The sequence below is a fragment of the Tachypleus tridentatus genome, chromosome 11 (assembly GCF_004210375.1).
Source record: "Tachypleus tridentatus isolate NWPU-2018 chromosome 11, ASM421037v1, whole genome shotgun sequence".
Classification (NCBI taxonomy): Eukaryota; Metazoa; Arthropoda; class Merostomata; order Xiphosura; family Limulidae; genus Tachypleus; species Tachypleus tridentatus.
This window is the reverse complement of record NC_134835.1, coordinates 59,519,308-59,807,665: the sequence shown is the minus strand read 5'-3', so window position 1 is coordinate 59,807,665 and position 288,358 is coordinate 59,519,308. Positions and strand designations below refer to the sequence as shown.

The 288,358-nt window shown below is 33.3% G+C and overlaps 1 protein-coding gene across 2 annotated transcripts; it reads left to right on the top strand.

Annotated features, from left to right (window-relative positions):
* Window positions 1-100,057: 100,057 nt before the first annotated feature.
* LOC143232243 (protein turtle-like) lies at window positions 100,058-231,667 on the top strand. Of its 2 annotated transcripts, none has more exons than XM_076467405.1 (14): window positions 100,058-100,370; window positions 181,109-181,444; window positions 186,762-186,869; window positions 188,352-188,555; window positions 192,210-192,500; window positions 198,613-198,903; window positions 202,123-202,410; window positions 204,579-204,878; window positions 205,522-205,647; window positions 210,997-211,024; window positions 216,519-216,613; window positions 219,128-219,255; window positions 222,598-222,807; window positions 229,484-231,667. In XM_076467405.1, the coding sequence occupies exons 1-14, from the start codon at window positions 100,289-100,291 to the stop codon at window positions 229,535-229,537; spliced, it is 2,541 nt and encodes an 846-aa protein (XP_076323520.1). In that variant the 5' UTR covers window positions 100,058-100,288; the 3' UTR covers window positions 229,538-231,667. The 2 variants fall into 2 exon arrangements, with proteins under 2 accessions (XP_076323520.1, XP_076323521.1); XM_076467406.1 differs by having other exon boundaries at window positions 222,607-222,807; window positions 229,484-231,666.
* The last annotated feature ends 56,691 nt before the right edge of the window (window positions 231,668-288,358 follow it).

The following is a 288,358-nucleotide window of genomic DNA, read 5'->3' as shown; positions in this document are numbered from 1 at the left end:
TTGGTTTGGTTTGTTTGGAATTTCGCGCAAAGCTGCATGAGAGCTATCTGCACTAGCCGTCCCTAATTTATCAGTGTAAGACTGGAGGGAATGCAGCTAGTCATCATCACTCACCACCAACTTTTGGGCTACACTTTTACCACAAAATAGTGGGATTGACCGCCACATTATAACGCCCCTACGGCATGTTTGGGTGACGGGATTCGAATCCGCGATCCTCAGATTTCGAGTCGAGCACCTTAATCACCTGGCCAGGCCTGGTCCAACTTCAGCATGTAGGTACAGTTCAAAAATAGAAATAAATACTATTACATAACCTAAAATTCCTACGGTTTTATTGCTTTCAAAAAAACAGAATCAACTCGTAATATTTTAAATCCAAAATTGGCATAATAATTTGATAGTTCACCTAGGGAAACTAATTTATTTTATTAAAGTATGACGAAGTCTCATTAATTTTTACAAAAATATAATACCAAAATGGTGTGACGCAAATGGCATTATAAAAATACATAACAATAATATCTGCAGCTTGTATGAACTTGATGACACGAAATTTTATTTTTATTAACGATAAAACCATTCTAAAGTAAGTATTTTACGCATATATTAATACTTCGTTTTTAACTTATTTTACAGATATATTCAATCTAAAATTGAGTTTATAGACTATGAAACAAAACAAAAAAACTCAGCATATTAAGAAACCAAATAAAGAAAGCCACAAATCTATGATCACACGATAAAATTAACGAAGAAGTCAACAAAATAAAACAACACTTAATCAACATTAACAAATTTCCTCTACAAACCGTGAAAAAAATTATATGCACACACCCAGACCATTAACAAATAAATAATAAATCCCAAAATACAACAAACTATAAAACTTTATACTGCTGCATATACGTTCCCGACACCATCGGAAAAACTAACTAACACTTAGAAAAAACTTGTAACAAAATCCAACATTTTAGTAAACATTAGATTTATTCAAAACCAGGTAAAAACCAAAGTCCATACTATATAAAACTACACTGTCATACACAGCACAAACATAATTTATAGAATACAATGCAACAACTGCCACGACTTCTATAATGGAGAAACAAACAGAAAAATGGAAACTAGATTCAAAGAACACCAAAAACATCTTCACACGTTTCTGAACCTTGCAAATCAAACAAACACAACATAACCATAGAAAACACCCAAATAATAGGGAAAAATATAAACAAACGCAAAATCAAGCAACTAAATCCAAAATTAAACCAATTTTAAGGAACACCTTTTTTCATATACTAAATAATAAACTGACATCCAATTGCAACACCCCCTACAATCCTGTAGCCTTTTATACTCTTGTCGCTAAGACACATGCTCGGCAACGGTCAGTTGCAAACTCACTCTTTGTTAACCCGAAGATGACCTAGGAAGGTCAAAATGTTGTTCTCTGCTTATTAATAAAAGTGTTAATATCCATACCAGCCGTTTTGAGATAGAAATTATTACCACTGTTTAAAGAGGAAATCTACCATCATATGTTTTAAATAATCTGGTTTATTATATGTAGTAAAGTAAAGAGCTGTCTTTTCAAAACAATGGGATTGCGAACTTAAAGCTAATGTTAGTTACTATCGAGTGTCTTTTATCTTACTTGTAATTTGATGGTTTACATTGACAAAGTGTCAGATGTAGAAAAAGGTGCGGAAAAAAATGGAATCATCGTGCAACATAACGAAATAAAATAAAAACTAAGCCCAAATTGTTAACTATCCTTATAGCATTGATAAAAATATTCATTCATTCATCAGGTACCTAGGTCGCCTATTTTGTTTTACCCATCATCATGCCCAGAGTTGAACAAAAACCGCCGTCTGGGTAAGTAATGAATGAATATTTACTGTAACATTCTCATCAGTGCTAGAAGACCAGCTACCAGTTTTACCGCCAATTTTAGCTTCGTTCTTTTAAGTCGCACATTCAATCCTTTTTGTTCACACTTTTCTTTTCGTACGTCAGGTGTTTTGGATTAGATAACTTTAATAAACGTTCTCTCGAGTGGCTCGGCAGTAAAGTTGGAAATTTTAACAAAACATTTCGGGTTCGATTCTAATGATGGACAGAGAGACAATTATGCACCTTTATGCTAAAACAGTTTGCAAATATGTATTACATACAATTCACAAATTACAGGTACATTTTTGTTTGATTTCTGGATTTAAATGAAGTCAGGTTTAAATTACATATTACAGAAATTTGTTTACAAATAATTTTGTATTATTATTGTATTGCAGAATTTACAAGAACATATTTAGATTTTTTTTCAGTTATGTTTATAACAAAACAACCTGACGCTGTAAAACAATAATATTTTGTTTTTTATTGTTATAGTTGTTAATTTGCATTATTAAATAATGCTGTTTGTTTCTTTTGAATTTCACGCAAAGCTAGAAGAGCTAGACGCCCCTTATTTAACAGTATAAGACTAGAGGGAAGGCAGCAACTCACCGCCAACTCTTAGACTACTCTTTTATCAGCGAATAATGGGATTGACTGTCACTAATAACGCCTTTATGGGGAAGGGCAAACACATATGGCGTGAGGGAAATTCGAACTCGCGATTCTCAGTCCACAAGTTGAACGCCTTAACTTTCTGGCCGCTCTCCAGTGGCACAGCGGCATGTTTGTGGACTCATTCCGCTAGAAATCGGGTTTTGGTACCCGAGGTGGGTAGAGTACACACAACACAAAGTAATTTAAAAGACTGAGTAATTTTTCAGTTCATCATCAAGAATAAAAGCATACAGTCATGTGAAAAAGTTAGGATACCCTATTAAAGCCTGTATATTTTGGTAACATGTTTGGATATACAGATATTTAATTTCAATTTTAACAATACTGAGAGGGTATAGGAATATAACTAAACGATTAAAACTGAAAAAAAGACTTTTCAAGATCTTCTGTTAATGTAATTCTACAAAAATGCATATTCTAACTGAGGAAAAAGTTAGGACACCCTACCCCCTAATAGCTAGTGTTACCCCTTTGGTTGAAATAACTGCAGTGAAACGCTTCTTGTAGCCATCTACCAGTCTCTGACATTGATCTGAAGAAAGTTTGCCCATCCTCAATGCAAAATTCTTTCAGCTGTGAGATATTTGAGGGGTTTCTTGTATGTACAGCCCGTTTCAAGTTACCCCACAGCATCTCAATGGGATTAAGATCTGGGCTTTGACTCGGCCATTCCAGGACTCTCCATTTCTTAGTTTTTAGCCAGTCCTTGGTGGAGTTACTGGTATGTTTGAGTCATTGTCGTGTTGCAGGGTCCAGTTTCGCTTCAGCTTTCATTTTCTTACAGTTGGTCTCACATGATCCTCAAGCACCCTCTGATACACGGTAGAATTCATGGTGGATTCTATGACTGTAAACTGTCCAGGTCCTGCTGCAGCAAAGCAGCCCCAAAACATTACACTTCCACCTCCATGCTTTACATTTGGTATGAGGTTCTTTTCATGGAATGCTGTATTTGGTTTACGCCAAACATGTTCTCTGTTCTGGTGTCCAAATAATTCAATTTTGGACTCATCTGTCAAAGAACATTATTTCAGAAGTCCTGGTCTTTGTCTACATTCTTTCTGGCAAACTTCAGTCTGGCCTTGATGTTTCTCTTAGAGAGCAAAGGTTTCTTCCTTGCACACCTCTCATGCAAGTTAAACTTGTGCAGTCTCTTTCTGATTGTAGAGATATGCACTTTCACATCAACAGTAGCCAGAGGCTGCTGTAGGTAGCGTGATGACGTGTTAAGGTGTTTGGAGACCTCTTTTAGTATCTTGCAGTCTGCTTTCGGGGTGAACTTTCTTGGACGACCAGACATGGACATGTTGGCAGTTGTTTTGAAAGCACTCCACTTGTTGACTATTTTCCAGACAATGGAATGGCTGATTTCAAAATAATTTGGAATATTTTTAAATCCCTTATCAGAATCATAAGCTGCTACAACTTTCTTTCTGAAAGCCTCAGACAGCTCTTTTGCTCTCATTTTAAATTCATTGACAACAAAAAAAGCAGGACAAAAAGGCAGACATGAAATATGAACAAGCAAATATCATTAATATGTACAAATGGTAAAAAACGTGAAATATATACAAACAATAATATTTACAAATGGGAAAAAAACGTGAAATATATACAAACAAAAACAAAAAACCCTAAATAGATACAAATATGAATATCTAGAAATGAAGAAAAGGGAAAAAAGGAAAACAGTAAATATATGCAACAGTAAAATACACAAAAACATAAGCGAGAGTGGAGGCAGGGCAGCTCAGAAGCCAATCTCTACCCGACCCCCCACAACGCACAAAAGGGCGAGACGTCCATCCACCAGAGATGGTAAAACGTCCCAGAATTCAGGCGCTGATAGTCCGCCTCAAGGTGGAGTAACAGCCGATATATGGTCCCACCCAGTATCGAAAAGTGCGACACTGGAGCCCACTCGACGATCAAGTTGTTCCGAGCAAGCCAGATGACGTATATGAAGATGGTAATAGTGTACTGAAAGGTGAAGGCCAGGTGGCTGGAAACAGGAACAGGTACAGGTACATGGTACAGGATGGTCTCTGTCGAGAGGGACGCGTCCCGGAAAAGGCCCGCAACTCTTTCCCAGATCTCTGCTGGCGTTGGACAGAGGACCAACCTGTTCAAGACAGACTCCACCTGGGTGTGACACACGGGACGCAACTCAGTTGTTTTGGAGTTTCACAGGTAGGTGCACACCCTCACTGGTAGGATGTTATGCACCACACGCCAGTTGAAAGCCTGGAGGTAGCGATCAACATGGTGCAGCACAACGCGGCCCCAAACAACATCCCACAGCAGAGCAGGATGGTATCACTCGATCCTGTGGGTACATGCGGGAACCAGCAGGCATTAGAGAGAATGGGAGTTCTTCGGTACATCGCCAGACACGGTAAGACACTGCCGTATCGCAACAGCAGCGTCGACGTACCAAAAAGAAGGTCTAACATATCGGTGTCTGCAGCTTCATAGGAACACCAAAGAGCCTGTGCGCCGTGCCAGCCAATAATTTCATGAGGTGGCAACAGGGGTGATCCTCCAAAGACAGACAGCAAAAAGGTAACAGACAGAAGAAGGGAAAGACACTGGGTCCAGACACATGGGATGCCCAGGCCACCCCTACGAGGCAGCAGCGTCAAGGAGTGCCGAGACACCACCTCAGGCTTGCCACCCCACAGGAAGGCATAAACATGTCATTCGATGGCTCGAGCAGTGCAATCATCCAGAGGAAGGATGGCCCCCAGGTACCAGACCAAGCGGAGGATCCTCCTCTGCACCACCTCTGCCCTGTGAAATAGGTTGACAGGGCAGTAGTGGTAATCGTGCACTGCCGAACCAAAATACTGAACCACCCCCTCCCAAGCAGCTCCAGGGCCCGCGAGAAAACGAACCCTAAAGCAGGTGATTGGGGAATCGGCAGACGAGGCCCATTTGCCAAAGCCCCGTGCATGAGACTTGGGGACATTCACCTGGGTGGCGCTGGCCCGAGAGTAACGATGGATGATGAAGACGCCCCCAAGGACGATATTGGCCTTTGTCATCATGTACCTGTCCAAGCCCGAGAAGAAGGCATCCCGCTCCCCAGTCTGGACAGGTGCATAGACATTGACAAGCCGAATCTCACCACCCTCAGTGACAACATCGACAACACCACCTGCCCCTCAGCATCGCTATGCGACGCGAGGATGATCCCACAAAAATGCGGGTGGAAAAGGATCCTCACCCCCCGCGAACGTGTAGTGCCAAACGACCAGAAGGCACATACAGGGTAACGGGAAGAAAACGAAAAATGGTCCCTCCGAGAGGCAAAATGGGTCTCTTGCAAAAAATAGCGTCAATTACAAAGCCGTTGAACAGGGAGAATGCACAGAATTGCTTTGCAATGCTATGCATCCCCTGGATATTGAGAGTGAGGCAGGAAAACCCATCATCCAATCAGAGGGTAGGACTCAGTGATGCTGCTGCTTCAACAAAGTTGATGGAGACAGGGAAGCATGCAGCCTCTTGAGGCCATCCGACCCTACCCCCTCTTCTCAGCAGCTGTCACTGACGACCACCACCGCTGCACGCGAGGGACATCCAGACCGAAGTCTGGCAACATAACGGGCTGCAAGGCCCCCGCACCTCCCCACTGTTCTCACTCAAGTTGGAGAGGCAGGAAAGACTGGGGAAGTCCAGGAAACTGGCAAACGAGCTAGGTGACGGCAGCTCTTCCAACGTCGGGGTCTGTGCCTCGAGCCAAGGGGCTGGAACAACCACCAAGCTTAGAGCCATAGCCAAGGATCCCGTAGAACCCCCAGCCATGGCATCGCCAGCAGGAGAAGCCTGAGGCTCCACGGAGTACCGACCACCCCACTGATACATCCTATAAAGGGGGACAGGAAAGCCAGAGCCCACACGACGTGGGATGCCTCAGAGCCACCCAGGCCATCCTGAACTTCCACAGGGGCCCCATCCACACCTTGGCTTGAAGGATGGGCCGAAGCCTCTTCAGCGGCCCCTCCACCCGATTGGTACCCGAAGCGCCACCCGAAACCGCAGAGAACACTGCCTCCACTATCTGGGCGGTTGAGATGCAGTCCTCCTCAGGGGACCATGATACACCCTCCTTGGACGCCACAGCCATCGGGACAGGCGCCCCCTCTGGGACCCCACCCACAGCCACTGCAGACGATGAAGGAGGAGGATCTGCTGCCCTCGCCCTCTTGGGCTGCGAAACCGTCAGCAGCCCTGTAGCCACCGAGGCATACGTCATTACACGCTGCGGGCAACGCGAGGGCATGTGGCCACCACCACACACAGTGCACGTGATAATGCAGGCGCTGTCCACTTGTTCATATGCCAGACAAGTTCTGCACCGCGAGGTCTGGCACTCAGTGAATAGGTGGCCCTCAAGGCCACAGCGTCAACACAGTCCTTGCATGCCCGGGTAATTACACATTACCCAGAACCCCTGCACCACAATTAAGTTTGGGACTGGCGTCTGTTTGTCTATACACACACGTCGGGTCCCCATGTACACAGTTGGGAGACACTATTGCACCTCATGTTCAATTTTTCTCACAGTCCCATATGCCTAGAACACGTCCTTGACGACGTCATGGGAAATTTCAAAGGGGCCCAACTGTAGGGTAATCCACTTAATGTTCTACCTGGCCGACCCCACAGGTACACTCTGGTCCCCCAAGGGTAAGTCCCCGTGGTCCAGGAGGTGACGGGCATGAGCGGCCGACGTAACGCCCGCCGCCAAAATGCTGGAGGCATTCGGTTTGGCTACACCCAACAGCAGTGTTCAAGGCATCTATAACCACCAATGATTGCGAGGTTGCGGGCACCACGAAGCGGATAGACCGCGGCCGAACAGAGTATGGCCATTTGGCCGCAACCATACCGACCTACACTTAACCAAACACATACACACGAAACGGCTGCAAAACAGCACAGACACGACACAACATGGCTAAGATATACAGATAAAGCCAGACACGATACTGTTCACGGTAATAAACAATACACACACCCATAAGGGGCACGACAAAGAAAGGCACGACAATCCACGCAAAATCCCAGAGCCTCGAAAATTTGAAATTTATTTACAACAATAAACGATATAAAAACATCACAGGAGAGATAAACAAAAGTAAAAAACAAACATTCAATATATACACCATTTAATATATACAATGGGAAAATTATTTAATATATACAACATTAAGTATATACAATGAAAAAACATTTAATATATGCAACATTAAATATATACAATTGAAAAAACAACCAAAAACATGACATATATTCAGAAAAGAGAAAAAACAAGAAATAAAAAAACAAAACAAAGGAAGCGAGAGTGGAGTCACGGCAGCTCAATAGCGATCTCAACCCGACCCCTCACCAATGCACAGAGGCAGAGTAATAGCCGGTACATGGCCATACCCAGTATCGAAAAGTACGACACTGGAGCCTGCTCGAAGACCAATTTGTTTCGAGCAAGCCAGATGACGTACTTGAAGATGGTTATGGCATACTGAAAGGAAAAAGTAAGGTGGCTGGGAACTGGGACTGGCACGTGATACAAAATGGTTTCTGCCAAGAGGGATGGGACCCGGAAAAGGCCCGCAACCCTTTCCCAGATCTCTGCTGGCGTTGGACACAGGACCAACCTGTGCAAGACAGACTCCACCTGGGTGTGACACACGGGACACAACTCAGTTGTACTCGAGTTCCACAGCCGAGACACTACCTCAGGCTTGCCACTCCACAGGAAGGCATAGACATGGCGCTCGATGGCTCGAGCAGTGCAGTCATCCAGAGTAAGAACGGCCCTCAGGTACCAGACCAAGGGGAGGATCCTCCTCTGCACCACCTTTGCCTTGTCAAACAGGTTGACAGGGCAGTAGCGGTAATCGTGCACTGCCGAACCAAAACGCTGAACCACCCCCCTCCCAAGCAGCTACTGGGCCTCCGAGAAAACGAACCCCAAAGCAGGTGATTGGGGAGGGGGTCCAATCCAGACCAAGCAGGGAGTCGGCAGACGAGGCCCATTTGCCAAAGCCCCGTGCACGAGACTTGGGGACATTCAGCTGGGTGGCACTGGCCCGAGAGTAACGATGGATGATGGCCAGTGCTGAACCTAAGGATGTTAAGTTCTCAAGGAAGAGGTTCACATTGGTTGCATGCGTAACATACATCACGCACGAAACCCCTGGCAGCTGGAGGCCACGCACCGAGACCGAGTGGTACAGATGTCAGAGCAGGCACTCGATAACCAACAGTTAAATTTAAAATTCCACCAGCAGCCCATCCAGCCCAACACACTTGCCAAGTGGCCGACCAACACTCACCCAAGGAGACTAGTTTCACCAGCTGTTCGTGAAAGGAAGGGTCAAGAAAGGGCAAAAACCGAGTAATGTCATCCCACAACCCCTCGTCCACGGGTGAAGCCGAAAACAAACGCCGATAGTAGCCTAGGCACGCATCCAGAATGTCAGAGATGTTAAATGAAGAACGACCATTCTCTAACACCAGACTGGAGATGTGTCAGTTCTCAGCCATCTAACGTGCCTTGCACAACGGAACCCTGGTGGCAGTTTGAGAGGACACAGCGATTCATCGGTCTGCCACGAAGCAAGGCAGCCAAGATGTCCTGCTTGCTCTGCAAGGACAGGCAAAGTGCCTGTGAAAGCTGCATGCCAGCTTGCCTCAGCAAGGAGTCACAGGCCTCTTTGACACCCAACCACCAAGACTCGGTGACAGACTCAACAGAACAGAGCCCCCCGAACAAGGGCAAGCAAAGCGTCTCCATACTTACCCTCGGCACACTGGGGCCTTGATAAATGGGGACAAAATCCCGGAATGTGGCGAGAAACGCCCGATGGTCAGACACGCAAAACGAGACATCCCCAAAAGAATGAACAGCAGCCCCACCAAGGCTCTGCCGTAGGCCAGGTGTCACATAGAACCTGTCAAGGCAACAAAAAACGCCCTGACTGGTCCAGGTAGCCACAAAAGCAGACCCATGCAGTGCTTGCCAGACATCGGAAAAGTCGAAATCTGACAGCACTGCACACAGAGACCGCGTATACCAATCACCAGAAAGAGGATCATCCCCAATCTTTTCGATGGGAGGATCCAAGATGCAGTTGAAGTTGCCACCAAGGACGATATCAGTAAGTGTAACCATAAACCTGTTACAAGCCCTAGAAAAAGGCCTCCCACTCCTCAGGCCGGGTAGGTGCATAAACATTGAAAAGCCGAATATTACGACCTCTAGCGACAACATCAGCGTACACCACCTGCCCCTCAGCATTATTATGGGATGCGAGGATGGTCCTATTAAAATGCGGGTGGAAAATGATCCCTACCCCCGCGAACGTGTAGTGCCATACAACCAGAAGGCACGGACAAAATAACGGGAAGAAAACGAAAAAATGGTCCCTCGGACAGGCAAAATGGGTCTCCTGCAAAAAAATAACGTCAATCGCGAAGCAGTTGAACATGGAGAATGCGTAGAATTGCTTCGCAATGCTACACATCCCCGGGATGTTAAGAGTAAGGCAGGAAAAACCCATCAACTAATAAGAGGGGAGGATTTAGTGACGCTGCTGCTTCGACAACGTAGACTGAGACAGGGGGCGTGCAGCCTGTTGTGGCTATCCGACCCTACCCTCTCCTCGAAGCAGCAGCTGCTGACATCCGACCTCTGCTGTTGCACGCGAAGATCTGGTTCAAAGTCTGGCAACATAACGGTGCTGCAAAGGCCCCTCACCTCCCCACTGTCCTCACTCAAGCCAGACAGACAGGGGAAGTCCAAAATACTCGCGAACGAGCTGGGTGACGGCAACTCGTCCAACGTCGGGGTAGGCGTCGGCACGGCCTCGGGGGAGGGGGCTGGAACATCCACCAACCCCAGAGCCGAGAGTCCCCCAGAACCCCCAGCCTCAGCAGCACTAGCAAGGGAAGTTTGGGGCTCTTCAGAGTCCCAAACAACCTCACAGACCTAACCCGTAAAGGGGGGCAGGACCCTCCTTAGAGGAACCCATCGCAACACAGACAAAGGTGGCAGGATTGTGGGTGCCCACACAGCTCCCAGCCCCCACACCACCTGACAGGGAGGCCAGAGCCTCCACGGAGATGGGGGATGCCACAGAGCCACCCGGGCCGTCCTGAACCCCCACAGGGGCCCCATCCAAGCCCTGGCCCGAAGGATGGGCCAAAGCCTCCTCAGAGACCCCCACCCCAGAGAACAATGCCTCCACTTCCTGGGCAGGTAAGATCTGGGCCCCATCAGAGGACCAAGTCTCCCCTTCCCCTCACACTTGAGGCGCCGGGACAGGCGCCCCCTCGGGAATCCCTCCCACGGCCGCCGCAGACGACGCGGGAGAACGAATGGCTGCCACAGACGACGCGGGTAAACGAACGGCCACCCCCGCCTTCTTAGCCCGGGTCTTCTTGGGTTGCGAAACCGTCAGCGGCCTCGCAGCCACCGAGGCATACGTTGCCACACGCCTCGGGCAACGCAAGTGCGTGTGGCCATCACCACAAATACTACATTTGACAGTGCAGGCACTGTCTATGTGTCCGTAGGCCAGACATATTCTGCACCGCGGAGTCTTGCACTCAGCGAATAGGTGGCCGTCGAAGCCACAGCGGCGACACAGCCGCTGCATGCCCGGGTAGCTGACCATGACCCAGAAGCTGTTCACAGTGATAAAGTGGGGAACTGGCTTCTTCATGTCCAGGCAGATTCTCCGGTTTCCAGTACACACTGACGGAATCGCCTGGTGCACCTCATGTTCTATCTTGCTGTCATGGGCCAGTTCGTAAGGGGCCGACCTGAGGGTGAGCCATGTAATGTTTTGCCCAGTCGGTTCCACGGGCACACGCTGGAATAGAAAATCTCTCATGTCCAGCAGGGAACGTGCGTGTGAGGCAGACGCCAGCTTCGCCACATATCGCCCACTGCCAAAATGTTGCAGACACTCAGTCCGGTCTACCCCGACAGCAACGTTCACAGCGTCTATGACCGCCGAGGGTAGCGAGGCCGCAGGCACCACAAAGCGGATGGACTGCGGCTGAACAAAATACGGATGGATGGCCGTGGCCATACCGACCTACACAGCACTGTACACACAAATACGCACACGAAAAGGCTGCTAAACAGCACAACACACGACCAACATTCACGGACGAAGCCGACACACGATACAGCACACGGTAAATAACTACACAAACTCCCGAGACGGGCACGGCAAAGAACTGTACAATAAACCTCGCAGGAAGCCGAAAAAATTCGAACTGGATGGAGGGAGCACTCCGAGAAGTAGGAGCACACCAAACTAAATGTTTGAGGTTTCAATAGGGCAAGCCTCATTCAAAATGCTGAGTAACGATCTTCTAATCATGTGCACCTGGTGTGATACACCTGTAGATGAGTTGTACCATTTTAAGTGGGAATAAATGTGGGGGTGTCCTAACTTTTCCTCAGTTAGAATATGCATTTTTGTAGAATTACATTTACAGAAGATCTTGAAATGTCTTTTCTTCAGTTTTAATTGTTTAGTTATATTCCTATAATTTCTCAGTATTTTAAATATTGAGATTAAATATCTATATATCCAAAAATGTTACAAAAATACACAGGCTTTCATAGGGTGTCCTAACTTTGTCACATGACTGTATACCATTGTACTACATAAGCGATCGTTTTAAAACACCTTTTTCATTTGATTTAAAAAGAAATAAGTATTAAATTCAAACTCAATTCTTACCAGTATAGCATATGCAAAAATCTGTTATTAAATCAATATCAATCAGAATTAAATTCTTAAAGTATTTAATAATAAGTGTAAAGTAAATACGATGATTGATAAACGTTCATTAAATTATTAAAGAGATATGTATCTACACCAACTTCCATGAAGTACTGGAAATCCAAGTTTAAGAAACTTTATATTGTCTTTTGTTGCTAAGAACCCATTCCATTTGAGCATAATTCCTCCTTTGACGTTAATTACCTAATGGAATCCGTTAGACACGTCTGATGGAAAAGACCGCCACTCCTTTTAGAAAGCAGCTCGAAATGTAAATAAATTATGGAATCAATCTATCCCTTTCTAGGGATTTTCTTAAACCTCCTAGTGGTTTAATTGGAATCAGGTCGGATATCTGGGCAATCTAAAACGTAACCTGAAAAGATTTACCTCAGATTATAATGAACTTATCATACACAGTCATACTCAAAGAGATGCAATTATTCCTTATGAAATTTCATTAATGTGAACTAATCTTCAGAATGTCACCTTACAACAAAATCATTCATATTTTTCTATTAACCAATAAATCGAGTCTAAACCAGCTAAAATAAGCCTGCAAAGTGATATCACCCTAACATCATTGCTTTTTACGGTTGGAATAACACAGTCACAGTCAGATCAATAGTCATCCATCTCAGATAAACAATAAGTAGTGAGATTTTGCGTTTAACGTGATGGCTTTGCATCGTTCTATGTCCTAAATTAAATTCTCAAGATACAATGACAGCTAAGCCTGATGACTATGAAGAATGACTTATCAACAGAAGCTTATCAGTACAAAATTTATCACCCTGGAAAAGTGGATTTTATGGCGTATAGTCTTGAACTCTTGGATGCAAGATTTTAACAATAAATATTCTGTTTTGTTTGGCTCAAGTAAGGAAATATAACATGTACGACTTTCTTCATGTTTCTTAAAACTTAAAGGAAAGAAGAAAATATTATATATATATATATATATATATATATATACACTCTTCAAAAAAAGAAACGCAAAAGGGATATTTTTGTTATTTAAAAGATAAATATATGTAATAACGTTACAAGCTCAGAGTATGTGATGTTACACGTGTTAAAGCACTGATTGTCAGACCAAAATGACAATAAAATTTGTGCACTTTGAAAACGGAGGAAAACATCGGATTTTTCGCCAAAACGCATGCGTGTCCAATAAATTTGTTTGAAAGATCTGCATGTTCTGCAAGTGCAACATGTGCAAAATCCTTATAAAAGTGACGGGTTTTCGGTTTTCATAGCTCAGTGTTAAGCCACCGACACGCAATACAGTTACGCCAAGACTGACTGAAGCACAACGCAACAACGCCATTGGTCGCTTGGAAGCAGGCGAATCTCGATCAGATGTTGCCAGAGCTGTGAATGTCCACCCAAGCACCATCACAAGGCTATGGAATCGTCACCAACAACATGGATCAACTCGTGACCGTCCACGATCTGGCAGACCTCGTGTGACAACGCCCGCACTAGATCGCTACATCCGGTTACGTCACCTTCGGGATAGGACCACCACTGCGACGTCTACTGCCTCAACCATACCAGGGCTGTGTAGAATTTCCGATCAGATTGTAGGCAACCGTCTACGAGATTCTTAGGCCCCATGTGCAATCCATCATGGTGAACGTCAACGACGTTTTTCAACATGACAACGCCCGTCCTCACACAGCCCGACTCACCACTGTCTTCTTGAGACACCACAACATCAATGTTCTTCCCTGGCCCTCCAGATCACCAGATTTTTACCCCATCAAACATCTTTGGGACGAGTTGGACCGACGTCTGCGACGGCGACAACCTCAACCGCAGATTCTACCTCAGCTTGCAGCAGCTTTGCAGGCTGAGTGGACAGCCATTCCACAGGAAGTGATTCGTCATCTCATCGCTTCCATGGGCAGGAGATGCCAAGCAGTTATTGATGCTCACGGGGGATATACTCGTTATTGACGTTGAGTGACGTTAAACTTCACCTAGTGAGCGTGGACTTCGCCTTTGCAGACTTTGGATGTTCAGCAGTGAAAGTGCAAAGTTTCACACATGTCATACAGAACTACCCGGAATAAACTTGTTAACAATTTGTCTCATATTTTGCCTTTTGCGTTTCTTTTTTTGAAGAGTACATATATATATATATATAAACCTGATCACAGTAAACATCGATATGCATATATTACGGAATTAATACTTTCTTGTTTCGTAGTCTACAAACTCAGGGACTGTAGAATCCAGTGTGGGTGATCTGTGGATTTCTGTCTTGAATTGTGTTTCAATTTTAGTGATCTTGAGGTTAAAAAATGTTATTTGATTAGTTTTTTTTTGTACACAGGTGAACTTAATGTTGGGGTGTATCGAGTTAACGTGATTGAAAAAACTAAGGGCGTGTTCTGTAGATGTGAATCCAACAATTGTATCATTAACATACCTGTACCAGTACAGTGGTTGGTGTAAGGCTTAATTGCTCGCTTGTGATTCAATCTGTGTCATAAAAATGTTGGTTAGAACTGGTGACACGGGATTCCCCATACTTACGCCATTTCTTTGTTGGTAGTTTTGGTTATAGAACATAAAATTAGTTTTGGTTGTAGTGAATTCTATAATGGTTGCTAATTGGTTATGGGGATTTATAAAAATGGGTTGGGGTCTTGGATATAAAGTTTTAAATCTATCTTGTAGACTTCAGCTGTTGGGACTTCTGTGAAGAGGGAGATTACATCAAAACTGACCATTAAGGCTTTATTATTTAGTTGATTAAGAATATATTTAAAGTTAAAATAGTCTTTGGTAAAGGATACAGCTGATGCATCATATTAGAAAATGCCTACGATATATATTTACCGAAGTTGTTGTTAAATGATTCATAGGTTCACATTATTGGTCGTAGAGGACAATCGGGTTTGTGAGGTTTGGAGGTGTTGTATAGAGATGGTAAGCATGAGTCGGTGTTTTGTAGGTAAGAATAAATGTTTTCTGAGATTCTGTTGTTTTCTTTTCACATGTTGTAGTATTTTGTTTGATTGGTTTTCATGTGTTTTTGTTGAATTTTTGTTTATTAGTTTAAATTTGTTTCTATCTGATAAGATGCTGATTTTTTGAATGTATTCATTTTTGTTTTATAACTACGACATTACTTCTATGTTATTTTGGAATGTTGATGTTATTGTCTTGTTTTACGCTGTTTATAGAATTAATATCTTTTCTTGTGAGGTTGCTATTCTAGTTTTCTTTTCTGTGAAACTATGTTGATGGTTTTGTGTGAAAACTCTTTGAAAAAGTTGTTTAAGATATATACATAGTGGGTTTCTCGCCATCAAGAGTGGTAATAGGTTTTTTTTGTAGTAACCGTCCATCTGTATGATTCCTTTGAAAACGTGAGCTAGAAACCACCAATCTAGTTTGCTTAGCCTAACCAATACTTATATATGTACCCATTTCTTCTCCTTATAGTATTGTTGTGCTAAATCAGCCGTCTTCAATTCGAATAACAGAAAACAAAAACTGACTTTTGTTTGGTATTAAGCTACACAACACGCTATCTGTACTATGGACACTATAAGCATCGAAACCCAATTTATAGCAGTATATATCCACAGATATACCGCTGTACTACTGGGGAGGCACAAAAACGGTCTATTTTTACTCTTAAGTTGAAGCTGTAGGTTGTTTTGATCGCACGACAAACTACCGTGTGTTTTGATTAGATATTACTATTGTGATACAATGGCTTCTAACTAATCTGTTTTTGTTTTTAAACACTATACTTCACATGCTGAAAATGTGAACTTAGCTTGATATTAAATCACTTGATTAGGTTTTACTATTTTAACATGCTAATTAAATAAAGCATGTCGCTTAGTGATCAAGCAAAACACGAAACATTTATTAAACATTTTGAAACTATCAACATTTCATCATCAGTAACACAGAGATTGAAAACAAATAGTATTTGTAATTATATCAGAAATATGATATAATGAAAAATAAACAATTGGTATATTTAAATATAACAATATAAAATGAAAACTGAGGCACAAGTGAAACAGTTAAAACAGGTTTAATTCCAGTGAAGACTGTGTTATTTAGGAATGGAAGAATATTTTTCATGTATAATATTTCTCTTATAAGAAGTTGAGTATCATGTTTAGCTGTTGGAATAATTTTAAAGTTAGAGAAATAAATCGGATCTCTTCTTTCTGTATTGTGTTGACAGATAGGAGAGTTGGAAGGGTTTGAAATCTTTCTTCTAAAGAATTTAATAAACTTTCAAATTAGTGGTAATAACATCGTAACGATTATCATTCTGTTTACCTATCTGGTTTGGTACAGTCATCTTTATCTGTTATGCTCTTTACAGCATCAGTTTTTGCCTGAAAAACATTTGCATTGTACGTAATTGCAAAAAATTACAACAGATATTTTGTGTCTTGTTATCTATTGCAAACACTGCTTTAGTTATTTACTCCAAATGTATCTAAGAGAAGCAATTGAAACTTTTAAGACTTAATGTAGCTACTCCAAATTTTAAAGGTTTATTACTGAGTTTGTAACACTATCTTCCCCCAAACCTGGTTCAACGTGTCATTCGACTTTTAAATTTAGCGTAATTTAAAGAAATATAGGTATAAAGTAGCATATAATGAAAATGACCTAGTTGCTAAACGATGTTTGCAAAAGCAGTAGTGTTAATAAGAGTTAGAAAGTTAGTGAAAACGAATGACAAGGTTACAGATTTAATTATTCTGGAGCCCTAGGCAAAACCTCAAATTACATTACTGACATTACTTTTGACATAATCATTTAGATAATTGATAATGGTGTGAATTAGTAACTAATATTGTATTATTTAATATAAGTTATAGTGTAAACTTAAACAACTGAATAAGTAACTGATTTTTTTTTTATTATTTTAAATGCAGACTGGTAAAAAATGTCTTCATTATTTATTTGTTGTAATTTTTCGTTTTCTATTATAATAACGTGGACCACCGTGTGGGCTAGTCGTTAGGAGATCGACTTAAATTCATTTTAAAGTATAACTATTTCAAATCTAGGTTTACAGTCGCGACGGCCCGGCATGGCCAGGTGGGTTAAGGCGTTCGACTCGTAATTCGAGGGTCGCGGATTCGAATCCCCGTCGCACCAAACATGCTCGTCCTTTCAGCCTGCGACGTTATAATGTGACGGTCAATCCCACTATTCGTTGGTAAAAATGTAGCCCGAGAGTTGTCGGTTGGTGGTGATGACTAGATGCTTTTTCTCTAGTCTTACACTGCTAAATTAGGGACGGCTAGCGCAGATAGCCCTCGTGTAGCTTTGCGCGAAATTGAAAAAAACAAAGAAATAAACAATACAGTCGTGAGTGAAGTATACAACTTCAGGAAGTTTACCGTTAAAAAACGGGATTGACTCGGAAACTGAGATTCAAAACACAAACATTTTAATGCAATATTTTAAAGATTTTCGGCTACATTGAAATTACCGAAGGTATCCTGAAACGTTTCACTGTTAAAGCTGTTAAATTATTCAAGCTGAGCAAGTAATTGTACTCCAATTAAACTTTCTGTGGTATCCACTAAATTGCTTAATACTATAAGTAAGTTATCAATTAACACATTGATCGTAAATTGCTAAGTCATAGCTGTTGCCAATTATTTAATATTAAGCATTGTCCATTCAATTTCTAACTACATTATTTAACTCTGAGAACGATAGAAATAGTTACTTACATGGAACTTGAGCAGTCAATGTTAGGTACCTTCAGACGGAATCAGTTTTCTTCAACCACCAGCAGGTTGTTTGACTTCTCTATACAAGCAGGATACAGTAAAGATTTCAGTTGATAAACTAGCAGCAGAACCAATGGCTTCTTATTACGAGTCAAGCCTCAAAACTTTGGTTTTTATACGGATATCTTTAGTATTCTTACGACTCTCAAAATAGTGTACACATACAACTCAGAAGAAAATCTGTCATTTAATTAAATGAATTTTGTTGACTCATCGTAATTCTCGGAACTAAAACCAAAATTAATTCAACAAGACAGTAAATTGACAGCCTCGTCCTATTCAGATCAAAGTTCCGACTATAGTCTCGGATTTCCTTGCTGATCAAGTTTATGAAAGTTAATACAAACTTTTTCTTAGCTTTCTAACTGCTGCTGTGGTATAACTATATATATATAATGTAAACAGTTGATTATCAGTATCACACGGAATACATTTTAGTTTATACTTGACATATATATATATATTTTCTTTTCTTTGGGGGGAAACCATCGTTGTGCATTTCCTCGTATGCATTCATTAGATAGGACAAACTCTCTTCATTTTGCTTATATGAATATACATTACACAGGGAATTTTATGAAATTATATTTTTAGTTTCTCGAAGCATTTGAAAATAGCGTAAAAATGTCTCAAAATGCTGCAAATGCTTCATTGTGTTCAGAATTGAAAAAAAAAGGTACAGGGATACTGTTTTTCATAAATAATTCTTCACCTTTTAACCCCAAAAATGATCTTTACCCCGTAGCATTGCTAACAGGAAGAGGTAAAAATTTTCAGCACTTCTAAGTTTGAAAATGTCTAATGCAATCCATTCCGTAGTAAATTATATGTCATTCGAGTAACAACAATTTTATTCGTAAAATTAAAAAAAGGTACTGTTTCTTCTTCAAATGGCCCAGTCTCTGTATAATTCGTACATATAACTTACACAAAGTTTTGAAACATTCATGTTTTTCTTTGTTATCAAGTAATATTTTAAAATATTTAATAAGTGTAACCACTGTAACTTTAATGTTTTTGTAAATTTTAGTAATTATTCGATCACAAATCACAAAGATAATACTAGAAATAAATCGACATTTTCCTGTTAACAATACTTCATTATTAGTATTTTCATCAAAGAATGCTTTCATCTTTTGCATGCTTTTCTTGTTAAAATATTTTTATCTCCAGTGGTAGATAAATTATTTGTTTCATTTTCAGTTGGTTCAAAATAATTTCCTCTTTGAAAGATAAACCCTTTCAATGATTTTACGAGTGTTTCTCTCTTCAAAAAATCAGCCATGGGTCTTATGATGATAGATTTACCACATTTAGTTATTTATTTGTTGTAATATTTTAGACCAATGAAAAATTATCAGTTTTGTTTAATAAAAGTCAAACTTTTTAATTAAAGATGTAGCTTCTTTTCTAGAAATAATTTTGTGTGTAAGAGGTTCAGTAATTTTGAAAAGAGCTTTCTTGATATTTCAAAAAATTGTCTGAAAGAGCATAAACAGCGTCTGTTTTTACAAACCATCCGGTCTCGCATACTTTTTTAATGTTATATTTTCCTTAGGCAATCCTTAAGAGTATTCCATGTTTGTGTAGAAAAACAAAAAATTATAAGTAAATTTAATACAAAATTAAAAAAGTAATGTCTCTTCAGAACATGATTCTGCCACATAATTACCGACTAAATTTAATGAATGGCTAGCACAAGGTATAAACAAGGCCGCTTTTTTTAAATTCTTGCTTGAAGTCCTGATTATTTCAAATACATATTTAAAGTATTATCGTAGTTGTTGATGTCTATATTTAATACTTGTAAAGTATATTAACCTAACTTTCTGTACATTGTCGACAATGTGAAATTTTACAGAAATAATTTGAAACAATCTTTTTATTTATTTGTCATAAAAGTAAGTCGGTCAATATAACTTAAGTCTGGTGTTGAATCAGTTATTATGGAAAAATAAACTGCACTTTTAACTTCGTTTGTCAATTTAAGCTAGAGATAATTTGCTATTAATTTTATTAACGCATCACAAATTTAATGTGATACACAACTTTTAATACATTGATACCGATAATTAAAGCGGTCCAAACTGAAATTTAAAAAAAAAATCATCAAATTCATTAAGATAATTTAAATAACTACTTTTTCTGTTTGAATCTAAGTTTTTGTAGTCGCTTTTTAACCCTTATCCTAGTTTAGACAACAGTTTTACAGTAGCTACCACACATTTTCAAAACTTAAAGCTTAACATCTTTGCTCAATCTTCATTTGTTTTCTCATTTCAGGGCCATACGACCGAAGTTACTTAACTGTAGAAAGCCTTGAAAATTTTTGCATAGCGGATAAGCAGTCTTTGGATATTCCATGCTCAGTCGATTTGCTGTGTACGTTTTTGTTTGTTATTAAGTACAAAGCTACATAAAGGCTATCTGTGCTCTGGCCCCCATGGGTATCGAAACTCGGTTTCCTGAGTTATAAGTTCTCAGTCATACAACTGTGCCACTTGGGGAGGGGAGGGGACGATTTTATAGTCACGAAATTCTGTAACCAATTTACATGCAAGGTGTACTTTCTTATTTGGGAATAATTTGCAAACGTAACAATACAGAATTTGCTTGTGGTGCTATAGTTAAGCTATTCATGGTTCTTCGGGCCCAGCATGGCTAGGTGGTTAAGGCACTCGACTCTTAATTTGAAGGATGTGGGTTCGAATCTTCGTCACATCAAACGTGCTTGCCCTTTCAGCCGTAGGGGCCTTATAATGTGACGGTGAATCCCACTATTCGTTGGTGAAAGAGTAGCCCAAGAGTTGGCGGTGGGTGGTGATGACTAGCTGCCTTCCCTCTAGTCTTATGCTGCTAAACTGGTGACTGCTATCACAGATAACCCTTGTGTAGCTTTGTACGAAATCCAAACCAAACCATGGTTTTCCTTTTTTTTCAATATTCTACTTTAGGCGATGTTCTTGCAAACTTCTAAAAATAAATTTGTCGTTGTTTTGACTATTACATTTTAGTTCACCCATTACTTTATTATGTAACAGTTAATACTTTGTCAGTAATCGTTCCTGGGTATAAAGCGATATTCCGTGATTAGCTAATAGCTGGATTTGGATATTTTTCAATTCTTATTTTTATTTTTATTTCTGAATTGATCGTTTCTGCTAGATAAGACCGTGCCAATAAATAAGTTTTGCACCGGCCTGATATACCCTTTTCATTTTTATTACCACACAGTGTGTCATTAAATTTCCTTTTTTAAGGCGGTTAAGTCCCCGGTGAAACATCAGTAAGTCTTCGGATTTACAAACTAAAATCAAGGATTTGATTATTTTCTGTGGAAACAGCAGATAACCCGATATGGTTTTGCTATAACAAACACACACACATTAAAGGCCCTTGCAGCAGTTACTCACACTTTTGGATGCTAAGTGAACGTCGCATGTGAAGACAAAACAGCCACAAGATGGCAAAATGCATGTTACAATTTGTGGGTCAAAGTTGGAATTTCGACATCATTCTGAACATAACAACACTGCTCATGTGTGTTGTATAGGCTTGCCAACTTTTTAAAAAAAATACAGTTTGTGTGTGTATATATGTATATATATTTAAAATTTGATAATTCATATAGAGTATTTGGAAATCGAAGCTTATAAAGGCTAACAGTATGTAAGTTATAGATTGATAGGTTGAAATTAAACAACCCAATTTTTTTGTAAGATATACTTATTAAATTTACATTTATTTTCATAATATGTACTAGAATAAAAAACAACAACAACAAACGTTATAATTTATCCATGTAATGCATTCTTTTTCTGTAACTATTTTTTTCTTTCTCTCATTGGCAACGAAAGTGTTTTGATTTGCAAGCAAGGTGTTTATAGAGAATCCGGGATATTTAGCAAGCCTTCTGGAAGCAGTAAAAATATATATGACCTTGAATACTTCCAAAATATCACGAATAATTGGAAAGCTTAGTCTTATATACAAGTTACTGAAATGTAAAAAGAAGTTTTGAATTATTTAAATAGTGGAAATACAAAATTCTGTTCTTTAAAAGATATTTAATTTTCAAGATACCCAAAGGGTGCTCTTAAATTCTGTATTGTAATATAAAATATGCCCTACTAAGACAAGTCATTTATCTCAAGTGAAATGGTTAAGGTAGAGTGATATGAATTGTGTTTGGATGAAATCCAGATCACATACTTTGATGTAAAGGTATATATTTACATATACAATGATCTTTGTATAATAAATTAAAAATAAACAATAATAAAATAATATATTTCATATATATATATATATATGTATATGTTTCTTAAAATGTGAAACATGTATATATATTAACATTTTAGAGTTACATTTGGAGGTTCCTGAAGCGCGCCTTTTGCACCTAGTGATAAAGCTGCTATGAGGTTACACCAAACTCCACAAATATCGCTGTCAGGTAATGATACCATTTCATGGGGCTCATATGAACTTAGCTCAGCATGGCCAGGTGGGTTAGGATGTTCGACTTGTAATCAGGGGGTCGCGGGTTCGAATCCTAGTCGCACTAAAATACTCGCCCTTTCAACCGTGGGGACGTTATAATGTAACGGTCAATCGCACTATTTGTTGGTAAAAGAGCAGCACAACAGTTGGCGGTGGGTGGTGATGAGTAGCTGCTTTATCTCTAGTCTTATACTACTAAATTATGGACGTCTAGCAGATAGCCCTCGTGTAACTTTGCGCGAAATTCAAAAACAAATAATCTAAACTCGTGTTTTCTGCTGCTTCATACTTTTGTTCCATCCATATATAGTTGTATTACAGACCTTACCAAGTTTATAAAAGGGCTTTGGATTTATTCTTAAATAGTTTATGCTTAGCCCGCAGTTGCTTCTTTATATGTGTCATTCAGTTTAAACAAGGAATTAATTTCAAATATACTTTTGACGCGAACGTGCTTTGTACTATACACTGGATAGGTGAAGAAAAAATATCATTGGACCCTATTGAGTTTCTCGCTAGAAAAGGGTTACAATGACGTTTCTTTCACATCAAGCGAGAAAAAATAGTTATCTACATCTTTTTGACAGAAAGAAGCTGTAAAGAGCTCGAAGAAAACATATTTTCATAATTTTTCGTTGTCCAGACGATAACAAACGTCTCAAGTGTGCCAGACTTCGAGAAGATTACACAGTATCGGCGCTGAAACAAACGTTAAAACTTTTTAGCAATCAATCATAGGAGTACTGTTATAATGCTAGAAGAGAGAATTACAATATCACAGTCTATCAGACAGAATTATTTGCTTGTTTTAGAGCTAAAACAACTACATAGGGGCTATAGGCACTTTCTTCCATGGCAAACAAGGAACCGAAACCTATATTGTAACATTGTGAGTCCGTAAATTACCATAAACTCACAAGGGTACATCAGATATAAGGTTTATTAAAGAACTAAAGCGACCTGAAAACTGCTACGTATGATTTACCAATAGAACTTTGTTGAAAATATGGGCTTTTTTTTTTTAATACTGTACAGAGTAGTAGTATTTAGTAAGTAGGTTGAATAATTTCAATGTTTGGCTAAATATTCTTCTTAACTAGGTGTCTGTAACTTGTTGGCATTAAATTCAAAAAATAAACAGACATTACGTTCTCAACTTGTTTTCAAAACAATATATATATATGTGTATGTAATCGAGCTAGTTAAATGTATGTACAACAAATTCTTTATACTATAAATATTTTAGTCATATCATGAACACTATATATAGTTGTTTTCGTTTGTCAAAAGTCTGCTAAGGCCTATTCAGTTGACAAGCTAAACTACCTTTCTTTTTCTATCGCACTAGTATTCTGTGTACAAATCACTTACGATTATTGCATAAATTACCACAGCCGTACACTTCCTTTCCACTAACAGCCTGGTTCTCGTACTTCAGATATCCTCTGTTTTTTGTTTTTTTAAAAGTGCACTCAGGATGGTTCAGTTACTTTGGAACTCGCTTTGATGGAACAAACTATATTTGTTATCTCTTTTGAAACTCTTAGTTTTCCTTTAACTTAAGAATTGTTAGGCCTGTAATAAATATTAAACAATTCACTCCAACGGCAGTTAGCTTCACGTTTAACTTTCCTTGACTGAACTTATATTTCCCCTGACTCCACTTTCTCGTCTGCTCTTTCTTTATAATTTTTCTGCTCATCTCACACTATTTATATGTCTATTACGTAATCATAATAGGTTTAAAAAAGAGAAGAAAGTAAATGTATGGAGGGCTAATATCAACCCTTCTAAAACAATGCATACAAGATAACAGAAATATATATATATATATATATACTTATATATATATAAGTATTCAATCACAACAGAGTTTAATTTATTCCATTTTTTTTCATCTGTTAACATTATAGTTCACTGTATACCTGTGCTATTATGTAGGGATGATGCAATTGACATCCCAACTGTCCTGTTTGTATTGTTTTTGAACGATGCATATTAGCCATCCTTACATTTACCTCCTTTTCTGAAACATTTTTTCTTTATTTGTGTGTGTATATATATATATATATATTATGGGGTAATGTTTGCTCAGAGAAGGTTTTACTGAAGACAGAAAAAACCCAAACAATTCCACTTTAAAGGTTTGTTAATAACTTAAGAAAGTTATAAATTATACTACCTTTCATTGAGGGGCAACGTTTTCTTGAAGCATAATTTTTTATCATCACTGTTTAGCTTGCTGTAACTTTAATATATATCTGATTCTGATTTGTTACGTCGATAGTTCTAGTTCCACTAACTTAAGATTCTATATTATTCAGTTAATATAGGACTGGAAAACAAAGATATTAATTTAATATTCTTGGTCATTTTTATCTATTGCTGCCACGCAATTCCTTTCTTTCGACTGAGTGGATTAAAAGTATTTAGGGATAGTGGTTGGGGTAAAAATAAGTGAGATTTAATACCTAACATGCAATGCCACAGCTGGGGTCACTTTTGGTTTGGTAATCAATCATTACCACGTTTTCATTATGGTTTCTGTTTCTCTCTAATAATACTGAATGAAAAAAAAAACACCACGAAAAGGGATCACCCACAAAAATCTTATGTTCAACTATAAAATTTGGGCTATAAATACAATCATGTATTGTCTTCGTTCACATTTTGTTATATAATTACCATAACGAACATTAACTCGTGTATTTTGAAACGTCAGTACTATATTAGAGAAAAAAAATCCAATCAATTTTGTGTCATGGCGTTCGATATTTGTTTAGAAGGTTTTTGACTTCTTGTTTAAAGCCGTTTTACATTTTAAATGTTAGTGTACCCGATTACCTTCTCGTTAATTCTACTAAACATAAGGAAAGTGCTATATTGAACCCAGAATTTTACAAGAAAGTATAGTGTGCTTATTGTAATCTATGTTATATGTTTATGAACCATCAAATGAGTATTGAATAAATATTTTATACGAGGGCTGTTAAAAAAATACGCGGACTGTTTGAATTGCGCGGCTCCAGTTGGTTCCAGGGGAATCCGCTTGGTGTCGCTAGGTTTGCACAGATCAGCTGATTACGACGCCATTTCCCGATTGCAGATATCTTCATTTGTATATTAGCTACGCGGTTTTAAGTGAAGCGCGAGTTTTTCGTTTGGCGGATTTCAGAATGAATAACTTGAAGGAGCAACGACTTGCTGTGATATTTTGTGTTAAACTTGGAAAATCTGCGACTGAAACTTTTGCTATGCTTAACACGGCTTACGGTGATGTTGCTATGAAGCGTACGGCATGTTTCAAGTGGCATGAACGTTTTAAGGATGGTCGACAGTCCATTGAAAATGATGAGCGTCCTGGACGTCCTTCCACGTCAACTGACGACCCACAAGTCGACAAAATCAACACCCTGGTGCAGGCAAATCGACGTCTGACTGTCAGGGAGCTTGCTGAAGAGTGTGGGATATCAGTTGGATCTTGTTACGAGATTTTGACCGAAAAATTGAAGATGCACCGCGTTGCTGCGAAATTCAGCCCTCAGAACTCGTAATTTTTTGGCCAAACACTCGATCACTGTTCTTCCCCACCCCCCCTACTCACCTGACCTTGCTCCTTGCGATTTTTTCTTGTTCCCCAAACTCAAAAGACCCTTGAAAGGAAGAAAATTTGAGACGATTCCCGAGATTAAGGCAAATGCGACGAAGGAGCTGGAGGACATTACAAAAGAAGCGTACCAGGACTGTTTCAACAAGTGGAAACACCGTTGGGATAAGTGTGTGCGTTGGGGAGGAGAGTACTTTGAAGGGGTCCCAGACCTGTAACTTCTAAATAAAGTACATTTTGTTTTATGACGTTAGTCCGCGTATTTTTTGAACAGACCTCGTATAGAATTATGTTTTTGGTTTTTTTCCACTTTATTACAAGACTTGAAAGCAATGAGACCAATAAATCATGCAATTAAAGTTTTTGTACTTGAAGGGAATAATAATTAATAATCACAAAGATGAATACATTGTAGTTGGTTCACAAAACCTTTCTTGATGGAGGTTAATTGCGCATAACATTATGTAACAAAATTTTTACTTTTTCTCATTCCTCGGCAGAAAGTGTTATTTCCCAATTTCTTATGCCGAGAGTAAATAGAAAAAAACTTTGCTTTTGTGACCTGGGAGCGTATAACAAAAACATGATGGGAGACTATATTTGGGGGCTGATACGTGAAAGTGATTTACATTACAGTCGTAAATCTCGAAAAACTACTTACTTCTAAACTTTTTTGTATAAGTTTACTATAAATACATGTAAATTTTGATTCATACGTTGTTTTATTCAGACATTATGCAAATTAAAATCTGCAAATTTGCCCATTTTTACAGAGAAAATATGTTAATTTCTAAATTTCATTATCCAGGTGACAAAAGCAAAGTTTGAAGGGAATAATGGCCATTTTATGTGCTTTTACAACATAAGCAATTGAGAAATAACACATACTATTCAGGAACAAAATTTGTGTTACACAGTGTTATTATACAGTGAATGAGCTGCAAGAAATTTTCTTTCACATTAAACAAGGAAAAAAAAAAACAAGATTGAAAAAACAAACCAAAAACAATAATCATGTAAAGTGTGAAGTATTTCTATTTGAAACGTTCCATCTTCTCAAATAACCTACCCATAAATAACTACACTATTCAATGTAACCAGCTTTCACGTGGCTAACAATTTGTAACTCATCTCATGGATTATAGATTTAAGTAAAGACGAATCGATAGGTTAATGGCAAAAGACCTAGAATGCAAATAAGTCTTTTGTTTGGATTGGCTGTTCTGTCACCTGTTTATGTGTGCTTGACGAGGTTGAACTATTGGAAGGAATCAGTTCGAACTCATAAATTATCCTGAGTGAGACCAGTGAGATATACTTTTTTGCTCTTTTTCTCTAAATATGTTGTATCTAATAGAAAACCCTTTAGGCTTGAAAAAACGTGCACCTAAAAATAATTGAGTGTGTGACTTAAAGAACTGAAATCAAAATTTGTGGCCAAACTTGTTGCTACAGTTATAGCATTGCTAATAATTTTACAACAAATATCCAGTCATTAGTTAGCCAGGCCGGTTTTGTTTGGTCAACTTGAGGCGTAACTGTGGGTAAAACAAAATATACAGCACAGCTAACTAATAAATGAATATCGGCAGTAAATTAGTCTTATCAGTGCTATAAGTGTAGCTTCCTGTTTGGTCGTTAATTTTTATGTGATTCTTTTAAGTCGCAATCCCAATTCTCTCTTTAGCTGCATCTTTTTCCCACACTAAGGTGTTTCTAACGAGATACCATGTCTCTTTATCAATACACACTAACAAATCACAGTAACTACGAAAGTGATAGTTTACAGCAGCCCACATAAGTTTTAGGATCTCAACTCTATTATTTGGAAGAGAACTGTACTTTACAGAATCAACCAGACTCTTTAAAATATATGGTGGTAGTTTGCTCTCTCTAAAACAGTGTTAATAGCTGCCTTTATAACAACGCCATGAAATTTAGATTAACAGTTTCTTGTCATCACCGCCATACAATCGGTGCAGCTGTATCAGACATAATTATTTATGCTAATTGTTCAAGCTTATATCACATGATGATAAACGTCTTTTAATTAAGATAATTTTATAAAATTCAGTAAATATATACTGAAAAGTTGGCAATGAATAATCAATAATAACCGTGATTCTTTTAAAAACTTGAGCTGGAAACTGTTGTCTCGTTTGTTTTTCATAGCCAATACTTATGTGTTTGTACGTTCTTTCACCTCATATTTTTGTTGGTCTAAATCAGCATGTTTAAGCTGAATTACAAAAACTAAAAGCGATTCACTTATATGAAGTTGTAGTAAAAATGTTAGACTACTAGCTTTCGCGACTTTTTGGGTCGATGTGTGCAAATATTTTAGTCTAATTTGAGTGGTATTGTTGAATAAGTTGTACACGTGACTTATATTTAAACCAAGTGAAATTTATAACTGTGTATTGAAAAGATATATTAGAGTACTGAATTAAGGGAAATAACATCTTAATAGTTAAGTGTGTATTTCTATCATATAAAGTTTTATTACTTTTGGTGCCATAAAAAAAGAAGAAAATTAAAATTCGAGATGTTATATTTCAAGCATTTTTAATGGATTGCCTTAAAATTTGATAAACGAAGTAAGAGTTCAGTAGACCATATACACAGAAATTATGTGTTAGTGTGGATTATCACAGTCCGAGATACATAAGGTGGAAATCGCAAAACTAACACTACTCTTAATAACAAAAAGTGTGTTTGTGTCTTTTTATAGCAAAGCCACATCGGAATTCCTACTGAATCTACCACGTGGAATCGAACGCTTGATCTTAGTGTTGTAAACCCGTAGACTTACCGCTGTACCAGCGGGGAAATACAGAGGGTATGTCCTGTAGTAGGTTGTTTTGGCCGTTGTTTCTAACCATTTATTTAGGGAGATTAAACCTTTTAAAACCTCTTATACGCGTCGTCCATGGTAAAATAATTAAAAATCAAGAATACGTGTAGTTAGTGTTCATTTTCTTGAATTACTTACCAGCTGATCATGAACATGTTAAAAAAGTTGATGTGAGAGCCTATGAGAATTAGATGTGTACAAGTATTATGTAAATAGTTTTCCTCGTAATAAAAAATAAAGTTAATTTTAATTTTAATACATTTCTATGATATATATATTGTTACGACAATAATACTTTCAGATTTCCAGCTATTAAACGTAACTCTATTTTAATTTCATATTTATTGTAAGCTTTCAGCAAGACTGCAAGCATTTAAAATCTGAATTACAATCACACTTCATTTAATACAATTTCTTTAAATCGCTCAATACTTCTATTTGTCTTTCTTATTTAACTCAATAGTTTTGAATTGATAGCGTTTTTAACCTTGAACCTTTGAAAAACAAATTAAAAATCCTTAACTGGCATGCAAATTCTCGAGTTTCATCACGATTTTTGTCTTCTTTTTAATATGGAAATATAAGTTTTATTCACTTTTATTCAAATGTTTGAATGCGGTTGTCATTATTACGCTCTTTAACATTAGAGGCTCAAGTATACAGAAACTACTGTACCAAATACTGCCATCAGTGATCAGTTTCAGACATTAACACACCAAGTGTTGAACTGCTTCTCATCTTATGTCTATTATTGCTAGTTTACTAGCTGTGTAAACATTAACGTACAAAAATGGTACCATTGCTGTTTAACTTGAACGAACCAACTTCAGTTAGTTACATTATGATATCATTAACATACAAATCGTTAACTCCAGCAGTATATTGGCAGCAGTGATTTGGTGATTAGTGTGTCTAGACTGTAAACCATACAGTTCATGGTTCGTTGCAAAAAAACACACTTTGAGGTTGTTTGTGTATTATATGAGTTAAGGTCAAATCCAACTATTCGGTGGGACAAGAGTAGCCCAAGAATTATGGTTGGTGCTGTTGAGTAGGTATTTTCCCTCTTGTCTATAATTTCAATAGTATAGACGGTCATGCGAGAGTCCTTGTGTATTGTAGCACGAACATTTTAAAAACAAACAAAACATTTCCAGTTACACATTTTAACATAAGAAATAACATCATTGAAGCTTATCATAAGTTTCCACAATATTTTGACTATAACAACTACAGTATGGTGGTATTAATATGCAAAAAATCTGGTCACTGAAGACAGAGCTACATTTCAAAGAAAAAAAGACTACAGTAAAAGAATATTATTACAAGTTTTACAGGTGTGTCAGCAATGAATTTCAGCCGTCGTCTGAAATTCAAAATGGTACACTGAAAGTTTCTTAAATGAGATGTTATAAAAGTAAAAGATGATGCAAAAAAAGCGTTTGCGCAATTTGTTTTATCAAAATCGAATTTGTTGACGCTTTGAATAGTAATGCTTTGAGCACTAAGATACACAACTGTTTGAAGTAGAAACTGTGTCTTTATTTCCGGAACTTTTACTCAGTAATAACTAAGAAGATGTTGAAAGAAAAAAACAACAATCCAAAACAAGTTGTTTGTGCTTGTGAAAATGACAACATAAATGCCTGATTTTTATGGTTGTAGTTTATTTGATTAGAAAAAGTCCAGAACGGTTTATCGAAGTAGTTATTATTTATTTAATTCAAAATCTTCACATGTCCAGTATTAAGAGCAAGTTGACTTGGTGAAATACTGACATTGGGATAAGCTATTTTAACTTATTTTTTACCAAAAAGAGGACACCGTTGTCGCGATACTGAACATCTGAAATATAAATATCCATTTAAGAATGCTTTTTGGATTAAATGAAAAAAACAAACAAGTATTACGATAAACTAGAGCGTACATAAGAACATCAGAATATAATTCATAGCATTATACCCTTTAATGTTACATTTATTCACCTAATAAATATTTATTTGAGCTAAAATAAACAATTTTTTTTCTATAATATGGTTAGAAATATTTAATAAAAAATATACTCCTTGGGAAAGCTAGTTGAAAACATTAATAAACATGAACTCACTTGACGTCTTCTTTTTCTCATTTCTGAGGGTCACGGTTTCTAATCCCCGTCATACCAAACATGTTCGTCCTTTCAGCTTCTGAGGCGTTATAAAGTGACAATTAATCCCAGTATTCGTTAGTAAAAGAGTAGCCCGAGAGTTGGCAGTAGGTGGTGATGACCAGCTGCCTCTCCTTTAGTCTTATACTGGTAAATTAGGGACAACTAACGCAGATAGCCCTTGTATAGCTTTGCGGAATATTCGAAAAAACAAAACAGTTTCATTCCTCTAGTTTTATGGCTCAAATGCTCATTACATGTACATATGATTATTAATTCATCAAAGAAAAACGATAAAAATATAATTGTGTTTTAGAGAGCAAACAATGCCACACTTAATATCATGCAGTAAAAGTGTTAAAATAAAAAAGTAAAATTCATGTTTCGATAAAAATTAAACATTTTTATTAAATTGTCTTCAGTACAAAAATATGATATTACTTCTGTTTTTTCCTATGATATTACTTCTGTTTTTTCCTATGATATTACTTCTGTTCTTTCCTATGATATTACTCCTGTTCTTTCCTATGATATTACTTCTGTTTTTTCCTATGATATTACTCCTGTTCTTTCCTATGATATTACATCTATTCTTTCCTATGATATTACTCCTGTTCTTTCCTATGATATTACTTTTGTTCTTTCCTATGATATTACTTCTGTTTTTTCCTATGATATCACATCTGTTCTTTCCTATGATATTACTCCTGTTCTTTCCTATGATATTACATCTGTTCTTTCCTATGATATCACTCCTGTTCTTTTCTATGATATTACTCCTGTTCTTTCCTATGATATTACTTCTGTTTTTATGATATTACTCCTGTTCTTTCCTATGATATTACTATGATATTACTTCTGTTCTTTCCTCTGTTTTTTGTTTTTCCTATGATATTACTTCTGTTCTTTCCTATGATATTACTCCTGTTCTTTCCTATGATATTACTCCTGTTCTTTCCTATGATATTACTTCTGTTCTTTCCTATGATATTACTCCTGTTCTTTCCTATGATATTACTTCTGTTTTTTATGATATTACTTCTGTTCTTTCCTCTGATATTGCATCTATTTTTTCCTATGATATTACTTCTGTTTTCTCTATGATATTACTCCTGTTCTTTCCTATGATATTACTTCTGTTCTTTCCTATGATATTACTCCTGTTCTTTCCTATGATATTACTTCTGTTTTTTCCTATGATATTACTCCTGTTCTTTCCTATGATATTACTTCTGTTCTTTTTTATGATATTACTCCTGTTCTTTCCTATGATATTACTCCTGTTCTTTCCTATGATATTACTTCTGTTATGTCCTATGATATTACTTCTGTTTTATTTTACGATATTACTCCTGTGCTTTCCAATGATATTACTCTTGTGCTTTCCAATGATATTACTCCTGTTCTGTCCTATGATATTACTTCTGTTCTTTTTTATGATATTACTCGACCAGATAATTAAGGCACTTGATTCGTAATCCGAGAGTCGCAGGTTCGAATCCCGGTCACAACAAACTTGCTCGCCCTCTCAGCCGTGGGGGCATTATAATGTGACGGCCAATCACACTATTCATTTGTAAAAGAATAGCTCAGGGGTTGGCGGTGGGTGGTGATGACTAGCTGCCTTCCCTCTAGTTTTACACTGCTAAATTAGGGACGGCTAGCGCAGATATCCCTCGTGTAGCTTTGCGCGAATATCAAACACAAACATACTCTTACTCAGAAACCATCACTTTTTTACCATGTCTAGGCTGAGATTCAGAACGTTTCTGTTGCGTACTTGAACGTGTTTTTCCAGGTTGCATTCGTTAATTACAATATTAGACAAAATGAAATGTATTAATAATTATGAAACAAAATTTGAAATAACACCAGTATAGTATATATAATATAACAAAATGAAATAAATAGTTTTCACTGTTATTTTTGCTGTATAAAATATATACAGTTACTTAAAGTGTAAAGTTATATAAAAATAACTTTAACAAAATTCTCAATCACGCAGCGTTGGCTGTATTTCGACACTTACACTAGTCATCACCGTGACTGCCAATTCGAAAGTCATGACATCACAAGAAAACAACTCGTTTTCTATGGTCATTCACAATAACAGATATTTACTAATATAATTCAGGTAACTTAAATATCCATCGCAGAAACTTGATCAAAACAAAACTATACACTCTTTGCTCTGCAAAAAAAGAAAATGAGTTGTTTTCCAGTTATATCATGAATATCGAATTGGCAGTCACGGTGATGACTGGTGGTAAGTGTCGAAATACAGACAATGCTGCGTGATTGAAAATTTGATAGATACCACAGATAGAGTAGCCATCCTTGAAACTGAGTATAAAAAGCAGCAAGAGATGTCTAAAATGATGGCGATTCTTGACAGAAGGAAGACAGAACTTTTATAGCTATATATTGTACTTAGAAAATATTTAGTTTCAGATACAGTATGCAGCAGCGACGGCCTAACAGAGCTCAGGGTTGTAGAAGTGTCACGACCAAAATACTAGAAATGAAGGAGGAAGATATATTAAGATATCAAATTCATAATTACTAATCAACACGTATTCAACCTGTTAGAGTGTGCAGAATGTTACTCTGAAAATAAACCTGGTCAGCTAGAGTAAAACTGTGGAAAAAGAAGGTGGAAATATAACAACTATAAAAAAATATTAGAAATATTCATTTATATGCGTGCATCTATACAACTTGAACATTTTATGTAGGTTTCTATATATATGGCTTTGAAACTTCAAAAACTATGAAACTTATATATATACACATGCATACACATTTTTCTTATTCTTATTTTAACTTGGGAGAGCAGTCACCTTCCCAAAACTGTCTTCCCAGGCAGTAAAAGGTGAAACAGATGCGGGACGTTATGGATTAAGCACCCACATCTTGGTCCCGTAATTTCTAATTTTCTTATGTGAGATTAGAGAACTGGAGGCTAAGATTGATAGACAGTGTATCTCCACAATAATGTGGGTCCTACTTTCCTAGTCACCTCCAAAACCTAGGATACATTTTATAATCCCACATTGTAGCTTGCACCCTAGGATCTTTTTTTAAAAAATGCAGCATATTTTGTTTAATTTTAATATGTTTTGTTTTGGCTTAAAATTTATAGTTATAATATAATAAATCGGAGGTTAGGATTTGCTGTTTTTAACGCAGTCCTTTCTTATAATTTTGTTTATTTATTTAACTTCATTTAAATATAATTATTTAATTTCACTAAAATATGTATAAGCTAGTATATATTATGTTGACTAGTATCAACATGCATGTATAAAACTCATATGGCTACAAAATCCAGTACATGCTTCTTTCCAGTATAGTTCAGTAGTCCTTCTAATCTAGTGTTTACAGATTCTCCATGTAACAACAGGATATGAATATGGTAGCTAGCTATATATATTTTACAAACATAAATCATAACATATGGTATATTGATTATCATGCATCATAGTGACCACATCAGTAATAACATTGTCGCAATGATATCGGAAGCAATAGCGATCAGTGTGAAGCCAATTCAGAGCATGCCATTGTTTCCTAAGAAAGTATCATACAACAACTACGCATTTCATTAAACTAAACCGTTTCAAAATAGGACAGTATTGCAATTACACAGATTATGTTCATGGTGGACATAAATAAATTAAAAACAATGTTGTTAACAAATATTTAATTTAGCAAAGAGAAATAGGGGTTTTCAAAAAATATAGAAACAAGATAGCTATCTTAAAGTGAAAATACAATCGGTTATAAAGTACACAAAAAGGCTTAAGCTTTGAAACATAGTGTTGGAATTTTTCCCTGAAGCTACACATCTCAACAAGCCAAAAAATACAATCAACCCAAAGTTAAACTTTACAGAATAGAGAAAGTATACAACCAAAAATAAAGTAAAACAAACTCAATAGTTGTAAAAGCTGATACCACAAACGTAAATAATAATAAGCAACGAAGAAAACAAAACGAGCAAAAACTGAAAGACAAAAACACAAACGATAAACAGAAAACAATAAACACAACAAATGCCCAAGATCGTTCACCAATTATAAACACGTTAACTAACATAATATTGAACTTCTTAGCAGAAGCCCTGAAACCAAAGAATGACACAGACTACATGAAAATCACATTAAACGTAGCAAGAAAATACGACACCACTGCTACCGTACAACACACAGACGCTGACGAATCACCTACACATATGCATTTACAGTTCTATATGCGTAAATATCCAAGATAGACTTCATTCCAAGAGACAAGAAATCGAAGAATATACAAAATGAGCATATGCAAATATGGTTTTCATAACTAAGACCCTTGCCACTAAAATACTTCGTGAACATTCACCGGTTATTCGATTATCAGGGTAGATCGCACAGATAACAGTGTTGCAAATAGGGGTGTAGCCCTAAATTATAGATTGGTACTGGCAATAACTAACAGCAACTAAAGAAGAGCATATGATTGCGTAATAACAGGCGTGACTTTCACAAATAACATAATTATAACAATGGTAGGTATCTACTGTTTCCAAGACAACACAGTCATAACAGTGGGCCCAGCATGGCCAAGTGTGTTAAGGCGTTCGACTCGTAATCCGAAGGTCGCGGGTTCGAATCCCGGTAGCACCAATCATGCTCACCCTTTCAGCCATGGGGCGTTATAATGTGACGGTCAATCCCACTATTCGTTGGTAAAAGAGCAGCCCAAGAGTTGGCGGTGGGTGGTGATGACTAGCTGCCTTCTCTCTAGTCTTACACTGCTAAATTAGAGAGGGCTAGCGCAGATAGTCCTCGAGTAGCTTTGCGCGAAATTCAAAAAAGAAACCAAAAACAACATACCAGTGGCTGGATATTGTTCCCCAACCAACACAGTTATAACAGTAGCCAGTCTCTACTTTCCCCGACGAGAATATTAGATACAAATCTATTGGAAATATTGTTAAACATACCAAACTATATAGTGATGGGGGATTTCAATAGCAGAAACAAATGTAGATCTAATAAGAACAGTTCTGTATTAATAAGTTGATATACAGTCTCCACACTGTTGTACGTAAGAAATACGTATGGTGTTCTTGACTTATTTATAATTTCAGATGAACAAAGATTTAAATCTGTAAAATTAATTTAGAACAAGATTTAGATAGTGATCATTTCCCAGTATGTAGCATCTTCGATCTCATCGACGACAAAATAAACCAATCAATCATCAGAAGCTTAAGTATAATAAAACTGATTGGATAAAAGTGAAGATACAAAGCCCTTTCAGATGAACTATAATAAAATTCAATTAAAAGAAGCGCTTCACGACCGTCCAAAGCAGACGAATATAGTCAAAAGGTAACCGAGTGTATTACTAAAACCGCAGAAATTGCAGCACCAAAACACGAATAGCACAAAAAATACGATTAAAGAGAGACGTAAACTGGAAAGATTTTATATCAGCACAAGAAATACAACTATGAAACCACAAGTCAATGTACTTAGAATCAAAATAAGATAACCGCCACAAATTTACAACTTGCATTAAGCGACATGCAGAATACTGCCAAAAGAATGTAATAAAAATTAATGCACCAAAAACACAAGTGATAATGCTTACAAAATTAAAAAAAGAAACTTTATTAACAATGCCGAAATCTATATTCCATGGAAACTTTCTTCAGATTGATACATCAGCAAAAACGTTTAGGCTTCACATATGATAAAAAAGTAATATGGGAAACGTATAGAAATGAAAATACAAACAGTATCTGGAAATGAGTGAATGTGGTTAGGAGTCTGTACGGAATAAATAAACTAAATAAATACTGCTAAACCACTCGGGCCCTTCAGCCGCACAGCAGTGTGTTCGCGGACGTCTAATGCTAGACTGAGTTTCGATACCCGTGGTGGGCAGAAAAATAGCTCATTGTGGAGCTCTGCGCTTAACTTCGAACAAACATTACCCTAAAATTTGATACAAATCTACAAACGATACATACAGCTGATAGTCAAGTATGTCCAGCATGGCTAAGCGTGTTAAGGCGTGCGACTCGTAATCTGAGGGTCGCGGGTTCGCATCCCTTTGGCGCCAAACATGCTCGCCCTTTAAACAGTGGGGGCGTTATAATGTGACGGTCAATCCCACTATTCGTTGGTAAAAGAGTAGCCCAAGAGTTGGCGGTGAGTGGTGATGACTAGCTGCCTTCCCTCTAGTCTTACACTGCTAAATTAGGGACGGCTAGCACAGATAACCCTAGAGTAGCTTTGTGCGAAATTCAAAACAAACAAAAAAGATAGTCAAGTATACCTGCCCGGTATGAATTGTCGTAGCACAAAGAAAAATTAAAACCAAACTATATATATTACAAAACTCAATCTCTCTAACGTATGTAAAGTCCCACATACAACAAGCTCACATATCTTATATAAATACGCTAATATATATAAACACTATTACAGACTTCTAGACAGAGCATTCTCTTACTTACGGGAAAAATTACGTAAAAATGAATTATTACGCTCACTTAATCGCTATATCAAACATGATGAAAATGAGTCTAAATACCTCTAGCCTATAAATATGTGTTATAAGTATAGCAATCAGTCACCTACTGCTAGACGTACTTAACGTGTCAGTTGTATAGTATGCATGTTATGTACAAATGGTATTTGTGAAAATATATACTTGAGATAATACAAAATGAAAAAGTACTGGATTATATGGACTGTTTGTGATATGTGAAACTGACAACACACCAAATGAAGCAAAATGCGTATTAGTGCAAATGTTAAACCGTAAACATAAACCCTGATGGGGGTTCAGTAATCATGCTAGTGACATTACTTGAAAGCACTTGTCATTTGTGGAATTTCCAACATTAAACAGTGTTACTACATTACCAGTTCAGGTGGGAGGAAGCATTAAACCTGATCCTCCCAGATCCTTATCAAGAGAGTTCCTTCCTGAACCGCCCGGCATGGCCAGGTGGTTAAAGCACTCGACTCGTAATACGCGGGTTCGAATCCCCTTCACACTAAACATGCTCGCTCTTTCAGCCGTGGGGAGTTATAATGTTACTGTCAATCTAACTATTCGTTAGGAAAAGTGTAGTCTTACACTGCTAAATTAGAAACGGCTAGCGCAGATAGCCCTCGTGTAGCTTTGCGCGAAATTCAGAAACAGGCAAACCTTCCTGAAGCATGGATTCCCGTTCCAGCTTCCAAGGAAAAGAGACGAACCTGCTCTTTGATTCACAGAAAACATTACGTTTATCTTTTTCATTGATTGTTAAGCTCAGCATATCAAGTAATGGTGTACCACTAGCACACAGGAAACCCGTTTAAAGTGACTGTGACAGTTGAACAGAAACTTAAAAGACAAAAAAGACACTATTTTTTGACAAACAAACAAGAAAACGACAACTTGGAATATATATTGTGAACTGCGCGTTCGTCGTTGTACACGTGAAATGAAGACAAAACACAACCTTTGAATGTTTTACATCGTAGCTAATTGTACAGAAAGGCTAATATGAGGGAAAACAATAGTAAAAATACAATTGATCTAGAAGAACTTCCTAAACTTACTGACTAACATACTTTAACAGCAAAATCAGAGTTAACAAAAATCAATAAGAAAAGGAAGATAATGTGGATTTGTAAGGACAGCCGGAGCTCTCCTGACCTATCCCGAAGTGATGATGAATTAGAAATCAATAAAGAAATAAGTAAACTAACATTGCAAATTGTCAGGTAGTAGAAGTAAGTATTACACAACCTTGGATATTTGAAAAACAAACATGGAAAACCGTGGATTTACGTTATTCAAATCGACATGACAAGATAAACTATCCACAAAACATGGGTTAACGCAAACAGCACACAACAAGCACAACAATTAAAACATAAAGAATTCCCTAAACATTCAATAATGACAGAAGGTAGACTGGGCCAAGTAAATCAAAACTGGCGGATGAAGTTAGAAAATGTAAACCTAACACCAAAACTATAGATATTAAAAATCGCTTATTCAAGGGCGGCATTTCAGCAAAAGTAGCGGAAATGGTTGGCTTTAACGACCTTCTTAAGGACCGATCAAAAGATGAATTTAAAATTGGTAAAAGTAACATACAATGGTCAAGAATAAAACCAATCACAAAATAATTTGTTATCAAAAGAGCGCATTTCAACGTAGAAAGTGAACAGTTTCGGGAAGACTTAACACAGAACAAAATTTATTTTGCAAAAGTTGATTTAGACAGTGATCCACGAAACTATGTGAACAAATGAAATTACCTACAGGTGTTATTCGATGATTGACTAGCTTTTTAAACAATATAAAATGTAGAGCAAATGTGGAGAGCATCTACTCGGAGTCTGTTACTCATAGGGCAAGTGTTCCCTTGGAAGGGGCAGTTAGCCCAGTTCTCTTTACCTTAGTTATATGCTCCTAACAAATCATAATTTGTGATTAATCTCTCACTTCTCAGATTATGTAGTGAATGGAAGAATTATATAATTCTTTTGACAGTTGACACCAATTTACAAACAGTTCTAAGTCAAATAGTTGAATATTGCCAAAAACGTAAAATTACAACAAACGTCCCCAAACTAATTTGGTATTCTCATAAACGATAAAAACACGTAGACTAAATTAAAATTATACTTACACGGAACTCTTCTAAGTATCTCCCCAGTAGCAAAAGGTTTTGGATTATTATTAGAAATTAACACGGAAAAGTCTCGTCAGCCAAATTACAAGCAGAGCATGGCAACGAAGAAACTGCTAAGAAACTGTTGGGTAAACATAACGGTACATTATCAGAAAATATCATTAGTACCTATATACACCTAATATTGAATATGCCAATCTAGCATGATGTAATGTGATAACGTCTAATATTAATAAATGTTAAACACAGTAATTACTACATCCCACAGAGTATCCAGAACAACAAATTTAGAATTCGTGCACAAAGATACAAATATAAAACCAAACTATGATGAATTCCTGGATCTCTCATTCAAGTATTTTGATAAGTCTATGTAAGAATGACCTACTAACCTCTATAGATCAGTATATTATACATAATGATGATAGTCCTAAGTATCTTTCATCACTCCACTCAATATGTGCTATAAGAAAAAAGTCCACTTGTGGTAGTAGCCAGGTTTTATGTATGGGCCGGATTCTTTACAGTAGGTGTCTGTAACTTGATGATGATACATTTCAAAATAAATAACCAGTCCACTTATTTTAAAATAATATGTTAAAATGAGGCAAACATATCTATTGGTTATCACAGTAGTATCCAGAACTTTAAATAGTTGCCTCTTTTTTGTTAAAGTCTACACAGGCTAGTTTAATTACTTTAGAACACAATTTGACTAGGCAAATTATTCTTCCCTTCTATGTTATTACAATATAGTATTTGATAATTTTATTTTAAAAATCGTCATTATGTGCTCTTTATGGTTAATTTCACAACCACGCAGCCTGGATCTATCTATGTCTCGAACTACAATTCATAGCCGATAGCTTCACAGAAGGTGAACACATTATTAGGTATTATGATGCAATAATGCTCAATTGAAATAAGAAAAACTCAGAATATTCTAGTAACATGACACAATAATATAATAATCATAGTTCATAACTATTGAAGAACATAGCGTGTGACTCGTGAACAGTTATGCAAACAAAACTTCAGTAAACTATCTAAAAGTAAGTAAATTTAACATTTACGCTGTATAACTATTTAAACCATAATCCTCTCGTGAAACTTAAATGGAAACAACCGTATATATCTTACACTAGTTAACAAAGGCATCGCTCAGGTTAAGTTACCAAAAATGTATTCAAAAGGGGATTTTATGTCAATACGTATTGGATAATGTAATCAGGTAAAAAAAGTGACAATTTGTCAACAGAACTGTTTGTAAGTGTTTTAGGAACAAATTAAGAGGAGTGACAAATTTACACCAAAAGAAATAGAATAGTATTCATGGACATGGACATGAATAGGAAGTAAAGATTGGTATGATAAGCATAATGTGAATGCCATGATATTCTAATGTTAATGTATTGAATTTGATAGTAAACATCCACAACCGTATAGGAGGGGGAAGACGTTTAAATAATACCTGCCCCTCCAACGTTGCGCACAACACAACTGAATACCGTCTCAGAACTGTACGAAGCCCACAGATTCCTAGATAGCTTGAAGAGTAAAATTTAAACAAGAATAAATTACAATGCTCATTAGACCGATATATCACACATAATGAAACTATGTCTAGGTTTCTCCCTCTCCTCAGTTAGATATCTGCTATAGGTATAACAAAAGGCCATCTACTGCTAGATTTTAGGTTATGTATCTGTTGGATACTTTATTATAAAAGTATTAAATATGAAGTTTCATGTATAATATTTTCATGATAAATTAACAAGTGAATGTGTTGCGATATATGGAATTGTTTGCAATATACTATATACACCAAACTAAGAGAAATATATAAAACACAAAAATGCTACACATGGTATATGAATATTCATGGCCTTAACAAGGGTTGATGTATTACACCACTGTCCAGAAATGAAAACCCTTACATATAATGTAAAGCATCTACAGGAAATATAGACATTTAATCTCAATTTCAACAATACTGAGATATTATAAGAATATAACTAAACAATTAAAACTGAAGAAAAGACTTTTCAAGATCTTCTGTAAATGTAATTCTACAAAAATGCATATTCTAACTGAGGAAAAAGTCAGGACACCCTACTTCCTAATAGCTAGTGTTACCCCTTTTGGCTGAAATAACTGCAGTGAGACGCTTCTTGTAGCCATCTACTAGTCTCTGACATCGGTCTGAAAAAAGTTTGCCCTACTCCTCTATGCAGATTCTTTCAGCTGTGACATGTTTGAGGGGTTTCTTGCATGTACAGCCTGTTTCAAGTCATCCCACAGCATCTCAATGGGATTAAGATCTGGGCTTTGACTCGGCCATTCCAGGACTCTCCATTTCTTAGTTTTTAGCCAGTCCTTGGTGGATTTACTGGTATGTTTTGGATCATTGTCGTGTTGCAAGGTCCAGTTCTGCTTCAGCTTTCATTTTCGTACAGTTGGTCTCACATGATCCTCAAGCACCCTCTGATACACATTCATGGTGGATTCTATGACTGTAACCTGTCCAGGTCCTGCTGCAGCAAAGCAGCCCCAAAACATTACACTTTCACCTCCATGCTTTACATTTGGTATGAGGTTCTTTTCCTGGAATGCTGTATTTGGTTTACGCCAAACATGTCCTCTGTTCTGGTGTCCAAATAATTCAATTTTGGACTCATCTGTCAAAGAACATTATTCCAGAAGTCCTGGTCTTTGTCTACATTCTTTCTGGCAAACTTCAGTCTGGCCTTGATGTTTCTCTTAGAGAGCAAAGGTTTCTTCCTTGCACACCTCTCATGCAAGTTAAACTTGTGCAGTCTTTTTTTCTGATTGTAGAGGCATGCACTTTCACATCAACAGTAGCTAGAGCCTGCTGTAGCTCCCGTGATGACATGTTAGGGTGTTTGGAGACCTCTTTTAGCATCTTGCGGTCTGCTCTCGGGGTGTATTTGCTTGGATGACCAGACCTAGGCATATTGGCAGTTGTTTTGAAAGCCCTCTACTTGTTGACTATTTTCCTGAAAGTGGAATGGCTGATTTCAAAATAATTTGGGATCTTTTTAAATCCCTTACCAGACTCATAAGCTGCTACAATTTTCTTTCTGAAGGCCTCAGACAGCTCTTTTGCTCTCACCATGGTGCTCACTCTAACTTCAACAGTCAGGAGCACACCAAACTAAATGTCTGAGGTGTAAATAGGGCAATTCTCATTCAAAATGCTGAGTAACGATCATCTAATCATGTGCACCTGGTGTGATACACCTGTGTGAGTTGAACCATTTTAAGTGGGAATAAATGTTGGGGTGTCCTAACTTTTTCCTCAGTTAGAATATGCATTTTTGTAGAATTACATTTACAGAAGATCTTGAAATGTCTTTTCTTCAGTTTTAATTGTTTAGTTATATTCCTATAATCTCTCACTATTATTAAAATTTAGATTAAATATCTATATATATCCAAAAATCTTACAAAAATACACAGGCTTTCATAGGGTGTCCTAACTTTTTCACATGACTGTATACGAAAGATAAAATCATTTAAGGAAGGAGGAAGAAGTCTTAGATGAGCCTGATCATTTCAGATTCCAAAGCACAGATATATCAAAATATGTTCCAGGAAAAACTGGTGTATGTACTTGTTCTAGATAATAAAATCAATAGGTTTAACACTGTGTACTATTCAAACTTCAAAATGCATGAAAGTTTTAAAATTATCTGAACGCTACGTTGAATTGTAATTCCATACCTACGTGTCAGACGGTTCAACATACTCTGTAGTTGGAAATATTACATGATATATTATTTTAGTTTTATCGCAAAGTTATGTGATCGACCAAATATGAGAACGTTTATAAATTATTCTCTGCTCGTAGTTATCTGTTTTTCACATTTTACAATTTTTTTATAACATTTTATGTAGAATTTGGCGTTTCAATAAAATAATAAAAAAAAGGATTGAAAATCATTTTACGTTAATTCAAACAGATTTATTCAGAGTGGCTTATATACATGCAGAATGTTAAAGAAATGTAACAAATATGTTGCATGTTATGCTATTGGGAAACATCCTGTTAAGACCTGGCATGGCCAGGTGGTTAAGCACTCCACTCGAAATTCAAGGGTCGCAGGTTCGAATCCTCGTCACACCAAACACGTTCGTTCTTTCAGCCGTGGGCGCGTTATAATGTGATGGTCAATCCCACTATTCGTTGGTAAAAGAGTAACCCAAGAGTTGGCGGTGGGTGGTGATGACTAGCTGCCTTCCCTTTAGTCTTACACTGTTAAATTAGGGCCGACTAGCGCAGATAGCCCTCGAGTGGCTTTGCGCGAAATTCAAAACCAAACCAAACATTCTGTTAAAGATATTTCTGTTTATCCCAAAAAATCAACAATATTTATTAGGTAAATCTTCAAGTCATCTTGGTAAAATTTAGCTAATATTGCAATGTAAATTTCATTTTCCAAAATAGTTTTTACCATAATTTCTAAATTACTAATTTGTAATAGAGGAAATATTAAAAATAATCAATAGTGTAAAATTACTGATTGATAACTTATTGAATCATAGCGAAATGTAAAATTGTCTAAATAAATTATAACGTGATAGAAATTTCTGTTTATAAACTTTGTTTAATACATAAGTTAGCTTTTGAGATCATAACTTGGAACATAGTAAATTAGTAATAAATTCGCAGAATATTTGAGTAACTCCGCAAGAATATAGTTTTGTCGGGAACATTTGTCACTCCTTTGTTCCTGATGAAGAAAAATATTCTACTCTTTGAAACATTTCGCGTCATTTTTAACATTAATCTCGTAACATACTTTTTAGTATTCATTTAAAGTATTTCATTAGAATGATCAACAAGGGTACATTTACTACGTAAAAGTAGACAGTGATTGATTGGGTTGGCCGACCATCAAAACAAAGTCCGTATTCAAGACTACAAGTCATTTGTCATATGCAAAGTTTCATCATAGTTAATTACCAGATAATTTGTAATAAGATTTACGAACCTCCATATCTTAGCACTAAATGCACTGATATAAGAGGCAGGAAGAATGTTCTAAAAACAAGATTATTTCTCACACACTTTATCACATTCATGTAGTTTTATTATTTCAAAAGTATTTGATATGTGCTTTCATCTCTGTGTTTACTACATCGCTGGCAAGTGTGGTTCTTTAGTAAAGTTACGCCAGCCAATCTCAATAAAGCGATATCGAATATTTTCCTGTATTTATGGCGAAACTACGAAAGTATTCTGGCTCCATCCCTCTTATAATGGGGAAAATATTTTATAATCTTGACTGAATTCGGATCTGGTTCACTAGATTGTGAAGGAAAAAAAATACTAGACGATGTGTAAAACTTAAATATTAAAGTATCGCTTATGAACAAAGTGTAGACTTATTTACCACCACCATGAAATGACTAAAAACTGTCATTTTAAACAAACATATGCAACTTATATTAAGTTGGACGCTATAACTAAAATAACCTTGAAGAGATTATAAAGCAAAAAGAGAGAGAACCTGTGGCAAACAACCCAAACATAAAATAGCGGTATAACTAATATTATAATAATATTATTTAATTGGGTATCTGATGTTAAAAATAAAAATAATTATAAAAAGTGAAACACAGTAATTGATAATTATAAAGTTTGGTTTGTTTTAAATTTCACGCAAAGTTACACGAAGGCTATCTGTGCTAGCCATCCCTAATTTAGTAGTGTAAGACTAGAGGGAATGCAGCTAGTCATCATCACCCACCACCAACTCTTGGACTACTCTTTTACCAACGAATAGTGGGACTGACCGTCACATTATAACGCTTCCACGGCTGAAAGGGCGAACATGTTTGATGTGACGGAGATTTGAAACCATAACCCTCAGATTACGAGTCGAGTGCCTGAACCACCTGGCCTTGCCGGGCCGAACATGGTAATAAATGAGTATTCAGTTTAATCGCAAATATGTTCAATTGGATTTAAGTTCATTAATTGTACTGTCCAAGGAAAGGGAGTTGCTCCCTTTGGACCACATTCTGATAATAGAAACATGATGTATTGTTGCATAATTGTTTTGAAAGAAGACCTAGATTATTATAACAGAAATGAAAGATTAGATATATATTCTCCAGATCAATAACAATACTTCTACATTTGTATTTTAAAAATAAACAAAGAAGTGAAGAAATTATTCCCCACACCATTATACTACTTCCAGCAGCTTGCACTGTCAAAATATACCATGCAGGTTTAGGTGCCTTAAATCATTTTGTACATGATTTTACTACACCATTAGATTTCCATAAATTCACAGTTACTTTTAAACACCACTGAAGCCATGATTTCTTGTTTGTGTCTCAAATAAACATTTTATTTTAATTATAAAAGACATACATTTATTTTAGTGTATGATATAAATAAAATAAAAAAATAAAAATACAATATATTCCATAAATAGGCGTCAAAAAACTGTGAACGGCATCCAGCTGAACAACCATTCTTGATAACTGAACCTCGTCTGATCTGTGCATGTCCACCATTGTAAACTAGAGCAGCAGTATAACAAACACGTACCTAGTTTACCATAACAATGGCTGGTTCAGTTAAATGTTGGCGATTTTTCAAAGAAATATGAACACAGATAATTTATTCTATGATTGTATCTTTCTTATCCGTCACTAAGCTCTCTGTTTGGAATTATTTCAGTTTGTTCCTGTTTAAACTTTTCTGCTTTGAATATTTAAAAATGGATATGGCGAATAAATTCGTCTTGGTGTAAACAGGTTTTAAATGTTTCTGAGAATTATGAGACTTAGTGAATAGTGAATACACACACCATGTGTGGTAATGGGCATTAATGCATTTTAATTGTATTTTATCTCTACTTGCATGTCTTTTATGTTACCGTAGGACGTACACTCATAGGAAATTATTCCTGCTACGTTCTAATCTTTCCAATGAAAGCCATGCTGTGTATCTACAAATCTATTGCATGTCGCATATAAAATAGGAGTCCCACGGAGCACCACACAGTGGGAAGCAAATAGGATATACATTCACAGCAATAAGATGACCTCTTAACAAATAAAAAACATTCGTAGTATGTTATGTATGGCACATATAGAAATATGTTTCGGTGATTATTTTATGTCTCTATAAGATAAAAAAGTATTGGTTCAAAATAATTAGTTTACTAAGGCTCTTGAGAGCAAAATAATGGATATGAGTTGATACCTGAAATTATTAGCTTCTTTATTATTATCGTGCGTGATGTTTTGTTTCTGATATTTTCTTATATCGATTATAGGTGTGATAATAACTCTTCAAGTTTAATTATTTTTGCGTTCATTCCATTAATTATATCCTGTGCCATGAACTTAAACGAAGAACTGTTCATTTCTATTTAAATAGTTGATAATTGATACTAATATTATGTGGATGCTCATTCAATTATCACACTTGGTTATTAGCCACCAATTAATGTTCAAGTTGTATACAAGAAAACTATTAATTATCACGAAGTTTTTTTTACTTCTAATAATTCATTCTAAAAACTTTATTAAAGAATGGATAATTCATTTAAATAACATTTTTCTTTTTCAAATCAACGTTTCCTGTGCAGTAATCACTATAATATTGTTTTGTATATCCATGTACATTGCAAAAGTGTACTGCACTTTAAACGGCTCCCAGTGGCACAGCTGTATGTCTAGAGACTTACAACGCTAAAAATCGAGTTTCAATACCCGTGGTAGACAAAATACCGTTAGTCCCTTGTGTATTTTGTGCTTAAATTTACAACGAACAATCATAACAAGCATTTTAATTTCTAGTACACATTAATGTCAGTGAGAATTTGTATTAGTAGATACATGAAGTAAAAAAGGAAATGGTCACAATTTTTGAGTTGATACTAACTTTCAGCTGTTGTTTCTGGTTTTTTTTCAATCAATGTTTTTATTAATGTAATTTAAGTAAAATAAACATAAAGTAATAAAACTTCTTGAGATATAAATTTTTAAACATAGGTTCTTAATGTACGAACAAATATGTGTTAGATAGCATCTATGTCTTTCTATGTATTGTAGTATTTACCGGAAACGTGCAACATAGGATATACTGGTTCTTCTAATAATAACTCTTAAGTAATACAAACAATTGCAATATAACCTGAAAGGTTTTTCTGTTCTAACCCTACTTAACATACGAAATAGTACACAAACTAGCTACTCCAATACGCAGTTAGCATAATAAATTGAATACCTTAGTAATACTGCTTCGTCTTCTTAAATTTTATTTATTCATCATTATTGTTGCAGTGATACTAAAATTTGACGAAGTATAATATTTTATTCTGTTTTATTCAAGTTTAAATACATAAAAAGCAAAATTGTAGAATATATATATATTTTGTCTCAATATCGTCTTCATTTTCCCAATATGAGGGAACGTAGGCCTACCAAAAGAACAATAAATCGTACAGTAATTAATATAAGACACTGCTTTTGTTTTAAAGTATATTATATCAGTATGTGTGTATTACTATGTTAAAACTGTAGCTTACCATAATAAAGCAACTATGAGAACTTCTTAAATTAATGCGATATGTAATTATATACAGTCATACATGAATAATCATGAATAACTGATGTAACATTTTTAATATAATGATTAAACCTGATGTAAATAACAAGTCTACACTCTTCTTTTGTCAAGACGTGTAATAATTTATAACACTTGTATCCCGGTCGCACCAAACATGCTCGCCCTTTCAGCCGTGGGGGCGTTATATTGTTACGGTCAATCCCATTATTCGTTGGTAAAAGAGTAGCCTAAGAGTTGGCAGTAGGTGGTGATGACTAGCTGCCTTCCCTCTAGTCTTACACTGCTAAATTAGGGACGGCTAGCGCAGATAGATCTCGTGTAGCTTTGCGCGAAATTTAAATACAAAATAACACTTGCTTTTTTTTGGTTTGACAAAATAAGCTTGACGAAAATGTTCGAGGCTAGACGTTATAGGTGAAAGTTTCCAATAACTTTGAGTTATCAAATATAAGCTACATAAGCAGATACATAGGAAGTATTTATTTACTCTCATAAAGTATATTTGAATAGAATTAAATAACGTATATAAGTGATAGAGTGAAACAAAGTACCATTTTTAGACTTACGACACTAAATATCATAATTTCTATACCTTTGATGGGCAGAGCGCAGATAGCCTATTGTAAAAGTTTGCATTTAAAAACAACCAAACCAGTTGCTTTATTTCATTTGTTTTTAAAAACATTTTATTTTATCTGATAAAACTACTGTATATCATTAAATGAATGGTACTTAAGTATTATCTTTGTAAAATAGCTAGAATTTTTGCAAATCTGGATTAATACAAATTCAAAACCCAAAAAGATAATATCTAGTCTTTCACAGTTCTGTTTGCTTTTTTTCATATTTGAATTTCTTGTGAAATTACGTAATCAGCATAAATAACTAAAAAACTTCTTCTAACAGGAATAAAATTGGTATAACAAAAGAGTGTCGATCACATATTTTATCACAGTGGATTAATTATATGCAAACGATTTTCAGCCTCGCAACATCGCTATAATCCATGTTCGGCCCAATATAGCTAGGTGGTTAAGGCTTACGACTCGTAATCTGAGGGTCGCGGATTCGAATCTTCGTCACATCAAACATGCTCGCCCTTTCAGCCGTGGGGGCATTATAACGTCATGATCAATTCCACTATTCATTGGTAAAAGAGTAGTCCAAGAGTTGGCGGTGGATGGTGATAATTAGCTGCCTTTCTTCTAGTCTGCTAAATTAGGGACGGCTAGTGCAGATAATCCTCGAGTAGCTTTGTGCGAAATTCAAAAACAAACAAACAAAATACTCCGTTTCTATCCATAAGTTATCTAGTGTACGAGTACAACAGTTTTCGTTCGTACAGAAATCCGTATGAACAGCATCTAGCGAATATTCAGTACACATGATGACTTCTGTCGTTATCTTCCAAATATGGATACTTCTTGATTACTTTGTGTGTTATTTCTGGGAAACTTGGACAGCTTTTATTTACCACAACTACGATACGATTTGTTACAAGCTCATTTGTGGATAGTCTTGGTGACTCAAATTGATTCATACTCCTTTGTTTTCTAATATCATTAACAACAAGTGATATCCATGTCTTGGAACTTTTGGATTCTCAACCTACATATTTTCATAACCTGAGTATATGAATATTTTACCCAAATAATTTACCCGAAAGCGAACAATTTTTGGTACCATTGCGTTAACTACACAAAGCTAAACAATAGCAAAATGTAATTCTCTCACGATTTTATAGATTTTGTGGCTGTCATGCGACTTGATGATCTAAATATTCAAAATTATCTCAAGATAACGTATTAAACCATGCATTTCCTTTTACGACCATTAGGAAACATTTTTACCTTTTGATAAATATAGACTGTTACAGTGGTGATTTCAAAAATATTAATATACTATAAAATATCTGGGTAAAGTCTTAACTGTGTAACGTTTATTTTTTTGCCGATTTATTTTTATATTTCGAATACTTTTATAAAAATCATGAAAACAGTGTATTACTTAAAGTATAAAAATATTTCTTAATGAATATACTAAATATTTAGCTCGTTTATTCAAAGTAGGAATATCATGGTAAGCTAAAATAATCCTTTGGACAGAAAGTTTAACGAAAATGTAACATCAATGTCTTACAGTTGTTCTCTTAAATTCCAATTGAATATTTCTAGATGTGTAATATCAGGTTCGCCTATTTTTTAAAATATGAATAGTTAAATTCAGAGTAAGTCTATTCAAGAGCTGTTTTGAAACAGAAAAAAATATATATTTAATATATTGAAAAATGTCAACCAACCACTATTCTCAAGATTAATTAGTAAATCACATAAAGAGTGGTGGACCGTCAAGTTTTCAATATTCTGGAACATACAAATACTGCCAGAAAAAATTATTGAAATCTGGCTCAATTTTAGTTTCAATAACCTTGGAGAATTTTGCAGAACGTCTGACACGTTTGTAAGGAAGGTGATATATTACAATTATACGTCTATACGATTTATGAGAATTACTCTGGTTTCAAACTAATGGCAGCGAGGCTGTCTTATTCTGATTAATATTTTATGGCAGGCAGAGAGCTTATGTTTCTCTTCCTGAATAGCAGGTTTGCTTGTTAGCTGATCAGTTCAGTATTTTTGTAGGTAGAATGATGTGTTTTTATTTTCAGAGGATTTCTTTTTAATTACAATAATCGTGTTTCATATGTTATTGACTTTTTATATTTTCTGCCAAAAATTTATAAATCTAGATATATCAGGTTTCAATATTTATTTTATTATAAAGGTATGAAATGCTTGTGAACAAAGCTTTAAAGTATATATGTATATTCGACAACAATTGTTTTTATTTCTTTTCCACTTTATGTTACTATAGGTATTTATTTATTTAGATATATGTTACTCACTACATTATATGTTAATTTTTATAAAATAATCAAAATTTGCCTAGAACACACCAGAAAGTTGGCTACTTCCAATAATCTTTTCAAATTCAATATAAAATAGAGAAGATGACTGTCAAGAGGATTGCAAATATTCGTGCTGACTGTATGAATAAACTTTATGCATAAATTGAAAACAATATTTTTACTAAAATGGGCTTATTGCTAGATATACATGACTATTATAACGTATAAGGCGAGTTTAAAATTTAATTATTTTTAGAATGAATAATTTATCTCAGGTTTGTTTACGCAACTGTGTGAATCATATGTTGTGTAGTTCCATTGTCGTGATTTGACACTTACATTACTGCGCCATATTACAACTTCCTTCTACGTTTTTCTGGCTATTTTAATCAAGTATTAGTATACCATAATAACTCCTAATATGTGTAGAAAGTTCTAGGCCTCAGTTGGTCTATTTATAAATATGTTCAAATTGCAGTTACAAAGATAAGCAGTTAGTTAGATAGAAAGATAGAGCTAGATTGCATATTTGTCAGCTCAGCCATAAGGAGTGTATAATGATGCTTTTCCATGTGAAATTTTCCCAAACTGTATTTTAACAGAGAGAATAATTCATGAGGGCTATCTGCGTTAGTCGTCCCTAATTTAGCAATGTAAGACTAGAGGAAATGCAGCTAGTCATTACCATCTACTGCCAACTTTTGGGATACTCTTTTACCAACGAATAATGGGATTGACCATTACATCATAGGGCCCTCCGGCTGAAAGGGCAAGCATATTTAGTGTGATGAGGATTCGAACCTGCGACCCTCAGATTACGAGTCGAGCGCCTTAGCCACCTGGCCATGTCGCGCCGTTCATGAAGACATGAAAACCACTTGAAATAAAAAATGTATTCTCAAGACGGCTGGTACGGGTATTGAAATTTTAATCAAAATAAAGTACGGAACAACATCTTAAGATGGTCGAAACGTTGTTCTGTACTTTATTTTAATTGAAGTTTTAATGCCCATACAAGCCGTCTTGAGAATATAGAGTAGAGTATAATAATTTATCTTGTCAATTGTGTTCTGGGGTAATTGAAGAAACCTGTATCGACGACAGATACAATTATTTAAAGCTCTGGGTACAACAATGGTGAGTAATTCTGTAATAAACATTTGTATACACGTTGGACTTGTTTTAATATATTATTTTAAAACAAGTGGACTGTGTAGTGTTTGTTTAATTTTGAAATTGATCGCCAACAAGTCACACATACCTACTATAAATAATCCTGCCCATCCATATATAAATATCTGACAATAAAGAAGCTTTAAAACTACCATATAAATATGACTAATATTAAGTAACATAGTAACAAAAATTAAGATAGGAAAATAACATGAATAATATATACAGAAATAAGATAAAGCATGGAGCTGCTTCAGCATACAGAAGCAAAAAAAGGAACAAGTAGAGGTTAATTCCTGCTAAGAAGCAAATAGAAAGAAGGCTACACAGATGAAACAATGTTTATTTCATTTTCTTTCTTACGACTTTTCAACATAGAATTAATGCCTCACATACTCCAATATTTTTACATTAAAATACTTTCGTACAAGCGGGTAAAAAGTCGTTTCACTCCGGACGTAGGAAATCTAATATTTTATTTTCTGGAGAGTGGTTGTTGACTATTCCAAAACACTGCGTATCACTGTCTAGTGACAATAATTTAAAATATGTAAATTACAGAAACAAGGAAGTTCCTCATCAAACCACTAATTGTTGTACCTTATTTTGTAAGGAAACTAAGTTGAAAGGTGACACTGGTCAGTCATCCTCAATTTGTTTAACTAATATTTCATTGTTTCCACTTATTAAATTAAACCTCCATAGTATTTGTTATTTTATTTTTTAGCATTTGTTATTTTTGCTGTTAGCTCAAAGATATTTGATTAATTCAACATGAAAGAGACGTTCATGTTATTTAAACATTTAATTTTATTAAAAGCTTTCGTAAATCTAGGCAGCAGTCCCTCTCTTTTAATCAGATTGAAACCAGGTTTCAATATCCATGGTGGGAAGAACACGAACATCCTTATGTGTAGTTTCTTTTTAACTTTAAACAAACAAAACCTAATCATGGTGCAGCGATGTATTAGATACAGTAAACCAGAAGTACTAATTATAATATTATAATGTGAAAATGTAGCTAGTAGTCATAGCCACATTCCATGAAAAAACCAAATAAAACTAGAAGGAAGGCAGCCGGTCATCACCATCCACCAATAACTCTTCAGCGACGCTTTTACCAACGAATAATGGGATTGACCGTAACTTTACAACGCCCCAACGGCTGAAAAAGGCGAATGTTTGGTGTGATAGGGATTCGCATCCACGAGCCGAGTGCCTTAATCATCTGGCCATACAGGGCCTCCCAGAACAGTAAAAAATTAACCAAATGTTAGTTCAGTTTTTTGTATTTGTATGATACCTTTAATAAGGGTAAGTGCGTGGAGAGAGACGTTTTGTTTTGTCAAGCCTTGGAAGGGACAGCTACAGGGAAAGTAACTTCTCTCTCGTTGATGAGTTTCTTCCCATCTTGGTTTCTTGGTTTAATTGTTTTAGGACATTCACTGATCGAGCAGCTGCACTAATGGAAAACAAAACTTTGAGATTCAAATGAGTGCTCTTACTCCAGGTGTAACACCAACAGAAATTGTAGCATAAGGTGCTTCAAGATACTGTGAGTGTTGCAAACTTTGTAAAATCAACAACTTTCAAAAGCGACTGTTTTCCTTTCATTGTGGATAAATGGAATCCACTTTTGCTACATAGTTGCGCGGGTTGAATCGTGGGATGGCACTCAGTCTCGCTGGGCCGTTGACAGACAAATTTCGTATTTTTGTTGTTTCTGTTTTCATAATGCACCTTACGCTAACAGTGCATTTTATGGGTTACAATTTGCTCTGTTATATGACTGATATTTTTAATAAACTGAACAACCTTATTTTGTCATGTAAGATTGAAATAGTAATATTTTGAAGCTAAGACAAGAAGACCCTACCTTTTGCAAAATAAAAAAATCTTTTGCTGCGGAAGAAAAGTTGGAGAGAGGAAACTAGAAAATGTTTCTTTTCCTCAGAAGGTTCTTTTAAAAAAGTAATGAGTTAAATTTCAGCATTATTCATAATGTTGCTTCTATTCATCTCAAAAGACTAACAGATTATTTCCAATAATCAACGGGAAATTACGATTTGATCAGAAATCCATTTAATATAACTTTTCGTCTGCGTTTTCAGCTTAGGAAAAGCTCGTATAATTATACAATGATAACACTCTTAAGACATAATTCAAGGAAAAATCTATTAGGAATTCCTAGATACTAGTTCGCGAGGAATACACTGACCTGTCAATAAAAGCGATTGACGTGATTTTGCCTTTTACATCATACATTTCTGCTCTGACAGCAGGCAATCAAAATAAAACAGCAATTTTGTAGAGACGTTCTCAAAGTTGCTATATCAACAATTAATTCAAAAATGGACCTCTTGTTTTGTTTGTTTGTTTTGGAATTTCGCACAAAGCTACTCGAGGGCTATCTGTGCTAGCCGTCCCTAATTTTGCAGTGTAAAACTAGAGGGAAGGCAGCTAGTCATCACCACCCACCGCCAACTCTTGGGCTACTCTTTTACCAACGAACAGTGGGATTGACCGTCACATTATAACGCTCCCACGGCTGAAAGGGCGAGCATGTTTGGCGCGATGGGGATGCGAACCCGCGACCCTCAGATTACGCGCCGCACGCCTTAACACGCTTGGCCATGCCGGGCCAAACCTCTTGTTACCTCAAACTCAAACCCGTCATTCACATTAAGATGGTATCTAAACTGAAACCTTTTGCTTTATATTAGATAACACTTTAGTACTTTTTTATTTTTATTCATGATGAAAAGGAGGAAGATTTAAATAAGACAGTATGTTTACTTTCTGTAAATATCAAAACAGTCGACTCTTTTCGAAGTATAATTAAATCTAATCATGCAAAAAGTCGTATAAAATAATTACTTGGATTTGCTTGAATGAAAGTTACTTTAAAAAGTACGTGAAAAAGTACCCGAGCTACTTCGGCTTTAACGGTTGAACGCATTTTGTATTAAATATATTTTAAACTGTTAAAAGTAAAGTTTTACTAACTTCAACTTAACTACGTTTGTTGTTTTACAATCAAAATATGTTAATTTCATGTTATAAAACCGTCAATGATACAACGATCAGTACGGCTTCTTCTTCAAGTTCTGTCACTATTAAAACTTTCAAACTGATAAATTTAGATTCAGATCGTGCATTTTGAGTTTCGTAATAAGCGCTTGAATACTAAAATATTAACAAGCTACTTTGAAAGAAAGTTTTCTTGATTTATTATAATCAATTAACAAATCCTTATGGTACTCCACTCGCAATTTAAGGGTCGCGGGTTCGAATCCCCATCACACCAAACATGCTTGCCCTTTCAGCGATAGGGGGGTTATAATGTGACGGTCAATATCTCTATTCGTTGATAAAAGAGTAGCCAAAGAGTTGGCAGTGGATGGTGATGATTAGCTGGCTTCTCTCTAATCTTATAGCGTTAAATTAGGAAAGACTAGCCCACATAGCCCTCGTGTAGCTTTGCTTAAAATTCAAAAAACAAACAAAAACAACAGATAGCCCTCGTCTAGCTTTGCGCAAAATTTAAAACAAGCAAAAAACAACTCGTTATTGCAGTTCAAATTATAGATGAATAAAAAAATTAGAATTCAGAAACTTCCAAAGATGGATCGTAAAAAGTAAATAAACAAGGCTGAAGATACTATAGACATTAAATACTCAAGCTACAAATCCCAATTTTCGCTCCATGCTCTTACCTAGAATTACATTTGGTGGAGTCGAGATGTGGATTTAAAGTAATGTCTACATTATTTCTAGCCTGGTTTCCTTACTTTTTATGGCCCATGTTTGCAGGTTCTTAACTCTTATTTTTAATCCTTTTAATGTCAACTATGGGTAAAGGATTAGTTGATATGGTAGCTAAATTTACACATTTAATGATAATAAACATATCTAGTAGCTAGTTGATACAGTTCATGATGATTTACAATAGTTATTGACTATTTGATCGCATTTCGTGGAGATGTAAAATATTAAGCTGCAGCTGGAGATTGTCATGGAGATTTGATTGAGAATACAATGAGTATTTATAATTTCTGTGTAAATAATTTGTCTGTCATTTTGACCCTAAAACAGTGAAAATGTTGTAGATAGCAGCATCATTCGATTTTGGCTGTCATTTGAGGGTGAAATTAGAAGCGTGTTAAAACTGTATTTTAGAACTGGTCTTTATTTGCCCATATCAATGCTTTAGATTTAATTTTTATTTGGCACATATCACTGCCTTAGATGTACTTTATGTCTGTGATATATCTGTGCCTTAGATTGTTTGTTTTGAATTAAGCACAAAGCTACACAATGGGCTATCTGTGCTCTGCCCACTACGGGTATCGAAACCCGGTTTTTAGTGCGTAAGTCCACAGACATACCATTGTGCCACTGGGGGGCAAAATTATAGCACTGTTCTAACAGCTATCTGCTGAGCCCACCGAGAGGACACGAACCCCCTGTGCCTTAGATCTGGTTTTATCTATAATATATCAGTGCCTTATATCTGGTTTTATCTGTCATATATCAATGTCTTATGTGTAGTTTTAATCTGTGATATATCAATGCCTGGTTTAACGTTATGCGTGAAATAAAAAACGTTTTACTACATACAACTACTAATAACCTGTGTGAATTTATTGTTACAGTTTTAAGGACAAACGGAATTCGAACCATGGACTCTCAGATTACGAGTCGAGTGCCTCAGCTACCTGACCATCACAAGCCTTAAAGAAACTCGATCCTGAATAGAATAACGGTAAGGCTTTTTTTTTTGACAAGTAAAAATTGCATATTAAAAACAGTCAAACTAAATAACGACCTAATAATTAGTTTGTAGAGAAGTTTCTTTTGTTCCCTGATAACTTGAAAAAAATCTAACTTTATGCTGACGTTATATTATTAATTGAACAAAGGACATTTAAACTCTTATTACTGACAGCCTTTTAAGTTATTCTAAATCTCTGCTAAATTGTGATTTATTTAACAAGATATATAAGGAGTTGTCTCGTTATCAATTCAGTGAGATTTATTATACTTTAGTTGAGTCTCTTTAAGACTACAAAATAAAACACCGTGCAATAGACTCATACATACACATAGAAATATATTTTATTTAGGATTTGATTGCCGGAGTCCCAGGCAAGCAGTAGAACGCCACATCCATGTGGTATTTATCATAGTTAGGTTTAGTAATTACGTTTCCTTTTCTGTCGAAGTTTTAGGCTTTTTAAAAGCTCTTTTATAAAATGAACCATTCATTAATGCTCCTTTGAATCAACAGTTGAATTTTACCGGATATTGCTGTTGTCAAGTAGTGAGAGAGAAGCAGCCAACCTGCATCCTCATAAGTCGCTTGCCTTCGCGGAAAAAAAAAAAACTGCATAAGTTTCTCTTCTTTCCAAGTTCCAAGCAATAAAGAAATAATTATTAAATTTTAAAATAATGAAAATTTCTACTGTACATATTATAAACGGGATTTGCGACCAAAATGTGGGGAAGGTATAAAATAAATAAGTTTAAATAAACACCATCAGACTTACTAATTTGTCACATGTACCTACTAACACACAAAATATGAAGTTGTTGTTTTTTTACTGTTAAATTAATTCATTTGATAGCTTTGTATATACGTATGAATGTACATTCATTTAAATCCTTCAACAGCTTTGGAGCCAGCAAGAACAAGTTTGACAGACGGACTTGGGATGACCGAGCACCAATAGAGGCTAAAACACCCTCGAAATGCCACCTATGGATAAAGACCAATGTAGAGGTATATATATTACAATGTGACACAGAATTAATTCACTTTTCACGCAGTCCCACGCTGGTACAGCAGTAAGTCTACGAATTTTCAACGTTAAAATCAGGATTTCGATTCCCCTCGGTGGACTCATCAGATAGCCCAATGTGGCTTTGCTATAAGAAAACACACACAGACATTTCACTCACCGGCATAATTTTATGCGCATATAAATTCTTTATCATGTCAAGACAGAGAAGAGAAAAGGTAATAGTTAAAACACCCCAAACATTATCATTTATTGCTAAGCCTACATAACGTACAACACCGTGTTAAGCCTAGTTTTATCTTATTACAAATGCTTTTGATAAATGTACTTACGGAATCCTGTTAGCCAGATGTCCTCCCAGGAGACATGCTGAACGTCAACAAATTAAACTTCCAGATTAGGGGCTAATCCTTTCACTGAAACAAATGTTTTTACAAAATCCCGTTTGGTAATTGCTTGCTATAATATATATTCCAAAGGGGTTGAAACGGTAAATAACGATCCTAAACAAGACATCCACTAACTTGTGTGTCTATAAGAGATATTACTGACTAAATACGAGTCAATTTTATCCGTTAAAGCTGAAGTTACTCAAAGAAAAAAATGGACAAACTGCAAGATAAATTACAAATAAGTCACGACCCTCATCAAATGTCGATCTTATAAATGCTTTAGTTAAGAAAATGAGAATATTAGAAATAAGATTGACACACTGGATTTGCAAAAAATTCCATATAAAAATAAAATGTATTTAAACGTTTTAACGCAACATTCTGAGCATTCCAGATGGTTACATTAAAAACACACACAAGGAAAATGGGATAGTTCAGTAATTCAATGATTTGCAAATAACAAGTGGCGTATACAGTTATTCACAACAAACATTACATTGTTACACCTCTCTACACCTGTTATACGTATTACATTTTACCTTGAACGAGTCACAGACTTATTATGTTACTTATTACGATTTCAAATAACCGAAAGTTTAAATTTGCATGTTGAAGTTACTTGAATATCGATATGTGTCAAACTTATGATATTTGCCAACATGATGGTTGCAAACAATTTTCTTTCTTAACACAAATATATTTTAATATACAAATGATAATACAATTTATAATAACAGTTATTACAAATAATGATTTATATACAAACATGACTCAGCTTTCTATAGGAGTCTGGAACTGAATCTTTTATCGGCGCTTCATGAAGAGCGAATTAATTCTAATTTATATGCAAAAGTTTTACAAACTTACAAACAGTATTAAGTCCTCTATCCAATCTGGAACTGAATACTTTGTCGACGGTTCACGAGACTCGAAGTACTTTCATGTTGATACACAGATACACGTTAATTAACAGGAATGCTAGTTAGCTGTATTCTTCATACATGAGTTTTCTTCCCGGCGAAAATATTTATCGTACTCGTAGAAATACTAACATCCGAACTTAATTCACTGAAGTTTGTAACGTTTGAAATTTATAAACGTCCCCAGTCAAATATGTATAGTTTTCATAATAATAAGCGTATGTCACAATTATAGCTTCCCGAGGCTTATAATATACTGACTCCAGTAGACCAAACAATATTCTGTAACCGTCTCTTGATGTGTCTTTAGGCAACAATATTCGAAGATACACTAGCACTTTGCTAAAACATATGTTGTTAGTTCTTACTCTTGCGAATCTTTTACAAATTTAGAGAACAGGCGGGACTTGCGCAATACAGATCTAACAATATGAGTAATATGAATTTCTAAAATAAACATGCACATTAAAATAATGTTACATCCATTACACTCCAAACACCATTAAGCTGCAAAACAAAGTTTGCACGTTTATCCAATAACTAGCGATTAAATCATTGCCTATAGTAGTTGAGTTTGTTTTAAAATCAATCGAATTTTCATCCAATATGCAAAAATTAAAACAGATGGATGTTATGTCTATTGGATAAAAATTGCATCCAAGATTCGTTACAGTGTTAATCGTATGTAAGAAAAGTTAAATTATTTGACAGTAAAACAGTATTATACAATTTATTTATAAACGATACGTATAAACAAACTGTAGTAGAAGTTACAAGTGAAAGTCCCCGTCGAAATTCAAATGGAATAAGACTTCTAGAAGAGTATCACGTTGTGTAGCTAGGAAAATATGGGAAATCAATAGGACACAGCTAGAAGGCCACTGGCAACATCAATAAAAGGTCTCTCTTCATCCTTCTATGGAGTGTAACCCCTAGAATTGTCACGTAATACTAAGCAATGCACACAATGAACACCTTCAGTACAGCACTGCAATATTTTCACTTCCACATCATTAATGAATTTCCTCAGCATTATTTATTATGTGGACATTCACATATCATTATTTATAACGTGGACATAAAACTATAACAAAGTATTACAAAATCCCCCTAGACCAACACTTTTCTAGAATTCAAATCCAACCAATCCCCATACCTAAAACACAAGGCTCGTCAGTCACAGTTCACCATTCTTCGTCGTTTCTACAGCAGTAAAACCAATTCCCATTCGAAGGCAAATGACATGGAAACCTATTTGTCGAACCGTGTTTACCCTGAACCTATCGTTAAGAAAGCCAGAGATATTGTTACATGTAGCAACAAACCACTCAGAAGAATCTTTCATCCAGAACACATTAGTTACCATTCACACAACATTGAAGGTCTTGATGTAAACTTAGAAAACTTTCACCCTTTTCAGTTAAATCAAACTGGCTTTTCTTACTTCATACATTAAAAATCTTGTACTACGCAGCTGTCTCACATCACTTCTGGAGGAAATTATCTACTAGATGTCGCTATATAACCTGCTCCTGATTTAAACATCTAAATATATTTTATAAATAGTCATTTTGTATTTAAGTTATCATTATTTTTAATAATGACCCGTTCAAAAAGCGGTTATTTGTACATGTTGGAAATAAACCGCATGTTGAGCTGAAAAAATCATAGAACATCCCATGAAAACTGAGCAATTTAATCTCAATAAAACACTGAGAAAAGAGTTTACAGTCACGATCATGCTTTAGATCAGTAGTGAATAACAAAACTAATCTGTGTGTCAAACGTTTGTCCATCACACACATTCAAAAGCCACAAAATTCCATTTACCAGTCATAAATCAAAAATACTAGACAGGAATAAAAACGTCTGTATTTACATGAATTATCCTTTCATACCTAACTATGATGCAGTTAACTGAACCCTACTTACCCACTACTACTTAGAGCACTTCAAAATTATTGTTCTTGGTCATGCATCGATAATAAACACAAATCAGGGTTTCTGCAAAATAACTTATTCTTTGAACTAAATTCTAACAAATTAAGAGAAACGAAAGGCCTATAGTGCTTTCTTTGAATTATAGACTACTCGTTTTCATTTCACTGTTAAGCGAATAACTGGATCTTTCGTAATATCTTTTATACTTGATTTATCTTTACTTACACACACAACAAAGCATAAACATAACAAATTTTAATTTAGAACACACAAAAACTATGTATATACTTATATGGACCTTATATTTGTTTATTTATATTCTATCTTGTTCAATTTTTGAAATTATTTTTTCACCGTAACCGTCACTAGGGTTTAAGTTTTATGTTTATATATTCTGCCTCTTTTATCATATACTTTTTCTCCTCACTGTCATTTGGAAACGTTTAGTTTAGTATCAATATTCTACCTACATCATGCATCAGCTTGGGATTATCTACTACTTATAACGACGTTTTTTACGTTATCAATACTTGTTGATTAGTCTATCTGAACATATATATACACTTCAAAAAAAGAAACGCAAAAGGGATATTTTTGTTATTTTAAAGAGAAATATATGTAATAACGTTACAAGCTCAGAGTATGTGATGTTACACGTGTTAAGGCACTGATTGTCAGACCAAAATGACAATAAAAGTTGTGCACTTTGAAAACGGAGGAAAACATCGGATTTTTCGCCAAAACGCATGCGTGTCCAATAAATTTGTTTGAGAGATCTGCATGTTCTGCAAGTGCAACATGTGCAAAATCCCTATAAAAGTGACGGGTTCTCGGTTTCCATAGCTCAGTGTTAAGCCATCGACACGCAATACAGTTACGCCAAGACTGACTGAAGCACAACGCAACAACGCCACTGGTCGCTTTGAAGCAGGCGAATCTCGATCAGATGTTTCCAGAGCTGTGAATGTCCACCCAAGCACCATCACAAGGCTATGGAATCGTCACCAACAACATGGATCAACTCGTGACCGTCCACGATCTGGCAGACCTCATGTGACCACGCCCGCACTAGATCGCTACATCCGGTTACGTCACCTTCGGGATAGGACCACCACTGCGACGTCTACTGTCTCAACCATACCAGGGCTGCATAAGATTTCCGATCAGACCGTACGCAACCGTCTACGAGATTCTTAGGCCCCATGTGCAACCCATCATGGTGAACGTCAACGACGTTTTTCAACATGACAACGCCCGTTTTCACACAGCCCGACTCACCACTGTCTTCTTGAGACACCACAACATCAACGTTCTTCCCTGGCCCTCCAGATCACCAGATTTAAACCCCATCGAACATCTTTGAGACGAGTTGGACCGACGTCTGCGACGGCGACAACCTCAACTGCAGACTCTACCTCAGCTTGCAGCAGCTTTGCAGGCTGAGTGGACAGCCATTCCACAGGATGTGATTTATCATCTCATCGCTTCCATGGGCAGGAGATGCCAAGCAGTCATTGATGCTCACGGGGGGCATACTCGTTATTGACGTTGAGTGACGTTAAACTTCAACTAGTGAGCGTGGACTTCGCCTTTGCAGACTTTGGATGTTCAGCAGTGAATGTGCAAAGTTTCACACATGTCATACAGAACTACCCGGAATAAACTTGTTAACAATGTCTCAAATTTTGCCTTTTGCGTTTCTTTTTTTGAAGAGTATATATATATATGTATGGCAAATAAACCTCGTAATCCGTAATCCATGAGCCTACCCTAGCGCTCATGAACAATCCATAGTCTTCAAGGTCAAATTATTTGTTCACATATCGCTCTCCTTGCTCTTTCAGCTGTGGGAACATTATATTAAAACAATCAGTCTTACTACTGGTTTGTAAAGAGTAACTCAAAACTTGTCGGTGTGTGGTGTTTATTATCTGCTTTACTCTCTGTTGAATCTATTCTGTTGCCTAACAGTTAGGGACAACTGTCGCAGATAGCTTTGGGCAAAATTTGACAAACAAATTACCTGTAACCGTACAAAGTGTAGATGCATAAATTCCACATTCAAAACTCCGTGAATAAATAAAAGTTTAAAGTATCTGTTAAAATATTTATATGCTGTAGTAATTTTCGCATTAAAACATTCATAATTTTTGGAGATTTAATGTGATAAAATATCTTCGAATCTGCTTGTCAAACTGGCTAGACAATGATGACAAATAATTAAACGAAATTCCACTCTAACTTTGCCCTTCTTGTCTTTAGGGGACTGTAGTGACTATTTACTGAAACTTGTGTTGCCAAACATAGTTCCAGTTGGCAGAGAAAGGAAAACGTTAAAAACTAATTCTAAAATAATCACTTTGCCATGGACTATTGCTTAGAAGATTTTGTTTAATAAAAGTTACAGAATTTCATTCATCCCAAAACAATATGAGATACTGTTATTCTCTCATAATCATTAACTGCTAACTAAAGCCTCCTGTAGGAATACTGTTCCACCTACAGAGTGATAATGAATAACTTTTCCTGTTTCGAGATATACGGCTATAGTTAAATATTATGTAACGAATATTGCCAGCTCAGTGAATGTGGTTTACATCTCCGTACATAAAATACGTGTTTGCCTGTGTACTTCCCACTTTATGATTATTAGAGCCTATCTAAGAGTACATTACGACGAAGCTAAGAATAAATTTATTCTTCACCATTACATTCTCACGAGACTTTCCACGTAAGAAGAACGTATTATTTCCCATACAAATGTACAAACTATTCTACTGTAAAATGAAATTTCGGCAATTTCAAGAGCAGAAAGTTAAAGTATTTCAAGATTTCATCAACACTCTACATCTTCAAACTAATGTGATAACATTTATGATACAACGTGACCATAAAATAGTGTAACAGTTTTGAAAATATATCGATGATAAACGTGCCGCACTGTCACTGCATGTTTGTTTTGTTTGAAAATGAGAAGTTCTTATCCAGTGGGATTTCTACGTGTGAAATACGTTTATTTGCATTCTTTACACCAACTATACATTATTCTACCCTGGAGATTATACGATTGTTGTTACAAGACAAGGAATTGCTCTATGACATGCTAAGAAATAAAAAACGAAAGATAACGTGATCGTCATAAAAGAAATTCGCTTCACCTCCCCATATATCTGACTTATCGCGTTCTATGAGTTCTACTTTCACTGCTGTGTTCTTATATTATGTTTCTTTTATAGCTTCCTATTTTAGGATACATTTGTATAACAAACAAAATATAAATTCATTATAACCTGTTTACATAACTGCTCTTTATCGGTAGTTATAACTTTTAAAAACAAACTACAACTTCCCTTTAATTATACCAGCTTTTAAACAACGTTGTTAAAGAAATACATGATTAATTAAATTAATGGAAAACAGCATTATTCTAATCTATATTGTAATGTATAAACTGTACAACTAACAGTTTGATCTGAGAAGTATTTTTTGTTTTCTGTTTGTTTTTTAATTTCGTGCAAAGCACTCGAGAGCTATCTGTGCTAGCCGTCTCTCATTTAGCAGTGTAAGACAAGAGGGAAGGCAGCTAGTTATCACGACCCACCGCCAACTTTTGAGCTACTCTTTTACCAACGAATAGTTGGATTTACCGTCACGTTATAACGCCCCCACGGCTGAAAGAGCTGGCATGTTTGCTGTGACGGGGATTCGAACACGCGACCCTCAGATTAGGAATCGAGCGCCTTAACCCACCTGGCCATGCCGGGCCGATATGAGAAGCAACCAGAGCCTTTCTAATTATGTTGACATAGCGAAAATAATGGAATTATAACTTTGCTTTATAGTTATTTAAAGTACTTATGTTTACATATTAATATATTTCAGCCTGAAAGTCAGGTAAAGGTTTCAAAATTGAAAAAAAAAATATTATAAAAAACTTTGGTGTGAGACACATTTGCATGCCACAACAGTAATGAAATTGTAAAATTTTAGAAGCAAAAGTTTGTGACACATTTAATATTTCTTACATTGTGCCTGAGAATGTATAAAAATATTATGAAGTTAAAAGATCGTCATAAAATAATTTCACACCACTTAGTATACAGGGCATATCTTACAATTTTAATGACACTAGACTTATAAAGTTGCCTATATTACAGCATTTGTTCTATGTATTAGTAAATTGTACCACTTGTATCTGACAAATCTAATTAACGTGTTAAAGGTTTTTTTTTTTTTATTCTTCAGATGTTTAATCTTTTTCCTCTCTTTAATTAAAAGTCACCATAAGAATGGAACCATTCTAATCTCAGATAGCTTGATTGCTGTGGTATTACAATGTATGTAAGACCACTGCCAACCATGTCTTGTTTATTTCTTTCAGTAACAGACCTTGGCGCCACATTTCTTCCGAAATTATATTTCCGTACAAATCAATACATGTGGAGGAGTCATTGAAGAACCATGATATGTGATATGAGTGATTGATAACGATTTATGATAGAGTCGTATAACTTAATCTAGAAATTTAGACTCAGAAATTCCATAAAGCTGTTCGTTCATTTGAGCAACATTTTTCTCCAAGGAAGTAAAATTGTTGGTTACCCAAGAGATGCCGCCCTAATTTCAACACTTGTTTAGTAATTATTTGGAGCCTAATCTCATCGCGACGAATAGAAAAAAAGTGCCAAATTACATTCGTTGTAGAATAAAGAATACATTATTTCCCAACTGAACAATATTAATTATAAGGATGTTTTAGTTTCATTTGTTGTAAGAAGTGCAGTATTCTATGAACTGAACGAAAATGAATTTTAATTAGGCTGATTTAGATTGATGTGTTTAATTTACCAACAACCAATACGGTTTTCATTATACTTTGCTTGTTCATCTTTACTATTTATTTGATAAACTTACTTACTGATATGTAGGGTTCATACGATTATGTAAATTCATTCTTAAACAAAGGTTAAGAATATTATTTGAAGTAATGCAAATGTAATAAAGTGTTCCCCATCTGCGTGACATCAGCTATGAACATTTGATTCATTCAAGTACGTGTGTATAAAAATGCTCTCAATGTTACCATCCAGTTTATTAAGTTACATATCATTCAATTATAAGAAAAGAAACTGAATTTTATTTATCAATTTGAATCAGTACGATGGGAAAAGTATCTACTTAGATATTCATGTGTTCATATTATTATTCATTTATAAAGTAATATACACTTTCAAAATCTCCTTTAAATATTTTTCACTACAGAAAACTCAATGGAAGTGCGTGAGTTCAGCAAACAGTTTTGCTTTAATACCTGCAGACAGTCTTTCAGGCACTGTTGCAACATATGTATTCCAAATGTCCTAGGGGATTTTACTTCAGATATCTCTAATATACTCCCACAAAGTTTTTTTGGAAATAACTTTTGATTTCTCATCTTTTTGATCTATGAAATTCCAGATCTGCTCAGTTGGTTTCAGATTAGGGATCTGTGGAGGATACATCATTATTTGAACAACTCCATCAGCATTTTTCTTAACTAAGTAATTTCTACATATGTTTGGTATTGTTATCTTCTTCATAGTAGAATCCTCAACCAATAATAAATACACAAACCATTTGGTATACCATGATGGATCATTTATTTAATGGTACTTGCACTGATCCATTATTCCACATATTTTTTTAAATATCTCCTGTAGCCTCAGCAAAAACTACCCCCCAAACTATCACATTGCTTCATGGTAGGTGCTATACATTGAGGTGAGTATCTTTCACCCTTCTTTTGCTGGCGTACAACATTCGCTTTGAACCAAATATTCTAAAATTGGACTTATTCATCCACAGCACTCTACTCCCATCACCTAAAATCCAGTTTTTGCACTTTTTAGTAAATTTCAGGTTTTTTCTAACTGCTATACTATCAAATGTTTTATCCTCATTAAGTCTTCTTGATACTGTAGATCTGGACAGTTTTCTGTCGTTTGGTGCGTGGTCGTTTATCTCATGCTTCAGTTGCCTATATTACAGCATTTGTTCTATGTATTAGTAAATACATTTTAAATTTATCTGTCTCAGTCTCACGACCTAGGATGTACTTGACAATGTTTGGGGAGCATTTCAAATCAAGTCTGCAGCAATTTGTCAGAGAGCCCAACCAGCACCAAGTAAAGCTTTTATGTGAACTCTATGCTCTGTTGACAGTTCTCTGCGCTTTTAAAGTCGTGGTTTAATATGTAGTGTAAACATTGTTTTTCTCAAGATGTATTTGTGTTACTAAACTGATTTCTTCCAGCATATACAGGTACCACATCTTAGCTCCTTGCTAGCTTCTTCCAATATAGTCAGAACAATACGTGAGGTACCATGACAATTTTTCAGACCCTGAATTTGATCTGTTTGTTCATTCAAACATATCTCTTATGACATACCCTTGGTACAAGTATATGGGAATTCTAATGAATGATAAGTATTCCCACCCTGTTTCATTCAGTTGTCAACAGATATCAGTGAAGCATTACCACAGTGTTGAAATTAATATTCTATAATGTCATGGAAGAATTAGACACATAAAATGGAGAGAATGACAAAATATTCTCTTGTCGTAACATTTTTGCACAGTTCTGTAAATTCTATACGTATATATTATAACCATAAAATATTCAAGCCATAAACCACAACACATTAACTTTTTTTTAAAATACGCTGCACAATTTTTTAAAAAACAGATCTTAGGGTACAAGCTACAACGTGGGATTAAAAAATGTATCCTAGATTTTGGAGGTGACTGCGGAATAGGACCCACATGGCTGTCGGGATACTCCGTCTATCAGTTATATATACCAGTGCACAGTAATGGGGAAATACACGCTTAAAGTATTTCTCTTCACACAATTAAGTTGAGAAACTAATAGAGTCTGCTTTATATTTGACGAGATGTAGAATACTTAAACCTATTTATTTATATTAAAATATTTATTACGACTATTGTTTGTTACTTTATTACTTGTCATATTGGAAAATAAAAAACAATGCTTTTTGATCAGTATGTCAGCAAATACAAAGAAGCCTGGCGTGGTCAGGTGGTCAGAGCGCTCGACCAGTTATCTGAAAGTCGCAGGCTCGATTTCTCGTCACACCAAACACGCTCGTCCTTTCAGCCAGGAGGGCGTTATTATTCCACAGTCAATCCCAATCCACTACGCATGCACTTTTGAAGTATCCTTCCCTAGTGACACATTTTGAAACTATGGACCCCAGGCACTCTTTGACTTTCATTCACCAATGACTCCCTCACTGAGGCGGTTCCTTTAACGTAATTCTACTACATATATTTAAACCTTCTCAATATATTTACCAACTACTAAAAAACTAAAGCTACCCTGTTTGTAGAAATATTCCTATGCGCTTACCTTAGTTTTTACTGTTCAATTCTAAACTTACAGACTTGGTGAAAACTATTTAGTCAATAATACCCCCTGCCAACTCTTGGTTTACTTTTGTATAACCAAAACGTCGGATTTTATCGACATTTTCATATTGCCATAACCCGCAACTGAACCAGGATCCTTCGGATTCACAGACTAGACACGGTAACCACTGGACCACACCTAGCCGAATAAGGAATAAAATTAATGTTAAAATTCACATCAACTCAAATTGATAATCTTTATTCAGAGTTACTTTGAAATGATGAAATAAACCTAGTATTATTGAAAAACATAATTCTTTTTATGGCACATTGTGCTGGTATGTTAGGAGTAACAACCACAACAAACGACGTTTTGGCGCACAGTAATAAGTATAACTATTTAATATAATTTACAACCAAGTAGTTTTGGTGTTACCATTATCAGAACCAAATTCTACAGTGTTTATTAAGTAAGTATTTAGCTCCAACCGTTAACGGGGTAGTTCATTTTTGTAAAACAAGTTCAAGATGTGGGGGGATAAGTATTGCTTGCTAAAATATTTAAGATAAACATGTCTGCCCGTCAGTGGTACAGCCAAATGTTCGCGAACTCACACTACTAGAAACCGGGTCTCGATACCTGCAGTGGCAGAGCACAGATAGTCCGTTGTGTAGTTTTGTGCTTAATTCCAAATAGTCAGTAAACAGGTCTTCCAACAGGACATGTTATTAGCACATCATCTCTGTTTATATACATAAAGGTCTGTTTATAATTATGAAAATACTTTCTCTTAATTTCTTTCTTTGTTAGTTTGTGTGTATCTGAGTGTTTTAAAATTATTCTAGTCATAAATACCGTCAGAGTTCCAGAAATGCTGGCTACAGCAGTGGACATTATGTTACCATGTTTTATACGAAACTGGTGTTTTTTTCATTCTTGTTATACATTGTACTATAACTGGGTTGATATATATTACATATTTGTCTTTAGTCTTTTTCGGATCCTTAGGTAAAAAACATATAAGCTCAAATTAATGATTTTTATTGAGAGTTGCTTTGTATTGTACATAACCCTTAACCACAAGTAGCTTATCATCATGATGTTGCAAAATAATTTTTATTTTGGTTTGTTTTTGTTGTTTTTAGAATAAATTATTTGCTAGCCAGAAACTGAAATATTTATGTCTACGTGTTATTTCTAAAACATTTTTACCAAATGTCTCTTCCCTTCAGTAAGGCCCAGCATGGCCAGGTGGTTGTGGCACTCGACTCGTAATCTTAGGGTCGCAGGTTCGAATCCCCAACACACCAAACCTGCTCGCCCTTTCAGCCGTGGGGACGTTATGATGTACGACCAATCTCACTGTTCGTTGGTAAAAGAGTAGCCCAAGAGTTGGCGGTGGGTGGTGATGACTAGTTGCCTTCCCTCTAGTCTTACACTACTAAATTAGGGACGACTAGCGCAATAGCCGTCGTGTACCTTTGCGCGAAATTCAAAATAAACCAAACCAAAACCATTCAGTGAACTTATTATAGTTACGTATTTTAACCAAATTACTTCAAGAATGATATTTCTCTATACTCTTTGGGTTGATGATGAATAAGAGATTATTTATTGTTTACCTATAATTTCAGACAATGTAAAATAAACGCCTATAATTAAATACGTTAATGCTATAGAATATTTATAAAAATTTTGTAATTATGAACCAAACTTCTGAAGTATTATTTATCATTCTAATGGTATTTCAACCCTTAGAAGCGGTATAGAAAAGACATTAAATAAGCATAACAAAACCAGCCCTTGGAGAAAAACATACTTTTAATGCTAACTGAAAATGTTTGTTTGATTTTTCGTGGCGTTTTCGGCTAGAATATGATTAGGTTAATAATAGTCAGATTGTTTCTCTTTTTTGATATTTACCAACATAATAATCAAAAAGCAATTTTCTTTCTTTTCTAATATGTCTAGTAACGAAGTAAGAAGCGATAGTCATAATAAGTATTTTAATGAAAATAAACGGGTTTAAGTACTCTATATCTTGTCAAATGTAGCGCAAACTCTATTAGTTTTTCATATTAATTACGTGGAGAGAGGCATTTTCTTTTTTATGTCCTCACAGAGAAATATACTGTTCTCATGTCGTTTCATCTTTTTGTTCTTTTACCTCCAAATACTTTTCAATCGACCGCCATTTCTCGGTGGATTGGCTTGAAACTTAGTAGGATTATATCTTGGTCCAATACGCCTTCACATCTTTTTCTTTTCTTTTATTTAAACCTTTTTAAGAATTGTATATATTTAAAAGTAAAGCAAACCAAAATATTAAGAGCCTGTACGGTCTTTAACTAATATTATAATATTAGTTATACCGCTATTTTATGTTTGGGATGTTTGCCACAGGTTCTCTCTCTTTTTGCTTTATAATCTCTTCAAGGTTATTTTAGTTATAGCGTCCAACTTAATATAAGTTGCATATGTTCTTCTACACATTTTAGCACTCGCTACACTTTCACACTTCCACTCTAGTTTTTCCAGTTAACTAGTGTAACTTATGTTTCATTCTTTCTTGTTCCTTCAAGATCAGTCTGCAATGTACTTCAATGATGAACATTCCACAAGGTTGCACTATAATTATCTACTGGTATCTGCATACTGATCCTTATTATATTTCACACAATAGGCAGCAATCGAACAAGAGCTTTTTTATTGTATGTTGTGAAACATACGCCATGGGAACTCCAGGCTATTATCTGGCCAGTGTTTCTCTATCTTTTTCAATATCATTCACTTCTATAAAGATTTTATAACAGCTCACCTACCCTAGTTATAACACATAACAATCATATAACAATCATTATAACACATAAGTTATTATCATACATGTAAGTGATTTAAGAAAACATTATACACCATAAGAAGGCTCAGCAAACAATATCTTATGACTTCATACATTTATATTATTTGCATAGATTTTTATCATCATTCAAAATATAATTTATCATAGATATACGTTTATTTTATTAATAACAAGCTGAGGTACCCCTTCTTTGTTCAGGTTATGAATTAATGTAGGGGTAAATGACATAAAAACCCTGACTTTCACACAATTTATTTATAACATAACATATTGTTACAGTATTCTTTATTATCTCACTAAAATTTTTGTATAAACTTAAAGAACTCACTCAGTAGGTTTATTCTTAGAACATGATATGTACTGTGCGGTGGACAGAATGAGTTTGTATCAAGAGGTAGCAGGAAAAGAAGTGGCAGTAAGGGTACTTCATGTTACCCGCTTTCGACGTCAAACTTTTAGTGTCCTTTCACAGTGTTTCATGTGAGTACTTAATTGGCGGTCATTGACCGCAGAAGTGTCTTGCGAGCTGAAGTTGAATCGTCGCTAGTTCTTCATATCGGGCTTATGGTGGCTGTTGGAGTAGAAGCTTCAGATGAGGTTATGTATTATTTCAATAGTGGTGTCCATTTCTTTAAAAATTACATTCCTTCACAAAGTGCTAGCTTACACTCGAAGATTTTTTTTTTGAAGCTAAGCACAAAGCTACACGATGAGCTATCTGTGCTATGCCCACCACGGTTATCGTAACTCAATATGCGTTATAAGTCTGCAGACATACCACTCCGAGATATATAAGACATTTATGTGTTCTCCTTCACACTTTGTGTATGTGTGTTATAGAAAAATGTCATAATTCTTTTAGATAAAGATGTGGCGCTGTATATGAATCTCATTAACTTGAACTCACATCAAAGATAATAAATGCTTAATAGCTGGAATATCGGGAGACACAGAGGGTTGTTGACCCCCCATTAACGCGTCACTTATTCCAAATTAAAATTTTACGAAATTTGGTTGAGATTGGCTAAACGATCTAGGAGTAATAGAGAAACAAACAGGCACATAGATTTTTGTATTTTATATGTGCCTGTATACAGAGTGAAATAATACAGTGTACAGAGAAAATAATAAATTAAGAAATTAGGCTAACACATTCTGCAAAACCTTTGTATCAGTTTGAAACACTGATGATAATAGAGCTTGTAATTCTAAGTAATGGCAAACAAAAATGTTAGACTAGATTGAAAACCTGAGATGTGAGAGGTTTGTTTATTTGTTGTGAAGCGCAAAGTTACATAATGTGCTACGTGTGCTCTGCTCTCTGAAACCCAGTTTTTAACATTATAAACCTTCACATTTTTAGTTGAATCATCACAAGCTGACAGAAAAGTTCGAAACCAGAGTTTTTAACACAGAGTATCTAGCTTAACCAGTTAAAAGAATAGCCGGACTAAATCATATCAATTTACAGAAGAATTACTTTACTAGATGGTTACTACTTTCTAATTCTGAAAACCCGGTAAACAAGAAGTAGACAAGCAAATTGTTAGATTAATTACTGCGACTGTATAATATTGTATAAAACATAAATCCCTTAATTTTAGAATTGAATCAATAAGTTGACAAAAGTCCCGTGACGTTAAAATTGGACCAATAAGATGACTGGAAACGCTAGACAAGATGAATGTATCTGGTGAGGACTTTCTGTCGCATGAAACCCAAAATATCAAGGGGAAGAGAGATCAATAGGAAGAAATATGAAATCAAAGGAAGTGCTTGTATGGTGGGATGGATATCGTTTACCAACGGAAGTTAGATGACAAAGATATATTGTTCGCCTGTTCTATAATATCGCTTGCTTTACTCCCTTGAAAAGGGAGTAAAGGACCAGTTTCAGCCCACAAGCTTCCGAACTCTATTACTGTTCTTTGGATGCCGCGTGTATCGAAGGTGTCTGGTTTATTATTGATTGTTCACCAAGTTAGAAAGAATTTTCATTTCATATAAGATGTGAACGGTCACGTAAGTTTATCTTGAAAGTATAGTACATTGTTGGCTTATTGTCATCACTAAATAAAGCTGATTTAGGTGGTAACTGGCATATAAAGAGTAAGATATGTTTGTGTTTACGTATTGTATCATATTTCACTGTAGGGGTATAGTTATCCGTAAATAAACCTACTTTAGGTGTTAACTGGTATATAGAAAGGTAACATATGCATGATTTACTATTGTTCTACTTGAATACTTTTAATTAAGAAATTCATGAACTCTGTAAATGTATGCAATTAAAAAAACAACAACGTGTGCCAGTAAGTGAGTGAATGTACATGGAAACCCAATATTCTATTAATTAATTGTATAATGGTACTTTTACGTCAATACCAGTACAAAATATAACTATATTAAACATAAATTATATGAGTGCAAAAAATACAACGTTAACGTTAAAAATACAACTACTTCAGTAACAAAAAAAACAAACAAGTAAACACATTAAATAAATTCCTTACCTTTCTGTGGCTTATAAAAACGCAATACTATTACTTCGCAGTACAACTTCCAACAGGCCCCTAAATATAGACAATTAAGCCTAGAATTTAAATATCAACTAAAACAACCGTTGTGGTACGTTGAAATGGGAAAAAAACAAACAAACCTATAACACTAAAAATACTCAATGTGAAATATATGTTTTAATATTTACAACGTTTGCTGCTGGGACATCCTTCCTTTGTTGATTTTGAAAACACGTGTTTATAGTCCACTTACGTTTCTTCATACAATAATTTGATAATTCACTGTTTTATAACTACTATGAGCTTTCATTTCAACAGATACCCTTAAATATCGTCATTCAGGCTTAAAGTTTAAAATCACCAGTGTGAATATTAAAATATATATTATTTTTCATGGTATAAGTTTTCACTTTTTTTTCTAAAGTTTAAATACGCCTGTTAAGCGAAACACTAAGTTACTCGCTTTGTAACTTAGTTAGTCCTAAAAGTCACTGCCACAAGTTTATTTATTTTAAATCTTTTACAACTAACACACTGGGCGAAAGGAACTAACTACAGCTATCAAAAATAATATATAAATGCATCTTGAACACATATTATGAAGGATTTACTAGTATTTATTTATTTTAATATCGATGTTTGTTTAAGTTGAATTTATATGTAGAAATGTTCATAGCGTATACTGTTAAATCTGTATTGTAATTCCCACTTATTTACTAAAACTGTAGAATATTCTCGAGAGTAAGAATAAAAAAATGTGTGTACATAAACACTGATGTATTGTTTATATTATTGCGTAAACTAAAGTTTCGAAAAAGTCTCCTCACTCCCGTAAATGTAAACAACGCGATGAGCCAAGAGACAGTATATATTATTAGTTTGCTGCTGTTGGTATACTATAAATCTCGGAAGCTATGAGTGTGGTGAAAGCTTGTTAAACTTCAGATATTTGACCAAAAACGCTTATAAATTTTGAACATTACAAACCATTTACATTAAGCGGATTCACATCGGATATTAGTAATTTTAGAAAAACATTACATAACCTCAGTGGTGGAATAACTCGGCGTGTGGTCGACTAAATAAGAAGAATACAGAGCTATACAGGGAGCTCCCTAGTGAATTGTACCTTCGTTAACTCGAAATTAACTCGTTTATTGTGAACCTTCGATAAGACATTCAAGGAAATTCTAGACCAGAAAAAGATTCGATATTGTGTGTAAGTTTGTGAAACTTTTGTACATAGTTCATTATTTGTAATAATCATTATTGTAAATTGTATTATTAGTCGTATACTAACATATTTTTGTATTGAGAAAGAAATTGTCTGTAGCAGTCTTGTTGGCAATTATCATAAATTGAACGTGTGTCGACATTTATTTAATTTCTAATTTTTAGTTACAATTTAACTCAGTTTTAGGGTTAAATGAAACTGTAATGCTTAACATAATAAATATGGAGCTCTTTTGGGATGTAATTCAGAGACAAAATTTGACATATATTTAAAAATGATAATTCATTTTATATTTATTGGTGTTAACAAGGTTTGATTTTTGGGTCAACAATAATTGTTTTGAATCCCCCTTCTCTCAAACAACTAGAAAGATATAACCTAAGTAAATTGCTCGAAATTGCCAAAATTTTAAAACTAGATGCTAAGAAATTGGTGAGGAGAAATGAACTAAAAAGGTATTATTGAAATACTAGTCTATGATGATTTGTTGTCTGAAGAAATAATATAGGAATATTGCCTTCACTGGCTAATGAGGGCTGAGTGATATAGATAACTTAGAAATTCAGCTAAAACACAAACAAATCGCGCTTGAACAAGGTCGTATAAAGCTGAGAAAGAACAAGTTCGCATGGAAGCTGAGAAAGAAAAAAAAAAGAAACATTTACCGAAGAAAGAAAAGAGCAAATTAAAACAGAAAATAAACGTTTTGAGGCTGAAAATGCTCGCACTGAAGCCAAAAAAGAAATTAACTGAAAGAAATGGAACTTAGACTCAACTACGATCTACTAGAGCAAATGACAACTTTAAACTTATCGATATGTTACACCACAACCATTCAACAAAAATGAAGTTGATAAATAATTCCAAAATCTAAAAAGGTTGCCCAACCCATAGAATTACCCACGGAAAAATGGCCGTGGTTATTATTATTAATAATGTTTTAACTGTTAAAGCACAAGAAATTTATGCCACTTTTTCTCTTTAGAAGACTGTACAAATTATGATAAAGCAGCTATTCTCAAACCATACGAGTTAGTCCTGTGGACTTGTCGTTAAAAGTTTTGAGGTTATTGCAAGCAAGATTGTCAAATTTATATGAAATTCACTCCGAAGGAAGAAGTTTACTTTGATCGATAGTGTAGTTCTATGCATATTGGCAAGAGTTTTGACAAACTAAAAATACAATTATGTTTATTTGAAGAATTTAAGCATTGCCACCATGACGATCTCAAAACTTACTTGGACGGAAAGAAAGTTGAAACAGTACACGAAACAGCTGCTTTTTCCGACGATTAAACTCTAACACATAAAACCATTTTTCATGAAAAGAAATTCCTGTCATCTTAGCAACAAACTATATCTGCTCAATTCAGTAAAGTTCAGGATTCTTTTGAAATATCTAACTTTTCTAGTTTGAAATCATATCAAAAAAGGGATAAAATTACACCAAAGCTTGTTTACCATTTTTCTGGTCATGTTTGTCCGATTGTTGGTGTTTGAAAAAGAAAAAAAGAAAAGGAGACAATACCCAGTGCGTTTGTGTCAACATATGGACGTAGTTTCATCAGATCACCCGATGTTGTTGATTTAGCTACTGATAGTTAGAGATGAATTTAGGTCTTTTGTGTCTGTTGGTTCTGTGTCTTTGACAAATGACATTGCTAATCCCATACTCATGCGTATTTTATGTGTAACTGGTGCGACTCTATTATTGTTGTTAGAGAACGTATTGTCTTTAGATTAGACTTGTCTCACTGATGAATCTGTTATTGCTCAGGGTATTAAGAGTGACTTTGTTAATGTTTCTCTTCATAATATTTAATTAATATCAGATCTAGTTTCAGGACAAATTGTGGTTGGAGTAAGACCTACTCTGCTAATTAAGGATGTATCATTATTGTTGGAAAATGATATGGCTGGGGAAAAAGTTGTTGTCCGAACACAAAATGTTTCATCTAAGGATTATGCTATTGCTGAGGAGTATCCCAATGTGTTTACCTTGTGTGCTGTGACTCGGCAAAGAAATTAAGGCAAAAACAAATTATATTCAGATAATATGTTAATTAAAATTTCCTTGATGAATGTTGCGGTCTTACGTTAAGAAAATTAAATTGAAAAACGAGATATAATAAAAGTGATTTATTAGAAATAACTAATTATGTGTAATATTCGTGAAAGAAAAATGTGTGTGCGTGTGTGTATTTATGAATTAAGTACGTTAAGCTGAAACTATTTTGGTGCTTCTCCACGACATTGCAGATAAAACACGCTTCACTAATTTAACTTAATCTGGTTCGCAGTCTAAAAGTTGTTGTCAAGATATTTGCTTTTGATAATCCATTTAGTGTTTAATGAAGAAGACTTTGCAGTGTTCATTTAAATAACCTGATGATACAGAAATCTATAGACATTGCATCAAATGATTAGATCGATTTGTTTTGGTATGGAATAGCATGAATTCCGTTTCATTGTACATTTGCTTGAGGTGTGCATCGGTTGAACAGATATGACGTAGAAGCATCTTGTTTACATGTGACTTGCGTTGTTTTTCTAGCTGGAGATCCTCGTTGATTATGTTACTTATTGTTGCCTGGAAGACGTGGAAGGATTTTGCTATTGGCCTTTGTGTTTATCCATTCTTACCAGCTACAAAATTTCTCACTTTGCTAACCACTGCTAGGATACGACTTGTTAATGTCTCCTTTTGGATAGTCCTTGAATCCCAAGCTGATATATATTCCTTTGTTTTCCAATGCTATTAAGTATAAAGGATGTTGCCGCTTTTGAAATTCTAAATCTTGGACCTGAACAGATTTTAATGATCTGAATATGTGAATATTTTTTTCTCTGGAAAGTGTTGTTACATACCATTTCCTCAAAGTAAATGTAAGATAACACTGCATACCATGACCTCATTATTCTCTGGGACTATAGTAACACTGCTCATGGAAACTCAGTCTAACTATAACATAATAACACCACATGCCCATAGCAACACGCTCTCTTGTGAGTCACAATGGAATTATAATGCCATCCCTCCTTTAGAAATATGCCATTTGATGTCATGTCGTGGAATTATGACGTCATCATCTCTGTCACCTCTTCCTTAAGACAGTCGAAAAGGCTTTTGCCATTTCATGTAACTACGATGTCATTGTTTATACCCTCTCCTTCTCGCTTGAGCCAGCTCGGGAGGGTAGGAGTGCATCCCTTACTAGTAGTACCAGTTTCATTAAACAGAATTATATAACAGTTCTAGCTGTAACCATTCTTGCTGTATTTGATGCCACGTTTGTCCTTGCAGCATCTATAAACACTCTTTTCTCAGAACATGTTTTATAATTTGAAGCATTCGCTCTGCTATCTGGAATAGGTACAACACACAGCCCATCCCACCTTACAGGAACCATTTTTTTGGACAAAATACTATATTTTTATTGGTTATTTGACTGGTTGGTGAATTGGTTTGGTAGTTAGCTGAGTAACGGGCTAGGAAATGTCAAATAAATGCTCATATAAAACATCCAAGCAACACGTTTCACAAATTGTTATTTACCCACATGTTTATAACCACGTGACTGTGATACCGTTTCTATTAACACTGTAAAGATCATAATTATTCTTTATATATTCCAACCGACATTTTCCTGCTGCATTACTAGTGTGATTTACAAAACACCAAATATCACTACTGGCTATTTCACGTAAATTAACGAGTAAATACACACTCTCTACAGAGAAAAAAGTGCAATTTTTTAGAGTATTGCACAAAAAATACGATCATGGTAATAAGTAGAAATATCCATTTAATGTTTGAATACGTTAGAGATGTGTCTTTTCCTTTTTACGAATAATCGTCCACCTTTGTGAAAAGTTTAAGATATTATCCTTTTTTATGAAACATTATTTCAAATACTTTTTTGCCCTATTTGTTTTTTCACTATCATGACTCTGCAACTCATGGTAATTATTTAATTTTCACGAAATATTTCTGTTGTTAATGTGAGAATGATTTAAAAAGACATATGATTTTTAATGTTTTATTGCATTTATATAATTAGTTGTTCCTGGCATCGCCAAGCGTGTTAAGGCGTTCGACTAGTAATCCGAGGGTCGCAGGTTCGAATCGCGGTCGCACCAAAAATGCTCGCCCTTTCAGCCATGGGGGCATTATACTGTTACGGTCAATCCCACTATTCGTTGGTAAAAGAGTAGCCCAAGAGTTGGCGATGATTAGCTGCCTTCCTCTAGTCTTACGCTGCTAAATTAGGGACGGCTAGCGCAGATAGCCTTCCAGTAGCTTTGCGCGAAATTTAAAATGAAACACAAAAAACAATATAATTAGTTAATTCATAGCATGTTGATAAAGTGTATGTTACGAACCACGTTTAGGACTTTTTATAAATATATTGTCACTCGCTGGGACATAGATAATCTTCGGATTTACAATGCTAAAATTAGGGGTTTGATTACCCTCGGTGGACACAGCAGATAGCCCAATGTTGTTTTGCTATAAGAAAAACACACACATATGTTTATTTATTTTATTTTTCGTGTTTCTTCTGTTAAATGTGGATCTCTGATTTCATGACTGCATTTTTGTCTAGCTTTTATTTCCCTTTTCTATTATTCTTTCCACGATACGTCGATAGCTACATGTAACTAAACTGAACTAAACCGTTGCTAGATTATACAACTGTCTGGAACTTCGAAAGCTTTGGAAAAATGATAACCACATTAAAATCTTGTACTACCTGTTACGTTTCTATGTGTTTCTAAAAGGTTTAGTGTATATATTTCAATGAGTTAAACAAAAATGTTGCTGAAACTGTGATAACTTTACAATGCTCAAATACGTAGTTACCAGTTATGGTAAGAGAAGATCTAGAATTACTGGATTGAATGATAGATATCTTCTAAGGTAAATGACGATGAATTTTGGTCTGGAAGAGCTTCCAATAGTGTATGGGTTCTATAAGATAATGTTTCCAGTCTTTCTCCTGATCAAGTGTCATGGAACTCAAGCAACCAGATAATAAAGCGGATATTTATGCTGTTTATAAAAAAATGCCGGTTAAGTCGCAGAATGCAGTGCTTATTGATTTCTGAGTGCTGGATAACAGTCACTCTCGTAAACTAGATGGATCATAGAAAGCTAAGAGAGGAATGATATATTTGGACATGACAGGCTCATATGGAGCCTTTTGCAATGAAAATTACGTTGGATATCTATTATTAAAACGCACATTCGTCAGAAATGATATTTTAGGACATGGTGGCATGAGCTGTAGCGACGTAGTGAGGTTCCAAAATCGCCTAAATATAATCAACACATAATAATAATAATAATTATTATTATTATTAGAATAATAATGTAACCAGCATTTAACCAGATTTGTTACTCAAGGTACAAGCAAATCAAACGTAACAAAAATCACTTGAATAACATTGTTAATTCTATTTAATATTCAGTTTTTTTAACAATAGTACATGAAGTAATAATCTCCAAAGATATTGTATGGATATATATGATATGTTGTTGTGTATACTTTAACACTTATATGTAGTTTCATTCTTTTTATTTCTAGTTTCGACGCAGCGTTGTTACTTTAGGAGTATTTGAAACCATGAGCGTCATCTTTCGTTAAATCTGGTTGTTGATTTTAAAACATAATAAATAAGAAAGGTTTAAGTTACAAAACTGCGAACGTGTACAGCTGAAAATTACATTATTTATAGTAAATAACTGAAATGAAGTCCATCTAATACTGTTTCATGTTTTAAACAACTGCCTTGTGACTTTTCAGTTATTGCATACTACAATGTTTTGTTTTTGGGACGTAAGGGAAAGAAAAAAGACCTCCAGATATACATGCTATTTAATTTTAGAAACCTTCTTTAAATAACAATATTCTATAAAAGTTGGACATTTGTCATAGATGTAAAGATTTCGTTTTAAGAATTTTATTTTTCTGAGAAAAATTTTACGAAGAAATAATGACTCCATGCTATTTCTACGTAATCCTCGGATAAATTGAAGCTTGGAAATTTTCTTTGATAAAAACAGACGATTTACAAAGTTTATTTACTGAATTTTCCGTTCTTATTTCACTTTCAAAAATATACTCTTTAGTTTTACATTCTTATCTTCTGAAGTTGCGAAAATGCCCTGACATTGAAAGACATGGCTTCAAGCTGTTTGAGAAGCTGTTCTAACTGACTTACAAATCCTACAGAAAGATGAATTTTTGCCCTAAGGCAGCATTGTTGTATGAAAGATACTTCAGTGTTGTTGTCGGAGACAAATTTTCAGTTCAGAATATTTCTGCATTTTTCTTTTTTTACAAGTGGAAGGTCTGCTGTCACTTCTATGGTTGTAAAGGAAATTTGAACAAATCTTCAGCGAAAACGTATACTGCTTTAAGTAGATGAAAGTTTTTCACCTATTTTTTTACCCTACCATACAGAATAGTCGACTCACTACAAGGTGTGATGATCGAGTACTGAGGCCATTATTCAAGTTCCTGATCAAAAGGGGGCGTTTCACTCGAATATTTCTATTGAAGAATCCATATTATTGTGCGTTATAGATATAGAAATCAAGCGAATTCTGAAATCAATTCAAGTGTTAAGAGATTGCTATATGTTAGGACATGTGATTAAAATGTTTGTTTCATTTCTCTTACTTTTTAATTTAATAAAAATGTAAACGTGAATGACTCATCGTGTAGTATGTATCATATTTCAGTATGTAAATATGTTGGGATGGCGATATGTTAAGGCAATCCATACTCAAGAAAGTTAAAACGGTTATGAACGTCTGCAATTACTTCTTAATGAGGCTTACCTCGAGAATATAACAAGAAGGAACAAAATACTGAAGTAATGAGCATTTGATTTTTCAAATATCATCTCTAAATAGATATTTATAAATTAATGAACGATAGGAAAAAGGAAAAAACAAAACTGGAGATTAAAGTATGTTTGATACGGTACAAAATTAGCCTCTTGGCACGGAAAGTCTTGATTTATCTTGAAAAAAAAAAAGAGTTTCTTCGCTAGGAAGTTGTACTTTCAAACCTGTAAGATTTAAGTCAAGCTGCTAGTTCTTGTCTGTTAATCTTATTATTATAAGGTTCTTTTTGAATACGAGTAAAATAACCGGGGGACAAAATCTTACTCTAGAACGTCTTTAAGAAGAAAATTCTATTGTTTCGAAATTACTTTTAATAATGTAACAGGGAGTAGTTTTAGATTAAAATCACCGTTTTCTTGTAGTAAGTTTATCAAGAAACAATTGTAACTAGTGATGAAACCTAACTTTACTTCCAGATTGTGAAGATTTATTTATGTGGTGGTTTGTTATTTTGTCACTTATACTAGTGATAAAACTGGAAAAGAATGAAAATGTGATCCATTAAACTAATCCTTAACTGTTGAAAAAATATATCTGATGGTTCATTAAAAAGATTTTGAAAAAAATGTTCATCATTTTAGAACTAGTAACCGAAGTGTCACAACTGGTTCCACACAGAATTTGTGCGCAAAATTAAACAAAAGGCTGTTTGCTGCAAAGTTATCCCTGACTTGAAACATATACTGATACACAGAAGAACAGAATCCTATCACCAACTCATGGGGTACTCCTATCTGATCAAAAAGTTCTTTTTGACCATTACTCTTACAAAGCACCCACACTTCCAAAGTACGGACAGAACTTGTTTTTTTATTGGCATCCTAACCATTAGGCCACACCTCATCTCGTTCATTCAGATTCAAGAGTTGTAGAGTTCAGATACATTCTAAAAAAATGCAATGACTTTGAGAAATAAACACAATTTTCGGGCTCGGACAGTTTGTTTACTGTTGCTGTAATCCCTCTTCACACTTTGGTATTGGGGAAGAAGTAAAATAGTATCAGTGATATTCCTCTATTTAACTAAAAAAGAGAAGTTCAAGAGTTTTTATGTACTATTGACCAACTGTCTTCCCATTAGAAAGTTCCAAAAAGAGTATCTGTAACAGTGTACACACATCTATCCTGGGTATCAATATAAATGTTTGATATATATATATATATATATATTTGAGGGATATCAGATAAGTATGTATGGAAATATTTTTATAAAGTTTTTATTCACTTTTACAAAACGTGTGATATCCTACAAATGTTTAAACCCGGATAATATTTTTATACCAGTGTCAGGATAACACTATGTAAAATAATTTTTACTTGTTCTTGTTCCTGGGCAGAAAGTGTTATTTCTCAATTGTTTATGCCTAAAGTAAATGGAAAAAAGACCTATTTTTCTCTTTAAACTTTGCTTTTGTAACCTGGATTATGAAATTTTCAAATTTACCCATTTTCTAGAACATTCCAGGTATATTCAGTGCTCAGTAGCTGGTAGAGAATTTTCTCGAACTTACAAGAATTTTCAAGAACTTTCTAGAATGTTGTAGAACTTACGAGAATTTTCAAGAATTGTCTCTTCCCCGGGCTAATTCGGTGCACCTCAAAGAGGAATACAACAGCGTCAAGACTTTGCTAGAAACCTTGAAGTATGATGAGTATGGCTGGTAGGTTATCGGAGACTTCAAAATGGTGACATTCCTGATGGGTCTCCAAGGAGGCTTTATCAAGTTTCCCTGTTATCTTTGCCTTTGGGACAGCAGGGACACCACAGCGCACTACAACAATAAGCACTGGCCACAACGCACCGAGTTTTCTGTGGGGGAGGCACAATGTCAAGTGTGAGCCACTAGTGGACCTTCAGAAGGTGTTGTTCCCACCATTGCACATAAAACTGGGTCTTATGAAACAATTTGTCGGAGCTATTGATAAGGAGCCTGCAGCCTTCAAGTACCTTCGATACTTCTTCCCTAAGCTGTCTGAGGCAAAGGCTAAAGCTGGTGTCTTCGTTGGACCACAAATAAAGAATATCCTGAAGCACACAGAATTCCCAAAGAAGCTCAGTAAGAAGGAGCAAAAAGCTTGGAGCACTTTTGTCGCAGTGGTTCGGGACTTCTTGGGCAATCACAAGGCCGAAAATTAGGTGGAAATGGTTGAGACTGTGTTGAAGAACTACAGAAAAATGGGCTGCAGGATGTCCTTGAAAGTCCATATCCTTGACGCTCATCTTGATAAATTCAAGAAGAACATGAGAGCATACTCAGAGGAGCAAGGCGAGCGCTTTCACCAAGATATACTGGACTTTAAACGCTGCTACCAAGGAACCTATAACGAAAACGTGATGGCAGACTGACTATATTTGGGGTCTGATATATGAAAGTGATTTACATTACAGTCGCAAATCTCGAAAAACCACTCACTTCTAAACATTTTTATATAACTTTAGTATAAATACGTGTAAATCTTGATTCATATGTTGTTTCATTTAGACGTTACGTAAATGAAAATGTTATGAAAATAGAAAATAGGTTAATTTTTAAATTTCACTATCCAGGTCACAAAAGCAAAGTTTAAAGGGAATAATGGGTATTTTCTGTACTTTTGCAACATAAGTAATTAAGAAATAACACATACTATTCGGGAACAAAATTTGTGTTACATATTGTAATACCACCCGAAACTAATGAATCACAACAATTAACACTGTCTGTTTAAAATTATTCTTCCTTTCAACAGTATTTAATTTTATTGTCTCATAGTGAGGACGTCTAGACTTTGTGATTTGTGTAATTAAATTAAATTAATTTTGCAAAAGCAAAGTTTGGACTTATCAAGCGTTTGAAGATCGTTTACATTAATACGAAGTTAAGAGAACATCGACAATAGTTTACATTTAATTAAGGCCTTGGACTTACGTGCTACTGCTGTACATCACAAAGTGGTAAAAAACAAACAAAAACGGGATAGGTAATAAGGCCACGTATGTGCATGTTTGCATGTCACCCTAAACTTCTGTTCAATATAATAACATGCGATATTACTGTTAAACAAGAATCCAGAGAATCTTGAAATGTGGATAAGTGGTTATTACTGGCTTGGAACTGAAAATACCATAAAATGGGATTTAAAACTTTTGATTAATTAATTTTAAAGTAGTCACTATTACCTGCATTAGTTCAAGAACGTGAAGTGAATTTATTCTCGAACAGAAGCTTCAGTAAAGATATTGAATAATCTATAAAATTCAAGACATAAAAACGTTATATGTAGATAATATTATTTCTCAGGATAAGCTTAACATCACTTAATATATTAGTTTGCATAAAGTACAACACAACTATACTATTTTGAAAGAGTACAATATGTTTTTGAATAATTATTTTAACTCAGACCTTAAAATTCACTACATAGAAAGAATTCCAGCTACATAGACGACACTTCATGAAGGTTTCAGGTTTCATGAAGATTCTGTTAATTTTTTCACCGACGCACATCTCAGTGTTATTAATTTACGTACTTTGTGAGAAAAGTTTAATGATTTCTGAAAACATGTAATTAAATAAAAGCTTATTATAACTTCTGTATCGCCGGAAATATTAAGCGCATCAGAAATTTTAAAAGAACAAAAATTGGAAGTTTAATATTTTGACTACACACTGGGAATACTCAATTCCTTTTAGTTTTTGATTTTAATGTATCTTGCACATTATCATAGCAAGAAATAATTAGTGTCAGCATTATACGCCATTTTTCAGTTAGCTTTGTTTAGCACGTACTGGCCTAGATATTGTACAGAATATAATCTCTTGTATGGGTAATGACTTAAAAATATTAAATAACATACATACAGTCTTTACAGGAGTAGTTTGGTTTGTAATGAACTCCGTATTTGTAATGAACTCCATATTTGTAATGAATTCCATATTTAGTGTTTTCTTTGAAAAGAAAAATGAGAACTTTTCACGTGAAGTTGCATTCTATGTGTTATTTTGTATTGGCTTAATAAATTTTAGTATCTTACAATAACAGAACCGTATTATAATTATTCTAATAAAACAGCAAAAGAAAACAACAAATAGGTCAATTGACAAAGATTACATTTTTATAATCTATATCATCAAATAATAAGAAACGTTACTTGCGTTTGAGCAAAAACAACAATTAAAAGTCTAAAGGAAGCAAAAAAAGTATTTCATGAAGCTTTATGACTACCACTGGCTGCTTATATTGTGGGAATTAACAATGGTCGCAGCAGAGCACCGGAGAATTGTTTTAACACCAAGTGTGCAAGATACATTTTCTGTACTGGGTGGCCAAGACGCTGAGATTATCTGGCTACATCAGGATGAAGCGTTGCGTGAAACAGCTAAATCCATGGACGCATGTCTGTCGAACTAAAGTAAATGGAACCAGAACGAATATTATTTCTTTCACTATATACCTGTGTATTCACGTAACTGTGCACTCATGAGTTTCTTTAAATTTGGTCTAAAGATTATGGCCATAGCTAACTTAAAACTGTTAACTAGAAGGACAATACCTTTTGTTTACGCAGCTACTCTTAACAGTTTGGTTTGTTTTGAATTTCGCGCAAAGTTACGAGATGAGCTCCCTAACCACCTGGCCATGCCGGGTCACTCTTCACAGAATAGCATGATTGACTAAAGCAGCTGTTAGGACCCCACTGATAGAATTCGTAATTTGTGGAACAAGTCTTGGACCTTTCCTTCTTCAGCCCAGAATGCTAAAAAGTTAGGGCCACATCCAGATCATGCGGGTGTTAAATAAATTAACAGCGGAACATAAAAAAAAGGTATCGAACTGAAACTTATAATATTAAAGTTTTAAATTTGTGTGGAAAATAACACTCCGTATCAGTATAGAAGTACTTCACTAAGTTCTTTAAAACTTTCTTAAGTTGTCGAGATTGTGTAAATATTTTTGAGTATTAAACATTTTAAATATATTTTACTTTGTACTTACATTACTTCAAGAAAACACACACTTTAATATTTATCGTTAGAAAATGTGTTCATCGAACGTTTATATACCTTATTCTTTTTGGCGAGTGCTGTTATTAGCAGCAAATTTATTTTAAACAATATTAGAGAATTTGCTATTCAAAATGTTCGAATACTATCTTTAGCATTCAATTTCACTGTTTTGAATTTCGTGCAAAGCTACACGAGGTCTTTTTGCGCTAGCCGTCCATAATTTTGGCGTTTAAGACAAGAGAGAAGGTAACTAGTCATCACCACCCACCACCAACTCTTGGGCTACTCTTTTACCAACGAATAGTGAGATTTACCGTCACATTATAACGCTCCCACGGCTGAAAGAACGATCATGCTTGGTGTGACGGGGATTTGAACTTGAGACCCTCAGATTACCAGTTTAGTGTTTTAACCACTTGGCCGTAATCTTCATGTTAAAATAATACATAAAAATATTGTGTATGTATCGTAAAATAATATAAAATAGTTTTGCATTGCGACAAATCACATTAGCATTAAATTACATTAGAACACAAAAACACTAAGATAGTCATAAGTTTCTATTCAACTGTTCTGATTTCCATTAATTTAGAAATCATCGATATTGTCTTATTAAGTTTTTTCTCTTATCTGTAGCTAGTTTTGTTTTACACCCAAGTTTTAAGATCAGGTTTTAATAGCTCTGTTATTACTCTTTCTTTTGTTAAGGAATTGATACAAATTATTGATAAATTCTAAGTTTTTTTTTTTTTTTCAGCTAGAGATCAGTGGAGAAGTCAATAACTTCACAGAAGTTTTCATTTACTTTGCATAACGAATAAAGATATAATACTTCAATTTCTCTGGATTTTTTTTATTAGCGATCTATAAGATTAAAACAGAATGTCATCTGGTAGTTTGTTTGTTTGTTTGTTTTTTGGAATTTCGCACAAAGCTACTCGAGGGCTATCTGTGCTAGCCGTCCCTAATTTAGCAGTGTAAGACTAGAGGGAAGGCAGCTAGTCATCACCACCCACCGCCAACTCTTGGGCTACTCTTTTACCAACGAATAGTGGGATTGACCGTCACATTTTAACGCCCCCACGGCTGGGAGGGCGAGCATGTTTGGCGCGAACCCGCGACCCTCGGATTGCGAAGCGCACGCCTTAACGCGCTAGGCCATGCCAGGCCTTCATCTGGTAGTAGGCTTCATGAGCCCTAGGGATTTATTGTTTTAAATTAAATCATTAACCTCTGTCATTATCATTAAAGATAAATTGATGCAGGTTAATTTCGAGCACATAAAACAAAGACTGTTTGGCAGATTTTGTATTCTTAATATCTCTTAGAAATAGTTTTCACTTAAGGATAATTACAAAATATTTTCCATGATAGTAAAATTCCGTTTTTGTTTCAAACCTTTCGTGAAATTCACTTATGAGAACTAATTTCGTAGAATGAGAGGAACTTCTAAAAGCAGAAGTGTAAAAAAAGTTTAACTGTGGTTTGTAGTTGTAATAATAATTGATGTCGTCATCAAATAACAGTTTGCTTGCTTTCATGAATGTTTAAATTATGTACGAGATGTGGATTAACATTTTAGTAGTTATTTAATTAATATTACTGAAGCTTTCTATGTACTCAAAACAATTAATAATCATTATTAACAACTTTCATGATTACTAAAAGTTTTCCTAAAATTAAACATGTATACTTAACTGTATTGAAATCAAGATATATATATCGCATATATTTACTTAAGTCTGTCAAAATCCTGCACAGGAACTCATGGATATTTCTCTGTTTTCATTTCATATTCTTCACGTCCGTTTCATATTTGTTTTTGGTGACTTATTTATTGTTACACTGTATAATCCTTATTCTTTTTGTAAGAAACCACTAGGGTTGGTAGGCTGCGTAATTGCGCATGCCTTGGATTGGGCTTTTATATATCAGGAAATTAATTATGAGCACCGCATGAAAAGTAAATCTGATAAATGTCGACTTTTTTAGAATAACCTGATAGCTTAAAGAATAAGTCTTATACTATAGCTTTTTGGTTTATTTTACCAACTAATACTGTTGAATCATAAGTCCGGGTTAGAACGTTACGTATTACAATTTTAAATAGGCTGAAACTGAGCTAAATAATAATTTAAATTTAGAAGTTAAATAAATATTTATATGTGTCTTGTTTGTGATATTTGGCAACAAGATTAGTGCACACAGTTTCTTTCTTAATACAAATATATTTTAATATACAAAGAATAAGAGAATTTACAACAACAGTTATTACAAATAATGATTTATGTACAAAAGTTTAACAAACTTACAACAGTATTGACTCTTATCTCTGGTCTGGAACTTCCTTGATGTCTTATTGAAAGCTCACAATGAGCGAGTTAATTTCGAGTTGATGTAGTTACAATTCACTTAAATGGAGCTGGTTAGCTTTGTGTTCTTTGTTGGTCACAATCTGATTACAGATCGAGTTATCTACCTCTGAAGTTACATAATGTCTTGATAAAAATATTAATGTCCAGTGTGAATCCACTGAAGTTAAACGGCTGGTAATAATCAAAATATGCAAACATTCCTGTCGAAATATCTGAATTTCACGGCTAATAAACATTATCACAGCTATAATTTTCGTTATCTATAGTACATGGACTGTACCAAACTAACAATATATACTGTTTCTTGGCGAGTAGTGCTGTTTACATTTATAGGCATGAGGAAAGTTTATAGAAATTTCAGCCTACACAACAATACTCACGATACAGTGATGTTTACGAACACACACATAATGTTGATTCTCACACAAGAAAATTTTCTACAACTTCAGTAAATAGGTGAGAATTTCGCAATACAGGTTTAAAAGTATACGTTATGTGCATTTTAAAATATAAACTTAGGTAAGCATCGATGCTAAATAGTAAATCTGTCACACAAGTCATCTGGTGTGTCATAAATCTGAGAAACTAGAGAGGAAGTAGCGAAACAAAGAATAGATTATGCTTCTATGCCATTCATGGATTTTTTTAACTTTCTTCACTAGAGTGAAACATTTTGGTGAGGAAAAGAAATATTTACAATAAATTAAAACAGTAATTTGTCTATGTACAATTTACTTAATCCTTTTGTGTCAATATTTCAAATCTTTGTTTTAATAATAAGGTTTATACTTGAACTTGTCTTAGATGCATTAACACATTCAAAATAATAACTTTAAATATTTGTGGTTTATAGAAAGAGATACGAATTAGTTTTCTTCCCCGAAAGGGGGTCGAAGATCTACTGGAGGGCTGACTTCTTTTAACTATTATAGAGTAGTTTGTTGTCTGTCAGTCAGTATTTAAAGGACGTCACATAAGAAATGCTTAACAATGCAGTTTGTACTGTCTTGACGTAAGTAAAACGTGCACATGTTATTAATCACAAAAAAAATTATGCACTCTGTAGGCTACAATACAGCATGAGATATGAACTTTAAAAACAAGAAACAAAAAACTAGTTGTCGCTCTTAATTTTCATTTTATTTACTTTTGAAACAGAACACTTTGAGGAAGCCTGCTGAAGTACACTTAGTTTAAGAGTGTATTTTGTTTTTCGTGTCATTTCCTTGAAATGCTTAGTAGTACTTAATCAATTATATCGTGGTCAGTTCCTCAAACTTAAAACTGATATAATAACAAAACTTCTAAAACTAATGTGTATAAGGTTGTAGGCAGGTCTTAAACGAATTCTTATTAGCCACACAAGTTTGACACGATATCCTAACTCCGATTAATAATGTCTAAAATATCATTCACTAAACATAACCAAACTTTTAATGATTACTATTGTGTTTTCACTCTCTTAACACCGTCTCCAGTGGTTAAGTGATACTTTTAAGAAATTATCACGTTAAAATCGGTTTTCTCGACCCACGGTGGGCACAGCGCAGATTGCCTATTGCGTTGTGTTTTATATAACTCAGTATCAGACAAACAGATTCACCAGTGCCTTATGTTGAAAAGTTGTTATGAATTATGAAGTAAAAACATTTATAATTCTGTTTTTCAACAAGAAACTTGCTCTTCTTCTGAACGTTTCTTACTGTAGCCTATGTAACTGCTGAGAGTAACATTTTTAAAGCTTATTGCAACCGGAGCTTTAGAATGTAAAATAATTCTGCTCTCTTTTCGTTTCAAGAGCTTTTATTACTTTTTCATTTTGATTACAAGGATCAAAATATGAAAAATTTAAGCTATACTATAGCATTCTGAAGATTTTAATTCTACATCAGTTTTCAGGTCCTTAAACAAGTTTTCTGTAAGATGGACATGAGACATTTCCCTCAAGTTGGATGCATAATTCGTTCAGTAAGCTATGGGAGCTTATATACTGGACACAACAAGTCCAAGAGGCAAATTGTCCTCTTGTCTTTATCGAATACTGGCGTACATTTCACTTAGATGTTAGAATACCTGATATTTTTATGTGGCCCAGTTTGTCCTATGTTTTTAAAAGATCTAATGTGGTTGACAAATGTGTAAGCCAGGTAGGTTCGCATGAACAAAAATATAGGACAATTAAACCACTACATCTTTGTAAAAAGCCTAATAGTTACATTCAAGTATTTATTCGATTAATTGCTCACTTCTGATATTACTATATGTTCTCTGATCTATGCGTAACTATTTAAATCGCACTTTAAGACTTAAAACATTGTGTGTTTTTTAAATTCTAGAGGGGAAAAGAATAGAAGAGCTAAATGCGTGTTTAAAGTTTCTGTGTCATGTGCATTTTCTAAAATGTTTTATCTCTAATGTTGTTATGGAAATTAATTGTGTTAATCCGTAGAATCCTCTTTTACTCCACGCAGCAAGTAGTAATATATTCAGGAACAACAGATTTCATTATTCTACTTAATGGAGCTGTCGAATCTTTAGCTGATTGTACATTGCATTGTACTTTCATTGTGGTTACGGTATGTTTATTATTGACAAGATAAATATTCTTTAGTGTGTATTTTGTTTGATGATACTGCCTTCGGTAACTGAAAATGTTTTAGTGGACCATAGTGTAAAATAACATTTGCTTTTCTTTATTTTGTATAATCTTGTCCTTATTCTGGTTCATGAATGTAGTATCGTCACTTTTTAAATCCAGTTGATGAAAGTAGTATAGTCACTTTTCAAGTCCAGTTGATGAAAGTAGTATCGTCACTTTTCAATTCCAGTTGATGAAAGTAGTATCGTCACTTTTTAAATCCAGTTGATGAAAGTAGTATAGTCACTTTTCAAGTCCAGTTGATGAAAGTAGTATCGTCACTTTTTAAATCCAGTTGATGAAAGTAGTATAGTCACTTTTCAAGTCCAGTTGATGAAAGTAGTATCGTCACTTTTCAAATCCAGTTGATGAAAGTACTATCGTCCCTTTTTAAATCCAGTTGATGAAAGTAGTATTTCCACTTTTCAGAGCTACTTTTTAAATTCAGTTAATGAAAGTAGTATCGTCACTTTTCACTCTTTCTTTATGAAAAGCTCGTGGTTTAAGTTTTAACCAGGTCACCTTGAAGCAATTAAATCTCTACTGGGAATTATTCTAGTGGTCTGACTAATTGACATGTATTTTTATGCACGGTATCATACAATTATACAGCTCTAGAAATACAATCTGTTATTTTGTTTGCTAAGCTTTTTACTGGAGTTACAAGGAGAATGATAATGCACAGCGGATTTGTTGATTTACGTTGCTCAAATCACTGTTCAAATGTTGGGAAGTCATTTTGAATATAAAACATAACTTTAGTTTCAACACGTTTGCTCATTTTATCTAATTTTCTTCTAACCATATTTGGCCAGAAGTACAATAGACAAACGATAACCGATAAAGTTAAGCATATCAAGCTAAAATAATAATAAACACCCCAAAATGGGGTAAAGCTACTATCTATGTTTAAATGTGCACAATAAAATGATTATTTTAAAACAATCCAGTAAAGTTTGATATAAACACATTATTGCAACTAATGCAGCGTATATATTTTTTTTTACGTTAAAACAGAAATCTGTAATGTAGTCACAGAATATATGCATTAATAAGAGGCCCAGTATGACCAAGAGGTTAGAGCACTCGACTCTTAACCTAAGGATCGCGGATTCGAATCCCCGTCACACCAAAAATGTTCGCCCTCTTAACCGTGGAGGTATTATAATGTGATGGTCAATCCGACTTTTCGTTGGTAAAAGAGTAGCCCAAAAGTTGGTGGTGGGTGATGATCACTACCTACATTCCCTTTAGTCTTACATGCTAAATCAGGTACGGCTAGCGCAGATAGCCCTCGTGTAGCTTTGCGCGAAATTTGAAAACAAACAAACATTAATAAGATAAAGTAACCTATTTTATAAAAGTTGATTAAATCGCCTATCACGTTCCGGGTGTTTCTGACTCAACACTGATTTTTACAATACCGTGACTCCGCCAGTGGCTCAGGAGTAAGTGAGAGGGTTTTGTACAACGTTTTGATACAACTGAACATATCTTTAAGTTTAGTATAATGAGTACAATTATTTATAATGCTTGATATCAACGAGTAAAAGCTGTGCTAATTAAGAATATTTTATTATTTCGAAGTTTTTAATTTTTTTCTTCTTTTTTTTGTAAATTGAATCTAGTCAGCATGCCCGAAACGTAATGTAATGAAGCGGTTAAAAACATAGTGAAACTGTTCAAGAATGTCGTATACATCAAAGAAATCTCAACATATTAAATAACTTTCTGTAAGTAAAAACTAAGACAATTTTCGTATTCGTATCCTATCAGAAACTGATCTGATAACGAGTTTAATTAGTTTTTCTTTTTGCATTTCACTTAAATATTCATTGTTCTATTTATGCTTAAAGAATGTTCCTGTGCTTTTTTGTTACAAAATTTATAAGTCATTCGGAAAATAACACCGTTCATGAGACAACACCAATCTCATTTGGTTCTTCAATTGGAACATTTGGATAAACGACAATAGTTTTTATAAAAGAAAATTTATCCAAAACATCGTTGGAAATGTTATCTTGTTCCTAAAAACAAAACTAGTTAAAGAAATCACTAAGTTTCATCACCAATTTTAGTATGTTTTTGACAGTTTTGACATTGTATTTGACAATTCCTATCGTTTTCTTGAGCCATTTTTCTGGTTTCAAAACGTACTTTAAAATGTAATTATTTTCTTTTTGTTTATTTCTTTACTTTATTTCAGTGGACATAAACTCACGTTTGAGTTTTGTTTTAACGCCATACAACTTCCGCTAACTAGGTTTTTAAATCTATTTTTTATCGTAAATACCGTTTTAAAATAAGTATTAATTTAACAAACGAGACACGGGAGCTGATTTGATTTTGGATCCATTTTATGTTTATTCTACTTTCACAAATTTGTGTTATATGATAAGCAGTTAATTTCTTTATAATAACAACGGATTTATATACTACTGCCCATTATGCAAAATGAAATGGGATAACAATAATTGTCATTTGATAGGTTAATAATAAGGTGGAGGGCTTAACACATCAAGAATTTGAGCTTGATTTCCACGATGGACGCAACCTACTTTGTAGCATTGCCTTTAAGTGTAATCAAAGCACATTAAAGTTTAGTTGCACAAAAATAATTAAATAAAATGAAAATAAAGAATCTTTTAGCATACTCAATATAATTACTACATAACTGTTTTGGCCCAGCATGGCTAGGTGGTTAAAGCACTCGACTTGTAATCGGGTTCGAATCCCCATCACACTAAACATGCTCGTCCTTACAGCTGTGAGGGCGTTATAATGTGACGATGAATCCAACTATTTGTTGGTAAAAGAGTAGTCCAAGAGTTGGCGGTGGGTGGTGATGACTAGCAGCCTTTTCTCTAGTCTTATGCTGCTAAATTAAGGATGGCTAGCTCAGATAGCCTTCGCGAAATAAACAAAACAACAATACCCAAACAGAACAGTTACTACGGCACACACGATTCTATTTATTAGGACGTAATTTTTAAGTTTTCCATTTCACTTGAAATCTTTTTAAAATATGTTTTAATACTCAACAAACAAGTATAATTAAAATATATATAACTTTTTTAGAAGTCATCTTTTAATTTACTACATTTTTCATTTCTATAATGATTGAAGTCAAAATTAATGTAAATAAGGTCTAGTTTTAAATTAATATGCCAGTCAAAGCTCTGGACTGGACTAAAAGATCAATATTTACACAGATTAATGTAATTTTAAGGGTAATAGAAACAAGAGTGCAACTGAATCAGCCACGAGGAATACATTATTTGAATGTTGTGCTTTTCGAACTTCAAAATCATGGGATTTAAATAAGTGCTTTTCGCAATTTGAAATATTAATATGTTGAGTAAACATGACCATTAATCTGTGTGGTTTTAGGTCGCATGATTATTCGCTCTGAAAGTTATGGTATCATTTAACATGTAAAAAATGTAAAACTAAACTATTTCATGCGTTCAAAACTAACTCATAAGTGTTTTATGCTGAATAAAATAAAATACTTTTCTTTGTTTTGCATCCAGTCCATTAAACCACAGCAGACGTCTGGACTTTACTCTAGAATGTACTGCATGCATAAATCTTTATGTGTTTTTTTCAAACGAATCTTATCCTTAAGATACCTAACGATATCATGTAAACAATTTAATTTGCTATTCGAGTCGAGCTAGCTCAATTGGGAGAGCGTTATATCGAAGATCTAAAGATCCCTGGTTCAATCCCGTATTTCAGCGATGTATGTAATTTCCTTTGACTCTCGCTAGTGCAGCGATAAGTCTTCGGATTTATAACGCTAAAATCAAGGGTTCTATTCCCGTCGGTGGGCTCAGCAGATAGGCCGATGTGGCTTTGCTATAAGAAAACACACACACTCAATTAACTAAATAAGGAATTATTTGCTATATTTCGTTTCGAAACACATTTTTTAAAAACTAACTTTTTCAAAAAATCAATAATGAGGAATACCTGTTTTTAAATTCTCCATCCAAACTGTATAAATCCTGTAGTTAAGAGAAATAAATAGAACTATAATTGATGAACGAATAGTTTGTAATTAATTATGATATTATCTACATATAGTGTGAGTTATATTATCAAGTCAATAAAGTAATTCGAAATTTAATAGTTGTGATTAACGGTTCTTGAAAATGAACATTTATTTATTTAGTTAAGCACATCTTTAGTGCTTGAAACTAACTGTACAAATATATTTACTTTTCTATATTTAACAAATGAATGTTGAAGATAATTTCATGAAAAGTATATTCAATTTGAGAAAATATAGCCTTGTAGATTATAGTTTGAGTATACGTTGTGTAGCTTTTGAGTTTGATGTAATAGGAAAAACTAGCTTAAAGAAAAATTATTTAAAAAAATATGGTTTCTCAGAAAACAAAAGGAGACAATTTAGAAAATCCATTTCAATTTTAAGAACATTTTAAGCTCATGTACTTTTAAATGTTCAAATATCAAAGATGATATTTTTCTTTGATAGGATATAGACGTTAGAAGTGTATGTTAACGAAGGAATAAAAGGAAACAAAAAGTAAAATAGAATTTCAAAAAATTAATTTTTGTCGAAAAATCTAGGCTATTGGTAAACATGTTTGGTTTGATTTATTGAATTTCACGCAAAGCTACCCGAGTTCTATGTGCTCTAGGCGTCCCAGATTTACCATTGCAAGACTAGAGGGAATGCAGAGAGATACTCTTTTACCAATTAATTGTGAGATTCACCGTCATTTTATAACGCTCCCACGGCTAAAAGGGCGAGCATGTTTGGGTGAAGGGGACTCGAACCTTCAACTTTCAGATTACGAGCCGAGTGCCTTAACCACCTGGTCATGCCAGTAAAGAAAGTAAAAAAAAACAGAAATATTTGATATAGCACGAATAAAATAGGAATATTTTAGTGTACAATATTTTTTCTATTCTATTAGGAAGTAGTTTCTCACCTATCTCTTAAAGTATATAGAATAATTAAATCTATGTTTAAATGTAAATAATAAAGTATATAGAATTCTTAAAGTATATAGAATAATTGAATCTATGTTTAAATGTAAATAATAACATTAAGCCAGGAGAAACTTTACTAAGCTTCAAGATACGTTTCTGTACGATAAAGCACTTGAAGTCGTAAATCTTAACTAATAATTCTCCAGATAATTCTCTGAACGAAAGTGATATAGCTATGTTTGAACATCTCAGTAGTCTTAGCCTTTTATGGCACCTACGAAGCTTAGTGCGAAATATCCACGTCAGTTTTTCATGAATTATAGTCGAGAATCTGGGATGCGGGTAGTACCTTTTTATTTACTCACCAAGTGACCCTGTGCTAATCGGTACCCAGACTATGTCAGCAGTAAATACTAAGAGTTATTTAAACAAACTTCCGGAGGGGAGATGTGTTCGAATTTTACAATTTTTACTTGAGACAAATCTTTTATATTCTTGCTTGATCTTCTAGTATTACGTTTAACCAGGTCCTAAAGGAAAGAAAAATATTATATAAGGCGTTTGTAATCTTACCCGGGTAAAAAGCTTTACGAATTAAATAAAACATATAACCTTAGTTGTTGCTACACAAACAAACTGTATTATCTAAAAAAATCAGTGGACATAGGAAGTTTTTTTCAGCTTACGAATAATTCTAATAGATCACAGACTGATGGTAAGCAGAGAATAAAACACAGGGTACGTCGCTCACAAAGATTCTACATTACAAATGACTATTTAGCTCAGTTTTATCCGGTACTTCGTAAGCTTTCCATTTAACTTATGAGTGTACTATGACAATGAACAGTGCAATTATAATATTTCCACGTAAACATTTCTCTTAATGTGATAATATTCCTGAGAGACAAACAAGTCCAGGTTGGAAGGCAGCAGTGTTATGCTTATTGCTAAGTATACTTCGACTCAACTGTATCTTTATACAAGTGTTTTTAAATTATTTCTGCAACAAATTGCATGTACGACCATGAATTTATTGTTTACATGGTATTTAATAACATGAGAAAAGCATAGAAATTAAAAAAAATATTATGTCAATAATACAGTTAAACCCACTAATTACCTCTAGGGTTTTCTATGAAATTTTGACAGAGACAAAAAGTGAGTTCACCTATTGTTTTCTTAGCCGGCTCTTTATACTGAGTACTGTGAGAAGTAAAAACAGTTAATAAAAGATATACAATATGTGAGCCCTACAGGTTGTAAGATCTGTAAAAACAAGTTGGTATCTTGAGGGTTAAATAAAACCTTGTGTTTTCTACAATAACTGATGCAAAACCTTAGTCTGTTTCTTGTACCTGGTTATTCATTTTTATACTTGAAGATCCTAAAGTATTAATCAATTTATTCAAAAGATGTCATTCAAAAAAAAAAGTTATAACATCGTGCATTCCTTACTGATATAGAAGTTATGTAAAATATTATACGGTGTTATGCACAAATTAATAAAAACATAACTTAATGACTCGATGCTAATATTGACTTGCATTTTTCAATTTTCATGAATATTAGAAGGTCGCAATTTGTGAGCAGTTATTCATACTTACGCATTAATTACAGAACTCTTCCTATAAATCATATCTTTTTTAAAGTAAATCGAATTGGATATTATAAATGATAATTACCTGGAAACAATGGAACGTACTTAACGTATTCTTAAGAGATAGCTTGTCATCGTGTTTGCAACTAGTGGCTGAACCTGTAAGTTATCGTCCGTATTTACACATAGAGACAAACTATTGGTAATTGTTGAATCAAATAGATTTCTTATTCTTATTTTGACAACCGGAGATGTAATTTAAGTTTGAAAATCTTTTATCTAGTATCTTGTAGAAAAGGCAGTTCTCAACACAGAGAACTAGTCCTCTTCATTGTACACAATAATAAACCAAGTAATACAAGACAGTATATTTCAGCTGGTTTCCAACGAAAGCATCAACACCCAAATAAAGCCACATCATTCTTTCTGTCAGTTGAATAATATTTAAAAATAACTAGCGAATGTGAAGTAAAAAAGAGAAATCGTGAGGGAAAATCTTTTACTTAATACTTTGACTAAAGAAAAGAAAGAAGAAACATTTGCTTAGGAAAAGAAACATGTTAAAGCTTTCTCCTAATTCCTGGTATACTAAATAATTCAGCACAAAAAATGAGATTGATATGGAACATTTTATTCAGTAATGAAAGCTTTCCCACGACGGTATACATAAAAAAAAAAGGAATCTAGTGTGAAATTCTAGCGATAACAATTGTCTTTCTACCCTTTGGGAAAAAGTGAGCTCAACCAGTCGGCGGTCGATTAGAACGCGGGCGGGATATTTGTATAGAGAGTTCAGTTTACCAATCCGTTTTCGCTGGGCCAGTGTGACTGTCCACCCATCACTTCCAAGCTTCTTGGTTAACAGCCACGTTAACTTCAAAAATTGAAACTGTAACGCCTATCTTTCTTCCCAGAAATACTTTTAATTTCAAACCACTGTAGTGTCAGAGAGAAAATGTTCATTAGGTTTTGAGTTTTATAAGAAAACATAGCAGTTGTCTCAGAAATGTAAACGGTCCGGTCAGAAGGTGTCTCTCACGCGCCAAGGGATGCTGTGTGCTCACGTTGTCCGACTTGGCTCAATCTTGGGTCTGTATTTCGTCTTTGCCAAAGGGTTAGAAGACGATGAAGGTGAGGTTTGGCTTTTTTAACATAAAATTTATCCGAGCTATATCATAATGATTGCCTATATTCACTGTCCCACAGTTGGAATTTAGCCACATATAACACGTATGAAGAATATGATTCATCACAAACTAAGCATTTAGATAACCCAGGCGGTTTCATAACGTAGGAGTACTGGCAGAGAGATTAACAAGTGACCGTTGGTCAGAGTTTGAATGAAAAATTTGTTTGAATTTCGCGTAAAGCTATATGAGGGCTATATGCGCTAGCCATCCCTAATTTAGCAGTGTAAGTCTATATGAAAGGCAGCTAGTCATCACCATCCATCGCTAACTCTTGGGCTCTCTTTTACCAACTAATAGTTGGATTGATCGTTACATTATAACGTCCCCATCGTTGAAAGGGCGAGCATGTTTGGTGTGACAGGGATTCGAATCCGCGAACCTAGAATTACGAGACGAGTACCTTAACCACCTGACCATGCCGGGCCCTTAAGCTTTGAAACAGAATACATGATTTTATTAATATTAAATAAAAAATATCAGTAATTAGTCACATAAGTTAAAGGTGCCCTCACCTTAAAATTCTATAAAGTGCGATTAATGTATCGTGCGCAATTACTAAACTCTATAGCATGATAACCGGAGTTATAGCGACAAAATGTATGAAAACATGTGACACGTATAAACAGAAAATTGTATAAGTAGTGCCGTAATGTGTTCAGATAAGTTATTTGCTTATTTCTTCCGAGAAAGCGGAAAACCAAGGCTTTTTTCCTTTTCCCACTAAAGCTACGTTAAATTGGTTTATGTTGGTAAGATAACCGTGATGTTAATATTCGACCTAGAATAAATATTCAGCGTCACGTAATAACAGTTTGTTATACAAAACATGGGAAAAAATCTAAAAAACTTTCCATATAGTTATTTAACCTTTTCCTTTAATGAAGTGCACTTTTAAACTAAAGTGACTTGAATATATGTTTTACGTGTAAAGATCAACAACTGTTTTTACTACAAATGCAAATTTTCTGCCAAACTTATACTTGAAAATCATGAAATAATATATATTAATTAGAACGGTATACCCACATTGAACAATATGCTATAAATATTTAGAATTGAACTTTTGTTTGTTTGTGGTTAAGAGTAAAGCTAAACAATGGCTATCTGTGCTGTGTCCCCGAGGGTATCAAAATTTGGATTTTACCATTTTATATCTTACAGCCTTATCGCTGTGGATTAACATTTCGATTTATAATATTGTTTCAATTTTCTTGTGGACATGAACCGTTATACATTGTCGTAATAATCGATATTGTTTAGAAAAGCAGACGGTATTGATATTGGGAACAGGACGTTTGAAGCACACTTCGAGCACTCTAACCAAATGCTCGTGAGCTATATATCCTGAACATGACAAAGAGAACATAAGACAGTGTGGTACTTCTGATCTATTGATCTGATTTCGGTACAATTGGTGAATCCATACAAAACAGATTTGAAAACATTTTTCATATGCTATGATAAATAGCAATAATATCGTTGGCTTAGAGAAGTAAAGAATGTTGGGCCGATCCCAGTGCAAACAATATCAGAATCCCACTATAAGTAGTGAATGAGAATCCAACTGCCTTTAAAGAAAAAGACATCACAACTATCTTTTGCATTTTGGATTATAAATACTCACAACATATCCCTTTATATTTATAGAGGATAGTCAAATATATCTGAAACCAAGAGGCATCTCAACTAACTAAATAAGATACAAGTGATATTTGAGTTACCATGGATATAAAGTTACCATTGTCACTTCATTAATGATGTTCGTCCTTTTAGTTGTATTTTTTAAACTTAAATTTCTGAGGAATAAAATGAATCTAGAAAAGAGATAGCAAAGGACATTTGGTCATATTTATAATTACTTGAAATGATTTTAATTTCATTAAAGTACTAAATAAGTAAATATACGATAATTTCTGATTATTAATTAATTATTGTTTGTTTAATTATAGTAAACTAAGCTTTGGTTGTTGAACTACCCTTGTCTTTAAGGGAGTCCTGAAAAGGATTATATGTACTAGCAGGAGTCAAGATTCGAGCTTAAGTCGTCTGGTTAGAAAGGCTGTTGTGTTATTCCTAGATGGTAGGGTGTGTAGTTTTTGTGGGTATATTTAGTTGATTTAGTTTGAAAGTTAGGGTAACCTTGATATTTTCCTAGAAACCATTCTATTTAAGTCTTAATAGGGAAGAACAAAGTCAAATGGATAATACATCAGTTTTTCTGACCAGAAAATAAAGGATCGAACCTCGGTCCCTTCTACAGCTCTTTTTAAGACATCCCACATTAGTAGTTGAAACTTAAAAAAGACATCGCTGGAATATAGCAATGGAAAAGAGACTAATTAGCGTTATTGTAAGCTAATAACCAAGACAGCGACTGTTACCAAAAAACGGCAATAAGTACATAAAGATAAATTATATACGTTATAACATCACTTGTTAACTATTATAACTAATTAAAGGATTTAAAGAGTAAGTTGCATATAGTTCCCCAAGTAAAACAAAGAAAGCAGTTAGAAATAATGAATTTTTTACCTTTCACAACATATTCAGTTTTAATTTGTGCAAATATTTTTAAAACTTTTTAGTTTTAGGCTTTAAAACTTAAGGGTATATCTGGAAATGTGCTGCTCAATAAGTATCAATGATATTGTATTCATTGTACTAGGTATAAGTAACTAAAATAATGTAAAGACGATTATCAGATACAATGTAAACATGAAGTTCCATAACACGGAGAGAAAAGATAATTAAGACTTTATGTTTTAACTTTACTTACCGTATTCCATGTAGTTAGGCTAAACATTTGATGGTAACACGATTATTCCTTATCTATAATTAAATGAAATATTCATTTACGTCTTGAATAATAGTTTGTTTTGTTTGTTTGTTTTTTGAATTTCGCACAAAGCTACTCGAGGGCTATCTGTGCTAGCCGTTCCTAATTTAGCAGTGTAAGACTAGAGGGAAGGCAGCTAGCTAGTCATCAGCACCCAACACCAACGCTTGGGCTACTCTTTTACCAACGAATAGTGGGATTGACGGTCATATTATAACGCCCCACAGCTGAAAGGGCGAGCATGTTTGGTGTGACCGGGATACATGTAGCATCATCTGTTTTGTGTAAAATGCACGTGGATTATGTTTTCTGTTTATTTTTTAAAAATGATTCCTGATTTGACGTCACTGATGCACTTAACATAGTTTAATAAAACAAATTCAACTGTGAAGTGTTACTATATTTGGAAATCCAAGTAGGTATAACAATATTCAATCAATAATAATAAAACATTATTTCTTGTAGTTGATACCTTTTGTAAAATGTGAACTTTTGTATAAAACACGTAAGTATATTTAATACAAGGATTCTAGGTTCAACAAACAATAAAATAGTTTTTGTTTTTAATTATATGATTTAATTTCACTTAGAATAAGAGTTGTTCACACTAGAAACATTATTGGTATTAGTTTCATTATATTAGTCAGGATGGAAAATTTTAAAATTTAAATTAAACCTATGCTAAAAATAATTTTACCGCGAATGGATGAATCCGTAATTGGTTTTCCTTTTTTCTAGTCACCACGCAGTTTCACTTAATCAAATAATTTATTGTTATAGAAGGAATCAACTCTAAGCTCGACTTAACCATAAATGTTGTACTTGATGTTTTTTCTATGTTGTAGACTTACGCAGAAATTATTTATAACACGTTTATTGTTTGAAATTGAAAATAAAACTAAGCTCAAGAATCCAAAACGTAAACCTCGAGTATTTCGCTGCCTAATGAATATTATTATCTTGAGCTTATTTTTACCGTTTAATTATAATTTAAACTTGCTACAACTGTGCCAAAGTAACTTTTTTAAAAATGCATTATTACATAGAAAAATAACAAGTACATTTATGTAATATAATTTAGCTTCTACTTACACCAGCTGCACCTGTGTCAAAAAGTTCAATAAAGAAATACTGAGGGAATGAAAATAGTTAAAAGTCCGGCTAACAAACATAACTTAAGGAATTATAGATATTAAACAAAACAAAATTAAGGTTCCAATAAGTTGCTTTGATGTGGACGTTTAAAACATTTTGTGAAAATTAGTGTGTAAATGCTGATTGGATTTCCTTTAAAAATGAACGTTAAGCGAAAATAATTTACAGCTTTATTTGGTATCAGGCGTAAGCGTCCGGTCGATGGCTTACATTAATTTAAAGCGATGAGCTGACTAAGTCTCTTCCACTCTCAAATATCTCTAAATCGAGCCGTTATACAGAATTCTAAAATCTTTACTGCTTGTCACACTATGATAGTTGCTGATGAAATGAAGTTAAGCTTTGTGCTGATTTCTCCGGTCAATCTTAAGTGCTTGCTTTTATATGTATGAAACGGTAACTCACAACGAGGGCACTTAAAGTCGTAAACTAGAAATGAATTGAAGTACATGAACTGTGTCTTTAAACCGGAAAGATATTATTTAAGTGAAGAAAAGGATTAAACACAAGATGAGCGACATCTTGTTGAAATATTAGTAGCTGTAATACTTGCATGAGTTCCCTTTGTAGCCTCAATGACAACAAAAACGAGTGTATTTACGACAGAAGAGAGGTTAACATGAGTAACAAACGAGGTAATACTATTTTATATAGAACAAATTATTCTTAAAATCGATTGGCTTAAAAACTACAAAAGGGACAACATAATCCAGGAAAAGTATCTTTTACACCCATCCCCGCGAAAAAGCAAAAGCAAAGAATAATTAAAGTAAAAGTTTTTTTTTCAACTGTGAATTGACTACTCAGCACTGCTTACTTAAATATAGCAGAAAGTTCATACATACAAGAAAGCTCAGGTATAAAGGTTTCAGAACAATGATTTAGCTATTGCTGTTTACAATAAAATAGAGGTTAATCTTGAATGCGTAGCCCATCCAACGTTTCGATCATCAACGATGCCAGTAAAAATATGATGACATATTATCCAGTTTCAAAAGTTTAATAGATACAGATAGGCTGCTCACAACTTCATTTATACAGGAAAGTAAATGAGCACCGGTTTCATTTACTTCATTTCGTGAAGGACTGGATATGGAAATTCTATACCAAAACTAGTAAGACGATAAACTACTTTTTTCACAAACTTAGGAAACTAAAATATATTTGGAGCAACACATTTATTATTACATCTGATGTTACAAACAGTCGGTCTTATTCAATCTAATTGTCATGTAACACAAACACACACATCAATAATTTCTGTTTTAATGATCCTTTCTTGCTTAAAATGCTTACAATTTTTCTTACACACCTGTTGTCACACAGCTCAAAAGCTTTGAATGACACCTTGATAGGTCAGCAGTGAGCTTATGGATTCACAATGCTCAAAACGGGGCTCGATTCTTTAAAGCGGAAGCAGTAGGTAGACCATTGTGGCTTTACACTAAAAAAACAACAAAAACTCTGAATTATTATGAAGAACTAAAGTTGTTAATGAATATTTATTATACAAACGTGTTACCTTTATTGGCGTCTTTGTACAACAAATCTAATCCAGTACTATTTCGTTCATGTACCATCCTGTGAGATCTAACCTTTAAGCAATATGTTTGGTTAAGGACGTGCTATATTTATAGCTTTACGAAGAGAACTGGACATATATATCTGCTGTGGATGGTGAAAGTGAGTGAAATAAAGTGGTAAGCTGGATAAGCTAATAACTGCATTCTCTCCAGCTGGATGTTGATAAGGAATATCTGAACATACTTTTTAAATATTTATTATCTTATGCGTTGATGTTTATGCCTTGTCTCAAAATATTGGTATTGATGTATTGATTATCAAAAACTTCTCAAGTTGTGGCGTCTCGCCCAACAGTGGTGCGGTGGTATGGCCACATACATACAACGCTACAAACTCTGTTTTGATATCCGGGGAGAGCAGAGCACACGTATCCCATTGCGCTTAACTACAAACAACTGTAGCGTCTTACTTCAAAAAGAAGAAGTAAGAAAAGCAAGTAAAACTGATACTTAAGATTGTTTTGTGAGAGTAAGAATGTATCAGTTTGAATAATTTCAATTAAACGATGATTTAAGGCTTCAAGACACCAACTGGTTCACAAAACATTCAAAGTATGAATTATAAACTGGATAAAACTTCATTTTTCAATACCAGTATACCAGTAGTATAATGGTATGTCTGCTGATTTATACTCTTAAAAATTGGGTTTCAATACTCATGGTGAGCAGAGCACAGATTACCCTTTGTGGAGCTTTGCGCTTGGCAACAAATAAAAACAATTAACCTTTGAAAAACTTCAAGAAACATCAGTGGAAGTTCTTCTGGGACTCGCAAATTATATGCTATTTACACCCCTCTACAAAAAAAAAATGAAACATGTTTTCTCAAAACCTTACAAGTTATGAGTTTGTAAGAGAAGCGTATAAAGAATGATTTTCATATCAGTAATATGACTGCTAGCAAAATAAAAATAAGAACATGTTCTATATAGTATAGAGTTTTTGGTTATAGCCTTTACAAGTGGTGGCAACATGCAAATTTCGACTGTTCTCGGTAAATTGATTTCCCTGAAGTCTTGCCGTTTGGTGCGGAGATACCCGTCAGCTTCTAGGGATACCATTCTTGTAGATCGCACATTCAAAGGAAGTGTTAATAAAGATTCTTATGCGATGCATTAACAACGTAAGTAACATGTATAAGAACTTTCAAGGCGAACTGAATATCGTTCTCAATTCACATTCTTAATACTGATGCCATGTAGATAAACACCTTAGTAAATCTGTTTTTTACTTCAAAGTACGATACGTCTGTGGTGAATGGGCTGAAATAATTAATTTTATTCTGCATTTCGCTCGTTTCAGTTAATAAAATCATTCTCTTGTGATTTGTTAAAATGGGTATTCAATGGTTTCGACACAAAACGAAATACATTTGGAACAAAAATAGTGTTGTTTGGCGAAGTTATTTTGACTCTTTGTTATAAGTTATTAACTGTCTTTAGAAAATGAAAACACATCTTTAGTTAATACTTCAACCATATAATTGTACATCATATAAATTTTCTTTATGGTGCCTGATAAAAGATAATTATTTGCTATTCGTTTATAAAAAAATATTTAGTCAGTGTGTGGTGAGAGCTAGTTTTGTATTATAGCGCTTTGAATCATTTTTTACAGAATAATTTAGAATTATACTGTAAGGTTAAGATACTAAAAATTGAGCTTTGATACTCATTATGAGGAGAGCACAAATATTCCATCATGTAGCTTTACTCTTAACAAAAATGAAAACCGACAACAAACGTAATATTTCATGTTCAACCCAGCGATGCCCTTGCATGACATTTAAAGAAAAAAACCCACGTGATTTGATAGAGTAATGAATATTCTCGTCCTATATAACTTCAAGATTGAACCTTATGTTTATCAACACACGTAACACTGTAATTACGTCAAGTGTACGCCAACAAAGTTATTGTTTTTTGACGTCTTCCTTTTTCAATTAGTTTCATGGATAAAATCACCGAGATATAAAGTGTAATATGTTTTATACATAGAGACCTTTATGGTTGATGTTGAAAAGTTTACTCAATCTTTACGAAGATAATTAAATGTACACAGAACAGCTTTATAAAGTGGTATTGGTAGAATGAATATTCCTTAGCACGCAAAATTTGTCTTTTTGCACAATATTTATCTATTAAATTAACTTTATAAGAAGTTTTGTTTTGTCTACAAGAAATGTCTTCCTCTCCCTTAAAATAAGAATAATATTAATAATATTCTCAACCAGACGACTTATTATTTTGATAATTTATTTTATTAATATTGTTCTAATATTGCGAAAACAGATGATGTACAGATTACTGACCCACGTTTGGATCAGACGTAAATGTAGTTAGATTTGCTGTTATATAAGGAAAACAATAACCGAAAAACCTATACAATAATTTTTAAAGTCACACCTCTCTCTTTGGGTGTGTATATGTGTGCTTATTTAACTTGGCCCGGCATGGCCAGGTGGTTCAGGCACTCGACTCGTAATCTCAGGGTCGTGGGTTCGAATCCCCGTCGCATCAAACATGCTCGCCCTTTTAGCTGTGGGGGCGTTATAATGTGACGGTCAATCCCACTATTCATTGGTAAAAGAGTAGCCCCAGAGTTGGCTGTTTTACCTCTAGTCTTAAACTACAAAATGAGGAACGGCTAGCGCAGGTAACCCTCGTGTAGCTTTGCGCGAAATTCAAAAGAAGCAAGGAAGCCTATTTAAATCATTAGTCTTAAATCCTCTCATTCGATAACATGTGTACGTTGTTTGAATTGAATATCAAACAATATACGAAAATAAGTCTAATCGATCTATGCAGCTTAGCGAAAAGCGGGTAGATGAATACCATTCAGGCGACGTGGCCGGTATGTTTTTTTATGGAATAGCATGAATATACGTTGCATAGTACGAGCAGTTTTGGTATGCAACAGTTGAAGAAGCTCTGTCTTGATAAACCCATACTTTGTTGACGTTGTTTCCAATCAAAGATATTTTTTTTATGTTTTGTAATGTTGCCTGGGACATGTGGGTAGATTTTGTCACTAAGGTTTGCGTTCTAATATGTTTATCTGATGCATGACTCTTTACTTTGCTTACCACAGGACTTGGAGCAGGTCTCTTTCTAGATGGCCTTGCGCTTCCATAGATGATTCATATTTTTTGTTTTCCAGTTACGTATAAGGAATATTCCCGTCTTGGAAATATAGATTTTCGATCTGTATGATGTAACAGTATCAATTTCTTACGTTGATAGGACAGTTACATACACTTTCGAAAAGCGATCAATATTCAGTGGCATCACATTACCTACAAAACGCTAATTAATGTCATAAAGCAGTACTGACATATCTATTTCCACTGCGACTTTATACAGGCAGTAGTTCTCAAGTGACTTGCTGAATTTTATATTCAGATCATTTTAATATAGGACACTCAGTCCTTTTGTATAATGTAGTGTATTGCAATATACAGTAGAGGAAAAAGAAATACTGCTTTTATTTTATATACAGTGTAGGAATTAGCATTTTTGTTACTGCTTTTGGGATTTGCTCCTGGTTATTGTTATATATGTGGTTGCATTTTAAGTTTATATATGTACATTGTTCCAGATTTGTGTATCCAGAATATTTAATGAAGTATACGCTAGATAAATTCAAATCAGGAAGTAGTTATGTGAAAAGTATCGAAGAGTAAGTGTAATTGATAGAATTTCATGAAAAGGACGCGCATGCGAAAGAGAGACATTGTTTGTTGTTGGGTTGGTGACTGAAATGTCTGTATTTTTAAAGGAGATTATGAAAATGACCTGTAAAAAAAGGAAATATTCTTCGCCGAGAGAAAACAACAAAAACATGTTGGATCAGTAAGTTAGACTATCTTAGTAATGGACGATCTTTTTTTGTTTTATGTTCTTCATATTAGATCCATTAGAAAACATATGTATTAAACATGTGCAAAGTATCACGGGAACGAATCATATAATACTGAAATATTTAAAGATAAGAGTGGTATTTGAAGGTATTTAATAAAGAAAATAAACAAAAGTCTTACTAAATTAATACAGTAAATCAAAATTAGGCTGAATATATTTTCACATATTAAACAAACAATGTAGATTAATTGCTTTGCTAATGCATTAATTACATCAACGTTTGTAAGGTGCTTTATGAAACAAAATATTACCAATAGCTTTATTAAACACAACTAGAGGTGCACTATTTCACATCGTGGAAATTTACATTAACATACTCATACCACTAATTCAAGAATAATTGATATTTCTAGTTAATTTTCATGTATTTGAACAGTGTTTTTGAACAATTTAAATGAACGGTTCGTATTATTAGAGCAAAACAACGGTGTCTTCTAGCTTTTTTGGATAAGATTCATAATTGTTATGAAGTCTTGACAAGACTTCTTGAAGGTTTGCAAAGACTTAACTTTTTTATGGTTGTATAAACATAATATTCATTTTATACATTTTTCATATATAGTTAATCTGAAAATGTTATTTATGGTGTGGCAGTGTTAATAAAACTCCATCTGGCGATACGGTGGTGGGTACAGTTAAGTTAGGAGGTTAGAATAACACTGCTGATAATCGATATATAAAATGAAACTTTTATCGAAGTCCATTCTATTGCCATAGCTTTTCCAAATGCTGAAAACTGCTACTGTCTGTTTCTGAACAGACATATACCCTCTTATGTTACAACAAAATAACAACTGTAAATATCTTTTATATTATGAAAAATAAGTAGTCAAAAACTAGCAAAATTATTGTTTTTGGTTGAAAATAAAACATAGTAAAGAAAGGAAAATTGACTGGAAATAAAATCCCATTAACATAATTAATCTTAGGTTTTGTTAGATGTAGCACATATATTAATATTATTGATGAATATCGTTTTGATAACTTTAATTATGCTTTACACTGTACAGCCACTAGCTTAATACTAGTTATTTAAGGTAATGGTGCACTGGTGTAAAAGTGTTTTTTGTGTATAGATTCGAATTCCACTGACAATAGAATTTTATATTCGATTAATTTTAAAATAATAAGGAATATGAAAGGTATTGTGATACCTGCCCAAGAAATGTTGTTACTTGGCAGGAACCATCTAAACTGGAATAAAGTAACATCTAAAAAAAATGGCTAATCGTGTGCACGTGACGGTCAATCCCACTATTCGTTGGTAAAAAAGTAGCCCAAGAGTTGGCGGTAGGTGGTAATGACTAGCTGCCTTCCCTCTAGTCTTACACTGCTAAATTAGGGATGGCTAGCGCAGAAAGCCCTCGCGTAGCTCTGCGCTAAATTAAAAAACAAAAATCAAACTATCTACTTGATGTGATTTATTATATTTGTACTGTGATATTAGATCACATACATTATTAATTTAAAAAGCATGCTTCTCTATATCCATCCGCTACACAGTAGAAAATATATTTAAATTTTGACAACATAAAATTCAAATAACCCATCTTGTCGAAGAATGATAATACAAACATTCTTGTTATACATTACAACTTTAGTCCTAATATTCAAGTTACGAGTGAATTGAATGTTTTCAAAATAAGCAATTGTTTCATTATTAATGTGTTTTTTAACCAGATAAATATCACCCTCCACAGTGACAGATGTAGACGCAGATTTAGGAAAAATAGAACCAATTTCAGTTTTTACTTTAAGATAATCGCGTTGGTTATCGAACTATAAAAGTCACAGAAGTGTACTTTGGTATTTTGTATTGTCGACATATTTCTGTGCTGGTTTTCTTGACACTACTCTTCAACTAGTATATCAATCAAAAAGGAAATGATGTTCTCTAATGTCATGTTATAAAGTATGGTCATCATACACTGTATTTCCTAAAATTTATTCAACATTAGAAACGCTCATAGAAGTAACTGAAAACTCATTCGTATACTTCAAAAATGAGTTATTGTTTTTTTTTCCTACAGATAATATGCAATAAATGTTGTTTAATATTTGTGACGTTACTTTTTATAAAACAGGCGTTAGCTGCTGCTTGACAATTCTCAAATTATAAATTCCTTTAAATAGAATTGTAAAATAATTAATTGTAAGTTTCAAATTATAAATTCCTTTAAATAGAATTGTAAAATAATTAATTGTAAGTTTCAAATTATAACTTCCTTTAAATAGAATTGTCAAGTAATTAATTGTAAGTTTCAAATTATATCTTCCTTTAACTAGAATTGTCAAGTAATTAATTGTAAGTTTCAAATTATAACTTCCTTTAAATAGAATTGTTAAGTAATTAATTGTAAGTTTCAAATTATAAATTCCTTTAAATAGAATTGTCAAGTAATTAATTTTAAGTTTCAAATTATAAATTCCTTTAAATAGAATTGTCAAGTAATTAATTTTAAGTTTCAAATTATAACTTCCTTTAAATAGAATTTAGAATTAAAGTGAATAAATGATAATTTAGATTAGTTGTTCTGCAGTAACTACTAACACGTTATATTTGTATAACCATGTTAAGTACTGCAGCATTAAATTTATTTAGTTAAATTTGTCAAAGGCTACACCTTTCATTTCTATATTTTGTTGTAATATGTATATTAAGCAAATTAAAGATTAATTTATCAGGCAATTTAGCTTCTTAGGCAAATATTATTTTTAGCAAGTACAAAACTGTCGTTATTTTATTTATGAATGCCTTGCAAAAAGAGAAAACAGAAATTTAACACATATACAATTTATAAATGTACAATTTAGTTTTAGTTAAGAGCAACGACAGCAGTGAAATGTACAGCTGAATTAGTAATCTGTTTAATTCACCTGTTTACTGATGTCATATTGTTGGGAGAATTATACAAATATACGTTGTTTAGACAAATTATGAGAAAGTACGGTATTTAAGTTCATTATATAGAAGCGTGATGTTTAAATTAAAATAAATTATACAGGTGTATGATGTTTCAGTGAATTATCTATACGTGCGATGTTTTAATGAATTGTATGGTGTATAGCTCGTTCTCACAGGTGTACTATATTTAGCGAAATTAGAAAGGTTTACAGTGTCTATATAAATTACTGAAACTTTTGTATGTAAGTATAGCTGATACAAAGACAAACGATAATGGCTATGTAACTATTTGTATAATTTTAAGAAAATGTGCCTAGTGTAATATTAATAGTATATATTTTAACAGTTAGGTGGTCAATGATGTTTTTTTTTGTTTTTTGAATTTCGCACAAAGCTACTCGAGGGCTCTCTGTGCTAGCCGTCCGTAATTGAGCAGTGTAAGACTAGAGGGAAGGCAGCTAGTCATCACCACCCACCGCCATCTCTTGGGCGACTCTTTTACCAACGAATAGTGGGATTTACCGTAACATTGTAACGCCCCCACGGTTGAAAGGGCGAGCATGTTTGGCGCGACGGGGATGCGAATTCGCAACCCTCAGATTAACCATGCCGGGCCGATGATCAATGAATGTTTTTCTAATCTTCCTTTACAAGATACGGGAGTCTTTGCTTTCAGTTTTTATGTGCTTTGTTACAAACACTGAAATATTAATTAAAATATTAATGCGTATGTTTCATTAAGATTGATATACCAGTTATTTCAAATTAATGTGTTTCATCTTAGTAAAGGTAACAAGAAAACTTTATTTTATTATTCAAGTTATTCTTATTAAATATTTCTGATGCTATTTTTAAATGCTCAAACAATTAAGAATGATTAATCACTTGTAAGCACTCATAGAACAAATTATTTGCATTGATAAATTAATACTGTTATTAAGGCCTAACCTAATTGTTGGACAAGGGAAACGCCCTTAGGAGTTTATTCAAAACATCATTATCATTAATAGTAGAGCTATCTACGTTATAAATCAGAATAAAGTAATTATTCGAATCCTTAATTGCTTTTGCATGTTTACATAAAACCACATCGATAATTTTTATATCTTAAATATAATTATTAGTCTTCCAAACTAAACTAACTGTAGAAGACATCGTATTTTTTCATTAATCGGTAGTACATTATAGCAATACCTATGTATCTTATTAGAACTTATTTGTTTTCAAACAGAATATTTATGTTATAGTTACCAAAGTTATCTATTATGTTTAAAGATAATTTAGTTAAGTCAAAATATTAAGAAATGTGATAATTACTCATGACCTAATAGCATATCCCTTTCTTTGTTTGTTTTTAGAGTAAATTCGTACAGACCAGTAACAACTATGGTGCGGAATTTAAAAACGATTAGAACACATTATTATAGATTTATATGTTTAAAATTATATTACATTTTTATTAACCTATTTCAAGTCTTCCTATTCATAAGTGACACACTACGTGACATTTGTTATACATTATCTCAAGATTTTTCTCTCTTGTTGCATTTGTTTGGATTAAAGTTTTTGGTATTTTGCATACACACGTTAGTGGTTCTTAGCACCATGTTCTTAGGTACTCTGCGTGTAAATGTTTGTGTTTTTTTGATGCTGTTTTCGTTCGTAGTGAGCGAAAGACACATCGCAACTTTTAGCTTAGTTTTATTTATTTCATAAAATTTGATTTGTGGATGAAGAAATTTAAATCTGTTATGGTATTTTCAAATGACAAAAATAAGATACATTTAAGCTTCAAGATAACTTGCACATGAATTTATATAACATTTTTGCAATTAGCATTTTGATGATTTTTGCTATTATTCAAAAGCACGTGCAGTGGAGTGAAAGTTATTTTATATTAGGAGACAGTAATGCTCATCACAGCTTTTTTTTTTTTTTTAAGTAGACTACCAAGGTTTAATGACATTTTGTAGGAACGATGTTTAAAGTTTCCCTATTGCTCGTTACCAAGTTTCTGTGAAGAATCGCGGATCATTTTAAACTACATCTTAACATAATGTTCACAAACCTTCTATTGCACCTATGCGTTGACTTTCAAGACCGCGTTTAAGCAAATTAAAGGTAAAAAAGTGTACTTAAGATACATAAGGAGCCTCGACAGGTAAGTTATCAATGAAACTGCTGTAACTACATTTTTTAAAGTTATCTTTCTCATGAAAACAACTGTTAATTTTGAAGCGTGGCTAGAAACCTCTGAACTTATTGGCTATCATCGATCTTATTTAGCGTGTATTTTACTTTGTTAAATGTACCACGACATATTCAAAGCCTTATCGCAGGGACTTTTTGTTAGGTCGAAGGGCTCTCTTTTGTAGCATAATTTTCATTTTACTGAAGGCATTTGTGTCATAAAAAAAACCAACAAAAAACATGCTGTGCGAGGTCTCCCACTTTTATGGAAAGCATTAATGGCTAATTTCTGTAAACTTGTGTCCTGTTGTTTTATATCATTACATATCACTAGACGTATATTCTTCATCGGCACTCTTTTTGGAATACACAGATGTAAGTATATCAATCATAGGGCCACGCGTTACATTTACGACGCGTGGCCATTGCATTATCTATTAGAGATCATTTTTACGAAATGCAACACACAGTTACAAGACACAGTTACTTTGTGACTGGGTCTTACCGTAACATCAGTCTCAACTAGTATACTTCATTTTTCTAGTGTTCTTCTAGGAACTGGAGTAATGTTTTACAGTTTCAAAAATAGGAAGCTGAAACAGTGAGAATTTGCAAAGGGTACTTTCTATACACATACAGATATTTTTACCGTCATTTATTATATTCCATTTTGTTTCCTGGACAAAGTTTTTTGTCCTTGGTACTATGCTTACGCGATATTATAATTGTAATAATTTTACGTTGGGCTCCTGCGTAATAAGAAATATTGTTTCTGGTTTTTTTGTCAATTAAAAAAAATGAAGCAAAGAATCTATAACCACATTAAGCGTCAAGTAATCTCGAAAAATTGGATGAATTTATACAAAACCAAAAAAGTTTATCAATCATTGAAAGTTTTTAAAATTTCAATAAAGATCTACGTAGAAAAGTTGAGACGTCATGACTGTGTAGATATAGTTTTTTTTTTAATTTCGTGCAAAGCTACATGAGGGCTATCTGCGTTAGATGTCCCTAACGTAGCAGTGTGAGACTAGAGGGAAATCAGCTAGTCATCATAACGCACCGCCAACTCTTAGGCTTCTCTTTTACCAACGAATAGTGTGATTGAACGTACATTATAACGCCCCCACTGCTAAAAGGACAAGCATGTTTAGTGTGACGGGAAACTGTGCAGAACAACTTTATATTCATACCTGTACTGTTTGAGTTGAAAGTTATTATAGTTAGGATAAACCTCCTTAAATCTAGTAAAAGCTTTATTTATATTCAACAATTTTATTTATAAACTAGGCAGTGGTGTTTACTTCGTATACTTTTTCGAGAGTTTGGCAAGACCATCTAACGCTAGAGAAAACACATATACAATTGATTTTGGATTATAATAGATAAGTTATTGTTGCTTTGAATGTAATCTTGAACTTAAGATTCTACGTAATAAACACAAAACAAACACACAGTGACGTTTGTTTATTATTTTTCTTCATTTATTCTACGGCATCCATTAAGCAAGCCAAAGAAACATGATAAAATGTGTTACGTTAAAAATAAGGTTACTATAATTGCTCTGTTTTTCTAACTCTTTACATCAGTATTATACAGGACTTTATACGTTCTACTTTTTATATGAAAATTACATTTGTATCATATCTACAATCGTGATTCTTGTAAAATATTAAGTTACTGAATTACATAGAACAATTCCTAAAATGGTCTAAAAGAGTGAATACTGTTTGTTTTTTTTAGATTGTATACAGGTTATTTAACTGTAAAGTTAAAAACAAGGTTACTATAATTGCACTGTTTTTCTAACTCTTTACATCAGTATTATACAGGACTTTATACGTTCTACTTTTTATATGAAAATTACATTTGTATCATATCTACAATCGTGATTCTTGTAAAATATTAAGTTACTGAATTACATAGAACAATTCCTAAAATGGTCTAAAAGAGTGAATACTGTTTGTTTTTTTTAGATTGTATACAGGTTATTTAACTGTAAAGTTGAGTCAGTAACTTAAGTATTGGCATACAACTAGCATTAATTAAACAAAACTATGCTCTGCTCGAGTGAAAGCCTAACAGTTTTTTAGTAAAATACTCCATACGGTTAGGTTTAAAGTTTTGTTTCTTTGAAGTAAAGCACAAAGGTATACAATGGGGTGTCTGTGCTATGCCCACCACAGATATCAAAACCTGGTTTCCAGACTTATAGGTCCACAGAAGTGCCGCCATGTCACTACGGGAGAAACCAATTAAGTGTAGAAATTATTCTGTTTAAATTAATGAAGTAGCAATATAAAAACAAAACAAACATATCAACAAATACCCGAAGTGAGTGAAAACAACAATGGATATTGTATCAATAGAAAAACTTGTGTTTCCCCAATGGAATCAGCGTAAATAGAGATATTATCATATTTTGCGAATTAAACGTGTTAAGTTATTGTGAATCACATTAGAGAAGAAAATACAAATATACGTTATTATTAAGGCCTAAATAATCAAACAATAAGTCATGAAAGAAATGGAAAATGATTTATTACCAAAGGTGACATCACCAGGGGCGTAGATTTTTTACACCCGATGGGGGGGATGATTTTTGCAACCACGTATGTGGACTGTTCAATTTGCAAATTGGTAATCTCTGACTACGTGAACCTGAAAGCTGTAAACATGCAGTCACAGAGTAATCTTGTTGCCACGATATTGAAGTATCGTGGTTTGTATAAGTGAGGTGTTGTGAACAGTTTTCAAAATATTAATAAAATAAAGACAAATGTGTCACAAATTAACTGCCACATGAATTTATTCCTGCACACTGCACAGTATAAAAGATGGCAATTATACTTGACAAGGTTACTAATAACTTTCGTTGCATGAATTACGTTTTCAAATATCAATAATATTAGTGATTACCCTTGATAAGTTTATATCTACTAAAAACCTGTTCATGTTGTTTAATAAAAATAATTAAAATATCTTTGCGAACTCTTGAAAATTACACATCATTACAATGTAGCACATAATTATTCATACTTTTCACTGAGGTAAGATTCATTTAGTCCTCTAGTTTACATGTTCCCAAACGTAGACCTCCTTTGTGAAGATCTGTTTATGAATTCTTTCATAAACTCTTCTATAATTATCTTGTCGACCTCATCTTTGAGAGTGTGACAAACTGCTACATGGTTGAGGCGGCACTGAGACATAGTTGACCTTAACCACGTCTTCAACCGTCTTAATACAGAAAAGCTACGTTCATATTTGCAGCTGGATACTGGACATACAAGCAAAATCTTCATGAGAAAAACACTTCACTAAACATCTGCTGGCTTGTTTCATGCATTTTACAATAAGCATTCTTCGCACCTTTCAGAGATACTGCTTTTGTTGTTCCTTTGAACATGGGCAACGGAAACTCGAGCCGTTGTGCAGAGATTTCTGGATAGAAGTTTATAACCGAGTTGTCAATCTTGCCAGATGTGATCATGTTCTCAAGTGCCAGATATTGCCTTAAGTCATTGCTGTCTGCATTGAATCTAGTGATCAGATGTTATATGACTGTGTCCACAAATTCAAAATAATTGCAGAATGATGTGCTGAGCCATCACTTGTGATCCTTCTGGGGGGTCTGCGAATGCGTGGTAATTCAATAGGCACCAGATCTAGGGAAGTTACCTTTTCCTTAGCTTAATCAAATATTTTGTTGTAATTTTCCTCTGTTCGCAATACCCGCAATTGTTCAACTGTCATTGCAGATGCTTCAATCATGCCAGATACTGTCGCTGATTTTGCTTGGAATGCACGGTGTAGTTCCTCTAATGTGCTGAGCCATCAACAATCCTAAAACTGTCTTTCCTTTGTCAAATCTGTCCAGCAGACCTCGTGCTTTCACTGCTACATTTGATTTTTCATTTGCTAATTCAGACAAAGAATCAACAATGTCACTATAGTGATTATTAGCACATGAAATTGCAGATAGGCGGCACAACCAGCGTGTTGGACACAATGGACGGATGTATTTAACTGGATCATTGTGGCTGTTTGACGATACAATATTTTCAAAGATTGTCTTGTATTTGCCTGACCTCTGAAGCAAGACACCAAGTTCATGTACCCACTGAATAGAATCTCGAACACATTCACAAGCTTCAACTGCATGTTACATTATTAAGTTAGCCTTGTGTGCTCCGCAGTGAAAAAAAAAAGCTGACAGTTGCTTCTCTTTTATTTTTTTCCTGGCATCCACTGTACGCACCACTCATGTTAGCGGCTCCATCATAAGTTTGTGCTCTTAATCCTGACAATGGTAAATTGAGTCTAGTCAGTACATCAAGTATAGTCGAGGATATTGTTTCACCAGTTGTATTGGAAACACTGTACAAACCAAGAAATGTCTCATGGACGTCAAGGTTCTCATCTACGTATCGTACACATATTGCTTCCTGTTCGGCACCTGTAACATCTTGAGTGCCATCAACCATTAATGCAATGATTTTACTTTGCTGTACTTCGTGTGGTGTATTTCTTAGTATTTGATGGCTGAAAATCTCCATTATTTCATTCTGAGCCTGGGATGATGTGAATGTGGTTTTCTTTGACAAGTAGGCCGTCAACTCAGGATCTTCCTGTTCCAGGAGCTTCAATAATTCCAGGAAGTTCCTCTCCGTATCAGTATGTCCACGTAATGCCAAACCTTGACGCAGTAAGAAACGTAAACTTATGAATATTTTGGCTAGACTTCTTTTGCATTCTTCCTGCTGCTTCTTTTTTCCATCATGTAGCTGGACAGTCACTGCAGTTACATCAAGTGAACCTTCTGGAGATATAGCGAATCTGTGCTGAAAGGAGGATTGGTGTTCGTTGAATTTCTGCTTTGCCTTTTTCCAGTTGCAAAAACCGATGGATATGAAGGTATACTCCACTGGCCTCTCCAATTTCTATGCAAAAAGGCCTCTATTTTCCGCCTAGGCACAATAAAAGCATATGTCTTTTTGAGTCTGATTGTCGAAGTGCAGCCATGGGAACTCATCAAACCATTTGCTCTGGAAGTTGATATTTTGAGATTTTGCTTTCTGTCGTGGTATTAGTTGTGCGTCTGGATGATATAGCTTTCCACACTGTATCTGTGGAGTGTCAGATTTTTCATTACTGCACAAACTTGTTTCACAACTATCTGATGGTTCATGATGTGTAATAGTTGCACAAGCATTTTCAGACCCGTCCTCTGATGAACATGGTATTTCCTCTGTATGGCAAGTTTCTATTCCTTTGTTTGAGGTTGTTGGATTATCTGCATCTGCATTGTCACTTGTAGTACTAGTAACTGGCTTGCAGAACTGTCTAATATCGGAAAGTTTCAGACGCTTGCTTGTCATAATTGGAATCTGTTTCCCAGATGACTCAACAGGCTAAACTACAGTCTTTATTGAGAAACTCTAACGTACAACGAACCAAGATAGAACAGAATGGAAGTAGGACTGAACTGTACAATGTATTTAAGTCGAACGCGCGAACCTCACAATGATTAACCAGCCGACTGACCGCCTGGGCACCGCTGGGACAATAATGTGTGCTAATTACAACACAAGTAATTGCAAGTTTCTCAAAAAATACTTAAACAATCCTAAATATATTATATTCCTGTTAAAGCTTATCAAAAGGCAAACACGTTGTGATATAATGTCTATAAGCACGTCTATTAAATAAAAACACCTAAACAAAAACTAGCAATACAATTCAAGTACAGTCTTCAGATTGTTGAAATCGCTCCTTTTGTGTTCTAATAAAACAAGAAAATACAATATTTTTACTATCTATGATAAGAGAATATATTGTTCTTTTACCATAAAGCACCAGCACTTTGTTAGAGGGCGGTGATAATCTGAAATTTCATGGATTAATGAGGGCCACAAACACAGGTTTAATGAACCATGTAAAATCGAGGCTCAGGCTAAAAGGAGCAGAGGAGGGGGGTGATGTAGGGCGCGTCTGGATCCGAGCGGCCCGAACCTGTCGTTAACTGTACTCTAAACGTACACTATGGTCAGCGCCTTCGGCAGCTAAGAAGAGTAAGGCGTTCGACAATAAAACCGGCTAGACATGCATAAGAACAAATGGCGTAGGAAAACCGCACAATATACACATAAGATTGATGCAGCTACAAGCTATAAATGGCCTGCCAGATCTAGATCACAGGAGTTTACGCTTGGCAGTAGTATTTTAGAATTTCATGCTCTGTTCAATCTGTTGTGATGAAAACTTTACTTGATCTTACACTACGTACAAGACGTTGGTAGATTCTGTGATAGTGCTTGCAAGCCTTGCATGTATACTTAGGCCTACTGACTGATACTTACGAACTATCGTTTAGATCGAAAAGCTTAGAAGCACGCCTATATTAAAGATGTACATTTCGGCTACTGATAAAGGCCTACATCTAGGCGTAATTATGTAATTAAATTGGTGAGAACACGAGAATCACAAGAACAAACACACAATTTGTAGGCCTGTGATGCAATAAAACAATTCAAAAGACCAAACTGTAGAGGGAGGATGATTGTATGCATCATACCCTCACCTAAAATGAAGGGGGATGTATCCCCCCTCCGCCCAGGATTTACGCCCCTGGACATCACTAATTATAAACTTCTCTTCAAACAGGTTCGTTAGTACGTTTTCCTGAAAACTGAGTTAAGTAAAGGATTGATAATTTTTTACTAAAACGATAAATACTTACGATTGTAAAGCTAAAAATCGATATTAGAACTAATTAACTCTCAAGTATTAAATGTATTGTAAAAAAATTATAAATTTTAGATTCCTGTTCATTTTTATGCCTTTCAACACTAACTTGATTTTGAACTTTGGCTACTGAAGAGAGAAACAACTTAGAGTAATTAATTTTGTGCTGTCGGTGTTGTTTTCTGAGATTAAACATACGTTATAAATTGTTTTATTATAGGTAGTGCACTACTCAGTTTTTGGTTCTCTACAATTTATGTTCACCGCATTTTTAAGAAAAACATTATTTCGTATTAAACGTAAAAATAAATATTTCATTTATGATATAATCGCGAGCAGTAATTCGTATTTCTTATATTATAGGTTCTTTTTATGTGTTTCTAACATGTAGGAAAAAGTTAAATGAATTTTTGCTTTTAACTTAAATTTGCAAGACAAACGAATGGGACGGATTTAAGAAAATGAATATCCGCCAAGTCGTGAAAATTCTTCAAAACACAGATCAAAAATTTATCTTTAAAATAATGTTTTTGTATGACACTGTCACTGATAAATAAACAATCAGTTTTCCATTGATATTTGATTGAAAATAATTTTAGAGTAAGGTCTAACACCAAAAATAGTTATTTGTACTTACAGACAATGAAAGAATACATGAATAGGATTAAAAATCGAATAGAATAAAAATGGTGAGTATGAGTCTAAAGAAACAACATTTACCAAAGGAACAGAACCTTATACAGGTCTTTTTTTCCATGTAAATTGCCGGATTTCGTCTCAGGGAACAGTGATTACCCTTGCATGTAAATGCCTTCTAAACTTTCTATAACTTCCAACTAACCTTTCTCAGGTTACATGCCGGTAATTTCATTTATCCCATAGTATTGTCATCTATAGATTCCTTCAAAGGCGGTATTAACAATGTCGTAGTATGTAGTGGAAGTGATGTGGAATGGGCTGTATAGAGACAGACAGCATGGCATAATACCTTTCTCCGTTGCATACAAAGCAGAACAAAAACGAACTCCTGCAAATGCTACCGGATGTACATACAGTTGAGTATCAGTGTTCTCTGATGCATCACCTACAGTGCACTTTTCGCATTTGAAGTGAGCTTAACTATATTATACAGACACACACATTTATTATGTTCAACGGTCCTGATGAAAAGCAACTTTATTAACCACTTGGGAAATGATGAAAAAATTATAGTTATAACTCTGTTTTTTAAAAACCTATATCACTGTCAACATAAAAGTAATTTACGGAAAGTTATTAAGTCGTCAGTAAAGCACTTTTTTTCCTTAAGGTATCATATTTTGTTTATAATAACTTTCAATGCAACTAAGACTCGTTATTTCCTCTGTAGCACTTACATTACCATAAAATAAAACACTTAAGTTCACAAAATAAAGCTACATGTATAATCTTAGCCATACAATAATCAAATAATGCGTAGAGTTGTATATGGTGATGAATACGCTGAAACACGAGTAAGTAATTTTTAAACTAATTTCCTGATGTCCTTTATGCTTTTGCGATTATTTGATTATGGATTTCACAACCTTATAACCATAAATAAATACTAGAGACATTTAACTGACACTCTCAGTATCTTAAAGGTAACGAAGAAGATCTATAACAGAAAAAAGAACTGATTTAAATTGAACTTTAATAGAAGTGAATGATTTTTTGTACAGAAAAAGTCGGTAAAACATTCACTGTTTTGCTATTTTAAAACCATTTGAGACGTTATGAGCAGAGAACAGATAGCCCATTGTGTAGCTTTTGTTCAATTACAAGCAAACAAATTCTTGAATTGAATAATTTTAAACAAATTGGTCGTTTCTCCAGGTATTATGTTTCACTAGAAATTCAAAAATTTATTCATAGCACGCGCAGATTTCAATTCTTTCTTAACCCCATTAACTAAATCATACATAAAATCGTTAAGTAAAAAAATTCTGATTCTTTATCTACAAAACATATTAACTTAGAAAAACGCCCTTAGACATACCATTAAGTATAAGAAGAAAATACAAACTCAGCACACAGATCAATAGTTTCTTGTAACGTAATGCCGGTACAGAGCGACTCTATAACTGGTAATATTAACATTATTATGGTTGGTTTGTTTTGTTTTGAATTTCTTACAAAGCTACACGAGGACTATTTGCGCTAGTCCAAAGATGCTTGTTTTTTTCAGCTTTGGGGGCATTATAATGTGACGGGGATTTGATACCGCGACCCTCAGATTATGAGTCGAGCACCCCAACCACCTGGTCATGCCGGGCCAGCATTAATTGGATGAAAATGAAGGTATTAATTTGTTTGGGTTTTGAATTTCACAAAAAGCTACACGAGGGCTATTTGCGCTAGCCGTTCCTAATTTAGCAGTGTAACACTAGAAAGAAGGCAGCTAGTCATCACAAAACACTACCAACTCTTGGGCTACTCTTTTACTAACGAATAGTGGGACTGACCGTAACATTATAACGTCTCTACGGCTGAAAGGGCGATCATGTTGGATATGACGAGGATTTGGATCCCCACCCTCAGGTTACAAGTCGAGCGCTTTAACCACCTGACCATTTCGGGCCGACAAGTAGCATTCTAGAATAAAATAAATATAATGTTCAACAACAGCAACAATAAATGTTTATTGCCCTGTAATTACCTTGTTTATATACAATATGGTCACGTTTTTAGTTAAAATTTCCTCGTTTTCTTCTCTTTTGACAGGTATAATAATAACATCAAGAAATTTAAAAAAGTACTGTAACCAAGTATTCTGTTGAATAGCGCCGATTTAACCAGTTTTGATGTTCAAAGAAACACACTACCCAAAGATGGCATTCAAGAAGTCAGTTTACTGTACATTGAATATAAATACAAATCTTATACTCCCTTATACTCCGCAGAAGAATGTTTCGCGGAAAGTAATGTTAATGTTCATGTGTTGCTGAGGTGGAGGGGGCTTGTAGTCTGTTTTTTAAATCTAAATAAAACGGTTTATCGTAAGGAATATTAATAACCACAGCAGCCTGATTCATTTATATAGGGGGAACTACCAAAATTACCCAACAAATTTACTGTAAAAAAATACCAGTGTCTCTCGTAAATGTCTTTTTCAGACACGGTTTCACTGTTTTATTACACAGTGAATGGCAAAAGCTAACCAATAAATATATCTACATAACTGATTTGATCATCTCAACAGGGCGTCATCAGGCGTCTATAAAAGAGTCAACGAAGCCTTGATGAATAGAATCCACTCCAGAAAACTCTGTATTTAAGAAACCGTGAATACTCTTAGTGACAGATAAAAAGAAAGTTTTATGTATAGTACCTTACCGTATCTTAAAACGTTTTATTGCTTTTAAAACTTTCTATACTGTGATAAATAAAGCCTGCCTCGGGAGTTTTGGTGTCTCAGAAATAATGAACACCCAGACAAGCTAACGGATAGATTTTTCCGTATACTGCAGTGTCTTATAAAGTTTTTAGTGCTTTTTATACGGCACAGTTGATTACACAATTTATATGGATTCAGCATGTGAAATACTTACCTATAAGGCGAAATGACTGCATTTATATTCAGTTTGAAGTGATTTTGTGTTTAAATATGGTACGTGAATTGGATTCGGCGCGGTTTATTGTCAAGTTTCATATGATAACATGTATGAAATTGGCGAATAGCTTCATATGTTTAAATATCAAAACTTGTTATTCGTTACATAACTTAAGAGTTGTATATGTATGCACATTACATCACAACATTAAAAAAAAGATCTTTTTGCAATCTGAAATGTTATGCTCAAGCGAAATTACAAAACAACAAGAATTATGTATCATAAATTATGAACACATGTTATGCTTCCTGACGCAATAATACACCTTTGTTTTCACACATTTTACTTGACTCAGAAGATAGTCCGATGTGGCTTTGCTATAAGAAAACACACACTCATACATTTTGCACGTCCTAGCTGTTCAGAAAATACAGTACTCAATTTCATTTTCAAACATAATTTTTTGCTAATTTGCTGTTGTGGTGATTTCACTAGATTATGGCTATTATTTCAGTGTAACTTTTTGACAGTGTTATTTTGTTGATGGCAGGTAGAGGTGTTTAACGGAAATACAGTTTAACAAATCAGTTCAAATGTTGACACTGGGCAGTATTGAGACAAATGACAGCTCAAACCGATGTAGACAGGTCCATCATGAATCATCATTCCACTGCCTATGGACCCAGTATTATAAATTAGCAGTACTAGAACTAGAGACAACCTTATCTACTGCTGAACCCGAGGCAACACACGAAGTGCAAGACCTCATAATATAAAATGCAATGAAAATTGTACAACTGAACGATGTAGTACATTAGTTTATGAATTAGTATTATGATCACGTAGGTTTGCAGCTCCCTTTTTAATAATAGTTAATTAGAATACCTATGCATGTTTCATGGTTATGAACCCTAGACAGATGTCTTGTCTGATTTGCTTTAAGGCCGGATCTAACCAGAACTTTAGTGTACACTAAAAATATTTCTCTTCATTTTCAGTTGATTAAAACTAAATTATAAAATTTTATACAAATGAAGCCACAAAACAAGAGACAAAATCAATGTTTACGAAAATACGTTGCCACTGATTATATTTCACTTTAGCATTCTGCATTTTATAATGTTTAAAATATATAAAACATAACACTATTTGAAGATAAAAGCTTGCACAAAATAATCAAATGGAAGATACTCTTTAACTCAAAACAGTGATCTGTCTATCCAAATCGATAGACTGCAAATAACCTCGACAAAGTTGCAATAACAACATTTCGCTAAGATAGCATATTATTTTTAGTCGGGTGTTCTCATGTACTGTGGGGAACAATTGTACGAAAGTAAAGATAACATAGCCTTTGAAATATGAAGATATCGATTTATACCACCATTTTTAGATCAACAAAAATATTGTGCTAAGCTTAAACAATTCTGGTCTAATTCAGTAATATTTTAAATTTAATTTACTACGTAAACAAACAATCTAAACATTTAAATAAGTTAAGCTGAGAAAAAACAAACGGTAAAGAAATTACACGTATATATAAATAAAGTAAATTAGGCTTTTAAGTAATTTTTCTTGCATGTCTCATATGAAAAACAAACTATCCGTATTCCAATATTTCTTTAACGATATATATGGCTAAAGTAGGATTACATAGAACCGAAATGTCTAGTTAATGCCTCTAAACTTTTTAATATTTATTCTTTATGAGCAGTTGATTTAAATGTAGTGAAATTGGTCACGTTAAAAGAGGTATTTATGTACGTTACCATTCTTTTGAAATGGCGTTTCTGTGAAACTAGCGTTAATGTATTTTAACCCATGATATCAATTTTTGAACACATTATTCAAATGGTTTTAAAGTTTTGGTTTTTAGCTCATAACAATAACCTTTTTGTATTAAAAATAAGAGAATACATAACGCATATTGCACTTAGTGAAGAATAGTGCTATGAACGAGCGTTTTCCTTAATAATATCAAAAGAAAATGTTATATATTCTATGTTAGTGTAACTTCTTTTTTGGTGAAAAGTTTCTTATATGTATAACAGAAGTTTCATCTCTTCTACTTTCTATCTTATACTATAGAAGTTCATACATATGAAAGTAACACATTTTACTTGTTATTCTATTAAATTACTTTTCTTGGTTATAAAATGGAATATTCGTGAAATGTTTATTAGCTGCTGCTGCATATTTTTTTAATTTACTAATTTCTTTTATGATACAATAAAATTTATTTACTAACCATAACTTTGTGAGTTGATTGTACAAAAGTTGCCTAGTTATCGTGACAACTTTAGACAGATAAAATCCACTAAACCATTTTCTCATATCAGTTTCTACATGACTTTATGGTTTCATTTCTTTGTACAAAATATACAATAAAACTCCCAAAATGACATTTTTGAGTTGCTTAAGAGTCTTCTAAGTGTAAGGTTACTTTTGCTCAGAGTAATACCATTTATTTACACTATAACAATGGATTTTAACATATTCGTGGTACTTAGGACACTTTTCACCCTCATTAGAAATAGTAATAAATTTTCTTTATGTATTTCATATGACTTTTGTTGAGGTATGATTCATCATATTTAAGTTTTTCAATCACTGAACGATCTGAAACAAGGAAAGTAGTTACAGTTTTGCAATTTTCTTACTCTCCTTTAATTGGAGTGTAACATTTTTGGACAAACACTCTTCCTGAGCACATTAAGTTCAATAGGAATTTTATCAGACACCTATGGAAAGATATGTAATTCGGAATTTTACCTATCACAAGAAATCTTAACAAAACATATATAATGATAAAATATAACATCATTTTATTATAAGTAGTGTCTGTAACTTTATATTAGTTCATATTAAACATTCAGCACTTGGTTGATCTTCCTCGTGCTCTGATAACCAACGCAAGGCGACGTGCCATGCTGTTGATGAGGTTATTGATGTAATCTATCACAATTTCATCCCAACTTGTCACTAAAAAGCGCTGAAAATCAGTCACAGTAGTTGGTTTAGGAGTGTGGTTAACAAGTTTCCGGCTCAATTCTCAATGGAATTACAATGTGGGGACTTTGTTAGCCATGTCAATCTTGAAACGTCTCTTTGGTCGAGATAGTCCTGTACAATATACGCACTGTGAGTAGTGGCACTGTCATCCTGGAACACTAAGTTATTGTCAAGCTTCGTCTTAATATATGACAAAAATATCGTCCTCATATTATGTCTCTAGAAGAAAGGCGCCATTGACGTTTCCTGGAGGATATGAAGAGCAGTTTTTCCCCCATGACGAATAGCTGCACAAATATTTACTGCGCTGTCTCCTTTGTATTTTGTGTAAGAAAGAAATTCTTCCCTTACTTGAGCTCCGGAAATATGATGAACATGAGTCTTACTATCAATTGTAACAACCCAGGGACAGTACTCTTATGGAAAGATGACACGTTGCCAGTGTTCTAATTTTAAGTTGGCATGTTGTATTACCAAATTAACACGGTGGTGGCGGTGAATTCTGTTTAATATCGATTCGCAACAGTCCTTTTTACAAAAACCTTGTTTGGTCAGTCTCCTATTCATTGTTTCTGGATAACCTAGAATGAATGACTTACAGCTATTCTTGTCGTTAGGCGTTGCAAGATTTCTTTTGACCTTGACGTTTCAATCTGATCAAAACATGGTCATTTTGAGAAGTAGTTTTTTGGCATCTACCAGTATACTTTCGTGAAACAACCTTTACTTTAGTCCCATGGAGTTTTATGAGGATACCTTACTGTTCTTGCAACGTCCATTTGCCTCATATACTTTCTGAACAGTCGAACAATTAGACGCCCTGTAACTTCTCACGCGAAATGAAGTATGGCTTTATACGAAGCACAAAAAAATCGTCAGAAACTGACCTGTTTCAAAAAACGTATACCAAAACCAGTCAGTTGATACAAAACAGTTGTTTATGTGCGTTTTGACAAGTAAATGCTCAAAACAACTTATACAGACCAAATTAACAGCTTATATATGTTTGTCCGACCATAAGCTACAATCTCTCTTACTAGTTGGTCATTTACTTGTAACTACTTCATGTGTGTAGAAAATAACATCAAACCCGAACGGTATGCGAATATTTTGGTCAAGACTGTAGATACTCAATGGTTGCATTTCACGCAAACATTACAATTTACAACATCCACTGTAATAAAGACAAAAGTAAACATGGCTTTCAGACATTTTCCCAGTAATAATGACTACTTTATCACTGTAAACTGGTCTGATACAGGAAGGTTACTTTGCAAAGTGCAATGAACTTTCATGAAACTCTTTACAAAAAGGGAGAAAAACTCATTTTCAAATGAATATTTCTAGGCAGAGTGTAAATCAATAATCACAGAAGCTTTATTGAACGAAAGTTTTAATGCTAAATTATTGTTGAAAGATACTTATAATGAATTTATTGTTTGCCTAATACTGTGATGATTAAAACAACGACTAACATTTTACGATCGACTACCAATTTTATGGTTAAAATGCTTCAGATATTTTATCCTCGCAGCTGATTAAATAATTCAAGCCATACTTATCTGTCAGGATATCCTACGTTTTTTATAGAAGCGAAAACCAATACAAACACATATTTAACAAATAGAGGAGAATTCAAATAAGAAAAACATAGAGGAAATCTTCAATAGCCGCAACAGTTGAAATTCTTTTACGCAAATTAGAGTAACTAAATATGTGAGATTTTTCTGTCTTATTGCCTATAATTTTTTTCGTCACCAATGCCGAGCTTGAGGCTTGCTTATACCTGTTATTTATCAGAATCTCTATCAACCTACCCTCAAGCTGAAAAATTTTAAACCCGGATTAGAATAGATTAATCTATGAGACCTTTGGTATGGTCAAATACATCATTCGAAAGGGTTTGATCTCTTGAGTCCAAAACTGTAATTAGATCTCAAATTTGTCAAGAGATGACGGAACTATGAGCTAAAAGTTTCTATTTTAAAATCTCGAGCCATTTTATAAGCCGATATACCACGTCTAAAAAGCAGCGATATTAAACAATGAAGTCTAGTTAAAAACTTTTTTAGTATAATTATACTATTCCATTTATTTTTTTATTTTAAGCACAAGGTTACACAATGGACTCTCTGTGCTATATAATTCACCGGTGTCTAAATCGAGTTCTTAGCATTAAGAGCCCACAGGTTTAACTCTGAGTTACTGGGGGGCAGTATTGTTATGCATTGCGATCTCTTGAAACTTCCATTATACACGACGTTCATAAAACGCATTATCTACATGTGTTATCATTAATGAGTTCATTGAAGATTAATTTTTGAAATGTATCTTGGAGCTTTTATGACACACGTATATATAATGAAGCAAAAAAGTAGTCGTGAAGGAGATCTGGAGCTCGTGTGGTTACGATTAAGTAGAATTACATTAATCATATTAACCTTTACACAAACACAAAAATACGGAGTTGAATAATAACTCTTATGAACAAGTATTGGGTTAAGCAAATTAATTTAAGCTTGGAATTTATTGGCGCTACTCAGTGGTTTTTCTTTAACTCATTTATTTCACTTAACTTTAAAACAATTTCGATACATAATTTAACGGATGTAGTGTATTTATTTTATTTTTCAACGTAGTTTATCACAACAATATTTCATGTTTTTGTAGAATTCTTTTCAGAAACAAAAGTCTCGTTTCATGAACTTTACTATATCAAACACTGAAACACTCCAACTTCTTTCAGCTGAATAGGCTTGCTGATCTACAAACGATCATTGTGGTACTGCAAAATAAATTACAATTGAAGTGATTTTAGTTAATGATTTATGTTTGTTTACGTACTTAAGTTAGTCATGTATAGTGTATAAAATATATAAGTGACTATAATTTTGTTGCAAATGCAATCATAATGTTATCGTTGCAAATTGTGTTTACTATCTTACATTTCAACACACACTTAGCACTCCTGTTTACCAGAGGTAATTTTTAAAGTCAAAAGAGGCGCTTCTTTTTAACATGGCCATTAGTACATTCCTGAAAATCATGGGGACGTTATCTGAGACTGATTAATAAATTAATACTGACTCATATATTATTCATTGCACATTATAAAAGGTCTGTGACGATTATCCTAAACGTCACTTGTTATTTTAAGTTTATTTGTATATATAAGCCGCACGAAATATTCTGTGTATAGCTTTCACACATTTCCCAAAAAACTACATTTTCTGACAGAAAGTTCAAATTAATAGCTTTGCATTAGGAAAGAACTATAAGGCTTTTATTTCAATGCTGTATTTAAAATGATTATATATGAGTTTGTCTAGCATCCACTGAAATACCATAACTATAATAAGTTTCACTGGCCATATAATTATATATGCTGAGCTTCGTTTCCACCTAGAGTATCGTAAAAGTAATAAACTTTGCAGATTCTCAACCTTACCGTGAATTAACATCTTCTCCCACTGCACTAACTGAATTTTTAGAGCATAAATTTCTATTTTTACGACAATAAAAGAGATAAGATAATAGATTATGAACTCATTTTCTGAAAAATGTAAGAAACATACACGTTTTCTTTTTCCTCAATAATCTCATTTCGACTAATATTCAGAATGTGTTAAAAACTGCTCTCGAAAATCTGTGATCACTGACTTTGTGGAGGAAAATAATTATAATGTATATGTACACGTAATATTAGAATGTTAAAGGGTCGATATTTGAAAACATCAGCACGTAGATGAGGCATGAAACTAAAAATCGTCATGTAAAATTAAGCTCGCAAAAGAATGGAGATATAATGCAGTAAATTGTACATGAAAATTAAAGTTCATTTGTGTTGCTTAACTTTGTAAAACTAGTAGGACACACATTCCCCTGTGAACTAGGATTTTTCTTGATAATACATACCATTGAATTATCGAATCAACAAAACACACGAAAATACGCAAATAAAACAACAACAAACACCAAGTATACATCGGGCGACAAGACATTTTATCTACATAAGAATGTATATAGAGGCTTCTCTATTTGTTAGTTATGACGAGACCTGCGTTCAAGTATACAAATATCTTATTTATCAAGTCCTGAATGTAACTTCATGAATGTCTAATAGTTTCTTATGTGACTTAGAACTGACGTTTCGCGTTCTGTACCGAGTACTGAATTATCAATATTAATCCTAAAACAATGTAAGATTTGATGTGCGACTATTTTATTAATTACCTGAATTATCAATATTAATCCTAAAACAATGTAAGATTTGATGTGCGACTATTTTATTAATTACCTGAATTATCAATATTAATCAAACAATCCATTAAGATTATCTATTAATCCTAAAACAATGTAAGATTTGATGTGCGACTATTTTATTAATTACCTGCTTTCAAACTCCATTAAGATACTCACAAATATACTATTTCAACAGACATTTGATTGATGACAAAAAAAGTGAATTTTTTTACGTGATTTCTCCAAATTGTGTCCACGTCGGCCAAAATAATATTTGTGTTGAAAATACAGTTGTTCACAAGAGGGTAAAGTAATAAAGTGACTGTTGAGTTAGTTTGTCCAATGTGCATGAGCTTTCAAAAAATGTTAAACGTTTAAGTATTAAAAATGGTGCACTTTACTAAATCTTTAGCTACATTTCATAAGGCTATTAACTTAAGGATTAACGTTTAAAACCAAGGCTTACAGAGTGTTAAGTACAAGGATTTTTTGTTTGTTTTTGAATTTCGCGCAAAGCTACGCGAGGACTATCTGCGCTAGTCGTTCCTATTTTAGCAGTGTAAGACTGGAGGGAAGGCAACTAATCACCACCACCCACCGCCAACCCTTGGGCTACTCTTTTACCAACGAATAGTGGAATTGACCGTCATTTTATAACGCCCCCACGGCTTAAAAGGCGAGCATGCTTGGTGTGACAGGGATTCGAACCCGTGACTCTCAGATTACGAGTCGAGCACTCTAACCACGTGGCCATGCCGGGCATAAGTAAAAGGAACTTGGTGACTTTGTAATTGTGTTTAAATACTGAATTAGCTGTATACTCAATTTATTTTTTGTATTACAAATATACATATTTATGTAGACTATATCTTGAAATTGGATATTGGTGCTTTTAACTTACAAAGGAATATTTACACTTAAGTTATATTAAAAACACAAAACAAACTATGAACTAAATCAACTAATTACCAAAACACAGGACCTGGTATAGTCAGATGGTTAGAGCGATCAGCTTGCAGTCTGAAAGTCACGGGTTTGAATCGTTGTCCTTCCAAATATGCTCACATTTTCAGCTGTGGAGTTGTTGTAATGTGACGCTCAATCCCATTATCTCATTTGTCCAAGAGCAGCCAAAGAGTTGGCGATGTGTGGTGTTGACTGGCTTCAGTGGTAAATTAGAGATGGTTATCTCAGATTGCCGTCGAGTAGTTTTGCACGAAATTCGAAACCCATTAATAACATTTTAAGCAATAGCAAAAATAAGGTTTGGTAAACAAATGTTTCAGTGCAGCCTTATAGCATAGTTAGCACTAGCACCACAACAGTCATATTTACCGTGTAGTTGAAGAGTCCATCTTCCATTCAAGTGTGTTTGAAATCTCTCTTCCGTACTAGTTTGCTTTAGTTAAGTAAAGTTGATAGCTTAACAACTTATTTCTTCTCGCAAACACTATGACAGTCATTACAATGTCGTTAAACTCATTATAATTTATGTATTCTTCATATACAAGTGGTAAGTCTTCCTTTAACTGTTTTGTTTTTGGTTTCTGACCCTTCTTCTAGTTAAATTGTTATTTATTATATTATTAAAATTATTAGAATGTAAACCTGGTTTAATTTGAGTAGCACCTTTGGGCAGGACGATTTTCTTTCTTAAAGATAGATTTTACTTTCTGGGTGAGATGGTTACTCTATATCGGGCTGGGTTTGGTTTCGGAAAATGCTGTTGTCCTCTGGTGGACAAATATTTGCCTCTATTTAGAACATTGAAATGCTGCGTACTTTCTCTTTATGGCAATAGCATCGTTTAGTAATAATATTGCTGTTTAAATAATTAATTTGGTTTTCTCCAATGGCACAGCAGTATGTCTGCGGATTCACACGGCTAGAAATCGGGTTTCGATACGCGTGGTGGATGAGTATAGATAGCCCTTTGTGTGTAGGTCTGTGCCTTATTTCAAACAAACTTTATTTGATGAGATTTTTATATGTGTATAATATTTATGGTATTATTCAGTATTATACAGTGAAACAAACATTTTCTGTTCTCTTTGTGAGAAAGAGGCTTTACTGTATTTCTTTGGTTCGCTGACCTGAGCTGTGCTGGTTAGCCTTGAATAAGCGAAACTAGTCTACAACATACAGTGCGTCGAATTAAATAATATATTAAGCGTCTATGCCAAGAATTATATTTTAATTTTTAGCACTGGTGAATAGAAAAAAAAGATATTCATATTATATATATATGCATGAAAATCAAGGGTAAATGCATTCGTGATAGCACTAGATTTCACAACGGAATACTCAGGAATTCGCCTTGAACTAAATACATAGGTGCTAATATATTTCACACTGCGCTATAGTTAGCATCTGCGGCGGCCACACCATTACCATCGTTTAAAAAGCCATTATATATACCATTGTATATACTCGAGAAAGCAGTCTAAAAACGAAACGGAGACAAATGATTTAAAGTGTGTTTTGCTTTACCGTCGCATTTTCGTGATATCTTGTATGATGCATTTAGTTTTGTAAAATAGCTTTTATCAAATTTAAAAGTATATTTATATTCTAAATACATAGACGTTAGGTTATTCAATCTCGATTTATAATGGATCTTGTGATGGCAATATGGTTGTAAATCGTCTGACTTCTTAGTAAATCATTTCTAGCATTAAATGTAAAAAAAAAATCAGGTAATTGAATTTTAAAGTTGTTGTTGGCGTAAAAGAAGTACAAAGGAAAATTTTTCTTTTTCATCATCAGTGATGGAAAGCAAGATTCATATTACAAAACTTACAGAAGTATAAAAATGAACAAATACAGGAATATCACCTGGGATGACTTGTGTAATTTGAAAACATATTTCGTTTTCAGTCCGAATTTAATGTTTTATTTAAAATAAGTAATTTTGGCATTAGAAATAGTGTAAAAGAAACGTGAACCAAATAATAACATAACCACTTAATGGAGTTACTTTAAAACTTACCCTACTTTCTGTTTTGTTAATATAATGTTTACAGAATATTTATAATAACAAAAGTTCAATAAATATTGAGTGTATGTTTGGATGTTAATTAGTTTGAAAACAGAGTTTCGAGTTATTATAATTATCAGTAACTTATTAAGGAAAATAGCTGGAGAGTTTCTGAATGGAAAATGATTTAGTAGATTAGAATAGTTATAACTACAACACTTTATTGAAATTTCAATAGTTGGAATTAAACTCTGAGTTTTTATCTGGGTAAGTTTAGCATTACATGAACCTTGAAGATTTTAGGGTAACCTTGTAGCGAAGTAAAAATTTCTTTTTAATATAGATCCGTGAATTTAATATAGTATGTATTATTATTTTTAAACACTTTAGTTATACTCTTACCTGATTTTACTACTGAAAGTAAAGAGATTTAAAAGGCTTCATTAATATGGGCAAGTAATCAAAACAATTAAAAATTAATAGATAAAAACTGAAACAAAATTATGATGTTTAAATTTAGGCTAAACTTAGACCTATAGTTTGTGTCAACTTGAACTTCTGAAGCCTTTACATATTTTAAATATGAACAGCCTTCTTACGTTTCGTTAAACATAAGAAAATTCTTACCCATTTTTTCTATGTATTTAAAAGCTAGTGGAACAACATTTGACAATTAATTTGAGATCAGCAGGGATATTTGCTCTTGTTTGTTTTAAGCTTAAAAGCTGAACAGTAGACTATCTCTGTTGTGCTCATTATAGGGCCAACTTATAATTTTAGTATAATAAGCTCTCAAGCTTATCGCTAAGACAGGAAAGGGTAAGGGGCGAGCTATTTAGCACTGATATCTAAAATGCGACGTTATTTACGATTTTATGGCTAGGTTTTGGAAAACATTTATTGTAATAGGACTGTGAACACTTGATTTATAGTTCGCCTATTGTCGCAAAAAAAAAGCGTTCCTCACTTTGAGGACGTAAGTGCTAAATGAAATGGAAAGTCAATCCTACTATTTAGTTAGATAAGTGTAACCCAAGGGTTGACGATGATGGCATGGTGTAGAGTCCACATTTTAGAAATGGTTTTAATTATGTATTGATTTTAACGTTGCGGTGTTTATTAATCATTGTGGTAAATATACTTGTGCTTTATCATGTTAAAACGAAAAAGATACTTAATTGTAGATTCCACGGAGTGTTTTAAAGCATGACGTGTAAGAAATAATGGTTATAAACAGACGTAGAAACAGATTCGTTTGAACATATAAAATTGTGAAGATAACATTGTAGAATATTTAATGTGTAGATATGTTACTATAACTATTTTGTATGCTCGAATACAACAATTATCATATACAATTTTCTCTTTGGATTTAGGTATACAACTATTCATTGTAAAAACAAATTGGAGAATGTATAATTGGAAAACCAATGATGATTTTTTAATTATATTTTACTCGGTACAAAGCTACATTTCTGAGAGGCAACCACAATTCAAACAATGTAATGACAGCTGTGTCAATACAATATTTACATTTAAAGAAATTTATTTTCTCTTTAAACAAACCAGACGTCATGCATTTCTTGATGAAACGGTTTTAGTTTTCTCTTGCAGTTGTTTTTTTAATGTTTAAAATATAGCACGTTAAATGCATAATCTAACTAAAAAGCTGTTTGGATGCACTATAAACTTAGCCTTTAAGTAAAACAAAAAGTATACAAAAATTGTTTTTTTTTATCATAATGTTATTAAAACAAAAGTGAATTTGTAGTTTCTGTTCCAACCTTTATTCCCAGATAGGTTTATTATTGACTCGACATTTTATTTTAGCCTTTTTTTAGGAGTTCTACTCACCGTCTGAAACAAACTGTAACGTTGTGCAACTAAATTTAGGTGCCAGACGAAAAACATTCAGTTAAGCTCATTGCATAGAATACGAAACAAATATATTTATAATTATACTGAGACAGAAGACAACTAGTATACACATTATACAATAAAATAAAAAATACTCTATAACCGAAATTGAAAACTTAGCAAGTACAACTTGGGAAAGAATTAACACTCAAACTGTGTTTCGTGAATAATTCTTATTTGTAATTGTATGTTTCTTACAGTTATCAGCGAGAGAGTAATAAATATAATGCTTTGCACTTTTTTTAATGGTACATCAAAGAGAAATCGAGTTGAAAGGTTGAAAGCTTATTCATTAAAGAGTCTTTATAAGTTATCCAACGAAAACTAATATAAATGCACATGTATCCAGGTTGCTCAGCGGTAAGTCAGTACGCTTATAACATCAAGAATTAGGTTTCGATAACTGCGTTGGGCAAAGCACAGATAGGCTACTGTGTAGTTTTGTGCTTTACAAATAAATAATAAACATCAGATGTATATGACTCAGCCTTATAGGCTATCATTGTTAGAGAATAAGTTAATGTCTTTACAAATATATTTTTTTCTGACAACCAGCCCCCTTAATATTTCTTTTTTGCAGTTTACCTTAATACAGCATTTCTAAATTTCCAAAACAGACGTAAGCTAGTTTACAAGCTTAAAAAAAGTGATTAAAATAAGAATTGACTGCAAACGTTTTTTATTTTTTATATCACATTCGCCTTCATTATTCTACTAAGACTTTCTAAAATATAGTGCTTAACATCTATTCTTTGTTTGCTACACTTCGCTTCCAAGAATGGCAGAATTTATCAGTTGGGTTGGATAGCGAAACAATAGGGATTTTTAAATCTAGAAAAGTGACTGAAATCAGATTCTTCCTGATTAATTTTATAAATTTGTCCCTAAATATTATGTAATTTGTTGGTAATATTTTGCTTTCCACTTGAATATTAAGTTCTATAAAATTGTCTATATTAAGGAGTAATAATGGAATGCCCAGCTTAGTATTGATTACATGGGCCGAACGTAGCCTAGTAATAAATGTTTCTACCTGCGTACCGTAAGGCCCAATGTTCGAGTTTGCATTATGCAATCGATCACGCTCCGCATTTTCAGTTGTAGGCGCGTTACAGAATGACAATCAATTCTGTCTTTCTATTAAGAGTAGCCTTATAGGTTGTTTGCAGGTTGCTCACCATTTGGTCAGCAGTAGTAGATCGTGAACCGCTATGGCTTCTGACCTAGCCGTTTATCTTGTGTATCGCATAATATAACGTTCACATTGTAAATATCAAAGTCAATGAAATATTGAAACTGTAGTTTTAACTGTCGCTTTATACATTCCATAAGAAGCGTTGTGATAATTTGCATATACTGCTCTTCTAGACGCGAGTTTATATATATATATATATATACAAACATGCGACTCTGTTAGCATATTCAGTCATGCATAGGAAATACAAGAGAATCACATTTTTCATAGATTTTAACGAAACCTTCAAACAGATTCATTAGAATATTCACATATACTGTTTTAGTGATTTTTCAATTACTTGTAAGTATGTAAGTTAATAGTCTGTCGAAGTTTCCCATTTATTATTTTGCATTTCAGAAACATTTTGAAGAGACATCATGTGAATTGCAAATATTGTTCAAGTTACAATATTTGTCTTAATGTATTATTTTCGACATTTTAACATTTTATCTAATGAAGGAGAATAAATTATGCCATAAATTCACAGTATTTAAAACAAGTGTAATTATGTGCATTCAGTTCGAAAGGACAAAAGATAAGTTCATGGATAGACTAGGAAGATTAACATTTACATAAAAAGTTATTATTAAACGTTCACATATTTCGAGATATTTAAAGAATGTAAAATATTTAATTATAGCTTTATTTAAACGTAGCGAATCTGAATATTACAATTGAAAACACTGTTTGAGATATTTAAGTAATTCAAAACTGAAGAATAATGTTCGTTGTAAGTTAGGCAACAAACTGAAATTAATAGCAGAAGGTGTGTTGGAAAATACGTCTTTAAATATATCATTCCCTGTAAATTAGAGCAAGAAAGTTTAGTAATATATATCGGTTTAGACAATACTATTTAAGTTACGCCTTTGAGTCTTGAAAGTTGGCTTGGCATTGTGAACTAGTAGTTCTAATATCTGTGAAGGAAACATGTTAGATTACAGTTGTTTTTCTCGTGTTTATTACAGACTATAAATTAAAGGTGTGTAAAGAAAAGCGTTTTATATCTTTTATCTTAAGTCATTACCTATCTGGCAGGGATGTAAAACAACAACAACAAAACAACAACCGGAAAAAGAACAACCACACTGTAAAGTGATTTTGAACCTTTGTTAAGTTGTAAGCACATCTGTAAAGAAAGAAAAGCAGAATTTGGCTTAAATGAAAAACTACACAAGGTGATACATGTATTCCAATATAGCTAGCGACACAGAGTAACTATTATATAAAGTTTTTCATTGCATTCACACTTCGACGGAACTGTATGACGTCGTTGTTTCGTGTTTGCCAGTTTATTCTAATGATTTAATACAAATATATATTTTTCTTTCATGTTTACCAGATTATTTTAATGATAGAATCCAAACATACATCTTTGATTCATGTTTCATTTCCACACAAATATAATTATAAAAGGTACACATTTCATGCTCAGACAGCATTAATATAAATGTACGTATGTTTATTTTATCTCATGAACATAAATCATATTTCAACATTACAATATACAATTTCATGTTAAGCATTTTTTTTACTTTAATCTATAAGTATCGAATCAGCTGAAGTACAAAGTTCTATAAAGACATCTGGATAACTTTTTTTCTGTATTGAATCTATCTCAAGATATTTTGAACGTTTTTCCGCATACTGTACTAAGCCTAGCAGAACACAGTTCAGAAAACCACTTAAAACATTTTTCTTTCAACTCATTTCTTCCAAATGGAAAGATTTGTGGTCTGCCCAAATTACATATTACCTCATTAGATAAAAAATCCAACAACCGCTTCTTCGTAATCTATAGATATGCTTATAGCTGCATAATTTTTGCCTTTCTTGCTTAACATGGGTTTCTGTTAAGTGTGCAAAGCAAACTTATGAAAAAATGAACATTTTTAGTTACAGCTCTAATGGTATAACCCATTTTACGAAAAAGAATTAGAGCAGTACGTTTTGTTTTTGCTATATACATTTATTATAAGATGTGGCACAATGAATAAGTACTAGTTTTATCTCTACTTTATATGATGGAGGTTAGAAATTATTATGGAAACTTTTGCTATGAGGTTTGGCAAACTTTGAAGGTGGCTGAAAAACAAATATGGATATTTAAGTTTTGTCTTCAAGTAATTCAGTACCTCCAACTGGACACAACTGAAACAGATTCTGAAGTTTTAGGTAGTTCCGTTTATATTCTTCAAAAATACTAATCTCCAAATTGTTTTTCAATTACCAAGTTAAGTTTGAGGTTCGATTTCTAACAGTGGAAAGAGCTCAGATAACCTATTGCGTGGATTTGCGTAAAAACAAACAAATTAACTAGTGCTCTGCAAACTTGAAAAGATTATGAAAAATTTAATGCTGGTCTTTATCAAATGTAACAAATTACGTAAGTCTGTGAATTTAAACTTCATAAAAGTTGTTTCGGTTTTTATAACAGGTTTTCCATAATTAAGTTATGCAGGCTTCGAAAATAATATTCATTTTTTGTTACCTAAAGATTTTTAGCAAATCGGGAAAAAAAACTCTTACTTAGATCTTTATTTTGTTTACCACAATGAATATTTTTTATTCTTATGATTAGGTTCTAGAACGAGCGATAAGACTCGTCGCGATTTGTCAAGAGAAATCTCTAGCCAGTAGTTGTCAACATTTTAAGCATAACAAAATGTGACTCGATTTCAATGAACATGATTCACTTATGTAAAAATACATATGGCCTTTTGTGACAAATCTGTGCGTGATGGAGAAAAATGGATATCACTTTCATAACTACTTTAGAACATGTAGAAATTTCCAGAAAATAAAACCTTCGCAGGCCTGTTCTTTTAGTAGAAACCGTGTACACGTCGCTCTTGAAGCGACTTGTTACATTATAAAAACTATGAAAACTAAGTTTTGTCGATAGACTGTCATGAAATAAAACTTTTATTGTAATTTTACTTTGTTAAGCACTTCCTTTGTGTGTTTGTATTCTCTTCAGAGACTTTCTTCGCTGTTTGTTCTCATAAATTAATTTTTTAGTCTATGATTCTGTATACACTAAGAATAACTCGCATTCTGTGTATTAGTTACTCCTTCTCTTGAAGGTCTGGCATGGCCAGGTGGATCAGGTACTCGACTCATAATCCGAGGGTCGAGGGTTCGCATCCCCGTCACACCAAATATGTTTGCCCTTTGAGCCATGAGGGCGTTACAACGTGATGATCACTCCCACTATTTGTTGGTAAAAGAATAGCCCAAGAGTTGGCGGTGGGTGGTGATGACTAGTTGCCTTCCCTCTGGTCTTACACTACTAATTTAGGGACGACTAGCGCAGATAGCCCTTGTGTAGCTTTGCGCGAAATTCAAAACAAACCAAACTTTCTCTTAAATAATGGATTCTTAATTACGCTAATTTAATATAAGATAAAAGGATATCCCATATAAAAAGTTATTTTTTAATGTCAAATACAAATATGACCCTATTAATACCATTCTATACAAACTATTACCATGATTTTGTTTCCCATAACGATCTATAATTTCTAAATTGTAAAGAGTACGAAAACTAATTACAAGTATCTCATATTTGTGCACCAATGTTAAACATGTAACATGATGGCATAATTTTAGTCGTCTATAATAGCTGTATTTATATGCTTATAGTTTTTCAAAATATGTTATTTTTTCAATATGTTTCAAAAGAAACTCATTTGGAATGACCACTTGTATTCATAACAGAGAAAGCAAATACCGGTGCAGAAACAGCTGTTTGTGAGGAAATACTGTTTTTCGATGAGCAGAGTTATTCGACTTTCAACATTCACAAGAAAATTGTTTTTTTTAGATATCAGCACCTTATGCTTTTCCCATAAGATGCATTTCAGCTTATGCTAATTGAAAAACTTCTGTAAAAGTCGAAATGCTGAACTGTAGGAACCTTGATAATACTGTGAGAAAATACATTTGTGTTATTACGTTCGCTGAAATGAAATGTTCTTGTAACTTGAAAGCAACTAAAAACTTTAATGGAGGATAAAAAATAGCTTAGCTAATTCTTTTTGAATTACTTGATAGAAACATTAAGAGTCAAAAATAAATAATGCGAGATAATTTTTTGAAAAATATTTTAACAATAAAAAAACGTGTTTTCAATGGAACGAACATTTTAAATATGTTGTCATTTTATCAGTGTCGATGAACTTTTCTAAACTGATTCATTAAATAAAAGTTGTTTGTTATTCCTCGAATTACCAATAGAAAAACATCTCTGTTGCTCTGAAATAGCAAGAACCTGTTCTTTCCTAGACATCATTAGAACAATTCAGATAGGCTGGTTAAAACTGAAAAATATAGCACATCTGTTTGAAACACTGTTTTTAGCATTGTCAGCTCACAGACTTGCTGCTGTGCCACTTGGAGAAATTTCGGATTCACTAATAAATTTCTAATTTTTTTCTAACATGATTATGAACTTCAGAATATCAAAAACCAAAAGGTGTAAAACTAATAATACACAAATATCAAGGTAGGAACTATAGAAATTTGTTATCACAACGATATGTTCTTTAATTTCATGTAGTTATTATATATAATTGTTGTCGCTTATAGTGCGATTGTCATATAATACATATAAATGTTGTTTACAGTACAACTATCGTAGAGTACGTATTAGTGCTGTCGATTATAATATGAAAGGCGTAGAACACATATTAGTGCTGCTGCTTATAGTACGGCTGTCGTATAATATATATTAATAATATAGCTGATAGTAAGGCTTTTGTAGAATACATATTAATGTTGTTGCTTCTAATATGACTGTCGTAGAATATTTAATAGTATTTTTGTTTGCAGTGCGACTGTTGTATAATACTTATTAATGTTGTCGCTTCTAATATGACTGTTGTAGAATACTTAATAGTATTTTTGCTTGTAGTACGACTGTCGCCGGCCTGGCATGGCCAAGCGCGTAAGGCGTACGACTCGTAATCAGAGGGTCGCGGGTTCGCGCTAAACATGCTCGCCCTCCCAGCCGTGGGGGCGTATAATGTAACGGTCAATCCCACTATTCGTTGGTAAAAGAGTAGCCCAAGAGTTGGCGGTGGGTGGTGATGACTAGTTGCCTTTCCTCTAGTCTTACACTGCTAAATTAGGGACGGCTAGCGCAGATAGTCCTCGAGTAGCTTTGTGCGAAATTCCAAAACAAACAAACAAACGACTGTCGCATAATATATATTTTGGTTATTCGAGATAATCTTCCATACATGCTGCTAAAAATAATTTTAGATTGTTTTTTGTATGTAATACAAAGTTTTATGTAAGTTTTATTGAAACGATTTTGAATATTTAAATAAAAATAGGTGAAAAATGCAAGCGACATAAAGTTGCGGTAGAACAGAATCTATCAGAATTACATTTTTACATTGTTTGGCTTCACGTAGGTAGTGTGATGCCACTGAAAATGAAATGGTTTGGGGAAAGTTATTTGAACTCTCTTTCCTTGTACATTGGGTTATTAGAAAGCCAGAAGGGCAGAATGAGATTATTTGGACATGATAATCTTACGACGGACCATTTCTTAATACAAACATACTGTTTAGAGCTATTATCAAAATGCACAGATGACAAATATAGCATGACTGTATGTGGAGACACGGCAAGGCTTCAAAATTATCTGTAAATAACGCAGTCAGAACGCTTATTCATAATAATATTTAATCTTAAATAAAACTAATAAAGATCAGTAAAGGCCAAAAATTGTTAACCAACGCTAATAAGAATACGTAACTGAAAAATGTTGAACTTCTGCAAAAAATATTACATAAACATATTTATAGGTAAAAAGGTCAAATTAATAATTTTTTGAAAGAATTGTCTTTACCTCTTCCATCACTGTGTGTGTCTCAGGTATAGAAATTTAAAATGTTTTCATGTTATAAAATCTCCAGGCAACAGTAAATACAAGAACACAGCAACATTTATCACAAAATGATAAAAATGACAGGTCAAACTGAAAACTTTAAATCTTTCTTATATATTATAAGTGTGGTTATTTGTTATAAAAGTTTTATCTGTGAAAACACATGAACGCAAAACTCAATAGTTTTTCTCCTCAGAAAAACTACAAATACGTATTAATTTTATTTTTAATATATCAATTTTGCTTTCGTTGGCTATACTATTTTAGTAAATTGTGTAATGTCCGTCGCTCAGCTTACGAAGTGGGTCGCAGGTGTATTATAGCACCTGTACTTATTCCATACAACAACAAAAAAGGCTTAGTACACCTTTGAAGATTAGATTTGTGAGTTATATTTATAGATATATTACGTTTTATTATCTTTTAGACGAAAAACACGCAGCAAAACATAACCCAATTTCAAAATCATCACATATATGTGAATAATTCAGTTTTATCAGAACGTATATTTTAAACGACCGCACCATATAGACTACTACACGTATTTGTGTAACACTAATTCTTTGTGTACTTAAACAAGACTAAGCATATGTGATGTATCAATGATTGCTAAGCCCTGTAAATACAAAAATTGTCATATTTAGTCTTCAAAATGATTGTTCAAAGTAAAGGCTTGTTGACATTCAGAGGAAATGATTATCGACATCTGTCTAGTAGAAGAGCCATTAACAAATTAATGCCCTCATAACAGCTTTTACACTTCTTAATAATTTGGTAAGATATATTGATACCATACTTGTAATATGGCTGCACACACTATAAGCAAGATAAAATAATTCATAAACGACCTGAACAAAATCTTTCCGTACAATTCACAAATTGGTGTAATGGTTACCAAGACACATAATACGTGTAACAAGAGCTTACAAGGAACGTAAAGATACTGGCAGATGTATTGGCTATTAATAAAACCAACCGAACCAGGAAAGACTGCTTTATAGAAGCTAAAAAGATGAAAAACAACCCATCACTACACCCCGGACACACATGATAAAGAAAAAATAACCGAAGATAAGCATTGAGAACGAACAGAAAAAAACAATATACAAAGGAGTCTCTTGAACATATATAGAGGATATATAAACATAAATCTAGGACAATAAATGATTGTAATTAGTTCTAACCAAATCACTTGAAGGTCTAGTGAAGAGGACAAACTATTTAGAGCATCGCTTTACACTTTAGTTTACACTACATTGGAAAGACAACCAAAAACTTATATGCTTCTGGATTTCAGTTTTGTAATAAAAATGTTCAGAATAATAAAAGAAACTAACCCAACTCCACTTTTATAGATCATTAATCAAATAAACTTTTACGAAGATGGATGTCTCTGAGGAGCACATTAGGCATATAATGCTTTATGAGTTTAAAAAAGGCAATATTGCAGCAGAAACTACAAAAATAATTTAAGGTGTTTATGGTGTGGAGTCTTTCAATGAAAGAAAATTTCAAAGGTGGTTTAGGAAGCTCAAATCAAGTGACTACAGCTTAAGTGATGTGCTACGTTCAGGTCGTTCTGTTCAGTTTAATGATGACTTGCTGCTGGCTGCAATTGATTAATATTGTGCTGTAACAGTTCAAGAACTAACTTAGAAGCTTAATTCAACCCATTCAACAGTTGACCGTCATCTGTAACAGCTTGAAAAAATGTCAAAACTTGTAGTGACTGGAAATGAAAAATGAATGTATTATAAAAATGTTAAGAGCAGAAGACAATGATTCAGTGCAGGTACACTGGCTAAAGCACAGCTGAAAATGGACCTCCACCCTAGGAAACTCTTGTTAATCGTTTGATGAGATATTGTTAGTGTGTTGCTGCTACTCAATGTAACTATTACATCAAACTTCTACTGTCAATAGTTAGAGCACTTGAATGTTGTTCTGAAAGAAAAGAGACCTGCTTTGATCAATCCTAAAGGTGTTGTGTTACACCATGATAATGCACGACCCCATACAGCAAGGATCACATCTGCAAAGATTGAAGAGCTAGACTGGGAAAACCTTACACATCCTCCTTATTCTCCAGACCTTGCCCCATCTGATTATCATCTATTTCAAAGTTTGCAGAACTATCTTGATGGAAAAGTGCTTGGAACACATGAAAATGTCAAAACTACCCTCTCTACATTCTTTTCCTCCAAACCTCAAGTATTTTATAGAGTGGCATTCAGAAGTTTGTGAATCGTTGGCAGGAAGTAGTTAATGATAATGGAACATACATTATTGATTAAATAACATTAAAAGCGTTTAAAATCTCTTCCCTTTTTCTGAATCTAAAATCGGACATTACGTAAGGGATGACCTGATAATATTGATCTGTGTGCATCAGCCCATTATGCCAGAGAAGAAGATCATAAATAAATTAGGATAATGCTAAAATTGTCGGACATGAACTACACATGAGAAAAACTCATTTAACTTGATATAGAACTTATTAAAACTTGAAAAAAACATTCACATATTTAGTTGCTCCAAATCTTGATTAGAGGAGAATCCAGTCGTGTGAGTAACTCGCCAGATGTCTATCAAGAAGATAAAAGATCGAATCACTTCCACTACAACCACGGAAATATTCCTTCTCAATATTCCCAAATTAGCAGTTGAGACATAGGAGGAAGCGGTTACTAATTCACAATTAGCTTTATGTGATTATATTTAACTACTGATATTTGGACTACACTGCTAGCACTGAATTTTCACAGACCATTTGTTCGTTTAAATATTGAAATAAAATCAGTCTGTATTAACAGTCAATTGGAAAGACAAGATGTTTACATCATATGTTTTTACAGTTTTTACACACAAAAAGAGAGAATATATACTTTCTCAATATTTGAAGCTTTTTGATTGATTGAAAGGTGAAAGGTAAATTGGTCATTCAATATATTTTTTAAAAAGTTATTTTTGGTAAAGAGTAACATGAAACGAAGGACATATATAAATGGTAATTTTCTATTAACATTTTGCTAATGTAAGAGACCTTAAAGTTCGAAAGTGTTGACAGTTAACTGAATTCCTGCTTTACCTTGTTTGTGTAGTTAATACAATGTTTAGTTTTTAATAATATTATAATATTAATAAAAGTCTTAGACGTTTATTAAATTACTTATATGTTATTCTTGCGAGTGCACTTGGTTATTCATAAGTAGCTATGTATGTATATTTTGGAGGCAGCGCACTTGTTGGTAATGGTGAGTAGTTCTTTGGACTCGTTATCAAAAGTTTGCGAGTTCGAACATTGCTCGGGACATATTATGTAGGTTTGAGCAGGGCGTTTTACTCCAACCTCTCCGATCTATACAGTTGTGTAATTAATACCAACAGTTAACCTGCAATAGACTACAGTACAACCAATTGAAACGAAATGTATTACCATTCGCATGTGGCACAGGAAGCAAATTGAAGCTCTGGATTTAAGATGAAATTACAGATACAATAATAATATTTTAGACATTCGTATACCTCCATAGTAATTGTAATGAACAGATAACAAATATGTTGAATAGTTTTGTTAATAAGCCACTAGTCTTTTATTTATCTTCAATGGCTCAACAGTAAGTCTGAAGGATTATAACACTAAAATTCGAGTTTCGATGCCAGTAGTGGGCAAAAGCCAGATAGCTCATTGTGGAACTTTGCGCTGAATAACAGTCAACAATATGTTTTTATGAATACGCTATGGAACTATTTCATGTTTTTATTAAAGCTGCGTTTTAATACCTTTTATTCTATTCATAAACTAAATTTTGCTATTAACCACCTGCAGCAGGGCATTGGTATACATCTGGTGGAATAGTCAGTTAAATCTCTTACAGATAAGCCCCAGGTGTATTGTGATATCGAAGATTGATCTTTCTGTCTTTCAGATAACATTTCAAAATGTCTCAGAATTGAACGTTTAACCAGATTCAGGTCAGGTTCCTTGGCTGTTCAAGACAAGTTCCGCAAGTTATTTGTTTCTATCCTCTGATAGACTGGTGTGTGGTATGACAATGAACACTATCGCATTGAAAGCGGCATAGCATTTTCTTATATAAATTCCTATGGATACAGGCAGCGTATGACTGTCAGTAATGTTACATTCCAATAATTCCTTAAGTTATATCAATGGATTAAGTATAAATCATTTAAAAATCATCAAATAATCCGACTTTCTTAACTGTTGACAGAAGGTAACCATATCAAACACATTTCCTAGGTTATCGTTAGATCAGGCCCTTCATTAGAAACTACACTGAGTGGGGTTTAGAATGTTTGTTTTCTTTCATTGTTTTTCAGTCTTATTTTCACGACCAAAGCACCTTGAGAACTCATAACTTGTTCATAACTGTACTGAGTAGTTCGTGGATTGCAGCCAGTAAAGAAAACAAAACAAAAAGTCAGAAATACCTTTTTCATTCAGAGAATGTACTACGATACAATCCTTGAGTCTCAGATACATGCTTTCGTTTGGAGTTTGTACCACTATACAGTCCTTAAATCTCAGATGCAGGCTTTAGTTCCACAGCAAACATTTTTCAGAGTTCGGATGGAAAAAGGAATATTTCTTCCTGTCATTGAGATGATACTCAACATGTATAAATCTAATGCTTTTTTCTATTCCCTTTGCACGTTCCTTACAATAGTATTGCGTATGAGTATGCGGGATAAAGCGTCTTGGACATCATATCACAACTGCTGCACCTAATAATTATTCTTCTTTGAAACGTAAACTTCTTTTCTAGTGGAATCTTGACTCCAACTGGTTGGCTATGGCAGCTTCTATGCAGCCATAGAAAACATTTCTCTCTGAGAGATTGTCACTGACAAAAAGTTGTTTACCTTACTCGTACTTTAAAACCAGATGATGATTCAGTATCCTACCAATCTGTTATATTTTTGTTTGCTTTTTCAAATATATATCAAAAATCTTTTACACTTTTTCAGGAGAAAGATACATGAATAAATCCAGCTACAACTGAAAGAATAAATAATTGAATTATCCTTTTTCACTGATCAAGGTCATTCTGAAAACTTGAAGAAAGGTACTTTTTTAAAATCTTGGCTGCACTTGTTTTGATATTCAGAGCCAGCCTGAATTATTCCCGGTAAATTGGTTTTCCTGCTATAAATGTTGTTGTGTCATGTAAATATGGAAATGTTTACAAGGAATGACTTAAACACCTGTGAAAGTTTAAACTGTTTCTGCATGTGTACATTTATGTTTTTAAAAATATTTGTCATTTCCGTCAAAAGTATTGTATAATTAACATTTAGTATAATAATAACATTGTTTGTGTTATCACAAACATTTAAGCGAAATTAAGAAAACAAAAACGTTTTGGCCATATTATTCTAACAAATAAAAATAATAACTTCTGAGCAATAAACCAGTCTACATATATTTTGCCAAATCTGATTTACAATTTCTATCTGGTTTACTGGAATGAAAGGAGAAAATATTTATTTGCAAAGTGCTGAACATGTATTTGTTTAGTGAAAATGTTCTCTATTCAGGTGTTAGGCATAGAAAAACTAAATATAAAAATGTCTAAGTGAAATAATACCTCATAAATCATATTTGATGAATTTTTCTGATTGTTTTTATTGTAAAGTGTTAATCAGGTTACACACAAATGGATTTGACCAATTGGATTGTTCTCACGTTTCGAGAAAATTGTTAACTCGACAAGATCTTTTGACATCAGCCTATCATCAATCGAAAACAACTTTTGAGTTACATTTTCATTAGAAGAGTTAGTAGCAGCTATTAAAATCGAGAAGTATTTTATAAGAAACTCCCATAAACCACTAACATAAGTTTTGTTTTGCTAAGTTAACTAGTAAACAAAAAATTCTGATTTTTATATAGACCTACATCAGTTAGCAAGTGTCTTTTTTATCCCAATTAAGTCGTAATAACGAAACTTTAGTTTAAATAAAACCAATAATGTTTTCTGGAGTAATAGGTCATGTTTCATTTATCTTTTAATTATAGATACAGATCAACAGTTTGCATTATAGACTTGGAACTCTCATAAAAATTAGGATAACTCACCGTTTTACGTTAGTTGATTTAAATATCATAACCTAACTCGAAGAGTGAATATAGTAGTGTCAGTTCAGATTTAATATAGATGTTTTATAAACAGTTTTAAGTGACCTTTAAAAACAGGATATGACCCCACAACTGAAAGGGCGAGTATGTTTGATGGGACGATGATTTAACCCACCTACCGCAGATTGGGAGTCGAGCGCTCTAACCATCAGGTCATGGGGTCACATTGTAACTAGTATAATTATTTTAGTCAAAACTCAAAAAACTAATATACTTGCGGAGAAAGCCGATAATCTACTATAAACGAGCTAATTTCTGAAACTGGGAGCACTTTGACTTTCTTTTGAAGAAAAAATTATCACTTAACAAATTAAAGAACAAATATTTAGTTATCTGTTATTTTAAGATTACAGCTTCCACCCTTAAAACTTTACTTTCATTTATTTGTACATTGTTTAATAATCGTAGATAAAGCAAAACTAAATAAGAAAAAAAAGAAGAGTGTAACCCTTTTATCTTTAGACCTTTAACGAAGCGAATTTTCAAGATCTTTCTATCGGAATTTATATTATACAAAGGATCGCCAGTTAAATAAATGTAAACAAATAACTCACGAATGGATCACTTCACACAAATAATTTGACATTAAAAACTGATGATTTAAAATTTTTATGTAAATTCATTATTTCCTGATACTTTAAGGATTGATTGTATTTGTAACTTTAGGTTTGTTTTTTCCTGACAAACATCTTAAAAAGATAACATATTCTGTATTTCGTTTTACTTTTCTCTTCGCCCTAAATTTCTACACTCCATTTGATTTTGCTTGATCGCGAGAAGGACGTGACTTAGTTGTTAGTTTACCCAGACTATAAAGCCCAAGAATTCATGATTCCTGGGATCGCAAAACTATCTTCGAATTTTGGGGCTATGGGTGATCTATAAGAGTGACAGTAAATCCCACTGTTTGATTAGATAAGAGTAGTACAAAGGTTTGCAATGGTTTTTGTTAATTAGCTCATTAACTGTCATCTCAGCACAGCATGGCCAGGTGGTAAAGGTACTCGACTCGTAATCTGAGGGTCGCGGGTTTGAATCCCCGTCACACCAAATATGCTCTCCCTTTCAGCCGTGGAGGCGTTATAATGTTCGGTCAATTCTACTATTTGTTGATGAAAGAGTAGCCAAAGAGTTGTCGGTGGGTGTTGATGACTATCTGCCTTCTGTCTAGTCTTATACTGTAAAGTAGGGACGGCTAGCGCAGATAGCCCTAGAGTAGCTTTGCGCAAAATTCAAAGCAAACCAAACTATCATCTCTTTAGGTTATCAGTTCAAACTTAAGGACTGTTTTGCTCAGATAGCTCTTGTGTAGACATGTGCAAATTTCGGATACAAATTAAAACTTTATCGCGTGTATATTTAACAGTTTTATTGATAATCAACGTCAAAATAAATTAATCAGTCCTTGTTAAAATTACTTCCAGTAATTAAAAACTATGTTGTTTAAGAGCATCTTAAAAAGAACCAAACATCGGGGACACTGCCTTGTTACACTTCCGATCATGTTGCATTAATAAATTTGATCTCGCGTTGAAGTTAATAAATGTGCTTATCTTACTCACGGTAAAAGCTGAGCGAACTCATTGTATGATATAGAAGAAGAAAAAGACATGTTGCGTGCGTGACAGAACATTTGTTTCTCAATTGTTTCTCATACCAAAACAATGTTTTTTTACGGACACGTGTTCGGATAACATTTCAGCATTAGAAACATATTCTTGTAACTTATTTGACTTTTTATCACTGTAAAAAAGGTCACTGAGAAGATAACAGCTTCTTTCTGTACTACTTTTGGTGAAATTCCACGAACATTCTTGCTAGTTGAGATGCTAAAACCATAGTTAAAATGATGAATTTTCCAGCACTTTAAGTGTTCTTTGCCAATTGTCTCCATTCTGACTTCAGGCAATGAATCACATATATTATCCCTATGAATTATACCTCAGTAACTACGCTAGTATATTATGTAGCTATTGCTATTACAATTTTTAACATGACTGCTAGCATTTTATTTACTTTTAGTTCTGCCAGTAGCAAAAATTATGTTACTTCATAACACTTCCACAATATTTAAAAAACTTATAAGCATTATACCAAGTCATTTTTTTTCTTTCACATTACGTTTGAAGAGTATTTTTTCTGGTAACAGGTTGTTCTTAATATTACCTACACCTACGTCTAGTGTTTGTTTTCTACATTTCGATACGGTCCGGCATGGCCAGGTGGATAAGGCACTCGACTCGTAATCTGAGGGTTGCGGGTTTGAATCTCAGTCACACCAAACATGCTTCTTTTCAGCCGTGAAACGTTATAATGTGATGGTAGATACCACTATTTGTTGGTAAAAGAGTAGCCCAAGAGTTGGCGGTGGGTGGTGATGACTAGCTGCCTTCCCTCTAGTATTGCACTCCAAAATTAGGGACGGCGAGCGCAGATAGCCCTAATGTAGTTTTGAACGAAATTCAAACCTAATCGTGACTACAAATAACAACAATTGATAATTTCAAAAGACATTCTCATTTAAGTGTTATTTCACTGTATCAAAATACTAGACAGGCAAATACTAGTCCGATGTCAAAAACAGTTCTAATGAAGTTTTGGTTTTTACTTTAAACTGGAGCTCTTGTTTTCTGCAGTGTTTACTTAGCTACTTTTTTAAACCCTTTTTCTCTGTTAGTTAACGCAATTATAAATATTGCATACTTTAAAACATAATTATTCTTTTAGAAAAACGTTGGTTTGGAGTCAATAAATATATTATCGAATAAAACTCAATGTTTGTTCCCCATAACCAAATAATAACCTGGTTAACAGGTGGAAGTTTATTCAATAACCTATTATGCAAATATATATCAATGAGTGGATTTGCCATGATAAAAATTCACGCTTAACAAAAAATTGAATGTGTTATTCAACGTAAATATGTTAATTTTCGGACTTTTTCGTTTGTTTATATTTTTAAAAATTTTGTTCAAAGATACTTAATGCTACCTGCGCATAACCCCTTCCAGATTTGGGATTAATGAATTAGAGGGAAGGCAGTTAGTTAAAAGCTATCCCTGCTAACTCTCAGGATTTGCATGTCACTTTTGTAGACCACTCATGGTATTAACGGCAAAATGCTAGTTTTCAAAAACCAATCTCAAACTTTGAATCGTTAGTTTTACAGTTTGGCCATTGAGCCACACACATACCTTTTTTAGATAAAGCTTAAATATTAAAGTTAAAATGGTAAAAACTGAACATGTTGATCTCATGAAAACTTCCAAGAAAGATGTCTCCTATTATACTGTAAGTTTGGTTTACTGCTCGCCTCATTTTAACTTATTTTATTCGAACGCTTTAACAATATATAAATTTCGAGCAAATCTTAAAACTAGACGTACAGAACCACAAGTTACTGTAGTTGAAATGTTTTTAATAGAGGTAGATTATGAACCAAGATTTTGCTCAGAATATTCTGAATAAATTACAAAGTTTATCAAAGTTATGTGAAACTTAAATCATTTTTTCTCGAAACTGACACTGCATTTATTTCTCTCTTTTTTCTGTTTCTTTTTAAATTATACTAGACTAGTAGTGTGAATACAATGTGTGTCACTGTGCAGCATTGTATAACTGCTATTTTCAAGTTTAAACTGAAAAGCAGGTTTTTGGAAAAGCACGTGAAAGATATGATGTTCAAACCTTTGATCCACAACGTGGAACCTAATATCCATACCGAAACCAAAGTTTTTTTCTTAGGAGCTAATAAATAGTGATTTTATTTTGACAATTAACTTTGCTCATTGTATTTTCACAAGGTCGATGATCGATGAAACCTGTACGGCTAGAAACATTCTTTAGACAAGTAATCTTATTCTTATTTTAGTGGATATGGCATTAGAGGAACGTGTCACTTACGTCTAGGGAAACCCACACAAAGTCCATAAAAGTTCACTTGCGATCTTTATATTACTCAATGGTGTGGCTTCATCAGAAGTTTTATCATTGAAACCTATTTCTACGAAGTTGTTGATGGATCTGGCCATGCCCAAACTGTTTCAGTGAATGGAGTTTGTTATGAGAAAATGTTGGGAGACTATATTATTCTACTCTTGAAATATTAAGGCATAGAAAACGCCACTTTCCAACAAGAAGGGAGTCTCTCTTATCTATTGTACTGTTGAAAGGCTTGTGACAGATACTTTTACTGAAGACAGAACCACAAGACATTTATTCATTCAGAAATGAGCGGCAAAATCCCTAACACAGCCTCAGCAGAATGATAATGTATATGATAATAGCCTTTGAAATTTGTTGTAGTTGAAAAATGGTTATTAGAAAGTATTTTGTAAAAGCAATGAACATCATCCGGAGTAAGTGATATTTTAAATTACGTTCCATGGGATAGGCTTCATAAGATGATTGAGAATGACGGAACTACACTTCCCACCATCTGTGACAGTATTTAAACACACCATGTACAAATGTTCCGAAATGACCCTAAACGTGTTTCTTAAGAAATGCAAGTCTCCTATGATAAGTACATTTTACGTTTTTTTGTCTCTTTTTATACTTCGCGCAATGCCTCCAAGTGACACAGCAGTATGTTTGCGGACTCACATCGATAGTAACCAGGTTTCGATACCTGTGGTGGGCAGAGCACAAACAGTTCATTGTGTAGCTTTATGCTTAGCTCTAAACAAACAAACTGTGCAAACTTACTCGAGGAGACTATCTATGTTAGCCCACTCCTAATTTTGACTATTCTTACCAAAGAATAATGAGAATGACCGTAACATAATAATGTTCGCAGAAGACAAGTGTGTTTGGTGATGTAATGTGATCCCGTAAGCCACAGATTGCAGGTCAAGTGCCCTAAACATGCTATATAAGGCCTAATAATTTGAAATATGGGGCTTTTTAAAAATAAACACTCCATAATTGTAGGGCATAAGTAATGGCGTGAAGAAAGGAGAGGTTAAAGTATGTTGATTTCTAGTATCCAAATATTTATTCATATGATTGCCAGTTAAACATTAGTTTTTTGCTTATTTATTTTTAAGTTATTTTATTAGTTTTTTACTTTATATCTCAAATGATAGGCTTACTGGAAATCCGAAATCACGTGCTGTTATTTAAGGCAGGCAATTTATTTGATATGTATAGTATTTTGATTGAAATATTTCGCGAGGTCTACATTCTAAACTTGCACAACTAGTTTCGTGCACAAAGAAAGGAAATATTTTGAAGCTGTAGGCTTAATCTTGTGCCGGTTTTTCCAAAATAAAAAACAACAACAATACAACAACAACATCAATCAATCATAGTGAGTATCTATTTCTCAAAACTTTCATTGTTTATTTTAAAATACCAATATTATGTTGGTTATACTTTGGATGACCGATGTCTTGAAATAAAATTGCTTTCTTTCCAGTTTCCTCTTCAATTTTCTGAAGAAACTCGTATAGATTTTGACAAACAATAGCAAGCTTCGTGTAACGAACTTTTTTTAATCCAGTGTACAAATATAACAATTTTTTTAGCAAAATTAGCTTAAAAACTTCCCTCTGGCGGCGTTCTGAGTCGACAGTGAAGGAGAATATCAACACTTGTACCACGTGATTGTACATATTGAAAACCTTCGGTGAGGTACAACTTTGTACGAGTATTTCTCACGATGTGATGAAACGACGCAGTTACATTGCAGATCAAACAACAACTGACAATTTTGTTAGCCCTACTTTTTCAGGAAAATCTGATAATGTAAACTATTAGATACTTTTGTAGCTGATTTTTATTCGTGGAAGTTTAAAAAGACGCGCATTGTTGATTCTTTCTTGTTATGAGAATTTTAATTTGATGTAGTCTTAAGACGACTATTTTTAATTCTTTAACACGAATTGAAGTTTTCGAGATATGAACTAATGGTCACATTATTAGATTTTATATTAAACAAATAAACAAGAACACATTAGTTCTTTAGATACTGTTAGAAAAAGAACATTTTTTCTTTTTCGCCCATAGTAGTATTTTACTCTTATCATTACAAACCGAAAGTGTTATTGAGAATTAGAGTAAATGTTCCATTCAAAGTGCTGCGACGTATTAGGTAAAAGTAATCGTCATTTATCGTCTTCCTTGTTAGATACTGAAGAGTCATAATGAGTATAACTGTGTCGAAATGTTTCTGGAAAACGTACGAATAATTCCCTATATAATCCACCACAACTCAATGATGTACGTGAATTTTTCCTGTTTTTTTTAAGCATCTGTGAAACAATAACGTCTGTTTTTCTTCTTATATACATCATATAATATTTTGTATAGATATAACAACAATGAGCTTACATGTATAAAGTGTGTCATACAACAATCAAGACATCCGTGTGTGAAGAGATCTTTAGCCATTGACCGTTTCTTCCGTATTAATTATCGACTGACAGAAAACAGGTGTAAATATTAATTTTAATATGTCAAAGAAACACAAAGGAACATAGTTGTGTATTTACACTGAAACATTCGTGCTTTGTTTCAGTATATTAAGAGTTATTAAAATTTAAGATCTTAATTAACTTGCTTGTTTACTGGAGTTGTCTGCTACTACAGTAATTAAATTTAATTATGTGTAGAAGTGTATGTAAATTTAGCACAATGGTTAATTCACATGAAGCTGCGTGTAAATGTATTTTATCATTTTACTTATTTAACGCATTTCCACATAAGTTTGTCTGTTCAGGAATTTTCAAACAAATCTATTTCCTCATAACTATTCCCTGTTTTTCAACTGTTGAACAATATGTACATAGCTGGTAATCATCACCCAATACCGACTCTTGGTGTAATATTACTTGACAGATTAGTGGCATACGATCGTTATTCTTATTGCATGCACAAGGTGTAAAAGTGCGTGAGCCGTTAACCCTCAGTTTCATAATTTGGGCTCGTTAACTGCTAAGCCAGTCTTGCCCATTCTACAAAAGAGATATTAATTTTAATTTTATTTTAACCTAATTTACTGATTTTTAAATGTTTACCTAATTATTGAAACATTATATTTATATTATATATATTTATATAATATATATATATATATATTATTATTATTATAATTTTTCTTTTACATATATAACTTTATTTCAGGGCTCGGCATGGCCATGTGGTTAAGGTACTCGACTCCTAACCTGAGAGTCGCAGTCTCGAATTCTCGTCACACCAAACATGCTCGATATTTCAGCCGTGGGCGCGTTATATGTAACGGTTAATCCCACTGTTCGTTGGTAAAAGAGTAGCCCAAGAGTTGGCGGTGGGTGGTGATGACTAGCTGCTCTTCCTCTCGTCTTACTCTGCTAAATTAGGGACGGCTAGCGCAGATAGCTCTTGTGTAGCTTTACGCGAAGCTCAAAACAAACAAACAAACATTATTTTACTCGAAATAATAATGACATTCAAATATGTATTAATATATACTTCATCTCACGTTCTTTGTATCCCGTTTCAGTTTCTATATAAAATTTGAACTTTGAAAAAAGTTTCATAATTTTTCCTCATTATTAATTAGTATTATTCTCACACTACATCTTTTCGATCATTTCAGTCTTTTCATACAACATACATTACTCACACTTTCAATTTTTACAATGAAAATGAAACACTTCCGTATTGTCTTCACGATCATATTAAGATAACCAAGATGTCACTGACGCTTACTTCACTAACCTTTAATTTTTAGTCTTCCAGATCATTCAAATGAACCACTGGAAAATGAAGATTTTATCTTCCGAAAACGCTTTGATTGGAGGATACCTTCATTTGTGATTCTCTTCTGATCTCATTTGATTTCTTAATGTCAATAATAATGAATTATAAATACCACATTATTCAATGTCACGAGGTTAAGAATGTTCAATCAACTGATAAAATTCAGTAATTTGGGAATTAGAGTTTATTTGCCTTAATAACATTCGACAGCTAACTATATAACTAGCTATATAATATTGAGCAATATTTAAGAAAGAACAGCTTCAAGGAACTATAAAAGATGATCTATCGAGCGGAACCTTTTCGGGCTACTATTGATTAGCCATAGGAGACAATAGTTCAAATTAAACTCACACCGACCATACTCTTTGTATTTCCTATTATTTTAGCCTTCTCCCATAGCGGATTGTTTCGATAACCGTGGTGGGCAGCGCACAGATAGCCCATTGTGTAACTTTACGCTTAACTTCAAAAACAAACAAACCTATCATTCTTTTTAAATTTGTTTAAGAACCCTCTTTAAGAATCTTGTGAAATTGTAGAGAAATCTATTTGAACTTTTAGCCTATGTTATTGATTCGTAATTTTGCGTCATTATTTTTATCGCGGTAATTATAATGATATATCCTTATTCTAACGTCCTTTTCGCAATCACCTATTTTATATTGATGATTATTATGCTACACAAATTTACGTGATTGTAATTACTGGTTAAGAGACGTATACAAATGTTTCGATACAACTGTTGGATTAATGAAGTATGTGCTTAAAATAATTACACTTTGTTGCCACAAAAGTTTTCTCCATACACGTTACAACAATTCTATAAAGAATATATATATTTTTGCAAATTACATAATGCTCGAGAAACTAAACATTGAAGCAAAATTTATGCTGTGAATGCGTTATAAGTGTAACAGTAAATCGCTTAACGTATAGATCGATTGGTAGGGCGCTGCTTACTGGTTGTCTTCCCTCTAGTCATGAAGTTAGAATTAGGAGCGGCGGCAAATAATATAAGTAGCTTTAGTATAAAATACGTGTATATATTTTTTTATTATTTCTTAATATTTTACTTTTATTTTTATTAAGAATTCCCAGTTTTCAAAATTTATTCATACACTACATATTCATATTAATTCGTTCATATTAATCTCTAACGACCTTGTTAAACTGCAGAAATAGACACAAGCTTCAAACACCTAAGTTTAACAAAGTTGAAATAATAAGAAATAATAAAAAATACGCAATATTTACACAATTCTCATGAAACTGCACTCATCTGTAATGAGGAATCTGGTACGTTATGGAAGCGGCCATTAAACATTATTCATGGTCCAGTATACTAAAGCTTATAAGTAGGCTCATTTGTAAATTTATAACAAATTCTAACCATTCTATATGCTAATTAAAGCTTCTAAACTGAAAATGCTTTTGTTATAAATTAACTAAGTTTTGTAAAACTAAAGTTTGCTATCACCATGTAATAGTGAAAAGAAGGTTCACTTGGAGCATGTATACAAATATTTGGATACAATTTTTTGATTTTTGAAGACTGTGTTAAACATATTGTTACCGAAACTTGTTTTCACGTATTCATAAAACTACGGACATAAATTACTCTACAAATTATCTCATTTCTATCCTCGCTTATACTATATAAAGAATAATGTTTTGAAGTGCTTTTGTCTTTTCTACTAACACTGTTATTGAAACCTGGGATTAATTTTAATTTACAACAACGAAACGTTTATCTGATATGTATTTGTCAGGTAGATTAAGATGCTAATTAAATATAATATTAATCAGTTCTCAAACATAACTAAATACCTTTTAAACTCTTCAACATGGTTTCTATCCACATAAATATATTTTCGGATCACTGTAAAGCACTTGTGTAATAAATTCACAACTGTATGCAACACCCAAGTTACGTAAAACTGAGATAAACTAAACATTATCAGTCCAGGATAAGTCACCATAGTTATTAAGCACTGTATGAGTAATATAATTAAGCACCGATATAGTAAATTTTTAAACAAACTTACAATGGTATGACAGATAAAATTAGTGTTCCGAAAATTGTTTAATTTCGAAGTCTAAGATCAAGAAAGGTTTAGTTTAATCTACATTTTGATCAACGTGTGTTATTGGGTTATACTAATTTTGGAAAAAATTAACTCCTTATCAGTAACCCTGAACACAAATCAACTGAAGAGAGATAGCTCGGACCTACACAGTGAAAAGTATCAAACATGCTATAGGTGTGAATGTATTTTGTAGCCACTGTGCTGAAAACCTTTATACTGGATAGGTGAAGTGAAGAAACAATATCATTGGCCACTATTCAGTTCTTCACATTATATAGCCATGCAATAGCAGATATAGTATATACAAAGGTATGATTATGTAAAAAACACGATCATTTGGATTAACACAAAATACGTATTACAAATAAAGTTACAAGTGAAAACGAAAAAAGCCCTAAATAAGTTATTGCAAATTTAAGAAGCGAAGAATATTATCCGTTGTAATTTTCCATTTGGCCTTCAGAATGCTGATGTTCGTATGCTAAATTTTGCTCGTTTTTCATTAACCATCAAAAATCACTTTACGTTAAAATATTTGCACAATATTTCATTTCAATTACTTTTGAGCTGTTTTCAAGAACAGCAAGAAAATGAATATCTAATATTAGAATATTTCTCCTAGAAGTTTACAAAGTGATGAATTGTTTAGAATATCATTGTTCATTCAGTTATTTTCTATAGTTCAATTTTATTCAGTAAAATACAGAAGTAAAGATACAGTAACTCAGACCGATGGATCCTAAAAATAGTGAATAGTTTATATCACAGTTTGTTTAGAAAGTGATATTTTGCTCACACGAATATTTTGAGCAATCTCAATAATATTTCCACCGCTTTTTACTTTCACAATTAATTAGTTATAATTAATTATAATTATATTATATTATAATTATAATCTATTTCTTATAATGAAGAGTAAAACAGTTAATCAAATGATAAAAGTATTTTCTATGTAAAACTTAAGAAACGTGTAAAACTTAGATTTCGCAGTTGATTGAAGGTGAAGTTTTCAATTTAAAAGAAACAAGTAATGTTGTAGTGAAAATTCATCAATAAACACACAAGCCACAGAAGAGTTATCACTAAGTGTCTGTATTCTGACAAATATTGAAATACTGGAATTGACTGTAAAATATTCAAAATGCATTTTAACTGTACATAATTAATGTTTTACATTGTAACATTCTTTGGTGCTATGTTAGGGAAAAAAATATATTTTCTTCCAGCAAACCCATATTGAAGTATCTTTTGTGTCCACTGAACGGAATCGAACGCCTGATTTTAGTGTTGTAAGTTTGGCGAGGGACAGGTAAAGAGACAATATGAGAATTATTAAGACCTCCTAAGCGAGGATTTTCATATCAGCAGATAACGTTGTATATGTTAATTTTTGGGTAGTTTTAATTCTGTAAATGTAGAAGGACTTAGTGCTCCACAACTTAGAAATGTAAAATGCATGTCGGTGTGTAATGGCAAAATACGCAGGCTTGTGGTAAGTAATTTGGATCACACTCAACTCATGTAAGTAGTGTCAAAGGCCTTCTCTCTGTAATTCTGTTTTAACACAACATAAGTTGGATACTCAGCATGGGGATTGAATTATCGCTATCGCTTATGGGAAAATACAGCGAGATTATGTGTTCGTGTTTCACCTGGTTTAAAGTACATTGTACTAGAGCAACACTCAAACAGGCAGTTGTTATGGCTGATTAGGACAGATTCCTTCGAAGTGACTCACAAGATACAGCTGACAAATTGATATTAGTATAGAAAGAAAGTGAAGAGAATATGAATGCCATTAGCCATCATTTTATGAGCTCACACATGTTACCGAATTTAATAATATATAAAGTATAAATCATAAAACGAAACGAGAAGAAAACCTCAATAACCGTGGCACTTGAAATTATTTTAGAAAAGATTAGAGTAAATTAATATATGAGGCTTTGAGCGTGGTCAAATACATCAATCAAAAGGTTTGACCTCCTAAGCCTAAAATTTAAATCGGTTTTAAAGAGACGACCAAGTTATCAAAAGTTTGTACTTAAAAAAAAAAACACCAATAGAACTTATAATCGTTCTACTAGCCACTCATTTGCAGTTATTTGTACATATTATTTATACATTTATACTAAATATTTAGATTTTTGTACCTGTATTTGTCATAGATGTTTCTTTAGCAACAACTTCACAACTGGCTACCTGCAGGTAACTGAACCTCGCTGTACTAGTGAGGGGCTCTTCGTTAAGAACTTGATTATTTCATGTTTTTCAAAATCATGTGTTTGGAAATGTTTAAGATGAATAAAAATATTGCAGTCATAATTACAGCCGTAATATGTTAATCAATGACTGCAACCAAGTGCACACTAACAAATAGTGACGCAAAGGAAAGAAAATGTCATTTAAACTACTAAATAAAATATGAAATAAATATTTAACCAAGTGTTTGAAAAGTTCAAATCAAGAATCTCCTTCGTATAATTTTAATTAATGACAAACAATATAAATTTATAATTGTGAATCACTTCGTAAACTGTATTCTCGTGAGTTAAGATTATGGACTCTAAACATCAATATCGTGGGCTTTACGCACTGTTTGTTCACAAAATATTGGGCCCGGCATGGCCAAGCGTGTTAAGGCGTTCGACTCGTAACCCGAGGGTCGCCCTTTGAACCCTGGGGGCGTTATAATGTGACGGTCAATCCAACTATTCGTTGGTAAAAGAGTCGGCGGTAGGGGTGATGACAAGCTGCCTTCCCTCTAGTCTTACACTGCTAAATTATGGACGGTTAAGATAGCCCTCGACAAACAATCACAAAATATTTGCCTATTTCGTAACATTTATTCAAAAGTTATAAAACTAAATTTATTCATAAAGAAGTAATGGAATCCTTAGGAAAAATATGAAGAATAGCAAAACAGTATATAGGTTTTAATCAATAAGAAAGAAGGAATATAAGAAATACATCTGTAGATAAATAAGCAAAAACATGAAAGAATCCTTAATGGCCAGAAAACTTGGAATACTTTTAAGCAATATTAGGGTAAATTAATCTACGGACCTTGGGCGTGATAAGATACATCAATCGAAAGAGTTTGACTTCTTGAGTCCAAAACTGTAGTTAGATCTCAAATCGGTGAAGATATGACGGGGTTTTGTGCTAAAAAAAATTTTGTGCTTAAAAATCTCATAGTCATTCCATGAGCTGCTATGCCACGGCTGAGAAACAAAATGTTGACTGAGTACAAGTTTAATATAAACATTTGTTATTTAATTTTTTTAATATTTTGCTAAACTTTATGTAAACCTTTATCAATTAAAATAATTCAAAATGTTAAATTTATAACTTTTACTGTTCTTAAAAAATGTGAAAGAGAAGAAATAGATTTTTGCAATGAACCTCATTTTTCTTAATTTTACTTGGCAATATTTATGCAGAGCAGAACGAAAATGGAAAATTGAAGTACAGATATAATAACGTTTTACTGGAATATACAACAAATATTTCTAATTAAAGAATAAATTTATTTATGAATATGTAAGAATTCAGAGGTTATAGCAACAAATGAAAACATATTCCATGAGATAGAGTAGAATAGGAAATTTATCAAAGTTGAAAACTTAAAAAAACATTTCTTATCTGATAAAGAAGTTGGTAAACCTTGCATAATATGTGTTTTTCTCTTATGTTTTCATGAGTTTAAAATATGTCATATGTTTGAGTATTTTACGTTAATAAATCATACTGGATACAGATAGATCGGATTAAAAAGTATGGTTTCTTGACGTTTCCATCATCTTCGAACTTACATTTTTTTTTACTTAATTATTAGTATGTAATTATAAGACTGACATAAGATATCTATTTCTCGTTATTTCTTTGAGAGGAGGCCGAAGACTGGATGGAGGGGTCACCTGTTTTAACCCTTCGCACCACTTTACAGTTAAGCGCTGTCTGTTAGTCAGTTAGTAGATAATAAAATGACGTCACATGAGGGATGCTTAACGCTACAGTTTGTATTGTCATGGTGTCAGTGAAACATGCGTATGTCTTAATTCACGAAAAGAATTATGCATTCCATAGACTACAACACAACAGGACATATGAAATTCAAAAACAAGAAATAGAAACATTTGTTAGTCTTACGTTTGGCTTTATTTACTCCTGAAACAGAAAACTTTCGGGGACTCTCCAGAAACACGTATAGTAAATATTTATGCTGGCTACTATTTGTATTTATCTTTATAAATATAAATGCTGGTTAATCTTAAAATAACGTTAAATGGCATTGAATAAATGTTCGGTGAAGCTACAAGTTTAGTTTAATGCTATTGAACTTATTTTACGTTATAATATATTTGATAGTGTATGTTTTGAAACCATCCAATCATAATGCATTTTAACCAACCCAAAATTACGGAAGTTTTTAAATTATTGGAATGAGTAATCAGTTTCTATCTAAGAACCGTAAGTAGAGTAAATATAAGTTCTAACAAAAGACTTTTGTATGTAAAGATGAACTTTCATTTTCTATCGTATTTTGTCCCTCACATCTTAAGAGTAGCTGAGATTCTGACTAATGGTCTGACAGTGACTTTTCATATGAACATTTATTTCTGAGAATTATATGGTCAGTTCCAGCTTACTTCTTTCTCATCTTCTCTTTCTTTCCGAAGTTAATCAATCGTAGGTTCTCGCCTTTTTCCTAAAACTGTTGAGGAACGTAGAAGTGCAACGGTTCATTGGTGATGAATCAGCTGAAGCGACAGATATGTCTGAAAATGGAATCGTTTTAAAAATAGACTAATCATTCAGCTTGTTATCGAAAGAGTGTACAGAGATGATTTCAAACATCTGAAGACAACAATAAGAAGACGTTTTTTTCTTTTTTTTGGTTTCCAAATATGATAAGAAAGGATAAACTGCTTCAAGAAAATTATTTTTCTAAACTTTTCTTTGATGGTTCTAAAGCTTTTGTCTAGAATGTGAACTAACTCGCTTGATCTTCAGTTTGTTACAGTTAAATATCCACACGATTGTCAGGAACTATCTTTACAGGTGTTCTTGAGTTTAAAAAAGTTGAATAAGGTTAATATTTTATTTACATCTTAGAACGATCACTTAGGGCCATTTCAGACAGAGAAAATTTGAAAACTTCTGTAGTTTGCTTTCCTTTCAGAAATGTACAACAAGACGAAATGTTTTAAAATTAATTCTGTAGTCTTTTTTTAACTGCAAGTTCTTGTCGTTCGCTTACAGAAATTTAAAACTAGAGTGTTTTCTTTTAAGTTGATTTTTTTAGTGGGTGTTCTTACTAGTAGTATACAATGTTTGTATTTTGTTCCTGTCTATACAGAGGCCTGGATATTTTACTTTATGGATTCAGCCGTTATAAATTACTCTTCTTGACTCATATAACTTATAATTACCCTGTTTTGCCGAGGACTAACAAGAATGGCCTCCTTAGGAAAATATACTCTTCAAAACAAAAAACGCAAAATGGATATTTTTGTTATTTTAAAGAGAAATATATGTAATAACGTTACAAGCTCAGAGTAAGTGATATTACACGTGTTAAGACACTGATTGTCAGACCAAAATGACAATAAAAGTTGTGCACTTTGAAAACGGAGGAAAACATCGGATTTTTCGCCAAAACGCATGCGTGTCCAATAAATTTGTTTGAGAGATCTGCATGTTCTGCAAGTGCAACATGTGCAAAATCCCTATAAAAGTGACGGGTTCTCGGTTTCCATAGCTCAGTGTTAAGCCACCGACACGCAATACAGTTACGCCAAGACTGACTGAAGCACAACGCAATAACGCCATTGGTCGCTTTGAAGCAGGCGAATCTCGATCAGATGTTGCTAGAGCTGTGAATGTCCACCCAAGCACCATCACAACGCTATGGAATCGTCACCAACAACATGGATCAACTCGTGACGGTCCACGATCTGGCAGACCTCGTGTGACCACGCCCGCACAAGATCGCAACATCCGGTTATGTCACCTTCAAGATAGGACCGCCATTGCGACGTCTACTGTCTCAACCATACCAGGGCTGCGTAGGATTTCCGATCAGACCGTACGCAACCGTCTACGAGATGCAGGAATCCGACCTCGACGTCCAGTCAGAGGCGTCATCCTCACCCAGCAACATCGTCAAGCACGGCTGCAGTGGACTCGGGCACATCGGGTATGGCCTCATCGACGATGGAGGCATGCTTGGTTCAGCGATGAATCACGTTTTATGCTTCGTAGGCAGGATGGAAGGACCCGTGTTTATCGTCGCCGAGGTGAACGTTTTGCAGCAAACTGTGTGCAGGATGTTGACAGATTTAGTGGTGGCAGCGTCATGATGTGGACTGTCATCGCCTACAATGCCAAAACAAACCTTTTGCACATTCGAGGGAATCTTACGGCTCAACGATACGTCGAAGAGATTCTTAGGCCCCATGTGCAACCCATCATGGTGAACGTCAACGACGTTTTTCAACATGACAACGCCCGTCCACACACAGCCCGACTCACCACTGTCTTCTTAAGACACCACAACATCAACGTTCTTCCCTGGCCCTCCAGATCACCAGATTTAAACCCCATCGAACATCTTTGGGACGAGTTGGACCGACGTCTGCGACGGAGACAACCTTAACCGCAGACTCTACCTCAGCTTGCAGCAGCTTTGCAGGCTGAGTGGACAGCCATTCCACAGGAAGTGATTCGTCATCTTATCACTTCCATGGGCAGGAGATGTCAAGCAGTTATTGATGCTCAAGGTGGGGCATACTCGTTATTGACGTTGAGTGACGTTAAACTTCACCTAGTGAGCGTGGACTTCGCCTTTGCAGACTTTGGATGTTCAGTGGTGAATGTGCAAAGTTTCACACATGTCATAAAGAACTACCCGGAATAAACTTGTTAACAATTTGTCTCATGTTTTGCCTTTTGCATTTCTTTTTTTGAAGAGTATACTATTATAAGCATCTTTCTATATATTCCATCATGTGAACATAAATTTCACATAGTCAGTATGTTATGTTACATTCTTCCTTCATTGAGTACATTTAATAGGAGCCTGTTAAAACGTATTTTATTTGGTTATTATAAAAATATGTCGTATACTATTTCTACTTTTTATTCGATCTAATTAATTTTTTTGATTTGTTAACACTTTGTTATAAAATATATATTTTCTATTAAAAAAACGATAATGGCATACTAAGCATATCTCATAACAATTAGTGTATTCGATTTTTCCTTCCTAATGACAGTATATTGGATATCGAGGTTTAAATAATTAATCTTTTTTCTGATAATATTTATTACAAATTGTAACAAAATTTAACTATATTTAATATGATCGGATACTTAAAATTTATTGATAGTATCCTCAGCTTATATATTAATATCAATATTTTTATTTAATTTAGTAAACATGTGTCAGTATAAACATAACAGTTCTGTCTGTTTTCTATTGCATGTTCATGTAATAATTCAGCAAAATGTGGATGAAACGTCATAAAAATTGGTATTAAGGTTCATTAGGTTCATGTGGGGATGGATACATGCACATTTTCAACATTCTGCAGTTTTTATGGGCTTTATTTACTACTACTTTGCCTTCTATAGAGGGATTTTTAAAGAGGGAAAGAGGCTCATTGGGTCATTGAGGAGATACATACAAACTTGCCGTTTCACCTTTTGGGTTTTGCAATTTTTATGGTTTTTTTTTTAAATTACACATAAGAAAGCAACTTTTCATATTATAAAATAACTTTTCATTAATCACAAATTTCTAAAACTTCCATCTTGGTGACAGGTACACCAGCTAGTAACCAATATAAGGTTTTATAGGTGTTTTATTTTTTTGTTATGTTAATGTTCTGCTCTTTAACAAAATGTTTATGGAATCAATAAAATTCGTACAGAAGAACTAAGCTTTGAAACAAATTTTCAATATGTCCAGATAACCACTTTACACAACAATCTAGGAAGCTGTTGACTTTTACCTAAAGAAAAAGGTAGTTGAATAATTTGATGCGTTAACAAATTAAATCATCTTCAATCAATTTACTAAGTTTGAAATAGCAGTTTGTCTTTTCTAAATAGCCGAAAATTACATTAATTTATTTATATTGTAACTTAAACTGTCTTGAACACTTCTTGGAACTTCTTAGTTAAAGATTTTAGAAAATAGTGATAAAAACCTACAACGTTATAGATGTGTAGAGAAAGTGTAGAACAGAACAAGTTTAAAAATATCTTATTTCATGAAACTAAAACTGATAAGAAAAACAAAGTTTTACTGCACATTACAAGCTTACCTATAGAAACAGGTCACTTTAATGGATTTATCCTTTTAAGTTTCAAATGTAATATAACACATGATTTCTAGCGTCTTTAAACGTGTCGTTTCTGAAGCCTAGTTAAACAACTGTTGCTTGTAGCCTTTTTCTTATTAGTTATATGGTCAGTGAGGTTATATCTGTTCCTAAGGACTTGCTTGTTTGTTTTTGAATTTCGCGCAAAGCTATATGAGGACTATATGCGATAGCCGTCCCTAATTTAGCAGTGTAAGACTAGAGAGAAGGCAGCTAGTCATCATCATTTACCACCAACTCTTGGGCTACTCTTTTCCCAGCGAATAGTTGGATTGACAGACACATTATAACGCCCCATAGCTGAAAGTGCGAGCATATCTGGTGCGAGAGGGATTAGAAACCACGACCCTCAGATTAGGAGTCAAGTGCCTTAACAACCTGGCCATGTCGGTTATTTGTCAAGCACTATTGACAAATATATTTAAACCCAAATACCTGCCACGTTTTCCCTTCCTTCCTACCCTAACTTTGCACTTCCAGTTGCATATTATTCCTGCATCTTTAGTTTGTATCGATTTATAAGACACTAATGAGATTTTCTCATAAACTCAGCCACAACTTTTTTTCTGAGCTCAAATAATTTTGTAATTTGTATTGTTTGTTGTTCAAAATACAAGGGTAAGTCCCCGTCTGTACGTCGGTAGAATGTAGTCCTTAATTAATGACCATCAACGCTCCAGTCAAATGTAGTTTGCATAATTAGTGATATCGAATACATGTAGTCTATATAATTAATTATTTTCAACGCACCGGTGAAATGTTGTCTACATAATTATTTATCTCCAACTCACCGGTCAAATGCAGACTATAAAATTAGTTGAGTGCAGAATATTCATTGCTAGATGGTTACAAACTAAGATGAAAGAACATAAGAATCTTTCAACTGTAACATATGATAAGCTGAAGTTACGTCAAGTGTTAGTGAATTATTGAAGAATTCGGAACTATACACAATAATACATAAACAGAATTATTTATATCCACATTCATCACGATTTATATATAAAAATATACATTTATATCTATATCTCCTACATAAATACATAAATCAAACAATTTTAATCCCCAAATTTACATTTATATCCTCGATACAATAGTAAACGCAATGACACACACACAAGAATCGTTCTACTTTCTAGATTTAAGGTAGTTCTAAACTTTGTCGTGAAACACAGATATGACATAAATACAACCAAATTTAACTTTAAATACTTGCAACCAAATAGACTTATAATGCAAATAAGGATACGTAAGCTCTTTCTGTGCGTATGTTAAATACAGTACGTTACGTTATCTCATTGAATAACAGATACGTAAAAATATTACCACGATGAACATACTTTGTAATACAGTAACAGCAGCTTTAGGCTCATATGCTTCAACCACTATCAAACTATTATCTCTATGACAATCTTTTGCATATGTAAGACTTTTTAAGACTTGATTCGAAAGAAAAATTTTATAAGAGTCGTTTTTAACAACTGGAAACAAAATATCCGTTGACTAGATTTCGTGCTCACGAAAAATCCATTTGAAAATAAAATAAAGACACGTGAACAGATCTAAACCAATCAGAAGCGCACTAGAAGCAGTTATCCAATTATCTTTTTACTGGAATTTTCAGATCTCCAGAGTTGAAACACTGGAACAATTTTTGCCAAGTATAACAAGGCTCAGTTTTACGACGATTTTATTTACGTGCTATAGACACATATTTCAAGTTCAACATAACATTAAACTGTTTTACATCATTTTGGAAATAAAACTTAAATGAAATCTACAGAATCGTGACATGAAAATATGAATGTGTAAAAATTGTTTTTCAGTACTTGAAGTCCTGAATACGTAATTTATGTTTAAGTCTTTTATTTGAAACTTATTTTACCTTTATTTTTGAAAAGTATGCGTCTAACAACAGATAATAATATTTTGATACCACATAATGGGAACATTTCTCTTTTCACGAGCGCACACTTTTGGAATTTTAAAACTACGTTCCTATTCCTTACGTTGGAGAGTAAGTCATTAACTTAAAATACCTGCATGAACGCGAAACGTAGAGTATATTAATACTTAGTATTTTTAAGGTTCTTTAGTAAGCATCCATTTGCACAATTTTAATTGTGCCAAAAATAAACCCATTGAATTAAAAGGTAACTAACTGTTGGGTAGATATAAATTGATCGATGAATATCAATTTCGTAACCTAACCCTATAAGATATAAAACAAATGATACCTTTTGTTTCTAATTACTTTCAATGGCATGGCCAAATGGTTAAGGCACTCGACTCCTAATCCGATGGTCGCGGGTTCGAATCCCCGTCACACTAAACACGCTCGCCCTTTCAGCCGTGCGGGCGTTATAATGTTACAGTAAGTCCCACTATTCGTTGGGAAAAGAGTATCCCAAGAGTTGGCCGTGGGTAGTGATGCTAAATTAGGGACGGATAGCGCAAATAGCCCTCGTGTAGCTTTGCGCGAAATTCAAATCAAATCAATGACTTAATGAAGAATATGTTAGAGGTCTGTCTGTATTCATATCATCAAATTGTAGGTGCAGAGGTTTGTTTTTATATAATTTGAACGTAATATTCATCTTACTGCTTTAAATAATTCCCCCATTTCCTTTAATACCAATATTTGAAACATAGTTTGGTCACTCATGGCTTGTACGTTAATTTCAATAAGCCCTTGAACATACACACACGAATCTTTTATAACATTACTTAACAATACACAAACGTTTTTGGAGGAACCATATTAATGTAGGCTGTAAATTTTCAAGGGGGAGATTCACTATTTAATTATATGCTCTTAATAGCCAATCAAAATTCGTGCATGATATAAAGGTAATATATTTTTAAGAGGAGAAACACGCTTCAAATAAAAATGTATCTCAGAACGTTTGGTATGGGTATTAACACTTCAGGTTAAGAAAGAGAGTTTGAAAGTGACCGTTGCCAGACACGTCTTAAGAATAAGAGTATAAACGGGTACAGGATTGTAGGGGGCGTTGTAAGTGGATGTAAGGTTATTAATTAGTATAAGTATGAAGGTGTTCCTTTATATTGGTTTAATTTTAGTTTTAGTTGCTGTATAAGTAGGGCTTCTTTGATTTTGCGTTTGTTTATATTTGTTTCCTAACTTAATATCTGGGTGTTTTCTATGGTTATGTTGTGTTTGTTTGATTTGTAATGTTCGAAAACATGTGAAGGTGGGTTGGTTTTTGTTTTTTGAATCTACTTTTCATTATCTGCTTGTTTCTCCAATATAGAAGTCGTGGCAGTTTTTGCATTCTATTTTATAAATTATGTTGGCTTTATGTTTGTCAGTGTAGTTTTTACATAGTGTGGACTTTAGTTTTGTATCTGGTTTTGCATAAATTTGGTGTTTGCTGTTTCCAAATGTTGGTTAATTCTTCGCTGATGTCGGGAACATATGGTATGCAGCAGTATAACAGTGAGATACAAGGGTAATATATATATAAAATATTGCTGAGCTAGTAGTTTAAATTTAGTAAATTTTCCCTTAATTCTTATGCATTTATTAATGCGTGATAAGCTATGTTTCATGTTTCTTTATATGTTTGCTATGTAAGATATGTGTTTTTAAATTCATAAGTATCCAAAAAATGTATTCTCTATAACATTTACTACTTCAGCCATACATGAAATGGAACAACGTTTAGTGGCCTGACATAGCCAAGCGTGTTAAGGCGTTCTACTCGTAATCCGAGGGTTGCGGGTTCGCATCCCGGTTGCACCAAACATGCTTGCCCTCCCTGCCATGTTGGCGTTATAATGTGATGGTCAATCTCACTATTCGTTGGTCAAAGAGTAGTCCAACAGTTGGCGGTGGGTGGTGAGGACTAGCTGCCTTCCCTCTAGTCTTACACTACTAAATTAGGGACGGCTAGCGCAGATAGTTCTAGAGTAGCTTTGCGCGAAATTCAAACAAACAAACAACGTTTATCTCAACATGTTCTACCTACTATTCTATTTTCGTTATCACATACAAATTTACGAAAACTAATCTTTCAACCATTTTTTTTAATTTTGAAAAGATAAAGCACTTTTTGTAGCTTAGATAATAGTATTTATGTTAAAATTTAGAATGGATTTCTTATGTTCAACGTCCTGCCGTGGACTATTATCATTGTGCAGGACTATAACTCTGTACGTCTCTCATTCCATTTCTTTGACTGAAAAAAAAATCGAGTTACGCATTAATATCGGAAAAAAAGTACTGAGTGACTGAATTGCAGTAAGAGAGCATTTTTAAAGTCTCATTTTTAAAGGGACGTACTCTGTCCCTTTGTCCCTTCTTCTTATAGTTAATGTAAAGAAAAGCAAAAATAAGATGTAAAAAATTTAAAAATTGAAATTATAGTTAGATAAAATTTGCTTCAGAATTTTAAGCGAGGTGTCTGTGCTGTGTTAATCTTCTATGATATATATTACACTCATAAGTTTCACAATTTCTCGTGATAAACAGATGGTGGTTTTGCTTATATGAGTATCACGTTTTCAGCGTGCGAAAAATTATAACTTCATTTTCACCACTTTATTCCAATGGTATATGTATAACATTTAAACATTATTTATAAGCATTCAAACAGCCTTTTAAAGAAATATACATTAGAATTGAAATATAGGAACAAATTTGTTAAAACTATAAAATAAACAAATATGTAATATCAAAATATACACCGACGAATCATAATAGCTCATTTTACTTCAATCAGTTTATCTATAAGTCAACCTAACAGTATTCTTTAAACCGACCAACCGATACATAATATTTTCCTGTTTAAAGACAAACTGCTTCCTTCAGAAAATCGCTTGTTGTGTATAAATGTTTGAGTCCTTGCTCCAGACAAGTCTGTATTGGGTCAACAACTCGAATCTTAGTTACCTTGCTAATATAATATAATTCTAACATATACAATCACCTAAATAAAGATTATAACTTAAAACCGAACAGTGGACACTTCAGAATAATAGACTCACAGAAAGATGAATGGGCACTCAGAAAAAAAGAAGCACTTCTAATTCGTAACCTATAACCTGAGATAAACAATGAACTATACTGCTTCTCAAACTATGAAAACTCATTATGCCTGACATGGATAAAAATGAAAACTTCATTCAACATGTAGGTGTCAATATGTACAGAAGATATGGGATACATTAACTAATTAGACTTGGGCGTTACAGCACTATGAATTATCCAACAGTTGTTGAGTTGAAGAAGACATTAAGATATTGGTTTCAATGTCGTTTTACTTCGTTAGTAGCAAAATACTGGTAGTAGTATCACTTCACAATAATTAAGTGCTAAAACACTAGTGATAATTTCACTTCACAATAATTTAGTGGTATAACGTCAGTGAAAGTATCACTTCACACTCCGTCAATGAACTTTAAAAAGTATTCCTAAGTAGTGCTGACATGAAACAAACTTTTGAAGCACATGAATTAGTTTTAAGGAACCCGTACGGGTGAGTTAAACATATATATAGCTTAAAGTTACCATCGTGAAAGTTGGCCAATAAAATACAAATATGTAGTCTTGTTTGAAATTTCTTATTCTGGACATTTGAATGTCTTCAAATCTCCTGAAATCGCATGGGTTGTCCAATAAAACTATTAAAATGATACACATGTCAATACTGTTGTAACATAAACTGTTTCCCGCTTACTTGATAAATACATATTCTGTTGCTCCCCAATTGGTTAAGAAAGTCTATTAGCTTTGCGCTAACAGTAGTTATTTGCAATATCGTAGAAAGTCACATTTTATTTAAACTCTAAAAACGTACTGTATATTTCGTTACGCGTGCTAAATATTTAAAACAAGAGCATCAGGACAAGTGAGTAATACATCAATCCTAATTACATTTGTTTTATGACATTAACATTAGGTCTATTACGCATTTTAGCCTGCATTCTCTAGTCTTTTCTCAAGAATTAAGAACGTATATAATAATAGTATTCCAACCACACTTTGTTCGCCATATCAATTGTTAATGACGCGTTTCGTTCAATCCAGATCTCAGCAGTATCGATGAGGTAGAACAAACACTTTAGTGACTGGAAATATCAGATTTTAGGTCCTTTTCTCTTCTCGTGCCCGTTTACACACTTGTCTCTAAGACATGTGACCGGCAACGATCAGCTGCAAAGACTCTTTGTTAACCTGAAGACGACCCGAGAAGGTAGAAACGTTGTTCTCTAGTGTATTTTAATAAAAGTTTTAATAACCCTAGCGTGTGTGTGTTTGTGTTTTTCTTAGAGCAAAGCCACATAGAGCTATCTTCTGAGCCTACCGAGGGGAAACAAACCTTCCATTTTAGCGTTGTAAATCCGTAGACTAACCGCTGGACTAAAGGGAAGGGGCAATACCCCTAGCAGTCGTTTTTAGTTGAAGTGTGTTTCTCATCACTATAAGCTTCAGGGCTTGGATCACTAAATTCTGTGTTCAATATCTACGGGTATCTGATAGTTTATCGTGCAGTTCTGTGCTTAGAAATAAATAAGGTATTATTTTTGGTGAGTTTGGTATTTTGCTATAACGATTGAAAATATACAAAATTAGTTACTTAATTAAATAAAGAAAATATTGCACGTGATATTCCACAAAAGAATCGAGTAAAAATGATTTTTTTGGAAAAGTGTGTTGCTTTTTTTAGATAATTTGAGAAGTGAATTAACAACAAAATAGAGGGCGAAAAGTCAGAATAGGTACCACTCCCTAATTGCAGGAAATACACATATTTTTAACGCATTTAAATTTATATCTATATATAAATATATATATATGTGAAATTCCTTCTTCGTTGTGTCATCTTCACGTAAAAAGAATAATGTTATAATCTTTTCAGTAAAAGTATGTATTCGTAACTTTTCTATGTAGATTTTCATATACATCTTTATTTATCACTCTGTGTGTTTGACATTCACTTAGTGTTGTTTTATCGCATTTATTCTCCTCATTATTATTATAGAAATATCTAACTTTGTTATTCATAAGAGAATCACTGATACATGTCATGTACAATATAACCAAGCCTTGCTGATTGCATTAAGAACAATATAGAAAGTTAAATAGTTGTTTTAGGCACGTTACAACAGTACACTTTTAGCAGTACCAGATCAGAAATATTTTAACGTATATTACTCAACTGTGTTTTTAATTTGATAAATCAAGTTTCAAAATATGTCACAGGTTTTATGTTAGAAAGTGACATGTCTGTAAAATGTTGTAACAAGTAAAACACGGAATATATTTTCAGTTGAAAATAATTTTCGAGCAAACTGAAATAAAATATACATTTTTAGAACACTTGCATTTTTACGAAGAAAACGTCGCACCAAACATGCTCTCTCTTTCAGCTGTGAGGGCGTTATGATGTGACTGTCAATCCTATTATTTGTTGGTAAAAGAGTAGCCCAATAGTTGGCGGTGGGTGGTGAGGACTAGCTGCCTTTCCTCTAGTCTTACCTGCTAAATTAGGGACGGCTAGCGCAGATAGCCCTCGTGTAGCTTTGCGCGAAATCCAAACCAAACCAAACGAAGAAAATATGAGATTTGTGAAATTCATCCTTTTCGAAGTAAACTCTACAAGGCTTAAGTAAGCACCAACATATCAAAGTTTCATACCAAGACCTGTTACTATTTTGGAGTCCGATTTGTGGTACTTATCATTAATTACTGACATTATGAAATATATGATTAAGTATCTCACAACACTTACGTTTTAACAAATATTTTTCTCACGTTTTATTCAGTAAGTAACGGATCATACATTAATTACCATACATCCTTTGATGTATAACATTGGCATGATAATAGAAATAGTATAAACAAAAATAAAATATTAATCTCATGTTAAATCATATATCATATTTTATTTCTAGTCGTTATTTTTCTAAAACGTATTGAACGGAAGACATCTCTATTGAAACCCTTTCAGTAACTCTCTTTGTAAGTTTGTTGGTGTCTTTGTTTTGTCATAAATACACTGCCTGAATCATCGGTAAATTAAAGAATACCGTATGTGATTTTCGGCCTTTGACCACCGACTATATCTACTAGAAAGTGTAAACGTTCCTTAGATGCACAAGCGTTATAAATGTGAATAATTAAGACAACTTAATTAACAGTTTTAGTCTAAATTAAGTGTTATTGTAAGTTCATGAATGCTATTAGTGAATGCTTCCACAGCTTGGTATTCCACTTTCATGTTAACCACACAACGTTTAAGCCTCTTATGTACGCTTAACATTCTCAGAAAGCACTCTTTGTCCCGAATGGAAAGGGATAAATGCTCCTATTAAACCAATAACAGATAGTATGTACAGACACACACACGTATATATATATATGTATGAGGTTTATAAATTTTCGAATAAGAAAAATGCTTGTTCAATATGTTTTGCTATATCTTTACACTACGATACTAGCAACTTGTCAAAGCAACTGCCCACACTCCATACAGTACCTAGACTTAGAATTCATCTGTGCACGTTGCTACGTTAAAGTGCAGACTCTGTGATGTATTTTACAGCGGGGATGGAAGGAGCTACAAAATATGCTATGTTATAAAATCCAACTATTTATCTTGACATATGATACTACAAAATTATTTCGTGTGTTTAAAAGTGTGCAAGGTTAGTATTTAACAGCTATATATATAAAGCTCAAATGAGCTTTCATCTTGCTCTCAGTTCGTCATAATACACAACACAGAAACATTTTTATTATTAATAAAGTAATTGCTTATGACGTTAGTTCTGACCACAAGCAGTTTCTGAAGGTCGTTATTTAGAAATTTATTTTTCACCGATTTATCTTTAGTCTCTGCCTTTTAGAGAAAGATTGTCCTATTTTTACAGATACCATTGTCCTAATAAATTTATAAAGTAAAATGTTTTCATAGTGAGGAACCCTCCATTTATCACTTAGAAATAAAATGTAAACATATTTTTCAAAATGAGATTTACTCTTAAAGTAATTTGGACCGAGGTACACAAACTAGCACTAAGGTAACGTAGAGAATTAGCCATATCATTGTTTGTAATTTAAGCAAAAATCTGCATAATAAGCTATCTATCTATGCTCTGCCTATCATGCGTATCAAAAATCTGTTTCTAGCGTTGTGAATCTGCAGACATGCCGCTGTGCCACTGGGAGGCAATATGCCATTGTATTTGAATTTTAAAAAATCAAATTTAATTACATATAATTTAACATAATTTTTATTGTCATGTAATATTGGATATTTTAGGAAATATTTTTATATTATCGGAGAACAAAAATACTCACATAATAGCACTAAAGACTGTGACAAAAGTATTACAAATATAAGTATTATAAATATCTCGAGTAAGAAAGTTTATTTACGGACTGAAATGTGAAATCCACTGCCGAGTTTTATTCAAATAAGTCTATATTATTGAACATATTACGACCTAACTTTCAGTTTCTCCAGATTAATATGGTATTTAAACTCTTTAACTTTCGCATTATTTTCCTCATATCTTGCTTATCGGTGGCTGTGTTTGTTCAATAGGGTTATAAGACATCATTCCCTCTACGGGAGTGTTTTTCAAGCAGGATTGTAGGGGTTCACATGCTGTCTGTGCTGGGTCAACAATTTTTTTTAGTCTTTGAAATGTCTGACTGGTGCACATATCACCTTTCACCTTTATTATGAATTATGACGTACTGTATTTTCATCCTCGTAAAAATATGGTGTCACGATGGCCAAAGCCCACACGCAGGAGGTCGTCTTTCAAATCCGATTGAAAAAACTGCTCTATAGCTTGCCCTGTATCTGATATATAATTCTAACAGAAGAAAAACATGAACGTGTCACGTGGTAGAGACTACCAGGAATATTGAATTTATGAAGATCTAAACACGTTGAAATTCTACAGGATTTCTGTTTTAACGATGTGTTTTAATTTGGCTTCCTTTGCTGTTATTTTTCTGGTATTCTGTAACATAGCTCTTAGTTTAATGCTAACTAAGATGTTTCGAATAGTTTCATTTAAAAATATTTTATCGTGTGCAGAATCTAAAGTGTATCATTTTTAGAAAAAGTCAAGATGAAACTAATTTTGCTAAAATTATTTTAAATCTGGAGGTGGAAGAAATGTATTCTGAAGCGTCCGAATCTTTTTTTAAAGAAAAATATTTTTCGACTTATCAGTTGACCTCATCAATTGTTTTCTTACCGTTATATGTTTGTATGTAATTAGAACTACATCTGTTTACCTTCAAATCATTCCTCGTTGGATCGTATTGTAAGGAAGCTGAAGTTAGCCTAGGTTTAACAGGTTCCTTGGACAAGAATTCTGTTAGTATAATGATAATTTTCATTTTTTTTTGTATCAGTATTCATTTGTTTCTTTTAGAGCAAAGCCACATAAGGCTAAGTCCACCGCTGTTAATCTACCCCCACATTTTATAATTGTGTGTTCATAAACTTACTTCTTTACCACCAGAGGGCTATATTGTTTGCAACAGAAAGTGTCACACAGTGTTTAAGATGACAGCGTCGTACATTTTTTATATTTTGATATCGACTTCCTTGACTAATTGAGTCTTCATGTGTAACATAAAGGCAAGAAACTTAGGTGGTTGTCAAACTGAAAGTGTTAGTTATATTTTTTATTGATTCACACCAGATCTTTAAGAGAACAACTTGAATTCCTTTATGAAATTAAATCAAAATTAGTTTTCCCAGTTTCTCTCAAAAAGTTGTGAATCTGGCAGACAAACGTACAACTTTTCTTTATATATACATGAATTGTGCTCTATTAGTGAATCTCTCGTGACACGAATAATGCAATGATGGGTAAATTCCTTAGAACAATACTTTGGCTGATTCCTATCGATTTGTTACAGACTTTGAGAACTATTTGGTTTTAGCTAATTTCCATAATACTCTTTTGATTAAAAGACACAGAATGGAACTGTTTTAATTCGAAAAACAACAGAATTTACTACAAAACAAATTCTGATATAGTTTCAAGCAGATTTTACTAGCTTGAATGTCACGCAAAGCTGCACAAGATCTATCTGCTCTTACCGTCCCTAATTTAACAGTAATAGATTAGACAATTTAGAGATAGATCAACACCGTCCACCGCAAACTCCAGGAATACTCTTTTGTCAGCGAATAGTGGGATTGGCAATCAGATGCTAACGCCCCCACGGCTGAAAGGGTGCATGCAAATGATCGGTAACAGGGACTCGAACCCACGATCCTCAAATTACAAGTCGAGAGTCTTAGTCACCAGACCTATGAAAAACTTTCCCTGTCTTTGTACAACTCATTATTTTTAAAGTATCTGTTTCAGGTCCATCAAACTATTTTACCTTAACTCGGTGACTATATTTAAAATGACAGTCATTTTAATAAGCCAGCATAAATCGGGTTGTTTTTGTTCATTTAATTTGCAGTCAAGTGACAATTAATGATCTTCATAATGATCACGTTTTTATTTTACCAAACGCACTAATAATAATCCAAGAAAACATGTCAGTAGTTGGCTTCAAGTATCAGATTAATGTCCTTTCTGTAGAAAACAAAATAATGAAAATTATCTTTTCTATCTATCCTTCTGTCTTTTCTAAAAGAGGGATAAAAAGCAACATAAAATGATGTGTTAACAAACTCCTTGGACTTGTTCAGAGGACGTGGTGATAATTATTGATTAACACATTACCTTATATCATGACGAAGAAAATTTTTGTTGCTCTATGTTTACCGTAGGGAATAATGATTCTGTAATATCAGTGGCAATCTGAGTAACACGCCCGTAGAGAACTATCTACACATTGAAGTAGAGCAGTATATAATATTTGAGACCTTAATTTGTAAACATTTCTTGATTGTATCAACATTCAAAGATTTGTGTTGTTTATATATATATATACCTATTTCTGCCATTATTTCACAATTAAACAATGTTTTTACCCGTGAGTATATATGCCTTTAATAACAAGAATTCGCACTTTTTGTTATATATTTATGATACGTATTGAAATCAGTATTTATGAAGTGCCTTAACACTTTTTGTTTCGGTTTCAGTGGTTGTAAATATGACAGCGGTTGAAGATCGATCAGTTTCTCTGCCCTGTAATGTGACCTTCCCAGCCGGAGACTATGCGATTTCCTTAGTTCTGTGGTTCCGGGGGAACTCTGGCATACCGATCTACAGTCTAGACGCTCGAAATGGTTCTATCTACAAAGCCTTTCATTTCACGGACGACATTCTAGGAACACGTGCTTACTTCGATCTGACCTCAAGACCACCGCTACTAAAGATTGCACCGGTCAAGAAAAAGGACGAAGGAGTATACGAGTGCCGAGTAGATTACCGACGCGCTAGAACGGAGAAATGGAGAGCTGACGTGAGAGTTATTGGTAATACATATTGTTCCACATATCTTTAAAACTATTGTCAACAAAAAGCTCACGTGAGAGTTATTGGTAATACATATTGTTCCACACATCTTTAAAACTATTGTCAACAAAAAGCTCACGTGAGAGTTATTGGTAATACATATTGTTTCACACATCTTTAAAACTATTGTCAACAAAAAGCTCACGTGAGAGTTATTGGTAATACATATTGTTCCACATATCTTTAAACCTATCGTCAATAGAAAGCTCACGTGAGAGTTATTGGTAATACATATTGTTCCAGATATCTTTGAAACTATTGTCAACATTTTGTTTTCATTTCAGACTCGCTAAAAAATAAGTCATAGTTAATTACTGCCACTTTAATACTATAATGACAAAAATAGAAACATAAGTGTACTGCTTGTATGATTAACATTGTAAAAATATACTGTACTACATAAGATTATTCGTTGTTTTTCATTGACTCTCAGTTTTAGTACAAATCTTTTTATTTTTGAAACTAAAACAGAAATATTAAAGACGAGATGTATAGTTATATCGTATGCAAATATTACGCTGCTTTATGAAGCGTGTAAGCGAATTCCGTATCAGAAGTTAATATTATTAGTATAGTAGCAGTCATGCATTGGTATCATTCCTATTTTAGCGTTTTGCTTAAAAATCTAACTATAAATGTTAATAAAACATATTTCGTATTTACGTGTTTTTTTTTCGGTCAAGAATCTCTAACATTAAAGAGAGTTTTTTTTTTCAAAATATTGTGTAAGAACCAACACAGGATAATATATAAAATGTGCGTAACAGTTGAAGTGCAAATGCATTCCAGTCTCAAAGTATTTTGTTGAATGGCAATAAAGGTCTCCTCGGTACTCGGTGAAGTAGTTTAATGAACAACACATTATTAGTGGAATCGAAACCGTGTCACCAGCAGTTTTACGATGCGGTGATGTCTCATTTTCAGAATGAGGAGTCACTTTCTTCCTCTGACTATTCGTGAATTTGATCAACATTGTGTTCACTTTTTTATACACTGTTTTCTTCCAGATTAACTACAGTGTCTTTCTCCCAACCATCTGACACACGTGTACCCTGGAGCAAGACGTGTAAAAGAACTAGCATCGATAAATTCTCCATTTGACTATACAGAAAACTATGAAACTGAGATTGTCATTGCAGTCTCTCTATCTGTTTCTACAATGTTTTGAAAGTTGGTCTCTAGAGTTTTTTTGCTCATTTGGTTGATAGGATTGTGCGGTAGATCCTAAACAAACAACAAAAACACCGGAACAAATAAAACGAATATTATCTTAAACAAAACAAACAACAAAAACACAGGGACAAATAAAACGAATATTATCTTAAACAAAACAAACAACAAACGCAGGGACAAATTAAACGAATATTATCTTAAACAAAACAAGCAACAAAAACGCAGGGACAAATTAAACGAATATTATCTTAAAACAAGCGACAAAAACGCAGGGATGAATTAACGAATATTGTCTTAAACGAAACAAACAACAAAAACACAGGCAAAAATTAAACGAATATTATCTTAAATATCATTTTTCTGAAGTACACTATAACATACTAACGTATGTTCCAATGTGATAGATGTGTCGTTAAAAAGTATCTTCAGTTCTGATCGTATTAAAACACGGTTTTTAGTAATGTAAGCCCGCAGGCATGTCGCTGTGCCATGGGAGTTAAATATATTGATCATAGAAAAGCAACCACTTGTTAAAAATATTTTTGACAATGTGAGCAATAAGTTTTGATTAACTGGTTATTTCGATGGCTATTGCTAAGTTCAAACCTACACAAGTCCGTGCTCTGCCATCATGAGCATCGAAACCCACTATTTAGCGTCGTAAGCCTGCAAACTTACCCGTTGAATTACTGGAAAACAAGTCTGGATTAACATAATTAGTGGGGGGATTGAAATTCATTGGTCGTTAGGTGCAAGTTTAATTTGAATCTATAATTTAGATATACACACTTATAAACCTTTAAATCACCTTCTAGAAATACAGCTTTGATTATTTCATGTTTGGTCTTTACCAAAAAGATCTGGAATGAAAAGTCGATAAGTATTCAGAATAAACCACAAGTGAAATATGATTTTAAAACACTTTCTTAAGTATACGCATGGGAAGGCCGGGTGGTTAGAGAGCTTGACTCGAAATCTGTGGGATGCGGGTTCAAATCCTCTTCTTTCGGCCGTGGGGGGGTGATATTCATCTCTGCTATTTGCTCGTAAAAGAGTAGTTAAAGAGTTGGCGGGGCGGGTTATGTATTAGCTGTCTTCCCTTTTGTCTACCACTACTAATTAGGAACGGCGAGCGCAGGTAGTCTTCGCGAAAATAAAAACAAAAAACTTGTTATATGTATGTTTCATGTGTAGTTTTTATCAAGAATGTTAACTTTGAAGCTTACTGTTTTACCTTTTTAGAATCGTTTATTTCATTTAGAAAACTTATATTGCTGTTGGTTAATAATTTTGGATCATTGTTTCTATTTTCTGAAACAATGGGAGGAGCTTTTGTGTCATAAACCATCAAGCGTTGAATAAGTTTCTGTAGCATAAAATTCAAAAAATCGATTAACATCACATTCAAGTTTTATACAAAGCTTAACTTTTGTATTGTCCAGGGGTCAGATAAAGTTTACACGGAATTTTCGTTAGTAGTTTGGTTTTGGTAGTGGTTTGTTTTGAATTTCGCGCAAAGTTACTCGAGGGCTATCTGCGCTAGCCGTCCCTGATTTAGTAGTGTAAGGCAAGAGGGAAGGCAGCTAGTCATCACCACCCACGGCCAACTCTTGGGATTCTCTTTTACCAACGAATAGTGAGATTGATCATCACATTATAAGGACCCCACGGCTGAAAGGGCGAGCATGTTTGGTGTGACGGGGTTTCGAACACACGACCCTCGGATTACGAGTCGAGTGCCTTAACCACCTGGCCATGCCGGGCCTTTCGCCAGTAGTACTATTGAAGAAATATAATAAAAACAAAATAAACCCACTTGGGACGAGTTTCTTGTTTGTTTGGTCTTAGTCAAGCACAAAGCTGTAAACTGGGCTATACCTGCTCGGCTCACCGTCAGTATTAATACCTGGTTTATGTAAGTCCACAGACGTACCGCTGGCCCATTGAAGGGCCAGCGGTACATCTGAGAGCTTATAACGATAAGAATCCGGTTTTGATACCAGCAGCAACAAGAGTACAGATAGCACATTGTGCAGCTTTTTGTTTAGCTAAAGAAAAAAACACATCTTTTAATCTGTAAGCATTGGTCTGTGCACGTGAACCTTCTTCTAAACAATATAACTTTAATGCGTTCCATAATCAATGTTTAAATTTAACGTATCTCGTAGGATATGTATTTCATGCTTGTTTTCTAATAGCAAAGCCACATTGAGCTATCTGCTGTATCTATTAAGTAGAATCGAACCCCTGATTTTAGCGTTGTAAGTCCGTAGACTTACCGGTGTCCCAGGGGTGGACTTTGTAAGATGTTGATATTTTAAACTTCTAAGATAAAAGCGCGTGTTTTTTAATTGGCTCATCAAAATCCTTTGATGTAAATAAAAAAAAGCAGCGCTACCTCTTTTAATATTCTTTGGACACCATAGGAAATATATAACTAGTTCAAGTACAGTATCCGTAATTTCTCTTTTTATCGGGCGTTTCATAATTAGCAGATACAACACGTCGTTTGGGAATAGACTTGCTTAATTGATCATTAAGTCTTCAACTGGGTCATTAAAACATACAGCTTCGTGTTAAAACAGCTTTATATGTTTCGATAAGCCCCATAAAATTCAATATAAGTTTGTAAAGTGATATAGTTTGCGAAAGGAAATTATCACTTACATTTAACATATCATGTAGAAGGCGAAACAGAATGCATCGAACCAGTGAATTTAAGAACTGGTTAGGTAAAAATAATGATTTATTCCACACATGTGTATTCTGTGCTTCACTCTAATGTTTTAGTTCTGGGTCGATTGTCTTGAAAGTTGGAGAGCATTTGCCTTGGTTTAATGTGCTCAGACACATTTTTTTCATTAAGTTTCCGTTTTGCTTTTCGGGATTCAATGTCAAAAATAAGTAAAACATATGTTTTATCCTCCAGCTCCTTTATCATTTGCCCTCTCCTTGTGACAGAGCAGATTTTCTGCAAGCTTACAATACAAGAAACTGGGTTTCAATAACCTTGGTGAGCAGAGCACAGATAGTCCATTGCGTTGACCTTTTATAATTCTTCAGTCCAGATGATACTTGATAACAAATCTGACAGACATAAGAATTGTTTGCTTACTTTTGATTTTATATGTTTCAAAGGTAAAAACAAATTGCTACTTAACATTTTTCTGTATTTTGACCAATCCATGTGGACTTTGCACAAAAACAGTTTCCGACAACTACATCAAAAGATGTTTTGGATTTTTCGTTCGTTTGTGCTGGGGTCAAAGGAAAAAACAAGTTGCAATTTGTTTATTATGGTGCTTTGCATCTTAAGTTATTGTGTCGAAGACTAGATCTTGTTGGCCCAGAAATTACCTGTAACATTTTTGGCGTCGTAAATAAACATAATGCAGAAACCGACTGTCCTATGTATTGTAAGATCGTATCTTAGTATGCTACAACAGACCTTTCTGAGAAAGAAGTAAAGAAGTTTCAAGTTGATAGTGTGTCAGATGTCCATTCCTCTGAAGTATATATATTATAGTTAATACTCCCTTTCTCTGCCTTGAATACCAATATTGTGAGAACTTTATCCAATGAGACGTGTGCTGTTTTTTTTTTGTTTTCTTCATGGGGTGGGGCGTATTGAATTTTCTGCGATTGTTGATTTTTACATTTGAAACGTTTTGTGGGAATTCAGTTGGACCAACTGACAATACATCCTTCTGAAACTCATCAAATGAAATATGACAATATTCTCTTCAGATGCTATTAGCTTGGTAATTACTTGGGTTGTTTAAATGTGTATCATACATGTTTTTTAGTTTATATGTTAAAATATATGTACACATATATTATAATTTATTTATATTTGGTAAAGGATGTAACAATACATTCTAACATAACTGTGTGTACATTGCTATTATTTTGTTTTTAGAGAGGATAAACATATACTTTTCAACAAATTTGGAATGTTATGCACGAATTTATAAACTTTTACGAAATAAGTTGTACGTGATATTTAGCAGTAGGTCATCCTAAGCTATCTTCTATTGCTTTATTATCGTTATTAAAAGAAATTCTTAAAAGCCAAACTTATTTTACTGTGAAAATGTCTTTCAGTGCCTCCCAAGAATGCTGTTATTAAAGATGCACAAGGAAAACGAGTCAAAGGACTTATTGGTCCATTCAATGATGGAGATATGTTAGCTTTATCTTGTGAAGCTGAAGGTATGAGTTACACGATAACAGTGATTTATTCCCATTTACCAGTATGGTAAAGTGTATCTATATCCAGAGAAACAGTAGTAATCATGTTATTGTCATTGTATGTGTAACGGAAACCGAAAAATGACAAATCGAGTACTTGTAGGAAGGCTCCTTACGGAATTCTTTGTTACCATAAATTTGCTAAAGCTATGTAATAAACCATCAAAGGCAGAAAATATGACACAAATGACATTAGAATTTACGCACAGATATTGACAATTACCGTAATAATTTTCTATTCTGTGTTCAATGGACGTATGTATATTTCACCCAATAGGCCTATTTACTATTAAATCCTCCAATCTGAAATCTTTCTAAGCCTAAGTATTCATAAATTATGCAAATTTTATTTAAGACAGTTGAATATATAAATTAGTGTGCGTTATTATCGAGAACACATCGTCTTATTTTAAAGACTAAAAATGTAATGTTCTTTTATTTCATGAGAACGCTTTAAAGGTCAATAATCAATAATTATTTAATTATGTATTTCTCTTTTAATAAATAAATATTTAGAAGACATGTTCAAATACGTGCAAATTTGATATTTCAAATGTGAAAGTCAAACTAAAATAAAAAGAGATTAAAGAATTGCACGCCTTCATAAACCACATACAGACAAAAGATCCCAGTAAAGTTAAAATAAAATTTTCTTTATGTCTTTATGAGCGTTTGATTAAATACACATGTTGATGGTCCAACGGCATTTTCATAAACAACAAAACATATTTGCTTTAAAGTATTAATGAAAACCGAAATTGACACTCTTTTTATGTGTTCTAAAGGAAATTGCTTACATGTGTTTGTTAATGTATTTACACTTACAGAGAGAACAAAATTTGAAAGCAGGAGTAAAGAAACCACAGTAATCAGTTATTATTATAAGTTATCCTTCCCGTCCTGCATTACAATTACGCTTCATAATTCTGTAGCGTTTGTTGCTATAGTAAAAAAGCAGTTTATTTAACCCAAAATTACTTACTTCAAACTGGACAACTTACTGTAGTTTTATTTTCTAACTCTTCTTATTTCTGCACAATATTTTTCGATTGTTTTATTAATATATCAAATTACATATAAGTTTAAAATAATATCATAAACATGGGTGAGCACTGCAGACCATTTCTTCTTCCTTTCACACATATTTCTATAATTTATTCTATTAATATATATAAATACAGCAGTGTAAAAAACGACACTATGGACATTAAAAATGCAGTTTCAATAATAATTTTGTGTTTCTAAACATATTTTAATGCTTTTGAGCAATATATAAAAGCATGTAAAAATATAACACTGTAGATATTCCACGTACATTTTTTACAATAATTAAGTGAAATTTCCAAAATCATCAATTTTTTTTAATTAATAAAGAAAATATATGTCAAGTACGTAATGTTAAACCTGACAAGGGAGTAATGAAATTTCTCTTGTTTCATAAAGGAGATCCCATTCCAAATGTCACGTGGTGGAAGGATTCAACACTTTTAGACGGTGATTACAGTGTTACTCCAGGAGGAATTGTACGAAATGAGCTGTTAATCAAAAGGCTACACAGGGACCACTTAATGTCAGTGCTCACGTGCCAAGCATCTAACACAAACCTTAGCGTACCCGTCTTCAAATCAGTAACATTAGATATAAACTGTGAGTATCAAAGTTAGTTTGTTTTTGAATTTCGCGCAAAGCTACTCGAGGGCTATCTGCGCTAGCCGTCCCTAATTTTGCAGTGTAAGACTAGAGGGAAAACAGCTAGTCATCACCACCCACCGTCAACTTTTGGGCTACTCTTTTATCAACGAATAGTGGCGTTGACCGTCACATTATAAAGCCCCCATGGCTGAAAGGGCGAGTATATTTGGTGCGCAGGGGATTCGAACCCGCGACCCTCGGATTACACGTCGAACGCCTTAACCCACCTGGCCATGCCGGAACCGAGTATCAAAGTGAAAAATCATCTAACGTTTTATATGTATTGGGAATTTTAATAACTTAAGTATAAAAGCAAAATTTTACGATTATTTATTCGTCTCATATCGCATCCCAATTTTTGCTTTTTAAGTGAAGTTTGGAATTAATAATTAAAACTTACATCTTTTGCAGCAAATGGTGTGTATCATGAAATAAAGTTATATGCTATCCAAGACATTGTTCAACTATATGTATTTATGTTACTGTTTAAACGTCGAAATCTGGCTAAGCATTATAGAAAAATAGCTCCAAAATTTGTGGTAAAATCACAATATCTGCAATGTTTTATTTTCCACCTATTGATGTCTAATTCTCTGCCCGTTTTGAACATTAAAATCATATATATGAATAGCGTTTTATGATACTGCATATATGAATAACTTTTTAGAGAATCTTTTATTTTTTATCGCACAGCCCAACTGGTATTGTACAAAGGACCTCTTGGGAAGTAACTTGAGGGTGACAAAAAATAGATCCGAAATGCAGTTCTTACACGCTTCTAGTTTTGATTTTGCAATTGGACAAAGTAAGAGGAATATTAAGAGCTAAACATCTGCAAATAACGTGATTTTTGTCACAGCTTTTAGACCTATATAGTTAATAGGCCAATTAACAATTTTACAAATAATTTTTGAAATCTTAATTGGATAATACCATTGAGTCAATGTTAATGTGTTTCTTTGAAAGAATGTTAGTTAAAAAACTTACCTTACGCATACTTCATGTGTACAGATACATTTTCGTACATAAGTTAGGGCTAAAATGTTGCAATGTTTATGCAAATAAATAAGTTATTTTGTGATTTATTTCATCTTTACTTCTAATTTATTTTTTACATTCGCTGTTGAAATAGAGTTCAAAGTTACCATAAGAGTGTTGGCAAAGGTTTGACGTGAGAATAATGTATAAACAAAAAATTAAACTCGCTGTCAGATACTGTATTGTAAGAAATAGGCCAACTCTTAAGTTAAGGTATTTTTCCTTTAATTGCTATAAGTAGCATAACTTTTATTTTTTATTACACATATCATTATTTTTCTGAAACGAAATTTAATTTAAACATTCGAAAATCCCTCTCCTTAAATCGCAGATCCGTTAAGTGTTCTTTAATCTACTAACTAGGCCCACACATATTCGTTTCAGCCAATGACAGTTACATGTATAATCCTTTATTTGAAGCCGATGAATGTCAGAATTTAACATTTTCAGTATAACTAACTTTCATACAGATAGAAAAGGAAAGTTAAACTTAACTTATTGTTGTGAGTATCCTAAGGAAATTAAAGGGTCTTTAAAACACCTGTAAAGCGTGTGCTTGTTTTCTTTAGATTAATTTCTTACGTAATAAGCAAAGTTAAACATGAAAATATCACTGCTATTTGTTGTTTTTCTGGAAGGCTAATTTGATATCTTCTCCTAATATAGAAGCTTACTTTTTGTTGTTATACGTCGAATTTATAAATTTTTCTCTCAGTAAGTTTTAATTATTCGTTTGTTCATGTTTGATATATCAGCGTAATAGGACTGTAATTACGCCACTGTAATTAAAATTGTTCCAGTAACTGGTGAAGTGGAACTTGAATTGATAGTTCATTAAAATTAATGTAGCCATTATTGAAAATGCCAGAAAACACACTAAACACGACACTACGTCGCATAATCCAGACCCATAGAGCTAATTTACACTATACATCATTCTTGTGTGACCGTAGTGAACGTTGATACGAAACGACAACACAAACATCTCCTTCTGAGTCATTAAGTACCAGCTTCGTCAAAACACCAAACATGCGATAATAAACCCAGAAACTGCCTTCCAGTGAAATGAAATAAATAACTTGTGACAAAATTCTCATAATTATAATGGGTAATGACACGCGGAAATGAATGTAATTTTAATTCACCACTGTCGCAAGTGAATTTAAACTTTTCTTTCAGTAAATAGTTGGCTAGATTTTTATACACAAATAGATACTAATTATATATGGTTCTCATTCAAGTAATCTATTTTCACGGATAAATATCAAAATAATATTCTCAAATAACTTAGGTTAACATACACTAGAAAGAAAATGGAGTTTTTAGGAAAAGAAAATAATTAAACTATCATGATATTTTAAATATAAAAAAAAGAACCAACGGAGGTATTGATAATTTATCAACGTTTTATTTTACTAACTGGCTTCAACTATAGTTTCTGACAATGCCAAATTTGTTTCAATACGCGTGACAGTTTTCTCGTCGATTCCTTTGGTTTGTTGGATTGAATTAGCCAATAGTGTGGATATTATAATCCGTTGTGGTTGTTGCTTAATGAGCTATAGCAAAACGATACATGACGTTAAGCAGAAAACCATTATTTTAATTAGTAAAATACCTCACTTTGTCGCAGTTTAAAACTATGTACTTCATGTGTGTGGAATTGTTTCTTTTGTAAAAAAAATTCGAATAATCAGTATACATTTTGAAAATAAATACAAAGCAAACGATTGCAAAATTTCCTTTATGAAGAGTGGATGTTTTTTGTAAAGAAATACAAGCCTTAAGCGCGACAGACAATGATTAATAACGTCATACATTTTATAAGTACCTTTAAGAATATTTTTAAATATCCGTTACAAGGATCTTAATACGTTTTTGCAACAACAAAAAATATAAGGCAGACACATGATTTATAGTTTGAGCATGATCCACGTTTCCTAGGTTGTGAACACAACGTTTTTTCGTCATTTTGCTTTAAATCATAAGCTGTTTTAATACAGAATTTAACGTTATTTGAGACTCGACGGCTAATATTTATTTAGCATTCTCTCTGCTTTTTAAAAAACAACAACAGTAACATACATATTATTTTGTAACTATGATTAACCTTAGAATTGACAACGGATCAGCCTTTTAGACATTGTTCAGAGATGTTCATGTATTGAACTGGTTCTAGGATTATGACTTTACAGGGTCCCTAATAACATGATTCACACATAAAACAAATAAAAAAATGCAGTCAATATTACAATTATTATGACACCACTTATCATAGCTGAAGGTCCTCATGTATTTAACACAGCAAGACATTGATTTCACCCAATATTTATTACGAATTCTTCAATTGAGTATTGTAACAAGCAAAACATAGAGATACTGAAAATGTGGACCATTATTATAGCGAACTGTACAGCAGACAGTTAACTGTTTGAAAGTCAACCTGATGAAATAATTCACTAATAGCTTTAACGAGTTTATATATATGTGTGTGTGTGTGTTTGTTTGTTGTCGTAAATATTATAATAGTTTTAAAAACAAATAATTTTCTTTTCTTTGAATTATTGCCAGTAAAGCCTCTGGAAGTCCGAATTTCAACTGTAACTCGCCCTCTATTGGCAGGCCAACAAGTGGAACTAGTTTGTCAGTCAAGTGGGTCAAGACCACCAGCTCGAATTTTGTGGTGGAAAGGAAGTGAAAAAATGTCGAACATTTCATACACAAGACATGACAATGTGACAATTAGCAAACTTACTTTTACACCAACGATTCAAGATCATGAAAAATATTTGTCATGTAAGGCAGACAATCCCGTGGTTTCAAACAGTGCCTTGGAAGATGGCTGGATAATTACTGTTTATCGTAAGTAAGGATTTGGGTAGTATATATGTATTGTGTGTGTGTGTATAACAATCTACTTCATAATAACTAGATAACTGCTTTAATTCTTTCTCTGATGTAACCACTTTTACCAAGGTGGATCCTTCAGATGTTAGTAATACTTGAATTTCTCATCTTTGATTAAATGTCACATGCAGTAGGTGCCTGTGATTTCACTCTTGACCAGAGGTCGTATAGAAGGCCGTGTTTAATATGGCTAAAGTCAAAGAGTAATTGCATGAGCTCTTGGCCTGTCAAGTTGATGTCTGCATATCATCATCACGCAGTTTAATGATAATGATATTACAGCTGCTAAGCATCGACCCGAACGGCCGTAAAGATTTACACGGCGCAACAATAGAGCACTGACGAGGGAACTTGTAAAAGACCTCCGTCACAGCTTATCAAAGCAGGCAGGAGTAAAGAAAGTTCGACAAATCCTACGCAAGTTTGACTACCAAAGATGCGTAGCTAGGATGAAACCTTGGCTGACTACAGCACGTGTAAGGTGAAGATTTTCCTGGGCTTCTAAAATGCGCTACTATCCTATAGAGTTCTGTAGTACAAAATTATTCTTAAATGAACCCAGTTCAGCTCAAACAGGCGTGTATAGATGTAGAGAAAGAGAAGCGAATATCTCCTACAGAGCACCGTCAAACATAATGGTATCAGTGAAATGATGTTGGAAGCCATTTTGTTTATGGAATGATGAAACACCGAACTTTCTTTTCGCTGATTGTTGTTTCAATGCTGTTACACCAACGTTACATCACTCTTCAGTATGACATTTATTTTAGGAAGACAATTTTACTTACCACAGATTGAAAGGGACAATAATGTTGAAGAGAGAAAGAGACATTAAACTACTGTCATTGGGTTTCACACATCCCCAATATGATCCAAATAGAACAAAATTTTTGAGCAGCTGGACAGAGAGCTCAGGGAAATACGTTCTCTGTCCGACTATTTAGGGTAGTTACGGACCACTCTTCTCCACACATGGCAGAACCCGGACAAACGTATTATTCAGAAACCAATCGATACATGTCAAATCTATCCAAGGGCACTTAGTAATTCACTTGTAGAGTGCAAATCTAACATGAATGTGCTTTCAATAACAAATAATTGCACTGTCAATAACTCACAGGTACTCAGTGTATTCTGCCAGAGTACTGTGTACATGCCGTTTGTGTTTTTAAGACAACACGAAAAACAACTTCCAAATGAATTACTCCTCAGTTATCCATCTGGATAACAGTCCTATTTTTATTGAAAAAAGAAAACATACAAAACATACGAACTTTGTGCCATTTATTGTAAACAACATGTAACCATTATGGTGACTAGCTGCTTTCAATGGTGATTTGAAAGACTTTTTCTCGGAACATTTCTTTTAAACCAGCCTCTACATTGTTTCTAAAAATCATGTCATTTAGTAGCGGTGGTAGAAAACTTATTCCTCGACCAAAGTTTCTTAAAGTTTTTCACTGGAATAATTTTTACCATTTTGTCGTGATTTAAAAAAAATAGCCATATCTATCGTTCCAAATTTTATTTTCTAAATATAATAGCATCAAACAACTGCATTCAGTTGTGGGGGTCAAAGGCTCTTTCATGATTCACAAATTCTCAGATGTAGTTTTTAAAATGTTCCATTACCACCAGTTGCTTCTGTAGCTGTGTCAAGGAAGTAAGTGCTCCAAACAAATTCTGTTAGTGGTTCCTGTTATTCTGAGGAGTGCAAGGAACACAAACTACAATGCTATATTTGAGTTAAGCGACAGTGCAAACTTACATCCTAACCTTTATAATGCCCCTTGGTAGAGTATACGCGATACAGATAAGGGTATCTGTCAGGCCACCCCGAGACTGGCTGTCTAAACTATGGAAAGTACATTCGCACAAACAAACAAATAAATAAATCATAGAGAGCGTGAATTAGCACAGAAGTAGAATATATATATATATGAGTGAGAGTGTGTATGTAATTATACAGGTATTCGCAAGAGCTTGGTTAAAAGAAGTTCGATCTATCTACTCTTACTTCTCCAAGCCTTCATAATGAATTTAATCTAAGACGCTTGCTGTCTTTGGTCTGTTATATTTCACGTTATGGCTTCTTTATAAGAACATTTTCTCTGAGTTATCTTAATGTGGCAAATCTTACTTTTCAAAGATGTATTTTATGATAGTGTAGTAGGTATATTTAATCGGTTTAGGTTAACAACTAGTTCGATCTCATTTGTTTTAACTTTTCATTTTATATTTTTAAGCCTTTTGCAATAAAAATGTTTTTTTAATTAGTTAGAAAGTACAAGGATAGTATTTGACAAATCTTGCTGTATTGGATAGATTTAAAAACTTAGGACAAGTAAGGCCTGGTTGTTAGGGTGCTCAACTCGCAATCTGTGGATCGTGGCTTTCAGTCCAAATTCCCGAACATGTTAGTCCACTTAGCCATGAGAGCGTTATACTGTGACTGTCATTCCCACTGTTCGTTGGTAAAATAGTAGCTAAAGAGTTGGTGTGGAAGTGTTGACTTGCTGTCTTCCTTCTTGTCTCATTTCCAGTGTAGATAGCCATACAGCATCTGTGCGCAAAATTAAAAACATATCAAACGTAAAAAAAACTACGCATTACAAAACTCCTTAGACCTAAATCAACAAACAACTGCTCAGATAGTCAGTTCAGTTCCTTAATTCATTCCTTAGGCTCAGCAACTCTCATGAAAACGGATCTATTCAATAAATATTTGATTATTGTTACAGAAATTAATAAAAGGTAGTTACTCAATGACCAAATTTAGATCGTCAGTTCTCATAAACTTGGCATTGTTTTAGAGGAACTGTATAATCCGTAACGGAAAATAAATATTCGCTACAATTTAATTGCACTTCAGTGGGCAATAGTGCAAATTGATATTTCAAGGGCGTGATATGTCATACGCGAATATTAAAACTGCTTGAATAAGGGGGGTGATGAGAAAGGGGCCTCCAAAAAATTAACAGAACACCCGATATTGTCACCAAAGTACGTTAGCAACATATTAAGTAAACGAAACAACACTCATTAATATGTATACCACTGAAATGATTTATATAAACAATATACTTGCACCGCATGGATTTTAAATGAACAGTTTCTCCCAAGTGTTTTAAGCAGCGTGATTACATGCATTACGTAAAACTTTCTTTAAATGGTAATTTTACTTGTTTGCAGTTAAGCACAAAGTTAAACAATGGTCTATCTGTGCTTTGTCCGTCACAGGTATCGAAGCCCCATTTCTAGCGTTATAAGACCGCAGACGTATCAATGTGCTAATGGGGGGGGGGCATACAATCATGTGTTAGAAACGTAAGTAGTGCGAAACTTGACTAGACTCAAAACAAATAATAATTATAAATAACAAAATAGCATACATATATATATATTTATATCGTTAAATATATACATCATACATTGTCATTTAAGTATAAATGTGAAAAAAGATTGTAATAACATTTAACAAAATAATTTTTTCAAGTAAATTTCTGTTTGTTTGTTTGTTTGTTTTTGAACTTCGCGCAAAGCTACACATAGGCTATCTGCGATAGCCGTCCATAATTTAGCAGCGTAAGACCAGAGGGAAGGCAGCTAGTCATCACCACCCACCGCCAACTCTTGGGCTACTCTTTTATCAACGAATAATGGAATTGACCGTCACATTATAACGTAGTGCGACGGATATTCGAACCCGCGATCCTCAGATTACAAGTCGGACGCCTTAACCCACCTGGCCATACCGGGCCGCATTGTTTAGATTTAAGCACGAAGCTACACAATTAGATATCGGTGTTCTGCCAACCACGGGCATTTAAACGTGGTTTCTAGCTACGTGAGTCTGTAGACATTCTGCTGTGTCACTGGCGGGCATTGAATTTCTGAGGATTTATGTTTCCAGGTTTAAATGTTATCTCTTTGTTTCTTTGAAAGGTTCACTTAAAGGGTATCTTTAAGAATGAGGACTCCTATAACACTGACTGGATTATTGCTACAATTGGATACTGAAATATTAAACTTTCTATTTCTTGCTTGTTTAAGGGGTTTCTGAAAGCTGTTTCCAAGTTTGCTATAAAGTATGCTATACTACTGCATTGAACAGAATAAATCAAACAGATCTAACAGTATTTTGTCCTTTTATATCAAATAGTGATTTCAGTCTTTTTCCAACTGTATCGATGTCGACGTAGTTACAGGTGAGGCACACACGTTGTTCGCACAGCCTAACTTTGTTCTTGCTAGTGCCGTTTTTGTTTTTGTTGACACCTCAGTTTAGAGTGGGGAAGTGTCGTTATTAAATTTCGCTCGCGTTTGCGACAAACCAAAGCGTGCTTCAGAAAAAAAAAAGAGAATGTATTTTGTTCTCGAGTTATTGTTTCAAACTTACAGGAAATTCTTATATTAATGCGATAGCTTAGAAAGAAGTAAGTCAGTAACAAAAAAACACGCAACAAAACCAAACCAAAAACAAAATGCACTTGCGACTGAAGTTATAATTTGTCTTTTAAAATATACACCTGGTCAGAGAAAGCATCACTTTTAACTTGGATACTATGAGTACTGTACTAAAATATTACCACACACAGAATAACTTAGTTATCTTTGTTTTCTGAAGATATATGGAATATTTCGCTGTTTCAGTAAAACGTTTTAATCTTATAAAACATCTTTCGCTGTTCTTGGATGAAACGATTTATAACCAATATGAAGACATCTGTCTCTAGGTTTTCAGCAGACGAGAATCTGTGATGGTAATGCCAAAGATGAATAAGGACGTTTCGCTTAAAGCAAGGTTAAAGTCTTGGATCAACAAGAACTACATCAAATATACAAAACGAGCTTCTTCAATGTTGGTCAATACATCTTTTAATAGAGATCTGCATTTGTTTTCCGATTGAAATTGATATATATTTTATTATTCGATATTCCCATGAGAAGGTAAGTATACAAGGAACCAATGTTTAGTTCCCATGGCAACTCCTTTGATCTACTGATAAAATACTCCATTAAATTGAAACAAATTCGGGAACTTTCAGTGATGTTTCAGTAGTTCGCGGGAAAACCTTGGAAAAACTGAGAGAAACTGAAGTTTTTACTAGATATATTATTGCATTATAGCTACGTATTTTTCTGATCTGTATCAGTGATGACGACAGGTAAGACACACTTGCACTCGTAAAGATTTTAAGGAACATCAGTGTCAAGGAGCAGAGAAGTATTCATATTTCATGAGAGTGTTTACAAGTTTACAAGTTTTATTCCAGGTCTTGCAAATAAACATTTAGGTCTTACATAGGATCCTGCTGTAACTTTTGATGAACGTATCACGAGAGAACTTTCGACAACGAGCAATATATATATATGTGTGTGTGTGTATTGTGTTTATTGTCTGGAATTAAGACTCGTCTATTTGCATAAAGAGGGATAATTATTTTACAAAAGCTTATTTTCATTGATCCAAGAACTTAACAGATTAAGTGTTTCTAATATTAGGTTTTCATTTCCCTTTGTTTCTTTTCTAAGTGGAGAAATAAAATAATTATTTGGTTGTTGTTGCTTTTTGTGGTTTTTTTGCAAAGCTACAAAATGAGCTATTTGTACCAAACTCCGATTTTTGGCTTTTTAAGCCCTCGCTACCACCGTTTACCTACAGAAGTCGCAGTGAAATAAACAAATCGTGGTCTGTTGAGCATTCAAGTCACATTTTATGGTAAGACTTCTATATTCACATGTAGTGTGAATGTAACTCTAACGTTTCGCATCTTTCACATATTTAGGTAATATTTTCATGTTTAATAGTGTAGAAACGTTTTTTATCTGATTAAACAATTTTATTTTTTTATTTTTGTATACTAAATGTAAGAACGAATCGCTGGCAAAATTAATTGAAAACCTGGGATTTTTTTCTTGATTATATGAAAAAAATATAAAAAAATTCAAGAAAATGGTTATCAAGACAGTACACTCGCTTACCAATTAAAATATCTATGTTTACAAAAGTACAAGAACCGTTGTGTATAGCAAACAGTTTCTTTTACATTTACCTTTGTTACAGATCTTCCCATGTTAAGACTTTCATTAGGAGCGAATATACAGCATGATTCCATTAGGGAAGGAAGTGATGTGTATTTCGATTGTAACATTCAGGCCAATCCATGGGTGTCGGAAGTAGGATGGCGGTTTGAAGGAAAGACTCTGTTTAGTGACACAAAGAAGGGTATAATCATCAGCAACCAGACGTTAGTGTTACAGAAAGTTACTCGTGAAAGGAGAGGAAGGTATCAGTGTGTCGCAACTAATGTCGTGGGAGAAGCAGAAAGTGAGGAAATTATTCTACGTGTTCATTGTAAGTGGTATTACAGGGAAATTATATCTACGTCTGTTTTTCCTCAACAATGGACAAAGTTTGAATTTTCACAACATATGCTGTATATTTTATATTACGAGGTCTGTTCAAAAAATACGCGGACTGTTTGAATTGCGCGGCTACAGTTGGTTCCAAGGGAATCCGCTTGGTATCGCTAGGTTCGCACAGATCAGCTGATTACGACGCGATTTCCCGATTGCAAATATCTTCATTTGTGTATTAGCTACGCGGTTTTAAGTGAAGTGCGATTTTTTCGTTTGGCGGATTTCAGAATCAATGACCTGAAGGAGCAACGACTTGCTGTGAAATTTTGTGTTAAACTTGGAAAATCTGCGACTGAAACTTTTGCAATGCTTAACACGGCTTACGGTGATGTTGCTATGAAGCGTACGGCATGTTTCAAGTGGCATGAACGTTTTAAGGATGGTCGACAGTCCATTGAAGATTATGAGCGTCCTGGACGTCCTTCCACGTCAACTGACGACACACACGTCGACAAAATCAACACCCTGGTGCGGGCAAATCGACGTCTGACTGTCAGGGAGCTTGCTGAAGACTATGAGATATCAGTTGGATCTTGTTAGGAGATTTTGACAGAAAAATTGAAGATGCACCGCGTTGCTGCGAAATTTGTGCCTCAGAACTCGTGCGTTTTTGGCCAAACACTCCATCACTGTTCTTCCCCAGCCCCCTAATCACCTGACCTTGCTCCTTGCGATTTTTTCTTGTTCCCCAAACTCAAAAGACCCTTGAAAGGAAGAAGATTTGAGACGATTTCCGAGATTAAGGCAAATGCGACGAAGGAGCTGGAGGACATTACAAAAGAAGCGTACCAGGACTGTTTCAACAAGTGGAAACACCGTTGGGATAAGTGTGTGCGTTGGGGGGGAGAGTACTTTGAAGGGGTCCCAGGCCTGTAACTTCTAAATAAAGTACATTTTGTTTTATGACGTCAGTTCGCGTATTTTTTGAACAGCCCTCGTATATACTTGTTGTTGTATCTTAATGTTTTATGCTAGTAACTTGCTACCACATATCGAAATGTAAGGGGATGGTGAATGGATATCTGCATTTTTGTGTGGTATTTTAATGAGATGATCATTTGCAAAATTCGTTTGTATTACTATTTCAATTTAGATGTGTCTGTTATTCATCGAGGTTGTATAATTAAACAAATATATTTATATTGCATTTTTAATTATACACTCGCTCTTATGAAATCAAGTTGTTAATCCAAGTTAGTTTCTATTTTTACGTTCAGAGCATCGTATGTTTCTTGTTTTGTAAGTCTATCGTGGGAAAGATGTAGTTTGTAGAATATTGCACCAGTAATATTTATTTACGGTAATTAATTTATTTGACTAATAATTTCTTGGTTTCTCAGGATAGCGAAAGATTGTTATAAAGTAATTATCTATTTAATTTAAGGAGTCTATACGGTGGACCTTGTGACATGCATACAAAATATTTTACGGATATGGATAATGGATGATGATCTGTGCGTTTCTGATAATGGCACCAGGGGTTATGCATACGATTATATGGAAGATCACCTTATTAACCACCAGAAAAACAGAACAACACTGGGCATTATTTCAGTAAACTGTGTTGTAAAGTATCTGCGTACCATTAAAATCATACTTTAGTGGGCAGTGTTCTAGACGATCTGCTACCAATAAAACCTTATGTTAGTTGGCATTGTTGCATAGGGTTTGTGTACCATTAGTGGGAATTGTCGTGGAAGATCTGTGTACCATCAACGAACATTGCTGTAGAGAATCTATGTACAGTCAAAAGCCTACAGGGGTGGACATGTCTGTAAAGGATCTGTGTGCCATCAATGGATATTGTTGTAGAGGATCTGTATACCATTACGAAACTACATCAGTCGATATTTTTGCAGAAGATGTAAGATCTTGCTGTAAGATTCATTCATGGTGAAAACAGTGCCTGAGATGTAGGATGTCAGACTGAATTTCTGTAACCAACAATAAAGAAAGCGTTGCGGATTATCCTCTTTACATTTCCTTACAAATTGCGGCATTATAAACTCTAAAAAAACTTTGTATTTGAATTCGTAGCACGTGTTACTTTCCCTAGATGAAAACAACCCGAGGTATGTACGGATATAGCTCAGTATCATCTTCATCGTCAAGTAAATGCGTCTAATTATGTCACCAGGAGTAACAGCAGGTCGATTTTTGCACTCCCAATGGTTATCTTGTTGTGCAATGTTTCATCTGGTTTTACCTTAAAACCGTTATTCTTCGAAGAATGAACACTTACGGTGGTTACGTGTTAAATTTTTGAGAATAGTATTGTTTTAAATTGTTACATGTTCATGTCATAACAGAACTATAACAGTGTGAATGTGTCAAACTTACCATATTTATGATCTTTGTCAAAGTTTGGGTTTTCTGTAACCATTTCATTATGTTTGGCCATCATATTTACTTGGCTTCATCCTTGCTGGCTACTGGTTCTATGGCTTTAACGAGACTCTTGTAATCACTAAGAATCATTACTCAAATGAAGGTCGCGGGTTCTCCGGTCAATCCCAATATTCGTTGGTAAAAGAGTAGCCCAAGAGTTGGCGGTGAGTGGTGACGACTAGCTGCCTTCCCTCTAGTCTTACACTGCTAAATTAGGGACGGCTAGCGCATACACCCCTCAAGTAGCTTTGCGCGAAATTCAAAATAACAAACTAACTCAAATGAAGGATATTGCTGTGACCAAGATTTGGACGCACTAATATAAAACGATGATGGCAACATTCATAAGTTAACATAATGGCGTCTCCAGGTAACGTTTTCAGGCAACAATGAAATACTCTTCTGTGTTACTTTTATTCACGTATCTAAAAACAATATAATTAAAAGAAGATAATATTTGATGTTATGGACTTATAATTATTGTCGGATATGACATATTTTTAAACAATATAAAAAGGGTGTGGGTAGTCACCATATTCACCCTTCCCCCAGATCAGCCGCTGAGCTATCTGTTCTTAATTGATAATGTGATTTAGCAGCGACTACTCTCTCTACTAATCGAATAAATTTGTGTAACTTGTATTACTGGTATATAAGTAATATTTCTTTCATTTTTTTCAGTTATTTGGAGCGTATCTCATTCAGATTTTTACTCTCTATGCCTACGAAGCATAACAGCATAATTTTTTTCATATTTTTGTTCTAGATGCTCCTGTCTGTAAATCTGGCCAAAAAACCGTTTTTGGTGTCGACAGATTGGAATCTGTTAATATCAGATGCAAAACTCTGGCAGACCCTACCAATCTTACATTTTATTGGTCTTTAAATAATACGTTTGAACGGATTGAGCTGCACTCTTTTATAACAAATGGAACGGTCAGCAAAATCACGTACAGGCCAAGAACAAGATACGGTTATGGTGTGTTGAATTGTTGGGCAAGAAACAAAATTGGAATACAAAAAGAGCCCTGTCACTTTAGTATCATACCTGCAGGTAAGACTTACAAGTGAAATTCATCTAGTAATCTTTCATGTTCGATGGATAACACAATAACATTACGGAAGTGTTAAGAAAGAAACGGGATTGTATTTCTTCAAGCGCTTCGATCACAGCCAGCAAACGAATGTATTGAGAATAGTGGCCACTAGACTTACCAATGTAGGATGTGTTAACTATAAAGTATTTTTCCGTAAATTCCATTACATAAGTTTGGAAAAATATAAGTATGGTATTATGAATCTAATTGTTTTCTGGAGTTTTTCCATGTTGATCTTCTAAGAGAGAATCAAATATTACGCACGTCACAGTCTTCCAGGACGAGACTATAAGCAGGATGGTGAAGGACAGTTTCAAATAAAAGCTCCATTTCAGTTAGTTCAAGGCAGTCAATATGGGCGTGCTATACCTTGTTGTAGATGAATACCGTCTATTAACAAGAATACATCGACTGTTGTTTACTCATTTCTCGTACATAAGAAAGAAAATCCCGTTTCTTTCGTTAATTTACATATTAATCAAATTAAATTAATGTTTATTTGGAATTAAGCGCAAAGCTACACAATAGGCTACTTGTGCCCTGCTCACCTCGGGTATCGAAACTCGGTTTCTAGCGGTGTGAGTCAAAAGACATATACGTCTTCTTTAAAAGTTTCAGCTACAATTATGACTTCAAATTATTGATAACTTTGTAAATGTGAATATGCATAATGTTTATATAACGAGAATAATAGATAAAGTCAGCTTCTTTCTGTGTTTCAAAATAAATTACACCTATATAATAAATTACACCTTTCTTTCATTATGTTTTAAGTATCTTAATACAAATATATATATTTAAATAAACTTAGATGAAGGCTAAACATAATTTTACATTTCTCATAACGGAAAATTATCTATCCCTTTAGTATGTTAAACGTGGAAGATAGTAGTTCTTTGTCAATGTATTCTACACAGTTGTTTTATTTTTTATTCTATGTAATGCAAATTCATTAATTTATTTATCGACAGGGAAAGAATTACATAAGGTCCAGTTCCTCAAAAACATAAAAAATGACTATTAATTGTTGTAATACTGTTATCATTATTTATGCCGCTTGTAATATTATTATTGTTTATTAACTGGTAAGGTTACTCTGAAGCAGTTTATTTTAGCAATCTGTGTTTAGATAATATTAATAAGTAAAACAACAAAACAGGGATATAGGCATTTTGGTAAGACAGATATATAGCATGCTTTTAAATTACTGAATCATTTCTAAATTGAATAGAATAGAGCCATTCCAAATAACACTCGCGGTTATCGGCGTGTGGGAGAGTGGACACTGAAGTTGTTTTTTTTAACCACTGGTTTAATGGAGATGTGTGGAAACTTTTGTCTATAAAACGAAGGTACCGGATATGGCAAACTTGTGTACTCGAATATACAAAGCAATTGCGGGGATTACTTTAGAGATATTGGCATGTATGTAAGACGAGATCGATTATCGCCTAGACATTCTTCGAGTCACGAACTGTACCCATGTCGAAGTGTGATAACGACTTCAGGACCATAGACAAACTCGAGGTGTTAGCCTACATTATTATATCGCAAACTGCAAATGTTTATCGTATGTTGATCTTACTCTATTTCACCAATAGAATTGTTAATTCTGTTGTTTATGGACACCTTGTATTAAGAGATTTAAGTAATTACCAAAGTTTCTGACACAAATTATTTGTGGAAAATTATACATGTGAGTACTCGGTTAGAGGAAGTAGTTGATATTATAATTTGGTGGAACATAATCAGAAATATTATAAACGATCGTGAATTGTACTTTGTGTTATGTTATCTTTACTAGTTTAGTTTGTTTGACGTTAAGCACAAAGTTATACAATGGGTTGCCTGTTCTCTGCCAATCACAGGTATCGAAACTCTATTTCTAACGTTGGAAGACCGCTGTGCCAATGGGGGAGAATGTTTATGAGTACAGAGTTATAAGTAGGCTATATAATAATGAATGTATAACTAAGTTGAATCTTGTTAGTAATCACTTTGTAAAGCTACCAGTTCTATTGTGGAAATTTTACATATCATTGTTTCTTTTTCTTATAATCAAAATTTACAAAAGAAAACTACAAATTTTCTCTTGTATCAACTTTTTCTCTGCTTGCCATTTCAGGCCGTCCAGAACCAGTTAGGGAATGTGATGTATTAAACAGTACCATGACCACCATTGAAATAGAATGTGAAGCTGGTTATAATGGTGGACTACAACAGAATTTTCATTTAGATGTATTCAACTATCCACTAGAAACATTAGAAGCCAACTTGACCAATCATAACAAACCATCTTTTAGTGTTAACGATCTTCCACCAGGGACGACCTTTATTTTCGCTATTTATGCGTTGAATTCGAAGGGTAAAAGTCATTCTGTTGCGTTAACAGCATCAACATTACCAACGCCAGAAAAACGAACAGGTAAACAGCTTTAAAATTATTTATATGTTGTGATTGGCCTTTGAGTTTTAAATGCACTATTTAATACATTTTTAAACAATAATAAATTTGTAAACATCTGAACGTTAGTTGGTTTGTTTGATGTTTAATGTCCCAAAACAACTAGGGTATCTGCGCCAACATCTGAACATAACTAAGTAAACATTACAATTATAATTAATATTTAGAGTTAGTGATTTAGTAATGTTTCGGTTTGAAATAATAATTATTAGAGATGAAAACAAATTGTTGTGGTCATAACAATAAAACTAACACTTATAACTATAGATGAATGATATATTTAATCTATTTTAGAAGTTATTCATGTCTTGAAAGAAGAACTTACAACTTACCGGATGTAAAATAAGAAACTATTGTCGAAATACTATATTTTACAGATTTCCCCCTCATCTATAGAAACATATGTCATACTGTATAAACCTATACTATGTGATTTTAGTATTGATAGAGAGAAGAGAAATACGATGGTATCTTATACAGTTACTAATACTGAAGTTGCGCGTGTTAAACAACATTTCTTTAAATTTATGTTTCTAAATACATAAGTGACAAAGTATTGTGTTAATAAGTGTTCAATATTTTGAACAACGTTTTCTTTGCATAGCAAAAATTGAAAGACCAGGCATCAGTCCTGTGCTGGGAATTTTAATCGGTATAGTTGGAGCTTTGGTATTGCTGGCTATTCTAACTGTCGCAATAATGAAATACAAACATCACCAGGAAAATAAAGGTAAGATTTACGGGTTACAACATCTTAAGTTCCGGCATATAAGAATTTCCAGTATCGCGCATGAGTACAGAACTGCTAAATGGCTATTTATTAACATAAAATCAAATTCACAACAAAGGAAGTAAAAGTGGTTCAGCCGTTAAATACGGCTTTAATTAAATCGAAACTTTACTGCGTCGCTGGTCGTAAGAGAAAGGTGATAAACAAAACGTAGTTGGCTTTAAAAAAATTAATTTTTCTATAATGCTCATTGTTGATTTAACTAACAGATATGAAGCATTTGACACACACTGCTGAGCTAAGACTTTTGTTTTCAATTAAATGCGTCAAAGTTTCTTTTGTTACTTCTGTTTTATTTAAAATCATTTATAGGATTTTAAACACATTGTGTTGCAAAAAATATCGCGACGAGACAGACTAATTAACATTATCTTTTTTCCTGAGTCAAAAACAGAAACATTAACTTAAGATTGAAACAATATTTTTAGTAGCTCATTAAAAACATTCGTGATGACGAGAAACACACTTAAAGGAAAAATGTATTCTCAAGATGGCTGGTATGGGTATTAAAGCTTTAATTAAAATGAAGTACAAAACAACATTTCAACCTTCTTAGGTCAACTTAAGGTTAATAAAGAGAGAGTTTTGTCTCTTTTTGTTAACCTGAAGATGACCTAAGAAGGTCAAACCTTGTTCTGTACTTTATTTTAATTACAGTGCCAATAGCCATACCAGCCGTCTTGAGAATACAAAGCTCAACATTAGCATCTAAGGTATACCTTGTGAGACGCTGCTATCTAAAAAGCACTTTCACGTTAAAGAAATAGCTAATAGCAGCAAATTTAACTGTGATGAGAAAACCAGTTAATAGATATTACATTTTAGTCTGGGAGTAAAAACAAATTACATATAATTTAGTTTTTAGTTTAGGAAAAGACCTTAATGTAACTTTCATAACGTTTTTTTTCAGATAGTTTAAAAATCACGAAGAAATATTGAACTGTTTAATTAAATAAACATAAGAAACTTCATAAACTTAAGAGGTATCTTAGTAGCTTATCGCCTGATCGCGGTATTCAAATACCTAAACTGGAAAGAACGCTCATTTTACAATAAATTTCTTTGTCCTATTAAATGCCTTACGTTATAATATCATAAATGAAGACTTCCTCCAACACGTTAGCCTTATGTTGCACTGCATAAATTCGGGATTATGTAGGCTAGTTCATAGAAACTTATTTTGAAAGAATATAATAATATTGAAAATATTTTACTCACTTTGTTTAAAATCTTAAGGAACTTTGATTTATTTTATTTTATTTTCTGCTTGGTCAGTTAATCATGAAACACACGCATAGTAACATTTGTATTTAGAATTAAACTAATATAAATTTCGATTAGAGCAAGCTACCTGCTTAAAACGAAAGTAAAGGTCAAGTTGATATCAGCAATGACCATAACTAATTAAATATACTTAACTTCCATTCTCATTTATAAAGATGATAATGTATTATTTTGTCAGTTTTACAAATTAGTGTAACAATTAATTACTTAAACTTATTAAAAGGCAAAGTTGTTCAAAGTTTAAGTTATCTGGCTGTACACTGCTTGAAGCAAATTTTAATGTTTTGAATTATGAATGTTATGAGCAGTTTGATATAAACTTGAATAATCAATTATTTCTCATTTTCTAAACCAAATTCTACATAACTTTGAAGCAAAGACATGTGTTTAATTTACGTAAAATGAGTAAAAACTGCTAGTTATATTTTAAAGAAAAGATTAAGTGCTGTTTAGGATGTGGTTGATCTATAGTTAGTACTAAAATTCACATATTTTTGCAAGTTACTTATTTTCTAATGGGATAGTAAAGGACTAATATTTTATTTACTAAATATTACAGTGAAAAATCTAACTCACTCGAGTGTTGTCAAATAATGATTATATTAAATCGTAAGAAGAGAGGCTTTGGATGGATATAATAATTGGAATTTTTTATTGTAGCTATATTACGGAAAAAATATTTTTGATATAAAAACGAATGATTATGGTCATGAAATGTGGTAAGACTGAGTTGTGTTTCAATGTTATACGGGTTTTCAAACATGATGGGTGAATAGACGTAGTAAGTAAGATATACTTCACAATATCAGGCCTGGCATGACCAGGTGGTTAAGGCACTTGGCTCATAATCTGAGTTCGAATTCCCGTCGCACCAAACGTGCTCACGTTTTCAGCCGTGGAAACGTTATAAAGTGACGGTCAATTCCACTATTCGTTGGTAAAAGAGTAGCCCAAGAGTTAGCGGTGGGTGATGATGACTAGCTGCCTTCCCTCAAGTCTTACACTGCTAAATTAGGGACGGCTAGCACAGATAGCCCTCGAGTAGCTTTACACGGAATTAAAATCAAACAAACAAATCACAATATTAAAATATTCTTATACAGTAAGTACTCTATAATGATTAAACTATCTAATATAATGTTGCGAATTGTAATGTTTGTCCAAACATTCGTTTGTTTCCCGTTGAATAGCTGCGCACCCAGGTAAAGCTCAACATTCGCTTTTGCAGGATATTCTACACTAAATTATTAGTAAGTAATCACACTACAATTCACATTTTGAGCTTTAGCTTGGAGTGGAACCAAGAGTGCAACACTATTAATCTTTTTAAAGTCCATGAAATAATTTGTTTTTGTTTGTTTGTTTTTTGGAATTTCGCACAAAGCTATTTGAGGGGTGTATGCGCTAGCCGTCCCTAATTTAGCAGTGTAAGACTAGAGGGAAGGCAGCTAGTCATCACCACCCACCGCCAACTCTTGGGCTACTCTTTTACCAACGAATAGTGGGATTGACCGTGACATTATACACCCCCACGGCTGGGAGGGCGAGCATGTTTAGCGCGACGCGGGCGCGAACCCGCGACCCTCGGATTACGAGTCGCACGCCTTACGCGCTCGGCCATGCCAGGCCTGAAATAATTTAAACTGATGGATTAACTTAAGCTTCTCCCATTAATGGGGACATTACTTTTGTTTATTTTAAATATAAGGTAAATACTTCAGGCAGCAAGGGAGAACTAGAGAGAGAGACAAACAGATATAGTTACAGATCATAGACCCTGAAAGAAATACTTAAAATAAAATGTTTTAAATATTATTTAAATTCAAATTTATTAACAGCTTGCTGTAGATAGCTGGAAATTCTTTTACGCTAGACTAGGTGCATCACTCCCACCACGAGTATGTTCATCTGCAAGTAAAGCACAGAACAATTAAATTTGAATATCATTATGAAAATTAATGTATGTTAGATAAGACACGTGTGAGCGTATGTAAAACTGAAGTTAAAAACGTTCCATTTTTAAATAGTTTACGAAGGTCGCGTGTTAAGTTGGTAATAATATCTCATATGAGGAGGACATACTTGTTTATATAATGATGTGCGTTTATGGATAACGTGTTGAAGTCAAAAGTAAAGAGATATTTCTGAATGTTCATTAATTTTCGGTTCATGTATTTTAATTAGAAAGGCTGCTACTATTATTTTGTTTTTAAAAGATTCATTATTGTGAGAATTGTGTTGGTATATAAAGTAATTTAAAAACTGAACATAATACACTGTATTATATTTCTAATATATTTACTTTCGCCAGATTCTATTCACCTCACATTTCGTTTGCTAAGAGACATGTTCTCCAGAATAACTGGTTTTTCTGGCAAAAAATAATTGTTGCGAACATTTAAATGCAACGACAGCATTTCCAGCTAAGTGTATCCACTTTTAAAATCCCAATATTATCAGGATAAACTTGCACACTGTGGATCTGTGGGTTCAACATTTAGCTTCTGTTAATGCAAAAATAACAACAACAAATACGCAGAATTTTGAAACCGCGAGCGTGTTATAAGGATGAAAACCAAATCCCACTATACAGTCAGTCAAGAATTCATACTTTGTTCTCATGTTTTATTGACTAACTGTTTTTTTTTTTTTAAATTTCTAGCCTGTACATTCACAATTAGGGTTGAATGAAGTAGTCCTTAAATAACTTTGCGGCGAACAAAGCACAGTTAGCCCATTTTGCAACTTTGGGTTACATTGAAATTAATAAACATTTTATACCCGATATGTTCGTGTTTTTATTACATTAGATAATTTTTCAATCAAATAAGTGATTGTTATTAATTAATTCAGTGAACAATAAAATATCATGAAACTCTTGATATTACACGAGTTGGGCCTAACCTTTTGGTTAACTTGTTGAAAAGGGTCGAAATGTAGTGTGTCTCCGGATTTACAACGCTAAAATTAGGGGTTCGATTCCCCTCGGTGGGCTGAGCAGATAGCCCTTTCTGGCTTTGCTATAAGAAAACACACACAAACACGAAATGTAGTGTGTGTGTTTTTCTTATAGCAAAGCCACAAAGGGCTATCTGCTCAGCCCACCGAGGGGAATCGAACCCCTAATTTTAGCGTTGTAAATCCGGAGACATACCGCTGTACTAGCGGGGGGCGAAATGTAGTGACAGTGGATATAATTTGCACTTTATCCTGAGACTGCATTATAAAAGTGAAGATCAATTATATTACCCCCTTCCAAAACTTTCGTGGCTTTATATATTTTCCAACAGGAAATAAATAACAAAGAAGTTGATGATTTAATTGTAATATTTTTTTATTTCAAGAAGTTGGGGTAACATTATATTTCTGTAGTAAACAGGTCTTAAGGAAGCACTGAGAGCAAGTAAAGATCATAGCTTTTATTAGGCTTTATTTCAATAGTTATAAATAAACAAATAGACTATTCTTTCAACAGTTACAAATAAGCAAACAGACAATCATGCTTTCATTTAATAAATATTTTTAATTAGAACGATATCTATGAGTCTCCATTCAGATACATTTAACTTCAACGTTTTGCTTTATTTAAAATGTTAATGAATTTACTGATGAGTCAAAAGACTTGTTTTGGTTCTGTTTACGCCTGTAATAAGAAACAATAGATCAGAAATATAGAATACTGACACGTGTTTTAGATATTTACTACAGTATGACTATACAAACTGAAGTAAAACTATTCGTTACTGGAACTTTAATCTGTTGATTTGGCTTAGCCATATCTGTCGTAGTCGAATGTTTTTATGAATGTACGCAAGAAACTGGAAATGAAGATCACACAGATATCTGATATTTCTTTACCATAATATAGCTAGATAAAGAGAGTTACTGGATAAACAACCTTGCTTAAGGTGTCGCTAAAGCATTATATAGGTGCATAAGAGACATACAATGACAAATACACTACATTACGCTAGACTTAGCTTGTTTTTTGTTTTTCACTCATAGGTCCTGGAGAACAAGACATAATCAACAAGTGAGTAACATACTTATTATCATATATAAATACATAAAAAATATATTTCTTAAATTCTTTTTTTAGTTATTGTGTATTATTTAATTAATTTTACAGAACAGTTAAAGGTTCGATGTGCAAATATTTTTTATTGAATAATTCATGGTTAACACTTTATTATTTAACATACATAATTAACAATGAATGAATATCTTAGATCTGTAGTACTGGTTTATTCTCTTTATGTAGAATTTTATACATGGAAACAAGTACTTGATGGTTTTATTTCAAGTGAAATAGGAGCTTCATATTTTGTTAGGAAACTTGCAACGAGGAATACGTATCCCTTACTTGTAAGGTTACTATCGGTTTCATTAATCAGTATGTGGTTTATAATTTCATCAGCATTAATAACTAGGTAGTCTGTGTGGTATGTAAAACCTCGCCAGTAATGATAACTAGATAGACTATTATATGCTGTGTAGGACCTCATCAGTAATGACAACTAAATAGCCTGTGTGTTATATAATCTCATCAGTAAATATAACTAGATAGTCTGTATGCTGTACAGAACCTCATCAGTAGTGACAAATAGATAGTTGTATGCTGTATAGAACATCATCAGTGGTGATAACTAGACAGATGTATGTTGTATTGAACCTCATCATTGATGATAACTAGACAGCCGTATGTTGTATAGAACCTCATCAGTAATGATGACTAGACACTGTATGTTCTATAAAACTTCATTAGAAATGATAACTTGATAATCTGTGTGGTATAGAACCACATTAGTAATGATGACTAGATAGACTGTGTGGTATAGAACCTCATCTATAATCATAAGTAAATAGCTCGTGTGGTACAGAACCTCATTAGTAAAGATAACTAGATAGACTGTGTTGTATAGAACCTCACCAGAATATTGCATGTCACTTCACTCTCTGATCTGACTTCAAAAACATTTTGTCTTGTGCACGACCTTGTGTATGGACCTTGGAGAGCTTTCTTTCTCTGTTGTTATATTTGTTTCTAATGTACAGTATATGTAGTTTAGTCAGTACGAAGTGCATCTCATTGTACATCTCGAATACCCTAACTACCTCTTGAGTTACAGCTTTGTTTCTGTTCTTTTTATGCTGCACGTTTCTACAAAGCTACGGTTATGTTTACTACTATAGGCTTTGTAACAAATTATGATGTACACTGCAAATTTATTGCGTAGCACTAAAAGGACTGTCACACAAACTAACATGGTTTTTGTAACAAGATCTGAGATACCATACCAATTAACTGTGGAGCTCTGAAAGTTCTGTCGCATCATGTAAGGTGCGAATAAAGATACAGTTCTGATGTTTCTGGGTAACAGTTTCAAAACCTCTCTCTTGTGCATTTGTTAGTTTGTCACTCTTGTGGTCTTGGCATAAGATGTGCTGAGCAATTAAAGTGATTCACCTCATGCTGTTGTTAACGTGTAATCTGAAACTGTTACTATATTGATATATTATTTACTGGTCTTGAAGTTCGTCTTTCAAGCATAACCAAAAAATAATTAATAAGTTTTTCCTGGTAAAACACAGCTTTTCATCAATTATGTAGAAATTTTGTTTGGGTTTGTTGGAATAAACATTGACGTGTCCACCTTGATCAACCTATAGGTAAATAAGAAAAAAATGAAAAACTATGTAAGCTGTTTTGTGATATACCGAATCTAATAGACTTATGGCTGTTGCTTCATTCTTCGCCTTGTTACAATAATATAATGTGGATAAACTAAAGTTTCAATAATATAGAACCATTATTGAAAGAAATTATATATCAAAAAAGAATTACATATATAATATGATGACATGAATTAAGTTCAGACTTTAGTAATACTTATTATTATGACTAAACTAAACATTTACACAGATTTAAGCGATTATTTCCACTTTTCAGTTATCCACAAATCCACCTTTTTCATGAATACAAGTCCAGCAACATCCAATATCCAAATAAGTATTGAGGTGTCAATGAATTTGAAATATCTTATAAATAGCTAAAATATGTTACATGTTACCATAGAAACTGCCCCCTTTAACAAATAACAGCTGCACTTGCCAAGAGTAGATCAGACATGAATTGTTCATAATGCAAGCAATTTCTGTGCCGGTGGACTCAAGTCGATCAAATTTGTTCAGATTGCTACTATTTATTGTGAGTCTTTTAATATTTTTGTAACGTTACTGGCATCAATATTTCATAAAATCCTAATCTTAACATAGTGAGTAGTAAAGACGCACGTAATCAATGTGAAAAATTTACCATATTTATCTAAACGAGAAATATCAGTAACTCAACAGGTCTGTTTATAAAAAGGACGCAATAAAAGCTATCTTCTATTAGTATAGACTGTGCTTTAACTTTACAGTAGGTACAGAATGTATCTTGTAAAGCCTCACTGTCTAGTAGTGGCTTCACAAAAGTGATTGTTTCTCTTCAAGTACAGAAACTTGTTATTAAATTCCTCCAGATGTTTTATTTTTAATTTTGCATTTGTGTAATAATCCCTTCTTTAAATACAAAGGGTCATATGAGACTGAACAATGCATTCTAAAAAATGATTTTGAAAGGAAACCGATTCTAGATTTTATTCAAGTCTTTTTATCTCCAGCCATTTCGTTTCATCTGCAGTATTAAAGACCGCCATATTTATCTTTTTCCTGTTCATTCTCAGTAGAATTATAGCTTATCTTTTCGCTGCGCAGCTAACTTGAACTGTTTATTACATAAACTACAGAACTACAAACAGCCTGTCAATACCTTTAGAAGAACGTCAATGCCGTGAGTGGATATTTGTACAAAAACGCCATCTTATGGAATATGCGTCTTTTGTGTTTTCTGTTTCACTATCGGGGGTGGGAGTGCTATTGGAGTAGTCTCTCACACAGTTTCTAAAATCACTACATTAGTATTATCCTCGAGTAATAATATTTCATCATCCGCTACCTTTTTACGTTCAACAGTCAGGAACAAACATGGCTATTACTTCTTATTTAACGTCGGTATTGGTGGAGATGGACGTTTCTTTCGGATGGCTTCTCGATGAATTCGTAGCGATCAAAGCTCAACAAATATTTCAGTCTAGGGCTAGATTTGATTCCAGACTTTTTATTGGCTTTTTATTTAGCATCAATGCAATGCCTGTTAAAGTGTTTAGTGCATTACTCATCCTAGATACTTAGATCTTTTACAATGTACCTTAAAACGTAATTACTGTTTCGATAATTTTAAGCTAAAGCCATAAAAGGAGGAAATGTATTTTTTTTATCTATCTTAAAACATTAATATTCGAGCAGAACAGAATTTTGGCAAAATAATCCAGAATTTCTCTGTCTCATTGTCTTAAAATGACAATTATAAATGCTGTTTTCAGCCAACCCAGAAATACCCATTAGGGTGTGTTTTGTGTGATCTAGAAACTGCTTGAGATCATGTAGTTTATTAATTTTTAGAAAACATGTGTTCGACTTCGACTTGGTCGGAAAATTTTGTACTTAAGAACCAATAAGATATCGTTATTACTCTGAAATTCAATTGTAATTAATCTGTCAGAATAGAGATTGTGATGGATATGCCCGGAATAACTCTATAATTGCTATAAAGACAATTTGGCTAGAATTAACAAATGTTTTCATTTTTGTGTAAATGCTTTTGACTAGAAAAAGTTAGAGTTGTATTTCTACATTGTATCTTATCACTCTAGACAACTTTACAGTTGACTGTAAAATTATAATGCATCAATATTGTTAAAGTAAGATACGTACGGCTGGAATATTACATGTTACTTTAATACACGCTTCATCTCCAGACAACTACGCAGGTTGGTGCATTAACTTATAGTTTACACATTAAAAATAACGAACATGGTTTTTAAATATCTATCTATGTACAGATCATATTATGTTTGTGGTAATTAAATAAAAATTCACTCTATTCTTGCATACAGAACATTGGGGTTTTGAATCTTCCAACGTTCAAGCAAAATGTATTCATTTGTAGTTTCAATTTATATAAAACTAAAATTTCCAGAATTCTTTTCATCTATGTTCACGCTCCCATAATAGCACAGCGGTATGTTTGCAGACTTGGAAAGCTTGAAACCAGGTTTCGATACCAATGATGGGCAGAACAGACAGCCCATTATGTAGCTTTGTGCTTAACTCCAAACAAAACATAAGCTCAAAAGTTTTTTTAACTTGTTCTATTTTGTTTTTCTTTACTGTAGATTTTCAGTTCTCGTATGAGTGAGCAAAGCAATGGATGTACTGGGAGTTTGAAATATCGAAATACATATAGTCCGGAAATGTTTAATGTATACGGCAATAAAAACCGTACTCGTAAAAGTTTATGTCTATCGATTGAGAAGGAGAAACAGCATAAGAACATACAAACATCATAAGTGGTGGCTTTCATCCAATGTATGACTCTTTGATATTTAAGACAAACTTTCAAAACTCTGTTATACGTTTCGTAATTATATGTGGTATCTAAATTACTATGACTTTTTGAGGAAATCACATTTCTCGATGTTTAATTAGTGAGCCACACGAACGTATTACTGAGAGTACGCTGTCTTTTTCTTTAATTTAGCGAATTTTAGTACCTTTTAATATTTTGTTAATTTTAGAAATATTTTGGTTAATAGAAAACTTTCCCACTTGTAGTAGAGTCGAACTTGTACGTTTCTGCTGTGTGTTACCCACTAGTAACTAGGTTGACAGTGACCTAACAACGTATTTGAGTTCATTAATCGCACAGTAGAAATGCTATTTAAAAATTAAATACAACTGCTGTAGTGATAAATGACTTGTATAAATAGTGTCTTGTCCACTGCTGTGTTTGTTGTATTGCAGCCGACCCAAAGAACCCTTAACTGAATGAAACATGAAGTCGATAATGAATTGGACGAACTTAATGTTTCATAAATATAATTATTATATACCCTTTTAATTATTGAAAATCCTTAAGGGATTAGATAAAAAATATACTGTTCAAAATTATAATAGGCGTAACACTAATGTCTTATGATAAATACAATTGATTATAAACATGCTTTGCCAGCATGTAAAAAGCGTTGGCACCATAACGATTGTTGTTATTACAAATGTTTAGTATAAATAGCGTTCCAAGGAGGAAGGTGTTTGTTGTACTACAGCTAGACTGTTGGGATCCAGATGGAGGGAGTTTCATCCTTACCAATAAATTTTTCTGACATAATCCGTTTAAAATACTATTTATGTACACTCTAATTCTAAATAATAGATAAGTAATGTAACAGGTTTAATCTTATGATTAATTAAAATTGGCTTTTGCTTATATTAATAAATATTTTAAATGTATCGCTATTCTGATAAGTAACATCTGTGTATCACACTTATATAAAAATTGTAATAGTTACAAATCGTAACTGTGATGTTATGAATAACGGAATATATACAATTTATACACAAGAAGAAAATATTCAATTTTTTAGACACCATACACCTTTCCAGAAAGATATGGATGAGGGGCCAGACTCGGACACACGGGAACCTGATGTAATTCCTGCATTGGCTGTTGACTCTCAGGGTTTGTATTACTTCTTCATACACACTTCAAAGGATAGAAAGTTTTTTTATATGGCTCGACATAATAAATACACTTTCAGTTATATATTTCTTATCTGTCGTACCGTTATAAAATACCCTAATACCGTTTTTAACATTTTATTTGTAACTCAAAACTGTAAAGAATAAAAATGATCTACTCCATATTTTTCGAACATACACCTTAACGGTTTGTTAAAGATCACGTTAAACTGTCACTGTTAATTGTGATACTCTCACCTAGAATATCTCGGTATCTTCAAAGTTATATAACGTATAATCTAAATTTCATGACATATAATCTACATATTAATGAAACAATTGCCACATGATTTTACACTGTGTCTGTTCTTGATGTGTCTGTGATGCATGATATGATAACAGGAGCTAGAATCGTGTAAAGTTAGATCGGAAGTGACAAATAAATTTCTTTGCTCATTAAGCCACAATTGCATAGAGAACACCGTTTCTATTGTGAAATTACAAATACGGAAATCTTACATTACATGCATATAAACTAAATATTAAAAGACAAGATTCCCAACGAAAATACTTTGAGCGAGCTCATTTTATAGTTGCCTTCAAATACAGGGACCGTTCATTAGGTTACAAAAATTTACAAAATACACCATTTGTTTTCGTATGCAAAATATACTGCTTATGAAACTGATTGAGTACTTCAAATACATAGACGTATTAATACCGTAGTTAGGCTATTAAACAATGGGTATTAGCTAGTATTTTCTCCATTTTCAAAAGGGCGTGATTAAAGGTGTTCATGTAGAAAGAATGGTTGTTATTGCAAACGGTAGCACCAAATAATAGTGACTGGTTGGAAGTAAAAACGAGCGAATAAGTTCGTAAAGTGAAAGACATGTCAGACGTATTTTGTATTTTTCGACATTTCAAGCCTTTGTAGATTATATATTGACATGGAAAAGATTGTAGTGGCAGGAGTTTTGACCGTTAATTCGTCTTGAGCCCATCTGCCAAATTTGGCCTGCTAACTCCTAAACTGTGAGAGGATCCTGTAGGCCAACAAACAGATTCACATACTACTTAAACTAACAATGTGATTGCATTTCTTCATTGATGTTAGGGCACTGGTTAATATGCTTCATCTACAGATTTTATTTTAAAGTATCACATGTTGTATGACATTGTATAAAGTGTCTATTTTAAGTTATATTTTTTATATCTAACCTTCGAGTCTTAAGGATTTGTAAAGAATTGGAATATGAACAAAAAATAATTCATTATATTTAAGAATTTTGGGATAAAATTTTGTGTTCCCCCAAAATACAGTTAAGAACAATGTGCATGGCCAGGACGTGATACTAGTGTCAGTGAATAAAATAAAAAAAAAAAAATAAATACCTGTACTAATTTTTTCAAAACAATAAAATAAGAAAAGAGAACCAAAAGTAAAACCTACTTCTAAGAAACAACAACAGTAAAATATTTTTAAAATCACCTTTTTATATAATAACACTATTGAGTGACGTAGTTTATGAAGCTTACGGCATGGCCAAGCGTGTTAAGGCGTGCGACTGGTAATCTGAGGGTCGCGGGTTCGCATCCCTGTCGCGCCAAACATACTCGCCCTTTCAGCCATGGGGGCGTTATAATGTGACGGTCAATCCCACTATTCGTTGGTAAAAGAATAGCCCAAGAGTTGGCGGTGGGTGGTGATGACTAGTTGCCTTCCCTCTAGTCTTACACTACTAATTTAGGGACGGCTAGCGCAGATATCCCTCGAGTAGCTTTATACGAAATTCAAAAACAAACAAACAAGCTTACGGCAAGGTATTTATTTGCTGCTTAGGTCACGAGAGTATATCGCATGTGGTAATAAATTTATGTAATATTTTGCTACATTGTAATATATGTACGTCACCGCTAGGGAAGCTGATGTATGTTTCATAATATATACATATTTACTCAAAATAAACGTGATCAGCTAGAAAATGAGGTAGTGTTTTAATGTAACCAAAATTCATAGATAAGCTAAAGAACAGAAGGAATAATAAATGAAAGATAAACAAAGCCATAACAAAGAAAAATAATTTGCTATCTCACAGATTGACACAAAAACGAAATGTAATGGAATGCATTAGGTTTTGTATTATGTGTTTTTTCAGCTGTATTTGTTGAAGAGATGTCAAACTACATGCATATATACATTTATATACATAATAAAAATGAAATAGAAACTCTATAATCCGAGAGCTTTCTAAAGGTGGATCTTACAGCTATTATTTATATTTCATTTTTATCAAGACTTCTTGAACCTACATACTTTTAGAACATAATGAATACTTTTATATACATATAATATATATCCGTTAATATCTTTATAAAACTAACGCAAGTGACGACTTTACAACTGATGTTATTTTATCTATTTATTATTATCGAAAACAAATTTTGACACATATACACGGTTTATTCCTGGAACACAAACAGTAACATCGTTCCGTTTTGTTTCTCCTTTAAGATAAAAATGGTGGTATTGAGAAAGGAGCCGATAGCTGTCAGAGTTCACATAACGGAAAAGGTCGACCACGTGATTTCTCTGTGCCCCAGTCTAAAGTTTTCGGAACTCCAACAGTATCTGTGTCAGAGGTTAACTTACTTTTACTTTTTTATGCAGTAATAGATACTTTAATAAAGCTGAATGATCAGAGCTCATTAAAAAATTAAAATTACTGATATTCATGAATTGTTTGGGGATGTAATAACATTTGTAGATAACGTCAAGAGTAAAAGAGATATTTTCAAGTGCTTATTATTTTTTGGTGGGCCTATATATGTAATTTCATTTATTTCAAATATATGTTTACTTCTGTAGTTAACAAATACGTAAATTGTATCACTACACAATTATAATCCGTGATGACGAGAAAACCCATAATTTTTCCTTGGAAGTTTTTCTGTTGGACGTCAGTAGAATTGTCGAAGTTGTTGAACTGGCGCAGTTATACAAGAATAAATCATAAGAATCCATAACTCTAATATTTCACGTTCAGAACTCTCGGTTACTTGTAAAGGATGCAACAAGGTAGCATGTTAAATCCAAGAATGCTTGTTAGAAAAGACAAGGGTTGTTTCTGTCGTAAACAATAGAAAATATTCTAATACGGCATATTTTACTCTATATAAAGTAATACTGACTGTACTTATATGCACGAAGCATTATAACAGAGTGTTTAAACTGTCCCCCCTCGGTAAAACGACCATCTATCTATGCTCATCGGTTATTATGTGTTACCACCTATAAAGAATTATGTATAAGTATTGATTACGGTACCTATGCATAAACATATTAGTGGACGAATGTAAATGTGTCGAAAAGAAATTTTCAAATAGTTCCCACTCTTCAATTCCATGTATCTCGTGATACTTCTTGGCTCAGAATTATCCTATTTTTATTTTCAATTCTTTTATAATCTTATACTATACATTACATATCTCCGAGTTAAATATAATTATTAATATAAATTAATATAAATTTACAGTTGTTATACTTTATCCTTTAGGGAGACAGATCCAATAAACCGAAATTCACCTGATATATTTCTTCCATCACTTCCTGTCTTTAAAAAATATCAATCATTCTTTAAGAAACTTGCTATTGCTTTATTTGAAGCCAATCGAAAAAAGAATATTTTAACTTGTTAAATGCCATGCACCCTACAGCCATTGAGATAAAACGTTTGAGCAATGAGACGGCATTTTGTTTGTTTTCAGCATTGGAACTTTGCTTGACCGAATATATAAATTATTTAATTTATTAATAGCCTAGTTATAATAGCAAATAAATTATATCTATGAGATTACACTATTCTTATTAAAAGACAGACCTCGAGCTTGACATGACGTCTATTATTCCATCACGATACAAGTGTAATAAAAAAGTTGAAAAGCCATGATTTTTTTGTTTTATATGGGTATTTTTTATTGTACAAGTAGTTAAAATGTAAAAAATTGAAACTTATTAAGTTAGATAAGAAAACTTAAATGGATCTCAATAAACAAAATACACTATAGCACGTGTGATTCGAACATGCGTGTTGGTAACTCATTCGCTTACACAAAACTATTTAACATAGTAAAAGAGTTGTCGCTGTGCTTTGGGAGTGTCTAAGTACAATCGTTAAGAAATGAAACTACGATAGACTTCTATTAGTTTAACTGTAAATATGTATATATAATTGTCTGTTATAATATGTAGTCATTCTAGAATATTTAACATATTTCTTAGGTTGTAGACAGAAGGTCAGTTATATTGACCGAGAGCTATAAAGTTAGTGTTAGGATGTAAAAAGAACAAATAGAATAAAACTTTTGATATTCATTTAGAAAAGTCTCGAAATTATGGAAATAAGATTTGAAAACTGTAAGATGAAAAACGATTTTTATTCTAATATGAAAAATCATCTTGCAGTTGGACTGACTCAATAAAAACTTCATAAAATTTCATAAAAGTCATGTATTGTGTTGAGGAATAATTTATGAGCGTTTTTTCAAGTTAAAAAATATATTCATAAATGAAACGCTTTCGCAAAATATTTCATGTCGTCTGGTAGATAATTTTTTACTCTAATAGATGGTGTGTTTGATTTTCATGTCTTTAATTTTTGCTTTCATTTTCAGCTCATTAAATGGAATGTCAAGAAGACAAAATCGAGCATTTTCCACACCATCTGCTTTTCGCATTTAATTTCTTGCAATTTCGTTTAAAACAATGCATACTATATACCTAGGTATTACATGAAATAAAGTATCATAATAAATGTTTTGGGTGTAATGTGTTCATCCATTGAAGTATTGTATAGTCTTGCATGTAATGCTTGAATGAAATTATTTAAAAACGCTCACGAATTATTCCTCAACCTAATAGAAATACTTATTAAAATCTGATTTTTTACAACATTGTTATAATGTTTACTAAAAGCTTTCATAATGTCTTAGAAATACAATTACTTTATTAAAAGTTATAATATCTATAGTACTATAGTTGTATGGTAGTTACCACATCGATCGAAATGACCGAGCCAGCGTATAAAGTATGTCAAAGTAGTATCGATGGATTATGCTCAATTGAATTAGATTAATTGAGAATAAAGTGTTGAGAAATAAAAAAAACAGTTTTATAGCTACGTTCTTACGTACTGTGTTCATTTAGGTACGTAAACGTAGTTAGACTTCACAATGTTCACGGACGAGACTTTGTGTTGTCTGTTTGTTTATGTTAAGTATAAAGAAAGGAAATGGGATAATATCTATCCTCTTCCACAGCAGGTATAGAAACTTTTAAATAATGTAAATCTGGAAAATTACAACTGAACTACTGAAGGAGGGCTTGTATTGTCTTATATATATATATTGCGAACCGTAGTGTTAGTTCGAGCGTTCGTCGAAAAAATCTGCGCACGCAGGCAAAACTCAACATTAACTTTTGATATAACGGGAGAACAAATATGAATAATATTTAATTTTATTTCGCAATCAGGATATTCTATACTAAATTATTAGAAGGTAATTACACTGCATTTCACATTTCAAAATGTGACGTAACTTAAAGAATGAAAATGTAGATTTACCTATGTTATTGTTAAGTGGCTCTTAGCAGGAATGAGCATTTACTTTTCACAGTGGACGGCATAAGTAGCTTAGAGCTTTAGCTTGAAGTGAAATCAAGACTGCAACACAATTAATCTTTTCAAAGCTCCTGAAATAATTTAAATTTATAAATTAACTTAAACTTTACCCGTCACTGGGGATAGGTAAATTTGCTTGTTTATTAACAACACTTTAATTTATCACATCATGAAATAGAGTGTACAAGCGCAGTGTATATTTTTCTTTCTACTGAAGCATGTGCATCTTTAGTAAACAGTCAAATTCTAAGGTAACAAGCATGATTATTAAGATGTACGTTTTATATATATATTGCATACTAAGTTTCTCCAGGATACGCAAGGAATGTCTTACTCAGAAGTTTCCGGGACGGCACCTCAGGCGTCTAATGCCGTTAGACCAACGAACTCACCTACAGAATACGACTTTTACAGAAAAGCAAGATCGCTGATGTTTCAGGCAGATCAGGAAGATGAGTGTAATGTAACAGCCGAAACTCCTCTAATGGAACCGATGTCATACATGCCAGAGAGGGTTGGTATCGATTTTCAACAGACAGTTTAGTGCTCTTAAAAGAGTTTTCTGTCCATCACTTACAGTTTCTTGTTACTCATATACGTTCTACTGTAGGGATTACTGGCTGATTTATACATTTGAGGTACAAAATCGCTTAGACGTAAATGCGATGTAACATACTTAAATCTTTGAAATGCTTCTGTAAGACGTAATAAAATTCATTGAAATATTTAATGACTAGTGATAGTAATGAATGATTTTTACTGTTGTTAAGCACATAGCTATACAATGGGCTTTCTGGGTTGTGCCCACTAAAATTATCGAAACCAGGTTTTTAGAGTTAGAAAACTTCGATCTCATCGTTAAACCAATGATTGACAGTAAAAAATGTAACTCCTAATACTGTTGTATGATTGCAAAATCGTATATACAGATTTGTTATTGTTTTAGTGCAATGCAGGAGGTCTAAATACTGTAAATCAAATAACACACGATGCTGTAATAACAAGGCTGCTATGATGTATCTTTAAAAAATACCAGTACGAATTCACTTGAATTGATTTGATTGATAATCAACTTATCTTAGAAAAGTTATTGTTAACTTGGAAATATATTAAAGGTTAGCAAGTTCATATTATTATTAAGAGAATATCTTCTAGAATTTAAAATTAACAATAGAAAACAGGAATTTTATTTTGGAAACTTCTCATGAAATTGTGTTATATGTACTTACGCTACACTAATTTGACTAACAAACGAAAGCAAATACTAGAGATATGAAATGCTTAAGTTAGAAATTTAAAAATATATGAATTAAATTTAGATATAACATGCTGCACAGTTTCTCGAAAAGCTCAAATATTACAGTTTTAAAATATAATTTATAAATCAAACATTACAGGAAAAATGCTGTCCCAGGCATTGTTTTACATAATTTTTACATTACTTAACTTAATTATTACTTTTTTCAAAATCCGTAATTAAGAGTTTGAGGCTCGAAGCTCTTTCCTTCCTTATTTAACCTGGTATTGACACGATTTTTGTTAGTGTTTTAAATCATTTCCATTTGCTTTTGAATTTCAAGTATTTTTCCACCAGAGTTTACCCAGTTCATTATACATCATTTGTTTATATATTCTTATATAGAAAGTAATATTTTATACTTTCTTACATTTGCTGTTAGCTAATTACTACAAACTTATAATAATGATTTTTTCCTATACTATCTTCAGTATTATTTATGTCGTTATATAAATTTGTACATTTGAAATAAGTATCGCAACCTAAGATTTTAAAACACATTTTAGTGGATATATCTTTATTTAACCTATTTCTCCACTTTATTCTAGAGTTGTTTGTTCCACTGATAAACTAGATGTTCCAGGTAAAGCACTTTTACACTCTTCATGTTATTAATATGGAAACTTCTGTAAAGAAACATCACGTGGATTTACAATGTTAGAATCCGAGGTTCGATACCCAAGATAGGCACACCATAGAAAGCCCATTCCGTTGTTTAACTTCAAACAAACAAGCAACTTTACCAGACATTATTCTAGGTTCAAATAAAACTTAAAATAAAATGGCATATTAAGTATACTACAATCGTAGAGTCTTTATCAAAGTTTTATTCGACTATTATTGGTCAAATTTATTACTTACGATGTTGGCACATAAAAGATATACCAATTATATATATAGTGGCAATATAGATCCTTCAAAAATTAATAAAGCCTGCAGAACTGACTCCTGAAAGCAATCGATATGTCATTAATTATATTTTTGGTTCACATATTTTGTTGCACCACCTTTTTAACACATTTTGGACGTATTAATATAAAAATAGATATTCTCATTTTCTCTTCACACTTAATCGTTTACAGATTTGCTGTTTAAGTGGTTATTTCATTTATTGTTTTTAACTAATTGTGGGAAAATAATATCTGTACTGTCGAAGGTGGATTAGGACTGTTGTTAAAAGTAAGAATTATTAATTTGTTTAAATGCTTAAAGTTGGACATCATTGAAACAATAGGAAACTCAGTTTGATCTATCCAGATCCGTAATGAAAAGTTTGTGAATCCTTGTATAAAACAACTAATTTATTTTTATTTTCTACACAACCTGATCAAAGTGTTGAAATGGTAATTGGTCACATAATGATTGCTAATTAGACAATTGAATCACCAGAAATCGCCAGCTCTTTGCTCAAAAACGTACAATGAATTTGGGGGTAATAACTTCAATTATTATTAGTGAACAACTAGCAAGAAATAAAATTATAATCAGACTTAAAGTAAAAAAAGTCCTGCTTAAGCTCGTTTGTAATTTTATCAATATTACTAGAAGTGGCAGCAAATTCAAGTGAGAGTCTGAACTCCCCTTAAATACGTCAAGATTACTTATTGAGAGAATTATGTAATCTTGACTCAATTAATATAATTCATATTTTCATGTGAGGAGATCCAAAAATGAATGATATTTACAGTGCGATATCTTTAAACCTGACTGTGTTTATGACTACTCAGTTTCGGTCTGTGAAGCAATCAAAACCAATAATTATAATGAATGTGTTTTGCTGCCAAGGAGAGTTCCTACTGTTCACAGATACACTAGTGTGGTATTTAACAAGCTTTAATACTGTTTGTAAGTGCAATTAGATCATAGTCTGTCCTCAAGAGGGACATTACTAGATGCTCTACAATCAGTATTTGATTAAATTAACAATATTAGAACCTAACTGAACATTGTGTACGTCAATGAGTAACGTACCACACCTTACTGCAAATTTACCATTGGACTGGCAGGCGAATAGGACAGTATTCCAGTAACCCATATATTGTCCGTCTATTAATCAAAATTATACCTATTTGACGTAAAGCCTGAGATCTATACTTTCAGGTAAATTGCTTCAGTCAGACCTCAATACTAACAATTTTGAATGGCAAGACTTACGGAACATGAGTTGTATCTAGTAATATGTTGTACACAAAACTTGTCTATTAATTTTAAGTAAATACATGATTAACTTAAATATATATGGTTTGAGTTCAATTCCTTTTAAAAATTTAAACATAGGTGTGTTTTTTAATATGTTTTAATAATTAGTATCTGTTGTTATCCATTATTGTACATTAATATAGTGGTTAATCTAGCCTATTTGTCATTCTGCTATGAGTATCTAAATGACATTAAATTAAAAATCAGCAAATTACATCATGCTCATAGGTTTGGGACATTCGTTACAGTTTTGTTGACTAACAGTTTATAAAGCTCCCCAGTTGCGCAGCGGTATATCTGCGGACACACAACGCTAGATACTGGGTTTCGATACCTATAGTGGGCAGAGAGACATAGCCCATCGTGTAGCTTTGTGCTTAACTACAAACAAACATACCAACAGTTTCTAAAATTTTGTAAAATTTCCTGTTTGACTTAGTTACCTCTTTCAAAAATCAATTCATTACATTTGGCACAAATACGTAAGTCAAGTAAAGTAAGTACTTAAGAAACTATGAAATCAATACTTTAAGTCTTAGAATTATCTTACGACTTTATTGTTTATCAGCAAAGACCACTCTTGTAACTTATGGAACTCAGAAATCACGTGATAAACTATATTGAGAAAGTAGAGCTTAAACATTAAGTGTATGGTATGTTTTTTTATCCTATATTCCTGCTTGACATAATGTGAACATATGGCAGTCATGTATCTGGAGTTGGTTATCATTTAAAAAAAAAATTTACTTTCTGGTGTCCTCGTTTAGAACGATTACTGTAGTGTTTTATAAATAAAAAGAAGACTGTAATGGAAATATATAACATATCATATATAACATATCTTTAAAATTTAAAATTTACAGCAGTTACTCACACATATTACAGGTGTTAAATATAAAATAACTGTAATAGTTCTTTGGCCAGGATTAGTAAACTTACAATAAAAAATCTGTTAAATACTGTTTGAGGGGTGATAATCTCAGGGCTAGCACATATATCGAATTATTTCATATAATGCATTCTGCTTACCTCTTTGTGAATATGAGTACAACACTTTCTGAAGATAGAGAAATCCATATTTTTTTAGTTACTAACCTTTTAACAATGGATTAAAATCAGATTATGCGCTACTGTGTTATTGCTTCGTGACTTTATGTTACAAAAAAGGGAGAATTATATATATATATATATTTAAATTTAGCTGTAAAGCTTATTAGTAGCTCATTTTATAAATTATTCTATCTACGGATGTTCAGTGTTGATTTTAGTGACAATTTAGAATACAGTACAAAAATATTGTAAAGGGGGATTTATTACTTTGTTGAATTTTAGCTCAGAGCTACTTGAAGGGTGCCTACACCAGCTGACGCTAATTCTGAAGCGATAGACTAAAGGCAGCTAATCAATCCTATATACCACCAAACCATAGAACGTTCTCCACCAAAGAATAGTGGAAATGACCGTAACATTGTAAAGCCCCACCCACCGGTTGAAGGGGTAGGCACATTTGGAGTTTATGTCCTAGACCTAAACATTGTAAAACGAGGACACTAACAGTGAGGCCACGTGATAACAAGAAACCCACTTGAAGTAAAATTAAAATTAAGCACAGGACAACGTTTCGACCTTCTTAGGTCTTCTTTGTTAACCTAAAGGTCCCTTAAAGTTTTAATACCCATACCAGTCGTCTTGAGAATTCAGTCTTAATTAATGTAAGGGCACAAGGCTCTAACAACTGGTGCATAGTCATTTCCAGTTGCTGGCCAGAAGTAGTCATACTCTGAAATACAACTAACTTTAAAAACTTATTTTATAGTAAGCCGTGTGTTCGTAACTTCATGTCATATACCTTTTATGCATTAGATTAAGGTTATTACCTTTGTTCACTCTATAGTTTAGAGTTTGCTGCTCAACATTGTCTAGGACAGATGGGACGTTTCTATCCATAAGATATTATTTCTTTTTCACTGTTCTCAACTCATTATTATATAAAAAATGGTCTGTGGGTATTAATATTTCATACGTATTAGTGCATTATACAAGACTTCTATCTAAGGCACCCCATTTTCAAATCCTGGTAACATATGTTACCTAATTTAATACCATTTTGGTAAGACGTTTTGCTTAGAGGTAAAGAGATTCATTAGATATGAAAAACACAAGGCATTAGCTGAGAATAATTGGTTCTACTCACTAATTTAGTTAAGGTGGAAAATATAGGTAATCTCCAAGTAAGGAGAAAATAGAAAAAGGAAACCCCCAAAACTGGTGTTTAGGTAACAGTAAAATAAAATACGGGTGTTTAGTATGACATAAAGAGGACATATTTCTAAATGAAACTGAACTTAAACGTATAAGCCAATGAATACTATGCATGCGTAAAATAAACTTAATATATATATATATATATATATATGTGTGTGTGTGTGTGTGTGTGTGAGTGTGTGTGTGTGTGCGTATGACGTAAACATGTTTTAATCAGTATAAAATTAGAATATGTTCAGAAAAGGGTTAAGGTGTACGACTCGTAATTTGAGGGTCGCGGGTTCGAATTCCCGTCGCACCAAACATGCTCGCCCTTTCAGCCGTGGGGGCGTTATAATGTGACGGTCAATCTTACTATTCGTTGGTAAAAGAGTAGCCCAAGAGTTGGCGGTGGGTGGTGATGACAAGCTGCCTTCCATCTAGTCTTACACTACTAAATTAGGGACGGCTAGCCCAGATAGCCCTCGTGTAGCTTTGCGCGAAATTCAAAAACACCGGCAAAATTAAAATTATTTAAAAAATATTAGCAACTTGAACTGTATGTAATATATTGGGAAAAGTTAGGTCTTAATTTATTGCTTTTATTCAAATAGTTCAATAATAGCGTAATATAAAAATATAATTTGTTATAGATAATTGTACAGAAGTTTGTATTTTATAGCAAGAATATTTCAGTGAAAAAAATCATATTCGATTATTACTTTAATGTGTATTCCCTCCGAGGTTCATCGATAAGCTTGTTTTAGGTATAACGAGAAAATTCAGAGCTTGATCCTTTTGGCAAACAGAGTTGCAGATTGCACACAAACCTTGTTCTATAACAAAATAAACTATGATAGTCAATGGTATTATATAGCTCAATTTTTTTCTAAATATTATTGATTTGGGAGAATGAGACATAAACATTCTTAAAATAATAAAGTGTCTATTTTCCTTTTAAGTTTTCAATATATGCCAAGCTATATCTTGACAAATTATTTCTGTACACTTTCTAAATCATAACGTTACGTTTGAAAACTGAATTAAAACTAAAGTTTACAAGAAATTTTAAAACATTATTAATACAAATTTAAAAGGAACGCATAACTAATGTGTAATAAAAAGTTAAAAGGTAATATTGAATTACCCTCTGTTCAAAATGAAGTATCATACAGTCTTGTATTCCGTTTACTGGGTTGTTGTAACTCAATTCCTTAGTTTCCTGATAATGACATAGTAATGCAATCGTATTCATTGTGAGAAGCCTTATAGGTGAATACCAGTGGGGAGGGATGGTATTTCGTGACATCTTGGTATGAAATCATTGGTATTTTTAATCATATGTTTGAGATTCAAGAGTCTATTTAAGAATCTCTATTCACTTCGATTTTTCATGTCAAGAAATATTTTATAAATTAATTTCAGTTAATATATGCTTCTATATTTTCAGCATGGAGTTAATAGTGTCATCAACCAACGAAGCAAGGTTTCAACCTCTGTGTGACAGAACTGAGTAAGCTGCTAAATAAAGTCAAGTATAATTATATTCATCAGAATGAATATTCAAGGTCATTAGTGGTTTTTACCTTATGGATGTCAAGTGCCAAATATTGTTCGAATATACTTTCAAGGTCTCTGCATTGGATGTAACTGAAGATTTTGTCGGAATATTATTTATTCCGAAAGCTTTTTGATAAACTGAGATTACATTTTCTTTTTCTTCTTAATTTTTAAAACAATTAATTAAATGACTCCAAAAAATTTAATGGTTTTGGAAAGTGAGTTCAGTTATTCAGGGTTAAAAATCAATTTTACTCCGAATATCTTTATGTTAAAGATCTACATTGTCATTATGTTATATACTTGAAGTTGTGAACAATGTATGCTGTAAGTATGAATATATTACTTTTAATAATGTAAAATAATCTAACTGCAATAGCAAATAATTTAATTAATGTCCAAATTGTTGTTCATTATTTGAGCAAAATTCAAATCAACCATAAGCATTATTGTTCTAAACGAAGAACATTTGTGAGTATCCGTGTTTTCGCAACTCACTTTATACTATAATATAGAAGTGTATATTGTCGTGGATATCAGCGTGAAATTCGTAAATAATAAAAAACATTATGAAAGACAAATAGAGCAAAATATTTCCTTTGTGGAAATTTTTAGAAATAAATGTGCTAAGGTACGTTATCTATTTTGAAGGATTATTTAACGTTAAGCCAAATCTGTAATGTGTTAAAATAGAAAGCTTTTATCGGATCATGTTATATTTTTTGAATGGTTTTTTATTTAAGTGTTTGTGTTCTACTGGAATTTTTAATTTATTTTAAAATATTACGCAATATAATACTTTAGTTGCAATGATTAGCTAGGACTATTTTTGTATGAGCTTCAAAGTGCATGTAAATTTTACAATATACAAATATTAAAATTTCATGTTTGTGTGTTGCATTTAAACAAAATAAGAAGTCATATTAAATTTAAAGAACGCCATGATTCACCTTTACTTGATAAAGTTTTCTGAATGAAAAACAGTCTTTGACTCTCAGAAACATCATTTATTCTAGATGGTCGAGTACAGTTTTTTGTTAAGGAGTTCAATGTAATTCTGAGGAATTCTAACACTAAAATTCCGGCTTCGATATCCACAGTGGAAAAAGCATAGATAACTCATTGTGAAGCATTGTGCTTAAAAACAATCAAACATTGTCGCTAGAACCAGATAAAATATATGCATAATTTGTTCTGAATTTCATTGTTTAAAGTCCATGCTTATAGAAAAATGAAAACATCTTGACATTTTTAGGTTCATGGGTTTGGTATCTTTATGCATCAGTTTGTGCTATCACCAGTACTCAATGAAAAAATATAGATAACAGTGACCACATTTGATAACGTTACTAGAAAATAATACTTAACAACGTTGATGAATATTTGTATGATTATATTTCCTTTTTATTTCATTTTAAAAGTTCCATGCTTTCAACTTTTCTAAATTAATTATAGGTTGGGAGGAATCATATATAGTTATGTAGAACTTAAGAACAAAACAAAATCATAAAATTGGTGTAAATTCAGACTCTTATAAACTCATTCCTAGCATATTTGAATAAGAAGTCAATTCAAAACATAGCTGTACATCACGAGTGGGAAGTCAGTTCTTTTCGTATAACTTACTTAGCATTAATTGCAACCATGTTATAGCTGATCCATAGAACTATTAGATTACAAGTAACTTAATATTTTTGCTGAGACTAAAATTACTTTTCATCTTTTGGCTTCCGATATCATAGTAACACGTGCTTCTCTCGATCTCTTCCATGGACTATTCATTTTCATGACCATCCAATTCAATATCTGAGACACAAGACTCTGTTTCTTCGATTTGATATCTTTCTTATGGTCCTCCATCAATTTCCTTGATCATGTCATTCCTAGCACGAGTTTATGATTCCTTCATGGTTTTACGAACTTTCAAGTTTCAGGAACCACATTTAATATTTTACTAGGCTGAACATATATCGATCATTTATTGTAGACAAATGGTATTTTTGTGTTATTTCAAACATTATTGGACATACTATGTCTATATATTATTTAAATCATTAAGCAACACTTTATTTATATACAGTGCTGATTGAAATATTAATACAAATTATGAAAGGAAGAAATTTTTAAAGTAATAAAATATTTAAGAGAGATGTTCGGAAAATGTTCATGAAATGTAACAGTTATTTCTAAATATAGAAAAATGCAAACAGCACTAATTGTTTAACAAAACCTTTTTGAATAAAGTAAAACTTTTCAACTACTAACACCTAGCTTTTTATTTCACATAATACAAAGACTTGTAGTCCGAGCTCTTTCAAAGTGTAGAAACTTTACTCATCAGGGAGAACTGGGAATAATGAAAAAATGTCCACCTTTCGAAAGACCTCGAGTTATAGATTTATAGTTTTGTGTTAAAATGAGTTTTTGAGTTTATGTTTTTCCTTATATGAATAGACTTTTCTTTCTGTGTTAATTCACTAGAATTAATTTTTGTGTATTATTCACGAGAAAAAGACAACAAAAATACAGCTTATTTTAATAAGTGCCAGTGTTTAAAGCTATTGGTCTTAAGGGAATGTTTAGTTTGTAAATTCCAGAACGATAACTGACTCGCCTGATTTGTCTTTACATGTTCTCATTTATAGTCTTGTACTTCTTTAACTATTTTAGATATTTATTGTGATGTGAATGCAAGCTAGTGAAGCGTGGTTGTAATTAGTTATACTTGTCGCAAGATATTAGTGTTAGGTCTATTATAAAGTATTATTGGAATATTATTATATACTATTCTCATTCTTGAAAATCCTTAAGGGACTAGATAAAGAATGCAGTGTTTAAACTATAATAGACATATTATTAATGTGTTATGCCGAGTAGAATTAATTGCAATATATATTGTTACAATAGTATATGTTGACGTTAGATCTATGGCTATCTTCTGTCTATTATTAGATTAGTTCACGGACTTACAAAACTAAAATTCAGGGATAGATTCCCCTTGGGGAACAGAGTGCAGATAATCCGTTGTGTAAATTTACATCAACATATAATATGATTTTTTAATATAATTTTCTTAATTCAAAATTATTATTTTTCTTTATTCGTTCTAAGTGTAACTAAATCATATGCTTTCTTAATTTAAAAAAAGAGTTTTATACCATTTTTGGGATAAGTTGTAGGATTTTTTTCAGAACGGTGTTTTCCATTTTCATTTAGATTATAATTAGTAAAGTTAAGGATAACATCACCATAATTACTTAAAAATGAATGTGTATATTATAGAAAGAAATGGTTAATTTACATAACTGGTTGATTCTATATTGAATTAACCCCATAATAAGTTTCTTTTCGATAAAAGTGTTTAAAATAAATTTCAGAAACAGTATTTCATAAGTGTTTTAGTCGGAAATTCGACTTTTTATATAATAAATATTTATAATTATCATTGATTTTCCAAAGATTGAATTTATGTCCTTTCATATTATTCTGGTTTACGAGTTCTATGCGACGAAATCTTAAATTTAAAAAATCAAAACATGGAAAAACTTGATGTAATCTATATTCTTTCAAAATTGCATAACTTTTAAGATTCACACAAACTACTAGGAAAAATAATACAATTTCTTTTACAGAAAAAGAATATGTTGTTCATTTTCTTAAACATATTCATCTTAAACTATTATACATGCAACAACGTATCAATCAGTTTAAATTTGTGAACATGTAAGCTAAATGGCGGCATCCAATGCCACAGCGGTATGTCTGTGGATTATTAGTATAAAGAGACGACATAATTTCTGGAAATATACATATTTTAATGAAACATCAATTTCTGCAATGAAGTTGAAAACCTATACTATGCAGATTAGTTCACAAAAACCAAAACCTCTTCAATTAACATACAATAAAACCTCCTATCTTTAAGACTAAAATTAAATTACTAAAATTAAAATTATACTTATTCTTTTATTATATTTTAATTTTTTTTTCAATGAAAGCTTCTGCACTTCATTCAGTTTTTTTACTAATCCATTTCTATCTTTCTATTTCTCTGTTGGTTCGAGAGTTCCAATTTTTGTATTTTTTTTTTCACTTCAATCATTCACCCGATTTTTTTATATTTGTCTTACCTCTTTATATGTTTCCAACATTTTAACTCCACCTTCTGTTGCTTCTTTTCTTATAAAGAGATACCTTTATTGTCTTCTACCACGTTGTTCTAATCCCTGTTTCTTCATTAACTAATAATTTTCTCCCATAATCTGTTTAGCATATTTCCTCTAGATAATTTTAAATTGTTATGTTTGAACCCCCTGATGTTTATGCTCTATGTACCAGTATTACCGAAATGATTGCCTCATATATATCTTTCCGAATAGAAAGAACATGATAATTTTATTTCCTCTGCTTTCCATACAGTACCAATAGCTTTTATTACAATGTAATTGAAAGACGGTGAAAACCAAACCCAGGTATTCGATTTTCAATATCATTTCGATTCCTTATTTTTTACACTTTCATTTTTCTGTTTTTTATTCTCATGTAGTTAAATTTTCTATATTGAGTGTCATTTTTTTACCTTTCAGAATATTTCTTTGAGCATTAGATCATCGATTGTAAATCTACCTCTTCTTTTACCAAAATACTAACGTCATCAGCACGAGCCGAGGTGTATGTGAACTTTTATTTATATGATAGTATAGAGGTATAAAAATAGTTATTAAAGGTTTTACTTAAGGTTAAAAATAAACCATACAACTTAATGATTTTTATGGTGATAACAATTATCAATAGGAATCTATTGATAATTCTTATGACCATAGAAATCGTTAAGTTGGATGTTTTACCTTTAACCTTTTATTCCTCCTGATTAGGTGATGTCGGTTTTGTAACATTTATTAGTGTATTTTCCTCAATTTAAAATTTCCAAATCTTAAAAATAAATTTGACTAAAAAAAAGCAAAGATTTTATGTTTAAATGTTATATTTGTCCTTACTGATTTTTGTTTCTCTCATTTCTGCGTATCTCACACGCAATTACATCTATATAAAAAGAAAACAAATGAAAGAAATTTTTAATATAGTTTTCTTTTTTTATTCTTATTCTACTAAGACATGCCATGTACTCAAATAGGAAGCAAGAATTAAAAGGCTAATAATTCCTTAGTAAACCATGCCATCTATAAAATTTTCTTTTCACTTCATTTTAATATAAAAATAACCAAAATAACACCTCAATAAACCCTATTATACGAGATAGGCTTGAAATCTGTTAAATTTGTTAAATAAAATAAGGTCATTGTGACCAAATATTAGATAGTGTTTATGCTATAAAGAATGTTGTCAGAGTATTTTAGCAGTTTCTTGAGATTTTAGGAATGTTTTGATTTTATACAACCTAAAAGTGAGATATTAGACAAACCTTCAAATGTTGATAAATACTACACTGCATTATTCCTGAACATAATGCTTAATATAATAAATTTTATTCATAAAAACTACAAGAGAATTTTAACTGTACTTAGACTAAGACATGTCAAAATATTAGTTGGTTTGAAAAAAGGTTCCCGGAAGAATTAGATGTTTAAAGAAGTTGTACTGTCTCCTTAATTAATTAACAACGAGAAGAAAAACTAAATTTATACAAGTTGTAAAGACTGTATATGTTGGTATTTAACACTAGTATATATTGTGTTGTTGTTGTTTGTAATTAAACACAAAGCTATACAAGAGCTATCTGTGCTTTACCAACCACAGGTATGGAAACCCGATTTTTATCGTTGTAAGATCGCGGACATACCGCTGTGCCACTATGGGGATATATTATGATGTATAAGCATATTTTATATTTGACTTACAGTTCTGTGTAAGTAACTGATATATCTATAGCCATTTTATAACTTGGAAAATTAATATATAATTATTTAAGTATTCAAATATTATTTTATAATTTTAGTAATAATGGCCTATGCTTAGATTTTTATGCATACAAAATATTTCTTACTACATTAAGTCCTGTTCTTATAGTGTCGCTTTAATCAGGGTTAGATCGCATTAATTTGCATCTGTATGGGGCAGTGCACTCGATAAGACTTTAATTACTTTCAAGGCGTTTAGTATATTCGATATTCGTAGGGATAGTGAAACGGAAAACTCTGATTTTCCTCTTTAAATAATAAAATTTGTCTTCTGATGTGGATTTTATTGCCTTCTGAAAAGACCAGGTCAAAATTTAAAGTAATCAATAAACCTCCAAGATCAGTTTGTGTTTGGCAAGAGTTGAGCTGTCTTGGTTTGTGATCACAGTTCGACGACTGCATTCATCTAAACAATACATTAAGTTGCTGATGTTGCATATAGCTGAGCATAGACAACAATGAAGAAATATTTTTCATTAATGTTATTATGGAAATAAAGGGTCTTTATTTCATTGTAGTCTGTTTTGTTGAGTCAATTTTGATGTATTCATGTTCTGTATTGAAATTATTTTATTAATGCATTCTTAGCTAACGTTCTTGCTGATTCACCTGATAATACCAAGCAAAAGCCCGACATGGCGGGATTGTTAAGGCACTCGACTGGTAATCTGAGGGTCGCTAGTACGAATCCCTGTCACACCAAACGTGCTCGCCCTTTTAACCGTGGGAGGCGTTATAATGTAAGGGTCAATTTAAGAGTAGCCTAAGAGTTGGCGGTGGGTGGCGATGACTAACTGGCTTTTTTTCTAGTCTTAAAGTGCTAAATTAGAGACGCCTAGCGCAGATAGCTCTCGTGTAGCTTTCTAAGGAATTCAAAACAAAACAAACAAACAAACAACAAGCTTTGCACGAAATTCAAAAACAAAAAAACAATACAAAGCGAAGTAATGTTTATTCTTATGATAAAAAATAGAGTTAAGTGAAAAATACGTCTTGTCGTAAGCATAAGAAACACCCAGTTACGTTTATGGTCTGTACATAGACATTTTCTATTTCATGCTCTTGGAGTTCATAAATTTTCTATACGATCTAAAGATTTGTTATAATAACAATGTTTCTAAAATATATTTTGATTTAAATCTTTTTTATCAGTGAAAATTACCCTTGCGATTACAAATGACTGGTAATTATCTGACTGTTAGAGTCTGAAAAGCGAATTTAAGTATATCACATTAGTTTGGGAAGTCAGATCTGTTTTACCATCTAGCGGATGGCATTGGGTTCATTAGCGAATTACTAAATACACTTAGTGTATGTTCTTGTAATAATTTACGTATGTTATAAACAACATTTAACTTGAAATTAAGACATTATCTTTAAATTTCATTTATAAATATCGTGTGATCTATTGTAACAGTTATTTTCAAGTAGATTTCTTAAACATGATGATTGTAGATTCTTGTATATTGAGAGTATTGGAAGCTGTTTGTATCTAAAAACTATCTAGTACACATGTACTTTTCCCGGAAGTATCAAATATTACTTTTAGCTGAACAAATAATGAGTGCCATATATAACTGCAATTATAATAATAAAAACAGAGTGCTTTTAAATACGATTCCAAATTAAGTGACAAATGTGAATAAATATATACCTTATTAGGTGATATGTTATTATAAACTTATGAAAGCTGAAAAGCTGAGAACTTCAATTTTCTTTTATTTGTTATTACATTACATTTATTACTTCACTTTGAAAACTCCTTGTGAAAGCAGTTTTGAACTGTTTAGTTTTATATTAGTTAAAATCACATTTATTTATCAATGGGTTAATAACAGTACTTTATTGCAAAACTAACGCCAGTGTTAAAAGAATCAAAATCAAATATTTAATTTAATAGCATTTTTAGTTTTAGTGTTTTAGAGCACAAATTACAATAAATGATAAAGGACATGCATTTGTTAATGCACGTCTCCAGTATAAGTGATAAGGCTAAAATACTTGTGGCATAGCTTAAGAGAACTCACTGGAGCTGTAATTTAAAATGAGTCGATATGACTTACCTATGTATACTATCTTACAAAAATTACAGTTTTGACTAAAGCTCAGTAATATATGTTTTTTTATATCAAATTAATCAAAATTTTTATCTTCTATTTTCACTTGTAATCTTACCATAATTATCAAAGCAGTAATTTTTTACAAAAAACGTTAAAGAAGAAGAAACATAATTTTTATTACAAAATACAACGTTTTATTTCGTATACACTGGAACTTCGGCAACGATCTCCTCAGTGTATACCTTCATAGCTTATAATACTTTCATTGAACTTCTGAGGTAACGTAAGATGAGCTAACCCGGTTATTAGAGGTTTGAGTCCTCAAATTCACCACTGAACCAATCGGAGATGGTGGCTGTCAACTTAGGTATCTATGGTTTGTCAACCTTGTTCGGTTTCAAATCCTTGTTTATTATCTCGTTAACGATACCCTGAAATATAATAATAACTTCATTGTAATGACGTTTTGGGTCTTTAAATTGTGTTTTGTAAGCAAAGACCTTATTGTAGATAAAAGTGTTGTGTCAGATTGTGATGGAACGTACTTTTGGATCCCTTTAGTGTAATAAATCCTTTGTTGTGCCATGCTTTCGTTTTTTCCTCCATCCACAAAACACTGAAGTCTCCATTTCTGGAAATGTTATTTACATTTTCATCGTTTAGACACATTGTTTTACGAACGTCTTTGTTACAACATATACGTTTATTGATACAAAGATTTCAGTGACGAAAAAACATGTTTCTTGCTTCCTTATCAAAAGGCCTTTATTCCTATACTCCTGTACTTGATTTGGTGAGAACAGCATGTTCGTATTGCCTAAACCACAGTCATAATTGTAAATTAACCGATTTTTCCAAAGTTAAATGTGTATAAAAAGCAGTAAATAGGATCTACATTATTATTTTTTTGCGACGAGGCTCGTGACATGTCACGGACATCACTAATAGATGTTAGTTATGTCGTCTATGGTACTATTTGTAGTATTTGTAGTGACTTGTCATTGTATTAGTATAAGCAAATTGTTCTTATAAAATAGGATTAACCCACTGTATTAATGAATTACGTAAATGAAAAAGGGTGTAGAATATTTCATTCAACAATCAGTTAGCTTCCTAACACTTACGACTCCAACTATTGGTTTAAAAATATTTTGAACTTTTTAGATACTCAACTGAAATTTGCTGCTATTTTTTGTACGGATTTCAAAACTTATTTACGATCACAGTTTAACAAGTATCATCGTCTTGAGAAAATAAACCAGAATATTTTATTGTGGTAAATTACCAACCACTTCTTAAATGTTGTGATTGTTTGCTGAGCTTATAAATTGATTTTGATGGATAAAATCCTTTATTATTTGCATTTCTTCTTTAACAGTCATATGTTTCTCTTGCGAATTTGATGTCCACATAATGAATTCGTCGTAGCAAAATTTCGCTGAAATTCCTTCTCTAACACTTTGAAAGTCGAATTATGATATAAACCAGTTAATAAACTTGTCATTACAAGAAAGAATGCAACCAGAAACGTTCCATTACATATTATTTTTTGTTTTACTCTAAGTAACTTTTAAAACTGTAGAGTAAAAAAAAATAAAGACATCGAATTGGATTGGGTGGAAAATATGGACGAAAGAACGATTTAAGGGACTCAAGTCTGTGATATTCGTATATTTATTTATTAATATATTAGTTGATATTTATTTATATTTAGTTCAGTCAAGTTTGTTTCTGATATAACTGGAATAAATATAGTGTGTATTCTAACTTCTCATAGCAATAGCTGCAATGACGTAGATGTTTGGATAATACAAACTTCCAACATGATCAGGGTGGCATGATTTTAAAAAGTGTTTTTCTCAAATACATGTTGAATTACGGCGTTTATGAATAACAGAGAAACGGGATTGCAACATGTTTATCGCGTCTTTTATGTTTTAATACAGCACCAAAATTTTGTAATATGATTTCCTGTTATAAAATGATCAAAATTTTTACACTGAACTCCATCCTATGGTATAAATGACCAGGAGAGAAACCATTAATATTCGATTATTGCTGTTGTATTCCTAGGTTAATTTATAACCATCGAGAAAAATAAAGTAATTCTATGTAAGAGAAAGAATAGTAACAAAAAATATATATAATTCATATTTAGACGAAAATTCTACTCTGACTGCACAATAGAAAAATCGAACAAGATATGAAGTAAAAAGTAAAATAAACCTTAATTTATCAAACGCAATAGAGCAATACTGAATAGTGTAGAATGTCAGAAAGCTCTTCCAGATAGAAAAATAAATGTTTGAACCCTCAGTCTATTCTAAATAAATAATCTCTGGACTTGAACAAACTGGATCAGCTTTCCCTGAGTGTATGACATATGGACATCACTTGAAATATAGGTTGTTTTTTAAGTTGAATCTAGATAACATTTAGTAAGTTTGGTCTAACTTTTATTCCGTTTTATTATCAGCAGATAGCCCGATGTGGTTTTGCTATAACAAAACACATACACTCCTTTTAATTAATAATTTTTATTGTGACATGGAAAAAATAAGGGGATATCATTGCTGCTCTTCCAGTTCATAAAGGGTTCAATAACCTAGTCAAGTAATAAATATAATAAATCACAAAAATACACTATATATATAAATCAACACGTTATTACAATAAATATTAAAAGAAACAATAATTTCACCAGAATTGCATAAACGTTGAATTTAACCTTACGGTATAATACATTTTTATATTCTTCATCATGGAACAACAAATATTGTAACTTAAAGCCAATAAATGGGCTCCTTGATAATGATTATTTGATTCATACAAACAAATTAATAATAATAATTTATAATTAAAGACAATGTAGGAATGACTACTTTTTGTTACAGGAAATAAAATATCAGGTGATATTTAGCACACACCAATCAGCACAAAGCTCACACTTGAAAATAATGATAATAATTTCAACAAAATTTACTGTGTTACATATTCTTATTTCAGGAAAACACATTGATACAAGAAGTATCCATACAAAATTAATAAAACCCTATAATCTGAGTAGTTTCAAAAGGTGAAAAGGTGGACCGTTCTTCTTCAGGGGCAAACCGGGAATCGTGGTGTAATCGAATGAGTAATGTATAAGGGCAATTGAATCACGTCACGAAGGTCATTTGGTTTTCCAGCAATTGTTTAGTATCTTTTTCCGTGTAAGTGTCTCATCCCGGTACAATGCAGTTGGCGACGAGAACTTTATGTAAAAAAGGTGTTAGGGATTTTTGCTTTAGAACTGGTTATATATATATATATATTAGTTTCTTATAACCTAAATACAAGCCGAAACAAAAATAAATTAAAAAATAATAAGAAACGTTGTACTAATTAAAAAGATCCCAGGGTGCAAGCTACAATGTGGGATATAAAATGTACTCTAAGTTTTAGAGGTGACTGAAGAAGTAGAACCAACATTGTGGAAGGAACACACCATTCGCCAGTCTTAATCTCCACTCGCCAGTCTTACATAAGTAAATAAAATAAAGGAGTAGCAATATATATAGAAATTAAGAGAGCAAGATGTGGGTACTCAAGCTCACAACGTCCCACATTTGTATCACTCTTCACTGCATAGAGACAGTTGTGGGAAAGTGGCTGTCCTGGGTAGTTTTTGGGTATTATACTAGTTTATTTAGATAACTATATGGGACTCTTCATACTAGTGTAATTCGTTTACTGGGCTACCAATTAGTACCTTTATACCATAATAGGGGCTGAAATACTAACTTACTTTTGCCCCTTACTTTTATTTTTCAATTAATTAAGTTTACAGATTTACAACCCTAAAATCTGGGGCTCGATTCCTAGCGGTGTTCACAGCAGAAAGGCTAACGTGGCTTTGTTCTAGCACAAATAAACAAAAAATTCAGTTTCAAGTACGATGTTCAGAAATGCTGAATATGTATTAATTTCGAGCAAAAACATTTTAGCCTTTTTGCAAATACATAATCACCCACATGACTATAGTTTTGATTTTGGTGATACATAGTTAATTTACTAACTGTTTTTTACCAATACAGATACGGTAATTAAATTAACTCTATTTCACGAAATAATTTATATACGTTCGCATCTTAAAATTATTTCGGAAACTGATAATACTGGGAATAGACAAAACAGACATCCAAAAAGACAAGTTCTTACATCCTCGGTACTTTATAAAGTTTCATATTCGTAAAAAAAAATACTATTTCATAGAATATAGAAAAAGGAGCGGTATTCATTTAAACCGAGCGTTATCACTGACGTATTGCATCATTACGTTGTCTTATGTTTGACGGTATTTTAGTTTTTATTATCTTCTCTTGATATCACGGATTTAAGTGTCTCTTTACTCTTTTAGTTAAATTTCTTTTACCGTGACTTTAGTTTTTCAATATGTGATAACTTTAAGTGCACTCGTTGTTATGTGATACCTTGTGTCACTGATGGTTCACCATTCTGTAGAAGCGTTAGGTTTTTTCTTCTAACAAGACACCACCCGCATTCCCTTAGAAGATGGACTTTTTGAGATCGAATTTCAAATCAATTGATCGTCAACTTACTTAGATAAGTCAACTAAGAAAATCCCTCCTGGGCATAACAAAGAACACATCTTGTCAGTATATTTGATTTTTGTTTCAAAAATAAAATATGAAATCAAACCACCATCCAGTTCAGACTTCCTCTGTATTTTGAATGCTAAAATACAATTTTTTGAAAGTTTCTCTTTCTCTCAGAAAAGCAAGTATTGAAAGTATTAACGAACATTAAAAAATGTTGCTTTATTGTCTGCTTTAGGACCTATGTTTTCATAAGAACCGAACTATTGAAACTTATGTTTAATGCTAAGAAATTAAACAATGTCTTCTCTTGTTTATGAATAAATTCACATCGTGTCCAACTCTTAGTTAATATGAATAATCGATCATTCAATGAAATAAGAACTAAAAATAATGTTTTTATTTCAGTTCAGGAGATAGTACTAAAAACAAGTTTATATATATATATATATGTACCCTTCTTCAGTTTTCTAAAAGACATAATTGAAAGACAGGAACAAGCTAAAGAAGGCTGGAATTAAACGCAATCTCTATATACTATTCCATTAACAAGATGCGTGCTGCAAACTTTTGTCAACAGATGACGAGAAATGATGGAAGAATAGAAGATTAGCTCACATACACATTGCTCTTTTAGTCCATGTACAAACGACCGTATCTACACTAATAAGAGGAAACACGCTTGACAATGGTCGTATTTCAGTTCATTAAGGTAACTGTATATCTTCAAAATTTTCTAGAATGCAAATGGCCAAATAGAATGATTTCCTGGAAGAAAGATACTCTGTATAACTTTAAACTTAAGCTAAGTTTTAAATGACTGATATTTCAACGATTATCAAATAACGTCATTAGAACAATCACATATTTAATAAGTAAGTGATTGTTTGTTTAATGATTTGTGTATAGTTACAAGGATTACATAGCCATATATGATTGTGAACTGATCGACGGAAAGAACATGATAAGCAACACCCTTCACTGTTTAACTTAACTTATTTCATGAAATAGTGGAACTTGACCATCGCTGTAATGCACCCACGGTCCAAAGTGAGAGATGTATTTTTGCAGTAATAGGTCGCGAATCATATAATCTTGGATTCAAAGTTCGGACTCGCTAACCACTCAGCTGCACTCGGTTCGACGTTATTAAAAAAGAGGTTTATGATAACTGGTAAACGAATGAAACTAGTAAAAGTCATATCTTAACAGCACTGTTTTCATTTCTTTTCTTTGAATATGCTACTTTTGATTATTTCTGAACAGCTCAAACTTAGAATTATTGGTAAAAAACATTATCTGTCAGGGCTAGTTATCTTACCATACCATATTTGTTATCCATTCTGATTAGAAATTAGTGATACCAGTGGCAAAGAAAAGAAGAGGTGATATAAATGTACAAAGAAACGTCCTTAAAAACAGCGTTAAATGTACAAGACGCAATATCTACACCCAAAAGATATATATATATATGTATTTCTTATGGCTAGTGGCATACAGACAAATTAATAGATCTGAAATATTTCTATAGACAACATGTTTTCGTTTAAACTTCAATAACACATTATGTTAATTTACATCATTATAACCACAAATTATATCTAAAACTGATATACACAGGTTTAAAACACAGACAAGAAATTGTTTTATCTGTAGTAATTATGACTTACATATAGCAGAAGCTGACTGTTTATCATAAGATGATTAAATTAATTGATTCTTTTTGACCAACTAACAACTGCAGGCTATTTGAGAGTAACTGTTTATAATTCTTTAATTTAATTGGTATATTTTTACCTAAAATTAGTATCGTAAATATTGTTAAAGTAAAGATTAGAATTGATGTAACAATAAAATTATTTTTATATTTCACAGCAAATCGTATTTTAAAAAAAGTAAAAGTAGACAAACACTTGTCAAAAATAAGTAGAGTTACATAACCGGAAACGATAAAATATGTTTGAAATGAATTTTATTTATCATAATTCTAAAGATGCTGTAACTTAGAATCTTCATCTAAAGCTATAGAGGGACTATCTGCACATAGCTGATCACAATTTTTAACTGATAGACTAGAACAGTGGCAGCTAGTCATCATGACCCTACGCCAATTCTTGGACTACTTTCGTCCTACCGATTAGTGGGATTTTACCGTCGCTTTTTTGCACATTCACGGCTCAATGTGCAAAGTGCAATAAGACGCGAACTCTCATTTCTTATATTCACAACTATTAGGCCACACCTAGCTCCAGTTTGTAAGAAAGTATAATTAATAGTTAATAGAAGATGTTTTTAAATATCATGACCACAATTAACTAGAACGGGCTTAAATAAACAATAAACTGAAGGGCTTTTAGAATATAAAACGTATATCGGTGTAATAGAATCAAAATAACACTTATGAAAGGAAAAGTAATCAATTGGTTGCCTTGTTTAAACAAAACAATAGGATAGTTACTCTAGTACATTACGGAGAATCGAGCCTCGGATTTCAGCGTTTGTAAGTGCGTAAACTTACAGGTGACCGTCCATGATGATAAGAAACCCACTTTATCTGCTTTTAGAATTTTGATCTTGCCGTTCTGTTTTAAGTTGTTTATAGAATTAATATCTTTATGTATAAGATTGATTTTATCTTTCTTTTCTGTGAAATTATGTTAATAGTTGTGTGTGAGAATTCTTTAAAAAATTATTAAAATACTGTTTTAAGGAAATAGATGTTTACAATTCTTCTTGGTAGTTAGTTGTCGATGGAATTGCTGTAGAAATTGTCTTTTTTCTCGTGGCAGTTTTCCGTTGTTTTGTTTTTGGTTTGTGCAGAATAGATCACTAGCCTTCTTGCTATGTCTTCTAGACGTGCTTTCAGTTCAATGGATGGAATACTTCTTGGTGTTACTGCGAAGCTGAGTCCTTTGTTGAGCAAATGTATCTCTTTAGTGCTTAATTGTCAGTCGGACCTGTTAATTATGAGGTTGGTTGATGGTTCGTCGTGCTGGCGTCTTTTTTGTTATTGACACTTTAGTTGATCTAGTTTTTGTTGTGGTGGGTATTCTTTTCCTTGTCTTTCTTACTGTTGATTAGATTGATGTGGTGTTGTATGAGTCCATAAATGTCTGGTTGAATGCAGCAGGTCAGTTGATGGTCTAGATTCATTTTCTTACTTTTGCAAGTCATTCAGTTTTTTTGTATTTTGAGTTTAATATGGCTTTTAGTAGTTTGTTTTTTATCTGTACGTTATAGATAATGTTTGTACTCTGATTAAAACTCTTGGATACTTTTATTTTCACAAATTTAAAATGTATTCGTTTTTATTTTGGCACTGTTGGATAAAAGCAATGCCATATCCTCTATTGACAGTTTTTGATTTACGTTTTTTAGATTCCTTAGGATAACAAAGGGGAAAAGTAAGTTAAGACATAATGGAGTTTACACGGATAACACAGAAAACAAAGAAACACTATAGACTTACTGATCTCGATCTCAGGAACAAAATAACCTTCTTGATGACTCATTAGAAAGCCTGAGACACTAATACACTAAAAAAATTGAGGCTAAAATCATATGGGTAGGCATAGCACAAATATAGCTCAATAACCATTTACAGGTGTGAGCTGAGAAACAAACTATACCAAATAAATAATTATGAAATTTTGTGGGTGTCGTTGGGATCATGCATTATCATATTTTCTCTCAAAAAACAACAACACGAGAATTATTAAACTCACTCAAGATACTGTGAAATAAAAACATGTCTTTTGTCTAAAAAAAATTGATGCTAATTTATCTTCGGTAATAATTTCTATAATATATTTTTGTTCCGCTAGAGAGACACAAGACATCTTTTACTCTCAGGAAAGATTAGTAACAATTGTTTAAAAAAATAGCCAGTAACACCAATAAAAGATATAAAATCCATGCTCGTCTTTTTGTCTAAGGGTAAGAATGATTTGTGCTCTAGTCTCAAAATACAAAATAATTTAAAGTTCTGCTTTTACGTTTTAGATTTTTTGTTATCTCATCGTGAAGCTTGTTTGTTTCTAGTTATGAACAAATCTACACAAAAGATCTCAATGCTCTGCTAACAGAGGGTATCGAAACCTAATATTTAGCGTTACAAGCTCACAGACATACCGCTAGGTAAGCAGAGGGGATGAAGATAAAGAGTAGAATCTTTTAAACTTGTTTTTTTCTCAATTTTGTTTGGTATATTTTAATACAAAAATAATTTGAATATAATACAAGCATAACCAAGATAAAGGCGCAGATAGCCTAGTTGCTTTGCGCCATAAAACGCCAAACCAATCAACCAACCAACCAAGATAAATATGTCATACCACAGCAGGCCTTGTAGATATGTATCTTAAGACGGCTGATGTGGATATCAAAACTTTTATTAAAATAAATTAGAGAACAACGTTTCGACCTTCTTAGGTCATCTTCAGATTAACTAGCGGTCTTGCGCATCGTAATTCATAAGGTGTAAACCCGTCCCCCCAGTAGCATAGCGGTATATCCGTTGAGTTATTACGTTAAAAACTGGTTTCCGTACCCTTGGCGGACAAGGCACAGCAGATAGCTCATTATGTACTTTGTGCTTTACTTGGAACAAACAAACAATTATTAAGTGTATTAGAAAATATTTTTGTACTATTTGTATAGAGTTTTACAAATCAAAAATCAAATAAATGAATGAAATTAAATTGATTTCTGTTTTGTTTGTTCTTGTTGTTTCGGCCAAAACTACACAACGGGTTATCTGTGTAGTGCTCACAGTGGGTATGTAGCCTCGATTTTAAGCATAAAAAGAGACCTCAAGCTAACCATGTTGCTGAAGGTTAAATTTTTATTGGAATTTATAGAACTACTTTTAGTTATTTAAGCATAAACTTGTTGTTAATAAAACAAAAGAGTGTGAAATAATTAATGTTTATTATAGTATTGGCGAAACTAATTAAAAGATATTCGAAAACTGTATGGGTTAGTTAGCTAATGAGTATAAACTCGATACTCAGTTATATTTTATTTAAAGCTATAATTCTGTACGTTGGCCTCGTAATTGCTACTGATCTCCAAGCTCAGATGAGCCTCCATTTGTGACATTACGTTAATAGCATTGAAACTCGACTTTTGAGATGGACACCTGAGTTTCTGGACAAAATTCCATCAAAATGTTTTATGCCATCTCCTTAAAACAAACTGTTACACGAGTCAGACTGCTGGATGTATATACATATTATAATAAATAAATAATTATACTGAACTGTTGATAGCATATTTCAGAAGTACTCTTTGTGTGAGTACAAAGTAAGAACAAGTTGTGAGTTTGATGAAAGAAGTTTTTTAATAAAGCAATTTTAAGATAAAGTAGTTGTAAGCTGTTAAAAGAAAAAAATATCTTAAGCATGTTAAATATTAAAACTTCAAGATCTGTGTAAAAAGTTTATTATTTTAATCCGCTTATCTAGCCCGTTAAAAATTGAAAATGAAATATGTGTAAATAAGCTGCTTACTTTTATATTCCATCTTAAGTCACCTTTCTGAACTTGGAATAGTAGGAAAACAACAACTCCGGTATTAAATATTAAGATGAAATGAAATTGAAAATAAGTCTTTAAGGAGTCGTGTTTATAAAAACGTCTTTTAAGGGACTCGTAAGAGCTGCAAATAACGTAACACAGTGCATTTTCTTTAACTTCGTAAGCGAGTTTTCACGTCAAACAACCCTTAGCTTAAATTTTAGCAGTTCAATTTTATAAACAATCTGGCCACCCAATGGCTCAGCGGTAAGTTTGAGAGGCTAAGATCCGGGTTTCGATACTCGTGGCCGGCACAGAACAGATAGTTCCTCGTGTAGCTTTGTGCTTAAAAACATAGAAACAAATAAATTAACAATTTACAGATAAACCTCATGTAACATTTCATTGAATAATGTGAAATAGCATTTTGATTTTGCTGTCTTACTTTATTTCATACTTTCTATCACTATCAGCTACTACATGATAGTAGCATTTCTGCTAAATTGGCGTGAATACATTCTAGCTAACGAGGCTGGATGACTCGAACCCTCTATATTCAATATATAGATTAAATCGTAGCTAATTATATAACTTACCGTTTGGTTTCAAACGTCTAGTTTATATACTTCTTAAAACAAGACTATTAATACTTCCTCGCGATATTATTGCTTCTATTTTTTAATGTAAGTTACACATTGAACGACCTTTAGGTTTTATTCTTTAATTGTCTTTGAGAGCTATTTAAGATAATACTACTAAATACTATGCATGTGAAATCTTGAGCATTTCCTTTAAATGCTTTGCGGAAAATAGCAATTATAATGTTCCCTTTTGTGTCGTATAAATATTAGTATTTTTAATCTGAATGACATATTCTGCAACGACAGTCCTACGGTGTTAGTTATTCTTGTTAGAGGCTTTCCCGTAAAACATTTCTAATACAGTGTGGTATATCATTTACAGAAATCCATACAGTATAAGTAATTAATCGTTAGAACCTAACTACCTACACTACGATAACAGCGATCAGATATCAACCAAGTATCCCCAGGGTATCAATTGTTTAACTAATTCAAAAATACTTATGTGATTGTACAGTCCAATAACAATACCGACGATCACAAGAGTCCCCCGCTGGAAAAGCGGCAAGTCTACGGATTTACAACGCTAAAATCATAGGCTCGATTCCTCTTGGTAGACACAGCAGAAAGCTCGCTGTGACTCTGCCATAAGAAACACACACACAATCAAAACCTGGTTGGTTTTGAGTGAGAAAATAAAATTCTTATAGAAATTCATATTTTTGATTTATTTGTGAAATGGTAAAAATCTGAGAGCTTCTATTGAAAATTCAACCACGTTCTCTTATAAATGGCAGAAAAAGAAAGACCTAACATCTTTGAACTTCTGCAGTTAAAGACACGATTCAAGTACTGATCTTTAATTTTAAGAATAGCGAGCGATTTCCCCACGGTGTAATTTTTAAGTAAGACTGCTGGTGTATTTTGGTTAATTGAGCATTCATAGAACTTAGAGTTAAGTGGATGTAAACATAATATTCTTAGATTAGATACATCATTAATATCTTCCGTGCCATTTTTTTTTGTCACTTGTGGATCATCTCTTAATGTGTTCAACATTCTAAATTTGCAGTTTAAATAAACACCAACTCAGAGGACATGACAAATGACGAATATGAATTATTATCTGAAACCAGATTTAAACTACGCAGATACTGCTAAGATAAAATATATCAATTAAATTTATTAAATGTTTTATATGTATAAACTCACTGGTATACAAATAGTAGAAGCTATTCATCCTTGTTGTGCTTCAAGAATATATTTAAACTTAACTGGAGCAATACAAGTTTCACACGTTTAGTTTTATGACGGCAAATTTAATAGGGTTCATCCTGACATAAGACCAGATGTTTGAGATTAACTTTAAAAAATTCCAAACTATTTCTAGAACTGATAGGACGTAGTAGTTTTTGGAAATATATGTAATTGTTTTCTATGCAGATTATTTACCAAAGCTTCTCAATGCTTTTATTAAATACTATTGGAAGAAAAAATACATTAAGTTTCTGAACATTTATATTAGGAGAATACAACGTCATTCCGCAAACCAATCAGGTGATGTGAACTGGGACTCGATCTTCGCGTTATCAGTAGTAATGTTATACCACTGGAAGCATGAAGTATTGTCGGCATAATTTTCTAATATTTTATCAAAGTTTAACATAGAATAGGTGGCACTTTAATAGTTCATGCTTGCTAGTTAAATTAACTCTATGTCATAAATTTTTGGTTCGGGAGAACTGGAGTTAAAGAGTGACTACCATACATTTCAAGTCGACTGATAGAACATTTGGCGTAATTTTACATGGTATTAGTTTTTTTTCAAAGAAAAAACGTAAAGGAAATTCAAAATTAGCTCTGAGGTATAAATGTTGGTGTGTGGTAATCAAACCTAATATTCAGGTGTTGTGTTACTACACACTGCAATGTTATATTAACGTTGTGGTTGATATGTACACTTATGTTAAAAAGAGGATTACACCACAGCAGTTAGTACTTATACTGTTTCCAAATAACAATCTATACAGTGGTTGGGTTTGAGTTTCTGTTCTATCTGCGCTAACTGTCCCTAATTTAACAGTGTAAGACTAGAGGGAAGGCAACTAGTCATCACCACCCACCGCCAATTCTTGGGCTACTCTTTTACCAACGAATAATGGGGTTGACTGTCACATTATAACGCCCCCATGGGTGAAAGAGCGAGCATATTTAGTAGGACGAGGATTCGAACCCGCGACCCTCAAATTACAAGTCGATTGCCTTAACCCCCTGGCCATGTCGGGCCCAAATTAGTCGTATTCTAAACGGTTATATGGTATATAATCTTGCTTTTTGTCTTTAATATAAAAAGATTTAATAAGATAATAACGCTGATTGTTTTATTATAGCTAAATTTTAGTTAACATTCACCAAACGTGTATTGCATAAAGCAAAAGTAGCAAATATTATATTTTTTACAATATTATCAACCACAGCGACACAAGGCAGAAGAATATATTATACTTAAATGTAGTAGAATGATGGAAATAAATAGCTAAAATGTTATCCTAAAATACAATCCTTATAGAAAATGCTTCTGCAATCACTAATATTCTGTTAAAACTTATGGAGTATGAAAAGCTGTAAATTATTTTGTATTTTTATGAAACGTAACTATTTGAAGTGATATCAGTAATTCTTACAATAGTAATAAAATTCATGTATTACTAGAAAACATTTTCTTCACATATCTTATAATTTGTCTGTCGCAAATTTGAGCCCTTAAACAGTGAAAATGTTGTAGATAGAAGCATCATTTGATTATGGCTGTCATTTGAGGGTTAAATTAGAGGCGTGTTAAAACAGTATTTTAGAACTAGTCTTTATTTGTCCATATCAATACTTTATATTAAATTTTTATTTGGCACGTATCACGTATCACTACTTTATATGTAGTTTATATCTGTGCCTTAGATCTGGTTTTATCTATAATATATTAGTGTCTTATAGCTGGATTTATCTGTCATATATCAATGTTTTATGTGTAGTTTTTATCTTGATATATTAGTGCCTCAGATGTGATTTTAATCTGTGATATATCAGTGCCTGGTTTAACATTGTGCATTAAATAAAAGAAAGTTTTACTATGTTTAACTAATAAAAACCTGTGTGAATTTATTGTTACAGTTTTAAGTGCCATAAGTTAAAGAGGGAAGGAAATCAGTAATCAGAATTATAACTGTAAAAATTAGACTAGATTACAGAATGCAGAATATGTTTGTTTCTACATTTCTCTCAATTAGGGTGTTATTTATTTAAATAAGAAGCATGTGAAATAATATTTTAAATGTTTAGTTATTGATATAAAATGACATTTTGAACACAAGTTTATCCGTAAACATGTTGAGCTCACTAGACTAGCTCTGATATGAACCGAAAGGTCTTCTGGGCATTGACATGTGATAGACAACAACTGACTCAAAATACTCGATTTTAATTTAAAATCTGTAATGCGTTACAAAAAGAATAAAAAAGCTGCAGTTCAGTGTAAATTTCATCTCTATTGCCAAGCTCATCAGTGTGAATTGCTTCGCCGTATTTTGACGATTACAACCGCAATATTCCAAATGGTATTTTATTAGAATTACCAGAAATTCAGGGGCTTAGCCTCACCAAATAAACCATATCTCACGGAGCATTAACACGAATATGTTACACAAAGTATGTGGAGAGAGAAACAAACAGAGGGTTTGTATGTCATTCAGGAGAGTGTATTGATTTAAAATAAACTGATTCTTCTCAGTTCTGAGGCTTAGCATGGCCAGGTGGGGTAAGGCGTTCGACTCGTAATCCGAAGGCCGCGGGTTCGAATCCCCGTCACACCAAACATGCTCGCCCTCTCAGATGTGGGGGAGTAATAACTGACGGTCAATCCCACTATTCGTTGGTAAAATAGTAGCCCAAGAGTTGGCGGTGGGTGGTGATGAGTAACTGCCTTCCCTCTAGTCTTAAACTGTTAAATTAGGGACGGCTAGCGCAGATAGCTCTCGTGTAGCTTTGCGCCAAATTCAAAAACAAAACAAACAATCTTTCCAGTTGTGATATTTCTTCATGTGGTATTTCCCTATGAGACAGCGATATATCTTAAGATTTACAACGGTAAATTCAGGGGTACGATTCCACCCGGTGGACACAGCAGGTAGTCTGATGTGTTTTGTCTCATAGTAAAGCCACATCACGTGACACAATAGCCTACCCTAACAAAACATTCGCAGCATATGTTGAAAATAGGTTTATTTTACAGTATTCAGCACATAATTCAGTACGTATTTTCACTGAAGTAATTTCCAATGCAATAGACAGAGAAAAATAATTTAGTAAAAAGAAACAATAAAGAGATAGTCGTTCATTTTGTCAACGATATTCGAACATTTTAGAAAAAGGTAATATTGAATTTTATAAAGTTATTTATTTTAACTTAAAGATGCATCTTGCATTAAAGATGCAAACTGCTGAAACTGAAAAAAAAAAAAAGTTTACCTAATTTTTGTTACGTTACAAAAATATATCATCATGTATCGTCTCTTTGAGTTGATAAATAATTCTTAGCCGTAAATTTAGTAACGATCAGTAGTGGTAAACAATGAGAGTGTTACGCTAGAAACGAGTTAATAATTTTTTTCAGCACAGCAGACCAAACAATCCAGGATGATTTGATAAGCTTTCAACGTTCGAGATCTTGGAATTCGGGCTACACAGTAATCTACATACATTTATCTCTTTTTTTATAAGATGGATTTTGCAAGTGGAAGATATCTCAGAAATAGATGGAAAATATTATTCATTTTCTATATCAGTATGCATGAAATAATTCGTTTAAACACATCTTAAGTGCTGAAACAGAAATTTATGGAAACTGTGTTTTAGGTTTCATCATAGAAAACAGGAGCTGCACGAGAACTATGTTAAGAATATGAAAGAAAAACAAAAGCTGTAGAGAATATAATCCATACGAAACTAATCCCTGAGCCAAGTGGGTTAAGACACTCGACTAGTATTCTAAGGATAGCATGTTTGAATTTCCGTCATACCAAACATGCTCGCCCTGTCAGCTGTCAGATGTGGGGGCGTTACAAGTATTGATCAATTCCACTATTCGTTGGTAAAAAAATAGCCCTAGCGTCAGCGGTGGATAATGATAACTAGATACCTTCATTCTTGTCTCACACTGCTAAATTATGGATGGCTAGCGCAGATAGCCTTTGTGCAGCTTTGCCCCAAATTCAAACTAATACCTAGGGGCTTTGTTATTTCATTATTTAAAGATACATGAAATGATAATAAACTTAATATTTATTCTACGTAAAGTATTATTTAATTTATGTTTGTAACCATAATTGTGGTAACTGAAATCTTACTGAATTATTAAGGTCTCTCACATGTATTTAATAAGAATTACTTGGTCATGCATTACAAAATATATTTATTTATGAATGAAAAATACAGTTTTTGATATCGAAGAAGCTTCTTTATGTAATCAATCGATAAATACATATACACGTTTTTCGTCTACCAAAAAAAAAAAAAAAGAATCGTACAGAATTAAATATGTTTTCGATTGATATTTGTGAAACGGAATACAAAAACGTCTTTGTGATAAAAGCTATTATGATATTTAAAATATTACGATACAACAACATTTATTAACTGGACAGAATGATTAAAAACGAAAATAAGTTATCAACTGAAATGTATTTACACCACAAATATTTAAGCGCTTTCAAACGTGTATAAAGGTTGTTTGTTTTGAATTTCTTGCAAAACTACGTGAGGACTATTTTCGTTAGCCGTCCCTAATTTAACATGGTAGGTTAAGGCAGCTAGTCACCATTACCAACTGTCAACTCCTGGGCTACACTATTACCAACGAACAGTGGGACTGATCGTCACATTATAACGTTCTTATGGCTGAAAGGGCTAGCATGTTTGGTCGAAAAGGGATAAAACACTTTTAACTGTAGATTGCGAGTTGAGCGATCTAACCACCAACTCTTACCAGGCCAGCGACATTTCGTTTAAACAAACATTCACTGGCTGTACGTATGAGGAAATATTTTATTGCTCTAGTCATTTTTCACTGTTTCGATAAAGGTTATTAGCAGGTTACTCATTATTTAATAAATGAATTAAATTTCGTTGTAAAGTAGCTTAAAAGTCCGGTAAATATAAAACCAATATATTTTGGTTTACGGTACACAAGAGTAGTGAATGCGGTCGTAAATTGTGTATTCTTCTTAAATAGAAGCGTTGCTACAGCAGCACATGAAATAATGCATTTTCTGTATATTAATTAAAACTCTTTCAACACGGGAGTCGGTCTATATGACTGACCACGTGACCTTTTGGTGGATAGGGTTAAGATATAAACAAAAAACATTTCCTCTAGCCTTCCTTTGTAAAATTCTTTCTATATACATTATATTAGCTTAGCCCATTATTGAAACGTGGTCATGAAATGATGCCTTGTACATCCAGATACAACAACCACAAATCTACTTCACCAGGACTCAAAATTTAATTTAATGTATCACTCGAGGTGAAAATATTATTTTCCATTTCCCAACAATTGGCTTTAGCTTCGTTGTATCAAGACAGGTCTGGTCTTGATCTTGGTCTTACCTTCAAGAAAAGAAACAGATTTTACTTCTGTTTACTGGTAAGTAAATAGATTTTTTTGATAAATCGCAATTGTAGTTTTATATTCAAAACTATCCACCAAAAGAATCTCAATATAAGATGTTCAAGCCAAACAGTTAGCGTATAAAATAATAAAACAAAATTAATAAAATAAACTACACACTACGTCTTAGCTCGTCGTCTGCAGGATTAATACTACTAAAAGAGAAATACTAGCATTTATGGATTATTGAAAGAACATATGTTAAAGGCAGTAAGAATGCATGTATTTAGCATATCTGAATTTTATTTTTCTTGTGGGGTTGATTCAAGTGGTTTTGAGATTAACTTATAGAGAAGGTTCATCACTAAAAATTAGGCTCTTTTTTGTTTAAAATATCTGTAATTTTTTATTATAAGTGCTACAGTCATTATTTTCACTATTATTTGAAGTTTTAGTAGATGAAAATGGAAAATGTTTGTTTCTGTTTTATAAAGTTTAGGATAAGAATTAGTAGTTTCATGTTACCTATTATGTAGCTGCAACGTGGAAGTTTATAAGGTAATTTTTAATGTATATTGGGTAGAACATTAAACCAAACCAAATATATCTGTTTCTTTACCCCATTCTTGTGGAGAAAATGAGGGTTAATCGCACTTTATAAGAACAAAGTTCCGTCTTACGAGTCCATTGAACTACTTCTTTCGTCATCGATCGTTTCGTGGCTGTTGGCAAGATTACTTAGTGTTGCTCACAGCTGAAATTTCCATCGTAACAAGCTTCTGTGAAGGATAGCGGGGTCAAACATAGTCTACATTTCTTAATAAGTTTTCCACAGCCCCTCCATTATACACGAGTGTTTACTCCCAAGACCGCGTTTAAAGAAAATAAAAAAGTAAAGATCTATTGAAGCTGCTCTCGTAGAACCGACTGGTATATGGCAAAATGTGATTTCTGTGATTTCATTTCATTTACTTGATGGTCTGTTTCACATAAATAGATGATTAATCTGTTTGTCCGTCAGCCTTTGTTAATTTAAAATTCTCGTCATTGGTAGCAGGATATGTATCCGGCATCATCACAATGATTTTTTAAAATCAAATGGATTTATCTAGTAACCATAGTCCCCACTCTGCTAATAACAACGTTGCTGTCTTAAACAGTTGGATGTGCCAGTTCTTCAACTTATATGGAGAACATTAACAGCTTCATCATTGTAAATGTGATACTCTTTGCCACTCAATTGTTTAACACTCTCCAATTCGTATATTTTTCTTTTACAGAGACTGTAACATATTTCTCCAGACATAAGTTCATGTATTCTTATAGCAAAGCCACATAAGTCTATCTGCTGAGTTCACCGAATGGAATCGAACCCTTGATTTTAGCGTTGTAAATCCATAGATTTACCGCTGTCGGTGGACTAAACAGATAGCCTGATGTAGCTTTGCTATAGGAAAACACACACACACGCACATATACACTTGTCACTGTACCAGCGGCGGACGCATAAGTTCATCTTGACAGCATCGTACTGTTGAATAGCTGATAATTAACTATAAACACATGAATTACAATACGTAATTAATCCCACTTTATCGTTCTTATAAAGGATTTATACAATGTTACTTAAATAACATGAGATATTATCTGTAAGGAATAATGGGCTAATGGGCTACCTTAACATTTTGCGGTTTTTACGTTGCTCTTCTGAACAATTCAACATTCCAACTGACTACTAAATAAGATTTAATTTTCTAGATGCTATGTAATTATTACTTGAACTTTGTAAATACTGTTAAATTTACGCTTAAAACAACGGTAAAAATAAAATTAGTGGTATAAATCCTATTCAGCTCCGTGTTCTACTGACGTTTCTATTCAGTTCAACATTTAATTTAGTGATTAAGATATTCCGCTGCGAGATCAACATTTAGATACGATTATCAGTCGTTCATAAAATGTGGGTTGTCGAAATATAATGATGTTTTTGTTGCCATCCTGACTTGAGTATAAAATTAAAACCCCACGATGTTTCTCCAGGCATTAGAAACACGATTAAGACTGAAGAATGTTATCGAATTTCTTCATATGTGCAGTGTTTAAAACGAGAACTAAGAACAACAGTAACACGCTTATACATTACGAACAATAGTAAAATTGTAAGTGCATTAAATCTATCACATACCTGTCAGAAACCTTGCTAAAATCTGTTTCATTGCTACCAGTGAACGCAAGGCACTAGATCTTGAGCTAACGTAGTGAAAGAAATTGTGTATTGTCAGATTTGAATCTGAATCTGAACGTGGGTGCTTGTATTTAAAACGGAATAACCAATACATCCGGGAATTTGTATATTTTTATTTTACTGTTTTTTTTTATAACACCATGTCCTCGGATCATTAATAATTCCTTATATGAGCGAAAAAATTATGTAATATTTACAACTCGCGTCTTGATGCGATTTCCTAGTCAGAAAATTATCTTAAAAGCCAATTATTTGAACTCACATTGTTTTACACCATTTTGTGACTAAATATGTATTTATTTGAGACTTTTCTTGAAAGAAAGCAACAAGAATTGCAGTTTGATCTAACAAATTACATGTTGTATCTAAATTTAAAACAATGTGAAGTACTTATAAAGTTGCATGCAAAACAATGGTTACATGAAGTATGTTATACAGATCAAATAAAATTCTTATATTAGAAGAATGATAATTCTCAATCAACATTGTAACAGTATCATTTTGTGATGATGAGATAAAAATACACTAAAATACACACCAAGTTGAACTATATACAAAAGCTATTCATGCCACTTTATTAGGTAGAACTGCTCTTTAACGTAAATATCCAAAGAGCAAATCATGTGGCTGCAACTCAAATACATAAAGCATGTAGACATAATCAAGAGGTTCAGTTGTTATTCGATCAAACGTTAGAATGGGGAAGATGCGTGGAATGATTTTTGGTACCAGACGTGGTGTTTCTAGCATTTTAGAAACTGCTGATATCCTGGGATTTTCACGCCTTAGAATCTCTAGAGTTTACAGAGAATGTTGTGAAAAACAAAAAATATCCAGTGAGCTGTGGACACAAACAACTTGCTAATGAGAGAGGTCAGAGGAGAATGGCCAGACTCATTCAAGCTCACAGAAAACCCACAAATACTTAAATAACCACTCTTTACAATAGTGATGTGCAGAAAATAATCTCTGAACGTACAATGTGTCAAACCTTGAAGAGGAAGAGCAGCAGTAACGGATGATCTCGTCGGGTTCCACGCCTGTCAGCTAAGAACAGGAAGATGAGGCTATGGAGAGCATGGAATCACCAACACAGGATGACTGAAGATTGGAAAAAAGTCACCTGGCCTGACGAATCTCGATTTCTGCTGCGACAAGGTAGGTTCAGAATTTGGCGTATTCAGCATGAGTCCATGGATCCATCAAGCCTTGTGTTAACGGTACAGGCTGCTGGTGGTGGTGTATGGTATGGGAAATGTTTTCTTGGCACGCATTAAGCCCCTTAATACCAATTGAGCATTATTTGAATGTCACAGCGTACCTGAGCATTGTTGTTGACCATATACATCCTTTTATGGCGACAGTCTATCCATTTTCATGTCATAAAGCATGCATCATATCAAGCTGGTTCCACGAACATGACAGTGGCTTCAGTGTACTTCATTGACCTGTACAGTCCTCAGATCTCAATCCAATAGAGCAATTTTGGAATGAGGTGGAACAGGAGGTTCGCAGCATGAATGTGTAGCCCACAAATCTGCAGGAACTGCTGATGCTATCAAGTCAGCATGGACCAAAATACTTAAGAAATGTTTCCAGCGCCTTGTTGAATCTATATCGTGAAAATTTTAGGCTGTTCTGGAAGCAAACAAGAGTCCTAACTGATACTAGATAGGTGTACCTAATAAAGTGGCTGCTAAGTGTATGTATGCAGTACCCATAAGAGCTCATTGTGTTAAAAAGAAACATATTAGTAAAGCTATGTAGTAAACAGAACGAGTAATGGACGCAAATCAATGTCTTACTGGAGATTGAGCTTTAATCATGGTAAATGTAATGTATGTCTTTCATGAGATAAAACAGTTTTTTGTACTATGATCGTAAGTAATCAAACATTTCAGGTATTATTGCATTACACGTTTACTGAAGTGTTACAAACAGATAGCTTGTTAGGGTGATGTGACAAATAATGAATAACTGCATTTTGGTTTCGGTTACATGACTATTATAATTATATCTGAAAGAAATAATTCGAGAAACTGACATACAAGAGAAAGATACCGTGAGATATCTTAGCAGAGCTACAACTGATATAATATCATTTCCAACATTGTTACCTTACACGTTTACCGAAGTGTCACATATATCTAAGATATGGACACACTTATGGTCATATAAGATGTCTTGGCAGAATTAGAATCCCCATGCAAGAGAAGGATCCTATGATTTATCTTGATAGAGCTACAAGCATATAAGAAAAATCATACAACGAGATATCTTTAACAACTTCATAATGAAGGAGCAATTACTCTCAATAAATTTATTTTGATCAAATATATAACTGTTTAATATGTTCAAAAACAACTTTTTGAAACTGCTAGGAGAATGTTTCATCATCTTTAATGTTTATTGGTGAAAATATTCCTGTTTTTCTCTAGCACATCGTACATATATGATGATATAATTTATACGGTTATAAGCTTTAATGGGTTTAATTTGGTTGTTTAGCACAAAGCTACGCAAAGGGTTATCTGTGCTGTGCCAACCATGGGCATCGAAGACCAAATTTTAGCTTCTTAAGCCTACAAATTTATCACTGAGATTCTGAGGTCAAATTTAATGGGATTAGCTAAAATAAGGGTTTTATTTGTTTTGTGTGTGAAACATAGAAGTAACGTATTTATCACAATAAAATACATAATTGTCGATGAAATAGCATAAGTTTTGCCAGGAATGATAACTTATACACAGATATATTTTTCTCTCTTTTGATTAATGCTACTGATTTTAAGAGATTAGAATTGTAAATGTTTTAAAGTATATGATCTGTACAACTGTTTTATTTGAATTACCTGTTTTACTCTTTATAAACTTTACGAGGTCTGTTAAAAAAATACGCGGACTGACGTCATAAAACAAAATGTACTTTATTTAGAAGTTACCCCTTTAAAGTACTCTCCTCCCCAACGCACACACTTATCCCAACGGTGTTTCCACTTGTTGAAACAGTCCTGGTACGCTTCTTTTGTAATGTCCTCCAGCTCCTTCGTCGCATTTGCCTTAATCTCGGAAATCGTCTCAAATCTTCTTCCTTTCAAGGGTCTTTTGAGTTTGGGGAACAAGAAAAAATCGCAAGGAGCAAGGTCAGGTGATTAGGGGGCTGGGGAAGAACAGTGATCGAGTGTTTGGCCGAAAACTCACGAGTTCTGAGGGCTGAATTTCGCAGCAACGCGGTGCATCTTCAATTTTTCTGTCAAAATCTCGTAACAAGATCCAACTGATATCCCACACTCTTCAGCAAGCTCCCTGACTGTCAGACGTCGATTTGCCCGCACCAGGGTGTTGATTTTGTCGACGTGTTGGTCGTCAGTTGACGTGAAAGGACGTCCAGGACGCTCATCATCTTCAATAGACTGCCGACCTTCCTTAAAACGTTCATGCCACTTGAAACATGCCGTACGCTTCATAGCAACATCACCGTAAGCCGTGTTAAGCATAGCAAAAGTTTCAGTCGCAAATTTTCCAAGTTTAACACAAAATTTCACAGCAAGTCGTTGCTCCTTCAGGTCATTCATTCTGAAGTTTGCCAAACGAAAAAATCTCACTTCACTTAAAACCGCGTAGCTAATACACAAATGAAGATATCTGCAATCGGGAAATGGCGTCGTAATCAGCTGATCTGTGCAAACCTAGCGACACCAAGCGGATTCCCCTTGAACCACCTGGAGCCGCGCAATTCAAACAGTCCGCGTATTTTTTAACAGCCTTCGTATGTTTAACGAATAACCAAGCCACTCTTCTGTCATGTAACAGAAGGTGCAATGAAAACAGAAATTAATCGAGTTGATAAAAATATTTTGCCGTGTGGTGTTATAATGTGACGATCAATCCCACTATTTTTTGGTAAAGGAGCATTCCAAGATTTGGAGGTAGGTGGTGATGACTAGTTGCCCTTCCTCTGATATTACATAAAAAATGTTAGGGACGGCTTGCGCAGATAACTCTCGTGTATTTTTATTTGGCGAAATTTGAAACAAACAATCAGAAATCAAACGCTTAAAATGCGGTTTTAAAAAGTATCTTTACATTTCAAAATTACACAACGAAGGACTCTTACTACTTAAAGCTTTAGATCTTAGAAAACACAATAACTTTCCACACAAACGTATATTTCCAAATTTGACCTAGTTTTGCCATGTTTCTACTAACGACAACTTTTATAGACAAATATTCGGTGTTGCTCTATAAACAAACATGAAATATGAGACCATTCTTTTTAAACGTTTTGTTGTATAAGTTAAATATCATCCTCATACATCCAGTATTGAACAGTGTGAACATCATCTTCATACAGGGAGTATTAAACAGTGCGAACATGGTCTTCATACAGCCGGTATTGAACAGTGTTAACATGATATTTATACAGCCAGTATTAAAAATTGCGAACATGATCTTCATACATCCAGTTTTAAACAGTGCGAACATGATCTTCATACAGCAAATATTATGTGTGTGTGTATGTTTTCTTATAGCAAAACCATTTCGGGCTATCTGCTAAATCCATCGGGGAACCGAATTCCTGATTTTAGCTTTCTAAATCCATAGACTTACTGCTGTACCAGCGGGTGACATAGCTGATATTGAACAATGCGAACATTATCTCCTTCTTTTGGTGGAAAAAAAAACACTCATTAATTGTGACGCAATAATAACATATTATTTTTTGCTGCAGAGTCGATCAAGTCTTAGGATCTAAAAATAAAAGATATAGTTTTTGGTTCTGTGTAAATAAGATAAATCATATATATACCCATTAAAGCATGGTAACTTTTTAAAATAAAGTTAAATCACTCATTCTTGCAATAGTTTACCAGGAATATTGTATTACGGAGAATAACATCAGAATTTCTTCAGATATTTCTGATACACTAAAGCTATACTTAAAATATTTCTAGTCCTAAATATGTCACGTTGCTTACAACGACATTGTTTATAAAACAAGGAACATGTTAGTATAAGAACAAACATGAGGCATAAGACTCAGTGATTTGACAAGAAGTCAAGATATGACTTATTTCCAATAGCTATACATTCTAGGCGATGTGCTTGATACATATGGTAACTTAAATATTTCAAGGATTTACAGTGCAATTAGATGAAGATGTACCTAATAATTACGTTGGTCTATTTGATGTATAACTTATATATATATAGATTAGTGTAATCACAATATCACAAAATGAGGTCTCGATCGAATGTGGTGTTGTACAGAGCCCTCTGGATTGTTTTAAGATGATTGCTATTTAATTTAGAAAAAAAGTTACTATTCTTCATGATTATTTTGTTTTCTTTTAATTTCGCGCAAAGCTACACGAGGGCTACCTGCGTTAGCCGTCCATAATTTAGCAGTAAAATACTAGAGGAAAGGCAACTAGTCATCACCACCCATCGCCAACTCTTGGGCTACTTTTTTTTATTAATGAATAGTGGGATTGACCTAACATTATAATGCCCCCACGGATGAAAGGGCGAACATGTTTGGTGTGACTGGGATTTGAACCCGCGACCCTCAGATGATGAATCGAATGCCTTAACCCACCTGGCCTTACTGAGCCATTCTTTATGAATAATTTGTTGTGTGTTTAAATGTACACTTCACAATGGGAAAGTTTGTTTATTCACATGCTTGGCACAAACACAAACCAGTATATGCTCAAAACAAATGTACTATAACAGACAGAAAAATCAAGAAAGGTGTGAAACAGTAAATTAATAATACTGACATAAATTACACTTATGATATTAAATTCTTGGGACTTAGTAACAAGATATCATTTATCTCCAACCTTATAGGATTAACTAACAATCTATAACCTTTATTAAATTCAGCTTTCGGTCCATACCATACTTTTCTGAAATGGATGTTTTTTATTTTCTTTGTTACTTTGGTTTTTAGAGTAATTTTATGAGAATACTAAAAGTCTAAACCGGATATATGTTGATGATATTTGTAGGGTTGCGATGTACACTGCGTATTGCTAAAAGTTTGAAAACGAGCCATGTGACAAATAGCGACGTCCATACGGCATAATTTATAGACGAAGATATTCGTGTCTCTAAAAGACCGTAACAGAAGAGAAAATTCGACAATGAGATCACAACGTTTCTAGTCCAAACCTTACAGTAAACTATTGTAATCCTGACAATTTACTACCAGCTTATATGTAGGCATTAAGAAAATACTGATAATACTTACTAATATGGTTAATAATATAGTTAACTTATCAAATACAAAAATGATGTATGTTCTCAGCGAGTGGGCTTCGCTCCATCAGATAAAAATGCAGTATCACGTCTCCCTGCAGAACTGAAGTTTCGAATTACTGTTAATAACATTTTCTCAAAGGCAAACTTCATAAAAAAATTTATATATTAGTGTGTTGATAATCCAGTTTATATGCATTAAAATACTTTACACGTGAACAAGTATCCGGCACTCTTGTGCATTTTGCTGTCAAGATTAACACCGCCGAGTCTCTTCTGAGGAAAAACATTTATAAAAGCGAAATAGTTTGGATAGACGAGTGAAGATATTAAATATGTCAATCCTCCCAAAATAAACAATTACTTAAGAAAGGGAGTGTGTGTGTTTTCTTAGTGTAAAGCCACATTGGGCTACAATTCTTTACCTTAATTATGATTTTGTTAGAGATTCTCCCATTTTCAAATACAATTCCTACAATGTTAGGATCTAAGGTCTTAAACTCGTGTTATAGATACTATTCAACTCAGTATTTTGCAAAGATACTTCAAAATGGTACTAGTATATTTTGTGATATCTTCAGTTTATTCTAGTAGGTATATCGAATATGAAAATATATAGTATTTTATTTATAGATTGTATTACGTTTATTACTGCACAAATGACTTTCCATGTCTTTACGTTTCTTTGTGTGTTTTTTTCTAAACTAAAAGTTAGTTTATAGACCTGATTACTGTTAGATGAATGTTTGTCGTAGGTTTCAATAAATAAATAGTCAAAATAAAATTATAATTTATTTCGCTTCATGAGTTCAGCCCTCTTTACACTGGTTGAAAGACAAGTCTGCGGAGTTACAATTTTAATATCCGGGTTCAGATGCACCAGGTGGAAATAGCACGGATAAACAATCTGTATCTTTGTAGTTAACTAAAAACAAACAATCTTACGCACAGCTGAGTAAGTTACTGTTTATGAGTTACAAGCTCAAACTGTATTCATACTATTATTAAAAGTGTTAAACTTTCTCTATTTAAGTGAACTTATAAGCTTACAGTTAGTTTTCAAATGTGTAGCCCGGCAAATAGAATATTCTAATTTATACAAATACATTGCTGGCCAAAATCTTGAAACTAATGAATATAAAGAAAAGTGGGAAAAAATAAAAAACCTTTTTTAGCAATTTAATAGGGAAAATGTGAACACTACGAAATTAGCCTAAATACTAGCTGGTCAAAAGTTTAAGACCATACTGAAACGAAGCGTTAATCGGTAAACACGTAACGAAATTTCGTCATTTGTGTTCAAGCATTTGCGTTGTCAACATGTCCCACTGACATTTCCTGTGTTACATTGGGTAAAACATGACAAAGGCTAAAATGTTGACAGAGTTTGAACGTGGCAGAATTGTCGAGCTGCAAACGCAAGATCTCTCTCAACGTGCCATCGCTGGTGAGATTGGGCGAAGTAAAACTGTTGTTGCAAATTTCTTGAAGGACCCTGAGAGATACGGAACGAGAATTTCAAGTGGTCGGCCCAAGAAAATCTCGCCGGGGTTTGAGCAGGAGGATTCGATGGGTTGTCCGGCAAGACACTAGCCTATTGTCGAACCAGAGTAAGGTCTTTACAGACGTAGAATGCAGCTCGAGAATAATAAGACGGTGTCTATGAGAGAAAGGCTTTAAACACTGTAAACGTTTTGAAAAACCAAGCCTCCTTCCACAACACGAAACAGCTCGGTTAAACTTTGCTGAGAAGCACCAAACATGGGACGTAAAAAAGTGGACAAAGGTTTTGTTCTCTGATGAGAAAAAAATTAACCTGGATGGACCAGATGGCTTCCAACGTTACTGGCACGATAAGGATATCCCACCGGAGACATTTTCTACACGACACAGTGGAGGAGATTCCAACATGATCTGGGATGCTTTCTCCTTCCATGGAAGAATGGAGCTTCAGGTTATACAGGGGCGTAAAACAGCATCTGGCTACACTGGCATGTTGGAGAGAGCATCCTTACTGACTGAAGACCCTCGCTTATGTGGAAATGACAGGATCTTTCAGCAGGACAACGCTGCAATCTACAATGCCCACAGGACAAAGGACTTTTCATGGCGAATAACGTGATTATTTTGAACCATCCAGCGTGTTTGCACGAACTGAACCCCATTGAAAATGTTTGGAGGTGGATGGCAAATGAAGTATATAGAAATGGACGTAAATTCCAAATATTGCATGATCTTTGTGAAGCCATCTTCACCATTTGAAGTAACATTCCAGCCAACCTTCTGCAAACGCTTATATCGACCATACCAGTGCAAATGTTTGAAGTTATTCGCAATGACGGCCGTGCAACTCACTACTGAAACCTCTTGTTGGGCATTTCCTACCCTGTTTATGACTTTTTTAGGTATGGTCTTCAACTTTTGACCAGCTAGTATTTAGGCTCATTTCATAGTGTTCACATTTTCCCTATTAAATGCTAAAAAGTTGTTTTTTATTTTTTCCCCTTTTTTTATTTTCATCTTTTGAAGCTCTACTCAAATAAGTGGTTGAGTCTAACAACGCAAAATGCATATTTTTTCTTTATGTTCATTGGCCTTAAGATTTTGGACAGCAGTGTACATACTGTAGCCGTATGACAATGCGTTAGTGAGTAAGTTGAGAAGCGTTGGGGAAGTATATTATTTTCTGTTAAGGTGCTTCATGATATTTAGGTTATAAGAAACACAATTATAAGGTAAACAATACTTATTGTTCTGCTATATTTAGAGGTTTATCCTGAACTATTCAGATCTTTGAATTAGATTAGTTCTATCTGACTTATTGTCTGACAGTTTCATATCTAAAAAGATACGTGCATCGTCACATTTATTGATTTTCAGATTTGGGTCTAATTAGACGTTTATCGTTTGGACAGTTCAAGAAGTTGAAAACTGCACTACTTGAAAGAGAGAAAACCTAAAACTTTATTTTGGAATCACACAGTATTAGTTTTTTTATTTAGTCGCTAGGAAAACCGTGTTATTGTCAAAATATAGATCTTTTATTTTCTAATAATTAATTATCTTAGTAAATATTTTAAGTTTCTAATGTAATTAACACTAGTTTATTAGTATCATGGAGTTGTTTTAATTTTTCAACGTAACTTAGGTTACATGATATTCAGTTGTTGTTTAACTTACTTACTGGGCAGCCAATGTCGAGTCCCTTTTGTCTTTGCACCTGGTTCATTTACAACAATGAATGAAGCAGTCGATTGATACGATAGACGTTTAGAAACTAATAATCAAGTTCAGAGGAGAAAGCAAGTTCTTGTCGGTCTTTATACCGAAGAGAGGTTAATGTGTTGTGAAACATGTAAATGTACATCAAACCAAGTATTATGTAAGATAATATTACGTTCCGTTAATTATACATCTAGTATGTACAACACACCACACATGTGTCAACAGGAAATTAGGTATTGTATTATTTACTTCCCCGAAAACGATTATTACTTAATTACATCCTAGCTGAGCATTTGTCTTCACATTAAAAGAAAAATTAGAATAAAATTGATAGTATGTTAGTTAAGTAAGCAGTAAAAGTAAAGGTTTACTTCTTAGTTATATTAAATGAATAGAACAACAGAATCGAGTTTTTCTATAACATTCATCTATATCTGAAACTGAAAGATCCTTAATTTTCTTTGGTTTGGTTTTAATTTCGTGCAAAGCTACATGAGAGCTACATACGCTAACCGTCTATAACTTAGCAGTGAAAAACTAGAGAAAAGGCAGCTAATCTTCACTACACACAGACAACTCTTGTGTTACTTTTTTACCAGTGGATAGTGGGAGTGATCGTCACATTATATCGCCCCCACGGAAGAAAGGATGAGCATGTTTGTTGGGAGGGATTCGAACTAGCAACCCTCAGATTGAACGTTATTTATTGTTTTTATCTAATATAACTTTTGATCACGTGCTTTTCGACAATAAAAGTAGGACAAATACTAAACATAGATATAAAATGAGTATATCAAAGAAATACATCAATATTTTTACGGAACTTTCTTTGTTTCATCATTCGAATATTCGCGCAAAAGATTTCCAGCGTTAATTGTGTTAGCCGTCCCTAACTGAAAAGTGATGGACTAGAAGAAAGACAGCTGATCATTATTACACTGTTGGACTACTTTAACACAATAATAATATTTGAACTTCACTCTTATACACATCCACGGTCCAAGGTCTGGCATCTTGTGGTAGTTATGGTATGCAACTTACAATCTGGTGGCCGCGAGGGGATCGAAATCTGTCGCCGAACATGTTTGCCCTTTTTCAACAAATAATTAAACATTTAAAATAACTGACCGTTATAAATTTTTTTACAACTTAATATTAGTTCCTCATTTTTTTATTTTTCTAAATACAATACAAAACAAATGTTTTCATTTATCGAATGTAACTTTTGCTACGTCGTCTTCATTTGTAGTTTGACAGTTAATGTATAATTTAACTATTGTTAAATCTGCTTTATATTACGACACTTTCATTTACAATAATGAATGATGCAGCCTATTGATTTGACAAATATTTCGGAACCCATGATAAAATTCAAAGCTATTGAATCAAAATTCGTAAGGACAACTTAGATGGTGAATAGAAAAGAGCACGGCATCTTAAGTCATCAAGCGGAGGTCCCTAAATAACTCCCTTATTAAACAGATCACAGATCAATATCAGTTGACCTGATGACAGCCCTGAGGTGAGTTTAAATTCTTGTATATAAAACTGTGAATTCAAAGAAACCTGCTTTATATTTGTTACATTTTACTTTTCTTTTATTTTTGTCAAACATTCGATAATGAAGTATCATTTACAGCGTAGTAAAACTAGCTTTTCCGAAACGTAATGATTTGGTTTACATTATATTATAATCTGATTTTGACGGTGAAAGAAACAGACGTAATTTAAATTCTCATGCCAGATGGCATATTAGCATTGCATTAACCCGAATCTACGACTGATTAATTTGTGCACATATCTATTAGTTTGTTTGTTGTTAACCACAAAGTTAGACAAAGGGTTATCTGTGTCCAGTCCCAGGAGTATCGAAATCTGATTTCTTGCATTGTAAGTTCGCAGACATCAGACATACTTCTGTACCACTGAGGTGGTAAATACATATCAAATATTTGATGGATCTATGTTGAATAGGCCAATATAATTTTGGCTGAAATAACACTTGAAAAAGGTACCCATTTCCGACTGCTTGGGCTTCAAGATTTGTCTGTAATATTCCATTTAATAGCAAAATAAAAAAAAATCATATAATTTTAATGAAGTTGTTGTATATCATTACAGTACTTTAATCTTGCAGAACTGAAAAGAAAATCTTTTGTGAGATAAAGAATGGTATATGTTTTACACGTATCCTATAACCCTGCTATTATTTTAATCATGATTAATAATGCTTATCTAATTTATTGCGATTAGGTTTTTAAGATTACTGTCACAGTAATAAAACAGTAAGACATATTCAAATGTATTAGAACTCCTAATGACTATTCATAATTCTGTGAACTGTATATGATCAAGGCATTTCACTTAATAATATCAGTCACTAAGAATACGTTCTTAGTACATGTAAATTTTTCAGGTGCTCTGAATCATGCTATTCATTGTAAATAGGAAACATTGCAAGTTTGATAACTAGGTACTCAACTTATCCACTTTTACATGACACACCATTGCTATGTGTGTTTAGTGTTTATCTTTGTAAATTTTTGTCAGTATTAAAAACTTTCTACAAACAATCCTTTGATACTAAAATATGAAGTTAAGTTCATGGAGTGAAATTTTTATCTTTACAAGATTTAACAGCATGCACAGTTTAGAAAATATCTGGCTATCAAGAATAGTTCCTTATTCTATGCGAATTTTACCATGTTCTTTGAATTATGATATTCATTGTTTAGCGAACACTTCAGTGAATCACTGTGATAAGATGTCAAACAATAGCTATACTTTGATACATTTGGCAAAGTAAACGTTATGACCAGCACATATTGATTACTTTGTATAGTCTTCAGGGAAGAATCAACTATATCCAGGGATATATCCTATAATGGAGAATCCTCTGCCAGAGTTTTCTGTATTTTGACTTTTTTTTTCTCTAAGCAGCAAAGAAAGTATGGTATCACAACTCAGTATATTGTCATGAATGCGATCCATTGCACATCGATCCATGTGCAAATAACAACCTACCAGCAACCATACACAATGATTGAAGTACTTTCTGCTCGAAAAATCTGAGGACCACTAGCAGTATCAGAGATTAAAAATCGTATGTAGTCGCGTAGCACACATTTTTACTTTAAGCTGCGAATACAAGTGCTACACATTACATGCATCATTGCAATGTGCCATAGTTAAATCATATTTTTTTCTTAAAACTTCTGAGGCATTATCTGTAAAGTTCTTTCATGAGTAGAATCATCATATGCTCTACATTCTGTTACCACTGTTACTGTAATAGTTTTTACTCCTACATAATGTTTTGTGCCAGAACATCGTATGAGCATATAATTTCTCACTATTTCGTTAAGCTATTTATAAGAATTTCCATACTGTGGTCCTCGTCTATGATGTGCAACAAAAAGCCATATTCTTGCAATGTTTTAATCCAATGTTCAATTATCCGATTTATACTTTTACTTTATGATGAATATTTTACCAAACAGACTTGTGTTAATACTTAAAGATATTACAGTTCTTTTTTATACGTATTTTTACATTCAGAAACCATCAAAAACGATTAGTGGATATTTTTGGTTTTAATTCCACTGTCACTGGGCTCAGTATTCAAGAGGAAAGACAATATTATCTTGGATTTGTTAACATTGAAGCTTCTACTAAAGCAACATTTAATTACTGTTACACTTTGTAACAGCCTTCCAGTCTAATAAAGGCAGATAATAGTGTAGAAATAACAGCGAAAGTAGTCACAAATATCGATTGCAGAATGAAAAATCAAATAAATTGTGGATTTTTCATTTATTCATGATAAACGACAGTCTCTACCTGTCGTGATATTCACTTGCACTGTTTCCATTACAGTGTAAATGTCACTCATTCAAGTAATTCCCGCAATGCCTCAGCTGGTATCTCTCAGTGAACTTATGTATAAGGATATTCTCATAATCTATGTAAGTCCTAACGGAACATGTAAACAGTGCTAATCAATGTAAGGACTCAGGTTCTTTGTTGGATTTATTTTCCGAGTTCTGAACTCAGCCCAATAGATAGCTTAATTCATCACCATGTATAAACATTGGTGCAGTTCACTAGTGACTGTATCTCAGTCACTGAGTTGATCTTTAGTCATGTCCTGAGTTCAGCCGAATGTTACTAATTCAATACACAACATTAGGCCTTGTTTGTCTTTGGGTGCGACCAATAACAAACAGTAACTTTCCTGGAAAGTTCAACCTTATCGAGATTGATAAGGAAATTTCAGGTTTCTAGTATTCGATTCGCCTGCATATTAGGTTCAAAATACAAAAGTAAAAATAATAATTATTAAAGTATTTCAATTTTAATATTAAAAATATTATGACATTGATATTTTGTCATTGGATAACATTCAATTAGTGCAATTCATAAATAAAGTATTCCAAATTTTGTTTCTGAATACCTTTGAGGAGTCTCGCATACAAACAACACATCAAATTTATCAATATTATCTGCCCATTCCAAAGTATGGACTAATACTTACAAAGAAACTGTCATTCCTATATGTTATTTATTACAAGGCTATTTTGATCTGTTAGTGTTTTTTTAATCTTTGATTTTCACTAGTTTATGACGTCAAGATATGCGTGATTGACTATTACTAATTAAATTCAGCTTTGAAAATAGCTGTACACAATGTTTAAATACGATTTGATAGAGGCTGTTGTGTGTGTGTGTGTGTGTGTGTGTGTGTTTTCTTATAGCAAAGCCACGTCGGGCTATCTGCTGAGCCCACCGCGGGGAATCGAACCTCTGATTTTGCGTTGTAAATCCGAAGACATACCGCTGTACTAGCGGGGGCTATAACCTATGTACTTGAATCTACAGTAAATAAACAATGTGAAGTTTGAACAATAATATATGTTTTATCTGGAGCAAAGGATCATAAACAGCCCTATTTTCATTTCCTCATACGTTATTTTATTTATAAGAATAGTTTTATCTTGGTAGGAGCTCTAAAAACTTGTACAGAAAAGTAAATCTTTCAAGAAAGACAAATATTTCACAGTAAGAAATTATAGTCATGGCCCGAAAATTTATATTGTATTCTTTGTTACTTACAGATGCGCTGAGTTACATTGCAAGTAAGAACAGTAACCATAAAAAAGAGGAAGGATTCTACACAATGTATTATGGAGTTAAGTATAATTTCTGACCGTGGGTTGAATGAGGAGATGAAATACTTTATAAAACAAAGTGCAAATTCATCCCTATTAAACAATAGATACCGAAGGGACGAATGTGCACAGATGAGAGCTCATTATGAGAAGTATATCTGGAAAATCTGAAGGATGTTTTAATGAAACCGAGAGATTAAAACGATTATAGACAAACCACAATGGCACCACTTCTTCTAAAGTACATGCACTATTCACGTTGCAACGATTCAGTAAGTAAACACGTGAAAGCTATAGTCGCCAGATGTCACTGAATCCACTGCACACTCGACGTCGCTATTCAAACTTAATATCGTAGTAGACAATGTAGTTCTGTAACAGTCTTTTCCATCAGATAATATAATTTACAATAAAGAGAACTGACCTACCACAATGAATGGATAGTAAATCATGTACTTCATAAACCAAGAATTTTTCGGGATTTCCTGAAGAGACATCGCTCGCATATACCCATGTAGAAACATAAAATGCATAAATTCATTCCATAGTAATTTTTTAAATTAGTCATAACCACAATTGCGAGCAGAAAGAAAGAGAATTGTCAATCGACAAACACTTCCAGTAACTAATTAATTAACCAATTAGTTAATTTCCAGGATGACTGCAGAATATTAAAAAGTAAATTACAATCCATTATTAAAGTCTCCATTTTCAAAGCATGCACGTATTCCTGTACGCATACAAGTGGAAAATATTGATAATATTAATAAACTAAAGAAATTAATAGCTGGTTTGTTTCATCTACCACATTAGTAAATGAATTTCAGACGCAGGTGAAAACCTTTTAAAAAAAATATTTTTGTTGGGTTTATAGAAAAAGTACCAACTATGAGTTTTGTTTGTATAGTGTCCATGTTCAAATTAGTTTCTTAAAAGTGAATGAATATTCATATTATTTTTAGAGATAGATTAAAATACTTCCTAATCATGGGTTTTACTCTTTTTTAGTTACTCAACACGCAAAACTTTAAAAAGAAGAGAAAGCTGAGACTTTCGTTTTTAAATTTCCGAACACAGTGTTTACGGAGGTTGTAGTTTTAGATGAGACGTGTTTAAAGTGTAAAACAACAATTTTTCTTTTAGGGAATCATTTGAAAATAGTATTAGAAGGTATTTCCTGAAGATATTAACAAAACTGTGCACAGTGATTTGATTTCTACTCGTTAAAAGTAAGAAACCCCTGCTGTAATTATTCTGGTTCTGATCTCAGAGGAATTAGAGCTAATAATGTTTTTCCGTATATGCTCTTTTGAATAAGGATAAAAACCTCCGTTTGAGCAGAAAAACGAGGATTTTCTATAGATGAATATAAAAACACATCCCCTACAGAAACAGTTCAGTATTGTTTAATGATCATAAAATACGGTCTGTAACCTATGGCTTACAACAAATACTTACAGCCTCTATAACCTAGGGCATAATCTAGTACATGAAGATCTTTAAATTGGAAACCAGCAAAACAAAGATAATTTTATTCTACTTCGCTTACATATTGAAAAATAATAAGACATTTTGGTAGAATGAAAATTCAGTAGAATGATGCAAGTATTAGAAACAATACATGTCAGAAATATCTCTAAGTAAATAAGCCAGCACTCCGGCAACAGAAACTCATTTTACCAAGAAAACAGAATAACTGTAATATTTATTCAATATACAATTAGTAACAAAAAGGAATATACTACGAGGAACTTTGTGAGACATTGTATTCTATACACAATAAGCTCTGAACTTCTGTTTCCCTTCCGGTTCAATAGATAGCTGAGTTGGTCCTTTTTATGCACAAATGTGAGATTATAAAAAACGACACGTATCAAGGATTAGAAATAAAAAAATAAATACATCTATACACGCTTAATAAATTTAGTACGAACGCATAACTTATTTTTTGATGTGCTATACGTTCATCAGAAGTTTTGATATGTTTTTTGCTGTTCTTGAATTTGAGGGTACATGGTTCATATTCTGTTGTTGCCAAATAACTCTCCACATATTATAACACAGTTAAGCCATAAGAGAGATGGTCAAACCCTCATTTTTAGATTCAAGTAGGCCAAGAGATTGCAATGTGTGCCCTTCCATTCTCTCTTGTTTATGAGATCAAAAGAAGCGACAACTAGTGTGTATACCCCTTGAATAGCTTAGACGAAGTATCCGAAGTAAAAAACAAAATTATGCTTTGTAATTAGAACTATTAACCACTTTCCTTTTCTAAATCGTAGTTTTATTAGTTTTACTTTTGAATATCAAATATTTTCTTATGTGTTAAAGTAAATATGTTTAAATAAAAGAGAGAAATTATAGTCATTACATAGTTAATGCATCTTTTGCAAATATATATGTGTGTGTTACACCAATTCTGACATGTACAGCTTTCGAAACCCTTAAATACACTTACTACTAAAACGTGACGAAGATACATAACCTTTGTCATAAAATATGCACCCAATTAATCGAATTTGGTATTTTTCAATTTTCAATATTAAGTATACAATCGGATTTGAATTGGCCATTTTTATTACCGGCTGCATATCAAGTCGTGATATGTCCCTTCAAACAAAATATTTTCTGCTATAGGGTGGATATTATAAATGTGACAGTTATTAGGCTATTCAGTTGAGAGTAGCCACCAGTGCGACGGGTCTTACGGACTGATTACCCTTCCTTTGAGTAATCCAGTTTTATTACATGTATTTGAACTTTAAGAATCTTTGATATAGCTGTGTAACCCATGCGTAGATGAGGCATCTACCAATGTTACGTATAGAAATAAGTCATGATTGTTTAAAATATGTTTTTTTATAATTCATATAAAATTACCAATAACTATCTGTTCACAACCCTTCCTAGTTTTTTAAAGCAATCATCGATTCTCACAGTCAACTTTTATGCTATTTTTATTTCACCTAAATGCAGGATTTGACCTGTCTTTAACAGCTTATTCAGGGCCTCAAAGTGCGAAAAGTATTTCTACGGCAATAGGCATTTAATCCTCAAATTTGAAGTTCAAGCACACCATTCATTAGGTTAAGTTTGGAAACGTTCCTAATATTTTGTCTTTAAAGGTAAAAAAATTGAATTTATTTAAAGATGGCTTTATTTGTTATTAATGAGAAAGCTATACAATGGGTCACCTGTGCTATATTAATTACAGAGATTGAACCATAAATTTAATCATTATGACCTCTCAAACTTACAGCTGAGCTACTAGAGGGCTATTAAAAAGCAACAAAAAGGTTAAGAAAAGCTACTGTTTGTTTAAAGTGAAGTACAAAGTTGCACAAGGGACTATCTGGGTTCTGCCCAACATGAATATCGAAACCCAGTTTCTAGCGTTATAAGTCCAATGACATACTGCCGTGCCGCTAGGGAGTTAGGAGCTACTGATTGTCTGACACAAATAATTATATATAAGAGTCAGTTAATGTCAAATATCTTAAATATCCGTTAGATATTTTTGTTACTGTCCCCTGCTAGTACAGCGGTATGTCTTCGGGTTTACAACGCTAAAATAATGGGTTCGATTCCCCTCGGTGGGTTGTGCAGACAGTCGTATGTGGCTTTGTTATAAGAAACACAAATACACAAATTTTCGTTGGTAAAAAATCAGTTTATGAGCGGTATGAGGCCAACCAAATTAGCTACCTTAAGCAAGATGTAAAAATATCAACTTAAAAATAATTTGCTCGTCATTGAGTTAGATCGTTAATAAAGTATTCAGTTCTTGACTTGTTAGAAGATTAAGTGTAGTGTGTAAATTTGTAAAACCCTTGTATATAAACTAATGTTTATAATAACCATTATTATAAATTGTATTGTGGTTTGTACATTAAAATATATTTGTGTTAAGAAAAAATAATGCGTATCAGTCTTGTTGGAAAATATAGTAAATTTTTAAATAGAGATATTCAATTAACTTCTAAATTAAAATTATAATTTCCAGCTATTTGAAATCGTAATGCCTAATGTACGTAACATAATTAATCGGAGATTTGTTCGAGATAACTTATAATGTGTAACATAATAAATTTGGGGGATGGTTGTGTCTGGGATTAAATCAAAGACAAAATTCGAAATAAATTAAAAGTAAATTCATAATTCGATTTGTATTTATCAATGGCAATAAGAGTATCAATATTTTCTTGAAGCACCCTCCCTCGAACAATTAGAAAGATATAACTAAATTGAATTTCTTGAATTTGACAAAATTTTAGAATTAGAAGTTAAGAAATTAATGTGTAAGAATAAAATACAAAAGCATATTGTTGAAATATTAGTTGATGATGATCTGTTGTCTGAGAAAGTACTAGAGGAATACTCTAGTGTTTCCACAAACCAATCAGAATTGAGTGATAAAGATAAGTTAGAAATTCAGTTAAAAATAAACAAATCGAGATTGAGCAAGCCCTGATCAAAGCCGAAAAAGAGAAACAACGAGCCCGTATCAAAGCGGAAAGAGAAAGTAAACGTATCGAAGCAGAAAAAGAAGAAGCCCGTATCGAAACTGAAAGAGGGAGTAAACTTCTTGAGGCCAAATAAGCCTACATTGAATCCGAGAAAGGAATTATCCTGAAATAAATGGAGATTAGACTCAACTCTGATCGACCAAGTTAAATGACATCTATGAGAACACTATCCATATATTAAATTACCATCATTTAACGAAAAATGAAATTGATAAATATTTCCAACATTCACACATACGCTCAAACAAATAAAGTATGAAATTACTTAATTTTTAAGCAAGAAAATATTAGGCAAATTTCAAAAATTTATTCAGAATATTAAGAGAACAATAGCTTTATTAATAAAAGAGAATAATATTTGTGATGATGTTAAGATCTAAGAAAATATTTTTCTTATATTTTCACACTACTTTATGTTATACACTTATAATATTCTTATTACGATACTCAGAAGAAATGTTGTGTATAACAACTATTTTTAGTTTTCTATTTATTTGAGAAAGCAAAATTTTGCGAAATGTCTCATACATTGGTCTTTCCAGACTACGATATTAAAATGTTGTTTTCAAATATACTTTCATTATCAGTTTAAATAATTATATTAGTCTATCAGTGACTCTCAAGCTATATTTTGAGTTTGAATCCGACTTTCTTACACTGATACAAATCAGGTAATTTAGATTCAGCAGAAAGTACTTGGGTTTGTGAGATATCAAATGAGAATTACATATACAAGTTTTTACAGAATATTAAAAATTGTTACAAAGTAATTTTATTTCTTTCACTTAAATAATCTTCAAAACACAGAAACGTTCAATACATTCAAGCTTTTTCCAATTTTTTTAGTACCTTCATGACCTTTAGAACTATTTCATAAAAAAATAAGACTTCCTTCAGTAACGAAAAATATAAAAACAGTTGTAGAGTGATACTAGAGACCTATAACAGCATAGTGTCTGCATTTTTTAAGCTGTAGTGATAACCGCCAGATATCTTAAAGTAATGTACCAACTGGGAAATTTATGTAATTGCTTTATCAAGAAGGCCTGGCATGGCCGAGCGCGTAAGGCGTGCGACTCGTAATTCGCGGGTTCGCGCCCGCGTCGCGCTAAACATGCTCGCCCTCCCAGCCGTGGGGGTGTATAATGTTACAATCAATCCCACTATTCGTTGGTAAAAGAGTAGCCCAAGAGTTGGCGGTGGGTGGTGATGACTAGCTGCCTTCCCTCTAGTCTTACACTGCTAAATTAGGGACGGGTTGCACAGATAGCCCTCGAGTAGCTTTGTGCGAAATTCCAAAACAAACAAACAAACAAGCTTTATCAAACATTCACTTGATCGAGAAGTTTCATATTTTACATAAAAAGTGATGATAATTGTCAACACTTATGCACATGTATTACAACCTATATAGTTTAGAAATAACGTGTATGCGTTGTTTTTGTGACTTTTATAGTAGAATAACAAATAAATTAATTTCCTAGCAATAAAACTAGAATTTGAAAAAAAAATTACTCAGTCCAGAGAATTGGAAAAAAAAAATCATTTAGTAAATTGTACACTTAGTCAAACGTTCGTTCTCCCTAAAACGTTGTTAAAGTAAAATGTAGAAACAAGAAATGGTCATTTATTGTACAATGTAATACCGTTATTTAAAAATCCTGAATATATACATATCAAACTGTTTCCTTTTAAACACACATACAATCCATTCATTCCTTTGTGTTCAGTTTCTACTTTAGATTTTAAAGTTTATTTAATGTTTTATTTTTTTATAACCGAGCCATAGAATCTTCATCAGTTTAGAAACTTCGAGAGCCACCACGTCTTCATCTAGTAAACAGTGAATAGGCAAATATTTAAGATAGTGTTTGGTGGCAGGTGAAAGTGTTTTCAACTGTCACAAAAACAGCTTTGAGAACTGAGTGATAAGTTTGATGACATTATAAAATGTGTGGGGGGTTAAGTTCTTTCTTAAGAACGTTAAATTTTATAAATGTCATTCAGTTTGAATGAAAAAAGATAACATTTATTAAACCTGGAAATTACTAAACGTCTACCGAAACGTTGAACTATTGTCTTACAAAGAGTGTTTGTTTATTAGAAAGCTGTATTTAATCACTTATTCTATATCCTGATATATTTATGTAATAGTTTTTCGTGAACATTTAAATAATACTTACAGTACTATAAATTATTAGAAAATGATTGAAATTAGTGAATATGGCGACCTCTATTTTTACGTTCAGCTGGCATGAAGATTACAAGACCCCTTAAGTTTATGAAACATTATAATGCGATATACAGAAAACAGGTGGAAGGTTAAAAAGAAATGAACCGATTCGGTACGGGTAAGAAGTCAAGGTGATGTAAGAGAAAACGAATAAACCGAAAGAGGTGAAGAAAGAGAATACTATGTTACAAGTAAGAAATAAAACTTATTTATAAGTTTATGTGTTATTGATTAATGATAATAAATAGTAATTAGTTAAGCTTACATTAGTATGGGTAATTTCCGAATAAAAATACATAAAACCTAAATAAAGTTGATGGACATAAGAAGCAAAAAAAGAAGTACAAGTGTATTACGACTGTAGCAAAGTACTCTTCCAATACTTTCCCTAGTTCAACGAATGTAACTTTACACATAACTTCACAACATAACCTGAAAAGTTTATAAAACTTTTCCGGGTGGATTAGTGGTAAGTTTTAGGAAGATACAGCTCTAACACTTATAATTAACTTCTCCGTAGTGGACAGAGTACATATAGTGTAATGGGTAACTTTACACTAAAACATTTAGACAAACCTATAGTCACCCGATGGTACAGCGGTAAGTCTACGGATTTATAACCCTAACATCAGGGGGCTCAATCCCCCCCTCGGTAAACTCACCACATAATCTGATGTACAAGAAAACACACATGCACCCACTCAAAAATATAAGTGAAAGAAATCTAGTAAATAAACAGAAAACTAATTTATTTTGCACTCGGATTTAACAAAAATTAATCAAATCCATAAGTAACATTGTCACTCAAAATTAGATAGTATTGCTCCTATTTAATTTTTCACTGAATTCAAATACAAAACAAATACTTATTTCTCTCTTTACATTTTTGTTGCCATTAATTTTATGTTCTTTCTCAAAATTGTAATTTTTTGGGTTTTCTGAACAAAGACTAGATTATGAAACCTGCTATCATAATTGATTGTTAATTAATTGCATTGTAATTGTGAAATAATAATCACAAAAAGATGTATTACGTATAGTAAATGTATATCTTATTAAATTAAATAATTTTTGTGTTTTTTTCTTACAGCAAAGCCACATCTTGCTATCTGCGGAGCCCAACGACGGGAATCGAACCCGTCATTTTAGCATTGTAAATCCGTATACTTACCGCTGGTTAGACTTAACCACATTTACAAATACTTAAGAAGTATTGAGCTATATAAGTAAAGAAATATCTTTATTAAACAGCAACCGCTGTTCCTATAAGAAAAATATGTTTTATATATTCAGCTAAAAAAAACTTAATGAGAATGAACATTCACGGTTTGTAATAAAAAGCATCTATGTAAGAATGTTAACATACTTTAGCACTTTTTACTGTATACTATTGATAGGTTAAAGATAGTGTGCTTTTAATTTGGTAAATTACCCTATATTAGGCTTAAAAATGAATCTTTTTTCAGCACTCATATAAAAAAGTGGACAGTTAGGAATTTGATTAAAATAAAGTTTCATTATTTTAATTTGGTATCAATTAGAAGTTGATTGAAGCAGAATTAATGGAGAAGTCATAATAATATAAATACGTTATCATTGTTTTAAATATTTTGGTGTTTTCTGCTGTCAAAATTTACAGGTAGGATCACTTCAATGTTTTAAAAAACATAAAACTCAGGATAAACAGCAATCTTCCTTCAATGCCCAATGAACTGATATTTCATAGAATCTTTACTTAAGTCTATTTCAAAATTAACTTCTTACTAAACACGTATATTGTAAACTTCCGTTCCAGTTGTTAAAGATGAGTTTATCTTCTGTAAATGCCGAGTGTTTTCCTGTACTCTAGCTATTTCTCTTACTAAATATTGTTGATATCATTGGTAATAAATGGTTCATCCACTCATTGCCATAACTGCCTCTGAGGTGTCATTACGAGGACATTATATATTCGGTACTATACTCGATAGCCTGAGGATTACAGTGCTCGATTTGCCATTAACACTTGATGTAGAGAAGCCGACCTTCCAACGCTTCCAGATTGTTTGGTCATTTTGACTTACAAACTAGGAAGGTTTCTTCCTCTTCCTATTTGTCGCTGAAAGTGTATTGATCACTCATTAAGCTTACTCGAGAAATTGTATGAAAATATACTTGATTTTTTTCTTTTACATTACATTACGAAGATAGATTAAGGTTACTTTCACCACAGATAATTTATTGATACTTTAGAAAAAAATATCTTTATCTCAGTCTTGACTGTGAACTTAAGGGTTCATGATTCATTTCTGTGACAGAAAATCGCACTTCGTGCTTTGGGTCGTGAGTGCACTATAAGAATGACTACTAACTTCCACTATCCTTTACAGAGACCTAACAGTTAGCAGTGCATGCTAATGAATAGCTGTTTCCCTCTAGTTTATCAATTAAAGTTAGGGGCGGCTATGTATAAATCGTGTACGAAAATTATAAAAAGAAAGAAACAATTTTTACATTATGGATAAGATACGTTTTCATTTAAATGTGTGATTAAAATATTCAGTATTATTCATAAAGCGAAATAAGTGCAAGAAATAATTGTGTTACCTTTGTTTTATTTAAGTCATAATGCAACCGTTTTAATTAATGTTGAAATAAAGGCTTTGCTATAGAAATTTCATTAACCTGTACTTCCATTAAGAAAGAATTTAGTGCCTACTTGGTGCGTTAATAGATTACACAGACTATAGAAAGTTAATTTTTAATAAACTACATGTTTGTTAGTTCATGAAAGAGAAAATATCAAATTCAAACCTGTAATATAATTTAACTTAGACGATCAGGGCTACAGTTCAAAATAATAAATTACTGCATACAAAATAATTACTGATGGCTTAAGCTAATTTAATTTAAAATAATTTTTAAATTTAGTAAATGATAATGTACCGCAAGCTGAATTTGGTGAAATTAGGATACATCAAATTACATACACACAGATTTGATTTTAACACCGTTTCCAAAGCTATAGTATTGGAAACTGAGGTCAAGTAGCATTTCTCAAGCTGGGTCGTTCTTATATGGCGTTAATATATATTTCAACCACATTAAGTTTACATTGTTTCAACGATCACTGTTTTTCTTGTTAATGTCGCTGTTGACACTTAATGAAAGTAGGTTTGTTTGTTTGTTTTAAGTCAAATACAAAGCTACACAATGGGTTAAATGTGCTCTGTCCATCACGAGTATCGAAACCCTGTGTCTAGCTGTGCTACTGGGGGACTGAAAGGTTTACCTTTCAAAGGTTTCCACTTTATTTGATAATTTAGATTGTGATTTACAAACAAACTAATTATTTCTCATTCTGCTTTCCTTATCATTATTGACAACATTCCCCATGAAATATAGGAGAGAAACTATACTTCATTAGTTTTAAACTACAGCAGAGAGACAGTGTGTTATCTATTCTCGACCTACTTACATCTAGAACTCCCCTGCAGGACTAACTTGTTCCTGCTAAGGAACGACAAAGTGACTTTCACGATATCTTAGCTATACTGGTTCTGAAGATTCATTGCATGCGTCTCGTCACCACACACATACGTTAAAACAGAAGTAAGTGAACTTCTGAGAAAAGTTAAACGAATTTGTGCTTATTTTTAATAAAGCGTTTGTTTAAATACATAAAGATAAGTAATAATATTGAGTTTTAAGTTAAATTTTATTAACTGGAGTTCTGCTTAATATAGAAAACATTATATTTTTAACATGTTTTAAAATGTACACATTTTATTAGTATTATAATAAAGTTTACAATATTTAAAATATCATTTTAAATTTAGAATTTCATTTTGAAATATCTAACACTTTTTATGTTAACTTAATCTGTCGTATCCTTATTCCATACAAGATAACATCGGAAAAAAAAATCGTGCAATATTTGTTTCTGCAATAATAAGAGAATCATTATGTCGTGATGATGAGAAACCTACTTAAAATAAAAATGCATTCTCAAGACGGCTGGTATGGGTATTAAAACTTTAATTTAAACAAAATACAGAACAACATTTCGACTTTCTTAGGTCATCTTCAAGTTAAAATATTTGTTAATTATTATTCTATAATAAATATAAAGTTCACTTTATTATAAACAATAAATATCTGGAAACAGGTGTATTTAAACTACATTCTGTACATCTACAATATGTTTTAGCTACACATAATATGAGACTTGAACTCTAGTTCGAATTTTATATTATGTAATAAACTATTTCAATATACTTTTAAAAATAAAAGGTGATGAAGATATAATTGTAATGCTTAACAAAGTTGGCTCTATTCATTTAATATGTCATTTTAATGCTAACATTGATATATAATTGTTATTATTTGCTTCAGAACTTTTAATAACTATATTTGTTTTGTTGTTTTAGATAAACTTTTCATACAAAATTGTATGCATATTTAGTTTGCACGTGAAATTAACTATGAAACTTAAAGACACAAATCATTGTGCGTGTATCTTAACATATGTCCCCCACTTATACAGCGATAAGTGTATGGATTTACAACGATAAAATCAGGGGTTCGATTCCCCTAGGTGGACTCTACTTTTACTTTTACTTCTCTAGTAAAATGCAGTAAAAATTGATGTAAACTCGAACATTAATGACAATTCGGTATTTAACAAATTATCACCACAATAAAAAAACACTTTTAATAATACTAAACGAGAGAAACTAAACGTAAAATGGATAACTGTCTTATTGGAACAATATACTTCCCCAACGCTTCCCAAATCACTCATTAAAGCGTAAAAGAGCAAGGTCATATAAAAATGTATTCTTAATACGGCTGGTATGGGTATTAGAATTTTAATTAAAATAAAATACAGAACAACGTTTTGACATTCTTACGTCATTTATAGGTCAACCTAAACATGATCTAAGAAGGTCGAAATGTTGTTCTGTACTTTGTTTTAATTAAAGTGATAATAGCCAAAGTAGCCATCTTAAGAATACATTTTTACTTCAAATGGGTTTCTCGTCATCACGCAATGTCATATAGTTCCAATATGTGTTAGTATGAATTAGAATAGTGTGTTTGCTATGCTACTAATCTATAAACTGACGATAAGTTATAAGTTCACGTAAATGCAGCGAAAAAACATATTATTTTTGAAGAAATTTTAAATTGCAAAAAAACTTACATTTTTATAGTAAGACCAATAAGAACTAGCTTTCTTCTCTAAACTCTATTATGGGTTCCTGAACGTCTGTCGCATTAATAAGCTGCCTCATTCATTGTTGTAAATGTGTGTGTGTGTTGTCTTGTAATAGAGCCACATCGGGTTATTTGCCGACTTCACCGAGTGGAATCGAACCCCTGATTTTAGCGTTGTAAATCCGTAAACTCACCGCTGTACCAGCGGAGGACAAATTTTTCAGGAATACATGTATTATATTATTGTTGTTTTTTTAATTAAGCACAAAACTACATAATGGGCTATCTGTGTGATGTTAGCCCGTAGAGGTACCACTGTGCCACTTGGGGGCTTGTTGAAAATGGAAGTGGTGTGACGAATAACCGATTTAACAATAGTTTGATTATATATTAACTGTGAAACTATAAATGAAGCGTAAGTTACATTCAATAAATGAAAACATTTATTTTGTATTGTATTTAAACAAAAAATAACAGTAAACAAATAAAAAATTAATATTAAGTTATTAAAAAAATCATAACTGTCAGTTATTTTAAATATATATACATTTTAAACAAATAATTATAATACAGGTTATTCATATTGTTTTATTTCAGAATATTCACTCACAAATGATAATAATTGTTCTCCAAATTTGGAATTGTGTTTTTTTTTTTAAATTTCGCCTCCACACAACTGAAAGGGCAAACATGTTCGGCGACAGATTTCGATCCCCTCGTGGCCACCAGATTGTAAGTTGAATACCCTTACCACCATAAGATACCAGACCTTGGATCGTGGGTGTGTATAAGAGTGAAGGTCAAACATTATTCTTCTGTTAAAGTAGTCCAACAGTATGTTATACGTTATACGTATAATGATCAGCTGTCTTTCTTATACTCCATCACTTTTCAATTAGGGACGGCTTGCACAATTAGCGCTGGAAAAGTTTTGTCTGAATATTCGAATGACGAAACACAGAAAATTCCGTAAAAATATTGATGTGTTTCTTTGATATACTCATTTTATATCTATGTTTAGTATTTGCTCTACTTTTATTGTCGAAAAGCACGTGATCAAAAGTTTTATGAGATAAAACAATGAATAACATTGAATCTGAGGGATGCGGGTTCAAATCCCCGTCCCAACAAACATGCTCACCCTTTCATCCGTGGGGACATCATAATGTGACAATAAGTCTCACTATCTATTGGAAAAAAAATATCACAAGAGTTGTCTGTGGGTAGTGAAGATTAGCTGCCTTTTCTCTAGTTTTTCACTGCTAAGTTATGGATGGTTAGCGTATGTAGCTCTCGTGTAGCTTTGCACGAAATTCAAACCAAACCAAAGAAAATTAAGGATCTTTCAATTTCAGATATAGATAAATGTTATAGAAAAACTCGATTCTGTTGTTCTATTCATTTAATATAACTAAGAAGTAAACCTTTACCTTTACTGCTTACTTAACTAACATACTATCAATTTTATTCTAATTTTTCTTTTAATGTGAAGACAAATGCTCAGCTAGGATGTCATTAAGTAATAATCGTTTCCGGGGAAGTAAATAACACAATACCTAATTTCCTGTTGACACATGTGTGGTGTGTTGTACATACTAGATGTATAATTAACGGAACGTAATATTATCTTACATAATGCTTGGTTTGATGTACATTTACATGTTTCACAACACATTAACCTCTCTTCGGTATAAAGACCGATAAGGACTTGCTTTCTCCTCTGAACTTGATTATTAGTTTCTAAACGTCTGTCGTATTAATCGACTGCTTCATTCATTATTGTAAATGAACCAGGTGCAAAGACAAAAGTGACTCGATACTGACTGCGCAGTAAGTAACAACTGAATATCATGTAACCTAAGTTACGTTGAAAAATTGAAACAACTCCATGTTACTAATAAACTAGTGTTAATTACATGAGAAAATTAAAATATTTACTAAGATAATTAATTATTAGAAAATAACAGATCTATATTTTGACAATAACACGGTTTTCCTAGCGACTAAATACAAAAGCTAGTACTGTGTGATTCCAAAATAAAGTGTTTAGGTTCTCTTTCTCTCAAGTAGTGCAGTTTTCAGTTTCTCGAACTTTCCAAACGATAAACATCTAATTAGAACTAAATCTGAGCATTAATAAATGTAACAATGCACGAATCTCTTCAGATATGAAACTGCCCAACATTAAGTGAGATAGAACTAATCTAATTCAAAGATCTGAATACTTTAGGATAAGCCTCAAAATACAGTAGAACCATAAGTATTGTTTACATTATAATTGTGTTTTTATAACCTAAATATTATGAAGTACATTAACATACAACAATATACTTCCCCAACGCTTCCCAACTCACTCACTGTCGCATAGAAATGCAATGTCGTACGACTAGAGTATGTATTTGTATGAATTAGAATATTCTGTTTGCCGGGCTACACATTGGTAAACTAACTGTAACCTTATAAGTTCACTTAAATACAGATAGAGAAAGTTTAACACTTTTATTAATAGTACGAAGACTTTGAGCCTATAACTCATAAACAATAATTTATGTAGTCGTAACTTATAAGATTGTTTGTTTCTAGTTAAGTACGAAGATACAAAATGGTTTGTTTGTGCTATTTCCACGGATTTTGAAATTGTAACTCCGCAGACTTGTCTTTCAACCAGTGTAGAGAGGGCTGAACTCATGAAGCGAAGTAAATTTTAATTTTATTTTGACTATTTATTTATTGGAACCTACGACAAACATTCATCTAACAGTAATGAGGTCTAGAAACTAACTTTTAATTTAGAAAAAACACACACACAAAGAAACGTAAAGACATGAAAAGTCATTTGTGCAGTAATAAACGTAATAGAATCTATAAATAAAATACTATATATTTTCATATTCGGTATACCTACTAGAATAAACTGAAGATATCACAAAATACACTAGTACCATTTTGAAGTATCTTTGCAAAATACTGAGTTGAATAGTATCTATACCACGAGTTTAAGACCATAGATCCTAACATTGTAGAAATTATATTTGCAAACGGAAGAATCTCTTATAAAATCTTGATTAAGTGTAAAGAATTAGAATGAGCTTATGTACTTTCTCTTTTTATTTGTACTGGATTGTGTTAAAATATAAGAAAATGTATTATAAACTTAACATATCGTTCCTGCATTTCAGTTTTACAATTTTTGGTTACTCACAAGAACAACAAAACAGAGAGCTAATATTTCTTTGGTATTGCAGAATTGTAATATGGCACATTTTCAAGAAAGTTCATAAGAAACAACATGTAATGAACTAATTTCTTTAAGCAGTTTTACTTTTTGAAAAACATTTTTACAAAACTGTGCGTATATTTAACTTGCATATAAAATTAACTACGGAATTGAGATCAAGGAAGATAAGAAGATTGTGTTCTTTTATCGCTGTGCAAGAAGTTACCGAAACTATAAAAATACAACAATAATTGTTGCTGGTTGGCTCACATACAAGTGATAACGACAGTCACAAATGTTTTAAAGTGTATAGAAATTTATAGAACAAAACGTATTTTTGAAGTAGTTACTTGTTTTTATAGTCGTTAACTGTAAACTAATTTTCTGGATACAACGCATGATAACATACAGCGTATGTAAAAGTTTAAAAGAACGAAGTTTAGAGTAATTTCACCAGTCGGTTACTACACATATCAAACTAACTTTGATCTGTAAGGTTAACACAACATACATCATAGTCTTCGGATCTGAGTCCGTAAGCTACATATATCTTTAGGAATTCTAATGTTTTCTATTGTTACTTTAAATATAATACACTGAAAAAATCTTGTACACGTACAACACATGAGTTAAATATTTATACAGTCTATTTATATACTTTATGATAATTATCATTTCACAAAAACTACACAACATATCAACAACAATTCGAGGAGACACGTAAGCAATATATTAATGACGTTTCACGATTTTTAAATTTTAATTATGCCATATGCAGTTTAACTGTGGTGTACAGAAAGTAAAAAGATTTTCTATATAAGCTAAGTAAGGTAATTTTAATGTGCATAACTGGGATACTACTTATATTCTGTAATTCAGGTTTAATAACCTTTGAATGAAGCTTTACTTTAATTAATTAAATTATAGGTTATTATGTTGTAAAGCTATCCTGCCTAGTCGCTGACACAAGAGTTTATGCTTTTAGCTTCGATTAATACACTGTTTTTGTTAACGTCATTAGAAGTAGAAAAATGACTGAAATGATGCTTCTACGTTTGAAGCTTTTAAAAAAACATTTAGCGAACTTTCTAATTTAGCATCATGTTTTCAAAGTTATTCAGCAACAATGTTAATTACTTTAAAGTATAGAATGGCATTGTTAATCAGGATATGATTGAAAACAAATTACTGTGGAATAACTCAGGATCCACACAAAGTAATAATGTAGATTAAACACGTTAATTAACTTTTCTAAACACCTGGTAGCTGAGATGACGCGAAGCAATTAATCATAATTTTCATAAAAATTGCAGTCACTTCAAGTGTTTCCAGAGTATTCTTTAGCTTAAGTTGT

Bases quoted from the DNA above. Each gene is read 5' to 3' on its own strand.
- LOC143232243 (XM_076467405.1), top strand. From the start codon at position 100,289: ATGCTGTGTGCTCACGTTGTCCGACTTGGCTCAATCTTGGGTCTGTAT. The intron at 181,445-186,761 runs GTAATACATATT...AATGTCTTTCAG, and splicing joins AGCTGACGTGAGAGTTATTG to TGCCTCCCAAGAATGCTGTT. The intron at 216,614-219,127 runs GTTTGTATTACT...TTCTCCTTTAAG, and splicing joins ATTGGCTGTTGACTCTCAGG to ATAAAAATGGTGGTATTGAG.